Genomic DNA, 275379 nt, shown 5'->3' with positions numbered 1-275379 from the left:
CCAGATAGTCCATCTGGAAATACTCTACTGATGGTCATACTATCAACAAACTATCTGTTGATAAGCAACTGCTTGCAAAGGTTAGGGTTATGTTTAGAATAATGGTTAAAGGTTAGGGTAAGGGTTAAGTTTAGGGCTAGGGTTAGTAAATGTTACTAATAGTCTGTATTGCATCTACAGATGGACTATCCAAATAAAGCGTCATGAACAAGCTGTCTTCTCACCTCACGGTTCACTAGGAAAATATCAAAGGAGAAAACGAGATGACATTTTTCATAAAAATAAAGAACTAAAAAAGCGTCCCATTCTGCGAGCCCTCTGGAGTTATGCTTTATTTATCAGTAGTTACAGAAAGAGGAGTGAGCAGAATGAAAAATTCAGAGAGGCACATTAGCCTCTTTCTCCTTTTAGAAATCAAGGGATCAGAAACATGTGGTAATGGTCCTGTGGTGGCCTCTCAGGTTCTGAAACTGTGACAATTATGCAACAGGTATGTGTGTGTCGGAAGGTGTGTGTGTGCGTATGTCAAGTTTGTGTGTGAGCTTGCCATGCGTGTGCGTGCAGTACATGTGTGTGTGTGTGTGTGTTCTCACTGGCTACTCTCTCTCTGGTGCTGTGGAATATTCTAGCAGTACTGTACACTGAGTGTACAAACCATTAAGAACTCCATGACATGGACTGACCAGGTGAAAGCTATGATCCCTTATTGATGTCACTTTTTTATTTTTTCTTATTTTTATTTAACCTTTATTTAACTAGGCAAGTCAGTTAAGAACAAATTCTTGTTTACAATGACGGCCTACACCGTCCAAGCCCGGGCGACGCTGGGCCAATTGTGCACCGCCCTGTGGGACTCCCAATCACGGCCGGTTGTGATACAGCCTGGATAAATCCACTTCAATCAGTGAAGATGAAGGGGAGGCGACAGGTTAAAGAAGAACATTTAGGCCTTGAAACAATTGGGACATGAATTGTGTATGTGTGCCATTCAGAGGGTGAACGGGCAAGACAAAAGATTTAAGAGCCTTTGAGCAGTAGGTGCCAGGCGCACCGGTTTGTGTCAAGAACTGCAACGCTGCTGGGTTTTTCAAGCTCAACAGTTTCCTGTGTGTATTAAGAATGGTCCACCACCCAAGGACATCCAGCCAGCTTGACACAACTGCGGGAAGCATTAGAGTTAACGTGGGTCAGCATCCCTGTGGAACACTTTTGACACCTTGCCAGACAAATTGAGGCTGTTCTGAGGGCAAAACTGGTAGGTGCTACTCAATTTTAGAAAGGTGTTCCTAATGTTTCGTATACTCAGTGCCTTCAGAAAGTATTCACACCCCTTGAAATGTTTCACATTTTGTTGTGTTACGAAGTGGGATAAAATTGATTTCATTCAACATTTTTGTCAACGATGTACACAACATGTGCTCTGTAATGTCAAAGTGGGCGAAAAATTCTACCATTTGTAAAATAAAAACCCCCACTGATTATATAACTATATAACCTGAATTGTGCAGTATTTCAAGCCGATTTAAGTCAAAACTCTAACTCGGCCACTCAGGAACATTCGCTGTCTTCTTGGTAAGCAACTCGAGTGTAAATTTGCCTTGTGTTTCTGGTTATTGTCCTGCTGAAAGGTCAATTAATCTCCCAGTGTCTGGTGGAAAGCAGACTGAACCAGTTTTTCCTCTAGGATTTTGCCTGTGCTTAGCTCTATTCCGTTTATTTTTTAACCTGAAAAACTCCCCAGTCCTTAACTATTACAAGCATACCCATAACATAATACAGCCACCACTATACTGTGGTGGCTGTATTACTAAATATACGGAGAGTGGTACTCAGTAATGTGTTGTATTGGATTTGCCCCAATCATAACACTTTGTATTCAGGACAAAAAGTGAATTGCTTTGCCACATTTTTTGCAGTATTACTTTAGTGCCTTGTTGCAAACAGGTTGGATGTTTTGGAATATTTTTTATTCTGTACAGGCTTCCTTCTTTCACACTTGTTGTTGATCCATCCTTCGTTTTCTCCTATCACAGCCATTAAACTCTGTAACGGTTTTAAAGTCACCATTGGCCTCATCGTGAAATCCCTGAGCTGTTTCCTCCCTCCCTAGCAACTGAGTTAGGAAGGATGCCTGTATCTTTGTAGAGACTGGATGTATTGATACACCATCCAAAGTGTAATTAATAACTTTACCACGCTCAAAGGAATATTCAATGTCTGCTTTTTTTTACCCCTCTACCAATAGGTGCTCTTTTTTGAGAGGCATTGGAAAACCTCTCTGGTCTTTGTGGTTGAATCTGTGTTAGAAATGCACTGCTCGTCTGAGTGACGTTATTTTGTGGGGAACAGTGTGGGGAACAGAGATGAGGTAGTCATTCAAAAATCATGTTAAACAGAGTGAGTACATGCAACTTATTATGTGACTTGTTAAGCAAATGTTTACTCCTGAACTTATTTAGGCTTGCCATAACAAAGGGGTTGAATACTTATTGACTCAAAACATTTCAGCTTTTCATGTTTAATTCATTTGTAAAAATGTTGAAAAACACAATTCCACTTTGACATTATCGGATATTGTGTGTATGCCAGTGAGGAAAAATCTATTTAATCAATTTTATATTCAGGATGTAATACAACAAAGTGTGGAAACAAGTCAAGGGGTGTGAATACTTTCTGAAAGCCCAGTGTGTCTATGTACAGTGTGCGGATGACTCAACACTATACACGTCAGCTACTACAGCGAGTGAAATCACTGCAACACTTAAGAGCTGCAGTTAGTTTCAGAATGGGTGGCAAGGAATAAGTTAGTCCTAAATATTTCAAAAACTAAAAACGTTGTATTTGGGACAAATCATTCATTAAACCCTAAACCTCAACTAAATCATGTGGAAATTGAGCAAGTTTAGGTGACTAAACTGCTTGGAGTAACCCTGGATTGTAAACTGTCACAGTCAACACATGTTGATACAACAGTAGCTAAGATGGGGAGAAGTCTGTCCATAATAAAGCGCTGCTCTGCCTTCTTAACAACGTTATCAACAAGCAGGTCCTACAGGCTCTAGTTTTGTCGCACCTGGACTGCTGTTCAGCCGTGTGGTCAGGTGCCACAAAGAGGAACCTCGGAAAATTACAATTATCTCAGAACAGGGCAGCATGTCTGGCCCTTAAATGTACACAGAGAGCTAACATTAATAATTTGCATGTAAATCTCTCATGGCTCAAAGTGGAGGAGAGATTGACTTCATCACTACTTGTTTTTGTAAGAAGTGTTGACATGCTGAATGCACTAAGCTGTCTGTTTTAAATACTAGCACACAGCTCAGACGCCCATACATACCCTACAAGACATGGCACCAGAGGTCTCTTCACAATCCCCAAGTCAAGAACAGACTATGGGAGGCGCACAGCACTACATAGAGCCATGATTTCATGTAACTCTATTCCACATCAGGTGTCTGAAGCAAGTAGTAGAATCAGATTTTAAAAACAGATAAAAATATACCTTATGGAACAGCGGGTACTGTGAAGAGATACACACACACAGGAACAGACACACATATGCACACACATGCTAGCACAAGCACTGTACATACACGTACATTGTAATATTGTTGTATGGTGGTATTATACATTTGGTACTGTAGATATGTAGTGGTGTGATAATGTTATATGATGTACTGTTTTATCTTTTGTTTAATACAAATACACTATGAGATCCCTTCATGGTTTCCCTGCTATCGTATGCTGCTACCACTGGGTGTATCTACCACTCTACATGTTCTGAGTGGTTCTGTATACCTGTTTAGCCTGAGGTGGAAATAGACAGAATGAAGTTGAGCAATCAATACGCCTTTATAAACCCACGTACCTCCCCCAGCTCGGCCACAGAACAGGAGGATGAAGTTTGTTGGCTTTGTAAAGAAAGGTCACGTCACGTCTCTGTTTGGGTGTTTTAAAGCTTCTGGCATCTGGTATCCATTTTGTAACAGATAGGCTTAAAAACGGTGATAGAAGTATCTTACAGTTGAATTGGAGTTTGGATTCTTTCAGGTACGTTGGATTTTTGACAGAAATATATTCAGCACCAGTCAAAAGTTTGGACACACCTACTCGTTCAATGGTTTTTCTTTATTTTTTACTATTTTCTACATTGTAGAATAATAGCGATGACATAAAAACTATGAAATAACACACATGGAATCATGAAGTGACCAAAAAAGTATTAAACAAATCAAAATAGATTTGAGATTTTTCGAAGTAGCCACCCTTTCCCTTGATGACAGTTTTGCACACTTTTGGCATTCTCTCAACCAGCTTCACCTAGAATGCTTTTCCAGCAGTCTTGAAGGAGTTCCCACATATGCTGAGCACATGTTGGCTGCTTTTCCTTCACTCTGCGGTCCAACTCATTCCAAACCATCTCAATTGGGTTGAGGTCGGGTGATTGTGGAGGCCAGGTCATCTGATGCAGCACTCCATCACTCTCCTTCTTGGTCAAATAGCCCTTACACAGCCTGGAGGTGTGTTGGGTCATTGTCCTGTTGAAAACAAATAATTTCCCCACTAAGCGCAAACCAGATGGGATGGCGTATCGTTGCAGAATGCTGTGGTAGCCATGCTGATTAAGTGTGCCTTGAATTCTAAAGAAATCACTGACAGTTTCACCACCAAAGCACCCCCATACCATTACACCTCCTCCTCCATGCTTCACTGTGGGAACCACACGTGGAGATCATCCGTTCACCTTCCACAAATGAGCTTTTAATAAGGCACACCTTTTAATTGAAATGCATTCCAGGTGACTACCTCATTAAGCTGCTTGAGAGAATGCCAAGAGTGTGCAAAGCTGTCATGTTTAACACTTTTTTGGTTACTACATGACTCCATATGTAATATTTCATAGTTTTGATGTCTTCACTATTATTCTACAATGTAGAAAAAGGTCAAAATAAAGAAAAACCCTGGAATGAGTAGGTGTCCTAACTTTTGACTGGTACTGTATATACAGTATCTACCATTTTTATTGAAATAACAAAGAAATACCAGAGCCAGAACTAAGATCAATGGACCAAACACTGACTAGCATACACACACACACACACACACACACACACACACACACACACACACACACACACACACACACACACACACACACACACACACACACACACACACACACACACACACACACACACAAACTTAGAAACTAAGGGTCAGATCGCAATGTACTGAGGTGGAGAGGTGGTCCAAAATAGGGGAGGGTTGTCAAACATTTTGTTTTTGCTTTGTGGAGGGTTGTGTGGTTTTTGGGGGGCACAGGGGAGGGTAGTGTGTTTTGTCCCTAGTTTACATTTGCTCTTCTGCTCTTATCTTCCCTATAAACAATGGCTTGACTTAATTTTGATATTAATAAAGTTTAGAAACATTTGTGAAGGTTTGGTATTGTTAGGATTTATGTTTATGCACTATAGCCTGCTACCATATTGTATGAAGATGAATATTGTTTTGTTACATCTGCATAGGTTTGTGTGTGTGTGTATGTGTGTAAAGACTGAGCAACATAGAGTGAGATGCTATAAAAGCTGTGGTCAATCTGGAGAGGGGAGGGGTGCATATCTCTAGGCCAACCAGGGAGGGTAGAACACTGGACAATACCATATAAGGAACTGTTTGAGTGTAGCATCTGGGGAGCGGAACAAGACAGATCTAATCTACCCAAAGACCACATGCGGACACCTGAGAGCACCAAGAGACTGGGACCAGTCTGAGTGCCAGCGATAGGCTGAGCAAAGTTTAAACCACGCTCAGCCTCTACTGTGATAGGCCAACGGACGGGTTGGAACTATGGCTGTCATAGTATAATAACTGTTGTTTGCGCACATTCCTGAGTTCCCTGTTCAACCCTGCGCGGTGATACAGTGAACCCGTATATACGAAAATTGCATTTGCCATTTATTGCTTGCGTTAATTAAACATAATTAAAGAAAGTTAGCAGACCTTGCTTTTTATTTATCCTGATACCGGATTCGATTAACACAGCGCTTTCAGTATGGTGTGACGATTATTAAGCTTTAGCTACTGCAGGCCTATGATATGAAGGAAGTTGAACTTGAGGTGAGGAAGACTGTTTCAGGCCTACCAGAGTTACTCCTATAATTTAAAAAAATCAAATGATTATCTTAATACAAAATATTCTTATAATTTTTTGTTGTTGAATTAACCTCCTTCTGTACGTCTATATATGCATAGCAGACGCAGCATGCCACCAGCATATCTCTCTCTCTCTCTGGGGTTAGGCCTAAGCTTCTCCTCCTTTATATAGGCTATACATACTGTATATAGTATGTTGACACCTGCTCGTTGAACATCTCATTTCAAAATCATGGGCATTAATATGGAGTTGGTCTCCCCTTTGCTGCTATAACAGCCTCCACTCTTCTGGGAAGGCTTTCCACTAGATGCTGGAACATTGCTGCAGGGACTTGCTTCCATTCAGCCACAACAGTATTAGTGAGGTCGGGCACTCATGTTGGGCGATTAGGCCTGGCTGTGCAGTCGGCGTTCCAATTCATCCCAAAGGTGCTAGATGGGGTTGAGGTCAGGGCTCTGTGCAGGCCAGTCAAGTTCTTCCACACTGATCTCGACAAACCATTTCTGTATGGACCTCGCTTTGTGCACGGGGGCATTGTCATGCTGAAACAGGAAAGGGCCTTCCCCAAACTGTTGCCACAAAGTTGGAAGCACAGAATCGTCTAGAACATCATTGTATGCTGTAGCGTTAAGATGTATCTTCACTGGAACTAAGGGGACTAGACTGAACCATGAAAAACAGCCCCAGACCATTATTCCTCCTTCACCAATTTTTACAGTTGGTACTATGCATTGGGGCAGGTAGTGTTCACCTGGCATCCGCCAAACCCAGATTCGTCTGTCGGACTGCCAGATGGTGAAGGGTGATTCATCACTCGAGAGAATGCGTTTCCACTGCTCCAGAGTCCAAGGGCGGCAAGCTTTACACCACTCCAGCCGACGCTTGGCATTGCACATGGTGAGCTTAGCATTGCACATGGCTGCTCAGCCACAGAAATTAATTTCATGATGCTCCCGAAGAACAGTTTTTGTGCTGACGTGGCTTCCAGAGGGAGTTTGGAACTTGGTAAGGAGTGTTGCAACCAAGGACAGACGTTGACCACTTCACAATAACAGCACTTGCAGTTGACCGCGGCAGCTCTAGCAGGGCAGAAATTTGACGAACTGACTTGTTGGAAAGGTGGCATCCTATGATGCTGACACTTTGAAAGTTACTGAGCTCTTCAGTACGGGCCATTCTACTGACAATGTTTGTCTATGGAGGTCGCATGGCTGTGTTCTCGATTTTATACACCTGTTAGCAACGGGTGTGGCTGAAATAGCCAAATTCACTAATTTGAAGGGGTGTCCACATACGTTTAGTGTATATAATGTATTTCTGTTTGTCGAGATTGACATAGTGAAACCTTGATACCGAAGTGCCCGAAGTCGGTATTCTTTGTTTATTGTTTGTGTGTGTTGCATTGGCACAGAAACCTGTTGGTGGAAAATTTGTTGCATATATTGTATATAATTATAAATTTGGCATCAAAATGTGGAAAATCTGATTTCCCCCTAGCTGATCATTGTCTGCAGCCGTCTCTGATCGTAGTGTAATGAAACAGGCAGGGAGAGTGAGCTTGTCTGTGGTTTCGGTGAATCCTCAGCCTTCTGGCCAGCAGCCCTGTGTGGCATCCACTGTGCCACAAAAGCATGTTGAAGTGTAAAAGTCGATATCCACGTTTATAAACACAGGGTCGCTACAGTTATTATTTGTGGTTGGAAACATTATTTTGAGTTAATTCTATGAGGGTGTTTAATTTATTTTAGAATACAAGGGGGTCATGTGAAAATATGTTTTACTTTGGGGAGGGGGGTTCAAGATAGAGGACAGACGGAGGAGTGGGTAGAAGGTTAAGAGGAGAGAGACACAGAGGATGGAAGAGATGAGAGGGGAGGAAAGAATAGAGGAGTGGAGGCATTGGCTTTCATCATGTTTATAATTCATGATGGCCTCCCCCTGCACTGCATCTAAACAACACATTAAACAACACTGGTATTACTGCCAAAGATTATAAATCACATTGCAGACACGCCCCCCCCCCCCGCTCTCCACTGGGACACTGGGATGGAGAGAAAGAGGCGTAGGAGCGACTCTGACATTGGGGGGGACACATTCCGCTACGGGGGTTCGGGGGCATGCCGGTTTAAATTCTAGTGACTTTTGAGGAAAGGATATAGACAAATCTTAACTTACAAATGGGCAATTTTACAAGGCTAATGCAGAGGGGCACTTGCTCTGGTACAGTCCAATCAGTCTCAGGGCCATGGCCATTCATACTGTACTGAATACCACTGTGACTGTTAATGTGGATATATTCAGTTAAACCACCATTTTGTACACTATCTTACCTGTTGGTTTGTAGCCTCTCTCTCTCTCTGTCTCTCTCTGCCTGTGTCTGTTTGTTGGTATCATCATGGCTGCCTCACTCCTGAATGATGTTAACACATGCAATACACCCTCTAGACTTAAGATGCTATCATTTCATCAGAGATCATATATGATCATTCAGATTGATTCACAATATGACAGATCACCAGTCTATGAACTCTATGGGCTTGGAGAGGCACTTCTGACTTACCTGTTGGTTTGTGGCCTCTCTCTCTCTCTCCCTCTCTGCTTGTCTGTCTGTTCATGGCTGTCACTCTCCTGCTATGATCATGATAGCACCAAACACATTTTTAAAACATGGAACACACATTCATGACCCATGATCACTGTGATTAAGTTTAAAGACATCTAAGCTGAAAGTTCTCAAATTTGCCAGCTAGTTTGCCAGGGGTGGTGTGCAGGCAGTTGAGAACCTTACTTACAGTCGTTTGCCCTTCCTTTGAAAAAATATATTGTTTTTCTCTTCTTGACTGGTGGTACATCCATAGCCAACTTGCTGACCCTATGATGAAAACTAAGACAGTGATTGTGGAAGCAATTCTGTAGCTTGCAAGTATTATTGGCTTCAAAACATTCACCATCAGTTTTTCACACAGCCAGAACCATACAGCATTAGCTAGTTAGATAAATAGCTAGGTCCTTCAGGATTGACGTTGAAATTGGATGTCTATCCATATCCTGAGGACGTCAGGAAATACCTTCAATACCAGCCACTAGGGGCAATAGTGAGCACTTAAAATAAATTCAGTTTGGATTTTCATAGGGTGCTGTGGAAACGGGTGGTGGGTAGGGGTAATCTCATGACTCTGGATCAGAAGGTTGTGTGTTTGATCACAGTCGTGGACTCTAGTTTTTTATTTGAAGCCTATCCCAAACCTTAACCCTTAACTTAACCCTTACCTTAACCCTTAACTTATCCCAAACCTTAACCCTTACCTTAACCCTTAACTTATCCCAAACCTTAACCCTTACCGTAACCCTTAACTTAACCCAAACCTTAACCCTTACCTTAACCCTTAACTTAACCCAAACCTTAACCCTTAAATTAACCCTTACCTTAACCCAAACCTTACCTTAACCCAAACCTTAACCCAAACCTTAACCCTTACCTTAACCCAAACCTTAACCCTTAACTTAACCCTTAACTTAACCCTTAACTTATCCCAAACCTTAACCCTTAACTTAACCCTTAACTTATCCCAAACCTTAACCCTTAACTTAACCCTTAACTTATCCCAAACCTTAACCCTTAAATTAACCCTTACCTTAACCCAAACCTTACCTTAACCCAAACCTTAACCCAAACCTTAACCCTTACCTTAACCCAAACCTTAACCCTTAACTTAACCCTTAACTTATCCCAAACCTTAACCCTTAACTTAACCCTTAACTTATCCCAAACCTTAACCCTTAACTTAACCCTTAACTTATCCCAAACCTTAACCCTTAACTTAACCCTTAACTTATCCCAAACCTTAACCCTTACCTTAAAAATGTGACATTTGGAGAAATGGAATGATACAGAGCATCAATTACTTCGATGAGTAATGATGGTGGTGCTGCACAGTGCTTTTTCTCACACTCACTGCCACACTGCTTGTAACAACCAAGAGTGAGAATGAAGCAGTCAGTGGGGGCGGGGGGAAGTGACTTATGTTTCAGCAGCGGAGGCCTTTTCATAATAAAAGTTCCTCATCAAATCTGGTGACTCGTGTTTCAGGGCAGCCTTAAAGTTAAGGCAGCAAAAATGGAACCACATGTTTTGGAAATACATAACGAATGTTATATGAAGTTATCTTAGCCAGCAAGCTAGCCAGCCAGCTAATGTTGCCTGCTAGCTAGCATAGCCAGCTAACTAACCTAGCTAACCAACCACCACAGTCCGCATAGAGCCCAACATTGTTTACAACTAAAGACCAAATAGCACAGGCAGGAACCCATAGAACACAACTTAAACAACACCAGCAGATTGAAAGCAAAAAGAGAGCAGAGAATAACAGATTGACGGCGGGGGCCCATCCGATTGTGGCTGAGTTACTAAGCGAGAGCCATGGAGAGAGGCTCTTCAGAGGGCGAGGCCATTTCACCGGGCCCAAGGAGTCAGTGAGGCGGGTAATCCAATAGCTATATATCGAGGGTAATCCAAAGTAGATAGATTCCAGGGGCAATACTCCAGAGGCGGCAGAGGGCACAGGAGACAAGGGGAACAGTCAACAAGCCGGCAATCGGAGGAAGGCTCCAGGTAGGTGGAAATAACCACACAACAGCACAGTCCCAAAAGGTTAACAAAACAAATAGGACGAAAATCAAACTAAGATCAGATGAGGTACTAAACAGTTAGAGCAGACAGGGATGATTTTCCCCTTTCGTGAGCCCGAGGCAAGAAGGCCTGTTGAAGCTGAACGTGCAGGATGCCCCACGTGTGGAGAATGCTCGCTGATTGGTAATACGATAGCTTGTTTACATCTCACTTCCTCGTGATTGGTGGATTGTAACTCACCACTGCCATAACTAGGCCTGGGATGTAATTACATGCTAGCATGGCTAGTGGCTAACGTTAGCCAGCTCGAGCTAGCTAGTGAGCTACCATGCAACTCAGTAGCAGAGTAGGTTCTCTTAATGATGGTGACAATAGTGCATTGTAGATAATTCCGAAGTTGTACAAAAATGACAAGTAATCAGATCATGACTACAACTAAATCTTTTGCCACAATGTGTAGTTACTTTGGTGAGTAAAAACTCATGATTCCTACCCTTTAAAGTAAATTACTCTAAACATACACACACAAACACACACACACGCACACACGGTCACCGTGGACTAATTTACAGATTCCCATCTCTCTCAGCCCTTCTCTCAAGGTTACATTAGAGAATTTAAAATGCTTGTGATCATTTAGTGGTGGTGTAACCTTAAGTTAGAGATGTGTCTCTGCCCTGACCATACTTTAAAATTGTGTTTGCCGAGGCTTCAGTTTCCGTGGAGACGGCTCTGACAAAGTGGTCCTTGGTCTTGATACTATAATCATACTACAATCATCCACTGCCCAGTATTATGTGTGCATTAAAGCTTGAGTCCTTAATTAAAACAATAACAAAGCGTCACCCTGCCTTTGTTTCGCTAAAAAGCTGAGGGATGGGCCTGGAGAAATGTAACCAATCTCAAATTCATAGGCAGAGCTATGGATGCAAGGACTGACCATCCATGATTTACAAATGATAGTTTTAACCATGTTTTGAGGGTACAGTACATTTGAAAAGTATTCAGACCCCTTCACTTTTTCCACATTTTGTTACGTTACAGCTAAAATTGATTAAATATATTTTTCCTCATCAATCTACACACAATACCCCAAAATGACAAAGACGAAAACAGGTTGAGACATTTTTGCAGATTTATTACAAATAAAAAACTGAAATACCTTATTTACATAAGTATTCAGACCCTTTGCTGTGAGACTTGAAATTGAGCTCAGATGCATGCTGTTTCCATTAATTATCCTTGAGATGTTTCTACAACTTGATTGGAGTCCACCTGTGGTAAATTCAATTGATTGGACATGATTTGGAAAGGCACACACCTATATAAGGTCACACATTTGACAGTGCATGTCAGAGCAAAAACCAAGTCATGAGGTTGAAAGAATTGCCCGTAGAGGCACAGATCTGGGGAAAGGTACCAAAACATTTCTGCAGCATTGAACACAATGTAAAAAGTTTGGAACCACCAAGACTCTTCCTAGAGCTGGCTGCCCAGCCAAACTGAGCAATCGGGGGAGAAGGGCCTTGGTGAACCCGATGGTCACTCTGACAGAGCTCCAAAGTTCCTCTGTGGAGATGGGATAACCTTCCAGAAGGACAACCATCTCTGCAGCACTCCACCAATCAGGCCTTTATGGCTCTCTCCGGAATATACTGTCACAATCCATACAGCCAGCTGGGTTCTGTCATTGATTTATTCTAACCAAAGGAGAGACTTTTAGATTTCCTCAAAACCATCCAACTTTATTAATAATTATTGCAATAATGGAGCATTAACAGTCACCTAAGGGTGATTGTCAATAGCCCAAATAAGCAGGGTTAGGTTACAACTCTTTATAGTCCTCCTGAGTCTCCGTGACAAATAACAGATATGTAAAATTCTACAAGGGTACATTGTACTCTCACGCAACAGACAGCAAGATTTACATGGTGCCAAATGTCTGTCTCTAGGTCATTTACTACTTGTTTATACATAAAAACAAATGTAGCAAGCCAGCAGCATACCCACTGCTGGCTTGCTTCTGAGGCTAAGCAGGGCTGGTCCTGGTCTGTCCCTGGATGGGAGACCAGATGCTGCTGGAAGTGGTATTTGAGGGCCAGTCAGAGGCACCCTTACCACTGGTCAAAAAAAGAAAATGTCCCAATGCCCGAGGGCAGTGATTGGGGACATTGCCCTGTGTAGGGTGCTGTCTTTCAGATGGGATATTAAACAGGTGTCCTGACTCTCTGTGGTCACCAAAGGTCCCATGGCATTTACTGTAAGAGTAGGGGTGTTAACCCACGCGTCCTGGCAAAATTCGCAATCTGGCCATCATACCGTCCTGGTCACCTAATCATCCCCAGCTTACAATTGGCTCATTCATCTCATCTCCCCTGTAACTATTCCCCAGGCTGTTGCTGTAAATGAGAATGTGTTCTCAGTCAACTTACCTGGTAAAATAAGGGTTAAATAAAAAACATAGGACACTAGGTCCTTCCCACAAATGATGAAGTGCAGTATTCATCTGCGATGTGGGAGAAATAAACTGGAGGGAGGATTTGCCTGGCCAACATTTCACACAGACACTAATAATGGAATGCAGTTTTCAGGTTTTATCGCCAAGGCATCGTAAATCAACTGTCAGCGTTAAGCCTCAGAGACTCCTCTCAGAAGAACAGACAGAGTGTGAAAGTACTCATAGAAAAATAATGTGAATAACATAATGTTGTAATTTCCACCACAGTTCTCAGTACATCGCACAGACAGGAATGAAGAAGAAGCGTGGTGATTTATGTGTCACGATTAACCTCCCATGGTGTGATTGTGAAAACGTACAGAAACTCAAGTCCTTTTGTTCACCCGACCTAGAATACCTCACAATCCAATGCGGACCTTATTACTTCCCAACATAATTCTCTTTGGTTATAGTCAGAGTCGTCTATATTCCCCCTCAAGCAGATACCACGACTGCCTTCAAGGATCTACACTGGACTTTATGCAAACTGGAAACCATATATCCTGAGGCCGCATTTATAGTAGCTGGGGATTTTAACAAAGCAAATTTGACGAAAACACTACCGAAGTTCTATCAACACATTGCCTGTAGTACTCGCACTGGGAAAACCCTCGACCACTGCTATTCTCTCTTCCGGGATGCCTACAAGGCCCTCCCCCGCCCTCCCTTCGGCAAATCAGATCATGACTCTATTTTGCTCCTCCCTTCCTATAGGCAAACTCAAACATGAGGTACCCGTGCTAAGGTTTATTCAACGCTGGTCTGACCAATCGGAATCCATGCTTCGAGATTGTTTTAATCAGCCGGACTGGGATATGTTCCGGGTAGCCTCGGAGAATAACATTGATGTATAAACGGACACAGTGACTGAGTTCACCAGAAAGTGTATAGGGGTTGTTGTTCCCACTGTGACTATTAAAACCTACCCAAACCAGAAACTGTGGATAGATAGCAGCATTCGCGCTAAATTGAAAGCGCGAGCCACCACATTTAACCATAGCAAGGTCACTGGGAATATGACCGAATACAAACAGTGTAATTATTCCCTCCGTAAGGCAATCAAACAAGCAAAACATCAGTACAGAGACAAAGTGGTGTCACAATTCAATGGCTCAGACACGAGACGTATGTGGCAGGGTCTACAGACAATCATGGATTACAAAGGGAAAACCAGCCACGTCGCGGACACCAATGTCTTGCTCCCGGAAAAGCTATGAGGATAACACAGTGCCATCGACGCGGCTGGCTCCCAAGGACTGTGGGCTCTTGTTCTCCTTGGCCGACGTGAGTAAGTCATTTATGCGTGTTAACACTCGCTAGGCTGCCGGCCCAGACGGCATCCCTAGCCGCATCCTCAGAGCATGCACAGACAAACTGGAGTGTTAACGGACATATTCAATCTCTCCCTATCCCAGTCTGCTGTCTCCACTTGCTTCAAGATGTCCACCATTGTTCCTGTACCCAAGAAAGCAAAGGTAACTGAACTAAATGACTATCGCCCCGTAGCACTCACTTCTGTTATCATGAAGTGCTTTGAGAGGCTAGTTAAGGGTCATTTCACCTTTTCCTTACCTGACACCCTAGACCGCAATTTGCTTACCGCCCCAATAGATCCACAGACGATGCAATTGCCATTGCACTGCATACTGCCCTATCCCATCTGGACAAGAGGAATACTTATTTAAGAATGCTGTTCATTGACTATAGCTCAGCCTTCAACACCATAGTACCCTTAAAATCAAATCAAATTTTATTAGTCACACGCTTACTTACGAGCCCCTAACCAACAATGCAGTTTCAAAAAATATGGATAAGAATAAGAGATAAAAGTAACAAGTAATTAAAGAGCAGCAGTAAAAAATAACAATATATACAGGGTGCCGGTACAGAGTCAATGAGCGGGGGCACCGGTTAGTTGAGGTAGTATGTACACGTAGGTAGAGTTAATTAATTTAAGTGACTATGCATAGATGACAACAGAGAGTGCCAGTGGTGTGGAGAGGGGGGGGGGGGGGGGGGCAATGCAAATAGTCTGGGTAGCCATTTGACTAGATGTTCAGGAGTCGTATGGCTTGGGTGTAGAAGCTGTTTAGAAGCCTCTTGGACCTAGACTTGGCGCTCTGGTACCGCTTGTCGTGTGGTAGCAGAGAAAACAGTCTATGACTAGGTTGGCTGGAGTCTTTGACAATTTTTAGGGCCTTCCTCTGACACCGCCTGGTATAGAGGTCCTGGATGGCAGGAAGCTTGGCCCCAGTGATGTACTGGGCCGTTCGCACTACCCTCTGTACTGCCTTGTGGTCGGAGGCCGAGCAGTTGCCATACCAGGCAGTGATGCAACCAGTCAGGATGCTCTCGATGGTGCAGCTGTAGAACCTTTTGAAGATCTGAGGACCCATGCCAAATCTTTTCAGTCTCCTGAGAGGGAATAGGCTTCACGACTGTCTTGGTGCGCTTGGACTATGTTAGTTTGTTGAGGATGTGGACACTAAGGAACTTGAAGCTCTCAACCGGCTCCACTGCAGCCCCATCGATGAGAATGGGGGCATGCTCGGTCCTCTTTTTCCTGTAGTCCACAATCATCTCCTTTGTCTTGATCACATTGAGGGAGAGGTTATTGTCCTGGCATCACATGGCCAGGTGTCTGACAGCTGATGTCACAAAGTGCTGTACAGAAATCCAACATATAACCCCAAACAGCAAGCAATGCAGGTGTAGAAGCACGGTGGCTAAGAAAAACTCCCTAGAAAGGCCAGAACCTAGGAAGAAACCTAGAGAGGAACCAGGCTATGAGGAGTGGCCAGCCCTCTTCTGGCTGTGCCAGATGGAGATTATAACAGAACATGGCCAAGATGTTCAAATGTTCATAGATGACCAGCAGGGTCAAATAATAATCACAGTGGTTGTCGAGGGTGCAACTGGTCAGCACCTCAGGAGAAAATGTCAGTTGGCTTTTCATAGCCGATCATTGAGAGTATCTCTACCGCTCCTGCTGTCTCTAGAGAGTTGAAAACAGCAGGTCTGGGACAGGTAGCATGTCCGGTGAACAGGTCAGGGTTCCATAGCCGCAGGCAGAACAGTTGAAACTGGAGCAGCAGCACGACCAGGTGGACTGGGGACAGCAAGAAGTCATCAGGCCAGGTAGTCCTGAGGCATGGTCCTAGGGCTCAGGTCCTCCGAGAGAGAGAAAGAAAGAAAGAGAGCGAAAAAGAGAGAGCATACTTAAATTCACACAGGACACTGGATAGGACAGGAGAAAGACTCCAGATATAACAGACTGACCCTAGCCCCCCAACACAAACTACTGCAGCATAAATACTGGAGACTGAGACAGGAGGGGTCGGGAGACACTGTGGCCCCGTCCGACGATACCCCCGGACAGGGCCAAACAGATATAACCCCACCCACTTTGCCAAAGCACAGCCCCCACACCCCTAGAGGGATATCTCCAACCACCAACTTACCATCCTGAGACAAGGCCAAGTATAGCCCACAAAGTTCTCCCCCACGGCACAACCACTGTTGTGTCATCAGCAAATTTAATGACGGTGTTGGAGTTGTGCCCTACCGTGCAGTCATGAGTGAACAGGGAGTACAGGAGGGGACTGAGCATGCACCCCTGAGCGGCCCCCGTGTTGTGGATCAGCGTGGTGGATGTGTTGTTACCTACCCTTACCACCTGGGGGCAGCCCGTCAGGAAGTCCAGGATCCAGTTGCAGAGGGAGCTTTTTAGTCCCAGGTGCCTTAGCTTATTGATGAGCTTTGAGGGCACTATGGTGTTGAATGCTGAGCTGTAGTCAATGAATAGCATTCTCACATAGGTGTTCCTTGTGTCCAGGTGGGAAAAGGCAGTGTGGAGTGCAATAGAGACTGCATCATCTGTGGATCTGTTGGGGCGGTATGCAGATTAGAGTGGGTCTAGGTTTTAGGGGATAATGGTATTGATGTGAGCCATGACCAGCCTTTCAAAGCATTTCATGGCTACAGACGTGAGTGCTACGGGTCGGTAGTCATTTAGGCAGGTTACCTTAGTGTTCTTGGGCACAGGCACTATGGGGGTCTGCTTAAAACATGTTGGTATTACAGACTCGGACAGGGAGAGGTTGAAAATGTCAGTGAAGACACTTGCTAGTTGGTCAGCACATGCTCGCAGTACACGTCCTGGTAATCCGTCTGGCCCTGCGGCCTTGTGAATGTTGACCTGTCTAAAGGTCTTACTCACATCAACTGCGGAGAGGGTGATCACACAGTCTTTCGGTACAGCTGGTGCTCTCATGCATGTTTCAGTGTTATTTGCCTCGAAGCGAGCATAGAAGTAGTTTAGCTTGTCTGGTAGGCTTATGTCACTGGGCAGCTCTCGGCTGTGCTTCCCTTTGTAGTCTATAATGGTTTGCAGGCCCTGCCACCTCCGACGAGCATCAGAACCGGTGTGGTACGACTCGATCTTAGTCCTGTATTGACGCTTTGCCTGGTTCGTCGGAGGGCATAGCGGGATATCTTTTAAGCTTCCAGTGTAGAGTCCCACTCTTTCAAAGCGGCAGCTCTAGCCTTTAGCTCAGTGCGGATGCTGCCTGTAATCCATGGCTTGTAGTTGGGGTATGTACGTACGCAACACCCGCAATAACATCTGCTAAATATGTGTATGTGACCAATAAAATTTGATTTGATTTGATTTAGAGTGGCCAGACGTAAGCCACTCCTCAGTAAAAGGCACATGACAGCCTGCTTGGATTTTGCCAAAAGCCACCCATGAGAAACAGATCATGAGAAACAAGATTCTCTGGTCCGATTGAACCTGAATGGCATTAATGCCAAGCGTCTGGAGGAAACCTGGCACAGCTAATCACCTGGTCAATACCATCCCTACGGTGAAGCATGGTGATGGCAACATCATGCTGTTGGGATCTTTTCAGCGTCAGGGACCGGGAGACTAGTCAGGCTTGAGGGAAAGATGAACGGAGTCTCTGAATGTCCTTGAGTGGCCCAGCCAGAGCCCGGAATTGAACCCGATCAAACATATCTGGAGAGACCTGAAAATAGCTACACTCCCCGTCCAACCTGACAGAGCTTGAGGATCTGCAGAAAAGAATGTGAGAAACTCCCCAAATACAGGTGTGCCAAGCTTGTAGCGTTATGCCCAAGAAGACTCGAGGCTGTAATCACTGACAAAGGTGCTTCAACAAAGTACTAAGTAAAGGGTCTGAATACTTATGTAAATGTGATATTTCAGTTTTTGTATATATATATATATACATTTGCAAATATTTCTAAAAACCTGTTTTTGCTGTCATTATGGAGTATTGTGTGAAGATTGATGAGGATTTAAAAAATATATTTTTCAGAACAACAAAAGTGAAGGGGTCTGAATGCTTTCCGAATGCACTGTATACAATGGTGGTTTACATTTACATGGTTTACATACATCAGAGTAAATAAAACAAGGTTATATTTTGGGTTGTGATGGGGTATGACAGTTGAACTAAGTTCCTGAGGAAATGTAAGTTGTATTTTTTTTTTAATATTATTGAAACATTATCTTCCAACAAAAAAAATAGGATGGAATATTGTTTTCAAAGAAAAAAACAAAAATGTAGCTGGCTCGCTTGCTAACGTTATGTGTATGATCTTATTATACGTATCTCAAAGCCATTTTCTTGGCTAGTTATAGCCTAATGTTAGCTATTTAACATTGAACCTGGTTGGTTAGTTACCTCCAGATTCATGCAGGGTAGTAACATCATGAGTTGGGATTATGGTTCATTGTTTAGCTAGGTAGCTAGCTACATGTCTTAACAAAAGACTCCACTATGCAAGTAATCATTTCGGCTGCGTTCGTAAATTCAGTCTGGCCATCTACTCCGATTTCAGAGCACTCTCGTCTGAGTGTGCCAGAGCTCAGAATAACTGATGAATTTACGAACACTCAACACCCGTTGAATATGGCCAATGTCATTAAACGTCGGCAAAAAAAAGTAATTAAATTGTTGCCAGCAGCACAGTTACAGTCACCAGCACTCTGGATAACATGAAAACAGCCTAACCAGCTCTGCTAGGACGAATAAAATGGTCAGAGTTTGGGTGGAGGCTAAAGTTTAAGAGGGTGTGAACAATGCTGAATGGGTGTAGACAAAGAAGAGCTCTCCAGTAGGTACCAAAAATATTCAAAGGCCATTTTCTCAAAAGTGACGTTACAAGTTTATCAACTTTCAAAGCAGAATTACTTTCCCATTGTTCCTCAAATGATATACCATTTTATAACTCTGTGTCTGCTTTTATCCAATGTAAAAAACACAATTTCAAATGTTGCTACATAAGCCTGAATCAAGGCGGTCGGTCACAAATGTGTGCAGTAGAGGGTTCATCTACAACCAAAGATTCTAGCTTTAAGTTACAGTGAATAATGTCTTTATAACAGTCTCAGTGACAAAATCTGATTACAGTCATTTGAATATGGCAAATTATTGGTCATAGCAGAACAATGTGGATGCATTATAAGGTACTTTTTTTTACCTCTATGTAACAAAAAGACCAAAAGGAGATAATGACATAATTGGTGTCCTGTCTGTCCATTGTGGCAGGTCTATTTAATTCTTACATGAACCAGCATTGATTCTTCTGAAATCGCATCATCCGTTTTACTGTGTGAAACACCCCACACTATCCCGACTCAATGCTTTATCAGCAAAATACGTCTCGGATTCATTCTCATGTCAGTGTCATTTCCAGAAAAAAAACATTTTATTTTCATCACTATCATCTCAAGGAGGTGTGACCGTAGCACTGGAAAGAGACTTTATAGCTGTGGTCGTTACAGAGGCCATGTTTCCCGTCACTGGTCTTCAACTATGTTAGAAAGTGACTTGTTTTATATGCATTTATATATCCATCCAACGTCTGTCATATTTGATGTCACTTACAGTGACTGTTTACTCCATATTTCATAACTCAATGGACGTTATAATTGAGGCTGATGAATATGTGATGTTGTATAACTCTGAGTAAATAAGATTTGGGGAGGTCTTTAGGGGGAGGTCCTTAGCCGTGTCCATAGTAAATTGCCGTCATTGGAAATAAAAATGGGTTCTTATTAACTGGCTTGCCTAGTTAAATAAAGGTTAAAAAAGGTTAAAAAATAAAATAAAATAAAAAATTGTAAGAAAATGTTATTTGCTTTCGTTGTAACAACTACAGTAGTATAGATGTACATAAAATAGAGATTTTCACAAACTTTTATTAGTAACCATGTGTTCTTTAGTCATACAGTTGAAACAATGACAGAAACATGTTTTACCATAGAGAGCTGGAAACAACGAAAGTGTATCATAAAATGCAATAATGTAGTTCAGCAAAGAACACCAATACTGTAAAAAAAATTATAATAAAAGTTTAAATAAATGTAATATAATCATGTACTTAAACCTGGAATCGTTAATGGTGAAACAACCACGTCCTTTTGCGATATTACAACAACAAAGAAGTTACTGTAAACAAACAGTTTCCCCCCCCCTCAGATATCATTGCACGTGTGATAGAAGAGCACAATATGTACTGCAATTTTCTTAGCATGCTGCGCGAAGCTCCTCAACTCTGCAACAAAAACAATAACAACGGTGGTGGGGCGGCTAGTGGCGCTGATTCCATCTTTAATATCGGTCTCTCATACAATTCCTTATGACACTACATTTCCTGTGGGGCTCAGTTTTTAAAAGGAAGAGAAAATATTGAAAGATAATATGTATGCATACATTTATGTATGTACAGTGCATTCGGAAAGTATTCAGACCCCTCGACTTTTTCCACACTTTGTTACATTATTCTAAAATTGATTAAATCGTTTTTTCCCTCATCAATCTACACTCAATACCACATAATGACAAAAACAGGTTTTTAGAAATTTTTGCAAATTTATTACAAACAAAAACGGAAACATCACATTTACATAAGTATTCAGACCCTTTACCTACTGCATTGTTGAAGCACCTCTGGCAGCGATTACAGCCTCAAGTATTTTGGGGTATGACGCTACAAGCTTGGCACACCTGTATTTGGGGTGTTTCTCCCATTCCTCTCTGCAGATCCTCTCAAGCTCTGTCAGATTGGATTGGGAGCGCCGCTGCACAGCTATTTTCAGTTCTCTCCAGAGATGTTAGATCGGGATCAAGTCTGGGCTGTGGCCGGGTCACTCAAGGACATTCAGAGCTCTGGAGAAAGTTTTCATCAAGGATCTCTCTGTACTTTGCTCCGTTCATCTTTCCCTCGATCCTGATGATTCTCCCAGTCCCTGCTGCTGAAAAACATCCTCCAGCCACCACCCTTTTTCACCGTAGGGATGGTGCCAGGTTTCCTCCAGACGTGACGCTTGGCATTCAGGCCAAAGAGTTCAATCTTGGTTTCATCAGACCAGAGAATCTTGTTTCTCCTGGTCTGAGTCCTTTCGGTGCCTTTAGACAAACTCCAAGCGGGCTGTCATGTGCCTTTTACTGAGGAGTGGCTTCTGTCTGGCCACTCTACCATAAAGGCCTGATTGGTGAAGTGCTGCTGAGATAGATGTCCTTCTTGAAGGTTCTCCCATCTACACAGAGGAACTCTGGAGCTCTGTCAGCGTGACCATTGGGTTGTAGGCCACCTCCCTGACCAAGGCCCTTCTCTACCGATTGGTCAGTTTGGCCTGGGGGCCAGCTCTAGGAAGAGTCTTGGTGGTTCCAAACTTCTTCCATTTAAGAATTATGGAGGCCACTGTGTTCTTGGGGACCTTCAATGCTGCAGCCATTTTTTGGTACCCTTTCCCAGATCTGTGCTTCGACACAATCCTGTCCCGGAGCTCTACAGACAATTATTTCGACCTCATGACTTGTTTTTTGTTCTGACATGCACTGTCAACTGTGGGACCTTATATAGACAGGTGTGTGCCTTTCCAATCAATTGAATTTACCACAGGTGGACTCCAATCAAGTTGTAGAAACATCTCAAGGATGATCAATAGAAACAGGAAGCACCCGAGCTCTATTTCGAGTCTCATAGCAAAGGATCTGAATACTTATGTAAATAAGGTATTTCTGTTCAAGAGAAAATTATATATTTGCAAAAATGTCTCAAAACCTGTTTTCGCTTCATCATTATGGGGTATTTTGTGTAGATTTTTGTGTAAAAATAACATTTAAGCCCTTTTAGAATAAGGCTGTAACGTAACAAAATATGGGAAAAGTGAAGGGGTCTGAATACTTTCCGAAATGCACTGTATGCGTGCCTGTGTGTTTGTTAGCATGAATGCACATGATGCAAGAATAGATCGACTAAATAAAAAGGCCCATACCGTTCGGACAAATTGTTTAATTTGCTGGGATAAACAAACAAAAACAACAACCGTGTTCGCTAGTCAACTGGTGGTGGTAAAAGGAAGAAGAAGAAAAAGAGGCAAAGCATCCAATACCACTGAATGTATAGATGGAGAGGACAATAACATGAGGGAGCCAATCAGATTCCAGCCCCCACCCCACATTCACTCTGATTTAATCTCTGCAGTAAATAATCTGATAGAAAGAGTGGCCTGTGGGCATGAAAACACAACCGCAGCCTCTCCATCCCCATCCTGACTATACTGCGCACAGAGCACAGCGCTTCCTTCAGTCCTGCTCGCAGAGCTCAGAGAGAACGATCATACTCTCCCAGGCCTCTAAATCGAGTGCAGAGTTCATCCTCCTAGTCCAACAAGGCGAGTGGAGAGGGAGCTAAACCAAGTCCAATCCAATCGAATGAAGATAAACCACAAAATGTTGTTAAGATTTATTAGCCTATGGATCTCAGGTTTTAGACAACACAAGGAATCCGGTGAAAATACCACGATTTGAAACTCCAGTGAACAAGATAACCATAAATGACATAGTAAAGTGTATAAAATATCATTTTTTTTCTCGTCTGTATGGTTTCTCCGCACTCATCAGACATAAATAGTATAGATGCTGTTTCACAATATTCAGTAATGATAACGACTGAAGTAAAACTTTAAAAAAGGACAACTATTTTCAAAACCCACTTAGCTTGTTTATCCCAACGGGTTAAGCCAACCCTGGGCACATTCTGTTTGGTAAATCACATTAATAAATAACTTAACTTAAACGCCCCCCCCCCCCCCCCCCCCCTTTAATGTCCTTTTAATGTTATTGCAACCCAATTAGAGTCTCAAAAAAGTAGGATAACGTGTTGTGTACAGCGCTGGCTAGGATTATCTCCATATATCACTTCCTTGGTATGTAAAACACACACCTCTCATCCTAACTTAATCCACATTGAGATTAAGAACAGAATCCCAATCTCCTGCTTTGTGTACAAGAAAAGATTAAGCCATCCCCACTGGTTGGCCCCCCCCAAAACACTGCATGTAGAAAACAGAGCAGAGGACTCCACCCCCTACTTTCCAACACAAGCCTTTTATCTCCAACATTTTTACGGTCTTTGACATGTTGTTCCCCCCCTCTTCCTCCATTTCCAAACCATGATGCGATGGATGAATAATCCATAACTTGGGATGTGATCTGCTCTGGCCCCTTTCTGGTGATCAGGCTGGAGATTGGCGGAGAGACACACTAGTGCGAGTAGCCTCCATAACCCTCCTCCTTATCACCATGGTTTCTTGGTTTCTTTAGCAGCAACTACGCAAAGTCTATTTTTTTGTTATTTAAAGGTAGAGTTGATTTGGTGGATTTCAACCAGAAGGTGGTTTAGGTTTAGGGTAATCCAACAGTATGAGTCCAGACAGTGGAGAAACTCTATGGTATTTCAGGGTCAACCTCCTACTGTACCACAGACCAAGCAGAATGAGGAGAGGACAAACTCGCAGATATATCTTTTCACCAGTTAATGTGTGGTTATAACTGAGTGTAAGACCAAGGTTCATGGGAGAATCACAGTCCCACTGTCTGTCCCCATTGTATTATCCATCCATTTCCACGAGTCCTCAATGCCACCGGATGGCGCTAATGCCACTAAACGTCAGTGCTGATGCTGCAGCTGCGGTTGAACATGTCCTTCATAGTGACCGACCGGGTCAGGTTGAGTTTGTGGTAGCTGGGCATTTCTAAGGGCAGGTCCAGGTCGTGTTGCTGGACACTGCGGTAGCTGATGCGGTCGCCGCCGTTCCGCAGTCCGTCCGGGTGCTGCAGGTAGAAGGGCAGCTCATGGTGCGTGCACGACGGGCAGAATGTCTGCGAGCGCGTCAGTTTACGCGCCAACGGCGGTGTGAAGAGGGCGGGGCCGTTGGGGTTGGAGGCGGCGGCCGACGCCGCCACGATGTTGTGGTTGGAGTGTACAGGCGGGAGGCGGGACGTCACAGCGAAGTCGGGCTCCTCCTCCTCCGACTCAGACTCCTCCTTCTTACAGCAATAATACTGTCCGGGAGACAAGAAACGAGGAGAACATCAATATTCACTGCACATCCTTGAGAATAAGAAATCTTCTCCTTCGTACAGCAATAATAAGGTCAGAGAGAGTCAAAGAGGGGAGACTGAGGAGATAAGGACATTAACAATCACAGCATGTCTATCACTAAGAATAAAAAAAAGTCTTAGGTCTATTTGATCTGTGACCAACCTGGGTCAAACAAGAGTGTCAAATACTTTAAGACTTAAAAGTCTCTTTTGGAAAGTCCATTACCAACATGAAGAGAAACAATACTTGGTATTCAAAGTGCAGGTGACAGCAAAACATTCAGGAGATGACACAAAGAGAAATCCATTCAAATGGACAGCTACAGTACTTGAATGAGATGGCAGGCCTGTTTTAAATCTATGCTGCCTTTATGAAGCTGTCTCATGTGGCACACATTGCAGTTTGGTAATCTGTTACCAAACATTACAGTGAGCTGTTACGCAACATTACACCGAGAGGGAGTCTGGAAAAGAGCATAAGCATGCATGAGCGAGAGATGGGAGATTAACCGAGTATTTATACAATTACATTAACATGACTCTGAGAAAAGGAGCTGGATGTCTATCTTTTAGCTGAATGGAATAGGAATGGATGGTTCGTTAATTAAATGTCGTCTCTTTCTGACCCACTTACTGTCTTATGGTAATGCATTGTAAAAATGTCTCAACACCCCCCACTCTCCCCTACCAGGTTTTACACTATAATTTAAATAAGGTTCCAAACATACCCCACTCTCCCCTACCCAGTTAAACACACTAAGTCTTTATACCTTATAATGTAAAAAGTGGCCAAATTTACCCCACGCTCCCCTACTCAGTTCTCCACACAGCCTTTGTACACTACATTGTACATATTGTCTCAAGTTACCCCACTCTCCCCTACTCAGTTCTCCACACAGCCTTTGTACACTACATTGTACATCTTGTCTCAAGTTACCCCACTCTCCCCTACCCAGTTCTCCACACAGCCTTTGTACACTACATTGTACATCTTGTCTCAAGTTACCCCACTCTCCCCTACCCAGTTCTCCACACAGCCTTTGTACACTACATTGTACATCTTGTCTCAAGTTACCCCACTCTCCCCTACCCAGTTCTCCACACAGCCTTTGTACACTACATTGTACATCTTGTCTCAAGTTACCCCACTCTCCCCTACCCAGTTCTATCTGCACACTGAAGGTTTGATGATCACAAAACATCAGATATTCCAGAACCAAAGAACCCTTTCTGCATCAAAACATGTAGTCTAGTGAGAGAGTTCTGAATGCTCTGAGAAACAGTCACCCAGCAAGCTGTGCGAGGGGGGACATATCCAAGTCAGTATGTGCAGCTTGAATATACAAAGGGTGTGTGATGTTGTGATGTCTAACTGCTTACGGAGTGTGCGGTGATTGTGATGTGGAGCTCCCTGTACCGCATAGTCTGACCTCGGAGAAGAGGGGAACAGTCCAGAGGGGCACGCCTTGATGAAGACATGTTTGCTGAAGTGCGTCAGTGCTAAAGGAAACTAAATAAAGGCTTTTCAATTTAGATTGAATTACATGGTGTGCCATGCCTTTTTGTTTTTGGCTTTCAGTTTTACTGAAGCAGATTATTAAGCACCCAGTCAGAGGTCTTGATCAGAGGTATGGAGTGACTTGATGCTTATTGTGACGGTAACAGTTCAGTGACAGTACATGGCCTGACCACAATGAAGAGAGGACCAGAGGGTTGTAGGAGGGGCTTACCTGCAGCCTACAGTAACACAGTACTGCGATGATGCATAGTAAGATAACTGTAGCTAAAATACCGCCTGTGATGACCACTGTCCCGGCTGTCATTCGAAATCCTCTCCATCAACGGCCTACAGAAAAGAAAGAATGAAAGAGGGGGGGGGGGGGTAATTCAGTGAGAGAAGAGAGCGAGAGAGAGAGAGAGAGAGAGAGAGAGAGAGAGAGAGAGAGAGAGAGAGAGAGAGAGAGAATGGAAAAAGAGATAGAGAGAAAGAAAGGGTGAAGAGATAGATAGCGAGGTAGAGCAAGAGAGAGAGAGTGCATTGTGTTCATTAAGTGGATTAACTCTGTGTCATCCCCAGTAACGCTCATTGAATTATCCTTCCTATACATAATCTAGACTTTGTCTCACTGCTTGAAACACAGATAGAGGAGATAAAGAAACAGGAGAATGAGTCGTGGAGGGACAGATAGAGAGAAGGATGAAAGGGAGGGAGGGAGAGATGGGGAGATGGAAGGGAGATGAATAGAGTGAGATGGAGGGCAAAGAGGTATAAGTGGAAAGACAGAGCGTAGAGCGATTGAGAGGAGTGATAGAGAGGAAAGGGAGAGATGGGAAGATAAAATAAAAAGGAGAGGGAGAGGATGGGTGGAAAGGTTTTGAGGAGAGATGCAGAGATGAGAGTAGAGCGACCGGTTCATAAAAAGAGATAGGAAAGGGAAAGGGGGATACCTAGTCAGTTGTACAACTGAATGCATTCAACTGAAATGAGTCTTCCGCATTTAACCCAACCCCTCTGAATCAGAGAGGTGCTGCCATAATCGACATCCACGTCTTTGGCGCCCGGGGAAAAGAGATGGAGAGAAAGAGGTTTCAGGAGAGATGGATGGAGAGCCAGATGGAACTGAGGGATGGAGAGCGAGAGAGAGCAAGAGAGAGAGGTTTGAGGATAGATGGATGAAGAGATGGAGCAGCATCTCTGTGTTCTTAACAGAGAGGATGAGAGGGAGCTGTGTGGGAGAAAGGTCGTAACCTGTATGACATAACATATTATATGAGTGTGACGAGGACTAAGTCAGGGTCCACTGGGCAGTCAGGGATGGATGACCCCTGAACACTGAACCTTACATAGAGGTCAATACAGAGAAATGAAAACAGAAGCGCTGACAAGTATTTTAACCAAAACTGAGAGCCTCTTTGGCAGTGACCTTTTGCCGGGCCATTCAGAAGATTCTAAACTCAGCTCGGGGGGGTCAAAATCAGAAGTAACAGTCAATATCTGGTGTATCAGCTGCATTAAGTACTGCAGTGCATCTCCTCCTCATGGACTGCACCAGATTTGCCAGTTCTTGCTGTGGGATGTTACCCCACTCTTCCACCAAGGCACCTGCACGTTCCTGGACATTTCTGGGGGGATTGGCCCTAGCCCTCACCCTCCAATCCAACAGGTCCCAGGCGTGCTCTATGGGATTGAGATCCGGGCTCGTCGCTGGCCATGGCAGAACACTGATATTCCTGTCTTGCAGGAAATCATGCACAGAACGAGCAGTACGGCTGGTGGCATTGTCATGCTGGAGGCTCATGTCAGGATGAGCCTGCAGGACGGGTACCACATGAGGGAGGAGGATGTCTTACCTGTAACGCACAGGGTTGAGATTGCCTGCAATGACAACAAGCTCAGTCCGATCATGCTGTGACACACCGCCCCAGACCATGACGGACCCTCTACCTCCAAATCGATCCCGCTCCAGAGTACAAGCCTCTGTACACTCATTAACACTCATTCCTTCAACGATAAACGTGAATCTTACAATCACCCCTGGTGAGACAAAACCGCGACTTGTCAGTGAAGAGCACTTTTTGCCAGTCCTGACTGGTCCAGCGACGGTGGGTTTGTGCCCATAGGCGACATTGTTGCCGGTGATGTCTGGTGAGGACCTGCCTTACAACAGGCCTACAAGCCCTCAGTCCAGCCTCTCTCAGCCTATTGCAGACAGTCTGACCACTGATGGAGGGATTGTGCGTTCCTGGTGTAACTCGGGCAGTTGTTGTTGCCATCCTGTACCTGTCCCACAGGTGTGATGTTCGGATGTACCGATCCTGTGCAGGTGTTGTTACACGTGGTCTGCCACTGCGAGGACGATCAGCTGTCCGTCATATCTCCCTGTAGCGCCGTCTTAGGCGTGCAATTTATTGCCCTGGCCACATCTGCTGTCCTCGTGCCTCCTTGCAGCATTCCTAAGGCACGTTCACGCAGATGAGCAGGGACCCTGGGCATTTTTCTTTTGGTGTTTTTCAGAGTCCGTAGAAAGGCCTCTTTAGTGACCTAAGTTTTCATAACTGTGACCTTAATTGCCTATCGTCTGTAAGCTGTTAGTGTCTTAACGACCGTTCCACAGGTGCATGTTCATTAATTGTTTATGGTTCATTAAACAAGCATGGGAAACAGTGTTTAAACCCTTTACAATGAAGATCTGTGAAGTTCTTTGGATTTTTACGAATTATTTTTGAAAGACAGGGTCCTGAAAAAGGGCCGTTTATTTTTTTGCTGAGTTTATAATGGCAACGGTGGTAGTCCAGCTATCACATCATAACAACTGAGGTAACAGCTAAAGTAACAACTTAACCAACCAACCTTAGCACTGACTGACACACCAATCTGAGACTGCACTCACTGACCTTCCAACCAACGTAACCTCTTCTCCTGTCCAGCTACAGTGTGTCTGAGGTCCAATGAGAGAGAGCAAGAACCTGTCTTTGACAAAGGCCCTTTATCTTGTTTGGCCCGACGGATCTGATAAAGTCAATCTAGCAAGCTGTCTACAAACAGCACATACCTACCGGATGGACTCTAATATGACAAATCTAATTTACAGGTCAAGTCCTCAAATGAAATCAATAGATCTGTGCTAAGAATTGGAAAGTAACAGAAAAGAGAATTTAAAAGACAACAGAATAAAAGTCTCATACAGAAAGGACAGAGGGTAGTGTTAAAAAAAAATATCATAAAAAGAGTATTGTACTACAAAATATGACAAATATCTTTGGGTAATATGTCTGTGTGTGCCTCTGGGAGTACTGACCATACACATAAAATCACTCTATTCTAGCTATATCATTCAATTTATATGGTACTGACTTGGTTGTGCTGACCAGCTAGTTTTGGGTCAATGCGCTTTAACCCAATGAATCCCACCGTAACGTCGGCAGGTTTTCAACTTCTAACCGCTTTTAATTAAACGTTGTGTGTTTGGGCTACAGACTTCTGGGTTGTACCATTGGATTCATCTATTTCTTCTGTATCCATTAGTCTGTGTGATTAACGGGGGCTGAGCTAGAGCGGCATTTGTGAGACAAGGGTGGATCCCAAAGAGGCCCGGGGCCGGGTCTTTTTACAAAAATGTCTGTTGAGTCTGAATGGTTTGACTACAAACTATTAAAAGCTATATATGGAAGCTGAGACTCTCACGATGTGTAACATCTTTTGCTCTATGATGCTCACAATCTACACAAGAGTCGTTAGAATTTGAGGGGGTTCTTCTACGTGGACAATCATAGGAAATCCGAGGACATAGTGTCTATAATACTGTAATAAGCTAACAAGTGATTGGGAGATTTTAATACGGTTTTAAATACCTCTATGGACCGTAAAGGAAATCACACTACAAACTATCACCCTCAGGCACTCTAGGAAATCATGAATGTCATGGATATATTGGAATTAGTGGATATATGGAGGCTTAAATACCCTGACCTAGTGAGATATACATGGAGGAGGCTTAATCAAGCTAGTCGTCTTGACTACTTTCTTATACCATTCTCTCTGACACCAAAAGTTTAAAAAAGTGATGAGAGGGGACAGAATGCGGTCGGACCATCACATAATTGGCATATATATTACTCTTACAGAATTTCCATGTGGGCGAGGATATTGGAAATTTAATCGAAGCCTACTGGACGATAACTTGTTTTTAACTAGGACAGAAGAATTTATAACTTACTTTTTCCTACATAACACAAGTACAGCAGAACCCATTTTTGTATGGGACACTTTAAAATGTGCCTTTAGTACTCATTCAGTACTCATCTATAAAACAAAAGCAATTTAGGTCAAAGAGTCCATATTAACAAAGAAAATTGAAGGACTAACAGTACAGATAGATAGCAATAAAAACTGTACCATAGAGGCTCAGAGTAAGTTAGAGGAAAAACAAAAAGAAATGGAGGAACTTATTCAAGAAAGATCCAGTGTGATATATTATAAAAATAAAGCTAACTGGATGGAATATGGGGAAAAATGAGGAAAAATAATTTTTCAATCTTCAACATAGAAATGCTACCAATAACTTTTCACTGAAACCTGTTACAAATGATTGAGTCACTCATGATTCCCTGAATGATAATTTGAAAGAGGAAGTAAAGTACTTTAAGGATCTTCTTAAGGATCCATCCCTTTTTTTCAATTTTCGCCTAAAATGACATACCCAAATCTAACTGCCTGTAGCTCAGGCCCTGAAGCAATGATCAAATCAAATCACATTTTATTTGTCACATACACATGGTTAGCAGATGTTAATGCGAGTGTAGCGAAATGCTTGTGCTTCTAGTTCCGACAATGCAGTAATAACCAACGAGTAATCTAACCTAACAATTTCACAACAGCTACCTTATACAAACAAGTGTAAAGGGATGAAGAATATGTACATAAAGATATATGAATGAGTGATGGTACAGAACGGTATTGGCAAGATGCAGTAGATGGTATCGAGTACAGTATATACATATGAGATGAGTAATGTAGGGTATGTAAACATTATATTAAGTGGCTAGTGATAAATTTTTTACATGTATGGCAGCAGCCACTCAATGTTAGTGGTGGCTGTTTAACAGTCTGTTGGCCTTGAGATAGAAGCTGTTTTTCAGTCTCTTGGTCCCTGCTTTGATGCACCTGTACTGACCTCGCCTTCTGGATGATAGTGGGGTGAACAGGCAGTGGCTCGGGTGGTTGTTGTCCTTGATGATCTTTATGGCCTTCCTGTGATATCGGGTGGTGTAGGTGTCCTGGAGGGCAGGTAGTTTGCCCCCGGTGATGCGTTGTGCAGACCTCACTACCCTCTGGAGAGCCTAACGGTTGTGGGCGGAGCAGTTGCCGTACCAGGCGGTGATACAGCCTGACAGGATGCTCTCGATTGTGCATCTGTAAAAGTTTGTGAGTACTTTTGGTGACAAGCCGAATTTCTTCAGCCTCCTGAGGTTGAAGAGGCGCTGCTGCGCCTTCTTCACCATGTTGTCTGTGTGGGTGGACCACTTCAGTTTGTCCGTGATGTGTATGCCGAGGAACTTAAAACCTTCTACCCTCTCCACTACTGTCCCGTCGATGTGGATAGGGGGGTGCTCCCTCTGCTGTTTCCTGAAGTCCACGATCATCTCCTTTGTTTTGTTGACGTTGAGTGTGAGGTTATTTTCCTGACACCACACTCCGAGGGCCCTCACCTCCTCCCTGAAGACCGTCTCGTCGTTGTTGGTAATCAAGCCTACCACTGTAGTGTCGTCTGCAAACTTGATGATTGAGTTGGAGGCGTGCATGGCTACGCAGTCGTGGGTGAACAAGGAGTACAGGAGAGGGCTCAGAACGCACCCTTGTGGGGCCCCAGTGTTGAGGATCAGCGGGGTGTGGATGTTGTTACCTACCCTCACCACCTGGGGGCAGCCCGTCAAGGAGTCCAGGACCTAGTTGCACAGGGCGGGGTCGAGACCCAGGGTCTCGAGCTTGATGTCGAGTTTGGAGGGTACTATGGTGTTAAATGCTGAGCTGTAGTCGATGAACAGCATTCTCACATAGGTATTCCTCTTGTCCAGATGGGTTAGGGCAGTGTGCAGTGTGGTTGCGATTGCGTCGTCTGTGGACCTATTGGGGCGGTAAGCAAATTGGAGTGGGTCTAGGGTGGAGGTGATATGGTCCTTGACAAGTCTCTCAAAGCACTTCATGATGACGGAAGTGAGTGCTACGGGGCGGTAGTCGTTTAGCTCAGTTACCTTAGCTTTCTTGGGAACAGGAACACTGGAGGCCATCTTGAAGCATGTGGGAACAGCAGACTGGGATAAGGATTGATTGATAATGTCCGTAAACACACCAGACAGCTGGTCTGCGCATTCTCTGAGGATGCGGCTGGGGATGCCGTCTGGGCCTGCAGCCTTGCGAGGGTTAACACGTTCAAATGTTTTACTCACGTCGGCTGTAGTGAAGAAGAGTCCGCAGGTTTTGGTAGCGGGCCGTGCCAGTGGCACTGTATTGTCCTCAAAGCGAGCAAAGAAGTTGTTTAGTCTGTCTGGGAGCAAGACATTTATTTTTGTAATCCGTGATTGACTGTAGACCCTGCCACATACCTCTTGTGTCTGAGCCGTTGAATTGCAACTCTACTTTGTCTCTATACTGACGCTTAGCTTGTTTGATTACCTTGCGGAGGGAATAGCTACACTGTTTGTATTCGGTCATGTTTCCAGTCACCTTCCCCTGGTTAAAAGCAATGGTTCGCGCTTTCAGTTTCGCGCGAATGCTGCCATCAATCCACGGTTTCTGGTTGGGGAATGTTTTAATAGTTGCTGTGGGTACGACATCGCCAATGCACTTGCTAATGAACTCGCTCACTGAATCAGCATATTCGTCAATGTTGTTGGCTTTTTTTTTTTTTTTTTTTCTTTTTTTACCCCCTTTTCTCCCCAATTTTCGTGGTATCCAATTACTAGTAATTACTATCTTGTCTCATCGCTACAACTCCCGTACGGGCTCGGGAGAGACGAAGGTCGAAAGCCATGCGTCCTCCGAAACACAACCCAACCAAGCCGCACTGCTTCTTAACACAGCGCGCCTCCAACCCGGAAGCCAGCCGCACCAATGTGTCGGAGGAAACACCGTGCACCCGGCTCCCTTGGTTAGCGCGCACTGCGCCCGGCCCCCCACAGGAGTCGCTGGTGCGCGATGAGACAAGGATATCCCTACCGGCCAAACCCTCCCTAACCCGGACGACGCTAGGCCAATTGTGCATCGTCCCACGGACCTCCCGGTCGCGGCCGGCTGCGACAGAGCCTGGGCACGAACCCAGAGTCTCTGGTGGCGCAGCTAGCGCTGCGATGCAGTGCCCTAGACCACTGCGCCACCCGGGAGGCCGTCAATGTTGTTGTTTGACGCAATGCGGAACATATCCCAATCCACGTGATTGAAGCAATCTTGAAGCGTGGAATCAGATTGGTCGGACCAGCGTTGAACAGACCTGAGAGAGGGAGCTTCCTGTTTTAGTTTCTGTCTATAGGCTGAAAGCAACAAAATGGAGTCGTGGTCAGCTTTTCCGAAAGGAGAGCGGGGGAGGGCCTTATACGCGTCGCGGAAGTTAGAATAACAATGATCCAGGGTTTTACCAGCCCTGGTAGCACAATCGATATGCTGATAGAATTTAGGGAGTCTTGTTTTCAGATTAGCCTTGTTAAAATCCCCAGCTACAGTGAATGCAGCCTCAGGATATGTGGTTTCCAGTTTACATAGAGTCAAATAAAGTTCGTTCAGGGCCATCGATGTGTCTGCTTGAGGGGAATATATATGCGGCTGTGATTATAATCGAAGAGAATTCTCTTGGTAGATAATGCGGTCGACATTTGATTGTGAGGAATTCTAAGTCAGGTAAACAGAAGGACTTGAGTTCCTGTATGTTGTTATGATCACACCACGTCTCGTTAATCATAAGGCATACCCTCTTCTTACCAGAAAGATGTTTGTTTCTGTCGGCACGATGCGTGAAGAAACCAGCTGGCTGTACCGACTCCGATAGCGTGTCTCGAGTGAGCCATGTTTCTGTGAAGCAAAGAATGTTACAGTCTCTGATGTTTCTCTGGAATGCTACCCTTGCTCGGATTTCATCAACCTTGTTGTCAAGAGACTGGACATTGGCGAGTAGTATGCTCGGGAGCAGTGCGTGATGTGCCCGTCCCCGGAGCCTGACCAGAAGACCGCTTCGTCTGCCCCTTTTACGGCGTCGTTGTATTGGTTCGCCGGCTGGGATCCGATCCATTGTCCCGGGTGGTGGGCAGAACACAGAATCCACTTCGGTAAAGTCGTATTCCTGGTTGTAATGATGGTGAGTTGACGTTGCTCTTATATCCAGTAGTTCCTCCCGACTGTATGTAATAAAACCTAAGATTACCTGGGGTACCAATGTAATAAATAACACGTAAAAAAACAAAATACTGCATAGTTTCCTAGGAACGCGAAGCGAGGCGGCCATCTCTGTCGGCGCCGGAAGTTCTAACCCACATCAAACTTAAAGACAGGAAGCAAACCAAAAAGGTAGCGCAACTAAAGGTGTTGACTCTCCACATCTATCAAGACGATAGATGCATATCAATGATATGCATATTCTTGGTACCATTTGAAAGGAAACACTTTGACGTTTGTGGAAATGTGAAAGAGATGTAGGAGAATATAACACAATTGATCTGGTAAAAGATAATTAAAAGAAAAAAATACAGTTATGTATTTGTTTTGTACCATCATCTTTGAAATGCAAGAGAAAGGCCATAATGTATTATTCCAACCCAGTTGCAATTTAGATTTTGGCCACTAGATGGCGGCAGTGTATGTGCAAAGTTTTAGACTGATCCAATGAACCACTGCATTTCTGTTCAAAATTTTGTACCAAGACTGCCCAAATGTGCCTAATTTGTTTATTAATAACTTTTCATGTTCACGATTGTGCACTCTCCTCAAACAATAGCATGGTATTCTTTCACTGTAATAGCTACTGTAAATTGGACAGTGCAGTTAGATTAACAAAATTTAAGCTTTCTGCCGAAGAAGTTAAGAATGTTTTCCCTTCAGTCTCCTCCATCTCCACTAACCGAAGCTAATTGTATGGATTATTTTCCTATTAACAATGTAAAATGAACATCTGTACAGAAAGACTCATGTGAAGGCCAAAATATAGAGGAGGAACTTCATGATGCCAGTAAAGTCCGGGAAAACTTCAGGGCTGGATGGCATACCAGTGAAAGTATACCAAATATACTCAGAGGATCATTATTAGCATGTTTTAACCACTCCTATATTAACAGAGGATTATCGGACACGCAACAAGGTCTGATTTCATTATTATTGAAACAGGATCCAAGTGGTATATACACTGCTCAAAAAAATAAAGGGAACACTAAAATAACACATCTTAGATCTGAATGAATGAAATATTCTTATTAAATACTTTTTTCTTTACATAGTTGAATGTGCTGACAACAAAATCACACAAAAATGATCAATGTAAATCAAATTTATCAACCCATGGAGGTCTGGATTTGGAATCACACTCAAAATTAAAGTGGAAAACCACACTACAGGCTGATCCAACTTTGATGTAATGTCCTTAAAACAAGTCAAAATGAGGCTCAGTAGTGTGTGTGGCCTCCACGTGCCTGTATGACCTCCCTACAACGCCTGGGCATGCTCCTGATGAGGTGGCGGATGGTCTCCTGAGGGATCTCCTCCCAGACCTGGACTAAAGCATCCACCAACTCCTGGACAGTCTGTGGTGCAACGTGGCGTTGGTGGATGGAGCGAGACATGATGTCCCAGATGTGCTCAATTGGATTCAGGTCTGGGGAACGGGCGGGCCAGTCCATAGCATCAATGCCTTCCTCTTGCAGGAACTGCTGACACACTCCAGCCACATGAGGTCTAGCATTGTCTTGCATTAGGAGGAACCCAGGGCCAACTGCACCAGCATATGGTCTCACAAGGGGTCTGAGGATCTCATCTCGGTACCTAATGGCTGTCAGGCTACCTCTGGCGAGCACATGGAGGGCTGTGCGGCCCCACAAAGAAATGCCACCCCACACCATGACTGACCCACCGCCAAACCGGTCATGCTGGAGGATGTTGCAGGCAGCAGAACGTTCTCCACGGCGTCTCCAGACTCTGTCACATGTGCTCATGTGCTCAGTGTGAACCTGCTTTCATCTGTGAAGAGCACAGGGCGCCAGTGGTGAATTTGCCAATCTTGGTGTTCTCTGGCAAATGCCAAACGTCCTGCACGGTGTTGGGCTGTAAGCACAACCCCCACCTGTGGACGTCGGGCCCTCATACCACCCTCATGGAGTCTGTTTCTGACCGTTTGAGCAGACACATGCACATTTGTGGCCTGCTGGAGGTCATTTTGCAGGGCTCTGGCAGTGCTCCACCTGCTCCTCCTTGCACAAAGGCAGAGGTAGCGGTCCTACTGCTGGGTTGTTGCCCTCCTACGGCCTCCTCCACGTCTCCTGATGTACTGGTCTGTCTCCTGGTAGCGCCTCCATGCTCTGGACACTACGCTGACAGACACAGCAAACCTTCTTGCCACAGCTCGCATTGATGTGCCATCCTGGATGAGCTGCACTACCTGAGCCACTTGTGTGGGTTGTAGACTCCGTCTCATGCTACCACTAGAGTGAAAGCACCGCCAGCATTCAAAAGTGACCAAAACATCAGCCAGGAAGCATAGGAACTGAGAAGTGGTCTGTGGTCACCACCTGCAGAACCACTCCTTTATTGGGGGTGTCTTGCTAATTGCCTATAATTTCCACCAAATTGTCTATTCCATTTGCACAACAGCATGTGAAATCTATTGTCAATCAGTGTTGCTTCCTAAGTGGACAGTTTGATTTCACAGAAGTGTGATTGACTTGGAGTTACATTGTGTTGTTTAAGTGTTCCCCTTATTTTTTTGAGCAGTGTATAAAGATCCAGTCCATTTAAAAAAATTGGAGGCCTCTTACACTTCAGTGTTGTGATGCAAAAATTCTTGCTAAATGCTTAGCGCATACAATTGAAAAGGTTTTGTCAGATATTATTCATCCTAATCAGACAGATTTTTTACATGGACGATACATTGGAGATAATATAGGACAAGTACTGGAAAAAATTGAATACTATGAAATATCAGGGAATCCAGGCCTGGTATCATAGCTGACTTTGAAAAGGCTTTTTTCAATTTTTGAGAATCTCTTATAAAATGGGTTAAAGTTATGAATAGTAAAGCTAGGTGTAAAATAGTAAATAATGCCTACATCTCAGAAAGTTTTCAACTGTTAAGAGGAGTAAAACAAGGTTGTCCACTATCGGCATATCTATTTATTATTGCCATTATTGCCAAATGTTAGCTGTTAAAATCAGATCCAACAATAATATTAAGGGATTAGAAATCCATGGCTTAAAAACAATTATAATCCCTCCACTGTCAAGACTTCCACCGAAGGTGGCTCCTCTTCCTGTTCGGGCGGCGCTCGGCGTCACCGGTCTACTAGCTGCCACCGATTCCCTTTTCCTTTTCTGTTGGTTATGTCTTTATTGGTTTCACCTGTTTCTCGTTTTGGGTTTTTGTTCAGGGCTATTTAAGCCGTTTATGCCCGCCTGCTTTTGTGCGGGCTTATTTTCTGCTCTGTGTGTAGATGGTTGCGTTTGTTATTTTGTTGGTCTGTTTTTGTGTCCTGTTTTGGGTAGGTCAGTATTTGTCGCCTATTGTTATTTGGCGTGACCTTGTTCTGTCCGGAATAAATTACGGAAACCCAAAATCCTCTGCTCTCTGCGCCTGACTCCGCACCCACCACTCCTAGCTCCGTGACATACACAGCCTCACACAGGATCTAGATAATTTTCTAACCTCTCTGGATAAAAACCAAGGTGTACTATATTACGTATTGGATCACAAAAAAAATGCTACTTTTACATCACTGTGTAGTTTACCAACAAAATGGTCTGATGGGGATGTGGACATATTCGGTATACATATCCCGAAAGAAAGAAATGATCTCACTCCAATAAATTGTAATAAAAAGTTAGTAAAAATAGATAAGATCTTGCTACCATGGAGAGGAAAATAACTGTCTATTTGTGGAAAAATCACCCTGATTAACTTTTTAGTCATATCACGGTTTACCTATTTGCTTATGGTTTGCATACACCTAGCGACCTGCTTTTTAAATTATATGAGCAAAAGATATTCAATTCTATTTGGAATGGCAAGCCAGATAAAATTAAAAGGGCCTATTTATATAATGAATATGAATTCGGAGGGCAGAACTTATTAAATATTAAAGCATTAGACCTCTCACTAAAGGCATCAGTCATACAAAAGTTATACTTAAATCCGAAGTGGTTCTCTAGTAAATTAGTAAGAATGTCTCACCCCATGTTCAAGAATGGCCTTTTTCACTTTATTCAGATTACAACCGCTCACTTTCGGTTATTTGAAAACTAAATCTCCAAAATATTGTTATTTTTTAACAAGCCATAGGTTGCAATTTCAGTTTAATCCACCTGAAAAGACACAACAAATATTGTGGTTAAACTCAAATATACTAATTGATTAAAAAATGAAGTATTTTTCGATAATAATAAAAGGTATAATCTTTGTAAATGATATCATAAATAGGACTGGTAGAGTTATGTCACACATGCAGCTGACACAAACTTATGGAAATGTCTGCTCTACCTAAAATTACAACTAACTAATTGCAGCATTACCCAAAAATGGAAGAGGCAAGTGGAAGGGGGAAAAGTAAGGAACTTGTCTGTCGGCACTGCATTAAAGACCAAAAATGGTTCAAGAAAATTGAGATAAATAAAACTACATACTAGTTTCATAAATTGACAGCTATGCCATATAAATTGCAAAATAGTTCGGAAGAGATTTTGGATGTACCGATTCCATGGCACATGGTCTATGAATGGTTTATGAATGGTTTATGAAACAACGCCGGATTCAAAACAAAAGTTTTTTTTGTTGTTATCTATTTTTTTCAGCATTTTTTATTTAACCTTTTTTTAACTAGGCAAGTCAGTTAAGAACAAATTATTATTTTCATTGGCGGCCAAACCCGGACGACGCTGTGCCAATTGTGCACCGCCCTATGGGATTCCCAATCATGGCAGGATGTGATGCAACCTGGATTTAAATTTACATTGTTATAAAAAATTCTTGCAACCAATAGAATGTTATATATATGGGGGATACAATCTTCCCAGCTCTGCAGATTTTTCTGCGAGGAGGCAAAGTCATTAGATCATTTATTTTGGTACTGTTCATATGTAGCTCGTTTTTGGTCACAGGTCCAGGAATGGCTGAAGAATTGCAACATTTACCTAGAACTAACACTGCAGATAACAATACTGGGTGATTTAAAAAGTCATAGTCAATCTATCAATAATATAATAATTATTTTAGCAAAAATGTTTATCTTTCATTTACAATCTGTAGAAACTATGAGAATAGAAAGGTTCAGTACTTTTGTGAAGCATCACAGCACAGTTGAAAAATATATGGCAAATAGACATCCAAAATGGATGGTGTTAAGAGATAGATGGTTTGAATGGAGCTGAAGGGTGGGACTAATAACAACAAGATAACAAATGTAAAACATGTGGCGTCTGTAAAATGTATATAGGTTTAGAACTTTTGTGAAATAGCACAGTAACAAATAGAAATCGAACTGGATGGACATCACAAATAGAGGAAGGCCAGGACTAAAAACAAACAAAATATTACTATTGTAAAATAGATTGTGCAGGTAAAATATGTATAGTATGTACAGTTGAAGTCGGAAGTTTACATACACTTAGGTTGGAGTCATTAAAACTCGTTTTTCAACCACTCCACAAATTTCTTGTTAAACAACCTATAGTTTTGGCAAGTTGGTTAGGACATCTACTTTGTGCATGACACAAGTAATTTTTCCAACAATTGTTTACAGACAGATTATTTCACTTATAATTCACTGTATTACAATTCCAGTGGGTCAGAAGTTTACATACACTAAGTTGACTGTGCCTTTAAACAGCTTGGAAAATTCCAGAAAATGTAATGACTTTAGAAGCTTCTGGTAGGCTAATTGACATCATTTGAGTCAATTGGAGGTGTACCTGTGGATGTTTTTAAAGGCCTACCTTCAAACTCAGTGCCTCTTTACTTGACATCATGGGAAAATCAAAAGAAATCAGCCAAGACCTCAGAAAAAAATTTGTTGACCTCCACAGGTCTGGTTCATCCTTGGGAGCAATTTCCAAACGCCTGAAGGTACCACTTTCAAGCAAGGGATAACTACGTTGCCAGCCAGTATGGCAATGGAACATTTAGAACGAACGACTGGGTCGCGTCAATAGACACAGAACAAAAAGACTGTATGACTGGGTCGCTTCTCTAGCAACAGAACCGTAGAACAAACAACCAGCCAGCTTGGGTAGCAACCCTAGATTTGTGTCGGGACTATGTCTTGTGGAAGGATGGAATCGTATGAATAAATTCAGCAAAAGAATTTTGATTATGAAAATATGTTGATCATTATTTGAATTTATTTTATGAATTTATTTTATGTCTTTATTTTTAACCTGTTGTATTAACTCCAAACTCCACACAGTTATCACATTTCCCAGTGAGCCAACAATTTCTGTACTTACAGCATTCATATAAATTCATTTTTATCAGGTTTTTGTTTTGGCAGACCTTACTTTTGTGAGTGAAATTTCAGATCTAAGATGTGTTATTTTAGTGTTCCCTTTATTTTTTTGAGCAGTGTATATACCACTTGGATCCTGTTTCAATAATAATGAAATCAGACCTTGTTGCGTGTCCGATAATCCTCTGTTAATATAGGAGTGGTTAAAACATGCTAATAATGGCCCTCTGAGTATATTTGGTATACTTTCACTGGTATGCCATCCAGCCCTGGAGTTTTCCCGGACTTTACTGGCATCATGAAGTTCCTCCTCTATATTTTGGCCTTCACATGAGTCTTTCTGTACAGATGTTCATTTTACATTGTTAATAGGAAAATAATCCATACAATTAGCTTCGGTTAGTGGAGATGGAGGAGACTGAAGGGAAAACATTCTTTTGCCTGTCCACGACCATTCTCTTGCCTGCCCCTTGGATACTAATAAATATCAGAGACTCGAACCATCTGCCTCCCGTGTCTGCATCTGGGTCTCACCCTGTGTCCTTATACTCTGACCTGTGGCTAATTATGTTGCGGGTGCTAAATTACCCAAACCTCACACAGACCAGGACAATCTGATCAGACTCCCACTCACAGAAGATTGAGGAAGCTACCAATGCAAATACCTTTTCCCTCTGTCTTCTGTGAGTAGGGGGTCTGATCAGATTTTCCTGGTCCGTGGGGGTTTGGGTAATTTAGCACATGTACAGTATGTATAATCACACAAACTCACGTGCACACGCAAGGAGAGCCACAGCGCTGTGGAGGCCGAACCCTTAGTGTCCCCTATAGTGTCCCCTAGGGATGACCTAATGATAGTGTGCCGCGTTAATTATTTACCACAGACACACGGGAAGGCGTGTGAGCAGAAAAACATCAAGCGTGTCCCGCCACAAACTACAGGAGACACACCATTGTTCAACAATGGAGAAATCTTGTTGGCTCAGCTCCTGTGTGTCTTATGGAATAACAGATGTTAGGGGTGGTGTTGTGTACAGTACACACACACACACACACACAATTGCAGACATGCTCACAGGTACACACAGTGGTACAGAGACAGAGACACACTCAAAAACAGACAATAGACACACACACACCTCTCTCTCCCCTCTCTCTATCCCTCTTTCTCACTCTCTTCTACACCCAAACTGACATACAGTAGTTCTGGCTCTAACACACACAGACAGTGGGTCGGAAGGAACAAGTTGGTACGTTAATGAAACATGGCACAAACCACAATAGGACTCTTGCCAATTACTTTCGACCATCATAAAGTTGAAAAGGGAGAGAGAGAGAATACACGGGGGGGGGGGGGGGGGTGAAAGACACGCACCGGGAAATAGGGACACTACCACAGGGGATGATTCAACTAGCTAGCTCAGAGAAACCAAATAATTAACTAGAAGTGTTCTCACTCCTAGAACGTTCTTTATTTTTAACGGTGACAACCTAATCTCGTCCAACGGCCGTCTCTCTCTCTGATGAACCGTCTGGTTTCACAGCGCCTCAGAACGGGACTTGACTGGAAGTCTCTAGCTAGCCTATGCGGATCCGCCAGAAAACGCTAACATCTGGCTTTCCCCTGGAAAGACTGAAGTGGGAACTGCGCTCAGGCATCTTTCTACGGCTGCTACGTTAGGTTAGTCTATTTTTCTGGCTACCCAGGAAAACTCATTTTATTCATCATTAGCTTTGATACTCTGATTGGTTAGAGATGATCCAATCGCTGATGATTTTGCTTTGTACAACCCCCCTCATTTTGACATCCCCACAATCTACTTCAACGATTGTAGTCTCAGACTGAATTACATAGCCAACGATAGAGCAGTGGAAGAATTCAGTTAGTCTATAGCGTCAGGCAATTAGTCTATAGCAGGAGCATACGAAACAATCGCTGGTTTTAATTGGCTGATCTCTCAGTCCATCGCCATCTAGACTTTGAGATCAAACCAGATGTGATATGTGTTCAAGAAACATGGCTTAGACCACATCTTGATTTTATTATTCCTGGTTATTGCTCAATCAGATCTGATAGATCAATTGGACAGGGTGGTGGGTGTGCTACATTCATAAAGGAAGGTCTTGTATATCATAATATACCTGTCCCATCTGAATATGAATGTGTGATGGTGGAAATCTACAGTCCAGGTAGTAATATTAAGTTTAAAAAAAATTACAACCCTTGTCAACTATCTGTAGCGATGTTTGATGAAATATCAAGAGAGATGGTGCGGCAACTTTAATGCACAGACTAGTTTATGGGGAAGCACACATACAGATGCTAATGGTACTATTGTGGAAGATAGGATGGAAACAAGAGCATCCGTATGGCTTAACGATGGATGTGGTACAAGAGTTGATGTTGTTAGAGGGGTTACATACTGCCTGGACCTCACAATGGCTTCTAACTCTATTGCATCTATGTGTGAATGGAATGGAATGAATGATTCTGTTGGATCATTTCCTGATTTGGTGTACCATGAACCTTGATGTTACTACTCCAGATAGCCCCATCTTCTGAACGGTACTCTTTCATAAAGCAGGCTGGGACAAGTTTGGTGATCATTGCTTAAAGTCTGTTGGAGAGTTGTCTTTAGAGAGGCTGGTTGACGTTTGTGCTGCCTCTGTGATCTCTCTGATTTTGAGTGCTGCGAATTCACACGTACCAGTGAGTGAAGTGGGTGAGAAAAAGAAGATGGTTCCTTGTTGGACTGAAGAGTGCACTGCGGCTATTCGAGAAAGAAATAGGGCTTACAGAGGAATATGACTCCGAAAAATCTAGTTGATTTTGAAAGGAAGAGAGCTTTAGTACGTAGGGTCATTAAGTCTGTCAAGAGCAATGCATGGAGACAGGTCTGCTCTACAATAGGCAGGGGTACTGAGCTGTGGGATGTATGGTCTATGTTGAAGAAGATTACTGGAAGAAGCAAGTCCACTCGAATTGCAGTTTTGGTTGTGGGTCAAAAAATGTCGTGAACTGATGAAGAAAAAGCTGACTTGTTGGGAAGACATTTGCTAGGGTACATAGTGGGGTTATTTTGGATGCAGTACATAAGCAACACAAGTGTGAGATTTGGAATGTTCACGTCTATAAGAAAAGGGATACTGTTGACTCTTCTTTGGATGCTGTTTTTACCATACATGAGATGCGTTCAGCCTTAATAGGTTGTGGATATACAGCCTCAGGTCATAATCAGTTGTGCTAAGTAATGTTTAAGCATCTTTTTTTTAAAATGTTTTAGTTTTTTAACTAGGCAAGTCAGTTAAGAACAAATTCTTATTTACAATGACGGCCTAGGAACTGCCTTGTTCAGGGGGCAGAACAACAGATGTTTACCTTGTCAGCTTGGGGATTCGATCCAGCAACCTTTCGGTTATTGGCCCAACGCTCTAACCACTAGGCTACCTGCCACCCCGCTCATCTACCTGATGAGGTCATACATGTTCTCTTGAGATTATTTAATAAGATTTGTAGTGAGGGGGTTATAGCTTCTGGTTGGAAACGTCCGGTAATATTACCTTTTGTAAAGCCTGGTAAGGACCCTTCATGTGCTGATAGTTACAGACCAATAGCACTGACCTCTAACTTGTGTAAACTGATGGAAAAGATTATATTTCCTGGAACATGAAGGTTTATTGAGTCAATGTCAAAGTGGATAGCGTAAAGGTAGATCTACTTTGGATGCATTAGTAAAGGTGAGCAATTAGGTTGAAAAAAATCTCTGAAAAAAGTAATGGCTACTGTCTTTTTTTTTTACATTGAAAATGCTCATGACACTGTGTGGAGAGAAGGCCTACTGATTAAGATGGAAATACTTGGTATTGGTGGGAGATTATATAACTGGGTTTGGCCTTCTTATTTAATCTAGGATTGCTACCCAAGCCGGCTGGTCAATCGTTCTATCCATTTCATCTTATGCCTATGGAGTAGACAATGGTACTCCTCAAGGCAGTGCTATCAGTCCTATTTTGTTCAACATTATGATTAACAATGTGTTTTCAATGTAGGTAGGGGTATTGGGGCTTCCCTATATGCTGATGGAGATATTTGGAAGAGGGGAAGGAATGTCTCTCATGTGATCAAATCTATTTAACAAGCTATAGTGGATGTTGAAAAATGTTGTATGTTCTTCTTGAAGAATAAAGTTGATGATAATATACAGTTGTTTCTGTATGGACAGCCTATGGGGAGGGTTTCTAAGTACAAATAATCGGGTCTATGGTTCAATGAGCGATATACTGTATATGGAAAGATCATGTCATACATTTTGAAACAAAGTGTAAGAAAGTGGTGAATCTTATGCGCTCGGTCTCTGGATATGAATGGGGTGTTGATAGATAATCGTTGATGGATATTTATAGAGCTCTGATCAGGACAATTTATTACGGGTGTATAGTTTATGGAACACTGAAGTGTATGGTCATTGAGGTTGGACGGGATTTGCAAGGGATTTGGGGGATGGGGATTGTATATTAGAAGTTAGTAGTGCTCTTTTTTATTTTCTCAGAGGTACTGAGGTAGGTAAGAGGATTTAGAAATGTTGTAAACTGTGATTGACCACACACTCCAGCACAGTAGGTGGCGGCATGAACCTTTAACGTTTGTTTGCGGACCGCCATTATATCATAGAAGAAGATGATTTGAACAAGGAAGTGAGTTTGGAAAATAGAAATAGTAGAAATAGTTTTCCCATATTAGCTTTATACGCCCGAACGCTTTCCAAAAATAATATGGTCAATTTGATATAAGATTGATTGCAGATTGCAGATTTTCAAATTTTTTCAAAGTCCCACATCTAATACAGTTGTAGCACTCCCTCTCCTGCCTCAAGTTACACTTTGCTGCACAGTGTCACCAGGCTGTATGAGCCCGCAATTCGAGTCTGGGGACGAAGTTAGTGACAACCCAACAACTTGAATGTTCTTGGCTTGGCTGTCTTCTTCATTCTGGAAGGACAATGTGCATAGAAAGTACACACTTTAGCCTCACCGTACAAACCTCCCTGAGCTCTATCTCACCAAGAACCCACCTAATGTACCATAAAGTGCCAGAAGAAATGGTGCTATAACCAAACAGGTTTTCAATGGCTTGGTTCACCCTCAAAAAGGTTACATAGAACCGCAAAGTACTGTTATTTTTAGCAGTGCACATCTAAGCACAAGAGACCATTCGTTAGCCTTACAGAGTCACCTCCAGTCCATGTCAATAGTAAATAAGTCCAATCCTAACAGTAGATATGTACTGTAAAACCTTTCGTTGTACTGTACTGATTTTAATTGATCCCCTCCACTGAATAGGCTCAAATAAGAGAAGAATTCTAAAGTTATTTGCAGGACAGAGAGATACACTAATTTCCTGAACACATGAATGACAATGGAGGGGGAAAGGAATGGATTGGACATCCTTGGCTGCATCCCAAATGGCACCCTATTCCTATAGGGCTCTGGTCAAAAGTGTTGCACTATATAGAGAATAGGGTCCCATTTGGGACACAAACCTTGTGTGGCCCGACCTACACTGCACTGCATACCCCTTCTCTAGGCACCATCTAACCAAATAGCATTAGTAAATGATAGATAGGCTTTGTCGCTATGCCTTTAAATGTAGAAACATTAAGACATTTCAAAATGGATGAAACATATACCCGGGGGAATATTCTTGATTTATGAATCACAAAGTCCATTTTTTTTCACCTGTTCAGACCTTCAAGTAGATTTATTCCGGGATATTAGGCAGCCTTTTGGCGTTACGCTTTCAGTTTTTATTACAGAGAGAAATTGAGTTACTTGAGGATGGCGGTATCTAAAAAGCAATCGCAGCTGAGCACATGACTGACCAGGTACAAAACCCTTGGGTCAGTGGCACACAGAAACTGAGATTTCCTGATTGCATGAAAACGAAATGCTGCCGCTACTTCGCCTCCGAACCAAGTTGCATGAACCGTAGAGCCGACTGAAGTTTGGGGAAAAAATTAACCAACACTTTTCACTTTAAAGATCAATCTTGACATTATGCTGGCTTTTGCCATCTTTCAATAAGTCCCAGAGTATATAGGCCTACTGACCTAGGTAAGGAATCACAAAGCAGCCACCGTCCTTGTTGTACCGTATGACTAAAATCAATAAACGTCAGCTTTTCCCTGAAATATTCAGACTCTAAACTGACACTTCCTAGAGCCTGGGTATGGAGATGCTCTAAGAAAAGCCTGTCAATGCAATCGATTATAAACTAACCACTTTACCTTCTTCAAAGACACTTCTCCCATCTTTTGTCTCTTTTTTCCTAACCCCTTTCATTTTCTTCTTCAAGGACACCATGCCATGCCCTGACACCTGTCCCTCTGCTCTGACAGACTACAATTAAAACATATTTTCAATGCTTTGAAACTCAGCGCTTTCATGAGCATTAGTCCACATTGTGTCTCTCCTTTCATCTACGTCTCACTCTCTTTCTTTCTCTCTCTCTCCCTCCCCCTCTCTTTCTGGTCCTGCCTTCTCTCTTTCACTGTCTCTCTCTCCCTCTCTCCACACCCTCTGTGGTTTCTGATGGATACAAAGTCCCCATGGCAACCAGCAGATACTGTACCTGAAACAATTCACAAGCTTATTTGAGCATACAGGTGCAGCGTGTGTGTGTGTGTTGACTAGATGTGTGGGGGTGGAGGAGAAGAGTGGAGGATAGGAGATAGGGCGAGAGAGGACAAATGCAACATGAAATTCATCAAGATTAACAGAATGTACCTGAGCGGAGCGAGCGTCTGCTAGGCCCAGGATATTGTTTATTATGCTTCCTGCTCTTCATGTCTCTCCCTTTCACACGAAACATGTTACATCCTTGTCTCATGGGTTTCACCTCTACCCATGACAACAGCCAGTAAACGAACACCTTGTCTCTTCCACCATGGCCTTTACATTTCAATGTTGTGACAGAACATTCTTCTGAGTCAACACACTAACAGCAGCGACGGACTCAAGGTTAATTTGTGACTGTGACTCTATCCATAAAGTGCTAGGACGGGACATGAGTGACTGAGTTCACCAACTTAACGTGACTACATTGTGAAATGGACTGTTATATAAGACCACTGCTATGTCCCAAAGGGCCCACTGAGCCCTGTTCAAAAGTAGTGCACTATATAGGGAATAGGGTGCCATTTAGGATGCATCCCATATACACATTCAACCCATGTCTAGCTAATTAATCTATGATATGATATGATTGCACTGTATGTATAGGCTATATACAGTCAGGTCCATAATTATTGGCACCCTTGATAAAGATGAGCAAAAAAAGACTATCAAATCAAATATTAAATGAAATATTATTTTATACTAATGAAATTGCTCCCCAAAGAATATACTGTTTATCAACGCCCAACCCACCACTGGTGTGCGTGGCCAAAGAGCTCTATTTTCATGTCATCTGACCATAGCACCGCCTGGAGTTTGATAAAACGTCATTGTCACTTGGATTGGACCCGGTGCTATGGTCATATGGCATGAAAATAGAACTCTTTGGCCACGCACACCAGTGGTGGGTTTGGCGTTGAAAAACACAAGCATATGCAGAAAAGTACCTCATACCTACAGTAAAATATGGTGGTGGATCTTTGTTGTGGGGCTATTTTGCTTCCAGTGGTGGAAAAAGTACTCAATTGTCATACTTGAGTAAAAGTAAAGATACCATAATAGAAAATGACTCAAGTAAATGTGAAAGTCACATATTACTTGAGTAAAAGTCTAAAATAGTCTGGTTTTAAATGTACTTAGTGGTGGAAAAAGTACTCAATTGCAGCATTCGAAATGTGAGTACTTTTGGGTGTCAGGGAAAATGTATGGAAGTAAAAAGTACATATTTTCTTTAGGAATGTAATGGAGTAAAAGTAAATGTTTTCAAAAATATAAATAGTAAAGTACAGATACCCAAAAAAATGACAAAAGTATTTTAAAGTATTTTTACTTAAGTACTTTACACCACTGGCCCTTGTTAAGGTCAACGGCAACAAGAACTCTACCAAGTACCAGGACATTTTAGCCAAAAACTTGGTTGGCTCTGCCAGGAGGCTGACACTTGGCCACAAGTGGATCTTCCATCAAGACAATAGCCCCAAGCACTAATCAAAATTCACAACAAAATGGTTAATAGACCACAAAATGTTGTAATGTCCATCTCAGTCTCCAGACTTGAACCCCATTGAAGACCTATGGTTTGAATTGAAGAGGGCCGTTCATAAGAGCAGACGAAGGATCTGGAAAGATCCTGTATGGAGGAATGGTCTAAGATCCCTCCTAACGTGTTCTCCAATATCATAAAACATTTTAGAAAAAGGCTCAGGTATTGAAAACAGAGGTGCCAATAATTCTTACCACTTTTTGTTTTTAGATATATTGTTTAACACTTCTTAAGGCTAGAGGGCAGTATTTTGACGTACAGATGAAAAGCGTGCCCAAAGTAAACTGCCTGTTACTCAGGCCCAGAAGCTAGGATATGCATATAATTGGTAGATTTGGATAGAAAATACTCTACAGTTTCTAAAACTGTTAAGATAATGTCTGAGTATAACAGAACTGATTTGGCAAAACCCCAAGGACAAACCATCCAGGGGGAAAAGAATTGAGGTCATAGGATTTCCCAATGGTTTTCTATTGGAAACGCTATTTATTAGGAACCTGGTTGCGGTCCCTATGGCTTCCACTAGATGTCAAAAGTCTTTAGAAATTAGCCTCCCGGGTGGCGCAGTGGTCTAGGGCACTGCATCGCAGTGCTAACTGCGCCACCAGAGTCTCTGGGTTCGCGCCCAGGCTCTGTCGCAGCCGGCCGCGACCGGGAGGTCCGTGGGGCGACGCACAATTGGCATAGCGTCGTCCGGGTTAGGGAGGGTTTGGCCGGTAGGGATATCCTTGTCTCATCGCGCTCCAGCGACTCCTGTGGCGGGCCGGGCGCAGTGCACGCTAACCAAGGGGGCCAGGTACACGGTGTTTCCTCCGACACATTGGTGCGGCTGGCTTCCGGGTTGGAGGCGCGCTGTGTTAAGAAGCAGTGCGGCTTGGTTGGGTTGTGCTTCGGAGGACGCATGGCTTTCGACCTTTGTCTCTCCCGAGCCCGTACGGGAGTTGTAGCGATGAGACAAGATAGTAATTACTAGCGATTGGATACCACGAAAATTGGGGAGAAAATGGGATAAAATTTAAAATAAAAAAAAGTCTTTAGAAATTGGTCGATGTTTTTCTTTTGAGAAATGAAGAAGTAGTGCTATTCATTCCATGTGTCACTCTGAAGGTCCCTACTATTTTTGTGCGCGTGAACAGGAGCGCGCTCCATGTCATTTTTCTCTGGTATTGGAAACAGATTATCCCGTCTTAAATTTTATCGATTATTTACATTTTAGGATACCTGAGGTTGGATTAGGAACGTTGTTTGAAATGTTTGGACCAAGTTTGCAGGTAACTTATTAGATACTTTGTAGTCATGTTGTCATGCGAGTTGGAACCGGTGTATTTCTGAATAAAATGCGCCAAATAAATGGCGCATTTATATTTTTGGGATATAAAGAAGGAATTTATCGAACAAAATGACCATTCATTGTGTCACTGAGACATTTGGGATTGCAAAAAGAAGAAGATCTTCAAAAGGTAAGGCATTTATTATATCGTTATTTCTGACTTTTGTGTCGCACCTGCCTGGTTGAAAAATTATTTTCATGTGTTTGTACGCGGGGTGCTGTCCTCAGATAATTGCATGGTCTGCTTAAATAAATAAAATTTAAAAAAAATCGGCCAATTAATCGGTATCGGACTTTTTTTGGTCCTCCAATAATCGGTAACGGCGTAGAAAAATCATAATCGGTCAACCACTAAAAGGTAGAGTTAAAAGATTCTAGCTACATGGGTGGTGCCATAGAGTTATATTAGAAGTGCCCATCCAAGAAGCCTCAAGGTCATTGGCCACAGATAAAATGAAATCAAATCACATTATATGTACAGTAGCTTTGATTGGACTGATCATGTCAACATCATACTTTCAACATCTTAGCTATCAGTCAATCTACTGGCAAATCCTTTTTAATCCTTGTCATATGAAGAGAAATTACAGATAAAACGTATCGGTGCTCATCGGCCATAAACATTACACAACAAGCAAATTACACAATGAGTGGTTTGGAAGGAATCAGTGACAGTGGCAAACTGCAAGCATTGCAAAGCAATCACTTGCCTGCTATTCAGTGGAGTGGCTGTGTGGTCCCTTATCTCGGATGATCTTTCCAAGTTTAAAATGATAAACATTCAACATTGGCCATGCTGTCAATGAAGCATGATTTGTGCCGCGCTCAACACAACTGTTAACTTGACTTCAGTGAGTTCAAGACAACTGGGAAGTAGGGAAACAACAGGCTCCGACTGGGAAAATACGTTTTGAATGGTCATCCACACTGGAGTTGTAAATCCGGCCTCTTTCTAGAGCTACGACCTGAAGATCAATGACGTCATCATGAATGGACCTTGTTTTTTCCCCAAGTTCCCAGTTGTTTTGAAAGCACCAAAGTCAGAGAATGCCAGACTTTGATGACAAAATTGCCCACGAAGGACCACCTTCCTGCTCAAGTGAGCACAGCACAACAAGGTGAGTCCAAAAATGTATTGTATGCTTCTGCATAAATTATGTAATATGCTAGGGAGATATGTATACTGTAGCTAAGAAAGTAATACTAAGTGTATGTTGTGTAGTAAGCTGTTAGTAGCCCATGTGCCTCACCCTAATAATTTGGTCTATTTACCCCTCTTCATTTCGCCTACTGTTCTGACTTGGTGGTGCACATGTAGCCTATAACCTGTTTTAGAGAAATGTAATCATCGCATATTATTAGAGCTTTTATTGTCTGGTTATATGCCGCCTTTATTCATCCTACGGTTCTGACTTGGTGTACAGGGAGAGCACTGTAAGAACGGCTCATGTTCTGAATTCTGTCGCTGTACATTTCAAAAGTGCTAAACAAATAGTTATTTTGACTTTGTCCGTCCTAGCTCACTCATTAATGTCTTAATCGAAATTACGCATTGCCTCTTATCCGCTTGTAGTCCCCTTATGCCACAGTTTGTAATCTCAATTGTCATTAGAAACCACATTTATTTAAGCAAGTCAGCCATATAAGCTATGTTTTAAAAGGCAGTAAATGAGGCTGAATGAACTGTTTCGCTGCCAGACAAGGCTCCGCTGACAGCCAGGTGTAGCAGTGGTAGATGTTGGGACTGCTGTTGGGAAAGCTTTATGTAGGCCCTAACAGTTTGTGGGCACCATTTGTCACCGGTATAGTGCAATTAATATATTGTTTAGTGTTGTGTTGTGGCTTTGCTGGCATGCATCCCACTTTCTTTTTTGCCCCACCAAGATTTACATGCTAAAATCACCACTGAATTGTGTACATTTTGCCATGTCTAATGTGTATTCATGCGATATTTGAGTGACTAATAAATTACAACTATATCTTTTTTTTTTAAACAGCTGACGTGGGCTTGTTGATCTGGACATTTCGGACAACCTAAATAGCTCTCTAAGGTATGCAATGACTGACATGACAAGAGGAACTTATGATGCACTACCCAATTTCGAAATCTCACCTTATGCATTCTACTATTACAACTTTCAAGAGTAAGCTTAAAGCCTGAGTTCCTTTGAGAAAAAAAAACTACACTGCAATGCAGGAAATGTTCAACTTGTAGTGAATTTGAGGTTGAAAAAAGCTTCTGAAGTTTGTAATTTGCACTTTTTTCCCTTACGAAAAATGTGCCAACCCCTACAAAAATGTCCATTAATTATAATCAACATAATATTTTGCATTTCCTGTTGCTGCAGGATTATTTTCCTGCTGTAGCAAACTGTCTCACATTAAGATCCCATATCTGTACAGACTTTTATCTGCAACAAAGTCAGTCTGATGGAAACACCTCTGGTGGTAAAATGTCAATTTTTTTTCATACAAATTCTATAATATTCACATGAAAATCTGTACCAAATTGGACGGAAATCTAGCTAAAGATTAAGATATGAACACAACAGTTCCCTCTTTTGTCCTCCTATCATCCCGTCATCTCCCTCCTCCAGCGTCTGTGAGGCATGGCGCAGTGGTGAGGCAGGTGGCGGAATAGAGAGATAGAGAAAGAGAGCGCGCACCCGAGAGGGAAAAAAAGAGAGATCCATCAATCCCCACCGAGACTAGAGAAACGAGGCACACAAAGAGGGTGGGGGGGGGGTGGGGGGGGGGGGGGGTGGGGGGGTGACGAATGAGTGAGATGGAGAGAAGGGGGGGGGGATGAGTTTATCAGAGAGACAGACACGTCACAGGGTCCAGATGAACATGATGCTGCCAGTGACACGGTGACACAGCTAAAATATGCCCAACTGACCATGATAGTGTAAACCAACTGTTATACAGGCTTGGGAGTTCATCAAGTTCCACATGTTTTATGTGGAGGTGCTGCACCATGAATTATTGCAATGCACCTGAACATTTCTCAGAACTATGGCACACAGTTTTTCCTGGGTCATATCACATGGTGAGAAAAAAATCCTGGCAAAACATAAACATCGCACAAACATATTTCCATTATACATGTTTTTTTTGTGAGCTATGTCAGTAAAATATAGACTGAGGTGATACCCAACCCTATACTTCCAAGGGGGCCAGAAGGACTGAGCCATATGCTTACTGTGAAAGCCAATTTATGCTTGATCCAAAGATGTGGTCGGAGGCTTCGTATGGAAGGTGTGACGTAATTGCGGAGCCTCCGGAGGCATGCAGAGGCCAAATCAAATTTTGTAAAAATGCGGATTGCGCCGTATAGCTCCGCATTTACATGATTGGTTGACGGTAGGTGGGGGCGGTACGTGCTGTATAAACACTAACTCACTTCCTTGACAACCTCCTTCACAATAGCTCTGCTCTGCTCCGCTAAGCACAAGAAGTATGAAAGCCCTGAAGTTTGCGGAGAGCGGCATCGCAGTAAATGGTGTACAGCCAATTCCGACATCAGATTGACCATGCACCGCCTTTAAGTCAGATCTGTATCTGAGAATCCTTTTGACAAAGACAAACTTGTTTTGCCTGTGGCCGCCCTGTCTGGGGACATATACGACATGATGTCTTATATGACATATGCCAGCTAGTCTATGTATACAGAACGTACACAGCTCGAGAAGCCAACACATTCAGTACATCAGGGTCATACTATGCCCATTGAACCGTCCCCAACCTTGCTCTCTGACAGGTCAACATGACATCCTTACTATAACAGACACATCAGTTCACACCCCTTGGAGCACAAAATGTCAGCCTGTAGTCATGGCAACAGCATATTAACATGTACCCTTGGCTTCTGGTGAGAGGCTGAGGCGAGTCGTTACAACCCACGCATTCCATAGTGCTGTGATGCACCTAGTTAGTGTTTGTGTGAAAGACAGGGCCAAGAAGGTACACATCAATTCACACATAATTGAGACGGACAATTCAATTAAGCCTGAATTGCAGTTTTGTGATCTTGTGATTCATCAGCATTGTTCCAAGAAGACACACAGTAAGAAACACTGACTGCGAGGCAGACACGTACAGCTCAAACACACGACTGACAATGGTCACCATCTAGCTACCACCAACCAATCTATGGTGTGATGTCTGGCACCACACGACTACATGGTGAATAACTCAGCTGAAGGAACACACAGATAAAACAGGAAATAGATCAGACATCAGACACAGCTGACCAAAGCTTTGCCCTGACCTGGAGCAAATTGTGTTCCCACATAGCGTACGCCTCCAGGACGGAAGACGATTGATGGAAAAATGAATAGAGAGCAAATTGTGAGCAGAGTCCAAAGGTTATCTATTTATTGTGCCTAGCACTAATTAAACTTCGAGCAGAGGAGTTTCCATCTAAAACCAAGAAGACCTCATACACTACCGTTCAAAAGTTTGGGGTCACTTAGAAATGCCCTTGTTTTTGAAAGAAAAGCGAAATAATGTGTCCATTCAAATAACATCAAATTGATCAGAAATACAGTGTAGACATTGTTAATGACTATTGTAGCTGGAAACGGCAGATTTTTAATGGAATATCTAGATAGGCATACAGACCCATTATCAGCAACCATCACTCCTGTGTTCCAACGGCACGTTGTGTTAGCTAATCCAAGTTTATTATTTTAAAAGGCTAATTGATCATTAGAAAACCCTTTTGCAATTAAGTTAGCGCAGCTGGAAACTGTTGTCCTGATTAAAGTATCAGCATTCAGCATCAGCATTTGCGGATTCGATTACAGGCTCAAAATGGCCAGAAACAAAGACTTTCTTCTGAAACCCGTCAGTCTATTCTTGTTCTGAGAAATGAAGGTGAGTTTCTCAAACTAGACACTAATGTACTTGTCCTCTTGCTCAGTTGTGCACCGGGGCCTCCCACTCCTCTTTCTATTCTGGTTAGAGCCACTTTTCGCTGTTCTGTGAATGGAGTAGTACACAGCGATGTACGAGATCTTCAGTTTTTGGCAATTTCTCGCATGGAATAGCCTTCATTTCTCAGAACAAGAATAGACTGACGAGTTTCAGAAGAAGGTACTTTGTTTCTGGCCATTTTGAGCCTGTAATCGAACCCACAAATGCTGATGCTCCAGATACTCAACTAGTCTAAGGACAGTTTTATTGCTTCTTTAATCAGGACAACAGTTTTCAGCTGTGCTAACTTAATGGCAAAATGGTTTTCTAATGATCAATTAGCCTTTTAAAATTATAAACTTGGATTAGCTAACATAACGTGCCATTGGAACACAGGAGTGATGGTTGCTGATAATTGGCCTCTGTACGCATAATGTAGATATTCCATTAAAAATCTGCCGTTTCCAGCTACAATAGTCATTTACAACATTAACAATGTCTACACTGTATTTCTGATTAATTTGATGTTATTTTAAATGGACAGAAAATGTGCTTTCCTTTCAAAAACAAAGGCCTTTCTAAGTGACCCCAAACTTTTGAACGGTAGTGTATATAAAGGCCATTTATTTCATATGATGCAAGAGACATTGGATTAGGATTATGATTGGAGACGTGCATTTTCACTATAAACTGATAATTACAATGCCATAATAACGCTATAACTAACAGCTCTATATTATAATGGAATCTAGAATCATCAACACTATATATAATGACTAGAATAATCAACAGTACAATAAGAAGACTAGAATCATCAACAGCATAATAAGACTAGAATCATCAACAGTATAATAAGACTAGAATCATCAACAGTATAATAAGACGACTAGAATCATCAACAGTATAATAAGACGACTAGAATCATCAACAGCATAATAAGACGACTAGAATCATCAACAGCATAATAAGACTAGAATCATCAACAGCATAATAAGACTAGAATCATCAACCGTATAATAAGACTAGAATCATCAACAGTATAATAAGACGACTAGAATCATCAACAGTATAATGAGACTAGAATCATCAACAGTATAATGAGACTAGAATCATCAACAGTATAATAAGATTAGAATCATCAACAGTATAATAAGAAGACTAGAATCATCAACAGTATAAATGATTAGAATCATCAACAGTATATATATGATTAGAATCATCAATGTATATATGATTAGAATCATCAACAGTATAATTTGATTAGAATCATCAACAGTAATAATATGATTAGAATCATCAACTATAATAGATTAGATCATCAACAGTATAATATGATTAGAACAATCAACAGTATAATATGATTAGAATCATCATCAGTATATATGATTAGAATCATCAACAGTATAATATGATTAAATCATCAACAGTTAATATGATTAGAATCTCAACAGTAATAATTATGATTAGAATCATCACAGTATAATATGATTAGAATCATCAACAGTATAATGGACTAGAATCATCACAGTATAATATGATTGAATCATCAACAGTATAATAAGACGACTAGAATCATCAACAGTATAATAAGACGACTAAATCATCAAGTATAATAAGACGACTAGAATCATCAACAGTATAATAAGACGACTAGAATCATCAACAGTATATAAGACGACTAAATCATCAACAGTATAATAAGACGACTAGAATCATCACACAGTAAATAGACGCTAAATCATCAACAGTATATAAGACGACTAGAATCATCAACATATATAATAGACGACTAGAATCATCAACAGTATAATAAGAACGACTAGAATCATCAACAGTATAATGAGACGACTAGAACCATCAACAGTATAATGAACGACTAGAATCATCAACAGTATAATGACCGACTAGAATCATCACAGTAAAATGAGACGACAGAATCATCAACAGTATAATGAGACGACTAGAATCATCAACAGTATAATGAGACGACTAGAATCATCAACAGTATATGAGACGACTAGAATCATCAACAGTATAATGAGACGACTAGAATCATCAACAGTATAATGAGACGACTAGAATCATCAACATATAATGAGACGACTAGAATCATCAACAGTATAATGAACGACTAGAATCATCAACAGTATAATATCGATAGAATCATCAACAGTATAAAGATATTAGAATCATCACAGTATAATAGATTAGAATCATCAACATATAATACAATTAGAATCATAACAGTATAAACGATTAGAATCATCAACAGTATAATACGATTAGAGATCAACCGTATAATACTATTATCATCAACGTATAATATAATTGAATCATCACCGTATAATATTAGAATACACAACCGTATAATACGTTAGAATCATCAACGTATAATAGATTAGAATCATCAACGTATATACGACTAGAATCATCAACATATAATATGATTAAATCATCAACAGTATAATATGATTATAAATCATCAACAGTATAATATGAATGAATCATCAACAGTAAATGAGACTAGAATAACAACAGTATAATGAGACTAGAATCATCAACATTATAATATAACTAGAATCATCAACAGTATAATATGATTAGAACATCAACAGTATAATATGATTAGAATCATCAACAAGTATAATATGATTAGAATCATCAACAGTATAATATGATTAGAATCATCACAGTATAATATGATTAGAATCTCAAACAGTATATGATAGAATCATCAACAGTATAATGGACTAGAAATCATCACAGTATAATGAGACTAGAATCATCAACAGTATAATATGATTGAACATCACAGTAATAATTAGAATCATCAACAGTATAATATGACTAGAATCATCAACAGTATAATGAGACTAGAATCATCAGCAGTATAATGAGACTAGAAATCATCAACAGTATAATATGATTAGAATCATCAACAGTAATAATATACTAGAATCATCAACAGTATAATATGACTAGAATCATCAACAGTATAATAATAACTAAAGCATCATCACAGTATTTAGAATCATCAACAGTATATGATTAGATCATCACAGTATAATAATAGAAATCAACGTATAATAGACTAAATCATCAACAGTATAAGATAACTAGAATCATCAACAGTATCATATATTAGAATCATCAACAGTATATTGATAGAATCATCAGCATATATGAACTAGAATCATCACAGTATAATGAGACTAGAATCATCACAGTATAATAACGCTAGAATCATCACAGTATAATAAACGACTAGAATCATCAACAGTATAATAAGACGACTAGAATCATCAACAGTATAATAAGACGACTAGAATCATCAACAGTATAATAAGACGATAGAATCATCACAGTCTAATTATACGACTAGAATCATCAACAGTATAATGAGACTAGAATCATCAACAGTATAATAGAGACTAGAATCATCAACAGTATATGAAGACGACTAGAGCATCAAACAGTATAATATGATTAGAATCATCAACAGTATAATATGATTAAATCATCAACAGTATAATATGATCTAGATCATCAACAGTATAATGAGACTAGATCATCAACAGTTAATATAATGAACTAGAATCATCAACATTATATAGATAGAATCTCAAAGTAATATGTGATTAGAATCATCAACGTATATAAGTGACTAGAATCACAACAGATTAATATGTTAGAATCACAACAGTATAATATGATTAGAATCATCAACAGTATAATGTGATTAGAATCATCAACAGAATCATATGATTAGATCACTACAAGTATCATGTAGAATCATCACAGTATCATATGATTAGAATCATCAGCAGTATAATGAGACTAGAATCATCAACAGTAATATAAGACTAGAATCATCAACAGTATATAAGAGACTAGAATCATCAACAGTATAATAAGACGATAGAATCATCAACCAGTATAATAAGACGACTAGAATCATCAACAGTATATAAGACGACTAGAATCATCAACAGTATAATAAGACGACTAGAATCATCAACAGTATAATAAGACGACTAGAATCATAACAGTAATAATAAGACGACTAGAATCATCAACAGTATAATGAGACGACTAGAATCATCAACAGTATATGACGATAGAATCATCAACAGTATAATGAACGACTAGAATCATCAACAGTATAATGAGACTAGAATCATCAACAGTATAATATGATTAGAATCATCAACAGTATATATGATTAGAATCATCACAGTATATGATGAATCATCACAGTATAATAGATTAGAATCATCACAGTATAATAAGATTAGAATCATCAACAGTATAATATGATAGAATCATCACAGTATAATATGATTAGAATCATCATCAGTATATATGATTAGAATATCATCAGTATAATCTGATTAGAATCATCAACAGTATAATATGATTAGAATCTCAACAGCTATAAATATGATTAGAATCATCACAGTATAATATGATTAGAATCATCAACAGTATAATGCGATTAGAATCATCAACAGTATAATAGCGATTAGAATCATCAACAGTATAATACGATTAGAATCATCAACAGTATAATACTATTAGAATCATCAACAGTATATATACGATTAGAATCATCAACAGTTATATACATTAGAATCATCAACAGTATAATACGATAGACATCAACTATATACGATTAGAATCATCAACGTATAAAGATTAGAATCATCAACGTATAAGATTAACATACGTAATATGATTAGAATCATCAACGTTATAATATACTTAGAATCTACACATATAATAATAGAATCATCAACAGTATAATATGATTAGAATCATCAACAGTATAATATGATTAGAATCATCAACAGTATAATGAGACTAAATCATCAACGAGTATAATGAACTAATCTCAACAGTATAATATATAGAATCATCAACAGTATAAATGTTAGAATCATCAACAGTAATATGATTAGAATCATCAAAAATTATAATATGATTAGAATCATCAACAGTATAATATGATTAGAATATCAACAGTATAATATGATTAGAATCATCAACAGTATAAGAACTGAATCATCACGATAAATAATGATACTAGAATCATCAACAGTAATAATAGATAGAATCATCAACAGTATAATATAGATTAGAATCATCAACATTATAATATGATATAGAATCATCAACAGTATAATATGATTAGAATCTCAACAGTATATATATGAAATCATCAACAGTAATAATGAGACTAGAATCATCAGCAGTAATATGAGACTAAATCATCAACAGTTAATATGATTAGAATCATCAACAGTATAATATGACTATAAATCATCAACAGTTATAATATGACTAGAATCATCAACAGTATATATGATAGAATCATCAACAGTATAATATAACTAGAATCTCAACAGTATGATTAGAATCATCACAGTATAATATGATTAGAATCATCACACAGTATAATGAGACTAGAATCAATCAACAGTAATAATGAGACTATAACATCACAGTATAATATAACGTATCATCAACATATAATGTGATATAATCATCAACAGTATAATATAAGAATCTCAACAGTATAATATGTTAAATCATCAACAGTATAATATAGTAGAATCATCAGCAGTATAATGAGACTAGAATCATCAACAGTATAATAAGACGACTAGAATCATCAACAGTATAATAAGACGACTAGAATCATCAACAGTAGAATAAGACGACTAGAATCATCAACAGTATAATAAGACGACTAGAATCATCAACAGTATAATAAGACGACTAGAATCATCAACAGTATAATGAGACGACTAGACTCATCACGTATATAGACACTAGAATCATCAACAGTATAAATGAGCGACTAGAATCATCAACAGTATAATGAGACGACTAGAATCATCACACAGTAAAATGAGACTAGAATCATCAACAGTATAATGATTAGAATCATCAACAGTTTAATATGATTAGAATCATCAACAGTATAATGTTAGAATCATCAACAGTTAATGAGACTAGAATCATCAACAGTATAATATGATAGAATCATCAGTAATATGATTAATCACACAGTATAATATGACTAGAATCATCAACAGTATAATATGATTAGAATCATCAACAGTATAATATGATTAGAATCATCAACAGATATAATATGATTAGATCATCAACAGTATTAATGATTAGAATCATCAACAGTATCATATGATTAGAATCATCAGCAGTATAATGAGACTAGAATCATCAACAGTATAATGACAGAATCATCAACAGTAAAAAGACGACTAGATCATCACAGTATAATAAAACTAGAATCATCAACAGTTAATAAGACTAGAATCATCAACAGTATAATAAGACACTAGAAGTCATCAACAGTATAATGAGACGACTAGAATCATCAACAGTATAATAATAGAATCATCACAGTATATAGATTAATCATCAACAGTATAATATGATTAGAAATCATAACAGTATAATGAGACAGAATCATCAACAGTAATAGTAAGTGATAGAATCATCAACAGTATAATATGACTAGAATCATCAACAGTATAATATGATTAGAATCATCAACAGTATAAATGACTAGAATCTCACAGTTAATATGATTGAATCATCAACAGTAAATAGATTAGAATCATCAACAGTATAATAATTAGAATCATCAACAGTATAATATGATTAGAATCATCAACAGTATCATATGATTAGAATCATCAACAGATAATATGATTGAATCATCAACAGTATAATATGATTAGAATCATCAACAGTATAATGATTAGAATCATCAACAGTATATATGATTAGAATCTCACGTATAATGAGACGAAGAATCATCAACAGTATAATAAGACGACTAGAATCATCACAGTATATACGATAGAATCATCAACAGTTAATAGACGATAGAATCATCAACAGTATAATAAGACGACTAGAATCATCAACAGTAATAAGACGACTAGAATCATCAACAGTATAATAAGACGACTATAATCATCACAGTAATATGACGACTAGAATCATCAACAGTATAATGAGACGACTAGAATCATCAACAGTATAATGAGACTGATAATCATCAACAGTATAATGATACTAGAATCATCAACAGTATAATATGATTAGAATCATCAACAGTATAATTGATTAGAATCATCAACAGTATAATAAGATTAGAATCATCAACAGTATAATAAGATTAGAATCATCAACAGTATAATGATGATTAGAATCATCAACAGTATAATATGATTAGAATCATCACAGTATAATATGATTGAATCATCACAGTATAATAGATTAGAATCATCAACAGTATATATGATTAGATCATCAACAGTATAATATGATAGACTCAAGTATAAATGATAGATCATCAAGTTAATATATAAATCATCAACAGTATAATAGATTAGAATCATCAACAGTAATATATACGATTAGAATCATCAACAGTATAATACGATTAGAATCATCACACAGTATAATCGATTAGAATCATCAACAGTATAATACGATTAGAATCATCAACAGTATAATACGATTAGAATCATCAACCGTAAATACGATAGAATCATCAACGTATAATACGATTAGAATCATCAACCGTATAATACGATTAGAATCATCAACGTATAATAGACTAAATCATCACATTATAATATGATTAGAATCATCAACGTATAATAGATTAGAACATCAACAGTATAATATGATTAGATCATCAACAGTATAATGAGACATAACATCAACAGTATAAGAGACTAGAATCATCAACAGTATAATATAACTAGAATCATCACAGTATAATATGATAGAATCATCAACAGTATAATATGATTAGAATCATCAACAGTATATAAATATGATTAAGAATCATCAACAGTAAATATGAATGTGAATCATCAACAGTATAATATGATTAGAATCATCAACAGTATAATATAGACTAGAATCATCAACAGTAATATATGATTAGAATCCAACTATAATATGATTAGATCATCAACAGTATAATATGATAGAATCATCAACGGTATAATATGAAATTAGAATCATCAACAGTATAATATGATTAGAATCATCAACAGTATAATATGATTAGAATCATCAACAGTATAATGAGACTAGAATCATCAGCAGATAATGAGACTAAATCATGCAACAGATATGATTGAATCATCAACAGTATAATAGACTAGAATCATCAACAGTATAATATGACTAGAATCATCAACAGTATAATATGACTAGAATCATCAACAGTATAATATAACTAGAATCATCAACAGTATCTTAGAATCATCAACAGTATAATATGATTAGAATCATCAACAGTATAATGAGACTAGAATCATCAACAGTATAATGAGACTAGAATCATCACAGTATAATGATAACTAGAATCATCAACAGTATAATATGATTAGAATCTCACATCAAATCATCAGACAGTATAATATGATTAGAATCATCAGCAGTATAATGATACTAGAATCATCAACAGTATAATAAGACGACTAGAATCATCAACAGTATAATAAGACGACTAGAATCATCAACAGTATAATAAGACGATAGATCATCAACAGTATAATAAGACTCTAGAATCATCAACAGTATAATAGTACGACTAGAATCATCAACAGTATAATGAGAGACGACTAGAATCATCAACAGTATAATGATACGACTAGAATCATCAACAGTATAATGAGACGCTAGAATCATCAACAGTATAATGAGACGACTAGAATCATCAACAGTATAAATGACGACTAGAATCATCAACAGTATAATGAGCTAGAATCATCAACAGTATAATATGATTAGAATCATCAACAGTATAATATGATTAGAATCATCAACAGTATAATGAGACTAGAATCATCAACAGTATAATATGACTTAGAATCATCAACGTATAATGATTCGAATCATCAACAGTATATATAGAATAGATCATCCATATAATAGATTAGAATCATCAACAGTATAATAGATTAGAATCATCAACAGTATAATATGATTAGAATCATCAACGTATAAGTATAGAATCATCAACAGTAATCATGATTAGAATCTCACAGTATAATGAGACTGAATCATCACAGTATAATAAGACTAGAATCATCAAGCATATAATAAGACGATAGAATCATCAACAGTATAATAAGACTAGAATCATCAACAGTATAATAAGACGACTAGAATCATCACAAATATAATAAGACTACTAGAATCATCAACAGTAATAATGAGACGACTAGAATCATCAACAGTATAATGAGACCGACTAGAATCATCAACAGTATAATGAGACTAGAATCATCAACAGTATAATGAGACTAGAATCATCAACAGTATAATATGATTAGAATCATCAACATAATATAGATTAGATCATCAACAGTATAATATGATTAGAATACATCAACAGTATATAATAGATCATCAACAGTATAATATGATTAGAAATCATCAAACAGTATAATATGATTAGAATCATCAATCAGCATATAATATGATTAGAATCATCATCGTATAATATGATTAGAATCATCATCAGTATAATATATTAGAATCATCATCAGTATAATATGATTAGATACATCAACAGTATAATATGATTAGAATCATCAACAGTATAATATGATTAGAATCATCAACAGTATAATAAATTAGAATCATCAAAGTATAATACGATAGAATCATCAACAGTTATATAACGATTGAATCATCAAGCTGTACATAATAGATTAGAATCATCAACAGTAAATACGATAGAATCATCATCAGTATATACGATTAGAATCATCAACGTATAATATGATTAGAATCATCAACCGTATAATATGATTATAATCTAACGTATAATATGATAGAATCTCAACAGTATAATAACATTAGAATCATCAACCGTATAATATGATTAGAATCATCAACAGTATAATATGATTAGAATCATCAACAGTATAATGTATTAACGATATCAACAGTATAATATGACTAGAATCATCAACAGTTAATATGAACTAGAAATCATCAAACAGATATGAACTAGAATCTCAACAGTATAATATAACAGAATCATCAACAGTATAATATGATTAGAATCATCAACAGTATAATGATGATTAGAATCATCAACATTAATATTATTAGAATCATCAACAGTATAATATGATTAGAATCATCAACAGTATAATATGATTAGAATCATCAACACAGTATAATAGGATTAGAATCATCAAACAGTATAATGAGACTAATCATCACAGTATAATGAGACTAGAATCATCACAGTATAATGAGACTAGAATCATCAACAGTATAATAGATGACTAGAATCATCAACAGTTATAAAAGATGACTAGAATCATCAACAGTATAATATGATGACAGAATCATCAACAGTATAATAAGATTAGAATCATCAACAGTATATATATGATTAGAATCATCATCAGTATAATATGATTAGAATCATCAACAGTATAATATGATTAGAATCATCAGCAGTATAATATGATTAGAAATCATCATCAGTATAATAGATGATTAATAATCATCAACAGTATAATGAGACTAGAATCATCAACAGTATAATAAGACGACTAGAATCATCAACAGTATAATAAGACGACTAGAATCATCAACAGTATAATAAGACGACTAAATCAATCAACGTATAATAAGACGCTAGAATCATCAACTCACAGTATAATGAGACGACTAGAAGCATCAACAGTATAATGAGACGACTAGAATCATCAACAGTATAATGAGACGACTAGAATCATCAACAGTATAATGAGACTAGAATCATCAACAGTATAATATGATTAGAATCATCAACAGTATAATATGATTAGAATCATCAACAGTATAATATGATTAGAATCATCAACAGTATAATGAGACTAGAATCATCAACAGTATAATATGACTAGAATCATCAACAGTATAATATGATTAGAATCATCAACAGTATAATATGACTAGAATCATCAACAGTATAATATGATTAGAATCATCAACAGTATAATATGATTAGAATCATCAACAGTATAATATGATTAGAATCATCAACAGTATCATATGATTAGAATCATCAACAGTATCATATGATTAGAATCATCAGCAGTATAATGAGACTAGAATCATCAACAGTATAATAAGACTAGAATCATCAACAGTATAATAAGACGACTAGAATCATCAACAGTATAATAAGACTAGAATCATCAACAGTATAATAAGACTAGAATCATCAACAGTATAATAAGACGACTAGAAGCATCAACAGTATAATGAGACGACTAGAATCATCAACAGTATAATATGATTAGAATCATCAACAGTATAATATGATTAGAATCATCAACAGTATAATATGATTAGAATCATCAACAGTATAATGAGACTAGAATCATCAACAGTATAATAAGATGACTAGAATCATCAACAGTATAATATGACTAGAATCATCAACAGTATAATATGATTAGAATCATCAACAGTATAATATGACTAGAATCATCAACAGTATAATATGATTAGAATCATCAACAGTATAATATGATTAGAATCATCAACAGTATAATACGATTAGAATCATCAACAGTATAATATGATTAGAATCATCAACAGTATCATATGATTAGAATCATCAACAGTATAATATGATTAGAATCATCAACAGTATAATATGATTAGAATCATCAACAGTATCATATGATTAGAATCATCAACAGTATCATATGATTAGAATCATCAGCAGTATAATGAGACTAGAATCATCAACAGTATAATAAGACGACTAGAATCATCAACAGTATAATAAGACTAGAATCATCAACAGTATAATAAGACGACTAGAATCATCAACAGTATAATAAGACGACTAGAATCATCAACAGTATAATAAGACGACTAGAATCATCAAAAGTATAATAAGACGACTAGAATCATCAACAGTATAATGAGACGACTAGAATCATCAACAGTATAATGAGACGACTAGAATCATCAACAGTATAATGAGACTAGAATCATCAACAGTATAATGAGACTAGAATCATCAACAGTATAATATGATTAGAATCATCAACAGTATAATATGATTAGAATCATCAACAGTATAATAAGATTAGAATCATCAACAGTATAATAAGATTAGAATCATCAACAGTATAATATGATTAGAATCATCAACAGTATAATATGATTAGAATCATCATCAGTATAATATGATTAGAATCATCATCAGTATAATATGATTAGAATCATCAACAGTATAATATGATTAGAATCATCAACAGTATAATATGATTAGAATCATCAACAGTATAATATGATTAGAATCATCAACAGTATAATATGATTAGAATCATCAACAGTATAATACGATTAGAATCATCAACAGTATAATACGATTAGAATCATCAACAGTATAATACGATTAGAATCATCAACAGTATAATACGATTAGAATCATCAACAGTATAATACGATTAGAATCATCAACAGTATAATACGATTAGAATCATCAACAGTATAATACGATTAGAATCATCAACCGTATAATACGATTAGAATCATCAACCGTATAATACGATTAGAATCATCAACCGTATAATACGATTAGAATCATCAACCGTATAATACGACTAGAATCATCAACAGTATAATATGATTAGAATCATCAACAGTATAATATGATTAGAATCATCAACAGTATAATATGATTAGAATCATCAACAGTATAATGAGACTAGAATCATCAACAGTATAATGAGACTAGAATCATCAACAGTATAATATAACTAGAATCATCAACAGTATAATATGATTAGAATCATCAACAGTATAATATGATTAGAATCATCAACAGTATAATATGATTAGAATCATCAACAGTATAATATGATTAGAATCATCAACAGTATAATATGATTAGAATCATCAACAGTATAATGAGACTAGAATCATCAACAGTATAATATGATTAGAATCATCAACAGTATAATATGATTAGAATCATCAACAGTATAATATGATTAGAATCATCAACAGTATAATATGATTAGAATCATCAACAGTATAATATGATTAGAATCATCAACAGTATAATGAGACTAGAATCATCAGCAGTATAATGAGACTAGAATCATCAACAGTATAATATGATTAGAATCATCAACAGTATAATATGACTAGAATCATCAACAGTATAATATGACTAGAATCATCAACAGTATAATATGACTAGAATCATCAACAGTATAATATAACTAGAATCATCAACAGTATGATTAGAATCATCAACAGTATAATATGATTAGAATCATCAACAGTATAATGAGACTAGAATCATCAACAGTATAATGAGACTAGAATCATCAACAGTATAATATAACTAGAATCATCAACAGTATAATATGATTAGAATCATCAACAGTATCATATGATTAGAATCATCAACAGTATAATATGATTAGAATCATCAGCAGTATAATGAGACTAGAATCATCAACAGTATAATAAGACGACTAGAATCATCAACAGTATAATAAGACGACTAGAATCATCAACAGTATAATAAGACGACTAGAATCATCAACAGTATAATAAGACGACTAGAATCATCAACAGTATAATAAGACGACTAGAATCATCAACAGTATAATGAGACGACTAGAATCATCAACAGTATAATGAGACGACTAGAATCATCAACAGTATAATGAGACGACTAGAATCATCAACAGTATAATGAGACGACTAGAATCATCAACAGTATAATGAGACGACTAGAATCATCAACAGTATAATGAGACTAGAATCATCAACAGTATAATATGATTAGAATCATCAACAGTATAATATGATTAGAATCATCAACAGTATAATGAGACTAGAATCATCAACAGTATAATATGACTAGAATCATCAACAGTATAATATGATTAGAATCATCAACAGTATAATATGACTAGAATCATCAACAGTATAATATGATTAGAATCATCAACAGTATAATATGATTAGAATCATCAACAGTATAATATGATTAGAATCATCAACAGTATAATATGATTAGAATCATCAACAGTATCATATGATTAGAATCATCAGCAGTATAATGAGACTAGAATCATCAACAGTATAATAAGACTAGAATCATCAACAGTATAATAAGACGACTAGAATCATCAACAGTATAATAAGACTAGAATCATCAACAGTATAATAAGACGACTAGAATCATCAAAAGTATAATAAGACGACTAGAATCATCAACAGTATAATGAGACGACTAGAATCATCAACAGTATAATGAGACGACTAGAATCATCAACAGTATAATGAGACTAGAATCATCAACAGTATAATGAGACTAGAATCATCAACAGTATAATATGATTAGAATCATCAACAGTATAATATGATTAGAATCATCAACAGTATAATATGATTAGAATCATCAACAGTATAATAAGATTAGAATCATCAACAGTATAATATGATTAGAATCATCAACAGTATAATATGATTAGAATCATCATCAGTATAATATGATTAGAATCATCATCAGTATAATATGATTAGAATCATCATCAGTATAATATGATTAGAATCATCATCAGTATAATATGATTAGAATCATCAACAGTATAATATGATTAGAATCATCAACAGTATAATATGATTAGAATCATCAACAGTATAATAAGATTAGAATCATTAACAGTATAATACGATTAGAATCATCAACAGTATAATACGATTAGAATCATCAACAGTATAATACGATTAGAATCATCAACAGTACAATACGATTAGAATCATCATCAGTATAATACGATTAGAATCATCAACCGTATAATATGATTAGAATCATCAACCGTATAATATGATTAGAATCATCAACCGTATAATATGATTAGAATCATCAACAGTATAATACGATTAGAATCATCAACCGTATAATATGATTAGAATCATCAACAGTATAATATGATTAGAATCATCAACAGTATAATGTGATTAGAATCATCAACAGTATAATGAGACTAGAATCATCAACAGTATAATGAGACTAGAATCATCAACAGTATAATGAGACTAGAATCATCAACAGTATAATATAACTAGAATCATCAACAGTATAATATGATTAGAATCATCAACAGTATAATATGATTAGAATCATCAACAGTATAATATGATTAGAATCATCAACAGTATAATATGATTAGAATCATCAACAGTATAATATGATTAGAATCATCAACAGTATAATATGATTAGAATCATCAACAGTATAATGAGACTAGAATCATCAGCAGTATAATGAGACTAGAATCATCAGCAGTATAATGAGACTAGAATCATCAACAGTATAATAAGATGACTAGAATCATCAACAGTATAATAAGATGACTAGAATCATCAACAGTATAATAAGATGACTAGAATCATCAACAGTATAATATGATTAGAATCATCAACAGTATAATATGATTAGAATCATCAACAGTATAATATGATTAGAATCATCAACAGTATAATATGATTAGAATCATCATCAGTATAATATGATTAGAATCATCATCAGTATAATATGATTAGAATCATCAACAGTATAATGAGACTAGAATCATCAACAGTATAATAAGACGACTAGAATCATCAACAGTATAATAAGACGACTAGAATCATCAACAGTATAATAAGACGACTAGAATCATCAACAGTATAATAAGACGACTAGAATCATCAACAGTATAATAAGACGACTAGAAACATCAACAGTATAATAAGACGACTAGAATCATCAACAGTATAATAAGACGACTAGAATCATCAACAGTATAATGAGACGACTAGAATCATCAACAGTATAATGAGACGACTAGAATCATCAACAGTATAATGAGACGACTAGAATCATCAACAGTATAATGAGACTAGAATCATCAACAGTATAATGAGACTAGAATCATCAACAGTATAATATGATTAGAATCATCAACAGTATAATATGATTAGAATCATCAACAGTATAATATGATTAGAATCATCATCAGTATAATATGATTAGAATCATCATCAGTATAATATGATTAGAATCATCAACAGTATAATATGATTAGAATCATCAACAGTATAATATGATTAGAATCATCAACAGTATAATATGATTAGAATCATCAACAGTATAATATGATTAGAATCATCAACAGTATAATATGATTAGAATCATCAACCGTATAATATGATTAGAATCATCAACAGTATAATGAGACTAGAATCATCAACAGTATAATGAGACTAGAATCATCAACAGTATAATATGATTAGAATCATCAACAGTATAATGAGACTAGAATCATCAACAGTATAATGAGACTAGAATCATCAACAGTATAATGAGACTAGAATCATCAACAGTATAATATGATTAGAATCATCAACAGTATAATATGACTAGAATCATCAACAGTATAATATGACTAGAATCATCAACAGTATAATATGATTAGAATCATCAACAGTATAATGAGACTAGAATCATCAACAGTATAATGAGACTAGAATCATCAACAGTATAATATAACTAGAATCATCAACAGTATAATATGATTAGAATCATCAACAGTATAATATGATTAGAATCATCAACAGTATAATGAGACTAGAATCATCAACAGTATAATGAGACTAGAATCATCAGCAGTATAATGAGACTAGAATCATCAACAGTATAATAAGATGACTAGAATTATCAACAGTATAATATGACTAGAATCATCAACAGTATAATATGATTAGAATCATCAACAGTATAATTGGACTAGAATCATCAACAGTATAATATGACTAGAATCATCAACAGTATAATATAACTAGAATCATCAACAGTATGATTAGAATCATCAACAGTATAATATGATTAGAATCATCAACAGTATAATGAGACTAGAATCATCAACAGTATAATATGATTAGAATCATCAACAGTATAATATGATTAGAATCATCAGCAGTATAATGAGACTAGAATCATCAACAGTATAATATGACTAGAATCATCAACAGTATAATATGATTAGAATCATCAACAGTATAATGAGACTAGAATCATCAACAGTATAATGAGACTAGAATCATCAACAGTATAATATAACTAGAATCATCAACAGTATAATATGATTAGAATCATCAACAGTATAATATGATTAGAATCATCAGCAGTATAATGAGACTAGAATCATCAACAGTATAATGAGACTAGAATCATCAACAGTATAATATGACTAGAATCATCAACAGTATAATATGATTAGAATCATCAACAGTATAATATGATTAGAATCATCAGCAGTATAATGAGACTAGAATCATCAACAGTATAATGAGACTAGAATCATCAACAGTATAATATGATTAGAATCATCATCAGTATAATAAGACTAGAATCATCATCAGTATAATAAGACTAGAATCATCAACAGTATAATATGACTAGAATCATCAACAGTATAATGAGACTAGAATCATCAACAGTATAATATGACTAGAATCATCAACAGTATAATATGACTAGAATCATCAACAGTATAATATGATTAGAATCATCAGCAGTATAATGAGACTAGAATCATCAACAGTATAATGAGACTAGAATCATCAACAGTATAATATGACTAGAATCATCAACAGTATAATATGACTAGAATCATCAACAGTATAATATGACTAGAATCATCAACAGTATAATAAGACTAGAATCATCAACAGTATAATATGACTAGAATCATCAACAGTATAATATGATTAGAATCATCAACAGTATAATATGATTAGAATCATCAACAGTATAATATGACTAGAATCATCAACAGTATAATATGATTAGAATCATCAACAGTATAATACGATTAGAATCATCAACAGTATAATATGATTAGAATCATCAACAGTATAATATGATTAGAATCATCAACAGTATAATATGATTAGAATCATCAACAGTATAATATAACTAGAATCATCAACAGTATGATTAGAATCATCAACAGTATAATATGATTAGAATCATCAACAGTATAATGAGACTAGAATCATCAACAGTATAATATAACTAGAATCATCAACAGTATGATTAGAATCATCAACAGTATAATATGATTAGAATCATCAACAGTATAATATGATTAGAATCATCAACAGTATAATATAACTAGAATCATCAACAGTATAATATGATTAGAATCATCAACAGTATAATATGATTAGAATCATCAACAGTATAATATGATTAGAATGATCAACAGTATAATATGATTAGAATCATCAACAGTATAATATGATTAGAATCATCAACAGTATAATATGATTAGAATCATCAACAGTATAATACGATTAGAATCATCAACAGTATAATACGATTAGAATCATCAACAGTATAATATGATTAGAATCATCAACAGTATAATATGATTAGAATCATCAACAGTATAATATGATTAGAATCATCAACAGTATAATATGATTAGAATCATCAACAGTATAATATGATTAGAATCATCAACAGTATAATATGATGAGAATCATCAACAGTATAATAAGAAGACTAGAATCATCAACAGTATAATATGATTAGAATCATCACCAGTATAATATGATTAGAATCATCAGCAGTATAATATGATTAGAATCATCAGCAGTGGCCACAAGGAATTCTTCTAATCATATCTAGCAGCCTCATACTGGATATAATGACTGTAGTTGGAGGGATTATGAAGAGAGACTATAGGAAAAACACACACAAGAGGCAAGCAACAGGGCCTGACAATCATAACTATGCAAACAAGCTTTCAGTCTAGCATTACATTACGTGTGTGTGTGTGTGTCTACTTCCATCAACAATACTGTCAACTGAGCTCTCTGTCTGTCTCTCTCTAACACATCTTACAAACAGCCATGCCACTCCTGGACCAGAACGCTGAGAATATAATAACTCACTGCCCTGGAACAAATGTAATTCACTTCTTTTTTTTTTTATTCTCAGGAGTCTCAGGAGAATTAAAAACAATTAAATTACACTAGCTCCCCGATGCCATACAATCAGAGAATCCTAATGATTTTCCCTCAATCTTTTTCGTCTTAAAATAGGACCAATCAAATCAGACCCAATCAGAGAGACTGATGGTTATTGGTTGGTTTTAGCTTGGAGGGCGGGGTCAGGTCAGTTGACACCCCAGGCAGAGTAGGAAATGGGTTTGTACAGACAGACAACAGACATTTAGATGCACAAATACACATACATATTGTAAAACAGAGACATAGAAGCACGCACACAAACACCTGACCTACAGTACCTGTACCCAGCCAAACCTTATAATATACAAGAGGCAGGCAACAAAGATAATATGAGTGGGTAGGTTTCTGAGAAAAGATCCAAGACCCATATTACATCATGATAACCTTGTTAGCTAGTCTTCACTTCCAAATGACCCCAACAGTGGGCTAATGCCTTTCTCTTCGAGCAGGAGGGGAAGATTGAACAGTAAGCAGCACATTGTCAGCAGACAGACGGACCCCCCGCACACACACAACACATACACACACTTTGCCTAGAAGGCAGACAGCTTAATGTCAACGTAAAGATCCTGGCAAGCACACAGACAGATACTCCATAAGAAGAGCTCAGCTTGCCAAACTGTCATCCGTCACATATACAATACCATACCCAGAACACCACATTGCATTGAATCACATGATCTGTTCTAGAATGAGAACATGACAAAAGAACACTATCGATCACCGTCCCCATCAGACAGACACGGCTGTTGTTGTGTACTGAATATCTGTGTAGAGAACGTACACCATGCAGGATCACGTCATGTCTGGCATTCAATGCTCTGATCGTCCGTGAACCTTTGAAGAATTGGTCTGTGCGGTGTGAAACTTCACTGTCTTGTTAGTGTTGATTATTCACTGCTATACGTCATTGTTGGTTCTAAACATGGGGTACTAGTACCCACAGACCATATATACGGAGGTGCTATATAATATCAGCCTATCTAGTGTTCTATATCTATGCTAGTACCCCTGAGGATACCCGGACTAAGCCTTGTTAAACCAGCCTGATCTCGAGAGCAGCTCAAAGGAAAGTGAAACTTAACGTGAGCATAGCAGTCAGCCTGGTTTCATAACGCTAACCTGGCCTATTCACAGAGTGTACAACGTGGGGAAGATTCATAAGAGAAGGGCTGCGACCCAAATTATTATTATAAATTGTGTGGTTAACTGTATAGATAAAAGGCAACGTTGTGCTGCCCTCTTCATTGACCTGTCAAAGGCTTTCGATACTGTTGATCACTCGTTGCTAATTCAGAAGCTTTCCTCAATTGGCCTATACCAGGCTGCATGTAACTGTCTTAACAATGACTTGACAGATAGAACTCAATGCATATCTACTGATGGCGTTAAATCAGGTTTCCTGGATATTATGAAAGGTGTCCCGCAGGGCTCGATTCTGGGTCCTATACTTTTTACATTAACAATATTGACGTGTCTGTAAAAAAATTGTAACCTGCACTTGTATGCCGATGATACTGTTGCATATGCTATTGCCCCCACGGTTGACCAGGCTCCATCTGAACTACAGTCTGCCTTCATCGTATTACAGAAAAACTTTATTGACCTGAAATGAGTGTTGAACGCAGGTAAAACGAAGTATATGTTGTTCTCTAGAGCGCATGAAAACAACTCTGATGATTTAAGAATATGTACTTTATATGTCTACATTGATCGTGTCCCTGCTTACAAATATCTGGGCACTTGGAATGATGAAAAGCTGTTTTTTAATAACATTTTACTGCAATGGCCAGATTAGGGTCACACAGAGTGTTTCTCAGTAATCTTGAACAGATCTACTTTGAAACAAAAGTATACACCTCACACACATGGTTACGGGCTTAAAAAATATGACACCTGTACCATGTCAGATACAGAGTTGAAATGTATAACATTTTGAGTTTGCATCCCAATATTACACTTTATATAGATCACAGAAGACTGAAATATAACAAAACTGTTTAACATAGAAACACCGGAATTTCAGTCGTTTTTCAGAAATAATGTTTATTAATGATGAAATAATGAAAAATATGAATAACATTACACCCATGGGGCCAATAGAGGGCAATTTGGTGATTTGACTGCAGGAAAGGGTTTAAAAACCATATCGATGAGTTCGTTAAGAAGCTAAGAATAAAAATGGCCGTCTTCTATAACAACAGGTCCTGCCTGCCTGCTAAATAGAAGAACGCAGATTATTCAGTCAACGTTCCTATGGCGACATCATCTATATGAACGCAGCTGCCGCTTCATTGAAGCTGTTAGATGCAGTTTATCATAGCTCAACAATTTTAGTACTCACCACTGCATTCTCTACCGGTAAGTTGGTTGACCCACTTAGATGTCACGTAGGTTGATACATTGCTATCTTTTCATTTATAAATCCCTTTTACAAAAAGCCCCACTGTATCTAACATCGTTACTAAACTTTAGACATGAGAGTTACCACACCCGGTCTCAGGGACGGCTAACTCTGGAAATTCCTTTGGTCTCTACTGAGTTGAGTAAATCAGCTTTTAGTTTTTATGATTACTGATTAATGTGTTTGTTTTTATGTCCTTGTTTTTCTTTCGGCTTGCATTTTGTATTTATAGTTTGATGTGTGTATTTTTTTGTAATTTATGTAATTCAGGGTTCATCTGTAAAAGAGACCTTGGTCTCAGTATGACTCCCTGATAAAATAAAGGTGAAATACCTTTTTTTTTTAAATGGCACCCTATTCCCTATATAGTGCACTACTTTTGACCTGGGTCTCGTCTCCCAAAGCCTTCGTAGCGTTAAGACCATCGTTAGAACCGAGGTGTTCCCCTGAGCCTTCGTTAGTAACGTGGCTCTTTAAACCTTCGCACGTCTATGATTGATCCAGACCACTCATAGAGCAGCCAAAGTGCATCATTAGATGCTTGTTTGCCCTTCCTCATCACTTTATTCACAGAAGATCTCAGCTAAACATAGAATCAATATGTTTATGCTATCTGTCTGACTGTGACTGCCAATATCTTCAGAACGAAGTTGACTACCAATACAAAGTTGCCAAAGTATTGGCAGTTGTTACAACAAGTGAAAGATAAAATGAAAACTGAGATGATGGCATGAAAATATAGGCTACACAGGCTATTTCAATCCTATTGAAATAAATGTCATGTTCAATCAATTTAGTTTTTGTAACTACGCTACAGTCTTTCATTTTTGCCTCAATCCGTTTCATGATGTTTTAAAACATGTGCACAATGATGTGCCCAATCTGTTATTTAGTGCACTATTATTGGGTAAGCATAATAAGCTGCCTCAATATGTAAAACAGCCATAGGTGGTAATTTCTCTCTAGGTCAGGAGCTGATCTGTCATCAGTATTGTGGAATAATTCTAATGTTAAAGTACGTTTTGAATGGAGAAAGCTGATCTGAGAGCAGCGCTGCTTTTCTTATTTTGACCCACTTAGCGAACGTTCTCTCTACGTGATTCTTGTTTGGGAAACACTTAAAAAGTATTCTCTGGTACTTTTGTATACTTTTTAGTCAGTATTTGTCCCAGAAAATTGCATACTAAGTCACACATGTGCAGATGTGGGCATCATATTATTGCTCTTGCTCTCTCTATGTGTGCCTCATGCTACCTGTCACTCAAATGCCGAGGGGCTGATTGGCTGAAACTCTAATTGCTAGTTGGCTGGCCCACATGGGGGGTAAATGTCAAGAAAATGGTGCCACACAGCTTCTAGAAAACAGTTGCTTTCAAACGAGGGATTTCTTGGCTAATTGAGGTAAGACAGTAATTCTGCTCATAGAACTACACATTGACACATCCAGCCCAAAGTGGGAGGTTTAGAAAACACTTACTAGTCGCCAAAGTACAGGATAATGTCTTTAAGATACATGCAACTGGGAAATTAGGCCCTGATCCCCATGGGCCCTGGCCAAAAGTAGTGCGCAGGGTGCCATTATGGACGCGGCCTTGGCCTAATGGCCAGTTGCACTTGGGGGGGGTACTCTCTGGGCAGAACAACATGTAACCGGGGCCTGGGTTACAGTAACATAAAAAGGTTGAGACTGTTGGCTGAGTGAATATCAACAGAGGTCATTTATTAGAAGCTGAAAGTTAACCTCCAAGCTCTGCTTTCTATTTTACTGGAAAAGTTGTCTCCTCTAACTTCTGTTCACCAGAATGAAATAAAAAGCCCCTTTGTCTCCTCTCCCTCGTCCTCTTTACAGAGTGGCTTCTGTAGGGCAAGCATGTAGTCAGCGCCACTAAAATAGTTTATTTTCTTCTTTCCTTCATCTTTTTATATCTCCATCCTTTGTTTTGGCAGACCGCCATTCAAGTCTTTTCCTTGTTATTTATTTCGGCCTCCTTTCTCTCGCTCTTGCTGTTTGCCTCTGTGTTGCCGTGGTGACTGTAGGCGGCTGTGCATTGGAACAGCGCTAGGAGAAGTGTCTGGTATGGACTAACCACTATGTTCTGACACACAGTTGTAACCTGCCGTGTGTCTTTCTCCATACATTCAACAACAACAACATGCACATTCAATTTGCTCCCGTTAAGCCAGTACATCATAACAAAGATACATTTGAAGCCTCCAAGAGTCATCCAACAGCCACCCAAGAAAGGAGTTGAGATGTATCCTGTCTGCCTACTGTGCAAAGAACATACGATGCTGGTAACAACAAGGTTGTTTGTTTGATTCTTACGTGTGCCGTATCCTGAATATTTTGTATGTGTCACTGTTAACTGGCAGTTCTGTAAGTCGCTTTGGGTAAAAGTGTCTGCTAAATTACCATACGATTGTACCACGCTCAAAGTCACCCGTTTTGCCCATTCTAACTTCCTGTGAACGGGGTGGTGTACCTAATAAACGGGCCAAAATATTGAAGAACCATCTAAGACACGACTTGAGAAATATCCTGTATGTCCTTCGTCCTGTATGACGAACATATCACAGAGCATGTGGCATTCTGGGTTATAACACAGACTGGGAAACATTACATCCCAGTGCCTTGATATCCATTGAATTAATTTCCGCAGGCCCTTTCTTCATAGGCTGGTGAGTCTAATGTGGAGACTGATGTCGTCCAAAATGGCACCCTATTCTATAGTGCACAACCTTGGACCAGAGCCCAGTCAAAAGTAATGCACTGTATTGGAATAGGGTGCCATTTCAGACGCAGCCTTTCATGTTGTTCGGTCATAGCCCTGCTGAAGGAGGCATGGCAACCAGGTCTCTAAGCACCCTGTGACTGAAGCTGAGGGCTGAGGCCAGGGCTACATGATGATGGTGGTGGAGGAGGGGCCAGAGGAGGAGGGGGGAGGACGGGGGGGAGAGACGAGAGGAGGGGGGGGGACATGTGTAGCATGCTGGGAGGCTGGGAGCATGATGTCTGCTGCTGGGAGACTGTGGTGAATATGTGTGTGTGTGTGTGTGTTTGTGCATTTCTTCGTGCGTGTGTGTCTTTCCTCTGAATCCACTCATCAGTAGATTGTTTTTGTAGTTCCCCTGCATGTTTGTGTTCAGTTTGTTCAGTTTTCCAAATAGCCTATATCTGTTACGTAGGCAAGGAGACACACTTTATTGTCCTCACACAGAAAGTTAACGTTTTTTTTTTTTTTTTTTTTACATTCATTGCGAATGACAACAATTCCTCCGTCAATTCGAAAAATCTTTCCAACATTCTCCCCATTGATAACCACCAAGCCTCGGTGTGAAATAGTAAATTGTTCCATATCTTCACACAATAATGCGAACAGACGTGTGCGTACTGGATGTGATTTGATTTTAAATCGAAGTTACCTGCTGCAGTATATCTCCGAGTTCTGCGCTCAGCTCTTTTGCTGCCAGTTGCTCTCTGTATATCATACAACGCGTCCATATGGCCGAGGGAGACACAATAACTAGAGTGCGGAGGCCTGCCTGCCGTCCCACCATAGACAGAGCCCCATATGTGCAAAAGCCCACCATTCTATCCCACTAGCCTATAGTGTGCGGTGTATTTTGCAGAAGCATAGCAGGCCTAGCCATTCACCGTGACTCAAATGCAGCCTTTTCCCACGATCTAAGGGCGCCCTCTCATTGTTTGAATTTTAACTTTAAAAAATAATTTAATTTAATAATAATTAATTCGATTTTCCAGGTTATTTTCCACATTACAATGATATTAGAATATTTATTTATCAAATGAAAAACAAAATCTGTATAGATCTTTTTTCACCAGGCTTTTTGAAATTCTCCCGCGACCCCATTTTCATATCAGGCTACCCCACACGGGGTCGCAACCCCTAGTTTGGGAACCGCTGGTATAAGGATAATGAAACTGTAAGACTGACATACTTGTCAATGAAAAATATGATTTGCAAAAACAAATTCTGCGTGTCAAGTTATATCCAAATACTGTAATGGATATTATTTATCATCTACTATTCCTTCTAATCAACACTAAATGGTGTATCTGATCTATTGGTGACCAAAAAAAAAATTATCATGGTATTTCGCAGAAAACGTTGATTTTGCATGAATGACTCAGGGGTGAAAGATGTGTTTAACTCCAATGAACGCAAAATCTAACGTTCTGAGTATAAGGGGCATTACATGTGTTATTAGTCTAGAGTTTTTAAAATATACCACTTACATCTGACAAAAATGCACCAAAGAGATTGAAAACAACTGTAATGGTGTAGCTCATGGGGTTGCTGCTGTGCTCTTCTCTCTCAATCTGTGTGTGTGTGTTTACATGTGCGTGTATGTGTTTCTTCTGTGTGTGTGTATTTACATGTGTGTGTATGTGTTTCTCCTGTGTTTGTGTTTACATGTGTGTGTGTATGTGTTTCTCCTGTGTTTGTGTTTACATGTGTGTGTATATGTGTTTCTCCTGTGTGTGTGTTTACGTGTGTGTGTTTCTTCTTTCCTCAACTGTCGGGATTGGGTGGAGGGTGACGTGGTGTCAGGGGACTTGTGAAAATGGCAGTGGGGATGTAATATAGGGTAGTGGGTATCACATGTGTGCACGTGTGCGTGTGCGTGTGTGTGTGTGGTGCTTTGCTCTCTCAACCTACTGGGCTTAGATGTGAGTCAAAGACAGAATTAAGAGGACGTGACAATGGAGCAGAGAGTAAAGCATGGTTCCCACTAGGGAGAGCAAAGGGTGACACCACATCACATGACAGAGACTGGGCTGGTACAACGGAGTTAATAATCTTGGCACTCAGAATCAAATCTCACTTGCTGTGCATGCTGGTTAAGTTCGTCACAAGAGACTCTAGAGGCAATGGTTCTGTGCTGCCCAATCTTGATTATTCCCTTGATGAACATGCATGTACAGGCCTTGTAAGGTAGATTCAGCCTACTATAGCCCTGTATGGAATTTACTGTATGTGGTGTAAGAATGCAGACAGCCCCAGCCTACAAGTAATATGTACAGTGTAAGAATATGTGAAAATCCCAATGGACTGTCTTGTCACCACGTGGACAGCATTACTACAGATATGAGTAGTCTTTGGGGAGGAATGAAAACACAGAGATCTGGACCCGTTTCTTCCTCAGTGTCGTCCTCCTCCTCCTCCTGCTGGGATGACCCTTTGGAATGGGCTCGTATTTATCGCAATCACTCTTGCGATGAAGACGGCTCTGGCCATTAGTGTGTGTGCGCAACGTGTAAAGGTGTCACTATATGAGGGGGATGGGAGATGGAGACAATAGGGACAGGGAAGAGGGGAACTGTTCAACATTATCATTGAGAATATGCCCTTCCCCCAATTCAGTCAGCCTTCCCAATCAGTAGTAAGGGAGTACGAGACCAGAAGGCAGGCAGGCAAGGAGGGAGGGAGGGATGGAGGGGGGGCAGACACGCAGGGAGGCAGGCAGGCAGTGAGGGAAGCAGGCAGTGAAGGAATCAGGCAGGGAGGGACATAGGCAGGCAGGGAAGCAGGCAGGAAGGGACATAGGCAGGCAGGGAAGCAGGCAGGGAGCGAGGGAGGCAGGGAGACAGGCAGGGAGGGAGGCAGTGAGGCAGGAAAACAGTCACTCATTGCTCTGTTTCCAGGGGTCCAAGGGTGTTGGAAGGGTCACAGAACGAGTCACCACTGGGGATAACAGATTCCGCCCCTCCTCCCTCTCCACTCAGAGAGACACAGCATCAGGGATGACATATGACATCACTGCTGGTGACTGTTGCAGACCCTGCCTAATCGCCCCCTGCCTGCTGTCCTTCACAGACATTGTGACCATGCTGGGGCTCTCATGACAGACTGTTACACACAACAAGGTTCTGGGTTCAAGGTATAATGCAGACACTGCCTCCATAACCTTCATCAGACTTCCCCTGCCTGATGTAACATGGAAACCCTGCTGGTGCAGGCCCGGCCTGTCACTATTATAGAAGTCAGTCCAAGCATCACTGAACGTCAACTTGATAGGGAATGTCAGTTCTAGTGATATTATTTCTATGGCCTCCACAGCTTTAGGCCCCATGCCTGCACAGACCCTGCTTCCAACATAGAAATACAATGGGAACGTCCATTCCAGCCACTCTCTCGTCTATAGCTTCCCTAGCCCAGCTTTCTGTAGTCGTGTCTCCATAGCCTTCCTCCCCTGCCTGCTGTAGACTTGTGTTAGCATGATGGTGACCAATGACCATGCAGACCTCTCTGCAGGCGGTTCCACTGTCACATAAGGGCTGCATCATAACACAGCATCAGATGCAGACTATTTTATGGAGAGGAGAGCAGCGGTGAGACAGAGACAAGCACACAAGGAGGAGGGGGAAATTTGAGTCTGGTTTGATCATACCACTTAAGTTTTGTCAGTAGCCAGCCCTAAACAGTTGGGTACATTCTGCAAAACCGCTTCAACTCTGAACTCTCCCTGCTTAACTAGCTTGTACACACACACACACACACACAGAGAGAGAGAGATAGAGGGAGAGAGAGAGAGAGAGAGTAGGGAGCTAGACGCTAGATTCAAGTTTGTGCACTCCAGCACCATGGACAGCAGCCTAAATACTACAGTAGAGAGGGGAAACTCGAAAACACAAGACTTCAATTATTCCAAGTTGTGATCGTTTGATCGTAGGCCTGTGGCGATGATTCGTTTTATGAAAATGTGTAACAACAGTGTCTTTCGGGAGATAGTCAATAGCCAACAATTAGTCTAAATGTCAACCCAAAGAACAACAAAGCATGGGTACACCTGATTATAGTGTCATCCGATAACACAAAGCCACACAGCATGTTTAGCTTGATTCGAGAAAGATAAAGTTTAGTCATGCAAATGTCGAGAAATGATACAACTAACAACAGCTACTTCAGGAGGAAACTATCAGGACACGCGTTCTAGGCTAAAGTATGCTGCTGGAGCTATGGCTAGGCTAACACCTTACCTTTGCAGATATTTGAAATGCACCGGGTCGCATCTGAGTTGTTGATGGCTCGTGAGAGCTCTATTCCGAGCATCAGTGAGGCTGGCACATGAAACCCCGAATGGTCGCGGGGCAGCCTCGGGTGATGCTGATTAGCTTCTTGCCACTGCTTCAGTGTAACCAAAACAGTTATGGTGACCTCTTTCCTTTCAGCAAAGTGACCAGTCCACAAAACCGTTACATGAAGAACTATGTCACACGAACCATGGAAAGGATTTAAGAAGTAAAAAATGAGTTCATAATATCTACCAAAATCACAACGAAATAAAAACTCAATAAAAAATCTTAACACCTCAAAAGAAATAGTGTTGAGTCCACACGAGCTACCACGTTCAAATCGCTGTTGTCCTTTCGTTATTTTCACGTTGTTTATTTGTTTTGCTTGTGTAGCTCTCCCCTCATTCCGATATCCTCATTCAGTTGGCGATAGAAAAGTCTTAAGGCCAATTCCAGGCTCCTTTCAATGCATATGTAACGCAAAAAAATATAAACGTCTCCAAAGCTGCTTATGCTAATCTCAAAATAACCTACATCAAAAGAGTCGACCAACTGTGTTTTTTATACGGCAGTCATGCACCATCAGCGTCCACTTGGATTAAGTTTGATAGGTTGTAGGCTATTGTGACTGCCTGGTATCTTCAAAATACGGACCCTACACCGATACCGCATATAAGGACAGCAAGTGTAACGGTCATGTGGGGGAAACACGACAGCTCCATATCACGAAGCTGTTATTCACCATTAAAAGGGGTCAGATTTCCAGTCTTCGGGGCTTCTTTGAGAAATAACAGTCATGGATTTGAATCTGTTATTTTTCCCCTACAAGTCTTGGCTCAACTGGTAATGTGGTCACGGGCGCTTGTGGCTGCAGTTGGTAAATCCAGGCAGCCAGCTACTGTAGCCCGTATTGCTGACACTCGGTCAGATTCTTCTGCGGGGTAGTCGCTCAATAATTTTTGATTGTCGTGTACTGCGCGTTGTAGCCTGGCTTTGTAGCCTATTTTATTGCGCTCACAGACAAAATTAAGATGAGTAGGCATTAAAATGATCGGCGTTGGGGGTGCTCCAATCGAAGGCGTTGAGATGGAGACGGAACAAAAACACACGAAACACGAAATCTCACTGCTGAATCCGATAAACCGCGGATGATCAGAGAGCAGTAGTCGTTAAATCAGCGGTCCTCCTATGCCCAAATGCCCATTTAGAGTATGGAAATGGTAAGACCGTGACAAGTTGAGTCATTAAGAAATCGACTCTTGAGATTCAGCCTTCGGAAAGATGTCGATGTGGTGAGAGTTAGATTCGCCACCTCTTCTGTCATTCTCATCTTCGATAGGACGACTATATAAGAAGATCTACTCATCAGTTTAATTGCCCACTTTTCATGAAGCGGTTATGAACCACTGCAATTTAATAGGCTAGACTAGCCTGGTTGCCAGTCAGTTTCCTTTGGCACATGACATGGAGTACAAGGAGTGGAATGTTAGCTAAACAGACTGGCAACCAGGCTAAGACTAGGCTACTCGCACGGCAAGTTTCTGTACACTTTGGTAGGTATTAACATAGTCTGTTTCTATATTTCTGACATTTCTCACAGCATCCCCATCAACATGTGACACACACAACTGATTGAAGTTTGTATGTTTCAGAACCATGGACAGCAGCTGCACGCATTTATAAGCGTCATAAGCCTTTCAATTCATAATGAATTATAGCCTACAACATTTATAATAATGCATAAAACATGTATATATACTTATAAGCATTTATAATGGCTTATTCATAACAGTTATTATAAAGTGTAACCGAAGTGCAAAGAGTGAGGGGAGGGCAAAGAGAGAGGAGAGAGAGAGCATAGAGATAGAGAACCCATACAGAAAGAGAGAGCTAGAGCAGAAGAGTGGAAACAGAGAGAGCAGACTGGGACACAAAGAACACATCCAGCCCAGCCAACCAACGAACGTGTCTGGGGGCCAAAACAAGCAGTGGTCCATCTGGTGGGCCTAGCTGCTTTAGGAGTTTCAGCCAGAATGGTAATGATCAGTGACTGGGCTACTTAGCGGGTGCTGAGTCCCACTGGGTAGCCTGGGTATGGCTGGGTACTGCTGAGACGGCAGATCAAATGTACATAACCTATTACAAATTTGAACGTTGAAAGACCGCAAAATGTCTATTAGGCGGGTGCTGAGCCCCGCTGGGAAGCAGGTAGTTAGGAACGCCATTTGTATAAAGGATGGCTGGTGACGGGAAGTTGGGGGGAGGTAGAGAGGGGTATAAGATATTGCTGTCTAATTCCTTACTGTCTGTATTCCCTGTTCATTTAAATTGAATCAAATATTGATCACAAAAATAGGGGTTTTCATTGAAAGACAGGAATATGCATTTGTAAAAGATGCATGGATTCTCTAAAATCTCTTTGTCCCACAAATCTGTTTACAGTAATTATAATTGCTTTAGAATTCGGCTACTTTATATGGGGCGGCAGGTATTCTAGTGGTTAAGAGTGTTGGGCCAGTAACCAAAAGGTCGCGGGTTCGAATCCCTGCGCCAGCAAGGTGGAAAATCTGCAGTTCTGCCCTTGAGCAAGGCTGTTAATGCCTAACAACAACTGTTCCGTGGATGTCAATTAAGGCAGCCTCCCACATCTCTCTGATTCAAAGGGGTTGGGTTAAATGTGGAAGGCACATTTTGGTTGAATGCAGTCAGTTGTGCAGCTGACTAGGTATCAGTTTTCCCTATATAGACAGACTGTACAATAAAATGAGACGATTTGGATAGCAAAGAAGGATCGGGAAAAATATGGAAAAAGCAAACGAGACAGTGTCTGGTAGAAAACATTAATTAGATTACGATCACAGACCCTTCCTCCCCCCAGTCCATCTCACCTCACTTCCTCACCCCCAGAGCTCATCTCAGAGGGAAGAAACTTTTTTATTGCATTAATTATTCAACTTCCAAATATTACAGGAGGGAGGCTGAGATTGGGCTGTGTTGTAGTGACAAGGCTCTGTATTATTCATAGATGGAGGGAGACAGAAGGGAGGTTATTTTATTCTGTTCTGTTACTCCAGTTTGCCCGTCCACACAAACAACCCACAGGCCCCTCTAGGACTGCTTTATGGTACTGGATGTTAATTAACCTCTATGTATGTGTGTGTGTCCCAAATGGCACCCTATTCCCAATGTAGTGCACTACTTTTGACCAGGGCCTATCGGGTATATAGGTCTAAAGTAGTGCACTACATAGTGTAGGGAATAGAGTGCCATTTGGGACACACCCCCTATGGTAATTGTTAACCTCTATGGTCCCAGGCCCCCTACACGTTGCCCAATGAGGGAGCAGAATAACAGCTGGCAGTCAGCTGAGGTCAATATCTCTATATTGCACTGTGAGTGTGACAGTGTTTCTTACAGCCACATATACTGTTTATAAATCATGCTACAATATGTCAAAAATTGTATCTATTCTGTACTGAACAATATTCGACTTTAGTTCCTAATGTATACTGTGTTATTCTATATTATGTTACTGTCCCATTGTCACGCCTTGATCTGTTTCACCTGTCTTTGTGATTGTCTCCACCCCCCTCCAGGTGTCGCCCATCTTCCCCATTATCTCCTGTGTATTTATACCTGTGTTACCCTCCTGGTTTTTGACCCTTGCCTGTCTTGACCTTGAACTCGCCCGCCTGACCACTCTGCCTGCCGTCCTGTACCTTTGCCTCTGTTGCTGTAATTAACATTGTTACTTCAACACGGTCTGCATCTGGGTCTTACCGTATCCTGATACCCATGTCCAGACCAGTAAGGAAGTGTCCTGTCCCATCCTGTGCTGATATGTCATGTCATGTCCTGCTTTATCCTCTCCTATGCAGTCCTGTCTGAAAAGAGAACAGTATGCTGGGATGTTCCAGGAGTGACTGGCTTGTTCCAGAGAGGGGGTCTCTCTCTGTCTCTGTCTCTGTCTCTGTCTCTGTCTCTGTCTCTGTCTCTGTCTCTCTCTCTCTCTCAAGCAAGTGAAGTGGATAATAAACAAGAGTGAAATAAACAATATAAATTAACAGTAAACATTATACTCACAGAAGTTCCAAAAGAATAAAGACATTTAAAATGTCATATGTCTATATACAGTGTTGTAACGATGTGCAAATAGTACAATAGTTCTTCACTGGTTGCCCTTTTCTCACTGTGGTATTTCACCCAGTAGATATGGGAGTCCCACTCTCCCTCTCTCTCATCTTTAGTTCACAGCTTCCTTTGTGGCATGTATTTTGTATTGCAGCTGCATCAGTGGAGCATCAGTAAGGGATTAAGAGAATAAATACAGTGTCAGACAGTCAATACAGTGTGTGTGTGTGTGCCTGGTGTATTGTCACGTCTCACAGAGTGAGAGGGCATCAATCCCAGCAGACCCCTGGCCTCAGGGGCTCAGGCCCTCATTACATTACTCATGCTGCCTCTCTAGCTGTGTGTGTGTGTGTGGCTCTAAGCTGCACTCATAACCTCCCTCTGCCTCCATCCCTTCATTCCTCCCTTGCTCACACCCTCACCCTTCAAACCCTGATAGCCGGGGCGGCTAAGGCAGCAAACTATTTTCAGCAAACAAGAAGGTGTCCGTGTTTCTTGATTTAGAAAAACACATTTGATAGCGTTCTGATTGTTGCTTCCTTCAACCCTGGAGGAATGGGCAGGACAATTGTTGGGGTTAACGGTGTGTTACCTGAGAGAGACAGAGAGAGAGAGACAGAGAGAGAGAGAGACACACACATACAGAAAAGCAGGACAATAGTGGAGTTAATGTTGTTTTACCTCAGAGATATTGTGCATCCTGCTGTTTGAATTAGCTTCCTCCAAAGCCAGGTGAAAGGTGATTGTTCCTAGAAAACTGACACCTGGTGAGATTTCATAGCTAGATGTGTGTGCCCACTTCTATCTCTCTCGCACGCACGCACGCACACTCTATTCTCATTACAGATCTTTTTTGTCTTACTCCAGACGGAAATAATGACTCTATCCCCCTACCAGGACTACATCTGGCATGTTCATTAAAATGCACTCATACATTTACATGCACACTAAGGTTTCGCTACTAAACAGATTATGGCAGTAGGCAGAATATTGCATTAGTCGCGTAAACACCTTACTCTGCTTATCTTAATCGGCGTACGGTCATAATCGAAGTAAGCATACGGCGATTAAAACACCTGGATTTCTAAGCTATCGTTCAAATTATTAGGACATGTAAACGCCTTAATCGGAGTGTATTTGAGCTGCACGTGTGGTAGCATCAGCAGCTCCAGCTTCCTTCTTTTGAACAAGGAAGTGAGTTCGGAAAAACTGAAAGTACGCATCTTAGAAATAGTTCACACATGGCCTCCCGGGTGGCGCAGTGGTCTAGGGCACTGCATCGCAGTGCTAACTGCGCCACCAGAGTCTCTGGGTTCGCGCCCAGGCTCTGTCGCAGCCGGCCGCGACCGGGAGGTCCGTGGGGCGACGCACAATTGGCATAGCGTCGTCCGGGTTAGGGAGGGTTTGGCCGGTAGGGATATCCTTGTCTCATCGCGCTCCAGCGACTCCTGTGGCGGGCCGGGCGCAGTGCGCGCTAACCAAGGGGGCCAGGTACACGGTGTTTCCTCCGACACATTGGTGCGGCTGGCTTCCGGGTTGGAGGCGCGCTGTGTTAAGAAGCAGTGCGGCTTGGTTGGGTTGTGCTTCGGAGGACGCATGGCTTTCGACCTTCGTCTCTCCCGAGCCCGTACGGGAGTTGTAGCGGTGAGACAAGATAGTAATTACTAGCGATTGGATACCACGAAAAAAATTGGGGAGAAAATGGGATAAAAAAATAAAATAAATAAAATTAAAATAAATAAAGAAATAGTTCACACACAAACTTTATATGTCCAAACTGGAGTTAACCATTGAGTGTCTGGCTTGCATGGAGAAAGGCATGATTTCATGTCACAACAAATTAAAACCAAAACAAACCAATTTTTTGCGTTTCCTGAAATCATAACCTCAAAGCATTTGTCATGGCACAAGGTCCCAGAGTTTTGCCTGGTCAAGTCATGCGGTCAGGAAGAACTCCTAGCTGGTCCTACAATGGCCCATGTACATGTTGGGATCAGACAGACAGTGACTAAAGGCCAGAGATTCAGTGCCAGACTTGTACAAAAGCTAAAGAACATACGCACATCCAGGTACCTTTTCGCAGGTGATGGAGTTATACCTTAGGGGAACTCATGAACAATGAAAAGGAAAACTCCGCACTCCGCTCTTCGTGCTCCCAGGTGATTTTATTGATACAGCGTTTCAACCCTAACATCCAGCCAAACGTCCCCAATTGGCCCACAAGGCCAAAACCAGGGGAGATTGAATAGGCAATAAAACTCAGTTTGTCCAACTGGATTGCCATTGATAATGTCCATGGTCTATTCGGATCAATTACGGACTGGCAGATGTCGAGAATCGTGCTCGACCCGACGGGCTTAAAGAAAACAAATCACATTTTGGTCAACAAACATAACGTCATTCAGCCAGATAGAGTCGGAGGTCATATGGGATTGCCTTTTAGGAGTAGAGAGAGGGACGAGTCGGGACCCAGAGACAGTCACATTCCCGAAGGAGAAACAACAACCAAGAGGAGACAGGTCAGAGAGAATAAAAGAGTTGGCGCCCAGTTTCCGATAAAATTCAATCAAGAGAAAAAGACTACTTCGAAAAAGGAACTAAGAAGACAGGATACTGTGAAAGACTTTGAGACTTTGGCATTGGACACCGCCTGGAGATGAAGAGTATAGTGAAGGATGGTAAATTGTGAAAAAACATACGCCTGTAATGGACTGAAAGTGTAAGAACGACAGAAGACCGACAAGAGGAAGAGGAATACTTCCGCATTGACAGTCCGTATAACAAAGCAGACCATCCTTTGAATGAGGAGATAAAGGTAGAGAAGAGGAAGATGGAGTTACCTTAAACAGACCAACCTACTGACACACCGGCCAACTGGCGGACCAACCAACTCACCAAGCAACCGACTGACCGACCAACCAATCCAGGGTATCGTGTGTCCCAGGTTATGCGTCTCCTCGATAAGGACCTGTGGCTGCAGGACGTGACTCTGGTGTACCTGACCGTCTTAACCACCCTGGTGGTGATCCTGGTAGCCTCCTACCAGGTAGATCCTGCTACCAGCCCCTCCTGGGGAGGATCCATCCCCACCTCCACCCCCCTGCTGCTGCCCTACCACATGCCCCTTGACCCCTGTGGACACCTCCACCTGCCCAGGAACATCTCCTACCACCTCCAGGAACTGTACCTGGAGGTGGGGGGCCGCGAGATGAAACACGGCCTGGTTCTGGGGATGTCCGACCGCGGGGAACTCACCAACGCTGACGTAGTGGTCCTGTAGGATGATGGCCACCAGTCTTACTTTGGGGTAAGGAAGGGCACTAGTCCTACTTTGGGGTAAGGAAGGGCACTCGTCCTACTTTGTATCCCAAACCCTATTTCCTGTGGTACACTACTTTTCACCAGGTTTCTGGTAGTTAGAGAGTGTGATGCTGACTAAGGTTACGGGTTTGATTTCTGCATAGGCGGCATAAGGTCAATCGTGTTCTGAGTTCAGCTCTGCCCCGAGGGCAGAACAAACGTGACTGGTTGGATGAAAGAAAGCACAGCTCTAACCTTAACCAAATTGGGATAACTTGCCTAAACTTAACCCATCCCATTTGTTTCTGCCCCCAGAATAAGCTTGAACAAGGAAAAAGCAGTTCTGCCATATTGTAGCTGGTACCCGCTGTATTGCTTTACTGTATGTAAGAGGTGGTTCTTTCTGATGGTAGAGAGTCAGGCAGGATGTGCCTTCGTCGTGATCATCCTAAAGTGGGGAATTTTTCACAAGATTAGATAGATGCATATGGACAAAAAAACATGTTGAATGTTGAAACATGAAGATACCAAGTGGGAAAACAAATGACCTGAAATACTGTATACTTAATAAACTATTACAAACATATGATCATCCAAATGTTAGCTATACATCTTGTGACTCATCAGATATGAACATGGAGAAAATCGGATTTTCTCAAAATAAACATTTCACATCAGTTACATTTTGCAATGCTCTCAAAAGAACGTCTCTCACTTTCCATGTGAGGACAGGAGTCTCATTATAGGAATGATCCCAGCCTACTGTCTGTCTATGTGGGGTCCTCTTTTCCCAGCACTCCTGTCTGTCTGAGAAGCCGGCTTATATGTGCTTGATGAGTTCCATAGCAATAGCCTGACAAAACACTCGCCCACCCAACACTTCTCCCAGCCTCCATCTCCCTCCATCTCTTTTCCCATCCCTCCCTTCATCCCTTACACTTCACCGTCCGTCCATCTACAGCTCGGTCAGGCTGACATGGCTCTCTTTCTCAACTCCAGACCACCTCACCACCTCAATCATTCTCTGCACCCTCCCTCTCTCCCGCCCTCCCCTCCCTCCCTCCCTCCCTCTCCTTTCTCAGCTCCTTTCCTCTCTCTCTCTCTCTCTCTCTCCTTACTCCTCTCTCCCTCCAAACCACCTCCATCACTCTTTCCACCCCTCCCCCTCTCTTGGTTGGGAGCAGAAAGGTCACAACGGTGTGCCAGCCCAACCCCCCTCCTCTCTCTCTCTCGCTCCATATTTATCTCAGTGAGCGGATCTGGTGGTTTATTCTAAACCATCGCAGGGCAGCACACATACATTATACATCCCTTTTCACTCCTCCTGCCTCTGCCTGGACCCGTCCCGGGCCTGCCTGGACCCGTCCCGGGCCTGCCTGGACCCGTCCCGGGCCTGCCTGTCTGCCTGCCTCTCTGATGAGGAGGCGCTGCTTAGCTGCTCCTTCTATCCAAACGAATGTTGAATGGCCCCTCTGATCCCTGTACCAGGGAGGAGGTCCAACAGGGACGGATGAGGGGAGAGAGTGAGGGATGAGAAGGCGAGAGAGAGAGAGAACTCCGAACATCTGTTAAAAGCCTGGGACCACTGTGGTCACAACAGCACAATGAAACCGCTCCAAAATGGAGACTGAGGTGCACAGAGCCTAACTGAGTCTGACACATGGATCGTCCCTGGTTAATTTGGGCTTTTTACTAAATGTGTGGCTTTTTTGGAGTGTTTACTCTTCTGCCCATCCCAGAGCAATCATACAAGAAAATAAAACTGGTCTTGGGTGGAGGGTTCTATTTCGGGGCGTGTTACATGCGGACAACGTGATTGGAGGAGACAGACTCAGCTGTTACGATTGGCTTCTGGGATATGTATCTTGCCTGCTCACCTGAACGTAGGGTTAGGCATCCACAGAATGATGTCACATATGTTTTGTAAATACTTACTTGGCTATGAGATGTTTCCACTGTGTACATTTTTCTCTGGGATTCTTGAATTGCAATTGTCCAGCATGTGTGCTGCTGTCCATAGTGCTGAAACATACAAAATGGACCTTGTATCTGACCATCATCTTGTGCGTGTGTTTGTTAGTGTGTGTGTGTGTGTGGGTTCATGCATGTGTGTGTGTGCGCGCGCGCATGTGTGTGTATGCATCTCTCTCACTCTCTGTGTTACTCCAGGATGCGTGGACTGACAGTCAGGGTCATGTGAGTCTGGACAGCCAGCAGGACTACCAGCTGATGGCAGCCACTCAGACACCTGAGGGATTCTCCCTGCTGTTCAAGAGGTCCTTCAGCACCTGCGACCCACAAGACTACATCATAGAGGTGAAAGAGAGAGAGAAAAAGAGACAGATCAGTGGCAGGTGGTAAGAGCATTTTCTTTAGCACCTGTGACCCCAGAGAGCTAACACAGAGATAACATATTATTATACTGTTCTGTACTGGGAGGGTGGGAGGGAGGAAGAGGAGGGAGAAAGAAAAGGGTTGAGAGAAAAAGAAAGAGAGAAGGGGGAGAAAGAAAGAGAGGAGATGAAGAGAGAGAGAAAAGTTGTAGGTAAAGAGAGGCATAATATAGAGAAAGATCTTTGTGCTTGCTTGTGATTGCCAGGAGGGCACTGTCCACCTGATCTACGGAGTGTTGAATCGGCCAATCCGCTTGCTCCAGCAGCTCAAACTGTCCCATATCGAGACGGGGGTGCAGAGAGCCCGCCTGCTCTGCTCCGACATCCCGTCCCCCTCCCTGCTCCAGGACATACAGACCCTGGAGGTCCGGAACACCGACGTCAACGTCTCCACCCAGGAGACCACCTACTGGTGTCACATCTTCCAGCTTCCCCCCAACAGGCCAAAGAACCACATCGCGATGGTTGGTAAACCGCTAAGTAATAGTAATTCCACAGAATTCGAATTACTCTTATAAATTATGTTTCTATGGCTGGAACATCGAAGCCCAATCCTAAATCCAACTGTATTTTTATGTATTTTATATCACCTTTATTTAACCAGGTAGGCTAGTTGAGAAAAAGTTCTCATTTGCAACTGCGATCTGGCCAAGATAAAGCAAAGCAGTTCGACACATACAACAGAGTTACACATGGAATAAACAAACATACAATCAATAATACAGTAGAAAAATCTATATACAGCATGTCCAAATGAGGTAGGATAAGAGAGGTAAGGCAATAAATAGGCCATGGTGGCGAAGTAATTACAATATAGCAATTAAACACTGGAATGGTAGAATGTGCAGAAGATGAATGTGCAAGTAGTGATACTGGGGTGCAAAGGAGCAAGATAAATAAATAAATAGAGTATGGGGATGAGGTAGATTGGATGGGCTATTTACAGATCAGCTACGTACAGGTGCAGTGATCTGTGAGCTGCTCTGACAGCTGGTGCTTAAAGCTAGTGAGGGAGGTAAGAGTCTCCAGCTTTAGTGATTTTTGCAGTTTGTTCCAGTCATTGGCAGCAGAGAACTGGAAGGAGAGGCGGCCGAAGGAATATTGGCTTTGGGGGTGACCAGTGAGATATATCTGCTGGAGCGCGTGCTACGGGTGGGTGCTGCTATGGTAACCAGTGAGCTGAGATAAGGCGGGGCTTTACCTAGCAGAGACTTGTAGATGACCTGGAGCTAGTGGGTTTGGCGACGAGTATGAAGCGAGGGCCAGCCAACGAGAGCGTACAGGTCGCAGTGGTGGGGGGTATATGGGGCTTTAGTGACAAAACGGATGGCACTGTGGTAGACTGCATCCAATTTGTTGAGTAGAGTGTTGGAGGCTATTTTGTAAATGACATCGCCGAAGTCGAGGATCGGTAGGATAGTCAGTTTTACGAGGGTATGTTTGGCAGGATGAGTGAAGGATGCTTTGTTGCGGAATAGGAAGCCAATTCTAGATTTAATTTTGGATTGGAGATGTTTAATGTGAGTCTGGAAGAAGAGTTTACAGACTAACCAGACACCTAGGTATTTGTAGTTGTCCACATATTCTAAGTCAGAACCGTCCAGAGTAGTGATGCTGGACGGGCGGGCAAGTGCGGGCAGCGATCGGTTGAAGAGCATGCATTTAGTTTTACTTGCATTTCAGAGCAGTTGGAGGCCACGGAAGGAGAGTTGTATAGCATTGAAGCTCATCTGGAGGTTAGTTATCACAGTGTCCAAAGAAGGGCCAGAGGTATACAGAATGGTGTCGTCTGCGTAGAGGTGGATCAAAGAATCACCAGCAGCAAGAGCGACTGTAACGGTTTTCTTCCAGGGGTGAAGGAGAGGACCAAAGTGCAGCGCGGCTAGTGTTAAACATGTTTAATAAAGAACAAGTGAAACACTACAAACAACAATACAAAATAACAAATGTGCAAAAACCGACACAGACCTATCTGGTGCAGACAATCACAGAGACAGGAAACAAACACCCACAAAATCCCAACACAAAACAAGCCTCCTATATATGATTCTCAATCAGGGACAACGATTACCATCTGCCTCTGATTGAGAACCATATTAGGCTGGACATAGAAACAGACAAACTAGACACACAACATAGAATTCCCACCCAGCTCACGTCCTGACCAACTACACACATACAAAACAACAGAAAACAGGTCAGGAACGTGACAGCGACATCATTGATGTATACAGAGAAGAGAGTCGGCCCGAGAATTGAACCCTGTGGCACCCCCATAGAGACTGCCAGAGGTCCGGACAACAGGCCCTCCGATTTTACGTACTGAACTCTATCAGAGAAGTAGTTGGTGAACCAGGCGAGGCAATCATTTGAGAAACCAAGGCTGTTGAGTTTGCCAATAAGAATGTTGTGATTGACAGAGTCGAAAGCCTTAGCCAGGTTGATGAATACGGCTGCACAGTAATGTCTCTTATCGATGGCGGTTATGATATCGTTTAGGACCTTGAGCGTGGCTGAGGTGCACCCATGATCAGCTCTGAAACCAGATTGCATAGCGGAGAAGGTACGGTGGGATTCGAAATGGTCGGTAATCTGTTAACTTGGCTTTCGAAGACCTTAGAAAGGCAGGGTAGAATAGGTATAGGTCTGTAGCAGTTTGGGTCTAGAGTGTCTCCCCCTTTGAAGAGGGGGATGACCGCGGCAGATTTCCAATCTATGGGAATCTCAGATGATACGAAAGAGAGGTTGAACAGGCTAGTAATATGGGTTGCAACAATTTCGGCAGATCATTTTTAGAAAGAGAGGGTCCAGATTGTCTAGCCCGGCTGATTTGTAGGGGTCCAGATTTGGCAGCTCTTTCAGAACATCAGCTATCTGGATTTGGGTGAAGGAGAAGTGGGGGAGGTTTGGGGGAGTTGCTGTGGGGAGCGCAAGGCCGGGGTAGGGGTAGCCAGGTGGAAAGCATGGCCAGCCGTAGATAAATGCTTATTGAAATTCTCAATTATAGTGGATTTATCGGTGGTTACAGGTAACAGTGCTCTAGCCCCTAGGCATTCGAATAGATCCAAGAAAATTGGATAAGTGGATAAGTGTAATCAATATGACAATACCCCTCCCCAACCTTATTGCGTAGCCCCACCCAATCTTTTGGATAGGTGCCAGGAGTTGATTTGGAATTGGGCTAAGGAATGAGTGAAGTCAACACGATGGAATCCATACCAGAGTATTTTCCCCCTCCTCCTCCTCCCCCTCTTCCTCCCCCTGTCTTCCTTCCATTACAAGTCAGTGGTAACCCCAGGTAACAAGGCCATAGTGCACCACATGGAGTGTATCCCCCTGAGATGGATACGGTCCACCAGTACAGCAGATCTTGTGACTCCAAGATGAAGCCAGCCAGCCAGCCTCAACTACTGTCGCCACATCCTGGCTGCCTGGGCCGTGGGAGCTGAGGTAACCAAACACTCCAGGGACGGCACCAGTCACACACAAACAAGCACACCGTACCTGGGTTCAAATAGTATTTATTTTCTTTCAAGTACTTTAGCTGTGCTTGATTGAGCCTGTCCGGTGCAATAGAGCCAATAGAATACTCCCAAAAGTGCTATTCCCACCCATCAGACACTCCAAGTAGGTTCAATCAAATGCTCAAAGTATTAGAAGAAAAAATTAACTATTTGAACTCAGGTCTAACACAAATGAATACATATCAATACCACCTGGAAAATATGAATTGAAGATCATACAATTTCCACTTCACAATAGGTGGTCTTAATGTTAATTATATAGGCAGATACAGGGAAATTTAGTGGTGTCCCAAGTGACTCAGCTTGCAACACCAGGGTTGTGGGTTCGATTCCCACGGGGGACAAGTACGAAAAAGTACGCACTCAGTACTGTAAGTCGCTCTGGATAAGAGCGAGCATCTGCTAAATGACTCAAATGTAAATGTAGGTAAGATCATCCTGCTCAATTTGTTGATTACCAACAACGATTAGACAGCCTGCAGGGAGGAGTTGAGAGCCCTGGTGGAGTGGAGCCTGGAAAATAACCTCTCCTTCAACATCAACAAAATTAAGGAGCTGATCGTGGACTACAGGAAACAGCAGAGAGCGCGCGCCCCCATCCACATCAACGGGGCCGCAGCGGAGAGGGAACTTCAAAAGCTTGAAGTTCCTCGGTGCGCACATCACTGACAATCTGAAATGGTCCCTTCACAGACAGTGTGGTGAAGAAGACGCAACAGCGCCTCTTCAACCTAAGGAAGCTGAAGAAATTCAGCTTGGCCCCTAAGATCCTCACAAACTTCTACAGATGCACCACTGAGAGCATACTGTTGGGCTGTATCACCGCCTGGTGCGGCAATTGCACCGCCTGCAACCGGAGGGCTCTCCAGAGGGCGGTGCGGTCAGCCCAAAGCATCACTAGGGGCCTTCCCTCCAGGACATCTACAGCAACCGCTGTCACAGGAAGGGCTCATCAAGGACCTCAGACACCTGAGCCACGGCCTGTTCGACCCGCTACCATCTAGAAGGCAGAGAACGTACAGGTGCATCAAAGTTGAGACTGAGTAACAGCTTTTATCTCCAGGCCATCAGACTGTTAAACTGCCACGACTAGGTAGCCTAGCGGTTAGAGTGTTGGGCCAGTAACCGAAATGTCGCTGGTTCGAATACCCGAGCTGACAAGGTGAAAGAAGTGGTTGGGGTGTTAAAAATAATTGTCCCTTCTCACATTTTCTGAATCTACAATAAGTGGGGGAAACAACCATATAAAACTGGAACACCACCACAACATGCCATAGCACAAATCTCCCATAAGTAGATGCCTTAGAACAGTGCCTAAGAGGTAGCCATACCTCTGGTGGAACGAGCCTTTCCGGGCTGTAAGACGTTCCATGACAAAGACTGACCAAGTGAATCCAAGTGAAAGCTATGACCCCTTTTTGATGTCACTTTTTAAATCCACTTCTATCAGTGTAGATGAAGGGGAAGAGGCAGGTTAAAGAAGGATTCTGAAGCCTTGAGACAATTGAGACATGGATTGTGTATGTGTGCCATTCAGAGGGTGAAAGGGCAAGACAGAAGATTTAAGTGCTTTTGGTAGTCGGTGCCAGGTGCACCGGTTTGAGTGTGTCAAGAACTGCAATGCTGCTGGGTTTTTCCACTCTCAACAGTTTCCCGTGTGTGTCAAGAATGCTGCTCCACCACCCAAAGACATCCAGACAACTTGACACAACTGTTGGAAGCATTGGAGTCAACACGGGCCAGCATCCCTGTGGAACGCTTTCGACACCTCCGTGGTCTTGAATCAATAGTTAGAGTGCTCGGAGTCTGTTTTCCGGGGCTTCGCCGGGGGACTTTATCCCTATAGTTAGCCTACAGCATGTCAAAGAGGAAGTGCATTGCGATTGTATTTCACATTAGGCCTTTTTAATCTCGCTGCTTCTGAAATCATTTTAGTAAGGATGTTATTATAACTTGAGTAAACCAATGGTGAAATGAGCTGTGCCAACTAACTTTAACTTGCATTTGACCATGCTGTGTGGGTCACTGTTTGTTGCATGCAATATTTTCTTTGTGGATTTAAACAGGATAGATGTTGCTCTCCAGGTCCTCAGATCCTCAAAAAGTTCTACAGCTGCACCTTCGAGAGCATCCCGACTGGTTGCATCACTGCCTGGTATGGCAACTGCTCGGCTTCCGACCGCAAGGCACTACAGAGGGTAGCGCGTACAGCCCAGTACATCACTGAGGCCAAGCTTCCTTCCATCCAGGACCTCTATACCAGGCAGTGAGGAAGGCCCTAAAAATTGTCAACGACTCCAGCCACCCTAGTCATAGCCTGTTCTCTCTGCTAACGCATGGCAAGCGGTACCGGAGTGCCAAGTCTAGGTCCAAAAGGCTTCTTAACAGCTTCTACCCCCAAGCCATAAGACTCCTGAACAGCTAATGAAAGGGCTACCCAGACCCATCTTTTACGCTGCTGCTACTCTCTGTTTATAATCTATGCATAGTCACTTTAACTCTACCTACATGTACATATTACCTCAATTACCTCGACTAACCGGTGCCCCGGCACATTGACTCTGTACCGGTACCCCCTGTATATAGCCTTGCTTGTTATTTTACTGCTGCTGTTTAATCATCGACTCAGTGGGTTTTGTCCAACATGTCTCTGGACCTACTCACTGCCACAGTCATACTCTGGACCTAGTTTTGTCCCATGGAATAAATGTTGTAGATCTTAATGTTTTTCCTCATAATCCTGGACTATCGGACCACCATTTTATTACGTTTGAAATCGCAACAAATAATCTGCTCAGACTCCAACCAAGGAGCATCAAAAGTCGTGCTATAAATTCTCAGACAACACAAAAATTCCTTGATGCCCTTCCAGACTCCTTCTGCCTACCCAAGGACGTCAGAGGACAAAAATCAGTTAACCACCTAACTGAGGAACTCAATTTAACCTTGCGCAATACCCTAGATGCAGTTGCACCCCTAAAAACGAAAAACATTTGTCATAAGAAACTAGCTCCCTGGTATACAGAAAATACCCGAGCTCTGAAGCAAGCTTCCAGCAAATTGGAACGGAAATGGCGCCACACCAAACTGGAAGTCTTCCGACTAGCTTGGAAAGACAGTACCGTGCAGTATCGAAGAGCCCTCACTGCTGCTCGATCATCCTACTTTTCCAACTTAATTGAGGAAAAAAGCTAACTAAAAAGCAGCATTCCCCAAGAGAGGATGGCTTTCACTTCAGCAGTAATAAATTCATGAACTTCTTTGAGGAAAAGATCATGATCATTAGAAAGCAAATCACGGACTCCTCTTTAAATCTGCGTATTCCTCCAGGGCTTAGCTGTCCTGGATCTGCACAGCTCTGCCAGGGCCTGGGATCGGGAGAGACACATAAGTGTTTTAGTACTATATCTCTTGACACAATGATGAAAATAATCATGGCCTCTAAACCTTCAAGCTGCATACTGGATCCTATTCCTACTAAACTACTGAAAGAGCTGCTTCCTGTGCTTGGCCCTCCTATGTTGAACATAATAAACGGCTCTCTATCCACCGGATGTGTACCAAACTCACTAAAAGTGCCAAACCTTGACCCGGAAAATATAAAAAACTATCGGCCTATATCGAATCTTCCATTCCTCTCAAAAATTTTTGAAAAAGCTGTTGCACAGCAACTCACTGCCTTCCTGAAGACAAACAATGTATACGAAATGCTTCAGTCTGGTTTTAGACCCCATCATAGCACTGAGCCTGCACTTGTGAAGGTGGTAAATGACCTTTTAATGGCGTCAGACCGAGGCTCTGCATCTGTCCTCGTGCTACTAGACCTTAGTGCTGCCTTTGACACCATCGATCACCACATTCTTTTGGAGAGACTGGAAACCCAAATTTGTCTACACGGACAAGTTCTGGCCTGGTTTAGATCTTATCTGTCGGAAAGATATCAGTTTGTCTCTGTGAATGGTTTGTCCTCTGACAAATCAACTGTACATTTCGGTGTTCCTCAAGGTTCCGTTTTAGGACCACTATTGTTTTCACTATATATTTTACCTCTTGGGGATGTTATTCGAAAACATAATGTTAACTTTCACTGCTATGCGGATGACACACAGCTGTACATTTCAATGAAACATGGTGAAGCCCCAAAATTGCCCTCGCTAGAAGCCTGTCTTTCAGACATAAGGAAGTGGATGGCTGAAAACCTTCTACTTTTAAACTCGGACAAAACAGAGATGCTTGTTCTAGGTCCCAAGAAACAAAGAGATCTTCTGTTAAATCTGACAATTAATCTTGATGGTTGTAAAGTCGTCTCAAATAAAACTGTGAAGGATCTCGGCGTTACTCTTGACCCTGATCTCTCTTTTGACGAACATATCAAGACTGTTTCAAGGACAGCTTTTTTCCATCTACGTAACATTGCAAAAATCCGAAATTTTCTGTCCAAAAATGATGCAGAAAAATTAATCCATGCATTTGTTACTTCTAGGCTAGACTACTGCAATGCTCTACTTTCCGGCTACCCGGATAAAGCACTAAATAAACTTCAGTTAGTGCTAAATACGGCTGCTAGAATCCTGACTAGAACCAAGAAATTTGATCATATTACTCCAGTGCTAGCTTCCCTACACTGGCTTCCTGTTAAGGCAAGGGCTGATTTCAAGGTTTTACTGTTAACCTATAAAGCGTTACATGGGCTTGCTCCTACCTATCTTTCCGAGTTGGTCCTGCCGTACATACCTACACGTACGCTACGGTCACAAGACGCAGGCCTCCTAATTGTCCCTAGAATTTCTAAGCAAACAGCTGGAGGCAGGGCTTTCTCCTATAGATCTCCATTTTTATGGAATGGTCTGCCTACCCATGTGAGAGACGCAGACTCGGTCTCAACCTTTAAGTCTTTACTGAAGACTTATCTCTTCAGTAGGTCATATGATTGAGTGTAGTCTGGCCCAGGAGTGTGAAGGTGAACGGAAAGGCTCTGGAGCAACGAACCGCCCTTGCTGTCTCTGCCTGGCCGGTTCCCCTCCACTGGGATTCTCTACCTCTAACCCTATTACAGGGGCTGAGTCACTGGCTTACTGGTGCTCTTTCATGCCGTCCCTAGGAGGGGTGCGTCACTTGAGTGGGTTGAGTTACTGACGTGATCTTCCTGTCTGGGTTGGCGCCCCCCCTTGGTTTGTGCTGTGGTGGAGATCTTTGTGGGCTATACTCGGCCTTGTCTCAGGATTGTAAGTTGGTGGCTGAAGATATCCCTCTAGTGGTGCGGGGGCTGTGCTTTGGCAAAGTGGGTGGGGTTATATCCTTCCTGTTTGGCCCTGTCCGGGGGTATCATCGGATGGGGCCACAGTGTCTCCTGACCCCTCCTGTCTCAGCCTCCAGTATTTATGCTGCAGTAGTTTGTGTCGGGGGGCTAGGGCCAGTTGGTTATATCTGGAGTACTTCTCCTGTCTTATCCAGTGTCCTGTGTGAATTTAAGTATGTTCTCTCTAATTCTCTCCTTCTCTCTTTCTTTCTCTCTCTCGGAGGACCTGAGCCCTAGGACCATACGTCAGGACTACTGGGCATGATGACTCCTTGCTGTCCCCAGTCCACCTGGCCTTGCTGCTGTTCCAGTTTCAACTGTTCTGCCTGCAGTTATGGAACCCCTACCGGTCCCAGACCTGCTGTTTTCAACTCTTAATGATCGGCTATGAAAAGCCAACTGACATTTATTCCTGATTATTATTTGACCATGCTTGTCATTTATGAACATTTTGAACATCTTGGCCATGTTCTGTTATAATCTCCATCCGGCACAGCCAGAAGAGGACTGGCCACCCCTCATAGCCTGGTTCCTCTCTAGGTTTCTTCCTAGGTTTTGGCCTTTCTAGGGAGTTTTTCCTAGCCACCGTGCTTCTACACCTGCATTGCTTGCTGTTTGGGGTTTTAGGCTGGGTTTCTGTACAGCACTTCGAGATAGTAGCTGATGTACGAAGGGCTATATGAAATAAACTTGATTGAACTTGAATCATTTACTTTTATGTTATATTTTCTACTCATCTATTTTTTACTTAACACTTATTTTCATCTATTTTCTTAACTTCTTAAAGCATTGTTGGTTAAGGGCTTGTAAGTAAGCATTTCACTGTAAGGTCAACACCGGTTGTATTTGGCACATGTGACAAATAACATGATATTTTTATTTGATGTGGTTGAATTTATTCTGCCACTGTGTGACACTTGTACTTTGGAACTGTCTGTGAAACGATGCAGGCTATGGCTTACCGGTGTTAAATTGGCTATCACGGTGCCATATAAAACGCATTTCTAACGGGTTATAGAGAAAATAAAACAATTATCGCAAAATTGGTTGTAAAATAGTTTTGCCTGGCTTGGCTTCCCCATTGATTTCACCCACACACTGCTACTGCCCACCACCCAAAGGACATCCAGCCAACTTGTCACAACTGTGGGAAGCATTGGCGTCAACATGAGCCAGAACCCTTGTGGAATGCTTCGAGACCTTGTTGAGACCATGCCCCGACGAATTGAGGCTGTTCTGAGAGCAAAATGGGGTGCAACTCAATATTAGGAAGTTACTAATGTTTTGTAGACTCAGTGGATTTTCCAAAACAATTTCCTCCACTATCTCAAGATAGTCGTCAGGGAAATGCATCTTTCCCTATGAAGACGATTCAATACAAATCTAGATACATGGGCCCCAATAGAATACGTTTTCAGAGAAGCATTACATCTCTTAGCTTTCCAGTGGCTCAAGAGGCTGCCATGAGAAAGCCTCAAGCACAATAGACATGTCCCAGTGACAGGGCTAAATGCTTAAAGACTGGTTTTGCGTAAGCGACGTACACCCTCAAAAAGCCATAGAGAAAAAAAATGACATAAAAAGACATCACATGGGTATATTAGTCCATCACCATTATGTGAGTTCTGCACCACGGGGGACCTTGGTACTTTTCAGCATCTGCTGTGGAAATGCCTGGGGTGGTTGAATTCTGGGGGAAAGTCAAGGATGTAATCTCTGTACTTATAGATAAAATAATGCAATTAGATCCAATAGGGATGTTAATTTGTGATGACTGATTTGCACTCGTCAGAGCGCCAACGGAGAGTGTGGTTGGCAGGAACCATAGCCGCTAAGAAAATGATTATACAAAAAGGTGGATTCCACCTCATCAGTTACCATTGCAACAATGGCTGCTCACATCTAAGGAAATTGTTCTCATGGAGCTCTCCACGGCCAGGATCCACAGGGCCAAGGTGTCTACTCTGGACACATGGAAAAAAGCAGCAACGGACATTTCTGAACTCTTAATAACCAACAGGCCTTTACGTCCATGAATGTGTATCAATAATTTGTCACTATTTCTGAGGCTATATGATGTCTTCAGTAGATTTACAATGTTATATGAATTTATTTGTTTTTATCTCATGATTTATTTCACATTCTACCAGATTGCCGGTGGGGGTATATTCCTTATATTAAGCAAACCAGACAGCACCGTTTTAATTTTGGATTTATTTATCGACAGGCAGGGGGACACTCCAACACTCAGACATTATACAAACCAAGCATTTGTGTTTAGTGAGTCTACAAGATCAGAGGCAGTAGGGATGACCTACTTGATAAGTGTGTGAATTTCACAATTTTCCTGTCCTACTAAGCATTAAAAATCTAATGAGTCGTTTTGGGTGTCAGGCGAAATGCATTGAGTAAAAAGTACACTATTTTCTTTAGGAATGTAGTGAAGTAAAAGTTGTCAAAAATAGAAATAGTAAAGTACAGATACCACAAAAAATTACATAAGTGTCACGAATCCCGCCGAAGATGGTGCCTCTTCCTGTTCGGGCGGCGCTCGGCGGTCGTCGTCACCGGCCTACTAGCTGCCATCGATTCACTTCTTTTTGTTTCTGTTAGTTTGGGCTGATTGGGTGCACCTGTTTTGAGTTTAGTTTTGTGGGTAGGCTATTTAAGGTCAGTAGGCCCGCCGGCTTTTGTGCGGGCTTGTTTTCTGTTATTTGGTGTTGGTATTTAGGTGGAAGCTATTTTCCGGACAGTTTAGTCCTGTGTGTTTGGACTAGGATTTTTCATGCGCCCGTTGTGTTGGGCATGACCGTTGTCACTGTCGAGAGGAATAAAAATCCACGTCCTGAACTAACCTGCTCTCTGCGCTTGACTCCTCCACCCAGTACTCCTAGAAGCTCTGACAATAAGTAGTACTTTAAAGTATTTCTACTTAAGTACTTTACACAACAGAGGGTGCAACCCTGCTGTGTAACTGTTGAGGCATTTGTGACAGGCAAGAAAGCCTGGACCTTTGGAGATCTTCCCTCTGTCCCCAAAAAAGTCCTGCAATGAAGCATATAATCCTTGGATGCAGAGCATCTGTGTAGGTCACACCACTTCCCCAAAAACACATTGCCTGTTTGTGTAGGAGGGACACTGGCACTCTGAATCTTAGGAGTGGCCGGCTTGTTGCATTTCAGATTTATCCTCCCACATGCTACTGGGTCAGGCTGTCAAATCTCTGTATGTTTAGGTCAGCAGATCCCTGTGTAATGGTGGCTACAGGACTGGTTATAAAGACAGTGATCTCTGCTAACCAGGGTGTCCCTGGTCATGGAGGGGCATGACGATGAGTGATAAACCTGTTACTTTGCTCTGCTTAGATTGGGGATGTCATGGATAGGAGAGAGAAAAAGCATAGGGCATTACCCTTGATAGGGTGTGAGTGTGTCCCAGCTAACCGGGATACCTCGTAATGTATCAGAGGCATATGAGCATAGTGTTTCTTGCAAAACATGCTTGATCCTCTTGGACTGCTCCTTAACAGGTGGCAATAGGTATGGCTATGCCGCGTCACCAAGCGGGGCTTTTGCAAACTAGGCACGCATAGCTCACCGCATGGTCATCAAACCAAAGACAAACTTTCAAAGGTTTTGTACGCTCAGCGTATACATACCATTCACACTGATATAGGGGCTAGGCCTACTGTAAATTGCATTATGGCTGAGCATGGACATGCCAAACAGTCAATAAGCAAGATTAAATTCATTATTGATAAGGCCTAAAAAGTGAGAATAATTCTACACAAAATGAAACAAGAACTTGTTTTAAATAGGCTATGTCTAAATACACTTACAGGCACCATCTTTAATTGCTCCCCGTGGGCATATTACAGTACATAAAAAAAACAAAAAACAACGCAGACTATGAGGGTTTTATGCACGTCCAAACTTTTCACAGTAGCTGGACAAAGATTCAACATAAAGAGAACGAGAGAATGTCCACTTAACTTTATAATGCTCCCAAATATAATGTTTTAGAAACATATTGGAATTGTCTTACAGATAGCATTCACACTCCAGAATTTGCGTCGCATGAGCGCCACGGACGTTCTCACCACTACAACCAGGGTGGTGAATCATTCGAATACGTTTGGTTTTCATAAAATTAAAAGCAACCAATCTATTCGTTTTTTTTAAACAACAACAATACATACATGTCAAATGTAATGATATCATAAATGGCCAGGGTAAAAAAAAAAAAAGACACGACGCACTGCTGTTGAGCCAGCCTTTGTTATAGTAGGCCTAGGGTAAGGGTAGTCTACGGAGGGCTTGAACATACTGAAACGGAAAAAAAGCAATTGTTAAAAGGAAAATTACTTTTAATACTATGTTCCCCGGTATTCACCGAGGTTCTCATCTCTTGTTTCATGATGGGCATGGGCACATGTAGCCTATATCACCGAGGGGGTTTTACGCATGGATGAATAGGTAATGTCAGCTCACTTTCGCTCGTCTAAAACTTGATATTTTATGAATAAAGCTTTGGTGATTCATTTTTTCCCCATGCGGCCTCAAACCCTTTATCAACGTTATTGACTATATTTACATGTTTGTCATTTGGCAGACGCTCAAGTTGCACATCTGCAGATTTTTCACCTAGTAGGCTCGGGGATTCAAAACAGCAACCTTTCGGTTACTGACCCAACACTCTTAACCGCTAGGCTACCATCCCCCTACTACTGGATTGCATTGGGCAGGACAAAATTAACAACCTTCATTGAGAGGAGGGGAGGCTATGCTTGGTTTTTAATCAAATAAAACGAAACGGGTGGAAAAAATCCTCAGTTTATGTTTCTAAATAGGAAGTATACAGGCAACAAAAGCATATTACTCTTGTTCCATGCGGATATGGTAAGTGTGCGTCACGGCAGGCGTTTCCGCTGTCAAAATTCATGCCATAACCAACCTTATTACTGCCAAAACCAGCTTTAGGTTTGTTTTAATTAGCACTTTGTTTAATGGACACACCTCAAATATTTCCTGAGCGCAACAATATTTCCTGAGCGCAACAAGCTGATATAAAACAGGTAGATTGCCAATCCTTGTGTAACAGGATCCCCCTCCTCGCCCCAACCTGGGCTCGAACCTGGGACCCTCTGCACACATCAAGCACAGTCAATCACGAAGCATCGTTACCCATCGCGCCACAAAAGCCGCGGCCCTTGCCGAGCAAGGGGAACAACTACTTCTAGGTCTCAGAGCGAGTGACGTCACCGATTGAAACACTATTAGCGCGCACCACCGCTAACTAGCTAGCCATTTCACATCGGCCACACTTGCACAACAGTTTGAAAATGTTAAAGTTACAGTTAACAATTTATGTTGTTGCCAAGGTGCCCTAGTAGCAGCCTAAGCAGAGAGCTCCTGTAAATACACTGCTCAAAAAAATAAAGGGAACACTTAAACAACACAATGTAACTCCAAGTCAATCACACTTCTGTGAAATCAAACTGTCCACTTAGGAAGCAACACTGATTGACAATAAAATTTCACATGCTGTTGTGCAAATGGAATAGACAAAAGGTGGAAATTATAGGCAATTAGCAAGACACCCCCAATAAAGGAGTGGTTCTGCAGGTGGTGACCACAGACCACTTCTCAGTTCCTATGCTTCCTGGCTGATGTTTTGGTCACTTTTGAATGCTGGCGGTGCTTTCACTCTAGTGGTAGCATGAGACGGAGTCTACAACCCACACAAGTGGCTCAGGTAGTGCAGCTCATCCAGGATGGCACATCAATGCGAGCTGTGGCAAGAAGGTTTGCTGTGTCTGTCAGCGTAGTGTCCAGAGCATGGAGGCGCTACCAGGAGACAGGCCAGTACATCAGGAGACGTGGAGGAGGCCGTAGGAGGGCAACAACCCAGCAGCAGGACCGCTACCTCCGCCTTTGTGCAAGGAGGAGCACTGCCAGAGCCCTGCAAAATGACCTCCAGCAGGCCACAAATGTGCATGTGTCAGCATATGGTCTCACAAGAAACACACACACTCCACCCACCCACTGAACACCTGGACAGAGCTCTCTCTCTCTGTCAGTTTCAGGTCAGGTGAAGTACTGTAGGGTATTAGTAAGTGCTGACTGTCTGTCTGGCACCTGTTAGGGTATTGCTAAATGCTCAAGGCTTAAGTGAGGTAAGACATTTTGGGCTACTGCAGAACACAACACTGGTGTCAAGTAAGACACTACCTGCCTGTATTACAACTCTCTCCCTGTCCCTGTATTCAGTTCATCCCTCCAACTAGACTAGATGCAATTTCGAGCAACATAAAATGTGTGTCAAGTGAGACTTGTCTGCCTGTAATACAACAACTCTTTCCTATGTCTCAAGCTCCTCTAAGCAGTTTCCAGACTTCTCGGAGTGGTATAGAAACAAGATACTGCCCACTGGGCACACTAGTTGAATCAACGTTGTTTCAACGTAATCTCAATGGAATCACGTTGAACCAACGTGGAATAGACGTCTGTGCCTAATGGGTGGTGTCAAGCGAGACTTTCTCCTCTGCCCTGTATTCAGCTCATAGACAAGACAACTATAAGCGACATAAAAACAAGACATCACTGTCGGATAGTGTCGTGTTTTGAGAACAATCTAATGGATGTGTTTGCGAAGTATTTTTGTTGTCATCTCCTCCAGATAATCAGAATGCTACAGAAGATGGTGACCGCGCCGCCTGTAAGTATGTCGGCTCCTCTTTTTACGGTCACAACTGTCTAAGGAGGTGGAATAAGATTAGATACATTTCAGTGTGTGTGTGTGTGTGTGTGAGTCCGTGCATGTGTGTGTTCGGCGTGGGTGTGGGGAATAAGATGACACAGTTAAAGGAATGGGAACAGTGAAAGACAGAAGGGACTATTACAGACATGGAAAAGGAAGGAAATGCCTGAGGGCATAACAAGACAAAAACTAAAGTGCTGATATACACTACTGCTACAGTCTGTCACTGCATTTGCTCTGCTGCCGGACAACAGAGATGCAGAGTTGCCTGTTTTAAAAAGAACAACGGCAATATTCTGTAAACCACAGTACACTTGTTAGTTTATCATATTTGAATATAAGTAGAACACATATGCCCGAACTTTGCCTGATTTGAGTGTGTGTTTGTCCTCCCCTCGGGGTGATGTCCTCCTGACAAAGTGTAGTACAACACAGAGGACAAGATCCAGCCTACAGTAGTATGCCACAGTATGTTTATATTGCAGGTGCAGCCATGCATGGAGACACACGTGTATCAATAAAGAATATTGTACAACCAGGCTCTGTCGCTGCCGACCACGACCCAGGAAACCCACGGGGTGGGGCAAAATTGGCTCAGCGTCTTCTGGGTTAGGAGAGGGTTTGGCCAGGCAGGGATGTCCTTGTCCCATCGCGCTCTAGCGACTCCTGTGGCGGGCTGGGCACATGCAGGCTGACACGGTCGCCAGGTGTAGAGTGTTTCCTCCGACACATTGGTGCGGCTGGCCTCCGGGTTAAGCAGGCATTATGTCAAGAAGCAGTGCGGTTTGGTTGGGTTGTGTTTCAGAGGAGGCACGGCTCTCGACCTTCGCCTCTCCCGAGTCCGTACGGGACTTGCAGCGATGAGACAAGACTAATACCAATTGTATACCACGAAATTGGGGAGAAAAAGGGTAAAATAATAAAAAAGGAATATTGTACATGTTTATATAGCATGCAGGCATGCACACAAGTGGAGACACCTCACACACGTACAGTACATGCACACAAAGTGTTATGAGTAGCCTCTATACACTAACTGTAGCCAAGCAGCTCTATGGGTTTAATGTAGGCATATCCTCCAACCACAGACAGGGCTCAGAGAGGCTCTACTTAGAGAGGCTCTACTGCCCAGCCCAGATTTCACTAATCTGGGGTCAGATACAGGCTCTGGGCTGGAGGATGATGATGCTGCTCTCGCTAACTCTCATGTTGATCCAGGGAGGCTTTTGGCTCATGGAGGAGATGTGTGATAACTATGTGAACTACTATCCCGGACTCAACTGGAGCTGTGCAAGAGCAACATGGACCATGGCTACTTGCAAAAGAACTTTAGCTTCATTAACAGGTAACACACACACCAACGCATGCACGCTTGCACACGCACACCAATCTGGACGTAAATCTGTCTCCCTCCAATAACTATGATACAGTGCATTCGGAAAGTATTCAGACCCCTTGACTTTTTCCATATTTTGTTACGTTACAGCCTTATTCTAAAATGGATGAAATTGATGAGGGTGAAAACAATCTAAACTCAATACTACAATGACAAAGCAAAAACAGTTTTTTAGAAAATAATTGCACCTTTGGCAGCGATTACAGCCTCAAGTCTTCTTGGGTATGACGCCACAAGCTTGGCACACCTGTATTTGGGGAGCTTCTCCCGTTCTTCTCTGCAGATCCTCTCAAGCTCTGTCAGGTTGGATGGGGAACGTCTCTGCATAGCTATTTTCAGGTCCCTTCAGAGATGTTCGATCGGGTTCAAGTCTGGGCTCTGGCTCGGCCACTCAAGGACATTGAGACTTGTCCCGAAGCCACTCCTACATTGACTTGGCTGTGTGCTTAGGGTCGTTGTCCTGTTGGAAGGTGAACCTTTGCCCCAGTCTGAGGTCCTGAGTGCCCTGGAGCAGGTTTTCATCAAGGATCTCTCTGTACTTTGCTCCGTCCATCTTTCCCTCAATCCTGACTAGTCTCCCAGTCCCTGCCGCTGAAAAACATGCCCACAGCATGATGCTGCCACCACCATGCTTCATCGTAGGGATGGTGCCAGGTTTCCTCCAGATGTGACACTTGGTATTCAGGCCAAATAGTTCAATCTTGGTTTCATCAGACCAGAGAATCTTGTTTGTCATGGTCTGAGTCCTTTAAGTGCCTTTTGGCAAACTCCAAGCAGGCTGTCATGTGCCTTTTACTGAGGAGTGACTTGGTGGCAAAGGCCTGATTGGTGGAGTGCTGCAGAGATGGTTGTCCTTCTGGAAGGTTCTCCCATCTCCACAGAGGAACTCTGGAGCTCTGTCAGAGTGACCATCGGGTTCTTAGTCACCTCCCTGACCAAGGCCCTTCTCCCCCGATTGCTCAGTCTGGCCGGGGGGCCAGCTCTAGAAAGAGTCTTGGTGGTTCCAAACTTCTTCCATTTAAGAATGATGGAGGCCACTATATACTTGGGGACCTTCAATGGTGCAGACAGTTTTTGGTACCCTTCCCCAGATCTGTGCCTCAACACAATCTTGTTTTGGAGCTCTACGGACAATTCCTTCGACGTCATGGCTTGTTTTTTGCACTGACATGCACTGTCAACTGTGGGACCTTATATAGACAGGTGTGAGCCTTTCCAAATCATGTCCAATCAATTGAATTTACCACCGGTGGACTCCAAGTTGTCAAAACATCTCAAGGATGATCAATGGAAACAGGATGCACCTGAGCTCAAGAGTGTGCAAAGCTGTCTACAAGGCAAAGGGTAGCTACTTTGAAAAATCTAAAATATAACATTTTGATTTGTTTAACACTTTTTTTTTTTTGTTTTGAGTGTTTTAACAACACATCATTACTATAATGGGCAAAGATGTCATACCAAAATACCACAGAGGGAAAGTTCACTAAGTGCGTCGCTGGAGCACGTGTCGATATTGATATCGAAAGAAAGGCAGCACTGCTCTCAGGTCAGCTTTTTCCATTCATATCTCCACAACACTGATAACGAATCAGCTCCTATAGTGATATCATCGCCTATATGGCTGCACATATTGAGGTGGCTTATTCTAATGCTTAGGTCAACCCTATAATAATGCACTTATAAATGCACAAAATCACAGATTTGGCACGTCATTGAGCATGTTGTTACACATCATTAACTATATTGAGGCAAAAATGACAGACGGTACCCTACAATCTGCTACTGTAAGTAGAACTCAATTGATTGAACATGAAATGTATTTCAATATGGATTGAATTATATAGGCCTATGCAGCCTATACTGTATTTATCTTTTAATGCAGTTATCCGTTTCAATTTGAAGCATCCTTCGTTTGTTTGTAACAATTGCAAAGACATTACCAACTTCGTTCTGAAGTTATCGGAGAAACACTTTTCACGCCACTTCAATATAGCTACAGCCGGAAGGGACTTTTTCGTAGCCGGTTAGGAGAACTTACGCCGCAGGTTTGGAGAATTAACATAGTAGGTAGGAGAATTAGGCTAAGATTAGGAAAATAGCAAGATTTAGCGAAAATGCTCTCCTAACCTGCCAAGAAAAATAACTTCCGATCGTAGCTGTATTGAAGTTGCGGTTATAGGCGGTCACAGAAAGACGGATAAACATCCTGATTCTATGTTTAGGGGTGATCTTCTGTGTATAAAGTGATGCGCAATGGCAACAAAAAAAGCATCTACCGACACAGCTGTTCAACGAGTGGTCTGGGGCAGACAGTTAATAGCGATTTCAAGTGCAACTTTAGTACGATGGTTTTGGAAACCGTCTCAGAGATTTAACGATGCTCCTAGATTCTAACGATGAATTTAGCCTTAAGATGCTTTTGGGAAACCGGGCCCTGCAACACACCAACACATACAATAATGTTAACCTGATTCATATGGGTAGTTAGTTAGATAGCAGATAGTTAATATACTGCCTGGAAAGTTTGATGTATTAGTAGCCAACTTAGGTAACTAAATAACATACCGGTACATACTGCTGTAATGCTATGTGGTTCATAAGGATAGCGTAGCTAACAAATTGTTAGCCAACAAATCAAATCAAACTTTATTTGTCACATGCGCCGAATACAAGTGTAGACCTTACCGTGAAATGCTTACTTACAAACCCTTAACTCTTCTTGAACTGCACTGTTGGTTAAGAAAATATTTACCAAATAAACTAAAGTAAAAAAATATTAAAATATAAATTAACACAATGAGGCTATATACAGGGGGTACTGGTACCGAGTCAGTGTGCGGGGGTACAGGTTAGTTGAGGTAATTTGTACATGGAGGTAGGGGTGAAGTGACTATGCATAGATAATAAACAGCAAGTAGCAGCAGTGTACAAAACAAATGGAGGGGGGGGGGGGGGGGGGGGGGGGGTCAATGTAATAGTCCGGTGGCCATTTGATTAATTGTTCAGCAATCTAGGCTTGGGAGTATTTTGGTGAATTTAGTTTGGCACACCTCCTTCATCTCATTGAGGGATTGATGATTAGAATCAGGTGTTCTTGTCCAGGGTTACAATACAAATGTGTACTGTTGGGGGAACTCAAAGAATAGTGTTGGGAAATACTGATCTACATGGCCTGTAACAAGTCCGCCACCAAGCAATTCCCTGTGAGTACACTGCGTACAGGACAGTAAAAGATTACGTACAGACTTTTCATATACACACTGCGGAGCAACGGCCTGTTCACCCCGCTATCATCCAGAAGGCGAGGTCAGTACAGGTGCATCAAAGCTGTGACCGAGAGACTGAAAAACAGCTTCTATCTCAAGGCCAAATGTTAAATATCCATCACTAGCCGGGTACCATCCGGCTGCTCAACCCTGCACCTTAGAGGCTGCTGCCCTATATACATAGACATGGAATCACTGGTCACTTTAATGTTTACATACTGCTTTACTCATCTCATATGTATATACTGTATTCTATTCTACTGTATTTAGTCAATGCCACTTCGACATTGCTCATCCTAATATTTATATATTTCTTAATTGCATTCTTTTACTTTTAGATGTGTGTATTGTTAGAAACTACTGCACTGCTAGCAACACAAGCATTTTGTTATTTTGTTACCCCTGCAATTACATCTGCTAAATATGTGTATGTGACCAATAAAATTGGAATTGAAATCCTATTCAGCAAAAAAGTGTTTGCAGTACATACTGCGTCACCAATAAACCACATGGGAGTATAGATATCTAACAACATGCACTACATGGCCAAAAGAATGTTTACACCCCTTCAAATGACTGGATTCAGCTATTTCAGCCACACCCGTTGCTGACAGGTATGTAAAATCAAGCGCTCAGCCATGCAGTCTTCATAGATAAACATTGGCAGTGGAATGGCCCGTACTGAAGAGCTCGGTGACTTTCAACATGGCAATGTCATAGAATGCCACCCTTCCAACAAGTCAGTTTGTCAAATTTGTGCCCTGCTAGAGCTGCCCCGGGCAACTGCAAGTGCTGTTTTATGAAGTGGAAATGTCTAGGAGCAACAACAGCTTAGCTGAAAAGTGGTAGGCCACACAAACTCACAGAACGGGACCGTAAACATGTAAAAATCGTCTGTCCTCCAAACTGCCTCTGGAAGCAACGTCAGCGCAAGAACCCTTTCGTCAAGGGATTCATGGAAGGGGTTTCCATGGCCGAGCAGCCACACACAAGCCTAAGATGACCATGCTCAATGCCAAACCATTGGACTCTGGAGTAGTGAAAACGCATGCCCTGGAGTGACGAATCACGCTTCACTCCTGGCCGATGCCAGGAGAATGCTACCTGCCCCAATGCATAGGGCCAACTGTAAAGTTTGGTGGAGAAGGTGGTTTGGCCCCTTAGTTCCAGTGAAGGGAAATCTTAACGCTACAGCATACAAGGACATTCTAGACGATTCTGTGGTTCCAACGTTTTGGAGAAGGCCCTTTCCTGTTTCAGCATGACAATGGTCCCGTGCATAAAGTGAGGTCCTTACAGAATTTTTTTCTTGAGATTGATGTGGAAGAACTTGACTGGCCTGCACAGAGCCCTGACCTCAACCCCATCGAACATATTTGGGATGAATTGGAACGCCGACTGCGAGCCAGGCCTAATTACCCAACATCAGTGCCCGACTTCATTAATGCTCGTGGCTGACTGGAAGCAAATCCCTGCAGCAATACTTTTGGTTTTTATAATTTACAGTAACAGTTTACCACAGATCTCTATGAAATGAGGGTGGCAGGTAGCCTAGCGGTTACAGTGTTGGGCCAGTCACTGAAAGGTTGCTGGTTCGAATACCCGAGCTGACAAGGCATAAAATCTGTCAATGCACCCTAATTTGCTCGAGGGGTGCCGTATTACTATGGCTGGCCCTGTAAAACACTTTTTTTATAAATACATTTTATGACTGGATGTGTTTCTGACTGGCTGATGGCAGCTGTGATCGAGAGACATGGACAGTGGCGGGAGTCGGTGAGTATTTAATTTACCATGGCATCCTCACCTGAACCTGCGCCCATGGTCTCAGGCTGAATCGTGCTGCCCTCCCTGTCAACCAGGTCACAGTGTTTGGATGGGCATATGTATGCCAGACTGGCACAGCCCATCGTCAGGGACCTGCGTTACCGGAGACTAACTGTACCATATACACATAGAGAACCACTGCACAGACATGTACAAATACCATGCATAACACGCATGATAAAACACACAGTTCATTAGTTCAAATGTGCATGTAACCATCACACGAGACCAGGCAAAAGTTCATAGTACATTTAAGGTCATCACACTACAATGTGTCACCTTGTGTGACTGTTTCTGTGGTCCTGTGACAGAGCGACTGGGAGAGGCAGGAGCTTCCTGTAGTGATGTCACAGCTCCAGAGGCCCTGTTACCCATGGGGGGGGGGGGCACAAACTCCGCGGCCAAAGCAGTGAGCCCACCATGATGCAGCCCCCAGGAGACACCCTCTCCCGTCTGAATATCAACCTGCATCCCCCCCTTCTCTCTCTGGTGAAGTACTTCTCCACAACAAGTGCAGGGGATGGCACATCACATCCAGTTGATCCAATGGCATCAGGAAGGCCTACTACAGTACTAGCATAATATCACAATCACAGAATTCAAGAGAACACTATTATTGTACTATAATACAATAGTATAATATTGTATCTAAATGATCCCTTCACTTTCACAGTGAATAAAAAAACAAAACATTCCTACTCCAGTAGATATTTATTCGTAAAGGAATCTGTGGGAAAGATCAGATAAATATGAAATTAAGTTCGATTTTAAAGGGCATAGGTTATCATTTTAAGCTGTATGGCAATCATTGACACCAATAACTGCATATACATGAGATCTAAAATAACAGGAAACTAGACCTTCGTGTCTTCTAAAGCGGCCGTTGAAGTCACTAACGTGATCTTCATATGTGAGAACAGATTGAAACAGGAAGAAGTGAGGAAACATTAAGACCACATGACCCAGCATGCCTTGCAACATCTGAAACATTATGTTCAGTTCACAAAGAACAGAAAACACAACGCTAAAACAAATGACATTGTCTATGGATTGTATTTGAAATGAATCAATAAAGCGTATTGACGATTTCACAGGCGAGCAGTCTTCACTTGTTCTATATTTTCACAGACAAGTAATGTTACTCATGCATTATTAGAGACCAATTCAGCAAGCAGATTTCATTTGGTATCAGCTCTGGAGTTAACATACACTAAATATGAACACAATAAAAGTGCAATTGAATCAATGGGATCTTAAAACATGCTCACCAATAGCAGCACCAGAGACATTAATGAAACTAACAATATATTGCAGTTCACCAAAAATTTATACTTTTTTTTTAGTAGTTCAACAAAGCAAGGCACGTTAAGTACAATATATTACCCTTTGTTAACTATTTGTTAATCAATTTATCATATTTTCTACTTGATAATCAGAGGTGATTTTAAGACTTACAGAAGTAGCTGGTAGCTTTGCCTTCAGCCATGAGAATAACATGGTGTTGAGGTATGGTACTGCAGGACTACCAAACTTGCGACTAATCTGTGGTTCACGGGCTCTTTTTACATGGAATTATACCTCATTAATATGGATTTAAAAACACTGCTATTCTCAAGCTTTACGCCAGACAGAGACAGTAAACATGTACCTCACATGATACTCCAACCAGACATGGGTTCAAATACTATTTCATGTCATTTCAAATACTTTAGCTATGCTTGATTAAGCTTGCCTGTTTCAATCGAACCAATAGAAAAGTCCAGAAAAATGTAAAAACCTGCCCAGCGGCACTCCTGGCTGGCTAGAGCAAAAGCTCAAAGTATTTGGACTCAGGTCTGATTCCAACACGGGGATATGCTGGGGGAGATCAGGGACATATACAAACAGGCACATTGTCCAATCACACCTTGATATACATTATTGTGCGTTGGCCTTGTAAACGTTGTGGTAGTTGTCGGGGTAAATGCCTTTCACGCGGTTGTTTGAGGGGTCAAAGGGCGACTTGAGGTGGGGCTTGGCCTCGTACACCACACCCATCCTCTCCAGAGTGAACTTCCCACTCTTTATGAAGTCAGCATTTACCTGAGAGAGAGAGAGCGAGAGAGAAAAATAGAAAGCGAGAGCGCAAGAGGGGGATAGAGAAAGAGAGATTGAAAGGGCGAGAGAGAATAAAGAATGGAAGAGAGCACACAGACATCGTTAAATCCACACCTTTACTCAGAGATGGAGGAACTCCGAGTCTTTAAAATAAGTTCCTAATCCATCCTGAGATCTGAAAGCTTAGGGAACCTTAGACTGTTCTTAATGACCTGACTCCTCTCTCCAAAAGCACTATTCCTGATTAGATAGGGTTCGTCAACTGGCACCCAGTGTCACAAATGTGGTGCATGGCAGATTTTCTTTGGCCTCCGAAAGCTCTAAGGTAAAATGTTTTAAATATATTTATTGATAGTATCACTGATCTTTAATAAGCTTTACGTATCGGTCGTAAATTGCGACCTCGCCTACATACAATTAGTGGTGGATTCTTAAATTCAGCAGGCAAAGCTGGGTCCGATGATAAAACATGCCAGCATCTCCCACTTTTCGCGAGTTCAAAGTATATGTAGTTGTGTTCTTTACCTCCAGTGGGTCTTTTTTGTAGCAGCTCATCTCGTGTTTTCCCCAATACCAAATTAAGAGCTTCATCCACACATTGTGGAGAATAGCCTCTTCTTAGAAACCTATTGCGCATCTCAGATGCTTTTTCTAGATAGTCCTCTGTGGAGTGGCATATACGGCGCCGTTTAAAAAAAAACTTAAGACTAATATAAAGTTTTGAAATTATTATGTTTTAGTCAAATACAATATCTGATTGGGCTTCTTGCGTCAGAGTACAAATACTTTAGATTTATATTCTGTCCCCCGACCATCCTCTCAAGAAAAACGGCTGAATTTAGTTGACGATCCCTGAGATACTGTATTTCATTGTTTCTCTTTCTGTACCCATATACGGGTTGAAATGGCAGATTTGGGCACTGATAAACGGTTAAATTGGAACGTAGTGGCTGTACAGTAATATGCTATACATGACGTCAGAGCTGCACTTCACAGCGACGTATTGGGTTTGATTGAAAGTCGTTCTGAACTTGAGCCCCTCGCGCTACACGAAATGAAATCACATTTTGTCACATGCTTAAAAAAACAGGTGTAGACTAACAGTGAAATGTTTACTTACGGTCCTTCCCAACAATGCAGAGAAAAAAAGATAAATAGTAGACATTTAAAAATAATGAGGAATTAATCCACAATGACAAAGCACCAATAACATATGCAGGGGTACGGGGTAATTGAGGTAGATATGTACATATAGGTAGGGATAAAGTAACTAGGCAAAGGGATAGATATTAAACAGTAGCGTATAATGAGTCAAAAGAGTTAGTGAAAGAGGTTCAATGCAGATATTCCGGGTATCTATTGGTTAACTAACTAACTATTTAGCAGTCTTATAGCTGGGTAGAAGCTGTTCAGGTTCCTGTTGGTTCCAGACTTGGTGCATCGGTACCACTTGCCACGCGGTAGCAGAGAGAACAATCTATGACTTGGGTGGCTGGAGTCTGACAATTTTTAGGGCCTTCCTCTGACACCGACTGGTATAGGGGTCCTGGATGGCAGGGAGCTCGACCCTAGTGATGTGCTGGGCCGAAAGCACTACCCTCTGTAGAACCTTGCGGTCAGATGCCAAGCAGTTGCTATACCAAGCGGTGATGCAGCCAGTCAAGATGTTCTCAATGGTGCAGCTGTAGAACTTTGAGGATCGGCGGGCCCAAGCCAAATCTTTTCAGCCCCCTGAGGGGGAAGAGGCATTGTCGTGCCCTATTCACACCTGTGTTGATGTTTGAGGACCATGATAGTTCCTTAGAGATGTAGACACCGGGGAAATTTAAGCTCTCGACCTGCTCCGCAACAGCCCTGTCGATGTGGATGAAGGCCCTCTGTTTCCTGTAGTCTACGATCAGCTCCTTTGTCTTCACCTTGAGGGAGAGGTTGTTGTCCTGGGACTACACTGCTGGTTCTCTGGCCTCCTCCCTGTAAGCCGTCTCATCGTCATCGGTGATCAGGCCTACCACCATCATGTCTTCTGCAAACGTAATGATAGTGTTGGAGTCGTGCACGGCCATGCAGTCTTGTGTGAACAGGGAGTAGAGGGGACTAAGCAGCACCCCCTGGGACGGCCCGTCAGGAATTCCAGGATCCTTAGCTTAGTGATGAGCTTGGAGGGCACAATGGTGTTGAACGCTAAGCTGTAGTCAACGAACAGCATTCTCAGATAGGAGTTCCTTTTGTACAGGTGGGAAAGGACGGTGTGGAGTACAATATAGATTGCATCATCTGTGGATCTGTTGTGGCTGTATGCGAATTGGAGTGGGTCCAGGGTGTCTGGGATGATGGTCTTGTGAGCCATGACCAGCCGTTCAAAGCATTTCATGGATACAGATGTGAGTGCAACAGGGCGATAGTCATTTAGACAGGTTACCTTGGCCTTCTTAGACACAGGGACTATGGTGGTCTGCTTGAAACATGTAGGTATTACATACTAGATCAGGTAGAGGTTGAAAATGTCAGTGAGGATACTTGCATGCTGGTCAGTGCATGCTCTGAGTACGCGTCCTGGTAATCCGTCTGGCCAGGTGAATGTTGACTCGTTTAAAGGACTTACTCACATCGGCTACGGAGAGCGTGATCACACAGTGATTACAGAGTTCGGAATAGCTGGTGCTCTCATGCATAGTTCAGTGTTAGCCATGAAGTGCGCATAGAAGGTATTTAGCTCGTCTGGTAGGTTTGTGTCACTGGACAGCTCGCAGCTAGGATTCCCCTTTGTAACCCATGATAGTTTGCAAGCCCTGCCACATCCAACGAGCCTCAGAGCTGGTGTAGTAGGATTTGATCTTGGTCCTGTATTGACACTGCTAGTTTGATGGTTTGTCAGAGGGCGTTGTGGGATTTCTTATACGCGTCCGGATTAGTGTCACGGCCATTGAAAGTGGAAGCTCTAGCCTTTAGCTCAGTGCGGATGTTGCCTGTAATCCATGGCTTCTGGTTGGGATATGTACACACTGTCACTGTGGGGGACAACATCGTCGATGCACTTATTAATGAAGCCGGTGACTGGCGTTGGTAAACTCCTCAATGCCATCGGATGAATCTCAGAACATATTCCAGGCTGTGCTAGCAAAACAGTCCTGTAGCTTAGCATTCGCTTTTTCTGACCACTTCTGTATTGAGCGAGTCACTGGTACTTCCTGTTTGAGTTTTACACACATCTCTGTGTGTGGAGTAAAGGGGATCTTGAGTTTTTACCTCTATTTTCACTGGTGACATGCTGGTAGAAATGAGGTAAAACTTTTTTTAGTTTTCCTGCATTAAAGTCACTGGCTACTAGGAGCTCCGCCTTTTGGGTGAGCATTTGGTTTGCTTATGGCCCTATACAGCTGGTTGTGTGCGGTCTTAGTGCCAGCATCGGTTTGTGGTGGTAAATGGACCCCTACGAAAAATATAAATAAACTCTCTTGGAAAATAGTGTGGTCTACAGCTTATCATGAGGTACTCTACCTCAGGCGAGCAGAACCTCGAGACTTCCTTAATATTAGAGATTGTGCACAAGTTGTTGTTAACAAAAAAGGCACACACCCCCCTCTGAGCTTCCCCGATGCAGTTGTTCGGTCCTGCCAATGTATAGAGAAAAAAAACAGAGATTTATATTTACCATGTCCTTGTTCAGCCACAACTGAGAAACATAGGATATTACAGTTCTTCAGATCACTTCGATAGCTCCGTTCGAGACTGTCCTCATCCATTACTCTCCAGTGATTCCATTATTCTCCAGAGAACAGTTTCAAGATTATTATATGGCGTCATACCCTGGGTTGTCCTGAACAGAATGAGCCTGTTTGTCTATTCTGAGGAAAATTTGCCACGGCACACGCACCTGGATGCACTCATGACTCCTTTGCATGCGCACCAAAAATGTTAGCAATTTCCCGGAATTGCATTGTAAAAGCCTAACACTAATAGCGTATTTTATAGCTTAACTCGTCATATTAGCAATAGATCAAGCTTTAAAATAATGCCCACCTGACGCAGATTGCGATTTATAATGGACCGTGTTTAGACTGCAACAGTAAATGTGTGATGGCAGGGATGCAGGTTTGTGTTCCAAACAAAACAACTATGTGTGTTTGATTTAGTTCCTAAATTTAAAAAAAAAAAAATTATAGTTAAAGACTCTTCTTTGAGTCATAAACGCGCATTGAAATGACGTAGGAACTGTGCACACTTTTTAGAGGTGTGTGTGGCCACTTGGGAGACACCAGTTAGTCCTCTCACTCAAACGCTTGTCATTGTTTTTTCTTATGTTGCACCTACCCCACATTTTCCAGGAATATTCTTATCATGTCACTGAATGTATCCAGAGTATTTTCTGATTTCGTTATCAACAAATGCGGCGAGAAGTACAGTTCATGTAAAATGCATATAAAAATCAACAGCGTAATGTTGTGTCAGGTATACTGTTGTGTACTCATCTTTGGTCTAATCATTTTCCCATCATCTCCAAACTGTTTCAATTTAGCCCGATCCATATAGACCAATTCCCACAAGAGTCAAGGGTCAATGAAACCCAAATGTAATAAGAGGTCACGAAACAGCCAGTTCATTCACATCTCAATGTCAAAACTATTCTGGCCCAATGAGTCTGTTCCTTTGCTTCCCTGCCTCGCAGCGCTGTGGCCCCTGCTCTTTCCCGTTCTGGCTAATTATATCTCTCCAAAAACGAGCTGGGCTGGAGGCAGTCCTAACCCAGCTCCTAGTCTGTACCCTAGCCCAACCGCAGTCAAACGTCCACTGGCCTCTAACCCTCGGCCCCGCCCCTAGCCAAGCCCCTGCCCTGCTCTCCCCAAATCATTAGCAGTTTGTCACTCCATCTCTTTCCCCCCTCCTCATTCTCTCCCAGTCTCTCCCTCAGTACTTCTTGCTTACTCTCTCTCATTTGCTTTGACTTGTTTTCTCCCTCCCTCGCTCCTCTATCCCACCCAAATTACCTCCCTCCTTTCCTCTTGCACGCTCCCTCCCTTCTTTCCTCTCAATCTATCCCTTCTTTCCTCTCCCTCTCGCTCTCTCCTTTCTCACTGTCCTCCTTTCTCACTGTCCTCCATCTCTGCTTTTCAGTAATCAGTGAGGCAGATGAATCCCTCCCTGCCACTCTGACCTTAGCAGCAGTAGCAAGTAAGGAGAGGAGAGGTTGAGTGGTGGAGGTTCCAGAGCCATGGGATGAGGAGCTGCTTCTGACGCTGACTGACCCTTAACGCAGCGTAGGAGGGCATGTGGAGCGTTGTAGCGCAGGCCCGAAGCCAGGGCTTTGTGAGTGGATGTGTGTGTCTGTTTCGCACTCTGCCGTGCTACTGTGACGGGAGGGGATGTGAGCCCAATGATAAGTGACAGGGGGATATATATATATATATCCTGTGGAACAGGTGGAGACCTAGACATGTGGTGTCTCACTCCGTAACGCACGCAGCCCTGTAACACTCTCTCACACACACAGTGCAGCAGTATCTCAGTGAACAAGGCAAAGGTCATCCACTGAGTCAGAACCTGCTCGGCCCGGTAGGACACACTGAGGTGGTACCAGGTTAGCCCACCGGGCCGTATTCTATTACTATAGGTTTTATTATTGGGAGGGGTGTAAGGAAAACAACACAGAATGTACACATATGATACACAAATAACAACCCCCCCCCCCCCCCAGAAACCCTGGTTAACAGCTTTGAAAGTATAAAGCCCTTTAAAATGTAACCCACCGCACCACTTCACCCCAGCGACTACTTATTGTTAACGGTTTTGTTCGGCAGTGCGGTAAAAAAATCAAATGCTGTAAATACTCTGCTGTGCAATTATGTCCTGGTTGTCGTAAGCTCAAAAACGGACGTGGCAGTTTCACCAATTAACGAGCCCAGCTTTATTTAAGGTTTCTTTTGAAATGCTGGGGGAAAAAAGTTATCGGTTTCCGAGGTAGCAACCAAAGCTTGTGGTGTGTGCGTGTCAAAGCCCTGGTACTAGAATCTGACTCAATTGCCACTCAGAATCAAATATGAAGTTGTTAAACTGCACGATATGCATATGATATGATGACGTGGTATAATTATATGAAAATCTGGGCATCTGCTCCAACACAATAGAGTCCCCGAATATTGTCTATCCTAAGTAAAAGCTCGGGCGAGATTGTCTGAAGGCTGAGTTAATCAGGGTAGAGCCAATAAATGACGGATAATAGGAGAAAGAGACCGTTCCAGAACATGCACGCCCACAGGCACGCAACACAGTGTGCTCTGAGAGGAGTCATCGCTTCCCAGCCGGAGGAGGAGCAGAGCAGAGCAGCAATGAAGCGTTTCTAAAGAGCTGGAAACAAGCAGTGTTTTCCTGTCTGCCAATCGTTACTGAGCGTAACGGCCAGAATACCACCAATTATAATAGAAAACCCATCTCCCAACGAAGAAGAGAAAAAAAAGCCTGTTAATGTTTCTTCTACTTGTGGTGATGACAAAATTGTGTGGGCGGCTGAGTTGATTCGTGTGTGCAGCCAACTATACATTACTTACCACTCCTCCGTCAGGGTTGCGGATGTATCCGTATCCGATCTGCTTGTCAATAAAGAATCCGTAGTCGGAGCGCCGCAGATGGCCTACGGGAACGCCGTTCCGGAAGATTGCTTCCAGGCCGAACATCGGGACTTTCCTGTTAGTAGGAACAGACAGAGGTGTCAGGTTCACGCTACGTCACACAGACCTGTTCAGGAGGATGTGATGTTGGAGAGATGGGGAAAGAGAAGAGAGGAAGAATTGGGAGGAGAGACAAACCAGGTTTCCATCCAACCATTTCATGCGGATGAAAAAAAAAGTTACGACAGGCCTAATGGAAACAGCAAATTTGTCGACAAAACAAAATACGCTAGACAAGGTGGGATATATTTTTTTGTAGATTAAATAGATTATGCGACAATTGAAGTAAACTTGGAGTTTCATGCAAATTTCCAATAAATATCGAGGGTAGGCTATCATTTGAATGATGATCGGTGCGGGGCTGCCAATTAGATATAAAGTACCAGTCAAAAGTCTAGACAGACCTTCTCATTCAAGGGTTTTCATTTGTACTATTTTCTACATTGTAGAATAAAAAAAAAAATTACAAATCTAAATATATTTTATATTCTTCAAAGTAGCCACCCTTTGCCTTGATGACAGCTTTGCACACTCTTGGCATTCTCTCAACCAGCTTCATGAGGTAGACACATGGAATGCAATTCAATTAACAAGTGTGCCTTGTTAAAAATTAATTAGTGGAATTTCTTTCCTTCTTAATGCGTTTGAGCCAATCAGTTGTGTTGTGACAAGGTAGAGGAAGTATACAGAAGATAGCCTTATTTGGTAAAAGACCAAGTCCATATTATGACAAGAACAGCTCAAATAAGCAAAGAGAAATGACAGTCCATCATTACTTTAAGACATGAAGGTCAGTCAATACGGAACATTTCAAGAAATGTGAAAGTTTCTTCAAGTGCAGTCACAAAAACCATCAAGCGCTATAATGAAACTTGCTCTCATGAGGACCGCCACAGGAAAGGAAGAGCCAGAGTTACCTCTGCTGCAGAGGATACATTCATTAGAGTTAACTGCACCTCAGATTGCAGCCCAAATAAATGCTTCACAGAGTTCAACAGACAGACACATCTACTGTTCAGAGGAGACTGCGTAAAAATCAGGCCTTCATGGTCGAATTGCAGCAAAAAAAACACTACTAAAGGACACCAATAAGAGAGACTTGTTTGGGCCAAGAAACACGAGCAATGGACATTAGACCGGTGTAAATCTGTCCTTTGGTCTGATGATTCCAAATTTGAGATTTTTGGATCCAACCACTGTGTCTTTGTGAGACGCAGAGTATGTGAACGAATGATCTCCGCATGTGTGGTTCCCACCATGAAACAGGAGGTGTGATGGTGCTTTGCTGGTGACACTGTCTGCTTTATTTAGAATTCAAGGCACACTTAACCAGCATGGCTACCACAGCATTCTGCAGCGATATGCCATCCCATCTGGTTTGCGCTTAGTTGAACAATAATTTGTATTTCAACAGGACAATGACCCAACACACACCTCCAGGCTGTGTAAGGGCTATTTGACCAAGCAGGAGAGTGACGGAGTGCTGCATCAGATGACCTGGAGTCGACAATCACCCAACCTCAACCCAATTGAGATGGTTTGGAATGAGTTGGACCACAGAGTGAAGGAAAATCAGCCAACAAGTCCTCAGCATATGTGGGAACTCCTTCAAGACTGTTGGAAAAGCATTCCTCATGAAGCTGGTTGAGAGAATGCCAAGAGTATGCAAAGCTGTCATCAAGGCAAAGGGTGGCTACTTTGAAGAATCTAAAATATATTTAGATTTGTTTAACACTTTTTTGGTTACTACATGATTCCATATGTGTTATTTCATAGTTTGGACTGGTACTGTGTGTATATGCAGTTGAAGTCGAAAGTTTACATACACTTAGGTAGGAGTCATTAAAACACATTTTTCAACCACGCCACAAATTTCTTTTTAACAAACTATAGTTTTGGCAAGTCGGTTAGGACATCTACTTTGTGCATGACAAGTAATTTCCCCATCAATTGTTTACAGACAGATTATTTCACTTATAATTCACTGTATTACAATTCCAGTGGGTCAGAAGTTTACATACACTAAGTTGACTGTGCCTTTAAACAGCTTGGAAAATTCCAGAAAATGATGTCATGGCTTTAGAAGCTTCTGATAGGCTAATTGACATAAATTGAGTCAATTGGAGGTGTACCTGTGGATGTATTTCAAGGCCTACTTTCAAACTCAGTGCCTCTTTGCTTGACATCATGGGAAAATCAAAAGAAATCATCCAAGATTTGGCACAAGTCTGGTTCATCCTTGGGAGCAATTTCCAAATGTCTGAAGGTACCACGTTCATCTGTACAAACAATAGTACGCAAGTATAAACACCATGGGACCACACAGCCCTCATACACCTCAGGAAGGAGACGTGTTCTGTCTCCTAGAGATGAACGTACTTTGGTGCGAAAAGTGCAAATCAATCCCAGAACAACAGCAAAGGACCGTGTGAAGATGCTGGAGGAAACAGGTACAAAAGTACCTATATCCACAGTAAAACGAGTCCTATATCGACATAACCTGAAAGGCTGCTCAGCAAGGAAGAAGCCACTGCTCCAAAACTGCCATAAAAAAGCCAGACTACAGTTTGCAACTGCAAATGGGGACAAAGATCGTACTTTTTGGAGAAATGTCCTCTGGTCTGATGAAACAAAAATATAACTGTTTGGCCATAATGACCATCGTTATGTTCGGAGGGAAAAGGGGGAGGCCTGAAAGCCGAAGAACACCATCCCAACCGTGAAGCACAGGGGTGGCAGCATCATGTTGTGGGGGTGCTTTGCTGCGGGAGGGACTGGTGCACTTCACAAAATAGATGGCATCATGAGGTAGGAAAATTATGTGGATATATTGAAGCAACATCTCAAGACATCAGTCAGGAAGTTAAAGCTTGGTCGCAAATGGGTCTTCCAAATGGACAATGACCCCAAGCATACTTCCAAAGTTGTGGCAAAATGGCTTAAGGACAACAAAGTCAAGGTATTGGAGTGGCCATCACAAAGCCCTGACCTCAATCCCATAGGCAATTTGAGGGCAGAACTGAAAAAGCATGTGCGAGCAAGGAGGCCTACAAACCTGATTTAGCTACACCAGCTCTGTCAGGAGGAATGGGCCAAAATTCACCCAACTTATTGTGGGAAGCTTATTGTGGAAAGCTACCCGAAACATTTGACCCAAGTTAAACAATGTAAAGGCAATGCTACCAAATACTAATTGAGTGTATGTAAACTTCTGACCCACTGGGAATGTGATGAAAGAAATAAAAGCGGAAATAAATAATTCTCTCTACTATTATTCTGACATTTCACATTCTTAAAATAAAGTGGCGATCCTAACTGACCTAAGACAGGGAATTTTTACTAGGATTAAAAGTCAGGAATTGTGAAAAACTGAGATGAAATGTATTTGGCTAAGGTGTATGTGAACTTCCGACTTCAACTGTATGTATGTGTATGTATGTATGTGTTATATATATATACACTGCTCAAAAAAATAAAGGGAACACTTAAACAACACAATGTAACTCCAAGTCAATCACACTTCTGTGAAATGCACATTTGTAGCCTGCTGGAGGTCATTTTGCAGGGCTCTGGCAGTGCTCCTCCTTGCACAAAGGCGGAGGTAGCGGTCCTGCTGCTGGGTTGTTGCCCTCCTACGGCCTCCTCCACGTCTCCTGATGTACTGGCCTGTCTCCTGGTAGCGCCTCCATGCTCTGGACACTACGCTGACAGACACAGCAAACCTTCTTGCCACAGCTCGCATTGATGTGCCATCCTGGATGAGCTGCACTACCTGAGCCACTTGTGTGGGTTGTAGACTCCGTCTCATGCTACCACTAGAGTGAGAGCACCGCCAGCATTCAAAAGTGACCAAAACATCAGCCAGGAAGCATAGGAACTGAGAAGTAGTCTGTGGTCACCACCTGCAGAATCACTCCTTTATTGGGGGTGTCTTGCTAATTGCCTATAATTTCCACCTTTTGTCTATTCCATTTGCACAACAGCATGTGACATTTATTGTCAATCAGTGTTGCTTCCTAAGTGGACAGTTTGATTTCACAGAAGTGTGATTGACTTGGAGTTACATTGTGTTGTTTAAGTGTTCCCTTTATTTTTGTTGAGCAGTGTATATAAATAAAGATATTGCTTTTAGCCATGTCATCATATAACCGACCCTGTTCACTTTATCATCAACTGTTGTCTTTAGAGCATGCACCAAAACCAGATTGGGCAAGGAGGTATGCTATTTATTGCAACCGTTTTTGTGACAAAACCATCAGTTGAAATTGCAAATAAACACATGAAACTTCAGGTTTGTCTATTCGGTACCTGAATACATACACTAAAGTGCTTTTATGTGCACTAGGTCATCACGCACAGCCTTTTATCGGCTAAAAAATAAGTTTGATGGAAACACACCTTTGGTGGGAAAATGTTAATATTTTATGTATGTGATTGAGACAGCACAAGAGACAGAGAGAGCGCTGCACATGTCCTCTATATTGTTACTGTTCAATGGTTATTTTGGCCCTTGGTTAATGTTGTCCCTTTGACAAGTATGACTATTATTATTTTAATATTGTAAATAGAGAGCGCGCCAGAGATAGAGCGAGAGAGCGCCAGAGATAGAGCGAGAGAGCGCCAGAGATAGAGCACCAGAGAGAGAGACAGAGCGCCAAAGAGCGCCAGAGAGAGAGCGCCAGAGAGAGAGAGCGCCAGAGAGCCAGAGAGAGAGAGACAGAGCCCCAGAGAGAGAGAGAGAGCCCCAGAGAGAGAGAGAGTCCCAGAGAGAGAGAGAGCCCCAGAGAGAGAGAGAGCGCCAGAGAGAGAGCGCCAGAGAGAGAGAGAGCGCCAGAGAGCCAGAGAGAGAGAGCCAGAGCCCCAGAGAGAGAGAGCCAGAGCCCCAGAGAGAGAGAGACAGAGCCCCAGAGAGAGAGAGACAGAGCCCCAGAGAGAGAGAGACAGAGCCCCAGAGAGAGAGAGACAGAGCCCCAGAGAGAGAGAGACAGAGCCCCAGAGAGAGAGAGACAGAGCCCCAGAGAGAGAGAGAGCGCCAGAGAGAGAAAGACAGAGCGCCAAAGAAAGACAGACAGAGCGAGAGACAAACGGCTCACTACATCAAACAGACCTGTACAGGTGATGTAACGTTAGAGCGTTTCAGACAGAAATGTCTTGTGTAGAACAGATATGATTGTCTGCGTGTATAATAGTCAGCTCCACTCATTGAATTTCTATCTGCACCTCAGACCTGAACCAGACAGAGTAGTCTCAGTGAATCAACTCAGAAAACGATATCACGTCAGGCTGACAGTCCTTTAAATCCACTTCTTCCCGAATCCCTTATCAAACCACAGCAGTAGTGAATTACTGGAAACATCACTTAGTCCCTCACATTTAGACCAAACCAGGTCTGCTACAGTACACCAACAGCAGGGAAGACTTGTGGGCTAAGTTTCGAAAATATGATTGTCATTTCTATTTCTATGGTTGTCATTAAGGCCATTGGTCATGTTGACTTGAAAGAGAAGAGAAACACACACCGTTCTAACTGGAGTCATCAAAGACCCACACGGAAGGAGGAGGAAGAAACCGAGGATGTAAGAAAATAATGCCGGTGACATTTAACCATGTCCTCAAGCTAAAACAAAGTTGCCATGGCGACCGTGACCACTCACTCGTCAATGGTGAAACAGACGATGCGTCTACGTAGTCCCTCAGCCTTCTGGTTCTCCAGAGAGGCCCGACCCAGGAAGGGAATGGTGCTCTTCATCTTACAGGTGAACGCTAGTCCCGCCTCCAGAGGCGTGTCATCAGGGCGCAGGTCAGCATGCCAATGTCTGTAGCCTTGGGGAGAGAGGAGGGGAGTCACTATCCAGCCAAAACGGCAAACCTTGGAAGAGGTAGGACACAGAATGGATGAGACAGATGGAATGTATGCTTACACACTCACATTCAGTCAGTGGAGGCTGGTGGGAGGAGCCATAGGAGGATGGTCATGGCTGGAAAGGAATTCATGGAAGGGAGTCAAACATGCATATACCTTTACATGTAGTCCATTCCAGCCACAACAAAATGAGCCCATCCTCCTTTAGCTCCTCCCACCAGCCTCCTCTTCATTCATTATACACAGAAACATGAACGCATGCAAGCGCGCAGAGGTTAAGCACTCTCAGAGAAGTTGCTTATGGTTGTCCAACGTATTCCATGATCCCTTCCACTTCTGAGTTAACGGTGAATTCTTTGGTGACCGTAGAGTCCAGTCAGAGATCCACAAACTTTATTGGAGGTGGGGCATATGCAGTCTGTGTTGGCGGGGGCAGGCATGGTTGTATGTCTCCTGAGCTGTTTTGTTGCTGTCTCTTTATGCTCCTCTCCCCGCCTCTGTACACCCCTCTGGCAGAGCTGCCGCCAGGTGGAACGGTCGGCAGCAGCGTCCTCTAGGTCTGTGGGTTTGATGTTGCACTTCTCCAGTGACGTTTTCAGCTGGTCCTTGTAGAGCTTCAGCTGGCCCCCTGCAGACCGCCGGCCAAGATGTAGCTGGCCATACAGGATCTTCCCTGGCAAGCGCTCCTGAGACATTCTAATGACATGCCCAAGCCAGTTGGTGTTGAGTGACCATGGCCTCCATACTCTTGCAGTTGGTCTTAGCAAGTATTTCTGTATGGGGCACACGGTTGCACCAGGGGATTCCCAGGATGCAATGCAGGCGTCTAATGTGGAATCACTCGAGCTGCATGTTGTGGCGACTAAGTGACCCAGGCTTCATAGCTGTAAAAAAGTATGGCGATGCAGACGACTTGATAGACGGCAACTTTGTTGTGGAGATTCCTGTTTAGGAAGACCCTGCGTCTGAGTTTCCCGAAGGCAGTTGATGCTTGCTTGATCCTATTTTGATTCGAGGTCAATGCTGCAGTCCGAAAGAATGCTGCCCAGGTATTTGAAGGATGGAACTATTGCCAGTGATTTGTGTTCAATGGTGAAGACAGGCATGGCGGGTGGAGGGTTGGATCTCCATTGGCAGACCACCTCTGTCTTGGTGGTGTTGATAGACAGTCCCGTCCTGCTATAGACCATCACAGCCGGTACAAGGACGGACTGAAGGTCTTCCGGAGTGTGGGCCACGAGCACAGTCATCAGCATACTGCATCTCAAGAACCCGCTATGTCAAAAACCTTGGTGGTCGCTTGGAGCCTCCTGATGTTGAATAGGTTTTCATCCAACCTGAAGTCCACTGCAAAACCCCTGCTGTCCTCAAACTCTTTCTGGAGAAGCTGGGTGACATGTAGGAGGAAGATGTTAAAGAGTACCGGTGTGAGCACACACACCCCTGCCTCACACCGATGCTTACTCTAAAGGGCACCGACTCCTGCCCTCCTATGGCCACCCGAGCCATCATCCCATCATGGAACTGGCAAAGGATGTTGACAAATTTGTCTGGACAGTCTCCCCAAGCCTTTGTCGTACCAGACTAACCCACAAGGCAGCGGGACAGTGGTTGATGGCTGCCAGGACTTGTCCACACAGAGGTGGGCCTGTACAGACGCATCTCTGGGACCCACTGCTGCTCCCGAGATCCCCAGCCGGATAGCCCGAGTTTCAAGACAACCAGTTAACATATGCCACCGCGAGGAGGCCCGACAGGAGTCTTGGTCATGGAGAGGCTTTGTCCAGGCAAGGGGAGACTTGTGCATGAAGCTTCTCCCCAATTCACCACAAGGGCTAGCCGGCGGGAGCAAGCTGTAAGCGAGAGTATGCAAGCACGTGGCAAGCGGCCATGCAACTAACCTCAGCACGTCACATGCACCCAGCGGTTACCCGCCGACACAAATAAGTTACTGTAATGCATATACACTGCCAGCTCCCCCGGCCTGTCAACAGACTAAACAGAGCGGGTACACAGTACACTGTGGTTGATCCCGTGTGATGTTGAAGTACAAGCTAACAATATAGGATACTGCTGATACGTCAAACAGCCACTGTAACGGGTCTCTCATTTCTGCTAGTCATGCTACTGCTGTTCTCTCAAAGGACACAGGTATCTATCTATTGAACCAAAACACGCTCTGTTTCACTTACAGCTTCTGCTCCATGTTATCACGACACCAGTATCGCGATACTTAACATACCAGGTTATCCTTGGCAAAAAATTTGGCACGAAGCCGACAAAACTCTATGGTCCTTTAAAATCTACTTTTGTAAAACAAATATGTTGTCACCCAGAGTCACAAGGCAGTTTTTTCCAACATTGGGACTCTTTTCCTCAAGAAATTCTGTCCGCTTCACGTTTTGTTTCCTTTGCTTCCTTACTTCCTGGTATCGCGATACTGGTATCGTGACAACACTACGACTGTTACCTATGGAAATCTGTACATCTGATACACTGCCTGCTGCCTATTGGAAGTCTATACATTCAGTTAAGACATTTATAGGACTGTCACTGTACTCTTAGCCTGGGTACTAGTCAGTTAAGACATTTATAGGACTGTCACTGTACTCTTAGCCTGGGTACTAGTCAGTTAAGACATTTATAGGACTGTCACTGTACTCTTAGCCTGGGTACTAGTCAGTTAAGCTAACATTCCACACCTTGTACTCCGTGTCATTGCCAAACTAAGCTAATAAGAATCTGTAGTGTGTGATTATCCCACTGCCGTTACAGACGAAAAGGGGTAGTAAAGTCCAAACTTTTCCTGGCACATCTCACTAATAGCCCTGTTTTCCTGGAACGTGTCACAGCTGAAGCACAGCTGGTGGTTGTGTTGTGTTGTGTTGCCACCAGCCCACCAGCCCCTCAGCTCAGAACACCACAGCTGGTTCCGGAAAAACTTTGCTAAGTTGTTGTTCTGCCACCAAACGCTTTCAGAGCTAAGCTGTACTATACCTTTCTCGATGCTGGAGTACACAGTTCTCTCCATGCTGAGGGAGTCATTGGCACGCACACACACACGCACACACAAACACCTTTCTCTATACTGAGGGAGTCGATGGCTCTGTATCCGGCGTTGATGATGCTGTGCTTGGCACCGGCAGCCATGACAGCCTGGTAGACGGGCAAGCAGGAGTCCTTAGGGATGTGCAGTTCCCAGCCCAGCTCGCCCACGAAGGACAGACGCATGGCACGCACCTAGAGGGGGAGGGGGGGACAGAATGAGAATTCATGAGCGAGTGATTGAATGAGTGAAAGACAGTGAGTTAAGTGAGCGAACGAACAAAGTGATCATTTAAAATGTCCTGGGACATGACGGGGCTCTAATAAGATACAGTAATTGCAACCGATAGTTCCCTCTTTCCAACAAACTGTATGCAATGAGACTTTAAATTGCATGGCCAGAACCCAATGTAATATAGATGGAATGGAATGAAGAGAGAAATTGTGTACGAGTTGTCCTTGAGAGCAGGAAGGCAGCTCACACTGGTCTAGTCTGACAGAGAGAACCCTTCTGGAGAACAGCACAGCTGCTCTCTAACCCTCCTACTATCTACTGCTCCCACACACACACACACCACGTCTTCAAGGACATGGTCTGTATGCCTGGCTGCCGTACATTCTAATGAAGAAGTTCCTCGCAGAGAGAGAGGGAACAGAGAGGAGAGAGAGAGAGAGAGAGAGAGAGAGCGTGGGAGGATGAACAGAAGCATGGGAAAGAAGGAAAGGAACAGGATGGGAACTGATAAAAATGTGTTAGGGATAGAGCTGGATAGGGAGAAGAAAAGAGGGCGAGAGACTAAAGAAGGAGAGAGGGCGAGAGACTAAAGAAGGAGAGAGGGCGAGAGACTAAAGAAGGAGAGAGGGCGAGAGACTAAAGAAGGAGAGAGGGCGAGAGACTAAAGAAGGAGAGAGGGCGAGAGACTAAAGAAGGAGAGAGGGCGAGAGACTAAAGAAGGAGAGAGGGCGAGAGACTAAAGAAGGAGAGAGGGTGAGAGACTGGTGAAGCAGGACAGCAGGAGGAATGTGAGGAGAAGCTGAGGAGATGTGACAACAGCAAGGATAGTTGAAGAGGCAGCCCCAGAGGAGGCCCTGTCAGCCATACCATCTGGCCAGCACAGCCTCACACAGGTCCCTTTATCCCCCCCACACACAGCAGGAAACTCTAGGGATCCGGACAGAACTAGGCCAAGATCCTCTCACATAACACATACAAATAATAATCATGCATGCACATGCAGGCACACATGCACACCCACGTGCATGCACATGGTTGGGTGTGCATGTGGGTGGGTGTGTGCCCGTGCACGTGGGTGGGTGTGCATGTATGCACATGCGCACACGTGCACGGGCGCACACCCACCCACATGCACACCCAACCATGTGCATGCACGTGGGTCTGCATGTGTGCCTGCATGTGCATGCATGATTATGGAGGGGGTGTGCGTGCTCGGGCACACACCCACCCACACCCCCTCCACCCCCTCCAAACCAAACAATCCGCCTCACGGTATGGTAAACCTGTATGAGAGAATGATGTGTAATGAGTGTGTTGGGGCACAGGCAAAGACAGTGTTTACAGCACAGCAGTGAGACCATCATTGGGATTAAAATGCCATCAAGACCGTACTTAAATGTAGGACAGGATGGGGCATTAGTGAAGGCAGGCAGATGCCAAAAAACAAGAGGGTTCCAGAAAAAAAACGATGACATAATTCCGCTAAATCAAAACAGAATGCATTAGCGACACTGAGCCAGAGGCTTAGTTCGAAATAGAGCTGTCTTTATTTGGGAGAGGAGAGCCACTCCGTTCCAACGCTGCCCTGCTCATCTACCGGGAAACATACGGAGGAGCCAGTGTTTTATACTGTACTGTAATTACAGTGTAATAGTTAGAGCTGTATTGGGATGTTTATAAAACATTCAAATGTATTACAGCTGTCAAGCTAAAACATGTATGGAGATGTTGTCTCTTAATTTGATCACTGTTGTCAGACTGTTGCAACTTGTAGTGTGTTGAAGGTTTAAAAAGGCTTCTAAAGTTTGTCATTTCCACTTACACTTGATTTGCCCCAACGAAAAACGCATCAACCCCTACAGAAATACCCATTCATTTTAATCCACATTATTCAGATTTCCTGCAGGATTATTTTAATGCTGTGAGAAACTGGTCAAATTAAGATGGTATGTGTTAAATGTACAGAGACGTAAATGTTTTCTACAACTCTGAAATGAGGCAGAGAAAAGACCGGATGGTGAAAGACTCAAATGTTTAGATTCAAGGGAGATATGAATCATGGAGAGGAGGACAGGGACAGATGACAGAGCGCAATAGAACAAAAAGAGAGAGGCAGGTTAGAGAAGTGTGCAGAGTGTTTGACATGAGGTCTCAGTCAGTCACAGGGGTGATGTGAGCCAGGCCATCTGTCCCAGAAACAGGCACAACACACTCACTCAGGTTCCTCACACACACACACAACTAGGCCAAGGCACACAACAAACACACACGCAGGCGGCGACACACAAACGCGCACGTGCAACCACCACCTTTGTGCACGCATGAACGCACACACGTGGAGATATGCACCCTCGCCTCTTTCCTTGCTCTCTCTCATGCACACTCAGGAGAAAACATCTCTTCTTCAAACAGCGCCATGAAGTGTACATTTATTCAAATTCACTACTTGAATCCCATTGGCAATTGACATCACTGTGTGAAGAAGAGTAATTTGTACCATATTAAATTATACATTTGATAAGGCAGGTGTGTGTGTGTGTAAGGGTGTAAGGGTGGGAATGAAAGGGGAAAATAACTGATAGCCAGACAGACGAATAGAGCCAGCCAGCCAGGAAGGAAGACAGACAGACCCTTTCTCTTACTTTGTGTCCGGCAGCGTTACAGACTTTGTGTGTAGAGAAAGGGAAGGCGTCGTTACTCAGGTCTGTATCCAGGATCTCCTGTAGCACCTCTCGACTGTGGACAGACACAGAACACCACGTCAGCAAATCGGCTGTCAATAAGACCAGTATCAGCCAATCACCTGTCAATCAGGAACTGCTCTAGCCAGCAACTGCCAAAGGGATCAACAGTTTATCTGTCAATCACCAATGGCAGCAGAGCTCGCGTCAGCCAAAGTACCTAGCAGTCAACCTGTCCATCTGAGAAAAGTCCACTACAGACAATGTACAGTAGAAGTCGGAAGTTTACATACACTTAGGTTGGAGTCATTAACTCGTTTTTCAACCACTCCACAAATTTCTTGTTAACAAACTATAGTTTTGGCAAGTCGGTTAGAACATCTACTTTGTGCATGACACAAGTCATTTTTCCAACAATTGTTTACAGATTATTTCACTGTATCACAATTCCAGTGGGTCAGAAGTTTACATACACTAAGTTGACTGTCTTTAAACAGCTTGGAAAATTCCAGAAAATTATGTCATGGCTTTAGAAGATTCAGATAGGCTAATTGACATCATTTGAGTCAATTGGAGGTGTACCTGTGGATGTATTTCAAGATCTACCTTCAAACTCAGTGCCTATTTGCTTGACATCATGGGAAAATCTAAAGAAATAAGCCAAGAAATTGTAGACATCCACAACTCTGGTTCAACCTTGGGAGCAATTTCCAAACGCCTGAAGGTACCACGTTCATCTGTACAAACAACAGTATGCAAGTATAAACACCATTGGACCACGCAGCCGTCATACACCTCAGGAAGGAGACGTGTTCTGTCTCCTAGAGATTAACGTACTTTGGTGCGAAAAGTGCAAATCAATCCCAGAACAACAGCAAAGGACCTTGTGAAGATGCTGGAGGTAACAGGTACAAAAGTATCTATATCCACAGTAAAACGAGTCCTATATCGACATAACCTGAAAGGCTGCTCAGCAAGGAAGAAGCCACTGCTCCAAAACTGCCATAAAAAAGCCAGACTACAGTTTGCAACTGCAAATGGGGACAAAGATCGTACTTTTTGGAGAAATGTCCTCTGGTCTGATGAAACAAAAATAGAACTGTTTGGCCATAATGACCATCGTTAGGTTGTGATGAAAAAGGGGGATGCCTGAAAGCCGAAGAAAACCATCCCAACCGTGAAGCACGGTGGTGGCAGCATCATGTTGTGGGGGTGCTTTGCTGCAGGAGGGACTGGTGCACTTCACAAAATAGATGGCATCATGAGGTAGGAAAATTATGTGGATATATTGAAGCAACATCTCAAGACATCAGTCAGGAAGTTAAAGCTCGGTCGCAAATGGGTCTTCCAAATGGACAATGACCCCAAGCATACTTCCATAGTTGTGACAAAATGGCTTAAGGACAACAAAGTCAAGGTATTGGAAAGCCCTGACCTCAATCCCATAGAAAATAGAACATTTGTGGGCAGAACTGAAAAAGCGTGTGCGAGCAAGGAGACCTACCAACCTGACTCAGTGACACTGTCAGTAGGAATGGGCCAAAATTCACCCAACTTGTGGAAGCTTGTGGAAGGCTACCCGAAATGTTTGACCCAAGTTAAACAATTTAAAAAGGCAATGCTACCAAATACTAACGAGTGTATGTAAACTTCTGTGTGATGAAAGAAATAAGTAGAAATAAATAATTCTCTCTACTATTATTCTGACATTTCACATTCTTAAAATAAAAGTGGTGATCCTAACTGACCTAAGACAGGGAATTTGTACTAGGATTAAAATGTCAGGAATTGTGAAAAACGGAGTTTAAATGTATTTGGCTAAAGTGTATGTAAACGTCCGACTTTAACTGTAAGTCAGACAGGCAGTGTAAACACACACTCATGATGGAGTAGACAAAAACAAAACATCATTAATATTTCATGCCAGTGTTCAGGTTTGGTTGGGTGTTGTCTGCGACACTGTGCCCGGGTCTGTCCTTATGAGTTCCTCTGCGCGCACACACAATCTGCTTTCTGGAAAGTGCCTTGTCACTGAAGTAGCCTGATCCCAGATCTGTTTGTGCCGTCTTGCCAAACTAGACAATGACTGTAAGGAGCTGGCAAGACAGCACAAACCAATTTGCGATCAGGCTATCACTGAAGGGCCCCTGACTGTAGTCATTGGTAGCAGTTGCGTGGCTTGCAGGGCTATTGGGCTAAAACAGCCTAGACGATGAGCTCAGAGGGAGCACCTCTTCCACTGTGATGCTTCCCTCATTTGGCTCGTACCCCTCTTTCCTCCAGAGTTTCTACCATATTGTTTTCACCCGTCAAATCCTTTACAACAAGTGGCCGAAGAAGGGGAGGAGACAGGGGACAGCGTTTTAAACAATTGAGTAACTGCACTCTAAATTGAGATCGAGATGGCTCCCTCATTTAGGGGGGCGGCGGCAGCGTCTCCGGGTACAGGTCAATAAGGCTCCATCCTCAAGACACACACACAGCGTCGCTACATTGGCGGCAGTCAAAGTGACGGATGTTTACACTAGGGCAGAGACGTGGACTGTGAGCCGCTACTGTCACGCTACGTTGATAAACAAACCTCTGTATAAAAATATGCCAAAATATGCCATTTACGACAAGGACCAGGGCTTTTCTAGGTACAGGAATGGCTGAACGGCTGGCTGAGGTCAGACGCATCATTCTTTTGAGGTAAATCTCAGAGTTGGAGCGGCTGCCGGTGGACGGCGGACGAGTAATGGATGTTTAGGCTCTGCCAGAGCGCGTGTGTGTGCATGTGCAAGCACGTACCACTAAGCAGAGGAACTCATAAGGACAAAATAAATGTGTGAGGTACAGAGGGCGATAGGGTGTAGGGCCAGGGGAATATGTGGAGGTAGAGAGATAACAATATATTTTGTTCGTGAAGGTAGGTGGTTTCAGTTTTTTTTTTTATGTATGAGGCAATGTGATGAGTTGCTGTGAATGGGTCAGTGGTATAAAGTGGTATAAAGCTCTCCGATATTTCATGAACAGCCTCCACCCATTCCCTTCCCTCTGAAACGTCATGCTTACTGAACTGTAGGCCGACAAGCTGTCTAATTATAAACCCTCTGTGTGTGAGTGTGTGCGTTAGTGCGTGGATAGTGTGGGCTGTGAAACAGCCAATTAGTTGATCAGACTACCCATTTAGTGTGGCAGTTAGCGCAGGATCACAGATCTGTTCCTAATGAAAAATCACACACACACACACACACACACACACACACACACACACACACACACACAGCTGGCTGCATATCGCCCCCAAATCTAACCAAACTCCTAATTTGTGTTGTTGTAAAACTCCTATTGCACTATTACGTGACAACATCGAATTAAACATTTCTAAATTGAGATTGCACTAATTAAACTTCATCAAACTATTTGCAGAACAACTAATTCAGCCCCAACTATGTATATGTGATACACAGAGCCCACACAGTACAAGGGAACAAGTATGTGGCCCCTGCCTATCGTGTACTCAGATACAAAATCAGACCAGAGAGAACCCCCCCCCCTCCCTCTCTTCAATATCCTCTCATTGCCTCCTCGTCGCTACACTGCCGCAAGGGACTCATTCAGGTTTCAGATGTGTTGTGACAGCATTTCATTCATATTTCAGGATTGTGGGAAGGGGGACGAGGGCGGAAGGGAGAGATGACGGGGGCGGGGAGACATGATGAAAAAGACACTAATATGTATGGGGGCTGGGGACAGTCATCTCTACTAGCTGGAGTTAGTCTGTTGCGACAGAGAGACAGACGGAGCAGGTGGTGGCCCGGGGACAGCCATAACGATAAGGCCCACAGCAAGTTCACCTTCACAGTGAAAACAGGAACGTTTAAAAAAGTTTTGGGCCTAGAGCAGCTTTGCTCACCCACGTCTGTCCAGGGTGACTTAAATGGAGGCTATACAGTGAGTAAGGCTAGGGTAACTGTATGTGACTAACGTTACGGGTTGTGCTGATGAATTACTGTAAGTAAACCGGCAGGTTACTGTAAGTGACATGTTAGTTGTGCTATTGCTGTAAGTAAACCAGCAGTTACTGTAAGTGACATATTCGTTGTGCTGATGACTAGTGACTTACTCTAAGTAAAAGTGAGTGCCTCATCTCAGAAACGGTGTAGAGTCGTGGCCAAAAGTTGAGAATGACACAAATATTAATTTTCACAAAGTCTGCTGCCTCAGTTTGTATGATGGCAATTTGCATATACTCAGAATGTTATGAAGAGTGATCAGATGAATTGCAATTAATTGCAAAGTCCCTGTTTGCCATGCAAATGAACTGAATCCCCCAAAAACATTTCCACTGCATTTCAGCCCTGCCACAAGAGGACCAGCTGACATCACTCTGTCATGCTGATTGAGTTCGAATAACAGACTGGAAGCTTCAAAAGGAAGGTGGTGCTTGGAATCATTGTTTTTCCTCTGTCAATCATGGTTACCTGCAAGGAAACACGTGCCACCATCATCATTGCTTTGCACAAAAAGGGCTTCACAGGCAAGGATATTGCTGCCAGTAAGATTGCACCTAAATCAACAATTTATCGGATCATCAAGAACTTCAAGGAGAGCGGTTCAATTGTTGTGAAGAAGGCTCCAGGGCGCCCAAGAGAGTCCAGCAAGCGCCAGGACCGTCTCCTAAAGTTGATTCAGCTGCGGGATCGGGCACCACCAGTACAGAGCTTGCTCAGGAATGGCAGCAGGCTGGTGTGAGTGCATCTGCACGCACAGTGATGCGAAGACTTTTGGAGAATGGCCTGGTTTCAAGAAGGGCAGCAATGAAGCCACTTCTCTCCAGGAAAAACATCAGGGACAGACTGATATTCTGCAAAAGGTACAGGGATTGGAATGTTGAGGACTGGGGTAAAGTCATTTTCTCTGATGAATCCCCTTTCCGATTGTTTGGGGCATCTGGAAAAAAGCTTGTCCGGAGAAGACAAGGTGAGCGCTACCATCAGTCCTGTGCCATGCCAACAGTAAAGCATCCTGAGACCATTCATGTGTGAGGTTGCTTCTCAGCCAAGGGAGTGGGCTCACTCACAATTTTGCCTAAGAACACAGCCATGAATAAAGAATGGTACCAACACATCCTCCAAGAGCAACTTCTCCCAACCATCCAGGAACAGTTTGGTGACGAACAATGCCTTTTCCAGCATGATGGAGCACCTAGCCATAAGGCAAAAGTGATAACTAAGTGGCTCGGGGAACAAAACATCGATATTTTGGGTCCATGGCCAGGAAACTCCCCAGACCTTAATCCCATTGAGAACTTGTGGTCAATCCTCAAAAGGTTGGTGGACAAACAAAAACCCACAAATTCTGACAAACTCCAAGCATTGATTATGCAAGAATGGGCTGCCATCAGTCAGGATGTGGCCCAGAAGTTAATTGACAGCGTGCCAGGGCGGATTGCAGAGGTCTTGAAAAAGAAGGGTCAACACTGCAAATATTGACTCTTTGCATCAACTTCATGTAATTGTCAATAAAAGCCTTTGACACGTATGAAATGCTTGTAATTATACTTCAGTATTCCATAGTAACATCTGACAAAAATATCTAAAGACACTGAAGCAGCAAACTTTGTGGAAATTAATATTTGTGTAATTCTCAAAACTTTTGGCCACGACTGTATGTGCCTTTATGTGTATGTAACTGCATGTAAACGTATGTAACTGTGTGTGCAACTGAGTGTGCTTGCGTGCGTGCGTGCAACTGAGTGTGCTTGCGTGCGTGCGTGCAACTGAGTGTGCGTGCGTGCGTGCAACTGAGTGTGCGTGCGTGCAACTGAGTGTGCGTGCGTGCAACTGAGTAACTGTGCGTGCGCGCGTAACTGTGCGTGTGTGTGTGTGTAACTGTGTGTGTGTGTATAACTGTGTGTGTGTGTGTGTGTGTATATAACTGTGTGTGTGTGTGTGTATATAACTGTGTGTGTGTGTGTGTGTGTATAACTGTGTGTGTGTGTGTGTGTGTATAACTGTGTGTGTGTGTGTGTGTGTGTGTGTGTGTGTGTGTGTGTGTGTGTGTGTGTGTGTGTGTGTGTGTGTGTGTGTGTGTGTGTGTGTGTGTGTGTGTGTGTGTGTGTGTGTGTGTGTGTGTGTGTGTGTGTGTGTGTGTATGTAGTGGTTTTGCTGATGACTAGTGGCTTACTCTAAGCATAAGTTAGAGCCTCATCTCAGAAACTGAAGACATATGAGAAATGGTGGAGTCTTTATTGAGCAGGGTTATTTGCCATTCCGTTTCGTAAGCATTCAGGGAATCATTTACCGTTTTTAATACTGATAAACCCAGGGGGATGGCAATGTAGCTGCCACACACACAGTTTGCCCATACTAGATGCAGTAAGGGAACTGTAGGGTTGATTAAATTGCTGTGTAGTGAGAGAGAAAACGAACGTTGCAATTCCAATGTCAATGGTTTCATATAACTTAGCAAGGCTGTTATGCTCAAGTGGCATGAAATCAGACCACAATGAGTACTATGGTCAAGATTGTATGACTGTTGCACCTATTCCTCATGGCTCTAACAGTTACCGGATACAGTTACAGACTAGTGTTTCATCACAAGGAGAGGCCCTTTCCTGAGTGTAACGTATTATGCACTCCTTCCTAGGTTTGACTTGGAAATAACAGGCCCTTTTCTGAGGCAAGATTTCTGTGTATGATGACATTCCTTGCTGCGTTTGACGTCAGAGACCATTGCAATGCTCACTACCGAGTTCCAAACTGCCTCGAAGCAACGTCAGCACAAGAACTGTTAGTCGGGAGCTTCATGAAATGGGTTTCCATGGCCAAGCAGGCGCACACAAGCCTAAGATCACCATGTGCAACGCCAAGCGCGGCTGGAGTGGTGTAAAGCTCGCCACCATTGGTCTCTGGAGCAGTGGAAACGCGTTCTCTGGAGTGATTCATCACACTCCACCATTCGGATGTCCAACGGACAAATCTGGATTTGGTGGATGCCAGGAGAACACTACCTGCCTAAAATGTGTAGTGCCAACTGTAAAGTTTGGTGGAGGAGGAATAATGGTCTGGGGCTGTTTTCCATGGTTTGGGCTAGGCCCCTTAGTTCCATTGAAGGGATATCGTAACGCTACAGCATACAATGACATTCAATGGTTTGTCGAGATCCGTGTGGAAGAACATGACTGGCCTGCACAGAGCCCTGAACTCAAACCTATCGAATACCTTTGGGATGAATTGGAACGCCGACTGCGAGCCAGGCCTAATCGCCCAACATCAGTGCCCAACCTCACTTATGCGCTTGGCTGAATGGAAGCAAGTCCCCGCAGTAATTTTCCAACATCTAGTGGAAAGCCTTCCCAGAAGAGTGGATGCTGTTATAGCCGCAAAGGGGGGGACCAACTCCATATTAATGCCCATGATTTTCAAATGAGATGTTCCAGGGGTCAGTTTCAAAATGGGCATAACCCCTCTGCTCAGGACAGTGATAAGGACCTGTTATTGCACCCATGAGGGAGGCTCACCTCTGTCATCGTCTCCCCCAAACCTATGCTCCTGCCACCCTGTGTGGTTCCCTTTGAGATGCACCAATAAACAAGTTTCACCTCTTAAGTCACTGGATGGTTAGTGTAAGGGTAACATTAAGGCACCTGTTTGGAGGAGGGGGGGGGGGGGGGGGGTTCACACTCACCTCTTGGGCCCCTGAATGCTGATCATGCCCATGTCTTCCGAGTAGTCAGTCAGCTGACAGTTAAAACCCTCATCCTGGAGAACAGTCTTGATGTGGTTCCAGTTGTGTTCTGCTACACCGCCACCGATGGCCAGGTAGTATGCGTCACCTGGTAGAGGGCGAGATTCCAGACAGACAGAATGAGACATAGGTGTTTACTCATCTATACTGTACAGTAAACACAAACATGCATAAAAGTGAGTACCCACACAGACAGTGCAGGCACACACACATCAGTGGATATGGAGTCACATTTCCACATTGGAGGGCATTGATCAGGCAAACAACCCGTCAGAGAAGTTCTCCGATTTCAATTTGTTTTCCCTTCCACTTTCATACGGGTCCCCGGATGACTTCAATGTTGCTTCAGAAGTTGACTTTGTGAGCAAGCTGCTTGTTTACAAAGCAGGAGAAATCATTCAGGAGCACTTTGCACTGATAACGTTTTACTGTGTTGCCTTTTGATGAGTGCAACTTGATCAAAAATAACTTTACATTTCACATTCTGTAAGAGAGAGCACATGTTCAGCTTCATAAAAAACACATTTTCCCATCGAGAGAGAGAGAAGAGCTTGGACCCACCTACTCATTCAAGGGTTTTTCTTTATTTGGACTATTTTCTACATTGTAGAATAATAGTGAAGACATCAAAACTATGAAATAACACATATGGAATCATGTAGTTACCAAAAAAGTGTTAAATCAAAATATATTTTAGATTCTTCAAAGTGGCCACCCTTTGCCTTGATGAAAGCTTTGCACACTCTTGGCATTCTCTCAACCAGCTTCATAAGGTAGTCACCTGGAATGCATTTCAATTAACAGGTGTGCCTTGTTAAAAGTTAATTTGTGGGATTTCTGGTGGCAGCATCATGCTGTGGGGATGTTTTTCAGCGCCAGGGACTGGGAGACTAGTCAGGATCGAGGGAAAGATGAACGGCGCAAAGAACAGAGAGATCCTTGATGAAAACCTCCTACAGAGCGCTCAGGACCTCAGACTGGGGCGAAGGTTCACCTTCCAACAGGACAACGACCCTATGCACACAGCCAAGATAACGCAGGAGTGGCTTCAGGACAAGCCTCCGAATGTCCTTGAGGGGCCCAGCCAAACCCCAGACTTGAACCCAATCGAACATCAATCAAAAAAAATGTCATTGTCAAAACTTTTCTAGCCTGTTTATCTATGGGTAACAGGGTTGACGTGTTATGCTCAACCAGCTCAGTTTTCCACCACAAAAAAAAATAAGAAAATTACCATAAAGACCAGCTCACCTGCTTTTTCACAACGATTCAACTATTAGATGTTCAATGTTTATTTTGAAAAGGAATAGTTTCACCATATTAAAATGAGAGTTCAGTTCACTTAACAGGGTTGACCCTAAATCACATGAAATAAATCATACATATTCAGACATGACTGTCAAAGCAACAAAATAACTAGGGATTTACAATGACGGTGAAAACTTGGGAGAAATTTCGGGGTTACGTGGGTTAAAAGTCACAGAAAGTGCATGGAGGAACATATCAAAATACTGAATTTAGGCCATTTATAGCAAGTCTTTAGTCCTACTACAAATCAGATTTCTTGAATTCTCAACGTGGTCTATTTTATTCATACATTTTCATTCAATAACAGACTTAAAATTCAATATTGGTGCACAATTTCTACTTAAAATATCAAAAAGGGACACAAAAAGCACTCTTTTCGTGGAACGAACATCACACAACATTGCAGATTCGGGAAAGAGGTTAGGCAAGGCAATACTTCAAGGTAGCAAAAAGCAGGAAGGTCTGTACTCATCGATTCCCAGTGAAAAAGTCTCTGCATTTATTCCACACTTCATGGTGATCACACCCCAAGCCCTCCGACAAAAGCGTCTCTACAATATACTTCAAAGTAGACATTTAAACCATTCAGCAGATGCTCTTATGCAGAGCAACATACAGTTAGTGCATTCATTTTTAGATAGCTAGATGGGACAACCACATACTGTATCATAGCTACATTGAGGAAAAATTTACTATCTGCAAAGTCGGTGCTAGTAAGGGGGAAAAGTCAACTGAGTGTGTTAGTTCCAAAGTTTTTATTTGTATTTTTATTCATTTTACACACAGGGTGGGAGAGGGGAGAGGAGGAGGTGCTGTGTGATTATTTAAGATAGTCGGAAGATGGGCAGGGACTCTGCTGTCCTAGCTTCAGGGTGAAGCCGGTTCCAGCATTTGGGTGCCAGGACAGAAAAGAGCTTTGACTGGGCAGTATGTCATTTTAGCAAGTAGTACGCAAGACAGATTTCTGCCACGGCGTCTCTGACCACTGCTAGTTACAAGCAAGCTACTGAAGTGCCGCCGTGTTACTTAACTTCTCTAGGATAGGGGGCAGCATTTTCACGTTTGGATGAAAAGCATACCCAAATTCAACTGCCAGCTACTCATCCGCAGAAGATAAGATATGCATATTATTAGTAGATTTGGATAGAAAACACTCTGAAGTTTCTAAAACTGTTTGAATCATGTCTGTGAGTATAACAGAACTTATTTAGCAGGCGAAACCCCGAGGACAAATCATTCAGATGTTGTTTTTAATAGGTCACTCTTTTCAATGTGTTTTCAGTGGGAATACAGATTTCTAATTGACCTTCTTGCAGTTCCTACCGCTTCCACTGGATGTCAACAGTCTTTAGAAATTGGTTGAGGTTTTTTCCTTTGTGTAACGAAGAAGTACGGCCATCTTGAATGAGGGTCACTGGAAGTGTCCTGTTAGTATGAGGCGCGTGACCAGAAAGCTAGCTACAGTTTGTTTTAATCCTGTATTGAACACAGATCATCCCGTCTTCAATTGTATCTATTATTTACGTTAAAAAAATACCTAAAGTTGTATTACAAAAGTAGTTTGAAATGTTTTGGCAAGGTTTACAGGTAACTTTTGAGATATCTTTTAGTCACGTTTCACAAGTTGGAACCGGTGTTTTTCTGGATCAAACACGCCAAATAAATGGATATTTTGGATATACAGTATATCGACGGAATTAATCGAACAAAAGGACCATTTGTGATGTTTATGGGACATATTGGAGTGCCAACAGAAGCTTGTCAAAGGTAAGGCATGAATTATATTTTTATTTCTGCGTTTTGTGTCGCGCTTGCAGGGTTGAAATATGCTTCTCTCTCTTTGTTTACTATGGTGCTAACTCAGATAATAGCATCGTTTGCTTTCGCCGAAAAGCCTATTTGAATTCTGACATGTCGTCTGGATTCACAACCAGTGTAGCTTTAATTTGGTATCTTTCATGTGTGATTTAAATTACTATAAAAATCAAACTTAAATTATTTGAATTTGGCGCTCTGCATTTTCTCTGGCTTTTGGCCAAGTGAGACAGTAGCGTCCCGCCTAAACTCAGATTTTTGGATATAAATATGAACTTTACTGAACAAAACATACATGTATTGTGTAACATGAAGTCCTATGAGTGTCATCTGATGAAGATCAAAGGTTAGTGATTAATTTTATCTCTATTTCTGCTTTTTGTTACTCCTCTCTTTGGCTGGAAAATGGCTTTGTTTTTCTGTAGCTATGTACTGACCTAACATAATTGCAAGGTGTGCTTTCGCAGTAAATCCTTTTTGAAATCAGACATGTTGGCTGGATTCACAACAAGTGTAGCTTTAATTTGGTGTCTTTCATGTGTGATTTCATGAAAGTTCGATTTTTTATAGTAATTTATTTGAATTCGGCGCTCTGCATTTTTACTGGCTTTTGGCCAAGTGGGACGTTAGCGTCCCACATATCCCAGAGAAGTTAAATATTCTACAAGGGCTTCTCAGAGAGAACATCAGAGAACATCCATTCTAAAGGTTAAGTCAGAGGATTTAAGTCACAATATGTAAATAGGTCCTGTGAGGTTCAGTTGGTGAGAGAGCAGCACTAGCAATGCCAACGTTGTGGGTTCCGTTTCCGCTGGGATCACTCTGCTAAGTGGTATATATTTTCTGAGGTTAAGTCACAGGTGGTAAAAGTAAGTCACAGATGATGATTAATGATACATGTGCAATGTCCCTGTCAAATACATAAAATTAATATCGAAATTAATGAAATCCCACATCCCACTCTCCTCTTACCGTTGGACTCTGGAGCCAGGGGCAGGTTGGCAGTGCCAGCCTCTAGCCGGCTGACTGTGAGATCAGCCTCAGATCCTCCTCTCTTGTTCAGCATACAGGTGTACACAGTAGAGCCTGCAACACAAGGATCCAGCTGTCCATCAAACCAGCACATTGGAGGACACACGTATACAGCAGAAGGGAGGTGTGAAGAGTAGTCCTATGAAGCATTTTGTGACAAATGTTTGCTCGAAAAAGGGCGATATACACATGTCATTGATTGACTGATTAGTAGGACGTGACCATGTCACCTGACCCATAACATTATTTAATGTATAGCCATTTTTCCTAGTCAGGAGAAGTTCAAGGCCCTATGGATGAAGAACATCCTAGTGTTAGACACGGGGTCATGGCTAGGCCATGTGGTGGCATGAGGTTAACTAAGACCTCTCACTATGACTAAGTGAGATCAAACCCACAATGTTCCAGTGTTCACATGCAGCATGGGCCAGAGGATGTGTGTGGGGACAGATGAATTAGACTGTACCTCAAAGCTCATCTGTAATTTAAACAGTCCTGCATCTCCTCTCCTGCCTCACTGGGTACTGCTGGGCTACATTATTCAGGGGCCAGCAGTGTGGGGTGGGAGCGTGTGCACGCATTTTTGTGTATGCAAACGTTCTGTGGTAGTCGTGCACGAAGACTCACCTGGAATTTTGTTGACATCTGCGGAGAATAGCCAATCGGCAGCCTTCTTAGCATCTGGCCCGGTGAGGTAAAACTTTCCAAAGTAGGACATGTTAAACACCGAGACTCCATGTCTGCACGTCAGACACTCATTTTTTATCTGAAATACAAAATACACATCCCTGTAAGGACCGAAGATTCAGCTGAAAAATCGATCAAATGAATTCATGAAGCAACATTCGGTCACTAAGTGCTTTACAGAAACCCAACCAAGACCCCAAAAAGCAACTGCCAGCACAGTGGCAAGGGGGAAAAAATACTAGACGGAATTAACCTGGAAAGGAACCAGATTCAGAGGGGGAGTCCCATCCTCTGGTTGTACCGGGTAGAAGTTGAGAGTACAAACAGATGCTTACCACGTTGTGATGTGGAGGGTAGTCAAATGTGTACTCCTTGCCAAGCAGCTCGTTGTATTTGTAGTTCTGGTTCTTGCTAATATCATAAGCCCCGTACCAATCATAGTCCAGAACCTACAACCACAAACACACATTAGGACAATGGTCAAAAACCTTACACCTCCTCTCTGTATGGTATGAACTTGCTTTCAAATCCTTTCAAGAAGAACAATTCATCATCATCCATTGTGACAGGTGTCCCTGGAACCGTTTCTAGGGCTTAAGTGCCTTGCCCAAGGGCACAACAGCAGGAGACAGATCAAGGATTTCAGACCAGCAACCGCTCAGATGCGTGTTTCTTACTGGGGCAGCACCGTCCTGGTTGAACCATCCTGGTCTCTCCCAACCATGTCTCTCCTGGAACACGCAGCCCTGCTCCGTCAGAACCTAGCGAAACAGTGACACAACTATTAGCATTACAATTAGCCTTCACACACTAATAACACAGACAGAAGGGGTAAATCAGACACGTCACAGGGGCTACAACGTTTTCTCACCACCAAATATGGTAGTCAGAGGAGGAAGTCCAGTCAAGGGTAGTGGGAGAGGATGGAGCTAGGTGAAACTAGGCCGACAAAGCAAATTCTCTCTTCGAAGAAACATCTGATCTCAATACATTTTGTCGGTTCCCAAAACTACAATATGTTACGAACACGACATTTTAGAGGCGAGACGCTTTGCCAAAGTTGTAAAAAATTGCCCACGTGTCTGAGACGCATGTGGCAGGATCTACAGACAATCGCGGACTACAAAGGGAAAACCAGCCACACACCGACGTCTTCAAACATAGAACGTGGGGAATGGTCAGAGGCGATCTAAAGAACACTAATGTCATATGGTGTGTTATTTTGTGATGTCATTAAAAATGTTATAAAGGAAATACTGTAACTTGGAAAGTATACACACTACATAAAGTTTCCAGCCGAATCTTTGCGCATTAAATATGAAGAATTATTAAAGTGTTTTTGTTATTAAGAGAGGGACTTGATTTTAGGAGCCATAAGAGATAATGGTTTTACATAACGTACATAACATAAAGTCACACCCCTGAGTGAGGTCAGAGAGCGTGTCAGCCTGACGGAACCGCCCTTTTGAACAAACTGTATAAAATGATGGTTTAAGAATTAACATATCAGACCAGAGAGATGTAGAGCTGCAAGTCAGGTTTAAAGTGGTTTGAACTCTGAATGTCAACACGAGGTAGAGACGATAAAGTCACCTTCCGGACAATCACTGGTACGGCTGAATAGCTGTCATAAGTAAAGTATCTAGAAAAGTTAATTTAAGTGTGATCATTCTACTACTCTTTTCAAACCATTGTATTCCGCTACTCTCATCACCCCACTGGGAACCATCGACATGGCTGGCTAGCCTATCTTCAAATAAGCATCTTCAAGAGTGAATGGAAGTAGAATAAACTCTGTATTTCTGTTCAGGACTACACAACAAGTCACCGGATGACTGCAGAGGAGAAAAACAGAGAAACCCCTTTTGGACAATAAGTGCCTTACAAGCGTGCCGCGAAAATGCCCAACCCCCTTTCCAAGGCGGCCCGGTTCGGAGAGATACACAGTAAACCAAGGCATTTTCACATAAATACATTCATGTTTTCTTACTCCAAGCGGGCGGCGGTTCATGTGCAAAGTACAAGTGAGAGTAGTTTCTAAATGTACCAACGTTAAGTGTCTGTCGCTCTCTGTCTTTTGTAACAAGCAGCCATATTGTTGTCAGTTCACTAGGGACCTGCTTCTAATGTATTAAATGTGTAAGTTTATCCTGTGTTACCATTTAGTTGGCTAGTAAATAAATAATTAAACCAATTTATGTAGTACTGAATCATAAGTAAGGCTTGCGTTTTTGCAGATGCAAGGAGATTACAACTGTTCAGAATGATATGATACAAGGTTATGATTAATAAGTTCACTGTTTATAGATGTAATAAGTAAAGACCTTTAGTTTAATTTGGGAGATGGTAACTCTAAACAACCGCTCTCGTGGTGCCCCAATTCCTAATGAGTTAATTGTTATATGATTAATTTAAGTTGGGTAACAATTAAACATAGTTGATTAGATATATAACAGTCAAATTAATGTTAAAGTAAAGTGACGACATAGGGGAATCAAAAACAAAATTGGGCCTTACTGTTGAATGCAGTCTACATGAATTGTATGGCATAATGAAATTATACTTAAAAATAAAGGAGAGCCGCACACTCTAGGAGCTCAGATGCAAAAATATTTAATTTACCAACGTTTCGACAGGCAAGCTGTCTTCATCAGGGTACCATAATGAAATTATACACCAAAGAGCAGTGGGCAGGATTGTCGTTGAGTGTGTGTTTGCTTTCGACCCAGATAGAAGGGAAAGATTGTCAGGTATACAACATCGGAGTCAAAGGGTCAGAGTGTGTAGGGTGAATTATGACATTTCCAGAACTAGGACATAAGGGCCAGCCGATTAAGGAAATTTGAGAAAATATATTTGTTTGGTCAAAGCAAAGTACTATCTCTCCGTCTCTCGCGCTTCGGGAGAGAATAGACGTGGCGAATATTTCTTCATGTTACCGTGAATTCCAGTAACCTTGCTAGCAAGAAACGCCGACTGGGTTGAACGTGAGACGTCGTTAGTAAACCCCCGTTCCCGAATTGAAGGGGACCATTTTTGTGCTTGAAGTGAACATTCTTGTACAAGAACAGCTATCTTTGCATTAGAGGCTAACAAAGAGAGAAGCCATTATTTTGTTACAGCGGAAACCCCACCTTGGGAGATGGAATCCTGTGTGAGTTCAACTTTCAGGGGTAAGTGACCCCTTGTGAAGAATCTGCAGCAATTTTGGGAATTATACTTTTTTTTCGATTTAACAACTGACTTGCCTAGTTAAATAAACAAGGAACTTAAATTGCCAAACAAACACTTCTACCGGGTTGATATTCAGATAAGGACCAAATTAATTTGTTCCAACCAATGAGACATTTTTTTTTACTTTTCCACCTTAACCTAGATACAGCAACGCTTTCAGGTTAATTCAAGTTTAGTTCCCAGATAGCCTATAGAGGTATGATTAATCATTAATATTGCTAAATCAATTACATTTGCAAATTCATTGAAGTCCAACTCCCACATTACTGATCCAATATTGATAATTCATGAATGTCTATAAATTCTTTAAAATCATTTTTTTGCAGCTTCCAACGACTCAAAACCCAAACTTTACAAAATATAATAATAGTGAGCAAGCTGTCAGAGGTTGCCCCCATTCCCCCGCAAATTAGTGAACCCTCACGACATGGAAAGATTGATCGCTGACCACAGCAGCGATATAATCCAAAACTATACCAAAGGGCTTAGAATGTTAGATCACAATGCAATAAGAAAAAAACAGCAGAAATTGCGACAAACACCCTCCAAAATAAACCATCAGATGCAGGCCTTGTAAAGGTTCTCTCCAGTTTAGACCTGAAGTATGGCCGCCAGCAGAGATTGACATTGGTCCAGTACTGCAGTGCACAGCAAAAGCACGAGCAAGAAACGGTTTAAATGAATGGACAGGTGTAGAGAACCAGGAAACTAATGACAAAAGCAAATATATATTGTGGTATCCCAGGAGGTCTACCCTGGGGGATGGTAATAGAGGGGAGGTACGTGAGGCGACGTTGGCTCCCTCTGCTGGGAATACGGGAGCTGGGCACCCCGACACGGACAGCTAAGTGGAGGTAATTAGAGGAAAGTGCCAACCAGCCGTGGAGGCTAAATAAAAGGAGTACGATGGCACCACGGGAGAGAAGGGAGAGAGACGGACACCAGTTAAGAGAGAGAAGGAAGACCGAGCAAAACCTAAGTTATTTCTTTGATATATTTATTTTCTGTCTAATATGATATATTTTCCTAAAGCCTCCCTGTCTCTATGTCAATCTCTGAACGCTCAACCCAACACCCCACGGTTTACCACAAATTATATACACTGCTCAAAAAAATAAACACTAAAATAACACATCCTAGATCTGAATGAATGAAATATTCTTATTAAATACTTTTTTCTTTACATAGTTGAATGTGCTGACAACAAAAATCACACACAAATTATCAATGGAAATCAAATTTATCAACCCCATGGAGGTCTGGATTTGGAGTCACACTCAAAATTAAAGTGGAAAACCACACTACAGGCTGATCCAACTTTGATGTAATGTCCTTAAAACAAGTCAAAATGAGGCTCAGTAGTGTGTGTGGCCTCCACGTGCCTGTATGACCTCCCTACAACGCCTGGGCATGCTCCTGATGAGGTGGCGGATGGTCTCCTGAGGGATCTCCTCCCAGACCTGGACTAAAGCATCCGCCAACTCCTGGACAGTCTGTGGTGCAACGTGGCGTTGGTGGATGGAGCGAGACATGATGTCCCAGATGTGCTCAATTGGATTCAGGTCTGGGGAACGGGCGGGCCAGTCCATAGCATCAATGCCTTCCTCTTGCAGGAACTGCTGACACACTCCAGCCACATGAGGTCTAGCATTGTCTTGCATTAGGAGGAACCCAGGGCCAACCGCACCAGCATATGGTCTCACAAGGGGTCTGAGGATCTCATCTCAGTACCTAATGGCTGTCAGGCTACCTCTGGCGAGCACATGGAGGGCTGTGCGGCCCCCCAAAGAAATGCCACCCCACACCATGACTGACCCACCGCCAAACCGGTCATGCTGGAGGATGTTGCAGGCAGCAGAACGTTCTCCACGGCGTCTCCAGACTCTGTCACGTCTGTCACATGTGCTCAGTGTGAACCTGCTTTCATCTGTGAAGAGCACAGGGCGCCAGTGGCGAATTTGCCAATCTTGGTGTTCTCTGGCAAATGCCAAACGTCCTGCACGGTGTTGGGCTGTAAGCACAACCCCCACCTGTGGACGTCGGGCCCTCATACCACCCTCATGGAGTCTGTTTCTGACCGTTTGAGCAGACACATGCACATTTGTGGCCTGCTGGAGGTCATTTTGCAGGGCTCTGGCAGTGCTCCTCCTTGCACAAAGGTGGAGGTAGCGGTCCTGCTGCTGGGTTGTTGCCCTCCTACGGCCTCCTCCACGTCTCCTGATGTACTGGCCTGTCTCCTGGTAGCGCCTCCATGCTCTGGACACTACTCTGACAGACACAGCAAACCTTCTTGCCACAGCTCGCATTGATGTGCCATCCTGGATGAGCTGCACTACCTGAGCCACTTGTGTGGGTTGTAGACTCCGTCTCATGCTACCACTAGAGTGAGAGCACCGCCAGCATTCAAAAGTGACCAAAACATCAGCCAGGAAGCATAGGAACTGAGAAGTGGTCTGTGGTCACCACCTGCAGAACCACTCCTTTATTGGGGGTGTCTTGCTAATTGCCTATAATTTCCACCTGTTGTCTATTCTATTTGCACAACAGCATGTGACATTTATTGTCAATCAGTGTTGCTTCCTAAGTGGACAGTTTGATTTCAGAAGTGTGATTGGCTTGGAGTTACATTGTGTTGTTTAAGTGTTCCCTTTATTTTTTTGAGCAGTGTATATACACTCCTAGCTGAGGAACTGCGTTTGAGAATAGAACGATTAAAAGAAATGGGAAAAACTTATGACAAAGAATGAGCACAAAAAATGAGCACGTTGTTCAGGAACAACGCGATTTTGCCAAAAAATAAATATGACGAAGTCCACACCAAACTAGATAAATCTGACGAGTTATCTACAAACAGGGGTGCGCAACTTGGATAACATACATGCAGTTTTGATGAACAACACTCAAAGAAATAATGTTCTAGTCCACATGATGCAGACCAAAGATGACCAGTTAATGAACACAATGATCAAGTTGGATGACAAAACAGCGGAACTCATTATTAATTATGGTCAGCCATTAATTATGGTCAGTAAAGAAAACTTTAAGCCCGTATCTCAATTCAAAAAAACGTGTCAATACTTTGCCCCTTGATAACCAGCGCACTTCTGTATGTTGTGAAAGCGTTACATGTTCGCTGCCCATATCACTGCATGATGCAGAAAATACACGAGAGTTCAGGGGCGTTGCTTTAACAAAGTTAACCAATTTTCACTGTAGTGTCCAAAACATCTTTCAAGCTGTCAGGCATACCCTTGGCAGCAAGAGCCTCTCTGTGGATGCTGCAGTGTACCCAAGTGGCGCCGGGTGCAACTGCTTGCACGAGCGTTACCATTCCACTATGTCTCACTGTCATGGCTTTTGCGCCATCAGTACAGATACCATCACATCTTCAACACCAAAGTCCATCTGATGTCACAAAGCTGTCCAGTACTTAAAACAAATATCCTCTCATGTCCTGGTTTCCAGTAGTTTGCAAAAGAGGAGGTCTTCCTTAATTGAGCCCCCATAAACCTAACAGACACATACCAGGAGCTGTGCCAGACCCGCCACATCTGTTGACTCATCCAGCTGTAAAGCATATAATTCACTGGCTTGTATGCAAAGCAGTAATTGTTTCAAAACATCCCTTGCCATGTCACTGATGCGTCGTGAAACAGTGTTGTTTGATGAAGACATTGTCTGTATAGTTTTGGCCTTTTCTCCCAGCATTGTCCCAGACATATCCATGGCAGCAGGAAGTATTACATCCTCCACAATAGTATGGGGCTTGCTTGTCCTAGACACTCAGTAGCTCACCATATAAGACACTTCTAGCCCCTTCTTATCTGTTATCTGTTGCTTTTATACATGTCTTACAACTCGAAAGTCATCGTTATTCTCGCTCAAAAAACTCCTGTGGCTTATTTTTCAAAATTGTCATGTTTTGTTTCTAAATGTCTGGCCTAGAGTAACGATTAACATGATTGGATGTTAATTATTTGACTAGGCTACCTGTATTTCACATTGTGTTGTTATTTCGCTGAACACTAGATGGTTTAATTTCATTGGAAAATATAAATGCACACATTTTTATTTGGCGTACCCCTGACACCCAGTTTGGGAATACCTGCTCTAGGAGATATGCTAAGAGACGTAAAAAAGCACAACAAATTTGAGAAAGAGGAAAAAGATAAGTCACCATGACTAGGCGTGGAATTGCCGGAGAACAGGTCCACCAAAATTAAACACCACTAGCGAGGACATAAACGATCAAATTACCCCCGCTCTCACTCGAAACCCTATCCAGGGCCGACTCGATCAAGAAACAAGCCCACGGGCTTTGACTATAGACTCAGATAGAAATGTTGTGACACACAAGGTGACCCGCATCCCAACAGCCAATTCCACTCAAACGCCGATAAGTCGATTTGTTTTCACCATGAACACAAATGACCCATCACGCCGTTGCGATCACTCCACTTTGTGAAGAATATGACCAGAAAACAAAACTCAAGAGGCCATACCTCAAAACAGTCGTGGAGGACTGCTTAACCTGTGATGCGCAAATTGAGTCGGGCTCAACAATATTGCTCATCTCTCAAACACTGTTCAATGATTTCAAAAGGGCTGTGAACTCGGCTAAACGTTGGTTAATAGGTTACCGTCCGGTTGAAATATTATCGATTATGTATGTTAAAAACAACCTGAGGATTGATTATAAAAATCGTTTGACATGTTTCTACGAACATTACGGATACTTTTTGGAATTTGTCTGCCTTTCAGGAATGGAACGAGGCTGTGGTTTTCTGAACATAACGCGCAACCCAAATGGCGTTTTTTTGTTATAAAACTAATATTTATCGAACAAAAATAACATTTATTGTATAACTGGGAGTCTCGTGAGTGCAAACATCCGAAGATTATCAAAGGTAAGCAATTAATTTTATTGCTTTTCTGACTTTCGTGACCAAGCTAATATAAGGCTAACTGTTCTAGCATTGACTGATACACTCACAAACGCTTGGATTGCTTTCGCTGTAAAGCATATTTTCAAAATCTGACACGATAGGTGGATTAACAACAACCTAAGCTGTGTTTTGGTATATTTCACTTGTGATTCCATGATAAATATTTTTAGGATTATTTTTTAATTTGGCGCTCTGCAATTCAGTGGTTGTTTAGGAAAATGATCCCGGTAACGGGATCCGTAGCGTCAAGAAGTTAAATAAAAGAGAGAAAGAAAATGTCGAGCTACCCCTCTCGCGCACAGGAACTAATCAAAGAACACCTGACTCGTTTTGAAAAATCTCACTCATTTTTCAAAATAAAAGCCTGAAACTATGTCTAAAGCCTGGTCACAGCCTGAGGAAGCCATTGGAAAAGGAATCTGGTTGATACGCCTTTAAATGGAAGAGGAGCAAGCAACAGAACAGGGATAAAAAAACAAAAAACACTTCCGGGTTGGATTTCCTTTTGAATCAGTTTTGTTATACTCACAGACAATATTTTGACAGTTTTGGAGACTTGAGTGTTTTCTATCCTAATCTGTAAATTATATGCATATTCTACAATCTGGGCCTGAGAAATAGTCAGTTTACGTTGGGAACGTTATTAAAAAAATAATTAAAAAAATTCTGGCCCCTAGCGTCAAGAAGTAAAAAATTTAAATAAATAAAAACTGAAAGATGCGACACTAAACTTGAGGTTTCACTCAGACTACCTCGCCTCTCACAATGCGACCCATGCTGAATCTACACTTCCAAAACCTATCGCTTGTTCACCCTGTGTATGTTACCAGCCTCAAAACTGAACACCTGCTACTCGGAGCAAACTTGATGGATCGTTTGGTCCCACACTGATGGATTGGAAAAACAACCAATTGTGGTCACAAGTAACCGTGCCGTCTCCACTGACCATACTGTCTCCTAACGCTGGCTGCAACACAGTCATCCACAAGGAATATCTGTCGACAGGACTCCTTGGGAAACAGACGTTTCGACACCTCTTGGTGCAGAATCTGACTCAAGCAGATATTACGATATCTCGTCACATTCAATCAGCAAACCGGAGACTATTCTTTTCATGATTTCAAGCCAGCATTCTCCGTGAGTGAGCAACTTCACTCCTTCTTGGAGTCATGCGATACTGTAGCTAAGATGAACTTCTCTTGTCCTTCAGACACTTCCGCAAGCACCGCGGCCGTCTCAGGAAACAAAGCATCAACGTTCAGAGTGGACTCTGCTTCCGATTATATATTTTCCGCTTTGAGGGGGACTGAAACCCCTTACAATGAAACTAGTCCTGCCACTGACCCGGCGACTCCGACTGGTGAAACACTGTGCAATATCGCTGAAAGATATCCTCGTCTCAGTTCGCAGGTACTGGAACGGTCGCCACACACGGACGCTGTGGTGAATGGCAGACCACAACAGGCAGACGACACCAGGAGATTTGGTTGAAAGGTTATAGCCAATCTACTAACAATGCGGCTGCTGACAACCCGTACAAAGGGTCCAACCTTTTCGTTTGAGCCTCAAACACCAACCGCTGGTCGCGGGGGGGGGGGGGGGGGGGTCCCAAGACACAAAGGGGGGGAATACTTGCTCAGACCCATGATGAGCCTTTCGAGTTTAATTCGGGAGATGGTAACTCTAAACAACCGCTATCATGGTGCCCCAATTCCTAATGAGTAAATTGTTACAGGATTAATCTAAATGGGGTATCAATTAAACATAGTCAGTTGATTAGATAAACAACAGTCATCAGATTCAAGTTAAAAGCAAAGTCACGACGCCATCAGGCATTATCATAACTTGTATTGTAAAGTTCCTATTAACATTAAATACCATAGTGTCACCGTCTTTATTATTGAACAATTACCATAATCATTACTTTTCTTCGGTCACTAATGGACTCCAATTTTTTAAGTGCCTAGAAATGAGTAATCTCTCTCTCAACAGTTATAACCCTGGTTGCTAGGCAATCCCCCTCGTTCTGAGATTCTGAAGGAAGGCTCTCTTGGCCAGGAGCGGAGAGGTGGGCAAAGTCTGAGTCACAGGCTGCTGTCTTCTCAACCAGAAAACATGCATTTTTCTGCTTTTATAATGATAATAATGCTGCCGTATCATAATTATACTGAACAAAAATATTAAAAACGCAACATACAACAATTCCAAAGATGTTACTGAGTTACAGATCATATAAAAAGGAAATCAGTCAATTAAAATAAATACATGAAATCAAATTTTAATTTGTCACATGCTCCAAATACAACCGGTGTAGACCTTACAGTAAAATGCTTACTTACAAGCCCTTAACAATGCAGTTAAGAAAAATAAGTGGTAAGTAAAAGATAGATAAGTAAAAAAATATATTTAAATAATTAAAGAGCAGCAGTAAAATAACAATAGCGAGGCCATATAAAGGGGGGTACCGGTACAGAGTCAATGTGCGGGGGCACTGGTTAGTCGAGGTAATATGTACATGTAGGTGGAGTTATTAAAAGTGACTATGCATAGATAATAAAACAGCAGCAGCAGTGTAAAAAAGAGGGGAGGGAGATGCAAATAGTCTGGGTAAATATTTGATTAGCTGTTCAGGAGTCTTACGGCTTGGGGGTAAGAAGCTGTTAAGTCTTTAGTACATAGACTTGGCACTCCGGTACCGCTTGTCGTGTGTTAGAGAGAACAGTCTATGACTAGGGTGGCTGGAGTCTGACCATTTTTAGGGTCTTCCTCTGACACCGCCTGGTATAGAGGTCCTGGATGGCAGGAAGCTTGGCCCCAGTGATGTACTGGGCCGTTCCCACTACCCTCTGTAGTGCCTTGCGGTCGGAGGCCGAGCAGTTGCTATACTAGGCGGTGATGCAACAAGTCAGGACGCTCTCGATGGTGCAGCTGTATGACTTTGAGGATCTGACGACATATGCCAAATATTTTCAGTCTCCTGAGGGGGAATAGGCTTTGTCGTGCCCTCTTCACGACCGTCTTGGTGTGCTTGGACCATGTTAGTTTGTTGGTGATGTGGACACCAAGTAACTTGAAGCTCTCAACCTGCTCCACTACAGCCCCGTCGATGAGAATGGGGGCGTGCTCGGACCTCATTTTCCTGTAGTCCACAATCATCTCCTTTGTCTTGATCACGTTGAGGGAGAAGTTGTTGTTCTGGCACCACACGGCCAGGTCTCTGACCTCCTCTCTATAGGCTGTCTCATCGTTGTTGGTGTTCAGGTCTACCACTGCTCTGTCATCGGCAACCTTAATGATGGTGTTGGACTCGTGCCTGGCCATGCAGTCATGAGTGAACAGGGAATACAGGAGGGAACTGAGCACTCACCGCTGAGGGGCCCGTGATCAGGATCAGCGTGCCGGATGTGTCGTTACCTACCCTTACCACCTGGAGACGGCCCGTCAGGAAGTCCAGGATCCAATTGCAGAGGGAGGGTAGAAGCTTAGTGATGGGCTTTGTGGGCACTATGGTGTTGAACGCTGAGCTGTAGTCAATTAATAGCCTTCTCACATAAGTGTTCCTTTTGTCGAGCTGGGAAAGGGCAGTGGAGAGTGCAATAGAGATGACATAATCTGTGGCCCTAATCTATGGATTTCACATGGTTGGGCCAGGCCCAGCCAATCAGTATGAGTTTCTCCCAACAAAAGGGCTTTATTACACACAGAAATACTCCTCAGTTTCATCAGCTTTCCAGGTGGCTGGTCTCAGACGATGACACAGGTGAAGAAGCCGGATGTGGAGGTCCTGGGCTGGCGTGGTTACACGTTGTCTGCGGATGTGAGGCCGGTTGCACGTACTGCCAAATTCTTTACGACGACGAGGCGGCTTATGGTAGAGAAATTAACATTCAATTCTCTGGCAACAGCTCTGGTGGACATTCCTGCAGTCAACATGCCAATTTCACGTTCCCTCAAAACTTGAGACATCTGTGGCATTGCGTTGTGTGACAAAACTGCACATTTTAGAGTGGCCCTATTGTCCCCAGCACAGGGTGCACCTGTGTAATGACCATGCTATTTGATCAGCTTCATGACACACCTGTCAGGTGGATGGATTATCATCTCGGCAAAGGAGAAATGCTCACTAACAGGGATGTAAACAACATTTGAGAGAAATAAGCTTTTTGTGCGTATGGAACATTTCTGGGACCTTTTATTTCAGCTCATGAAACATGGGGCCAACACTTTACATGCTGTGTTGATATTTATGTTCAGTACATAGTTCCAAAAATAATAGCAGCTGTTTTGATTGCTGTTGCCATGCCAATGGAGCCCTTCCATTACTTTGAGTTGGGAGCTCAGTTGGCTGAGGCCAGCATTGATTTAATCCAATATTATCTTTTTACTGCAGACGGATAAACCGTCAGCTGGAACAACAGATAAAACCTTTGTTATTGTGCGTGTGTTTTGAACCTTGAGTGTGTTGTGATGAGCACAGAACAGCACAAACAAATTGAAAAAAAGAGAACGCAATACATTGATGCGCCTATGCGTGTGTGTTTCGGTTCATACGAAGTATTCGTAGCATGTGACTGAAGCTCAATCGATATGAACAAGACTCACGCGCACAGCACAACACACAGCGCCGTTGGTCAACAGTCACAACACTCAGAGAGAGAAGCTTTATTTCTGATAAGACTGAGATATAATATTGGAGGTTAAGTGTCTCGTTAGGAGCCATCTTAGCAGGGATCGCACCTGTAATAAACGAGCAGCTAGCAGCTTCATTGCTAACTATCTAATTCAACAGACCATTACAGAGTGGGATGATCTGCTCACTAGATTAACGGAGAGAGAGGAGAGGGCTGGCTGCCAGTTAGAGGTATTTCTGGAACACTTAAGCAGTGCACCGTCTCTTTATTCAGTAGCTTAGCAACAAGTCCTACACACGCACACTCACTTACCTCAGGCACACAATTGAGTTGAATGTGTTGTCGATCATGATCTATCTTTTTTTTTTTTTTTTAATCGAGTGTCACTTTCTTCAAATGACATGGCGAGAGGTTTTAAATAATTCCACCATCTGTTAATGATGTACTGTAATTGTCTCAAAGGGCTGAGATGTCAATTGAGGCGTACTATGAGAAAATATGGTAACTCATTTATTGTATGCAGTGGTTGTAGAGTATGGCTTCACGGCTCACTCGCAGAGTAAAACACAGAGACAGGAGTGCACACACACACAGACCACTACACCCCCCCCCCCCCCCCACCCGCAACACAAAAGCAAGCACACAATTTCCATTTGTTCTGTCGTCACATTACTCTGTCAATTAGCCAAATCGCACGGTGAGGTGAGAGGCTAATAGAATAAAACAACCAGAGGCACCTTTCTCCTCCTCTCCTCCTGAGGAATCTCTCTCCTTTATCTCCATCACTTGAATTAAATCCAGACGACTGTCTGTCTATTATTATGTGTTAACATTGGTTAGCCTCCCAGCCAGACAGAGGCTTTAGTAGAGAGAGGGGTAGAGAGAGAGAGAGAGAGGGGTAGAGAGAGAGAGATGTAGAGAGAGAGAGATGTAGACAGAGAGAGAGACTGTTCTACAAAGTTATTGAAAGTGGTGTAGGGGGTAAAACATATGACATAATTAAATCAATGTATACTGGCAATACGTGCAGCATTAAAATTGGTAAGAAAAGAACAGAATTCTTTAACCAGGGGCGGGGCCTTCGCCAGGGTTGCAATCTGAGACCTGCACTCTTCAATATTTACATTAACGAATTGGCCACTATTCTAGAAAAATCCTCAGCCCCTGGTGTTAGTCTCCACAATTCAGAAGTTAAATGTCCACTCTTCGCAGATGACCTATGCCTGCTGTCACCCACAGCACATGGCCTACAGCAGAGCCTGGACCTGATGGCCCAGGTATGGCAGTACTGCACTCTGGCAGTAAACCCCAAAAATACTAAAATAATGATTTTCCAGAGAAGATCCAGATCAGGGAATTAGACCAAAGTTCTCAATTGGTACAAAATATATAGAGTACTGTACACACTACAATTACTAAGCTCAACTGGACACCTTAATGAGGCAGTGAATGAACTGAGAGAGAAAGCACGCTGGGCATTCTACATCATTAAAAAGATAATTCAAATTGAAATACCTATTAAAATTTGGCTAAAACTAATTGAATATGTCATTGAACCAATTGCACTTTATGGCAGCGAGGTGTGGGGTCCACTTGCAAAACAAGATTTCATCAAATGGGACAAACACCCCATTGAAACCCTGCATGCAGAGTTCTGTAAGATTCTCCTACATGTCCAGAGGAAAACTACAAACAATGCATGCAGGGCAGAATTAGGCCAATATCCACTAATAATAAAAACTCAAAAAAGAGCAATTAAGTTTTGGAAACATCTCAAATACAGAGACCCCCTCTCATATCATTACCAAGCCCTGCAATGCCAAGAGCTGAGCAAAGAAAAGAGTCCCCTCATCCAGCTGGTCCTGGGGCTGAGTTCACAAACCTGTTCTACTAACACACTGGAGCCTCAGGACCAAAACATCCAATCAGAATACACCAAATTACAACACAGTCAAAACAAAACTACATTGCTTTTGGGAAACACAAGCACAAAGCTAAATGCAGTGCTATCTGGCCCTAAATCGACAGTACACTGTGGCTAAATATTTGACCATGGTTACTGATCAAAACATTGACAAAGTACAGGCTCAGCGAGCACAGCCTTGCCATTGAGAAGGGTAGACACAGGACAACCTGGCTCCCTGTAGAGGAAAGGCTGTGCAACCACTGCACAACAGCAGAACCTGAGACGGAGCTGCATTTCCTGACAAAATGTAAAAAATATAAAACAATTAGAGAGTGTCATTTCCCCAAATGTGAAACCCTTATTCAAGGTTTCAAAGACCACTCTGATGAGGATAGGCTACCCGTCCTGTTGGGGGAGGACACAGAGAGCTGTGGGTTGGCAGCGCACTACATTGCTGCCTGCCATAAGTTGAGGGACAGTGTCTGACAAACCAATCAACATGTACTCTACTGTATGCTTATTGTTATTGTTGAATGTATGGTTAATTTGACACTTGGTTATTGTTGTTACTGTTGTCCCGTTGACAACTTTGATTCTCATTTTTATATTGTAAAAATCCAAAATAAGCTTTGGCAATATGTACATTGTTACGTCATGCCAATAAAGCAAATTGAGAGAGAGGTGTAGAGAGAGAGAGAGGTGTAGAGAGAGAGAGAGGTGTAGAGAGAGAGAGAGGTGTAGAGAGAGAGAGGTGTAGAGAGAGAGAGGTGTAGAGAGAGAGAGGTGTAGAGAGAGAGAGGTGTAGAGAGAGAGAGGTGTAGAGAGAGAGAGGTGTAGAGAGAGAGAGGTGTAGAGAGAGAGAGGTGTAGAGAGAGAGAGGTGTAGAGAGAGAGGTGTAGAGAGAGGTGTGGAGAGAGAGGTGTGGAGAGAGAGGTGTGGAGAGAGAGGTGTGGAGAGAGAGGTGTGGAGAGAGAGGTGTGGAGAGAGAGGTGTGGAGAGAGAGGTGGAGAGAGAGAGGTGTAGAGAGAGAGGTGGAGAGAGAGAGGTGTAGAGAGAGAGAGGTGTAGAGAGAGAGAGGTGTAGAGAGAGAGAGGTGTAGAGAGAGAGAGGTGTAGAGAGAGAGAGGTGTAGAGAGAGGTAGAGAGAGAGAGGTGTAGAGAGAGGTAGACTGCAGCTTCACATGAACAAATGAGAGAAAAGGAAAGATGAAAATGTAGAGGAGGAGGGTGTGAAAAAGGGGTGTGGTGAGAAAAGAGTTGGAGAAGAGAGAGACAAGGCAGTCAAGTAGTGGATAAGAGGGGGAGTAATGACTTGTGGTGACCAAGCAATACCTTGTGGAAGGGGTCTGTCCTCATGTTGCGAGAGGCCAGAGGCTCATCAAAGGGGAACACTACAGAGTAGTTCTTAGCATAGGACTCATGACTCCTCTCTCTGATCCACTTATTGTTGTCTGTCAGGGAGTGGTGGAACCGCCTGTTGAGGAGAACGAGAGCTTTGACAACCATCGCTCTGTGTGTGTGTGTGTGTGTGTGTGTGTGTGTGTGTGTGTGTGTGTGTGTGTGTGTGTCCATACCTGATGTCATAGCCGTACATGTCCTTCTCAGGACGTCCATGGATGATCCAGTGGGCAAGCTCCCTGCCACAGCCTCCTCCCAGCATCATACCTACAACACACATACAGATAGACAGATCAGTATCACACACACACTTAGAGACAGCTAGATAGGTTGCCTTCAAATCGCCCACTATATCCTCTCCCATGTCCTGTATCTCACACACACACACACAGGGCTGAGGAGAGGCCATCTATCCATCACTAATGTAAAACACAGGACATCTCTCACCCATGTCACGTCACACACATCACAGATGTAACATCAAAAAGGCCAGGTGACAGGGAAGGAGAGGTAGAGGATCACTCAACACAGACATAGGAGATGAGAATAGGTGGAGAAGGAAGACGAGAGAGAAAGAACAGAGTAGATTAGAATAAGGGGTGAGACGTGGCAAGGGGAGAGAGAGAGCGAGTGACAAAGTGAGATAGCGATGAGAGAGCGAGAACTTAGAACAATTAAAAAGAGTGAAAAGAAGAGGGTGAAACAGAGACTGGCCTGCCCGGGGGGCTGTGTGTATGTGTGTATAGCACGGCAGTCTAGCTGGCTGGCCTGGCTAGCAGCGTCTCTGAAGGACGTTTTGCATGTTAGCAGACAGACAAGACAGATGACAGACTCAGCGAAAGACTCATTCAAAAATGGGCCCAGCAACACGGCCTCGCTAATTAACTAACGCCATCATCCTGCCCACCAGTCGTGCGTCGCCTGTCCCACTCCAACCCTCGCCTGTCCCACTCCGACAGATCTGGGACCCCCTCCAGAACCAAACAGGGCCGGAGGAGACGGGGTAGATGATGCTTAACAGGGGTGAGTATCCAGAGTACTTTGTAGCTAATGTGGTCCTTTATGCCTCGACACTCATAGAACAGCAAAATACTAAGTACTACTTCAAGTAGTTTATTGTAAAATATGTACTTTAATATTTACCACACACATTCCTGAAGAAAATATAGTACTTTTTACTCCATACATTTTCCCGTACACCCAAAATGATTTGTTACATTTTGAATGCTTAGATGAACAGGAAAATGGTCCAATTCACGCACTTACCAAGACAACATCACTGGTCATCCCAACTGCCTCTGATCTGGCAGACTCACTAAACACAAATGCTTTGTTTGTAAATTATCTGAGTGTTGGAGTGTGCCTCTGGCTTTCCGTTACAAAAAGAAAGAAAATCTGCCGTCTGGTTTGCCTAATAAGGAATTTGAAATGATTTATACTTTTACTTTTGATAAAGTACATTTTAACAATTATATTTACTTTTGATACTTAAATACATCTAAAACCAAATAATTGTACTCAAGTAGCATTTTACTGGGTGACATGAACTTTTACTTGAGTCATTTTCTATTAATGCGTCGCTACTTTTACTCAAGTATGAGAATTGGCTACTTTTCCCACCACTGCTGTTGACTAACTCTTAAGACAGCTGGAGAGGTATGGGTTGGGTGAAGTAATCTGGCAGACTAGAAAAAAATCCAGCTCTCAGAGAGTGTTTGGTGCTGCTTCTGAAATACTCCATATACACCCAAAAGGGCCAAACAGATTGACTCGAGTTAGAAGCAGCAGCATCGCTTCGTTGTTACCAGTTTATATTTGTGTGAGGGTGGCATGGCACGACCACGGGTGCCAACGAGGTCCGCACAGCCTTCTGCTTTAGCACAAAGAGAGGGAGGGAGGGGACCGAAAGCGAGCGACGGGGGCTGACTGTTCTCGGTTCTCCTTTCAAAAGGAGCCTCTGAATCACTGCCGGTATTTCTGTAAATGTCAGAGGAGATGTGAGAGAGAGAGAAGGAAAAAATGGAAAGCCAGAGCAAGGAGAGAAATAGAGCAGAGAGAGCGAGAGAGAAAGACAAGAGGAAGGGAGATCGAGGGGAGAGCGCATGGGTAAGAGAGAAAGGAAGGGAAGAGAGCGATAATTTAGCGAGAGAGAGAGAGAGCGAGAAGGAAAAAAGGGAAAAATGGAAAGCGGGAGAGAGGAGAGAGTAGATAGAGCGAGAGAAAAAGGACAGAATTTAGCGAGAGAGCGAGAGAGATGCAGAGGGAGAGAGACGTTACTGTCTGGTTGTTCACCTCACAGGGAGAGTCTGCTCAGCCAAGAAGGTTCAGGTCACCCCCAGCAGGTGTCTCACAGCGAGGGTCGAGGGGGAAGACAGGGAGGAGGGGGGGAGGAACCACTCCCACACCAGGAGCCGGGACACCAAAGCACTCTGGGGATATCTAAGTTGACTTATTGGTGTCACCTGGCTCCTATGTTCCAGTCTCGTTCGCTCCAGCCACGACAGAGACAGACAGTGTCTTGGGAGAGCTCCTCCTCTATCCCTCGTCCCCCTCTGTCCCCCTGTACGTCGGTCCGCCCACCCAAGCAGACCCAGCCCTGAGCGACAGCAGTGGAGGACGAGCCAAGTGATGAGAGACGGGAAGAGAGGAGGAGCCAGCAGGGAAGGAAGACGCAGGATGGCCTCCTTGAAACAAGCCCACCAACATAGGCTACACACACACACACACACATCTCCATACACACATACACCCCACCCACCAAACCACACAAGGCGGTATAGAAAAATGCGAACATTCAGACACAGGCAAAGCACAGTGAAGGAGATTCCAAAAAGCCCTACGAAGGCAAAACCTTAGCAGCCAAATATTCCCCTCAGGGGAGTTCAAAACCGTTCAAAAGTTTGGGGGTCACAGAAATGGCCTTGTTTTTGAAAGAAATGCAACAAAAAAAAGTCCATTAAAATAACATCAAAAATGAATCAGAAATACAGTGTAGACATTGTTAATGTTGTAAATGACTATCGTAGCTGGAAACGGCTGATTTTTCATGGAATATCGACCGTCATGACGCTGGCCTGTTGGGGGAGGTTTATGACCCCCATAAATACCTTTCCCCTTTTCTCTCTCTACCGATGGGACTATTGAAAATCCCTTTGTTAACACGGAGAGTCTGGTGACATCAAAAGATGGGAAACGGAACCATATTTCGGTAATCCAACCAGTTGAAAATATGCGTTGGTACATAATGAATATGATCAGTTGTGGTCTGAGACATTATTACTAATGACAGGATGACATAAACTGTATCTTGGAAAGTCGACACATTCTAGTTATCAGATTCACATGGAATTGTTGTGCAATTTAAATGTTTAAATATGAAACTATTTGTGAAAAGATGAAATGTAATTTTAGCTTCTTAATGAGAGAACGGTTTGTCAGAAGAACACCACTCTGCTCACTCAGAGGCCCCGCCCATGTGAACAGACACTGGGTGTAAACTATGGAACAAGGCCCTCTCTCCCAGCCCCTTGAAGAAAATGTAACTTTCTGTTCCGAGGACGTTAGGGCGACGGTCCTACGTTAAAAGGGCTTAGATAATTCCTGTTCCAAGGACGTGTGGACTTGAGGTCCCCACGTTGAAAGGACAAAGACCACCTACAGAACTAAGCCAACCTTAGAGAACCTAACGAAAATAGCATCGAATTTCAATGTGAAGGTGACGACCTACACACCCGAAGGATGAATTTCGACTATACCAGCCAGAATATAGCATGAGCTTAAAGTATGGCCACTTGGTATGAACTTTGAACTCTTATTCACTAAAGAAGTGCTACCCCCTCCGCCCGCTAAACGTGGAGTGTGAAGGGAGTAGTACACAGCGTTGTACGAGATCTTCAGTTTCTTGACAATTTCTTGCATGGAATAGCCTTCATTTCTCAGAACAAGAATAGGCTGATGAGTTTTAGAAGAAAGTTCTTTGTTTCTGGCCATTTTGAGCCTGTAATCAAACCCACAAATGCTGATGCTCCAGATACTCAACTAGTCTAAAGAAGGCCAGTTGTATTGCTTCTTTAATCAGCACAACACTTTTCAGCTGTGCTAACATAATTGCAAAAGGATTGTCTAATGATCAATTAGCCTTTTAAAAGGATAAACTTGGATTAGCTAACACAACGTGCCATTGGAACACAGGCGTGATAGTTGCTGATAATGGGCCTCTGTACACCTATGTAGTGTCGTGTCTTTGGCTATGCCGGATTAAGTGATATGACATGCTATTCTATAAAATAATTTCTCTGTAATTAATATTACCTGATTAAGCTACTCAGGTAAATAATTAACTAGAAAGTCGGGGCACCACGAAATAATGTTTATAGAGCTGTTATCTTACGAATATACTCTTTAAGACCTGGTAATCTTTTACAGGCTCAAAATGGCCAGAAACAAATAACTTTCTTCTAAAACTCATCAGCCTATTCTTGTTCTGAGAAATGAAGGCTATTCCATGCAAGAAATTGTCAAGAAACTGAAGATCTCGTACAACGCTGTGTACTACTCCCTTCACAGAACAGCGCAAACTGGCTCTAACCAGAATAGAACGAGTGGGAGGCCCCGGTGCACAACTGAGCAAGAGGACAAGTACATTAGAGTCTAGTTTGAGAAACAGACCCCTCACAAGTCCTCAACTGGCAGCTTCATTAAATAGTACCCGCAAAACACCAGTCTCAACGTCAACAGTAAAGCGGCGACTACGGGATGCTGGCCTTCTAGGCAGAGTTCCTCTGTCCAGTGTCTGTGTTCTTTTGCCCATCTTAATCTTTTATTTTTTATTGGCCAGTCTGAGATATGGCTTTTTCTTTGCAACTCTGCCTAGAAGGCCAGCATCCCGGAGTTGCCTCTTCACTGTTGACGTTGAGACTGGTGTTTTGCTTCACCCTCACAACCGTGAGAAGTGGAACTGCAACGATTTCGGTGCGTAATCTACCGTCTACTCCAGTCTACTTCTCTTCCTCCATCTCCTTTCCTTTCCTTCATCTGCACTGATCTACAAAGACCAGACCTCATCTTTCCCCTGTCTGGCCTATATCATGATGCTTTGTCATTAGAGATCAGTGCAGATGAGAGAGGAAAGGTGAGACCCAATCAGAATTATTGACCCAATCTCATCGGTCATCGATAAAAAAATTGGGGATGGGGGGGTAAGGGGGTGGAGAACTAGTGACCTGGCCTTGGGGACACACAGACAGTGACCCAATTCCAAATAATCCCCTAAAACACTTGTGGAAGTCTGAGAGGATTGGATTGGTATAAGCAACATGGGGGAAACCAGCCTATCAGAGGGCAATGTGGAGCTACTACCAAATTGATTGCACCTGAACTCCACGAGTGCAGTGTGCAGGGTTTAGGGGATGATTTGGGATTGGGCCACAGCTGGTAGGGAGTGGGGGGGAAGGTGACACAGGGAAGAGAGGGGGGGGATAGCCTAGTGGTTAAGCGCAGGTTCAAATCCCTGAGCCGACTGGATGAAATATCTGTCAATGTGCCCTTCAGCACCTACCTCTAATTGCTCATGTAAGTCGTTCTGGATAAAAGCGTCTACTAAATAACTAATTAAAAAAATGAGTGGGGAAAGGTAAAATGGAGAACATAGGGGGGGGGCACAGCTACAGCTGGTTGAGACGGGGAAGGTGACACATGGAGGGTAATAGGTGCAGGAGTGACCCAGCGTATTCAGGGACAGCCACATCAGCGCAACACTAGGAGGGCAGAGCACTGGAACCACTCTACGCCACGGTCGTCTGCTGCCTCCGGGTTCAGCGTCTTTCACACCGCTCGCTACTCTTTCTTTTGTTCTCGCCCTCTCAATCTATTTCTGTCCCTGCCAGTCTATTTCTCTGTCCCACTCAGTCTTTCTCCTCCCCACTTCCATCTCCCCCCTCTTTAAAAGGCTCCTGGTAAAAAGAAGGCTATTGTATGAGTGAGTGAGCTGTATAGAAAATATATGAAACCCCAGCTGAGCCAGAGGGCAGAAAGGCCATTGTGCGTTCCAAATGGCACCCATTTCCCTAAGGGCCCTGGTCAAAAGTAGTGCACTATAAAGGGAATACAGTGCCATTTGGGACACATACCCATGTGTTAAGTGTGTAAATGATTCAGACACAGCCAGAGCGGTACGGTGTGTGTGTGTGTGAGAGAGAGAGAGGAGGGCAAGGAGTGGGATGACATTTTTTTGCATTACCTCAGAAAGAGAGAGAGAGAGAGAAACAGAACAGAGCAGGCAGCAGCACTGAGAACGTAGCTGGTGGTGGAAGTAGGTGATCTGCCATAAACAGGGTTCGTTTAACCTCCCATGATGCACTGATATGTGAGGGTGTGGACTAATGAAGTGTGACAGGAGTGCCCGTGTGTGTGTGTGGTCTCTCTGGACTCAGTGGGGAGTGGAGAGGGTTACAGCCCCTATCGGTGTGGTGCAGCGAGGCAGGCCTCTCCTCACTCATCCCGGCACTCGGTCCCATGTCTCTACACACCACTGTAACCACAGCGGCCTTAAGATAACCATTGATGGAGTGTGTGTGTGTGTGTGTGTGTGTGTGTACACGTAGTTTGGGTTCACTATAGGTTAGTTTAGAGTGAAATGTAAGTCTGTTTTGGCGTGTGCTGGCAAGCATATGGTGGTTCCATGAATGAATGAATTCATGAATTCCAGCTGTAACATACATCCATGACATGTACATCCCATATAACCACCATTCACCCACCAACATCCACTCCTCCCTCTGACCATGTGCATCCAACCCCTGTGTCTGTGCGTGTTTTGGGGTTTTGGGTTAAAAGCAAAAAGACACATTTCCGTGGACTGTACGGAAATAGATGAATATTGTTTTGGTTCCTCCAATACTCACATGCACCATGTATGTATGTATGTATGTATGTATGTATGTATGTATGTATGCATGTATAACATTACAGTCACTCGCCTGCACTGTTGAACCCGCAGCCCAGGAAGAATCCCCTGACCTCTGGAGCCTCACCCATTAGGGGCTTGTGGTCCGCTGTGAATGATTCTGGGTAAAAAGATACAGGTAGTGTTAAGGGAACATTCCATCCATTCTGAAACACCACCAGTGCCATGTACAGTACAGAGATGTATATACAGTACAGAGATGTATATACAGTACCAGTCAAGCGTAAAATAATCTAAATATATTTTAGTTTCTTCAAAGTAGCCATCCTTTGCCTTGATGACAGCTTTGCAAACTCTTGGCATTCTCTCAACCAGTTTCACAAGGAATGCTTTTCCAACAGTCTTGAAGGAGTTCCCACATATGCTGAGCACTTGTTGGCTGCTTTTCCTTCACTTTGCGGTCCAACTCATCCCAAACCATCTCAACTGGGTTGAGGTCTGGTGATGCTGGAGGCCAGGTCACCTGATGCAGCACTCCATCACTCTCCTTCTTGGTAAAATAACCCTTACACAGCCTGGAGGTGTGTTGGGTCATTGTCCTGTTGAAAAACTAATTATCGTCCCACTGAGCGCAAACCAGATGGGATGGCGTATCACTGCAGAATGCTGTGGTAGCCATGCTGGTTAAGTGTGCCTTGAATTCTAAATAAATCACTGACAGTGTTACCAGCAAAGCACCATCACACCTCCTCATCCATGTTTCACGGTGGGAACCACACATGCAGATATCATCCGTTTACCTACTCTGTGTCTCACAATGACACGGCGGTTGGAACCAAAAATCTCCAATTTGGATTTCCACCGGTCTAATGTCCATTGGTCATGTTTCTTGGCCCAAGCAAGTCTCTTCTTATTATTGGTGTTCTTTAGTAGTGGTTTCTTTGCAGCAATTCGACCATGAAGGCCTGATTCACGCAGTCTCCTCTGACCAGCTGATGTTGAGATGTGTCTGTTACTTGAACTCTGTGAAGCATTTATTTGAGCTGCAATTTCTGAGGCTGGTAACTCTAATGAGCTTACCCTCTGCAGCAGAGGTAACTCTGGGTCTTCCTTTCCTATGGCGGTCCTCAGAGACAGTTTCATCATAGCGCTTTGATGGTTTTTGCGACTGCACTTTAAAGGATCTTTCAAAGTTCTTGACATTTTCCAATTGACTGACCTTCATGTCTTAAAGTAATGGACTGTCGTTTCTTTTTGCTTATTTGATCTGTTCTTGCCAAAATATGGACTTGGTCTTTTACCAAATAGGGCCATCTTCTGTATGCCACGCCTACCTTGTCACAACACAACTGATTGGCTCAAACGCATTGAGGAAAGACATTTCACAAATGAACTTTTAACAAGGCACACCTGTTAATTTAAAAGCATTCCAGGTGACTACCTCTTGAAGTTGGTTGAGAGAATGCCAAGAGTGTGCAAAGCAACGGGTGGCTACTTTCTATAATTTCAAATATATTTTGATATGTTTAACACTTGTTTTTGGCTCTGGCCACCACTGCGTGAATATCTACCGTCTCGGGAGTCTAATCCAGTCACAATGCGGAAGACAAGGCATTTTTCCATCTAATTACAATGAAGTATTACCACCCCCAAACATGTCTTCTCCACTCTGCTAGTTGAGCCAAACGCTACTCTACTATGGCCTCCATCTTACCACGTGAGTGAGGGATCAAATCAAAAAGTGAGAGTGAGGGAGAGAGAACATTAAGAGGGTAAGGAAAGAGAGAGGGGCGGCAGACGGGAGATCTGAACACACCTTTGCCATTATTACACACGAGGGATAAGTAATGAGGTACGAGAACACCCGGAGCTCTCCTCTCCAATAAGTAGGGAGTCTCGCAGAACAAGGCAGAAAAGCGTCACAGCTTATGCACAGCTCCTCAAACTAAGGTACCGTACCAAATCAGTGACTTTGCCACTCATTGCTCTACTCGTCCTTTTTGGGCTTCCAACAAGGTCAGATTTCACTTGGACCCTTAATGAAAAATAAACACGTGCTGTTGTAGAATCAAGTCTGGAGGTAGGCGTCGCTTCACATCTACACTGGCCTCTAGGGAGACAAGTAAGTGCTTATAAGGCACTCATTCGCCACTAAGAAACAAAAACACACACAGAAATAACAGGCTGGCGTATGTTTTGTGGTGGTGAGATACACAACCCTCTCACTGGGGAGTTAGCAGCCACGCCGTCTTAAAAACATAACGTACATTTGTACATACATTAGGAGGCACATAAAAAACGCACGCGTACTACACACGAGCGTATTAATGGGCGCACGCACACAAACTCAGCAGTTGTCTAGTCTAAGAAGCAGAGGTCCACAAGGAGTGCACATGAATACAGACGTGCACTAGGGGAGTGAATGTTTAAACGTTAAAAACATTTAAAAGGGATACTTCGGGATTTTGACAATGAGGCCCTTTATCTACTTCCCCAGAGTCAGATGAACTCGTGGATACCATTTTTATGTCTGTGTCCAGTACAAAAGGAATTGAGGCCGTTTCGCAAAACCAATGCTAACTAGCATTAGCGCAACGACGAAGTCTATGGGTATTTGCTAGCATCCTCTCATCTCCATTTCCAGTGAGTCAGGACCAGACAGATGAAAGTTAACGAACATGATTCTAACAGAAGCTAATTAAACACTGGTCACCATCAATTAAATCCAACCACTGACAGAAATACAGACGGATGGAGCGAAAGAGAGACAGAGCGCGCGAGAGACAAGCAGACAGACCATCCAGACAACACGGGAACTTAAGTGTGAGTGCGCATGCCCGGAGACCCTGTCTACCACTAGTGTGAGACCCCCAGAGAGTCAGTCGCTTACCAGTCTGTCACCTCTCTTCCCAAGAGAGAAAGTCACAACGTTTCACACCTGTCAGCTCTCATATCAGACAGTATTCCCTGGAGTCACAGAGTCCATAGACTCAAGCCTCTCACAGGCAACGGGCCTGGACCAGTGATATCCTCCAGTCTCAGAGAAACCAACCTCGATCAGTTCAGATACAGTTTGCCCCAAGTCACCAGACTATGGTACAAGTTCAACACTGATACAAATGAGAAGCCACAGAGATGAGGAATAAAAATGACAGATGGGGACTATTGGAGTTGGCTGCCACAGCACAGAATGAATGACGCAGACAAATCATATAAACTGTAGGGGGGAGGGGGGGTAAATGAGAGAGAGATGTGGAAAATATCTGTATATCTGTGGATGACTTCTATATTAAATGAGTATTGATGTCTGTCAGTGTTTGTAATTGTGTGAGAAAGAATGTTGTACAGCAACAAATTGTGTCTTTTAGGAGTGTCTGCATTGTAATACAGTGCCTTCAGAAATGCACATTTTGTTGCGTTACAGCCTGAATTAAATGTATTCAAATTGTACTTTTTGTTCAAATCGATTGAAAATGAAATCCAGAAATCTTGTTTACATAATTATTCACACCCCTGAGGAAATACATATTATAATCACCTCTGCAGTGATTACAGCTGTGAGTCTTTCTGGGTAAGTCGAAGAGCTTTGCACACCTGGATTGTAAAACATTTGCACATTATTATTTTTTTAATCTATCAAGCTCTGTCAACTTGGTTGTCATTGTCTATTTTCAAGTCTTGCCATAGATTTTCAAGCCGATTTTAGTCAAAACTTTGAATGTTCCCAAGTGGCCTAGCTAGTTAATGTCGTCTTGGTAAGTAACTCCAGTGTATACAGCGCATTCGGAAAGTGTTTAAACCTCGACTTTTCCCACATTTTGTTATGTTACAGCGTTCTTCTAAAATTGATTCAATTGTTCCCCCCCCCCCTTCATCAACCTAGACAACAACATAATAATATTTTGCAAATGTATAAAAAAAAAAAAAATTAAACTAGGGAAATATGACATTTACGTAAGTATTCAGACCTTTACTCAGTACTTTGTTGAAGCACCTTTGGCAGCGATTACAGCCTCAAATCCTTTTGGGAATGACGCTACAAGCTTGGCACACCTGTATTTGTGGAGCTTCTCCCGTTCTTCTCTGTAGATCCTCAAGCTGTCAGGTTGGATGGGGAGCGTCGCTGCACAGCTATTTAAGTCTCTTCAGAGATGGTTGATTGGGTTCCAGTCTGGGCTCTGGTGGGGCCACTCAAGGACTTGTCCCAAAGCCACTCCTGCATTGTCTTGGCTGTGTGCTTAGGGTCGTTGTCCTGTTGGAAGGTGAACTTTGCCCCAGTATGATGACCTGAGCGCTCTGGAGCGGGTTTTCATCAAAGATCTCTGTACTTTGCTCCGTTCACCTTTCTGTCGATCCTGACTAGTCTCCCAGTACCTGCCGCTGATAAGTGGCTTCCGTCTGGCCACTCTACCATAAAGGCCTGATTGGTGGAGTGCTGCAGAGTTTCTTGTCCTTCTGGAAGTTTCTCCCATCTCCACAGAGGAACTCTGACAGAGCTCCAGAGTGACCATCGGGTTATTGGGAACCTCCCTGACCAAGGCCCTTCTCCCCCGATTGCCCAGTTTGGCCAGGCGGCCAGCTCTAGGAAGAGTCTTGGTGGTTCCAAACTTCTTCCATTTAAGACTGGAGGCCACTGTGTTCTTGGGGACCTTCAATGCTGCAGACACGTTTTGGTACCCTTCCCCAGATCTGTGCCTCGACACAATCCTGTCTCGGAGCTCTACGGACAATTCCTTCAACCTCATGGTTTGGTTTTTGCTCTGACGCACTGTCAACTGGGATCTTAGACAGGTGTGTGCCTTTCCAAATCATGTACAATCAATTGAATTTACCACAGGTGGACTCCAATCAAGTTGTAGAAACATCAAGGATGATCAAAGTAAACAGCATGCACCAGGAGCTCTATTTCGAGTCTCATAGCGAAGGGTCTGAATAATTATGTAAATAAGGTACTTGTTTTTTTTTTTATATGTAAACATTTCTAAAAACCTGTTTTCACTGTCATTATGGGGTATTGTGTGTAGATTGATGAGGAAAATAATATATTTAAATCCACTTTAGAAAAAGGCTGTAACGTAACAAAATGTGGAAAAGGGGTCTGAACACTTTTAGAATTAACTGTATTTGGCCTTGTGTTTTAGGTTATTATCCTGCTGACAGGTGAATTTGTCTCCCAGTGTCTGTTTTACAGTGAAATCCCTGAGCGGTTTCCTTCCTCTCCGGCAACTGAGTTAGGAAGGACATCTGTATCTTTGTAGTGACTGGATGCATTGATACACCAACCAAAGTGTAATTAATAACTTCACCATTGTCATGACAAGGCCCTCTTTGGGTATAGCTAGTGGCTTCCCCCTCTCTCCCTCCTACACCCAGGTTCTGTTATCTCAGGTCATAAATTCCTGGGAGGAGACTCTCCCCCTGGCCATGCAGAAAGAGATACAGAGAGAACAAATTATTTCACATGGCGAACTCCTAAATCCACAAAAGAGGATTTGATACAAAATGTCCACTTGTGAGAAGGTGGGAATGGTCCGTGGGACGGGTATGACAAGAGTTTCATTTGCTGACCTCAGGGAGGACATGACTATCTCTGAATATGTACATTTCTCAATTATGGGGTTTGCATCTAATTCTTGTATAAAATGAATGAGTAAAGATGAAACTATTTGTGAAATGATGTAAGGTGATGTTAAACCTTTAATGAAAGAGAATTGTATTCCCTTTAAAGTTTAACCAAGTCATTGGCCCGCCCCCATGAGCACAGACATGATCTGGCATCATGGAACAGCCCTTTTCTACTGTTACGAATAAAAAAACCCTCCTGAAGAAATCCTCTTCAGACCACGCGTACCTCGATGGACACCGAGGGGGCGCAGGATGAGTTCAGACCACAAAAACCTCAGTATAAACTAAGGTTGTAATTGTTGTTGAATTCCTAGCCATACCACGTAGAGCATTGGCTACACGGCGGGAAATGGTTCAACTGAGACTATCGATCCCGACAGAATAAGAGCAAATCTTAGATACTAACTATTAGTCTGCAGCTATAAATTATGTCAACCTGGGATGCGAAGACAGACAATCGCCGAAACATCTATGTGCAAAGGAGTAGCATTTCAATTAATATAATTATCAACTGTGTAGTGACTCATTTTGTCTTTCCCGCCATTCTCAGTCCACACCCACTGCCCTTTGTCCACCAAGCCGTCATATCGGCTTTGCCCACTAGGGAACCTCCCCTATCATTTCCTTGTAACCATATCTACGGTGTTGTTTGTTTATGCATTTCTGTGATTATTTAGTTAGTAAATAAATGATTAAGACAATTGATGTATGGATGATTCATAGTAAAGACTGGGTTCGTGCAGATGAATGGAATGAAACTAACGTGAGGTAAAGAATAATTCATTCATTAGAAGACTAATTGATCAGACATTAAAATATCTGAAGAGTGATATTAGGAAAATTATAACTTTGTAATCTGAAGATTTCCCTTGGTGCCCCGACTTCCTAGCTAATTACATTTACATGATTAGTTTAATCACATAATAACAATTACAGAGAATTGATTTGATAAAATAACAGTCTTCACTTTAATGATGCCAAAGACACGACACCATGCTCAAAGGGATATTCAATGTCTGCTTTATTATCACCATCATCATCATCATCATCTACAAATAGATGCCCTTCTTTGTGAGGCATTGGAAAAGTCCCTTGCCTTTGTGGTTGACTCTGTGTTTTAAATTCACTGCTCGACTAAGGGACCTTACAGATAATTGTGCAATATGTCTGGGGCACAGAGACGAGGTCGTCATTCCAAAATCATCTTATTAAAACACCATTATTGCACACAGATTGAGTCAACGAAACTGATGTGACTTGTTAAGCAGATCTTGACTCCTGAACGTATTTAGGCTTGCCATAACAAAGGGGTTGAATACTTATTGACTCAAGACATTTCAGCATTTCATGTTTAATTAATGTGTAAAAATTCCTTAAAACATAATTCCACTTTGACATTGTGGGGTTTTGTGAGTAGGCAGTGGCAAAATCTCAATTTAACCCATTTAAAAACGCAGGCTGTAACACGACAAAACGTGGTAAAAGTCAAGGGTTGTGAACACTTTCTGAAAGGCACTGGAAATGACTGACTTGAGGGAGTTATTATGGGAGTGGGAACCATAGTGGGTGTGTGTATATCCATACCTGGTCCACAGACAGTGGATTTGATGCCAGTCTGCTCCAGAGCAGGGACTCTGTTGATCGCTCCCTCTATATGCTGCATGAACACATCCCAGTCCAGGTCAAACAGGCTGAAAGCAAACTTATCAGACACCTGCAACACAAGGACAGCAACCAAAACAGTTTTTACTGTGTTGGATTCGACATTTTGAGCATTGAGATATTAAAGTCATGATAAAGACGCGTAGCATGTTAAGGGGTGAGATCTGTAGAAAGACAGAGTGGCTGTGGAATGTGCTGGGTGGACGGAAGGAGCTCAAAGGATTGCTATAGGGGAGGCAGATGGACATCTGTGGACTAGAAGGAGGAGGGGTTGAGGTCAGGAGGTGAGGTCAGATCCCCTGAAGGGAGCAATAAAGGTTTACTACCCTCTTCCTGTGGAAGCATAAGATGTAAGGATTGGAGAGAAGGAAGATGTCTTAAGTGGGATATATATACACTGCTCAAAAAAATAAAGGGAACACTTAAACAACACAATGTAACTCCAAGTCAATCACACTTCTGTGAAATCAAACTGTCCACTTAGGAAGCAACACTGATTGACAATACATTTCACATGCTGTTGTGCAAATGGAATAGACAACAGGTGGAAATTATAGGCAATTAGCAAGACACCCCCAATAAAGGAGTGGTTCTGCAGGTGGTTACCACAGACCACTTCTCAGTTCCTATGCTTCCTGGCTGATGTTTTGGTCACTTTTGAATGCTGGCGGTGCTCTCACTCTAGTGGTAGCATGAGACGGAGTCTACAACCTACACAAGTGGCTCAGGTAGTGCAGCTCATCCAGGATGGCACATCAATGCGAGCTGTGGCAAAAAGGTTTGCTGTGTCTGTCAGAGTAGTGTCCAGAGCATGGAGGCACTACCAGGAGACAGGCCAGTACATCAGGAGACGTGGAGGAGGCCGTAGCAGGGCAACAACCCAGCAGCAGGACCACTACCTCCGCCTTTGTGCAAGGAGGAGCAGGAGGAGCACTGCCAGAGCCCTGCAAAATGACCTCCAGCAGGCCACAAATGTGCATGTGTCTGCTCCACCGACGTCCACAGGTGGGGGTTGTGCTTACAGCCCAACACCGTGCAGGACGTTTGGCATTTGCCAGAGAACACCAAGATTGACAAATTCGCCACTGGCGCCCTGTGCTCTTCACAGATGAAAGCAGGTTCACACTGAGCACATGTGACAGACGTGACAGAGTCTGGAGACGCCGTGGAGAACGTTCTGCTGCCTGCAACATCCTCCAGCATGACCGGTTTGGCGGTGGGTCAGTCATGGTGTGGGGTGGCATTTCTTTGGGGGGCCGCACAGCCCTCCATGTGCTCGCCAGAGGTAGCCTGACAGCCATTAGGTACCGAGATGAGATCCTCAGACCCCTTGTGAGACCATATGCTGGTGCGGTTGGCCCTGGGTTCCTCCTAATGCAAGACAATGCTAGACCTCATGTGGCTGGAGTGTGTCAGCAGTTCCTGCAAGAGGAAGGCATTGATGCTATGGACTGGCCCGCCCGTTCCCCAGACCTGAATCCAATTGAGCACATCTGGGACATCATGTCTCGCTCCATCCACCAACGCCACGTTGCACCACAGACTGTCCAGGAGTTGGCGGATGCTTTAGTCCAGGTCTGGGAGGAGATCCCTCAGGAGACCATCCGCCACCTCATCAGGAGCATGCCCAGGCGTTGTAGGGAGGTCATACAGGCACGTGGAGGCCACACACACTACTGAGCCTCATTTTGACTTGTTTTAAGGACATTACATCAAAGTTGGATCAGCCTGTAGTGTGGTTTTCCACTTTAATTTTGAGTGTGACTCCAAATCCAGACCTCCATGGGGTTGATAAATTTGATTTCCATTGATAATGTGTGTGATTTTGTTGTCAGCACATTCAACTATGTAAAGAAAAAAGTATTTAATAAGAATATTTCATTCATTCAGATCTAGGATGTGTTATTTTAGTGTTCCCTTTATTTTTTTGAGCAGTGTATATATATATATCTGTGATGGGAGAAATGTTGGGTTGTCTGAATTACAGCTGTACAGAACCGCTGGGAAGAATTACATTTGGTTAAAGCTTCTCTAGTGTCCGTGGGTTATTTACTCTGAAAAATAAGAACCTAACACCTGCAACTAGTGCTGAGAGATTAGCCAACATTTAGGTTATTTTTAGTTTTTTTAAAGAACTAATTGACTGACATCGTTTCACATTTTTTGAATTCCATTTAGTTATTTATTTTCTTCTGTGAGCTCAATGCATCGTTTCTCTTAGAAGCATGAAGGTTAATTAGTGATTAACCGTCATGGTCAGTCACCATCATCATCTGGCTTGTATTTATTGTTTTATTCTGTGTTGTTAAAGCATTCAACAAACAATGCATTTATAAAAAAAATATTAACACAAATTGAAAACCGTAACTATTGTTCAGAAACCGAACAGACTTCAAAAAGCACTAAATCGTTCAGCACCACCGGGAACAAAAGGACACAACAGCCCAAGCAAGGACACACCCAAGCAAGGACAAACCCAAGCAAGGACACAACAATGGTGCGCTGCACTTGTGCCATCTTCAAAAGACGCTGCTTTCGCAAACATTTAGTGCACACAGGTGAACAGTTATAGACGCACACACACACCGTTCAACCCATCTTTCAAATGTCACACAGACAGAGAGCGAGAGAGAGAGAGAGAGATGATGCAGACCACTCAGCAGAGAAATGCTGAACACATGAAACAGTGTGAATATGCCACAGTGGATAAAACTGATGCTGTAAAGAGAAGAAAGACGGGGATCAAGATTTAAAGAAAAGAAAAAAAAGTTGGAGGCTGCAGGGCCAGCCAAGTAACTGTGACCTTTTCCCGCAAGAATGCACGTACGCACACAGCGATTTTCCGTCACAGCAGCCCCTCATTACCAGTCGAGGCCTGGCCCCTAGGGAGCTCACAACACCAGATTAAACTTTCAACTTTCTCCTGAACTTCTCTAACGTATCGATCCACAGCTTCTCTCTCTGTACTAAATGCATTTTCATTTTCTCACTTCGTTTCCAACTCTTGGAAGCTTGTGCTGACAGGACAAAAACGCTCCTTTAGCCGGCTGAGGTGTTCGGTCATTTGGCGCTGTTCAATTGTTTGGCTGGATGTGAACGGTAAACGGGCTTGTGTGATGTGGTCTCTGGCTTCAGAGTTGGGGGGGGGGGTCACAGGTGATTCTGGCTGGTGTGTGTGTGTGACTAGAGCACATTTAGTACGGCACCTGCAGACTGAACAGGACCACACCAACTGAGCACGCGCCACAGAGAGGAGTGAGGAGGGCATACTGACATCGAGCCAGTCAGAGCCAGTGTGCACCGACGGAACACGACACACTCCCGCTAGACCAACACAAACACTCAGATCTCAATCTGTGTCCTGTTGTAACCTCATAAGGCTGCATAACCCCTAGCTAAAAGTGAGCGAGCGAGAGAGAATAAGAGTGCGGTTAAAGGCAGCCACAGACACTCAGCGGCTGGTGAAGTAATGAGTGTGTGTGTCTGCTTATCTGTGTACATCCTGCTGGATCTTCTCCTCGGGCTGTGTGAGTAGGGAGCGGATACGACAATCCACTGAACACGCCAGAGGAACAGAGCATGGCAATTAACTGGCCTGTGAGAGTGAGACATAGACAAGCAAGCATGCCTCTCTGCGAGCTTCACTGACACCTCACAACGCACGTGCGCACGCACACAATACAAGCAAAGACACATGGACACCCACACAAACATAAAGATTCTCACAGATGGAGGTTAAATACAATATACACAATCACTCACACAAGCACCCGTATAGTATACAACACCAAGTACCATACAAACCAATACACACAAACTACAGGAGGCTGCTGAGGGGAGGACGGCACATAATAAATGGCTGTAACGGAGCAAATGGAATGGCACCAAACACCTGGAAAGCATGGGTTTGATACCATTCCACACATTCAGCTCCAGTCACCCTTACAAACCCGTTCTCCCCAATGAACGTGTCACCAACCTCCTGTGTCACAAACACCAATGACACCCCGTTCACAGCATGTCAACACAGTGAAAACACACACGCACACAATACCTTGTCCCAGAAGACAGGGTTCTGCTCGTAACCCCCCACGGAGAGGGCGTCACCTTGGAGACGGAGGTAGACGGATGCATCATGGTCCCTCACATTGGGCATGTTCTAGAAGGGTAGCAGGGAGAGACATTCTTTAGATCTTCAAAACGGTATACTCCTAACAGATCACAGGCACAATGATCATCTTAGAATAACAAACAGGACTATAAAAATAAAAAAAACAGTAGACTTCGCCTACTAGGCGTACTTGGGTTTCACATCTAACGCTTAACAAAACAAAAAAGAACAGGGCGACATGTCATAGTCATGAGTAACATGTCATAGTCATGATTAACAGAGCAGAATAGCTACAAAACTGCCCAAAAGTCCACTCGTTGGCCAATTTGCTGTAGCCAGGTCTGCCATTCCAATGCACTTTACAAAAAAGTTTAGCCATAAAATAAATTACAACTATGATCAAAATAAAATAAACAAGACGGAGACTGAACCAACAAGCAGAAAATAGAAATATATAACGCATGGTATAGACAGTATAAATATATATATCAAGCTGTGTGAATTAATACCAGTTGAAATGCTGGCCCATGTTTTCCGATACATTTTCCCTCCATATGAACTCAGAGTGAACAAAACATTTTTGCAGCACATTTTTGCAAACGCATTGACCTTTGTGGGACTATTTTGTCCCAACGAGTTCCTCCTGTCCTGTTTAAACGATATGGATAACAGTATTGAAAGTTACTGGAGGACACGCATACAACAGTTGAGCTTCTCTTCTCTTTGCTGACTAAGGCCCGTCTTTAGCTTCACGTGATAAGACTGGTGTGTGTGTAGAACAGATCAATATGATTTACATTAAGTCCTTTGGAGGAAGGATTGTTGACATATATTTGACCTTTGTATCTAAAAGCATAATGATGAATATTTTATAGCAAATTGGCATATTTATGACATATTGGCCTTATCCAGGCCCATAGCCGCGGGAAGTAGGGGTGCTGAGGTGTAAAGTACTTAAGTAAAAATTACTTTAAAGTACTACTTTTTGAGGGGTATCTTTACTTTATATTACCATTTATGGCAACTTTTACTTCACTACATTCGTAAAGAAAATAAATGTACTTTTTACTCCTTACATTTTCTCTGACACCCAAAAGTACTTGTTACATTTTGACATGAAAATGGTCCAATTCACACACACTTATCAAGAGAACATCCCTGCTCATCCCTACTTCCTCTGATTTGGAGGACTCACTAAACACAAATGCTTTGTTTGTAAATTATGTCTGAGTGTTTGACTTTTACTCAAATAGTATTTTACTGGGTAACTTTAACTTGAGTCATTTCCTATTAAGGCATCTTTACTTTTACTCAAGTATGACAATTGACCACCATTGTGAGGGTTAAATAATCAAAAAGTAGTGCACTGGGCCTTTACTAGTATTAGCGGACCAATATAGATACCTGTATGTAGCATGGGCAAAAACATTTCCAACATCTCCGCTTTGCCAAAAAAGGTATTTGTATAATTAAAAACAATTTCTTGCAGGATTCAATAGTTATAAGAGTTGTTGTCCTGTCCCTTTCTCTGTGCAAAACCCAGTCCTCAAGACATTTACATCAAAAATATGCAAAGTTACAGGCAAAGATGCAAAACATCCACATCAATTTTTTTTTAAATATTGATCAAATAACATGAAAACAAGCATTACCAACAGAGTGAATGTGAAAATGTATTCAAAAATTGTCCCACTTTGCTGGTGATTTGCAGTATGTTCAATGATACAAGTAAAAGGAGGGCTGTGATTGGTTAAATTGTCTATGCCAATTTATTTGTATAAAACAAAACTAGCAGAGATCCCATTCTGTCAGTAGAGTTTATATTATGTTCAGCAATAGATTTTTTTTTTGCCCAAATGTAAAAAATATATATATATTTTCAATATTCATGTTTATATTATTGAAATCAAAATACTACTCATATTATAGAGCAAGCAGTAAAGCTTCATATGACACCAATTTTTGTAGCACCTACAGATGAAACAATATGGAGTCTTAAAGGAGGCCAGAATTTTAAAAAATATATATATATTTTTTTAATTATTATTAATATATACTTATATATATACTTATATATATATACCAACTTTAATTATTACTCAATTATGATAAACATGTCAAATAGTCAAAAGTTGACACCTACTCAGTCAAGGGCTATACTTTATTTTACATTGTAGAATAATAGTGAAGACATCAAAACGATGAAATAACATATGTAGTAAACCCAAAAGTGTTATCTAAAATTATATTTTGATTTGTTTTTTCAAAGTAGCCACCCTTTGCCTTGAAGATCTTTGCACACTTGGCATTCTCTCAACCAGCTTCACGAGGAATAATTTTCCATCAGTGTTTTAGGTGTTCCCACATATGCTGAGCACTTGTTGGCTGCTTTTCCTTCATTCCAAACCACCTCAATTGGGTTGAGGTTGGGTGACTGTGGAGGTCAGGTCATCTGATGCAGCACTCCATCACTCTCCTTCTTGGTCAAATAGCCCTTACACAACCTGGAGGTGTGTTGGGTCATTGTCCGGTTGAAAAACAAATGATAGTCCCACTGAGCGCAAACCAGATGGGATGGCGTATCGCTGTAGAATGATGTGGTAGCCATGCTGGTTAAGTGTGCCTTGAATTCTATATAAATCACAGACAGTGTCATCATCAAACCTCCTTCTCCATGCTTCACGGTGGGAACCACACATGCAGAGATAATCCGTTCACCTACTCAGCGTCTCACAAAGACATGGTGGTTGGAACCAAAAATCTCACATTTCCATGTCCATTGCTCATGTTTCTTGGCCCATGCAAGTCTCTTCTTCTCATTGGTGTCCTTTAGTAGTGGTTTCTTTGCAGCAATTAGACCATGAAGGCCTGATTCACGCAGTCTCCTCTGAACAGTTGATTTTGAAATGTGTCTGTTACTTGAACTCTGTGAAGCATTTATTTGAGCTGCAAATTCTGAGGCTGGTAACTCTAATGAACTTATCCTCTGAAGCAAAAGTAACTCTGGGTCTTCCTCTCCTGTGGCGGTCCTCATGAGAGCCAGTATCATCATAGCGCTTGATGGTTTTTGCGACTGCACTTGAAGAAACGTTAAAAGTTCTACCTTTTCAGCATTGACTGACTATGTTTTAAAGTAATTATAGACTGTCACTTCTCTTTGCTTATTTGAGCAGTTCATAATATGGACTTGGTCTTAACAAATCTTCTGTATACCACCCCTACCTTGTCACAACACAACTGATTGGCTCAAACGTATTAAGAAGGAAAGAATTTCCCCAAATTAACTTTTACCAAGGCACACCTGTTACTTGAAATGCATTCCAGGTGACTACCTCATGAAGCTGGTTGAGAGAATGCCAAGAGTGTGCAAAGCTGCCATCAAGGCAAAGGGAGGCTACTTTGAAGAATCTAAAATACCAAATATATTTTGATTTGTTTAACACTTCTTTTGTTATGTTATTTCATTGTTTTGATGTCTTCACTATTATTCTACAATGTAGAAAATAGTAAAAATAAAGAAAAACACTTGAATGAGTAGGCGTGTCCAAACTTTTGACTGGTACTCTATGCACACATTTTTCCCCTACCCCTACCACCCCTCCCCTAATTGGAGTATACTAATAAACTATAACACTTAGGCTTCTACTTCCAACTCATACATACTATATATATATATATTTTACAGACACAAAGTATAGTCATTTTGTTGTTTTTAATCCCACCCTTCAGCTTCACTCAACCCCTCCCATCTATCATTAGATTTTCTTTTTTAGCTAGTCAATTAAGAAAAAAATCTTGTTTACAATGACAGTTCTACACCGGCCAAACCCGGACGACGTTGGGCCAATTGTGCGCTGCCCTATTGGACTCCTAATCATGGGCCGTTCTGACACATCCTGGATTCGAAACAGGGTGTCTGTATTGACGCCTCAAGCACTGAGATGCAGTGCCTTAGACGCTGCGCCACTCGGTTTGCCATATATTTTTTTACTGACAGTTAAACAATTTAATCAAAAAACAACTTTATATAGGAGTGCCTTTGATTTGACAGCATATAAAACTCAGCAAAAAGATAAACGTCCCTTTTTCAAGACCCTGTCTTTCAAAGATAATTTGTAAAAATCCAAATAACTTCACAGATCTTCATTGTAAAGGGTTTAAACACCGTTTCCCATGCTAGTTCAATGAACCATAAACAATTAATGAACAAGCACCTGTGGAACGGTCGTTAAGAGACGAACAGCTTACAGACGGTAGGCAATTAAGGTCACAGTTATGAAAACTTAGGACACTAAAGAGGTCTTTCTACTGACTCTGAAAAAACACCAAAAGAAAGATGCCCAGGGTCCCTGCTCATCTGTGTGAATGTGCCTTAGGCATGCTGCAATGAGGCATGAGGACTGCAGATGTGGCCAGGGCAATAAATTGCAATGTCCATACTGTGAGACGCCTAAGACAGCGCTACAGGGAGACAGGACGGACAGCTGATTGTCCTCGCAGTGGCTGACCACGTATAACACCAGCACAGGATCGGTACATCCGAACATCACACCTGCGGGACAGGTACAGGATGGCAACAACAACTGCCCGAGACACCAGGAACGCACAATCCCTCCATCAGTGCTCAGACTGTCCGCAATAGGCTGAGAGAGGCTGGACTGAGGGCTTGTAAGACATGTCCTCACCAGACATCACCGGCAACAACGTTGCATATGGGCACAGACCCACCGTCGCTGGACCAGACAGGACTCGCAAAAAGTGCTCTTCACTGACGAGTCGCGGTTGTCCCACCAGGGGTGATGGTCGGATTCGCGTTTATCGTCGAAGGAATGAGCGTTACACCGAGGCCTGTACTCTGGAGCGGGATCAATTTGGAGGTGGAGGGTCCGTCATGGTCTGGGGCAGTGTGTCACAGCACACCGTTACAGGGAAGACATCCTCTTCCCTCATGTGGTACCCTTCCTGCAGGCTCATCCTGACATGACAATGCCACCAGCCATTCTGTTCGTTCTGTGCATGATTTCCTGCAAGACAGGAATATCAGTATCCTGGCATGGCCAGCAAAGAGCCCGGATCTCAATCCCATTGAGCACATCTAGGACTTGTTGGATTGGAGGGTGAGGGCTAGGGCCATTCCCTCCAGAAATGTCTGGGAACTTGGTGGAAGAGTAGGGTAACGTCTCACAGCAAGAACAGGCAAATCTGGTGCAGTCCACAAGGAGGAGATGCACTGCAGTACTTAATGCAGCTGGTGGCCACACCAGATACTGACTATTACTTTTGATTTTGACCCCCCTTTGTTCAGGGACACATTATTCCATTTCTGTTAGTCACATGTCTGTGGAACTTGTTCAGTTTATGCCTGAGTTGTTGAATCTTGTTCATACAAATATTTCCACATGTTAGGTTTGCTGAAAATAAACACAGTTGACAGTGAGAGGACGTTTCTTTTTATGCCGAGTTTACATGCTCAGTTGGGCATGACTGAGCATGTTTCTGCTCATGAGGTTGGCTATCTAACGTGGCCTTGACATCGCCTACAAGCGTGATCGGGGATTTCTATTGGAGGAGCAATTTCTAGGAATCTTCATAATAAACCATCTTTGACTCAGTTCTCTACACCAGTGGTTCCTAATCTTTTTATAGTCCCGTACCCCTTCAAACATTCAACCTCCAGCTGCGTACCCCCTCTAGCACCAGGGTCAGCGCACTCTCAAATGTTGTTTTTTGCCATCATTGTAAGCCTGCCACACACACACTATACACTATAAATTTATTAAACATAAGAATGAGTGTGAGTTTGTCACAACACAGCTCTTGGGAAGTTACAAAGAGCTCTTATAGGAACAGGGCACAAATAATAATATAATAATCAATAATTTTGCTCTTTATTTAACCATCTTACATATTAAACCTTTTTGGTTCATTGCAAATTGTGAATAACTCACCACAGGTTAATGAGAAGGGTGTGCTTGAAAGGATGCACATAACTCTGCAAAGTTGGGTTGTATTGGAGAGAGTCTCAGTCTTATTTCATTTCACACAGTCTGTGCCTGTATTTAATTTCTTGCTAGTGAGGGCCGAGAATCCACTCTCACATAGGTACGTTGTTGCAAAGGGAATCAGTGTCTTAACAAAGCGATTTGCCAAGGCAGGATACTCTGAAGCCACTGCTTCTGATTGAATTATATTTTCACAGAACCGCTAGTTGAAATTTCGATGAGGCTCTCTTGTTCAGATATCAGTAAGTGGACTGGAGGCAGGGCATGAAAGGGATAACGAATCCAGTTGTTTGTGTCATCCGTTGAGGTAGAACCTGCGTAATTGCTCACCCAGCTGCTTCGCTATATCACATTCGATATTGTCCGTAAGCTTGAGTTAATTTGCACACAAAACAAAATCCTACAACGATGGAAAGACCTGTGTGTTGTCCTTGTTAATACAGACAGAAGAGCTCCAACTTCTTAATCATAGCCTCAATTTTGTGCCGCACATTGAATATAGTTGCGGAGAGTCCCAGTAAATCCTAGAAAAAAATATCACCCAGATAGGTCAGCCGTGTGATTAACTCATCATGCAAGCGGTCAGACAAGTAAAAATGGTCAGTATAGAAAACTTAGTCTCTCAATTAAAACAAAAACATGTCAATACTTTGCCCCTTGATAACCAGCGCACTTCTGTATGTTGTAAAAGCATATCACTGCATAATGCAGAAAATACAAAAGAGTTAAGGGGCCTTGCTTTAACCAAGTTATCCATTTTCACTGTAGTGTCCAAAAGATATTTTAAGCTGTCAGGCGTTCCCTTGGCAGAAAGAGCCACTCCACTGTCTCCCTGTCATGGCTTTTGCGCCATCAGTACAGACACCAACAAAGTCCATTTGCTGTCACAAAGCTGTCCAGTACTTAAAAATATCCTCTCCTGTTGTCCTGGTTTCCAGAAGAGGATGTCTTCCTCAATTGACCCCCCCCCCCATAAATGTAACAGACATATACCAGGAGCTGTGCCAGGCCCACCACATCTGTTGACTCATCCAGCTGTAACGCATAGAATTCACTGGCTTGTATGCGAAGCAGTAATTGTTTCAGATCTCCTGCCATGTCACTGATGCGTTGTGAAACAGTGTTGTTTGATGAAGGCATTGTCTGTATAGTTTTTTTTGTCCTTTTCCCCCAGCATTGTCCCAGACATATCCATGGCAGCAGGAAGATTTAAGTCGTTCAAAAAGGTATGGTGTTTGCCTGTCCTAGCCACTCGGTAGCTCACCATATGAGATGCGTCTAGCCCCTTCTTATTAATGGTATCTGTTGCTTTTATACATGTCTTACTTCTCAAAAGTCTTTATTCTCGTTCAAAAAACTCCCGTGGCTTATTTTTTAAATTGGCACGTTGTGTTTCTAAATGTCTGCGCAAGAGTGAAGGTTACATCGAGTTCTGAGATAGTACTTTTGCACATATAACACACGGGGGTTGAGGAAAGACACTACTCCCAATATACACTACCGTTCAAAAGTTTGGGGTCACTTAGAAATTTTTGGTCAATTAAAATAACATCAACTTGATCAGAAATACAGTGTAGACATTGTTAATGTTGTAAATGACTATTGTAGTTGGAAACAGCAGATTTTTTAAATGGAATATCAACATAGGTGTACAGAAGCCCATTATCAGCAACCATCACTCCTATGTTCCAATGGCACGTTGTGGTAGCTAATCCAAGTTTATAATTATTAATGTTTCATTTTTTTACCCCCTTTTTCTCCCCAATTTCGTGGTATCCAATTGTTAGTAGTTGCTGTCTCGTCTCATCGCTACAACTCCCGCACGGACTCGGGAGAGGCGAAGGTCGAGAGCCATGTGTCCTCCGAAACACCACCGCACTGTGTTAACACAGCGCGCATCCAACCCAGAAGCCAGCCGCACCAATGTGTCGGAGGAAACACCGTAGAAAACCCTTTTGCAATTATGTTAGCACAGCTGAAAACTGTTGTTCTGATTAAAGAAGCAATACAACTGGCCTTCTTTAGACTAGTTGAGTATCTGGAGCATCAGCATTTATGAGTTTGATTACAGGCTCAAAATGGCCAGAAACAAAGAACTTTCCTCAAACTCGTCAGTCTATTTTTGTTCTGAGAAATGAAGGCTATTCCATGCGAGAAATTGCCAAGAAATTGAAGATCTCGTACAACGCTGTGTACTACTCCCTTCACAGAACAGCGCAAACTGGCTCTGACCAAAATAGAAAGAGTGGGAGGCCCCAGTGCACAACTGAGCAAGAGGACAAGTACATTAGTGTCTAGTTTGAGAAACAGACGCATCACAAGTCCTCAACTGGCAGCTTCATTAAATATGTGACGACCCTCCCACTCTGTCTGCTGTATTCTCTCTCTTTGCTCGTTTTCCTTATTAGTATGTCGGCGGGCGGAGATAAGAGGGTCGTCAACGACATGGGACACACCAGGGCCCGGGTGTGTCCCAGGATAAATGCACCACTTCCCCATTCATTGAGGAGACTCTCTCCATGGCCACTGCGGTGGATAGTTGGTTGTGTGCTGCGTTGGAGAGAGTACATTGGTTCGTTTTCAGGCCCCTGCCCAGGCTGGAAACTCTTGCTCTACTCGCTGTTGGGACATCGGCCTGAGGTGAATACAATCTGCTGTGTACCTCAGTGGGAGAATTGGATAGGGTAGTGCCACTTGCTACCCGGAGCTATAGCCTTTCTTTTTCCCCTGTTAGGCTTAGCGATGTGGTTTTTTTTTTTCTTCCTTGCCAGCGGGCTATAGTGCGTAATTACCCACCGCATATCCACACGAAGACGAGGGTTGAGTTACTGTAGGTTTTGGGGAAGCTCCATATAGATCTCATCTCTCTTCTGTGGTGCCCAGTGTGATTGTCATTTCTCTTGTTGTGGTCCGGTCTGGTGTGCTCAGCAGAAGGGAAGAGCGATAATTTTTTAAGTATTTACTTCTGACTATGGTGTCTAATGTAGACGAGTTCATTCGCTTTCCATCAGAGGAACTGTTCGAATGATGGACTAAAGAACAGCTGTTGAAGATCGCTTAACACCACAATATTGAAATTAGTGATAAACGTCAAAAGAAAGATTGTGTTGATGTTGCCAAAATGTTATGAGAAGGACCCTGAGATGTTATTTTCGTTGGAGATTGTTGCTGACACGCTCTCTTGTTCACCCTGTTCCTGAATGTCTGTGTGACTGACCATTGTTTGGTTTTGTCCTGTTACCGAATGTCTACGTGACTGACCATTGTTTGGTTTTGTCCTGTTACCGAATGTCTACGTGACTGACCATTGTTTGGTTTTGTCCTGTTCCTGAATGTCTACGTGACTGACCATTGTTTGGTATTGTCCTGTTCCTGAATGTCTACGTGACTGACCATTGTTTGGTTTTGTCCTGTTCCTGAATGTCTACGTGACTGACCATTGTTTGGTATTGTCCTGTTCCTGAATGTCTACGTGACTGACCATTGTTTGGTATTGTCCTGTTCCTGAATGTCTACGTGACTGACCATTGTTTGGTTTTGTCCTGTTCCTGAATGTCTACGTGACTGACCATTGTTTGGTTTTGTCCTGCTCCTGAATGTCTACGTGACTGACCATTGTTTGGTATTGTACTGTTCCTGAATGTCTACGTGACTGACCATTGTTTGGTTTTGTCCTGTTCCTGAATGTCTACGTGACTGACCATTGTTTGGTATTGTCCTGTTCCTGAATGTCTACGTGACTGACCATTGTTTGGTATTGTCCTGTTCCTGAATGTCTACGTGACTGACCATTGTTTGGTATTGTCCTGTTACCGAATGTCTACGTGACTGACCATTGTTTGGTTTTGTCCTGTTACCGAATGTCTACGTGACTGACCATTGTTTGGTTTTGTCCTGTTCCTGAATGTCTACGTGACTGACCATTGTTTGGTATTGTCCTGTTCCTGAATGTCTGTGTGACTGACCATTGTTTGGTATTGTCCTGTTCCTGAATGTCTACGTGACTGACCATTGTTTGGTTTTGTCCTGTTCCTGAATGTCTACGTGACTGACCATTGTTTGGTTTTGTCCTGTTCCTGAATGTCTGTGTGACTGACCATTGTTTGGTATTGTCCTGTTCCTGAATGTCTGTGTGACTGACCATTGTTTGGTATTGTCCTGTTCCTGAATGTCTGTGTGACTGACCATTGTTTGGTATTGTCCTGTTCCTGAATGTCTGTGTGACTGACCATTGTTTGGTATTGTCCTGTTCCTGAATGTCTGTGTGACTGACCATTGTTTGGTATTGTCCTGTTCCTGAATGTCTACGTGACTGACCATTGTTTGGTATTGTCCTGTTCCTGAATGTCTACGTGACTGACCATTGTTTGGTTTTGTCCTGTTCCTGAATGTCTGTGTGACTGACCATTGTTTGGTATTGTCCTGTTCCTGAATGTCTGTGTGACTGACCATTGTTTGGTATTGTCCTGTTCCTGAATGTCTGTGTGACTGACCATTGTTTGGTATTGTCCTGTTCCTGAATGTCTGTGTGACTGACCATTGTTTGGTATTGTCCTGTTCCTGAATGTCTGTGTGACTGACCATTGTTTGGTATTGTCCTGTTCCTGAATGTCTGTGTGACTGACCATTGTTTGGTTTTGTCCTGTTCCTGAATGTCTGTGTGACTGACCATTGTTTGGTTTTGTCCTGTTACCGAATGTCTGTGTGACTGACCATTGTTTGGTTTTGTCCTGTTACCGAATGTCTACGTGACTGACCATTGTTTGGTTTTGTCCTGTTCCTGAATGTCTGTGTGACTGACCATTGTTTGGTTTTGTCCTGTTCCTGAATGTCTGTGTGACTGACCATTGTTTGGTTTTGTCCTGTTCCTGAATGTCTGTGTGACTGACCATTGTTTGGTTTTGTCCTGTTCCTGAATGTCTACGTGACTGACCATTGTTTGGTTTTGTCCTGTTCCTGAATGTCTGTGTGACTGACCATTGTTTGGTTTTGTCCTGTTCCTGAATGTCTGTGTGACTGACCATTGTTTGGTTTTGTCCTGTTCCTGAATGTCTACGTGACTGACCATTGTTTGGTTTTGTCCTGTTCCTGAATGTCTACGTGACTGACCATTGTTTGGTTTTGTCCTGTTCCTGAATGTCTACGTGACTGACCATTGTTTGGTTTTGTCCTGTTCCTGAATGTCTACGTGACTGACCATTGTTTGGTTTTGTCCTGTTCCTGAATGTCTGTGTGACTGACCATTGTTTGGTTTTGTCCTGTTCCTGAATGTCTGTGTGACTGACCATTGTTTGGTTTTGTCCTGTTCCTGAATGTCTGTGTGACTGACCATTGTTTGGTTTTGTCCTGTTCCTGAATGTCTGTGTGACTGACCATTGTTTGGTTTTGTCCTGTTCCTGAATGTCTGTGTGACTGACCATTGTTTGGTTTTGTCCTGTTCCTGAATGTCTGTGTGACTGACCATTGTTTGGTTTTGTCCTGTTCCTGAATGTCTACGTGACTGACCATTGTTTGGTTTTGTCCTGTTACCGAATGTCTGTGTGACTGACCATTGTTTGGTTTTGTCCTGTTACTGAATGTCTACGTGACTGACCATTGTTTGGTTTTGTCCTGTTCCTGAATGTCTGTGTGACTGACCATTGTTTGGTTTTGTCCTGTTCCTGAATGTCTGTGTGACTGACCATTGTTTGGTTTTGTCCTGCTCCTGAATGTCTACGTGACTGACCATTGTTTGGTTTTGTCCTGTTACCGAATGTCTACGTGACTGACCATTGTTTGGTTTTGTCCTGTTCCTGAATGTCTACGTGACTGACCATTGTTTGGTTTTGTCCTGTTACCGAATGTCTGTGTGACTGACCATTGTTTGGTTTTGTCCTGTTCCTGAATGTCTACGTGACTGACCATTGTTTGGTTTTGTCCTGTTCCTGAATGTCTATGTGACTGACCATTGTTTGGTTTTGTCCTGTTCCTGAATGTCTACGTGACTGACCATTGTTTGGTTTTGTCCTGTTACCGAATGTCTGTGTGACTGACCATTGTTTGGTTTTGTCCTGTTCCTGAATGTCTATGTGACTGACCATTGTTTGGTTTTGTCCTGTTCTGTCGCTCCTGTCTGTTCCCTTCTGGTCTCGTTTTCTTCTTTTCTCTGATAGGTTGCTTCCTGTGCACAAAGTTTGCTGAGGTCTGGGGAGGACGAGGTTGGCTGGGACAAGTGGAAGTGTGAACATGTACCCCCTCATCGATTTGGGACGCAGAGGGTGGGTCAATTTGTTTGTGTGACTGGTATGGTGTTCCGCGGTCCTTGTTGGTCCCCGGTTTTATGGGGGGGAGGGGGGGGTGAAAACCCTCCCACTCTGTCTGCCGTATTCTTTCTCTTTGCTCTGGTTTTCCTTATTAGGATGTCGGCGGGCGGAGCTGGGAGGGTCGTCAGCGACATGGGACACACCTGGGCCCGGGTGTATCCCAGGATAAATACACCACTTCCCCATTCATTGAGGAAACTCTCTCCATGCAAACACACTTATAGATTTTGGTTGTGGCATTTTTGTGGCCGTTTCTTTGCTTTGGCACCTTTTTGAACACCCCTCATTATCACATTTATGCACGCAACCACTCACTTACACTACTGATTACACACACCATTGTTAATTGTATTTAGTTTATTTAAGGAATAACAAAATCTTTATTAACTAATCTCCACGTTGTCTCCCTTTCTGTTACGGACTATGAGCCGGTTCGTGACAAATAGTCCCCGCAAAAAAACAGTCTCATTGTCAACAGTGAAAAGGCGACTCTGGGATGCTGGCCTTCTAGGCAGAGTTCCTCTGTCCAGTGTCTGTATTCTTTGCCCATCTTAATAATTTATTTTTGTCGGCCAGTCTGAGATATGGCCTTTTCTTTGCAACTCTGCCTAGAAGGCCAGCATCCCGGAGTCACCTCTTCACTGTTGAGACTGGTGTTTTGCGGGTACTATTTAATGAAGCTGCCAGTTGAGGAATTGTGAGGCGCCTGTTTCTCAAACTAGACACTAATGTACTGGGGGTACGCATACCCCAGTTTGGGAATACCTGCTCTACACTGAAGGGAAGTAGTAAGACAGGGGCCTGCAGTGTCACAGTGCCCCCTGCTGGGGAGACCTGGTGGTGGGAGAGAGGAAAGGACTGGTTCACACTATAAGGCTAAGCTGCAAAGTTAAAATTGGCTATATCGTAACAAATTTATGAAAACTAAAAAAAACTTGTCTTACTTTAAGGTTAGGGCTAGGCATAAGGTTAGCAGTGTGGTTGGGGTTAAGGTTAGGTTGAACATTTTAAAAAGATACATTTTAGAACCAACCAGCTTTGCAGCTTGGCCAGATAGTGACAACCGAGAGCAGACTGGAGCCTCAGCTGGCCCTCTAGTCAGCAGTACGACATGCATGAGCAAGCTGGATAATATTGCAGATCAAAGTTCCAGTCAAATAGCACGTGTCACCTGGACTTACCCTCTGACAGTGCATATGTTTGTGGTGATAAATCAGTTTCCCAAGTCAGGATCAATAAATTAATACTATTACTACACAATGGTAAAGACAGGCTCTTCTTTTTCCTTGGATGCCCTCGATCACCATGTCTGCATGGTGCTGTGTGTGTTTCTGTGTGTGTGCAGCATGCGTGCAACGCGAGTGCCTACGGACATACCTGGATGCCCTCGATCCTCTCTGTCACGACGTAGGCATGGTGCATGGCGATGAGTGGCACCTTGACTCCAGCCATCTCACCCAGCTTAGAGGCCCACACTCCTGACAGGGCAAATAGAGAGAGTGTGTGCTTAAGCTCAACATTGCAGTCCGACTAATCTACAAATCACCTTGCATCCTAAATAAACTACTCATCAATGATCCGTCCAAATCAACTCTATTTCTTGTTAAGGGATTTTTGTAATGGTTCAGTCATCTTGAATAGCGTCCAGATGCTTAAATAGGAGGCCAGAACATAGGCCTACGGGTCAAATGCACAAGGGTGGGGGTACTTTGTGGGTTCTCCAGACAGAGCAAAATGTAATCTGGGGTACAGTTATCATAAAAAGAAGTTGGGAATCACTGTGATAGACGACTGACTAACCTGCACAGTTTACGACCACGGGGGTCTGGATGGTTCCGTGGAAGGTCTCCACAGCCTTGACCCTCTTCACTCCCATGTCGTCTGTGCTCACCTGGATCCCCGTCACTGGACAGTTCTCTATCACCTGACAGGAGAGCGAGCCAATCAGAGATGAGGTGAAAGACAACCCCATGTACTGTGTACCCATACGTATCTATAGTTATAATACTCATGGCTATCGCCAGGAGTTTTTTCTGGCTGTGTGACTTGCCCAGAAACAAGCCTTACCAGACCCGGAGCCAGGATAGTGACTAAAGGGGCAGTTGAAAATCGGTGAGGGGGCACAATTCTGGGGGGGGGGGGTTCTTGAATTGGAATTATATTGACTTCTGCTTATATCACGCCATACCACAATAAACAAAAGTTCATTGAGTGCTTTTGAAGTGACAGGTTGGCGTGGAATCTGTAGCCTAATGTATCTCCGCTGCGCTGTGTCAGCATAAAATAGGGGCCTTCTAGCAGTTGTAAGGACAAAGATTAAATCAGGAGGCAGGCAGGCAGGTAGAGGTGGAAATGAGTGTTGGATTTATTTTCACAGCGCTGGCGTTTCAAAGATGACGGTGATATTGACAAATATATACACTGAACAAAAATATGAAACGCAACATGTAAAGTGTTGGTCCCCCCCCCCCCCCAAAAAAACATTTCTCACATTCTGTGCACAATTGTTTACATCTGTTAGTGAGCACTAATCCTTTGCTATGATAATCCATCCACCTGACAGGTGTGGCATGTCAAAAAGCTGGTTAAACAGCATGATCATTACACAGGTGCACCTTGTGCTGGGGACAAAAGGCCACTCTAAAATGTGCAGTTGTGTCACACAACGCCACAGATGTCTCAAGTTTTGAGGGAGCATGCAATTGGCATACGGCGTACAGGAATGTCCACCAGAGCTGTTGCCAGATAATTACATTTTTATTTCACTACCATAGGCTGCCTCCAAAGGCGTTTTAGAGAATTTGGCAGTACATCTAACCGGCCTCACAACCACCGACCATCTGTAACCACAACAGCCCAGGACCTCCACATCCGGCTTCTTCACCTGTGGGATGGTCTAAGACCAGCCACCCGGAGAGCTGATGAAACTGGGTTTGCACAATTGAAAGAATTTCTGCATAAACAATCCGAAAACATCTCAGGGAAGCTCATCTGCATGCTTGTTGTCCTCACCAGGGTCTTGACCCGACTACAGTTCGGCGTCGTAAATGCTTACCTTCGATGGCCACTGGCACGCTGTGTGCAAGTGTGCTCTTCAGGGATGAATTCCGGTTTCAACTGTACCTGGCAGACAGCGTGTATGGTGTCGTGTGAGCTGTGTCGGGGCGAGGGGACGGTTTAAAGTTATACTGTTACATAAGCATGTTTGGGATGCTCTGGATCGACGTGTACGACAGCGTTTTCCCACCCGTCAATATCCAGCAACTTCGCACAGCCACTGAAGACGAGTGGAACAACATTCCACAGGCCACAATCAACAGCCTAATCAACTCTATGCGAAGGAGAAAAATGGTGGTCACACCAGATACTGACTGGTTCTGATCCACGCCCCCACCTTTTTTTAAATATCTGTATTCCCAGTCATGTGAAATCCATAGATTAAGGCCTAATGAATTTCTTTCAACTGACCGATTTCCATATGAGCTGCAACTGCGTGTATATTTTTGTTCAGTGTATATTTCACGGGGCATTGATAAAAATTGACACGATGAAACAAATTGGCAGGAGTCGGTGCCCAATAGTGGCGAGAGACGTGCCTATAGCGCTTCTTCACCACATACCCCTCGCCTTCTTCTGGTCTCGACATTATTAACTACGCCCGAGACACATTCTTCACGCGTGAGCAGTAACCTCAAACATTGTCAGAACGTAGCAGTGGTCATTTTCCCTTCAACTGAAATCCTTACTGTTCAGTATTTCTACCCACACTATCCAAACTAATAGACATGTATCAGCGGGGCAGAATGGCACATTCCAACCGAGAATGGCACATTCCACCCCCCCCCCCCCCCAGCAGTGACAAGTTCCACACCCAGGGGCATTTGCGGTGGAGTCATTTTCTCTCCAAGCATTGGGAAAGAGACACAGCGCACCTTCTCTACAGGCACCGAAGGGAGCTCAGTCATAATCAATTCATTGTCAGTCAATGTCGGGATGAAAACCTTACACATCCCATCATAGGTCAGACGCTCCTGCAGAGCACCGGCCATAGTGCCATAGAACAGCAGAGGAGCAGGAAGGAGAGAGTTTGACCCCGCCCTTATAAATATAAATCAAATATTACAGGCGGAGGCGTAGCACGTTACTCATTTCGCCTCCCACTTTTATGGCAACCCAAAGGAATCATGCATAACCACCCCAGTGGCTTTCCATAGCCCCCCTACACACACACTGCGGAACGCTCTGTCCATTGTGCTGACACAGCGGAGATTTTTGTTGTTTTGCGCCAACCTGTCACTCAATCATTTGAACTTTTTTGCCATTTTTATATAGGGATATAGAACTACAATTTAAGGGGGCAAAAGTTTGAACTGAGGGGGCTAATCCCCCTTTAGCCCCCTGGTGGAGCCAGGTACGATCCATTACGTTATAACCAATGCTCCGGTCTGCTGAATTTGAATCTTGTGACATTTCTGTGCATCTTCAGGCACGCGTTCACTTTGAACAATGAGGCTGTAACCGCTTTAATTGACTGTTTTAACAGTGGCCATGTCGGCTACTTGATCATAATGTAGGCCTACCAGAGTGGCCTACCATAAAAACCAAATGGAGAAAATGTACCCCATAACATTTTAACATGGAAAGAGCGGTTCTATCATTCAGCCTACATTAGCAGCCATGTATGGGGTTCAATGTAGGCCTACATTCCATGAGCCTTTTGGAAAGAAAACATGCAGGGCTTGACATTCACCAGTTTATCAGACAAAGAGGTGACTGAACATTTTGTTGTGTTGTTTGATGCAAGAAACCACAATTCATTATTATTTCCGTACCATTATTACAGAGAATCATACAAATTATGCTACCCTCTGCCTACTGGGTACTTCGCTTATTCAAGCCCGTCTCAAAATAAAACACTGCCCTTTCAAGATACAATAAAGGTATTTACCAGACTAGCTTTTCAGAGATGGCTAGAAATCTACACGTTTGGTGCTCTTGTAGGAAGCAATCACTCCCACATTGCTGACTACAAATGATCAATAACTGGGCTACTAAATCATTAACTAGCAAAGAATGTAAAATGAGCACACGTGGCCACATGCTGCTCTCGCTTTGATCTCAAAACAAATGCATAATAATCACGACAGCTCATGCTGTAAAATAGTCCAGTTTAAAGTGAATGGCACGAATCCATATATGGCAATGGTCTATTTGCATATAGGCCTACTGCAGCTCAGATTGGTTATGGCGCACCGGTCTGTGTATAGTACGGGCCTGAGTATTGCTTGTCAATACAATAGAATCCTACACCGATACGCTCTGCCTACAACAAAATCTCTTGCATAGTTCGTTTTGGTATGTTGCATTGAAAGTGGCAAATATTGCATTGATTCGATCACAATTCCCACAGTAAAGGGACACGTTGATAGTGTTAACTAACGGGGAAAACTCTAGAAAGTTGAGTGAAGTTCAATCTCGTGCTTCTCTGCATGGACTGATTTTTCTTCTGCATGGCAGTCTCTTGGGAGCTACATCCACAGCTTAGAGGGAACATTGGTTATAACATACAATCACATAGTAGTTATATGGTAAAACCATAATGGCATAGCGATGAATTCTTCAGGAGCTTTTTGTGCCATTGAGAGTAGGTGAGTGGGTGTTACAGGAGCAATGCCAACAGTAGTGCCAACAGAGTATAAAGTGCCATAGTTTGGTATCTATCGCTGGCCATCTAAAAGTTTTACTGTCTTAATATTCATTAGTATCACTAATAGCAGGAAAGAGAATATGGAACAGTGGACTGGACCCTACAGAGTTGATGCTCAGGGTTCACCGATCTCCCTACACTACAAAACACAGATAAACTGGTCAGAAACTAGCCTGCTCTGCTCCTGAGCGGTCTAGAAAAAACATTGTTACCTTAAGGAACTGCAGGTTTATAGCCCACTCAATGTCTTTTACTGACTATTAAGGTGCAACTGTACGCCGGTGTCAAGATAATGTTTCCATCTTTAATAGTACACAAGTGGGAAGAGAATAATTAAGCAAATAACTCAATACTCAAGCCATGTAATGCTTAAGTAACTTGTGTGCGTGCGTGTCACGCTGGTCTCCCATGGGAGAAACCAACATCTTAACCGTTAGCCCAATAGGAGATTCCCCTCATGGGCTGAGGCTGACACTGATTCTGAAGTCGCAGGCAAGGCTTAATCATCACAAGACCATGAGCCCGTGTATGCATGCATCCGTGAGTGTTATCTTTACCGTGGCACCACGGGCAGTGGCTGCCCTGGACAGGGTGGTACAGGTGCCAGCGGGGTCCATGGTGCCATCCTTGGGGACGTACAGCGTGCCATAGAGGTCATCTACGTTCATCAGAGGGTACAGGTCTTTGGTCTCAGCGGGGGACAGGACGTGGGACTCGATACCGTACACCTTCCCCAACTGGAGAGAAGAACAATAAATGACATCATCCTCGTGAGACAGCACCACACTTCCATTTTGCATGGAACCTCTATTAAATACAGGTTATTCACACTGTGGGCAATTCCACTCAAAAAGGTCTGTTATTAACATGTTTTAACCACTCTCTTAAAATGGTAGACTATCAGGTACTCAGCAAGAAGGTCTGATTTCACCATTACTGCAACAGGACCCAGATGGTAAATATAAAGATCCAGTCCACCTACAAAACTGGAGAGCCCTTACACTTCCGTGCTGTGATGCCAAAAACCTAGCAAAATGCATAGAATTTAAAAAAAGGTATTGCCGGATATTAATCATCCTAAATCAGACAATACTTTTTACATGGACGATACATTGGAGATAATATAAGACAAATACTGGAAACAATAGAATACTATGAAAACTATTCCAACTGAAAAGGAGACTGAGTAGGACCAGCTTTGCAATCATTTTTTTTGTTCACATTATAAAAGTGAAATCTAAGTCTCAGCATAATTCTATTACCATGGAATTGCCCTAGCTCAAAGACTGAAATGTTGACACCGCAATATTACATTTCATAAATCCTCTATATTTGCTAACTTGTCTCCCCCTGCCCCATATGGGAGTTGTGTGATTTGAGTTCTAGATCATTTGTGCAATTATCAAAAACGGTCATATGGTCCAGTGCTGCAAGTAAAGACCTAGTTAAGCTGCAGCTGGCCCAGAACAGAGCGGCACATCTTGCTCTTCATTGTAATCAGCGGGCTAATATTAATTCTATGCGTGCCAGTCTCTCTTGGCTAAGAGTTGAGGAAAGACTGTGTCACTTTGTTTTTAAAAGAAACATTAACAAAAGTGTTGGAAATTCTAAACTGTTCGCATAGTCAACTTACACACACTTTACCCCACCAGACATGCCACCAAGGGTCTTTTCACAGTCCCCAGGTCCAGAACAAATTCAAGGAAACCTACAGTATTTTACAGGGCCATGAGTGCAAGTGAACAGCAAACCTGGTTTCAAATTACAAATAAAGCAACCCCTCATGGCACAACACCTCTCCCCATGCAAATTGTAAAGTATTTTGTCGAATGTCTTTTCGTTATATGTTGGACCCAAGTAAGACTAGCTGTCGCCATTGGCATCGACTAAAGGGGATCCTAATAAAATCAAACTGGGCATTTCATCTCACACCCACAAAGTTACCGCTGGCCTATTTACTGAATTCGCTGGAGGGGTAGGTCTAGCCTAGACCAGTAAGGCCCATAGGTACAGTACCCAGCCTCTACCCCAATAAGTTTACTCCGTTGAGTCCAGTCTATTCTGGAGCAGCAGGGCCCAGTCTACAATAGGTACCAACGTGAGGCGTTTGTACTCGTCCAGCCTCTGCTTGTTAGAGAGAGACACCTCTACCCCAACCAGTCTAACCTAAGACCCCAGTCCAGTGTAGTCTGGTCCTGTATGAGCATACCGACATGAGGCGTTTGTACTCGTCCAGCCTCTGCTTGTTGGATGCGATGAAGAGGCCTCCGTTCTGGATCCAGCCCGTCTCTAGACCGGTCTCCTGCTCCAGGTCATGGCTGATCACCTGTCTGGTGTGGGCTAGCAGCTCCACCTCCACATCACTGGGCCTCAGCTGCCACAGCAGACCTGGGACAGAGACACCACAAGAGACAGTGACGATTAGTGAGGGAGCAGGAGAGAGAAAAAGAGACCAAAAGGGAGAGAAAGAGAAAGACGAAGACAGACAGAGCGAGGGGGGGGGACTAATATGTAAGTACATTTGTTTTCCGGCCAATTAGACTCCCCTTTAACAAACCCAGAAGTTATATTTTTCTCCTTTAAAACCTGTTCAACTGCGTGGTTGTTTTGGACCCAGTCCCGGGTCCGCAGTGCGTCAATATCGGTGGCATATCCTACGAAAGCTACAGAACTTGTCTTTTTGGAAATTGAGCTCAAATTTTCAGCTGGCAATGTCATAAGAATGCCCCTGTCACCACCTCCCCAGAGGCTATAAATCATGCTCTATGGTCATTTTCATAGAGAATGCAATTTAGGTCAAGTAACCAAAAGGGGGGGGGGAGAAAATCTGTAAGCATGGTAAGGGTACATCCTTGTGGTCATCATAATGCATTTATTTTCCTATCGGCATTTAATGTGACATCACCTTGAATGCATCTTCCACATAACCCTTTGGGTCCCCAGGACCAGGGCTAAAAAAACACTGATATACATGACAGATCCATTTACAAAACAACCCTACACATTAATGAATCCATAGTAGCAAAAGCCACAGCCTGGATAGGCTTCTGGGTGGTTAGGTGGGTACTACCTACCTGCTGTGTGCCAGGTGGTTCCGGCGGTCAGTCTGTCTCTCTCCAGCAGCACCACGTTGGTCATGCCCATCTTGGCTAGGTGGTAGACTGTCTGGCATCCCAGGCTTCCCCCTCCGATTACCACAGCCTCTGCTGACTTGGGAAGGGGCTTGGTAGGCCCACTGCCACCCTCCTCCACCTACCATGAGATTTGTTTAAATATAATCGTTTTTTTTTTAAAGGCACACATAGTAAAACTACATTTATTAGATTTTTTCTTTATATGAAAAATATATATTTTTTAACAGGCAACAGATTGTTATTTGGCACTTGCACTGAAAACAACAAGTGTAGACCTTACAGTGAAATGCTTACTTACAAGCCCTTAACCCACAACGCAGTTCTATGAAAAATAAGTGTTAAGTAAAAAATGAACAAAACAAATAATTAAAGAGGAGCAGTAAAATAACAACAGCGAGGCTATATACAGGGGGTACCGGTACAGAGTCAATGTATGGGGGCACCGGTTAGTTGAGGTAATATGTACATGTAGGTAGGGGCTACGCATAGATAATAACAGAGTAGCATCAGCATAGAAGGGAGGGGGGGGGGCAATGCAAATAGTCTGGGTAGCCATTTGATTAGATGTTCAGGAGTCTAATGCTTGGGGCAGAAGCTGTAAACACAAATAAGTTTGAGACATTACCATTGTGGTCCTCCTTTAACCTATGTATTTATTTAACCAGGCCAGTCAATTAAGAACAAATACTTATTTACAACGACGGCCTTGCAATGTACATAAATAAAACGCGATACACCGAGTACAGAAAACCTTAAGAACACCAGCTCTTTCCATGACAGACTGACAAGGTGCTCCCTTATAGATGTCTCTCGTTAAATCCACTTCAATCGGTGTTGATGAAGGGGAGGAGACAGGTTACAGGATTTTTAAGCCTTGAGACTATCGAGACAGGGACTGTGTATGTGTGCCATTCAAATGGGCAAGACAAAATAATTAAGTGCCTGAAAGAGGAGGAAGGGAGGCGCTACTAAGGTACACAATAGTAGATTTTTAGTAGATAGAAGGTGCTCTTTGGTAAAAGGGGTGAATTGGTCATCAAAAAGAAAGGAGGACCAAGGCACTCGTCATATAATTAATTAAAAATGCCTTTATCCCTGACGAAGGCCATGCGGCCGAAACGCGTCGGATTTTTAAAACTTTGTTTCTATTGAACATGCCAGACAAATAAAGGCATTTTAATTAATTATATGAAGAGTGCCTTGGTCCTCCTTTCTTTTTAAAAGAATGAAGTGCCTTTGAACGGGGTACGGTAAGTAGGTGCACCGGTTTGTGAAGAACTGCAATGCTGTTAGTTTGGCTGCTCAGTCTAACTTAGTGGTCACTCAACAATCATAGCGCTGCCATTCCAAACCAATCAGAGCGCTTGGAAATGTGCATCTGGACACTGCGCCGCCCACTCAGGTCAGAGTGTTATCATCGTCCGAAAAGAGTACGGTTTCTGAGGACTTATTTTTGTCGACGGTAACACGAATGTCAATGTTGTTGCGAACATCGAAATAACCACAACAAGTAAGATCCCAAGTTATTACAAGACCCATCGTAAATACCCGAAGTGTGTGTGTGTGCCTAATTTGTGGTGGTCAGGAAGAAAAGGAAGAAAAACATCCCGTGGAGCAGCGTTTCCCAAACTTGGACCTGGGGACACAAAGGGAAGCACTACACAGCTGATTCAACTAATCAACTCAAGGGGCGGCAGCGTAGCCTAGTGGTTAAAGCATTGAAAGGTTGCAAGTTCAAATCCCCGAGCTGACAAGGTACAAATCTGTCGTTCTGCCCCTGAACAAGGCAGTTAACCCACTGTTCCTAGGCCATCATTGAAAATAAGAATTTGTTCTTACCCGACTTTCCTAGTTAAATAAAGGTAAAATACATTTTAAATTAAAAAAATTAAGCTTTGATTATATTAAAATCAGCTGTGTAATGCTAGGGCAAAAACCAAGAAGTGTACGCCTTGGGGTCCCCAGGACCGAGTTTGGGAAACGCTGCTGTAGAGGGTCTGAATCAGCACTAAGTACTGGACAAAGCAGGTGAGGGCTCAGAAGCCAACCGCTCAGACGAGCTCCTGCTAGCCGTTCTTTCACCGTGTGTATCAAGAATGGTCCACCACCCAAAGAACATCCAGCCTTGACACAACTGTGGGAAGCATTGGAGTCAACATGGGCCAGCATCCCTGTGGAACGCTTTCGACACCTTGTAGAGTCTATGCCCCGACAAATTGAGGCTGTTCTGAGGGTAAAAGGGGGGGTGCAAATCAATTTTAAGAAGGAATTCCTAATGTTTGCTATACTCGGGTGTATAATGCACTACTTTTAACCAGGGCCGATAGGGACTAAGGATTAGGGTGCCATTTCGGACATAACCATAGAGGATGACACAAAAACCATCACACAGACCTTGAGTACGTTCTCGTAGGGGACGCTCTTCTCCGTGGTGGGCTCTGAACTGGAGCTGTAGCGACGGGAGGTGGTGGCAGAGCGGCACAGGGGGGAGAGGGCCGGACGGCAGCTAGCCACCTTCCGCACTGCTGTCCCCAGGAAGGCCATGGCCCCTGCACACAGAGACACATACCGGTCTGATTCTGGCCTGGCTACGCAGCTACCATGGCTATGCCTCCTACAGACAGTCAAATACACATCCCTTTAAGGTGTCAAACTTATCCCATGGAGGGCCTAGTGTCTGCAGATTTTTGTTTTTTTCCCTTTCAATTAAACCCTAGACAACCAGGTGTGGGGAGTTCCTTACTAATTAGTGACTTTAATTCAAATGAAGACCAAGGGAAAAGCTAAAACCAGCAGACGCTCAGCCCTCTGTGGAATGAGTTTGTGCTGTGCTTTAGGGGGGTCGTTCTAGGCTAAGGAAAACGAATAGGGACATGAATAGGACCCACACACTCTATTGCAGCGACAGTGGAGCAATAATGTGCGCGCGAGTCCTAGTCATCCCTGCAAGACAACAAAGATGTCTGACTCATACCACAGAGCCAACCTGAGCCGGAATCTGCTCCTGAACCTTGTGCCATGACAGCCATCACGCGAGTCTCGATGTGAAGCACAGCATGTAAACAAACGTCACGGGCCGAAGCCATTTCACTGATTCTCTTTGTGCTGCATGGCATTGACTATCCACATCTGGGAAGAAAAAGTGTTATTCTTTATCCCAAATGTCACCCTATTTACTATATAGTGTATTACTTTTGACAAGGGTTCCATACGGCTCTGGTCAAAAGTAGTGCACGATGTAGGAAATAGGATGCAGTTTTTAATGCATCCTCCATACTCGATGTCAACAAACCTTTTAGCCATAGACCAATCTCTTATGTCAGACTTTACAGCTAGTAAAGGGTGATACCTAGTCAGTTGTAGAACGGAAATGTGTCTTCCGCATTTAACCCCTCAGAGAGGTAAGGGGTGCTTCCCTCAATATTCAGAGACATCCTTGTCTGGTTACATGAGACTGAGACATTGACCAAAACCACCATTGACTGACAGATAGGAAATGACAGGGGGGGGAGAGCTTAATGATTCCCATATCTTCTATTACCCAACCAAGTTACACATCCAAACTCTGAAAATCAAGACCTTGGCCAAAAAACATTACTGGCAGCCAAGAGACAATTATTATTATTTTTTTAAGAAATGAAGGCATATGTACATATTTCCATCGTAAAAATGTGGAATAATTAAAAGCTTTGATTTCTGGTCAAACAGATGGAAAAGGGGTCTTCAAAAACATCTAGCTGAAAAAGTCTCAAAAAAAGGTATTGCGCAATAATGTTGAAGACCCCTGCCAACTAAAACATTTATATTTAGTTTTGCCTTCTGTAAATGTAAGAAATATTGCCTAGTGCCTTGTCATTCTGTTACAAAAAAAAAAACACATAGAAAATATTTTTAAAGCTAATACCAGTTACACTAATCATAAAACGCAACATGCAACAATTTCAAAGATTTTACTGAGTTACAGCTCATATAAGGAAATCAGTATTTCACGTGACTGGGAATACAGATATGCATCTGTTGGACACAGATACCTTACAAAATAGGTAGGGGCGTGGATCAGAAAACCAGTCAGTATCTGGTGTGACCATTTGCCTCACGCAGCGCGAGACATCTCCTTCACATAGAGTTGATCAGGCTGTTGATTGTGGCCTGTGGATGTTGTCCCATTCCACTTCAATAGCTGTGCGAAGTTGCTGGATATTGGCTCTTCAATGGCTGTGCGAAGTTGCTGGATATTGGCTCTTCAATTGGCATGAAGTGGAACACACTGTCGTACACGTCGACCAAGAGCATCCCAAACATGCTCAATGGGTGACATGTCTGGTGAGTATGCAGGCCATGGAAGAACTAGGACATTTTTAGGGAATTGTGTACAGATCCTTCCAACATGGGGCCGTGCATTAGCATTAGAGGTCGACCGATTATGATTTTTCAATGCCGATACCGATTATTGGAGGACAAAAAAGCCGATACCGATTAATCAGTATTTTTTTGAAGATTTTTAAAAAATATATATCATACACACACACACATTTTTGTAATAATGACAATTGCAACAATACTGAATGAACAATGAACACTTATTTTAACTTAATATAATACATAAATACACACGCACACAGCTCTGAAGTGACAATGATACTGAAGAGTCTGCTTAGGAGACAAATACTCTCAACTGTTTGAATAAAAATAGAGTTTAAGTTACCTGTGATGAATGTTGAAAACAAAAACTTTAATTTCTATATGCAGGAAATCCTATTTTAATAATGGGCATGGTAAGAATTGACGACCAAAGTGCGAGTCATAATTCCCATGACACCTAGCAAAATCTGAAAAGCGGTTCCTTCATTTATTCCATAGGATATTTTTAGATTCACTTAGAATAAGGTCTGTGTTTCGTGTAGGCTTACATCACCGTGCCAATTTTATAACTGTGTAGATATCCATAGGACAAGGTAACTCTGATCAATATTGGCTAAATATAAGCGAAGATAAAAAAAAATTGTAGAGTGGATTTATGAAAATATGTTGACAAACGTTACCTTATCCTAGTGAGATTTACACGGGTATCAAAACGTCGAGGCGGTTTAAGCCTGCACGAAACACAGACCTTATTTGAAGTAGATCAAGACATTCTCTATGGAAGACATGAACGGTAAAATAACAAAGGAACCCCTTTCAAGTTCAGCCGCAAGTTATTACAGGAATTATAACGCGTCGACTATTTCTCTCTAAACCATATACCTTTGACTAATCCGGAAACTATCACCTCGAAAACAAAACGTTTATTCCGTTCTGTATTTTATCTAACGGGTGGCATTCCATGAGTCTAAATATTCCTGTTACATTGCACAACCTTCAATGTTGTCATAATTACGTAAAATTCTGGCAAATTAGTTCGCAAAGAGCCAGGCGGCCCAAACTGTTGCATATACCCTGACTCTGCGTGCAATGAACGCAAGAGAAATGACACAATTTCACCTGGTTAATATTGCCTGCTAACCTGGATTTCTTTTAGCTAAATATGCAGGTTTAAAAATATATACTTGTGTATTGATTTTAAGAAAGGCATTGATGTTTATGGTTAAGTACACATTGGAGCAATGACAGTCATTGATTGATTGTTTTTTATAAGATAAGTTTAATGCTAGCTAGCAACTTACCTTAGCTTACTGCATTCGCTAACAGGCAGGCTCCTCGTGGAGTGCAATGTAATCAGGTGTTAGAGCATTGGACTAGTTAACCGTAAGGTTGCAAGATTGGATCCCCCGAGCTGACAAGGTTAAAAATCTGTCGTTCTGCCCCAACGTTCCTAGGCCGTCATTGAAAATAAGAATGTGTTCTTAACTGACTTGCCTAGTTAAATAAAGATTAAATAAAGGTGTAAAAAAAAAGAAAACGATTTCCGATTGTTATGAAAACTTGAAATCGGCCCCGATTAATCGGCCATTCCGATTAATCGGTCGACCTCTAATTAGCATGCTGAAACATAAAGCGATGGCAGCGGATGAATGGCACGACAATGGGCCTCAGGGTCTCGTCACGGTATCTCTGTGCATTCAAATTGCAATCGATAAAATGCAATTGTGTTCATTGTCCGTAGTTTATGCCTGCCCATACCATAACCCCACCCCCACGAGGCACTCTGTTCACAACGTTGACATCAACAAACTGCTTGCCCACACGATGCCATACATGCAGTCTGCCATCTGCCCGGTACAGTTGAAACCGGGATTCAGCTGTGAAGAGCACACTTCTCCAGCATGCCAGTGGCCATCGAAGGTGAGCATTTGCCCAATGAAGTTGGTTACGACACCGAACTGTAGTCAGGTCAAGACCCTAGTGAGAACAAAAAGCATGCAGATGAGTTTCCCTGAGACAGTTTGTTCATAAATTCTTTCTGTTGTGCAAACCCACAGTTTCATCAGCTCTCCAGGTAGCTGGTCTCAGACCATCCCACAGGTGAAGAAGCCAGATGTGGCGGTCCTGGGCTGGCGTGGTTACACATTGTCTGCAGTTGTGAGGGCGGTTGGACGTACTACCAACTTCTCTAAAACGACGTTGGAGGCGGCTTATGGTAGAGAAATGAACATTCAATTCTCTGGCAACAGCTCTGGTGGACATTCCTGCAGTCAGCATGCCAATGGCAAGCTCCCTCAACTTGAGACATCTGTGGCATTGTGTTGTGTGACAAAACTGCACATTTTAGAGTGGCCTTTTATTGTCCCCAGCACAAAGTGCACCTTTGTAATGATCATGCTGCTTAATTAGCTTCTTGATATGCCACACTTGTCAGGTGGATGGATTATCTTGGCAAAGGAGAAGGTGAAATGCTCACTAATAGGGCTGTAAACAAATTTGAAACCATTTCTGGGATTTTTAATTCCGCTCATGAAACATGGGACCAACACTTTACATGTTGCGTTTATATTTTTGTCCAGTATTGTTAGTGTTCTTACTGATAACTTGGTTTGTGATTTATTAAATGATTAAAATGTGTCATTCTGTTACCAAATCTGTAACAGAATGGCTACAACTGAATTGTCACCTGCTACTGTCCTCCCTTCCACTGGCATACTGTTATGCTCGGCTCTGTTTTCTTTCTGTCACATGGTGGTCAAAGCAAGAGAGTGTGGAGAACCTGAAAGGCACCCGTCAATAAAATCACTCAACCTGGACACACTAATAACACTAGTGACATCACAGCCATCATACATAACATTTTTCTTCTATCTCCTTAATGTTTTTGTTTTTTTTACTGTAAAGTGTGTTGTGTTTTAAAATGAACTTTAAATAATGTTTGATTTAAACAGAGGGCCATTGGCAGCTACCAATACTTGACCTGGGCTCTAATGGGAGATCCTGTAGCACTGCATCGTGCATCCACAGAAACAACATTCACTTTAGTCTAAATGGAACAGCCTAGTGGAAATGTCCCACTTGAGTTTGATGTGTTATTGGCCACATAGGCCTTCGCAAATAAACAGAGTAAATATTTTACCAATGTAGCCTGAATTTGTTAGCCTGAAATCTGATACCGGTTTTCCTTTTACTCCGTGTCATGCCAATTAAACATTCGACAACATTTGTTAGGCCAACACTTAGAAGCGCTGTAGCCTACTGTGTGTGTGTGTGTGTGTGTGTGTGTGTGTGTGTGTGTGTGTGTGTGTGTGTGTGTGTGTGTGTGTGTGTGTGTGTGTGTGTGTGTGTGTGTGTGCAATAAGAAAGGAATATATGCAATTCTAAACTGGGTGGTTCGAGTCCTGAATGCTGATTGGCTGACAGCTGTGGTATATCAGACCGTACACCACAGGTATGACAAAATATTTATTTGTAGTGCTCTAATTACTTTGGTAACCAGTTTATAATAGCAATAAGGCACCGCAGGGGGGTTGTGGTATATGGCCAATATACCACGGCTAAGGGCTGTATCCAGGCACTCTAAGAACAGCCCTTAGCCGTGGTATATTGTCCATATACCACACACCCCCGAGCCTTATTGCGTAACTATACAACTGGAGAAAGAATTTCAATACTGAAACAATGTTGTAAATGTCAGAGAGACAGTCAGCAAGATTTATACAAATCTCCGCTATTTTAAGCCAAGTGCTAGTGTAAGGAATTGTATTAGATATTGGTAACTTGTTTTAACAACTTCTCAACATTAGCTATGGTTGACACAATATACACACTCCCTTTTATATTGGACATAAGCTGGACTCATTGGACAAATGCACGACACCCACAACTCCCCTCCCCCATGACAATCACTCAGACACACACAACTCAGGGTTGGAGCTCCAGACAAAGAACTACCTCAGGAACCAATGGAACGTGGACACCAGGCCTGTACAGGACTACCCAAGACCCAGATCGTCCAATCGGAAGGCCAGACTCGCAGATCAACCTACTTTGCTTGTTGTCTATATATAAAACTGTACTACTGTGGAAACTCTCTCTTTTCCTGACGACCCCATACGGATCAGATAGAAAGAGCCGTGCTGCACGCTTTGCATAATATTTTTACACTTGAATAAACCTGCCTTATTATAAAATTATCCACCTCGTCCTATGTCTCCACTTGGTCTCCTGTCTCAAGTAAAACGAATTATCAACACTAGTCTAAAATGGGATAATGTCTAGATGCGTTTTACACTGGAGACAAAGTTCACAAATTGTCTAGCTTGGTTGATGTGACAATTGATTACCCAGTCAAATCGAAGAGGCCGTAGGCATTTCAACGTCATAGGTGGTAATTTGTGGAATAGACAGAGGCTGGAAAGCGGTTTTAACCAATCTGCATCCGGGATGAGACTCACCCGTTGTGTAATATAAAGTAAATGAACTGTGTTGTGTGCTCCCCTACACGCAAACACTTACTTTGCTCCTATACGCTTCTGTTCTTGATTAAAGTTGATCCTCAAAAATGCAATAAGAGGGGGAAAGCACACAGCCGGAGACCGTTAATATGAAACTCACTCGAAAATGGCCGTGTGGTGTCTGAGCCCGAGCTCAAAGTGTGGTTATCGCTGGCAGCAGTTTCATCATCCCTAACCTAAAACGTAGCAGGCGTAAAAGAAACGCCTGAAACTAAATACACTAAATACTGATGATGACGAGAAGAAAAAACTTTCTAGGGAGATTGTCTTCTGCACTGTTCAACCAATCCAGTAAATGTGGAGGAGGAGTTCAAATGGAGTGACGCCGTGTTAACAAAGATTTTTAGAACTAACCCAAGATAGACCACGGCCTGTCGTTTCCAATGGGAGCAAATTAATCATAGTGACCGGAACAAAGAGGAAGTTGGCAGAGCCAAGCACGAGCTAGCGAGATCCTATTGGAGCGTTCTATCATATATTTGCAGTCAAATGAGCCTCTAGCATGAGTGGAGTGAGTTTGGAACCCGTGTATGAGTCTTTGAAGTACTTTTCACCTACAAACTTTATATGTCCGAACTCAAAATCAGATATACTTCCAAAAATAACATGGTCGCTGTGGTAGATCGTTTATTTCCTGCATTTATTAGAGTGCCATCAGGTAGCCTGCTTTCAGATGTGACCATGTAAACAGGATTATTAGGGAGATCGTTCTTGCAAAGCATCTAAACGTTTTAATCGAACTATTATATTAATCTGACTATCTACAAGAATCACATTATTGTGTGCATGTAACCATACTCAATTGGGCGTTAGCTCAAAAACCCAACATTAGCATGAATTTCGTCAACAACAAGTACAACATTACAAATATTTTATTTTCGACTGATTTTGAAAAGGGATTGAAAGCGATTCTACAGTCTGCTGGGTGAAGCGTTATACGCTCGTCATTCATTGCAATGGGATTCCTGTCTCGTTTCTCTAATATCTCTGTAGAGGCTAGATCATCACAGACAACTTCAGGAGTAGAATGTTGGGTAACCAGCAGCGAAGCATTCGATGACAAGAAGTAAGGATGAAGATACAATGTTGTCCGCTGAGAGCGTGCGCAACCAACTGCTGAAACACGTTTGCAACGAAATTATCATACATTATTTCAACCAGCTTTTTCATTCATATTTGCCTTTTAGCGCCTATCTTGAAATATATAGTTGTCACTTAAATACACTTAACTTATTTTAAATACACCTTATTTGACCATCTAAGTAACCGTCTAAAAATAAAGGTTAATCGTCAGAGCCAGGATCATTTGTGGCTCCTGGGGTGTATTCATTACAGAAACCGTTTATCGTTTATGAACCAAACGGAAGCAAACAGAGCAAGACGAGTTTCTTTTGGACAAATTCAGATAGGTCCCTCCCCATTTTTTTCGTTTAAGGAAAACGTTTTGCACCAGAATTGGCCAAATGAATACACCCCTGGAGTGATGCATCGTGCATGTATGTGATCTCTATCCCCCTAGTGTCAGGTAGCCTAAAAATTAGAGTGTTGGGCCAGTAACTGAAATGTTGCTGGTTTAATACCTGGCCTACAAGGCCCTTGAGCAAGGCTCTTGACCATAATTTGCTCCAGGGGCACTGTACTAACATGGCTGGCCCTGTAAAACAGCACATTTCACTGCATGTGACCATAAAACATATATATATATATATATATATATTTATTATTTTATTTTTCTAGCCAGAGCAGAGCAGTGTGTGTATGGTTGATTAGGGATGGGGTTAACCCTGCACATGGCAGGAGAGTCTCCCAGCAGGGGCCACAGCTGTTTCTTCTCTCCTCCTCTTCTCAGAGCCTGGACCAAACCATGCAGAGCCCGGACCAAACCATCAGCCACTCTCATAACATGGAGGTCCTTGATGATCTTCTTGGCATGTGACACCATGTGCTGTAGATGTCCTGGAGGGCAGGCAGTGTGCCTTGGTGAAGCATTAGGGCGTCTGCAACACCCTCTGGAGAGCCTTGCGGTTGCAGACGGTGCAGTTGCTGTGCAGCCCGACAGGATGCTCTCAATGGTGCATCTGTAGCAGTTTGTGAAGGTTTTACGCCTTGATCACACCGACAGCGTCATTGAGCAAAATGGTACGCAGCATCATCTGGATATGGGTGCAACAAAAGTTCAACATGCTATCATTTCTGTCAAGCCGTCTACGCACACAGTCTGATGCATACATTCGATAAATTCAACGTACGCACCACACAGAACGCACTGCAACTGCCTCTGCAACACATTGGCAACACAAAGGCAAATGGAGTGTTCCATTGGAAATTAGTGCACCATGATGCTATCAAATGCTCACCTTCGGTGGCCACTGGCACGCTGGAGAAGTGTGCTCTTCACAGTTGAATCCCGGTTTTAACTGTACCGGGCAGATGGCAGACAGATGGCAGATGGCGTTGTGTGGGTGAGTGGTTTCTGAAGTCAACGTTGTGAACAGAGTGCCTCATGGTGGTGGGGTTATGGTATGGGAAGGCAGGCATAAGCTATGGACAACGTACACAATTGCATTTCATCTATGGCAATTTGAATGCACAGTGATACCGTGACGATATTCTGAGGTCCATTGTCGTGCCACCATCACCTCATGTTTCAGCATAGTAACGTACGGCCCGTGTAGCAAGGATCTGTACAGAATTCCTGGATGCTAAAAATGTCCCAGTTCTTCCATGGCCTGCATACTCACCAGACATGTCACCCATTGAGCATGTTTGGGATGCTCTGGATCGACGTGTACGACAGCGCGTTCCAGTTCAAACCAATATCCAGAAACTTCGCACAGCCATTGAATAGGCATGAGACAACATTCCACAGGCCACAATCAACAGCCTGATAAACTCTATGCGAAGGAGATGTGTCGAGCTGCATGAGGCAAAGGTGGTCACACCAGATACTGACTGCTTTTCTGATCGACGCCCATAACTTTTTTTAAAGATATCTGTGACCAACGGATGCATATCTGTATTCCCTGTCATGTGAAATCCATAGATTAGGGCCTAATTTATTTATTTCAATTGACTGATTTCCTTATATGAACTGAAACTCAGTAAAATGTTGGATATTGTTGCATGTTGCGTTTATATTTTTGTTCAGTGTGAAAGGACGCATGAGCACAAACATGTGAAGTTCACAGGAGCATGTCAAATAGGTTATCAAATGAAAGCTACGAGTCTATATTTTTTTTACATAAGGCATATATACATTTTCCCACCATTTTCTATTCTAAAAAATATGGAATAAGCAAAGGCTACCAGACTAGCCAAATGCCTTCTATATTTGCTTCGAGGCAAACAACACTAAATCATGCACGAGAGCACCAGCTGTTCTGGACGACTGTGTGATCTCGCTCTCCGTAGCCGATGTGAGTAAGACTTTTTAAACAGATTAAACTTCATAATGCTGCGGGGCCAGACGGAATACCAGGACACGTCCTCAGAACATGTTCTGACCAACTGGCAAGTGTCTTTACTGACATTTTCAAACTATCCCTGACCCAGTCTGTAATACCAATGTCAAGTCTCAGGAGAAGACCCAGATGCAGACAGTTTTGAAGTAACAAAAGTTTATTACAAAAACAGGGGGGCAGGCAAATGACAGGTCAAGGGCAGGCAGAGGTCAGTAATCCAGGGTGCTGTGACAAGGTACAGAATGACAAGGCAGACAGAATGGTAAAAAAAAACAGGAAAGCTAGAAAACAGGAACTATAGACAACAAGGAGCACGGGAAAAAACGCTGGTAGGCTTGACGAAACAAAACGAACTGGCAACAGACAAACAGAGAACTCAGGTATAAATACACTGGAGATAATGAGGAAGATGGGCTACACCTGGAGGGGGGTGGAGACAAGCACAAAGACAGGTGAAACAGATCAGGGTGTGACAACCAACTTGTTTCAAGCAGACCACCATAGTCCCCCTGCACAAGAAAGCCAAGGTAACCTGCCCAAATGACTATCGCCTTGTAGCACTCACATCTATAGCCATGAAATGCTTTGACAGGGAGGTCATGGCTGAAATCAACACCATCATATCAGGCACCCTGGACCCACTCCAATTCGCACCCTGCCCCAATAGATCCACAGATGACGCAATCTCTATTGTACTCCACACTGTCCTCACCCCTCTGGACAAAATAAATACCTATGTAAGAATGCTGTTCATTGACTACAGCTCAGCATTCAACACCATTGTCCCCTCCCAACTCATCACCAAGCTCAGGACCCTGGGACTGAACACCTCCATCTGCAACGGAATCCTTCCTGACGGGCCGCCCCCAGGCGGTGAGGGTAGGCAACAGCACATCTACTACACTGAGCATCAACATGGGGGTCCCTCAGTGGTGTGTGCTTAGAGTCCTCCTGTACTCCCTGTTCAACCACAACTGTGTGGCTCTGCACAACTCCAACACCATCATCAAGTTTACTGATGACACGACGATGGTAGGACTGATCACCGACGACGATGAGGCAGCCTATTGGGAGGAGGTCAGAGACCTGGCAGTGTGGTGCCAAGACAACAACCTCTCCCTCAACGTCAGCAAGACAACGGAGCTGATCGTGGACTAAAGGAAATGGAGGGTCGAGCACTTCCCTCTCCGCATCGATGGGGCTGTAGTGGAGCGGGTCGAGAGCTTCAAGTTCCTCTGTGTCCACATCACCAAGGAATTAACATGGTCCACACACACACCCACACAGAGGGCACGGTAGCTCCTCTTCCCCGTCAGGGGGCTGAAAAGATTTGGCATGGGTTCTCAGATCCTCAAAACATTATACAGCTGCATTATTGAGACCATCAAGACTGGCTGCATCACTACTTGCTACAGCAGCTGCAAGGCATCCAACCGCAAGGCGCTACAGAGGGTGGTGAGTATGGCCCAGTACATCCCTTGGGCTGAGCTCCCTGCCATCCAGGACCTCTATACCAGGTGGTGTCAGAGGAAGGCCCCAAAAATGGTCAAAGACTCCAGCCACCCATGCCTAAGACTGTTCTCTCTGCCACCCGAATGGCAAGCGGTACCAATGCATCAAGTCCTGAACAGCTTCAACCCCCAAGCCATAAGACTGCTAAACAAGGCTACTAAATAGCTAATCCAATGGCTACCTGCATTTACCTTTTTTTAAATATATAACTCTCTTGCACTGACTCTACCCACACACTCACACATAATTACACTGACACCCCAACACACACGCACACACACACACAGCACATAAGTCTACACAAACATAGCATGCTCACACTCACCACATACGCTGCTGCTACAGCTCAGTCGACTCCCTATCCTGTTGCCTAGTCATTTTATCCCTACCGATTTGTACATAGCTACCTCAATTACCTCGTACCCCTGGACATCGACTCAGTACTGGTACTCCCTGTATTTAGCCATGCTATTATTATTGTTTTTCATTATTCACTGTGTATTTATTCCTTGTGTCACTATTTCTATTTGATATGTTTTATCTTAACTCTGCATTGTTGGAAAAGGACCCGTAAGCATTTCACTGTTAGTCTACACCTGTTGTTTACGTAGCATGTGACATATACAATTTGAGGTTTTGATTATTGGTGATTATTTGATTATCCCGGACAAACGAAATGTGGTCTTGTTTGGGGGCAGAGCTCATTAAAATAATACCTTTGTGTACCTATTTAGGATATATATCGCCAAGTCAATGTGTCATGTTATAGCTGATAACCCATTCTTTCTGCAGACATCGTTGAATCTTCATTCGGACCAGATATTTAACAGGGTTATTTGGTAAACGTGGACACATGAAAAACTGAGGGAGATTTGACTGAAATTCTGTTCCCAAACCAATCTGCACAGTTCTTCCAGTAAATGTGTTTTTGTCAAATGTTCAGTGTAAATTGTTAAAGGTAGCCCTTGTGCATATAGTTGTATGGTTTGTTAAACTTTGAATCAATGTTTTTTGTTTCGCATGTTTACCCTGGAATTGCCCCAAAGTCATATCTAGTTCCATGGAGAAGTCCAGTCCTCTAAACTGCTAAACTTTTTAGAATGATTAATGTGAACTTAATAAAGAAGTCAAAAATGTTGGAGTGACTTGCATAGGGGCTACATGGTGATTAGTACTGCCACTGAATGAGACATGGGGCGTGTTCAGCAGGGCACAACGTTATGTGGAATTCAGATAGAAATAAACTCAGCAACAAAAAAATCGTCCTCTCACTGTCAACTGCGTTTCTTTTCAGCAAACTAAACATGTGTAAATATTTGTACGAACATAAGATTCAACAACTGAGACATAAACTGAACAAGTTCCACAGACATGTTTCCCTGAACAAAGGGGGGGGGGGGGTCAAAATTAAAAGTAACAGTCAGGATCTGGTGTGGCCACCAGTTGCGTTAAGTACTGCAGTGCATCTCCTCCTCATGGACTGCACCAGATTTGCCAGTTCTTGCTGTGAGATGTTACCCCACTCCTCCACCAAGGCACCTGCAAGTTCTCTGACATTTCTGGGGGGAATGGCCCTAGCCCTCACCCTCCAATCCAACAGGTCCCAGACGTGCTCAATGGGATTGAGATCCGGGCTCTTTGCTGGCCATGGCAGAACACTGACATTCCTGTCTTGCAGGAAATCATGCACAGAACAAGCAGTATGGCATTGTCATACAGGAAAGGTACCACATGAGAGAGGAGGATGTCTTCCCTGTAACGCACAACGTTGAGATTGCCTGCAATGACAACAAGCTAGTCCGATGATGCTGTGACACACCGCCCCAGACCATGACGATAAACGCAAATCCGACCATCACCCCTGGTGAGACAAAACCGTGACTCATCAGTGAAGAGCACTTTTTGCCAGTCCTGTCTGGTCCAGCAACAGTGAGTTTGTGCCCATAGGCAACGTTGTTGCCGGTGATGTCTGGTGAGGGCCTGCCTTTCAACAGGCCTACAAGCCCTCAGTCCAGCCTCTCTCAGCCTATTGCTGACAGTCTGAGCACTGATGGAGGGATTGTGCGTTCCTGGTGTAACTCGGGCAGTTGTTGTTGCCATCCTGTACCTGTCCCGCAGGTGTGATGTTCAGATGTACCAATCCTGTGGAGGTGTTGTTACACGTGGTATGCCACTGCGAGGACGATCAGCTGTCCGTCCTGTCTCCCTGTAGCTCTGTCTTAGGCGTCTCACAGTACGGACATTGCAATCTATTGCCCTGGCCACATCTGCAGTCCTCATGCCTCCTTGCAGCATGCCTAAGGCACGTTCACGCAGATGAGCAGGGACCCTGGGCATCTTTCTTTTGGTGTTTTTCAGAGTCAGTAGAAAGTCCTCTTTAGTGTCCTAAGTTTTCATAACTGTGACCTTAATTGCCTACCGTCTATAAGCTGTTAGTGTCTTAACGACCGTTCCACAGGTGCATGTTCATTAATTGTTTATTGTTCATTGAACAATCATGGGAAAAAGTGTTTAAACCCTTTACAATGAAGATCTGTGAAGTCATTGGGATTTTTACAAATTCTCTTTGAAAGACAGGGTCCTGAAAAAGGGACGTTTCTTTTTTTGCTGAGTTTATGTTCTCTGACATGTAGAATAAGGAATCGTGTCCTCTCTATTCATGAAGTTTCTGTCCGCAACGTTCCACAACGTCTACCCACTGAACATGGCCCATCTGTTCCTCATACTGTAAGTTCTTACCATTACTACAGTTACCGTAATGATCTAGAGCACTGAGTGTACAAAACATTAGGAACACCTGCTCTTTCCATGACATAGACTGACCAAGTGAATCCAGGTGAAACCTATGATCCCTTATTGATGTCACTTGTTAAATCCCCTTCAATCAGTGTAGATGAAGGGGAGGAGACAGGTAAAGAATCATTTTTAAGCCTTGCGACAATTGAGAGATGGATTGTGTATGTGTGCCATTCAGAGGGTGAATGGGCAAGACAAAATATTTAAGTGCCTTTGAACGGGGTATGGTAGAAGGTGCCAGAAGGACCTGTTTGAATAGCCGGATGTGGAGGCCCTGGGCTGGCATGGTTACATGCGGTCTGCGGTTGTGAGGCCGGTTGGACTGACTGACAAATTCTCTAAAACGATGTTGGAGGCAGCTTATGGTAGAGAAATTAACATAAAATTATCTGGCAACAGCTCTGGTGGACATTCCTGTAGTCAGCATGCCAATTTCAGTTCTTAAATATTACAAGCATACCCATAACATGATGCAGCGACCACTATGCTTGAAAATATGGAGAGTGATACTCAGTAATGTGTTGTAATGGATTTGCCCAAAACATTACACTTTGTATTCAGTACAAAATATTAATGGATTTGCCAAATATTTTGCACTATTACTTTAGTGCCTTGTTGCAAACAGGAATATTTTTATTCTGTACAGACTTCCTTCTTTTCACTCTGTCAATTAGGTTAGTATTGTGGAGTAACGGCATTGCTGTTGATCCGTCCTCAGTTTCCTCCTATCACAGCCATTAAACTCTGTAACCATTTTAAAGTCACCATTGGCCTCATGGAGAAATCCCTGAGTGGTTTCCTTCCTCTCCAGTAACTGAGTTAGGAAGGACACCTGTATCTTTGTAGTGACTGGGTCTATTGATACACCATCCAAAGTGTAATTAATAGGGATATTCAATGTCTGCTTTGTTTTTACCCCTCTACCAATAGGTGCTCTACTTTGCGAGGCATTGGAAAACCTCCCTGGTCTTTGTGGTTGAATCTGTGTTTGAAATTCCCTGCTCGACTGAGGGACCTTAATCATTAAAACTGTACTGTACTGTAATCATTAAAAAATCATGTAAAACACTATTATTGCACAAGAGTCCATGCAACTTATTATGTGACTTGTTAAGCCAATATTGATAGACTCAAGGCATTTCAGCTTTTAATTTGAAATGATTTGTTTAAAGAAAAAAGAAAATGAAAAATCTATGTCCTCTGACCATAGCACCAGTTCCAATCCAAGTGTCAATGCCGTTTATCAAACTCTAGGCGGTGCTATGGTAAATGCCTGACTTGGGCAGGAGCTCACCGGAGATGAGTACCGGAACCTAAAATGTTCTACTGCTTGAGCTCCTGTTCCTCTTGTAGAATATTAGCTCAAAAGTATTTTGGCGCTCCTGCACCTAAATATAAACAGTATCAGATGCCAAAATGAGTACCAGCACCTATTTATGTCCAAGTCAAGCACTGGCTATGGTCAGATGACATGAAAATAGATCTCTTTGGCCAATGTTGGGTTTGGTTTCGAAAAACGGAAGCATATGCAGAAAAGTACCTCAAACCTACAGTAAAATATTGTAGTGCATTTTTTATGTTATGGTGCTATTTTGCTTCTTCTGGTCCTGTGGCCCTTGTTAAGGTCAGCTGCATCATGAACTTTACCAAGTACCAGGACATTTTGGCCAAAAACCTGGTTGCCTCTGCCAGGAGGCTGACATTTAGCCCCAAGTGAATCTTCCAGCAAGACCATAACCCCAACCACACATCAAAATCCACAAATCAGTTGTTAAATGACCACAAAATGAAGATTATGCAATGGCCATCTCAGTCTCCGGACTTGAACCCCATTTGAAAACCTGTGGTTTAATGAAGAGGGTAGTCCATAAGAGCAGATGAAGGATATCAAGGATCTGGAAAGATTCTATATGGAGGAATGGTCTAAGATCCCTCCCAACGTGTTCTCCAATCAATCTCATAAAACATTTTAGAAAAAAGGCTCAGTGTTATCCTCGCAAGGGGACGTGCTAGAGTATTGACAACAGGCGTGCCACCGTGCCAATCATTTCAACCCCTATCTTTTTCAGATTTTTCTCAGAAAGTCAACAAAATGACTTTCTCTGAGCAATTGTGTTAGTATAAAATGTAATTTCCCAATTTTTTTGAGCATTCAATATCTCTCAGTATTTCTATTATTTAGCATCTTTATCAAGGGTGCCAATAATTATGGACCTGACTGTATATATGCAGGTGTATTATATAAAGTATATAAATATATGGTACGGATCACACCTACAATCACAACCTCCAAAAGGTATGTGGATCACCTATACTACAGTACAATTATGCTTCGGCATTGTTTTTCTGCAGCGATCATATAAGGAGATCTGAGAAAGTTGCCTTTCTGACCTCACGGAACCCTGCCTTCCCCTCAGAACCAATTGGAGAGCTTGGTGTTGTCCCCGCCCCTGGAAGCGGGTTCCCTCCAGTCCAGACAGCCTCTAGTCAGATATGAAGGAGCAGTGCAAAGCAGTGAACTCGGAGCTCTGAACTGGCTGCAACATAGAAACTGTGCCGCGCACACACACACACACACACACACACACACACACACACACATTTGAATGAACACACATGCACGTGTAAGATACAGCATAGAGACAAGGGTGCATGAAGAGAGGAGGTTGTGGGAAACTGTGCCACGTGCACACACTTGAATAAACACACATGCTGTGTGCATGAACGCATGTAAGCACAAACCACACACACATGCACATGAGTAAACACACACGCGCATGAAATAACACACGTGCACATACACACACCTAAATTGGTAGGTATTGGCCACACCCCATGCCACGGGGAACACTCAGAACGGGTTCAATCAAGTTCCTCCTGAAGAACAGTTCTTGAAAAGGATGCCTTTGAGCCACAGTTATTCTCTATTCAATTATAGAACGTTCTGATGACGGATTTCGTTTGAAGATGTTATTCCGGGACCTTCTGCTGACTATTGGCACTGGAGAAATTAGGTCATCGAGTTCACAGAATCATATGCAGTTGACAGAATGTCCCTAACTAAAAGGTTACTATGCATGTGTGCAGTTCAGTGAACCCTGGCATATAGGTTACCATGCATGCGTGTGGGGAGTCTCAGGAATGTCTGGGAAGGAATGTACCCGCCTATTTCAGACCCATCTCTGCTCAGCTTAGGCAAGTCTTGTTATCTAGAGAGAGGGGGGGGGGGGGGGTTAATATTGTGACATGGATGGATAGACAAACTTGTTCCACAGCGTGGTTAGTGTTTGAGAGAGAGAGCTAGCTCTTGTGGGAACAGCAAACAGTGAGAGGACATTTAAAAAATATATATATGTTTTCCAGCTCCTGCCCAAGTTGGGTGTGAGTAGAAGACACTAATTTCAGAGTTACTACACTTCCCTAAAAATGACACTTCCTACAAAGGGATAAAGAGAATTTCCCTTTTCAAAATTCCAGTCAAGGTTTACCTTCACTGCACAGCAAAGTTTTAATAATTAAATCAATATTTGAAACATTTATTTTTTTATGGCCAACATGTTGATTGGTTAAAGGGGTAGTATGCCCTCTTGTGGTGCTTTCATGTCAGTGCATAATGTATCTTCAAAATTAAAGAGGACTTTTATATTTACGCATTATAATAAAAAATGAAGTAGATTTTTATTCATGTATAAACAATTAAGTTACATAATTGTCACATCCATTTTTAACACTTTTGGCACAAGCAAGGCTCCTGACAAATGTGCTACTTTTGCTTGACATAAACACTGAGTGAACAAAACATTTTCTCTGACAGACTGACCAGGTGAAAGCTATGATCCCTTATTGATGTCACTTGTTAAATCCACGTCAATCATTGTAGATGAAGGGGAGGAGAGACAGGTTAAAAGAAAGATTTTTAAGTCTTGAGACAATTGGGCAAGACGAAAGATTTAAGTGCCTTTGAACGGGTATGGTAGTAGATGCCAGGTGCACCGGTTTGAATCTGTCAAGAACTGCAACGCTGCTGGGTTTTTCACGCCCAACAGTTGCCGGTGTGTATCAAGAATGGTCCACCCCACTTGACACAACTGTGGGAAGCATTGAAGTCAACATGGGCCAGAATCCCTGTGGAACGCTTTCGGCATCTTGTGGAGTCCATGCCCTGACAAATTGAGTCTGTTCTGACGGCAAAAAGAGGGGGAGTGCAACTCAATATTAAGTGTGTTCCTAATGTTTTGTACACTCAGTGTACATGCATTTCTTTGACATAAAACTACCCATAAGACATTGCACTTGGGTTTAATATTGTGCATTCAAAAATCACAATATAATGCTAAAAATAAATAAGGAAAACTGTATATAAGAATTGTACAAATAATGGAATTTGTATGCATTTATAAAACACCAACACAAACCAATACCAATGAGCTCAGTCAGATTGTAACATGATCGCTGTAGCAATTGGCACCATTAACAACACCGAAATTGGCAGGCTTCTCTCTGCTCTGTTGACTTCTGTCTGCTCTAGTGAGAGACTCTACCACGAGGTCAGGCATAGAGAGAGAGAGACACTGCTCCTATCATAGATCATTCACACTGCTAGCTACAGGATCCTTACCTCGTGTGAGGGCTCGCAGTTCAACTTGTACGTAGTTACTTTACTAAATTAAGAAAACCTTTTAAGTCTGTTCTCACAATACACTGAATAAGAGTAGAATGGGATATAAAAGAGAATGGTTCCCTCCGGTATTTCTGTCGTCCGACCCTCAGGGACGAAGTGCACAGTGAGGTGAGCCCAGACCCTGGAATGTTCAGTGGGTGCACAGATGGACAGCCAAGGACAATGTTCAGGAGCCATATATACAAACGGCAGCATCCTTACACAAACAAAGCCACACACACACACAAACACTTTGAAAACAGGTCTGGGGTCACTTGATGTGAGCAGACCCAAGTCTCTGGAGCCTCAGCCGGCTTCACAAATGTATGTATATCCGGTCATTCCCAGTGACTATGGACAGACATACCAAGTACAAAATGGTCGAAATATACAGTCAGAAATGAAGGCACTTGTGAATAGCAGATATCTTCCTCTCTGTCAACAGTGACGCTATAACCAGTAACCCATTACACTTTTCACACTACTGAGGCCAAACCAATCCAATCTGTGCTGGCTCCTTTAGTTTCTGGAACCGTGCTGTAAAAAGAACAACGTGAAAAGACAGCATCCGAGTCAGCCCAGTACGGTTGGAGTTGGGCCCTACAGTGTGAACCAGGCACTAATACGGTTCAACTAGAGCTCATCCTTATACGTTGCCTGCAGCATGTCGGATTGAGGTGCCCCCTTCAGGGTTTTGTGGGAGCCCCTCCAGTCCGTTCGCACGTTGTCGTCGTCCCACAGCGTGGACGTCTCCGTGTCGCTCACCCACTCGGGGTCCCCGGCGTAGTGGGCTGGTTGCACCAGTAGGGGGCGCGTAGAGAACGCCCGCAGGTTACGGTTAGCGAAGTGAGACTTGTAGTCCTCACTGTGGAACAGAAGAGGGAGGTTATAGATATCAGGTCAGATGGCGATATTAACGTGTTAAAACCTCTAATTGAGAGAGTTACTCGTGGTCACAGGCTATAGACAACGACGACACGTTGAGAAATGTACAATTCCACTCGAAAACTAGCAGTTACATGGTTGAGAGAGAACTGTCCAGATTAGAAGAGTATGGACATACTTTGTTTACTATAGAAGCCTACTGTTGGCCACAATTCGCTGCTACTCTCAACAAAACTGTAATCTTAACGAGGATAAGAGTTCTGAGTGTGACCTCTAAAAATGACAAAAGAACATTCAGAGTGAGAGATTAATACAAGCATGTGAGAACACGTTCAACATTTGGTGGGAACAAGGTTATTAGAACACAAGTACCGGGGATATCAGGTTCCTGTAGGAATGACAAACTTTTTGGAAGAAACGAGTCAGTGTGTCAGAATGCCCAGATTCAACTCCATGTGGTTCTAGTGAATTCTTTTCGGGGCAAGTCAAGCTTATCGAATCAGAAGAACCGCGGAGGGGGAAAAAGAGAGTGGGAAGAGGTGGAAGGTGGAGCAGGGAATAGGGATTATGGCAGCTGGCCAGGTTTCCACGCATGACGGAACACTAAGGCAGTCTCAAAAGGACACCAAAGCATTCCAACAGCCTTCTTCCCAAGGCTCTCTGGGCTTTATTAACTTGGTCTAGCAGCCAGAGAGCGAGAGAGAGAGAGAGAGAGAGAGAGAGAGAGAGAGAGAGAGAGCGTTGACCACATGAAACTGGAATGCTACAACAAGCCAAGTCAGTCTGCAGAAAGCCTGGAGACACTCACATGAACAAAGCAGCGCTTTTTTGATTGAACTAAAATGAGAATGTGCTACATGTGGGAATTGGCCTATATGGATAGGGGCTAAACTGAAATGTTTCTTACAGAAGAAATAGGAAAAGCATGGCAGCAATTGAAATGGAACAGTTTGGAGATGATTGGAAAACTGGACCAAAGTTGAGGACAAAACTGTTGACCTGACAAGACTGAAGCCAAACGTTACACTATTGAGTTTGACTGTACTTTTCACCGCATACATTCAGTGACGTGATAAGAATAGTCCTGGAAAAGGTGGGGTAGGTGCAACATAAGACAAATAAATGACAAGCGTTTGAGTGAGAGGACTAACTGGTGTCTCCCAAGTGGCCACACACCTCTCCAAAGTGTGCACAGTTCCTACGTCATTTCAGTGCGCTTTTTTCGATTGAAAGAAGAGTCTTTTAACTATCGAGGAACTAGAGCGAGCACCCTTGTAGTTGTTTTGTTTGGAACGCAACCCCGCGTCCCCGTCATCACACAATTACCGTTGTTGTTTACGCAATCCAAAAACGGCCCATTATAAATCGCTATCTGGGTCAGGTGGGCATCATTTGAAATCTTGTTCTATTGCCAACATGACTAGATAAGTTATAAAATACGATCTTACAGTGCTAGGCATTCACAGGGAAATTCAGTAAAGCACATCGTACTTTTGGTGCGCATAGAAAGGAGTCATGAAATGTAATAAATTGTGGCACATTAACAACTTCACAGTTAAGAACATCTATAACGCCTCCCGAGTGGCGCAGCGGTCTAAGTCACTGCATCGCGGGTTCGATCCCAGGTTGTGTCACAACCGGCCGTGATCGGGACTCTCATAGGGCAGCGCACAATTGTCCCAGCGTCGTCTAGGTTAGGGGAGTGTTTGGACGGGCGGGGGGCTTTAATTGGCTCATCGCGCTCTAGCGACTCTTTGTACGGGCTAACTGCGGTCGTCAGTTGAACCGTGTTTCCTCCGACACATTGGTGCCGAAGGCTTCCAGGTTAAGCGGAAGGGTGTTAAAAGAAGCGCCTCTATCGAGCAAATTTGGGTAGTTGCAGCGATGAGACAAGATCGTCATTGGATCGCAATTGGATATCACGAAATTGGGGAGAAAAAGGGGTCATGAAGTTGAATAAATTGTGACAATATGGAAGAAAATGAAACGTATTGTACAAGAAATCAATATCAGTCCCTAAAAACACAGCCTTATGGAACAATCCTTGAATAGATATTCAGAATTCACCGATAAATTGGTCCACATATAAAACGAAAGACATAGAAACCGTAAATGCCTTGGTAACAGGAATTACATCTATTTAAAAAGTCATTTTGGACTGATCAATGTAGATAGATGGGGGGGGGGGGGGGCTACCGACTGCTATAATTTGCCCACGCTACTGTCTCCCGTGTGGTCCCGTGTGGCTCAGTTGGTAGAGCATGGCGCTTGCAACGCCAGGGTTGTGGGTTAAATTCCCACGGGGGGACCAGGGTTCAATTCCCACGGGGGGACCAGGATGAATATGTATGAACTTTCCAATTTGTAAGTCGCTCTGGATAAGAGCGTCTGCTAAATGACTTAAATGTAATGTAAATGTCTCTCTGTGTGTGGAACCAGACACAGGATAATACAGTATATGGTATCTGTGTGTGAGTGAGTGACTTTGAACAACAATGGGTATATCGGTCCGCTAATACAGGACTAGAGAAGGCCCAGTGCACTACTTTAGTGAATAAGAAATGTTTCTTCAAAAAAAAAATACTTAAAAATAATAATATATAAATGTATGTGGATTCGGCACCCCTACTTTCCGCAGCTATGTTATAAAGTCCAAAAGTTATGGGCGGATCTAGAAAGTCGGCTGTCAGAAGTATTACAATGTAAACTTACTTTCAATCTGTCTGTCTGCATATTTCAAGACATGGCTGTTCAAGCCTTAACAGGACATTGTTTACCTCTCACGACACACTGCGATATTGAGTGGCACAAAGCAGAGTTACAGCTTTGTAGCGTGATCCTTACATATCCATTGTTGGCAATGGATGATCTTAGCGACACAAAACTTTCAGGAAACTCACCCTAGTATTGGACTCTTGGAGCTGGCTCGTTGAGGACAGTGACAGCATTCATCAAAGACAGGTTGGATACTTGTGACACTGGTTCTCTCACTGACTGGGTTTTGAACCCAGGTCTTCCGCAATCCACCAGACTGTTATCCCTTTGAGCTAAAGTCAGGCGATTATCTTGGGTGTACTTAACACAATTCTTCAGGTTTCAGTTCCACTTACTTGGTGTGTTTGGTCTCAATGACTTAAGGAGGACTTGCGAGCGGCTAAAGAAATGAAGAAATAAAGAAAATTTCAAATTATACTTACTTGATGTGTTTGTCGTACATGATGGGTAGGAACTCGTCGACGGGCAGCATCTTGGAGAGGGGTTCGGCGTTGAGCAGCTTCTGGGCCCCCTGGAGAGAGATGGCGTAGGACAGGGTCCAGTAGGAATAGTCTGCTACCACCAGGTTCCTCACGTTCTCCACCACCTCCTCCTCGTCACCTGGCGTCACCTGCTTACGGCCCAGGTAACTACGGACAGAGGACGGAGAGAGGCAGGTCAGGCAGAGGATGACGTATTGCTAGTGTAGTAACTGCTGTGGAACTGGACTATTCTTTATTCCACTTGTGTAATAACAAAAGAAACAATCAACTTAATATGCAATTATTACATTAGATGTAACAATTAACGGCACCCCCCTCTCCCCCTCTCAACCCAGTTTAGCTCATCGTACGCAATGACTCCAGGGCAGCTCGGCCCTTTCCTCTCCGTCTCCATGACAACGCGGGTAGGCGGCTGTTGCATGGTCGCCTGGGTGACCGTGACAATGACTCACATGATGTCCCAGTCCAGTTCCACCATCGCCGCCTCCTCCATCAGACGGAGCACGCGCCGCTTGAAGTTGGCCTGGAAACGCACGTCGTCCTCGAAGATCAGAGCCTTATCCATCTGCTGGTCTACCATCTGAGAGGGGAGGGAGGGGGAGATGGAGGGGTGAAGAGGCAGAGAGGCAGAGAGAGAGAGAGAGAGAGAGAAAGAAAGAAAGAGAGAGACAGATACAGAGAGAGAGAGAGAAGGGTGGGGAGAGAGGAAGGGGGAGACAGTAGGGGGAGAAGGGAAGGGGGAGACAGTAGGGGGAGATGAGAGCGGAGAGGTACAGAGATGGATGAGAATGGATGATGATGAGAGCGGAGAGGTACAGAGATGGATGAGAATGGATGATAACTAGTAGTTAAGAAAAGCTCTAATGACAGACCAGAGAAGCATTTCTGCTTCACTGAAGAAGTCAATTAAGCTGCTTCTAACATAACCCCCAGGTCTAGTGTGTGTGTGTGTGTGTGTGCGCTCCTCCAGGATCTTGTTTCGTATGAGTATGGTAGTCGCTCTAATCACCTATTCTGAAGCTCTACTGTAGCCAGATATTTGAGTGTTCAAAATACACTTTTTTGGTAGAGTTTCTATCACTGACAGATTGGTGAAATCAGTTAGAAAGTTGCATAAACACACAGGTTAATATATTTTAAAAAATGAACACCGTGGAATTTAAGTTGGAAGAATTTGTGGAAAACCCTGCTCATCAATGCAAACAAAGAATTATGACATCAAAGTGGCACATGCAGATTCAAAAGCAGTAGTCAGATTTAAATCAACACAGCTTTGGTGAAGGTGGAAATCCTGGAGAGGGAGGATGATGAAAAGGGTCCTACAGGTGGTAGAGGACACCCTGTAGACGTGCAACTGAGAGAGGTAGAACTAAAGGCAAAACGGGAGCAACAGAAATGAGAACTTTAGCACAAGGAAAGGAAGAGAGAATGTGCACCCAGACTAGATCGAGAACATGCCATTCGATTAAACGAGATGGAGGTGGAAGCATGACAAAAAGAGATGGAAGTACTCAGAATCAAGACAGGCCATCCTGTACCCTCAGAGTTGGATTTTGGTCAGAACAGGCGGCTTGTACCGCCTTTCAACGAAAAGGAGGTGGGCGTATATTTCCCTCTATTTGAGAGGATTCGACACGGCCCTAAAATGGCCGTGAGATATTTGGTCACTGTTCCTCCAAAGTGTTCTTGTGGGAAATGCTAAAAAAGTATACGCCGCTTTCTCTCTTGACCAGAGTTCAGATTACAAGCGTCTATCCTCCGGGCTTACGAGTTGGTCCTAGAGGCATAGAGACAACAGTTCCGTGAATAGCAAAAAAAGACTGAATCACAAAGCCATGTTGAATTTCGCAAGGCAACAAGCATGTCGTTTTGACCAGCGGTGTGGTTCTCAAGAGGTCAAGGACCTTGAGGATTTAAAAGACACTCATACTACTCAAACAGTTGAAGAAATTGCCTTCCCGAAAGGGTTGCTACCTACATTTATGAGCACAAGGACCTCACTCCTGAGAAAACTGCAGTGTTGACACATAAAACTACCTTCAAATCAAATCGTATTTGTCACATGCGCCGAATACAACAGGTGTAGAGCTTACAGTGAAATGCTTACTTACAAGCCCTTAACAATGCAGTTAAGAAAAATACCTACAAAAATAAGAAATAAAAGTAACAAATAATTAAGAGCAGCAGTAAAATAACAATAGTGAGGCTATATACAGGGGGTACCGGTATAGAGTCAGTGTGCGGGAGCACTGGTTAATCGAGGTAATATATACATGTGGGTAGAGTTATTAAAGTGACTTATGCACAGATAATAACAGAGAGTGGCGGCAGAATAAAAGACTATTTGCAATGCAAATAGTCTGGCTAGCCATTTGATTAGATGTTCAGTAGTCTTATGGCTTGGGGGTAGAAGCTGTTTAGAAGCCACTTGGACCTAGACTTGGTGCTCCGGTACCGCTTGCCGTGCGGTAACAGAGAGAACAGTCTATGACTAGGGTGGCTGGAGTCTTTGACAAACAAAGCACCCAGCAATTACCCCAACACAAAAGCAATCCAGAGACGTCACCTCATACTGCGAGGTTTCAATCTTTTCCCCTAGTGCCCAAAGACAAGGATCAGCAGGAAACGGATTCTTCGTATGCGGCAGTTTGTCATTACTGCTGCGAGAAAGGACACATTAACTTAGGACACTGAGAGATAAACAGAAAAAATGAGAGAGGGGAAAAGCAGTTTCTTCTTGTGGGAGCACTCCAGCCCGTGAATATCTGGTTGGGATATCTCAGATGTGTATGAACCCTTTGTTTCAGACGGGTTCGTGTCTCTACAGAGTGGTGATGCTGTTAAGCAGCCTGTGAAGATGCCGCGAGACACTGGGGCAGCCCAATCCTTAATATTGGAGGGTGTTTTGCCTTTGTCTGAAACTTCAGCAACTGGTTAGTTTAAAGGTGTGGAGATGGGGTGCATGGAAGTTCCTGTGTATAATGTGGAACTCAAGTGAGATCTAGCCTACCGGTGAAGTAGGTCTCGTTCATTTTGGGCAACGATTTGGCTTGAGGGAAATTTGTGCTAAATCCTGTCGTTTGTAAGGAACCCAAAGAAGAGGAACCTGATGGGTTATCAGAAAAGTACCCTAGAGTGTTCGTAGTGTGTTTTGTACTATTTTTGTACTATTTATAGTACTATTGTACTATTTAATGAAGCTGCCAGTTGAGGACTTGTGAGGCATCTGTTTTTCAAACTAGACAATCTAATATACTTGTCCTCTTGCTCAGTTGTGCACCGGGGCCTCCCACTCGTTCTATTCTGGTTAGAGCCAGTTGGCTCTGTTCTGTGAAGGGAGTAGTACACAGAGTTATACGAGATCTTCAGTTTCTTGGCAATTTCTCACATGGAATAGCCTTCATTTCTCAGAACAAGAATAGACTGACGAGTTTCAGAAGAAAGTTCGCTGTATCTGGCCATTTTGAGCCTGTAATCAAACCCACAAATGCTGATGCTCCAGATACTCAACTAGTCTAAAGAAGGACCGTTTTATTGCTTCTTTAATCAGGACAACAGTTTTCAGCTGTGCTAACATAATTGCAAAAGGGTTTTCTAATGATCAATTAGCCTTTTAAAAGGATAAACTTGGATTAGCTAACACAACGTGCCATTGGAACACAGGAGTGACGGTTGCTGATAATGAGCCTCTGTACACCTATGTAGATATTCCATAAAAAATCTGCCATTTCCAGCTACAATAGTCATTTACAACATTAACAATGTCTACACTGTATTTCTGATCAATTTCATGTTATTTTAATGGACAAATTTTTTTTGCTTTTCTTTCAAAAACAAGGACATTTCTAAGTGACCCCAAACTTTTGAACGGTAGTGTGTATATGTATATATATATAAATAAGTGGCTGTTTTGTCTTGTATGAGAGACCACCAATTAACATTTAGGTAGCAACGCATTTAAGTTGACCATTTTGTGAAATGGAATATTTTCTGTTGGTGTGAGCAAACTCGTCCAACAAAAATATGTGGGAAGGTATTACAGCCTTTGTCTCTTCCATTTATATTTCGAGGTTGGACATTAGCACTGATTGGTGTCACCTTGTCAGTCAGTATGTGTTACACCTGTGCTGGCTTGTCATCTCGTTAGCCAGGTGATATTTAAGAGCGGCTGGCCCGATGCTCCAGTTGGCATGAGCGATGTTGGAAGAGCTGCACCTTTTTATAGCTTTGTGTCTAAGTTGATGAACAAAGCCTTCCTGTCTGGGTTTAGTTTGCGCCACTTAACTCCATATTATAAGTTGAAGTGGGTTTTTATTTTGGTTTGCCTTGTCTGGGGCGAATTTTGTGGGCACACATGGTGGGTATCTTTTAGGTCTCACTTTCAGTTACATTTAGTACATTGTCATTTAGTCATAAATTGTCATTCTTGTTGCTAGTCAACATTCAGTGGACACCCCCATGAGTGTCTGAGAAGCCCTCCTACAACCCCACCTGTTTGATTTTGGTTGTTGTTAGTGACTGTTAGTTCCCCGTTCTGTTTGAGCAACAATTTTTCTTGTTGTGGATGTATATTTGTGCAAGTGCGTCCGTGTACGTATATGTGTCTGATCCTCACCTCCTTCCAGATGTAATAGTGGCTGAGGAAGCATCCCACCTCTCCTTTGGTCAGGGTGCGGCGAGAAAATGGGTCATAGTAACCAGGTAGTATGTCCACTCCAAGGATCTTTATATCACTGCTGTTCAGCGCTCTGTAAGATACACACAGTGTCCGTCTTTCTCTTGTAAGCACATATCCCTCAGTGCTATAGCTCTGCCAAGCTTTGCATCCTCACCCAGCCTGGAAATCAGACTGAATTCAGCTCTGTTAAGAATGATTCAGTCTGAATTATCAGGCTAATTCTCACCCTCCATCTATGGCGTCCACCACCTTGACGTCTATCTCCAGCTCGTTGAGAGAGTACAGCATCCTGTCCCTACGGTCCTGACGCCGACGCAGGTTGATCAGGTACACCTACATTAATGGAGAGTCAGGGTCAGAGGTCAACTAAGACACAATGATCCATAGATTGAGTGAGCGAGTAGGACACCATTCGTCTACAGCAGTTTCCCCCCAAACCAGTTCTACTTATTTGATCTACTCTAGTCCTTGAGAGGTTTGGGCGCCCCTGGCTTCTGTCACCTCATCAAAGCCCATGAGATCTCTCCGTTTGGGGAAGAGGCTGACATATTTGGAGGGGGCCATGGAGGGTCCGTCAACTGGAAAGAGAACAGAGCTGTTATTAATACACATCTAATAGTTAAAGAATATAGCACCTACTCTCAAATAACTTTAGAATATGACAGTTTCTTACTCATGGCCTCCAGGATGAGGTGGCTGAAGTTGATGCTGTCGTCCTCTATGGTGTGGTGAGGCTTGGCTGGGACGTTCAGGTATCCATACCTCACCTTGTTGCACAGGTACATCTGCACCTCTGGAATCGCACAGTCAACTCTGTCATCAAACAGCTAATGTCGACATGGAGTACCAGCAACATGTGAATGTAACCATCTGGCCTCGTACTTTGAACTCGCTGACGTTTGCGATTTATATGTTACTAGAGCGAGCGAGAGAAAGTGTGTGTGCGCGTGCGTTACTGTACATGCTGTACTGTCGGCCCCTACCTGAGACGCGACAGGAGAAGGCGAAGACGATGATGTCATCGAAGGGCCAGGAGTAGTCCTGGTGAGGGGGGTGGAAGGCCAGCTTCTTCATGCCCGTCTTCCTCATGTCCAGCAGGAAGGTAGAGTGGACCATGGGCACCGGGTAGCAGCCCAGCCGGTGGCGGTGTCTGGTGGGGAAATACTCAGCCGTACGCCGGTAGTAACCCTGAGTACAGACACACAGATCAATCTTTCATTCAAACAAAACCCAGTGTGCAATATTATACACATTTCATTTTCACACGGGCGTTTGTAATCAGACACATACCCAAGCGCGCACACACGCACTCTTACCTGTGGCGTGATGCCGCACCAGTAGTTAGAGTAGGCTCCCTGGGAGTCCAACATGGGGGCGACCACAGACTTGTTCTCTGCTATCAGGAGGTTGAGGGTCTCTGGGTTGGTCAAGATGTTGTCTGTGTCTGCATACTGGAGTAGTATGAGAGAGTGTGTTTTTTGCGAGCGTTTAAGTTCGAGTAAAGAGTTAGTGATGATCTTGATAGAGAGGCAGGGTTATTGAAAACCAATGAGATTTGCAATTTTTGTTTACTTCCTGAATTGAAATAGAATTGACCCCCAACAACCCTTGATTTCTACTTCTAGGCAGTGGATAAACTCGTGATAAACCTAGAACTTCTAGTCCGTGGACAGAGTAGAGATTTGGGACTGTACCAGTATGTAGTCAGCCCAGCGTTGCTTGGCGAAGTTGAGAGCAGCCTGTTTAAGTTTCATCAGGTATTCATATCTGCCGTTGCTCCAGTATTTAGGCCCCATCTCTCCTGGGTAGGACCTGCACAGGCCGAACAAGACACACACAATCAATCAAATGCACACACACACACACGTGCTACAGTATCAAATCAAATTTGCGCCGAATACAACAGGTTTAGACCTTACACTGAAATGCTTACTTACAAGCCAATGAGTCAATTTGCAGGTGCACAGGTTGGTCGAGGTAATTGAGGTAATATGTACATGTAGGTAGAGGTAAAGTGACAATGCACAGATAATAAACAGAGTAGCAGCAGAGTAAAAATGGGGGTGGGGGGTACCCACTACCCCCGCCTGCATGGCTTTGAGGTACCCACTACATGACCAAAAGTATGTGCTCGTCGAACATTTCCTTCCAAAATAAATGGAGTAGGTTCCCCTCTTTGCTGCTATAACAGCCTCCACTCTTATGGGAAGGCTTTCCACTAGATGTTGGGGGAAAAAACTGCGGAAACTTGCTTCCATTCAGCCACAAGAGTATTAGTGATGTCGGGCACTGATGTTGGGGGGTTAGGCCTGGCTCGCAGTCTGTGTTCCAATTCCTCCCAAAGGTGTTTGATGGGGTTGAGGTCAGGGCTCTGTGCAGGCCAGTCAAGTTCTTCCACACTGATCTCGACAAACCATTTCTGTATGACCCTTGAAGGGCCTTCCCCAAACTGTTGCCACAAAGTTGGCTTCACAGAATTGTCTAGAATATCATTGTATGCTGTAGCGTAAAAGTTTCCCTTCACTGGAACTAAGGGGCCTAGATCGAACCATGAAAAACAACCCCAGCCCACTATTCCTCCACCAAACTTTACAGTTGGCATTATGCATTGGGGCAGGTAGCATACTCCTGACATCCGCCAAACCCAGATTCTTCCGTCGGACTGCCAGATGGTGAAGCGTGATTCATCACTCCAGAGAATGCGTTTCCACTGCTCCAGAGTCCAAGGCGGTGAGCTTTACACCACTTCAGCCGACACTTGGCATTGCGCATTGTAATGGTTTTTTTTACCCCCTTTTTCTCCCAATTTCAATTACGATCTTGTCTCATCGATGCAATTCGGGCTCGGGAGAGAAGGTAGAGTCTTGCGTCCCCCGAAACATGACCCACCAAACTGCGCTCCTTAACACCCGCCCGCTTAACCCGGAAGCCAGCTGCACCAATGTGTCGGAGGAAATGCTGTTCAATTGACGATCACAGTCAGCCTGCAGGCGCCCGGCCTGCCACGAGGAGTCGCTAGAGCGCAATGAGCCAAATAAAGCCACCATCCCCGGCCAAACCCTCCCCTAACCCGGACGACGCTGGACCAATTGTGCGCCGCCCTATGGGACTCCCGGTCACGGCCGGTTGTGACACAGCCTGGGATCGAACCCCGGTCTGTAGTGACGCCTCAAGCACTGCGATGCAGTGACTTAGACCGCTGCGCCACTCGGGAGGCCTTGCGCATTGTGATCTTGGGCTTGTGTGTGGCTGCTTGGCAATGGAAACCCATTTCATGAAGCTCCAGACGAACAGTTATTGTGCTGACATTGCTTCCAGAGACCGTTTGGAACTCGGTAGTGAGTGTTACAACCGAGGAAAGACCATTTTTACATGCTACATGCTTCAGCACTTGGCGGTCCCCTTCTGTGAGCTTGTGTGTCCTATCACTTCGCGGCTGAGCCGTTGTTCCTAGACGTTTCCACTTCCCAATAACAGCACTTACAGTTGACCCGGGAAGCTCTAGCAGGGCAGAAATTTGACGAACTGACTTGTTGGAAAGGTGGCAATCTATGACGGTGCCACGTTGAAAGTCACTGAGCTCTTCAGTAAGGCCAGTGTTTGTCTATGGAGATTGCATGGCTGTGTGCTCGATGTTATACACCTGTCAGCAACCGGTGTGGCTGAAATTGCCAAATCCACTCATTTGAAGGGGTGTCCCCATACTGTTGTGCGTGTGTGTGTGTGTGTGTGTGTGTGTATATAGTGTACGTAGAGAGATAAAATTGGGAGTCCACTGAGGTAGGGTAGCACTGTGTATCAGTATCTGTAATCACCTAACATTGTTTCTGAAGCGCTCTTTTCTCTTCATCCTTTTTTAAAGTTACATTCCTTAAACAGCATTTAAAAATATATATATATTACAGTCTGGGTGTGCTAGTAAGATTATACAACAAAGCAGGGGCTGATGTTGACCAGATGTTTTTAAGCCCTTGGCCTTTGGTTTTGGGAGGTGCACAACTGTATGACAACACACGCTTTTGGATGACAATGTGGAACTCATGATAATGCTGAACAGAACTCGTGAAGGATGCTCTACAGGTCTCCAATCACACACACACACACACTTTTGGAAAATACAAGGTAACGCTGAACAGAAACCGAACTTACGTAGGATGCTCCATGGGCCTCCACTCCACATAGTGATAGAACTTTTGCATGACAGTCAGCCATTCTTTCAGAACAGCTGTAGTGTTGTCCGCGTTGTGATCTGTAGCTGCCCTGCAGACATGGGAATAAAGACACACTGTCTGGCACTTATACAGGAGTCCGTGTATAACGTGACCACTTGGTTTGCATACAAGCACAACACAACTTGGAATCAAAGACACTGCAAATCGGATCAACCAATGCGGTAACATTACACGTGCAATCGAGAAAAGACACGCACATCGTTTGCCCTAATGAAGAGTTGATCATGAATATGCAGAAAGATTCCGTATGAAAAACAATGTGCACAAGAGGAAATCCCATTAGGGCTACAGTGGAATCACATGGACATGTCATCTGTGCAAAGCATACAGTAACATGCAGACTGTAGTGTAAAGTATAGGCTATTATAATGAAAATCATATAATTGCATAATGCAGTGCAACAGTCGGCCTAGCCTACAATTTAACTTTCATAAACTCTGCATTAGAGACAAACTTGGAAAACAAAGTTACACTCATTATTTTATATCTCGGGTGACGGTCGAAGGTTCTAAAGGGATTGTGGGAACTGGGGAGAAGAGGGTTGGTATTTTTAATCTAAACTAAATGCGATTGACCTTTGATCGCCCGCGAGTTTGATAAATGGACATTCGAACAAATAGCGTCCGGGGAAACAGCGCTGGCGGGATGGCTGCCACTTACCATACTGAGATGCGGTTTTTGGGATAGTTCAGCCTCTCCAACGCTCCGAGGTAGTATGGCAAAGAATGCGCCGCGTTCCGAGCAATGATCGCAATAATAATCGTTGGCTGCTGAATTTTCGATTCTTCTTGATATTTTTCCTCCGAAAAATAACATTCTGTTCTGGAAACGAAGGCCACTAAGACTAAAACCCAAAGAAACATGGTGGAGTTTACAGTCCAGTCGGCTGCTCCAGCTCCCAGTCCGCGTCAGCACTAAGTAAAAAATGTCTTTCTCCAAAATGTTTAACCCCCCCCCCCTTAAGATGCAGCAGACGAGGCTCTTTCCGTGCCCAAATCCGACGTGTGTCGGTGAAGGGTTTTAAATTACATCTTCTACAGTTTCCGCACCAAAATCTGTCAGAAATGTTGGCGAGGAACTACACACGTAGTGCAACTAGCTAGTAATTTAACTAGTGGTATAGTGGTAGTTGCATTTAATTCACATCTAAGTAGGGGTTTCAGTAGTTCATATTTATGTTCTATGTCGCAGTGTAACGTTAGCAAAATACTGGAAATACACACTACTTTTTTTGCAAAAATAAAATATGGGTGTACTAGGCTAGATAAAAGGTCCTGTTAACCTGTTTTAAGACAACAGCTCAGAGTATGTTTTAGGATGGTGTTAAGACACTGCTCAGACAAACTCTGAATCAGGAGTAAAATCAACTCATAAAAGTTTCTCAGCTGGTAATCGTGACGGTTTGAGGTAAGGCAAAGGAAAGATAGTGATGACAGTGTTACAAATAGTGGGGAATAACCAATCGCGATGAGGCATCGCCACCTGTGAACTCGAAGCACTCCCACGGTGAATGTGACTGTAGCCTACATCAAATGTTGCAATGGTAAAACGTTTGATAGCTATACATTTCGCCTGACACGACGACTTTGCCTACTCTTAATTCTGGCCTAATATGTTGGCATGCATAACCAATTCTGACCATTTGAATGACAGTATCATGGCTGTTGATATTTTTATAATATGTATTACCTTTTATGGTGTTTTCTGCAATGACCTTAGTGATCACTGTTTTACAGCCTGTGTTCGAAATGGCTTCACAGTGAAACAACCTGTCCTGATATGTCATAGACACTTGCTAAAAAACGAATGAGCAAGCCTTCCTTCATGAACTGGCCTCTGTACAATTGGTATAGAATCAGCTTGATCCCCTCTGTCGAAGACGCTTGGACCTTCTTTTTTTCCAGTGGTATTGTTAACAAACACACCCCCATAAAGAAAATGAGAATTAAAAACAGGTTCAGCCCCTGGTTCGACCGTGATCTTGCAGAGTTACGCCACCTCAAGAATTGCATTTGGCGAAAGGATCGGCACACACATACTCAGGCTGACTGGCTATCGTTCAGGTAAATGAGAAATAAGTGCACTCAGGCTATCCGGAAGGCCAAAGTTAGTTACTTTAAGGAGCAGTTCTCCCTCTGTGGGTCTAACCCCAAGAAGTTCTGGAAAACGGTTAAAGACCTGGAGAATAAACCCTCCTCTTCACAGCTGCCCATGTCACTTAAAGTTGATGATGTGGTTGTTACTGACAAGAAGCACATGTCTGAGCTCTAATCATCACTTCATTAAGTCAGGATTACTATTTGACTCAGCCATGCCTCCCTGCTCGTCTAACATTTCCTCATCTCCCACCCCTTCTAATGCGACTATCCCCCATGCTTCTCCCTCTTTTTCCCCTGCCACGCTACAAAGTTTCTCCCTGCAGGTGGTCACTGGGTCCGAGATGCTAAAGGAGCTCCTTCCAAAAAACATCTGGTTCAGATGGGTTAGACCTGTTCTTCTTTAAGGTTGCTGCCCCTATCATCACCAAGCCTATCTACAACCTTTTTAACCTGTCTCTCCTTTCTGGGGAGGTTCCCATTGCTTGGAAGACAGCCACGGTTTGTCCTTTATTTAAAGGGGGAGATAAAGCTGACCCTAACTGTTATAGGCCTATTTCTATTTTGCCCTGTTTATCAAAAGTGTTGGAAAAACGTGTTAATAATCAACTGACTGGCTTTCTTGATGTCTATAGTATTCTCTCGGATATGCAATCTGGTTTCCGCTCAGGTTATGGATGTGTCACCGCATACCTTAAAGGTCCCCAATGATGTCACAATTGCCCTTAATTTTAAGCAATATTGTGCTGCTATTTTTATTGACTTGGCCAAAGCTTTTGATACGGTAGACCATTCCGTTCTTGTGGGCCGGCTAAGGAGTATTGGTGTCTCTGAGGGGTCTTTGGCCTGGTTTGCTAACTATCTCTCTCAAAGAGTGCAGTGTTTTAAGTCAGAAAATCTGCTGTCTCAGCCACTGCCTGTCACCAAGGGAGTACCCAAAGGCTCAATCCTAGGCCCAACGCTCTTCTCAATTTACATCAACAACAGCTCAGGCAGTAGGAAGCGCTCTCATCCATGTATATGCAGATGATAGTCTTATACTCAGCTGGCCCCTCACCAGATGTTGTGTTAAATGCTCTACAACAAAGCTTTCTTAGTGTCCAACAAGCTTTCTCTACCCTTAACCTTGTTCTGAACACCTACAAAACAAAGGTCATGTGGTTTGGTAAGAAGAATGCCCCTCTTCCCAGAGGTGTTATTACTACCTCTGAGGGTTTAGCGCTTGAGGTAGTCACCTTGAGGTAGTCACCTCATCACCTCAGCTTGAGGTAGTCACCTCAAGTACTTGGGAGTATGACTAGACGGTGCACTGTCCTTCTCTCAGCACATATCAAAGCTGCAGGCTAAAGATAAATCTAGACTTGGTTTCCTCTATCGTAATTGCTCCTCTTTCACCCCAGCTGCCAAACTAACCCTGATTCAGATGACCACCCAACCCATGCTAGATCACGGAGACATTGTTTATAGATCGGCAGGTAAGGGTGCTCTCGAGCGGCTAGATGTTCTTTACCATTCGGCCATCAGATTTGGCACCAATACTCCTTATAGGACACATCACTGCACTCTATACTCCTCTGTAAACTGGTCATCTCTGTATACCTGTCACAAGACACACTGGTTGACGCTTATTTATAAAACCCTCTTAGGTCTCACTCCCCCCTATCTGAGATATCTACTGCAGCCCTCATCCTCCACATACAACACCCATTCTGCCAGTCACATTCTGTTAAAGGTCCCCAAAACACACACATCCCTGGGTCTCTCTTTTCAGTTCGCTGCAGCTAGCGACTGGAACAAGCTGCAACAAACACTCAAACTGGACCGTTGTATCTCAATCTCTTCATTCAAAGACTCAATCATGGACACTCTTACTGACAGTTGTGGCTGCTTTGCGTGATGTATTGATGTCTCTACCTTCTTGCCCTTTGTGCTGTTGTCTGTGCCCAATAATGTTTGTACCATGTTTTGTGCTGCTACCATGTTGTTGTTATGTTGTGTTGCTACCATGTTGTTATGTTGTTGCTACAATTCTGTGTTATGTGTTGCTGCCTTGCTATGTTGGTGTCTTAGGTCTCTCTTTATGTAGTGTTGCTTTGTCTCTCTTGTTGTGATGTGTGTTTTGTCCTATATTTATATTGTATTTATTTTTTATTTTTAAACCCAGGCCCTCGTCCCCGCAGTAGGCCTTTTGCCTTTTGGTAGGCCATCATTGTGAATAAGAATTTGGTTTAAATAAATATCAAAACACTCCTCACTCCCATTCAACAAATCTAGCGCTATGAACACACCGACTGTGTCTTTAGCGTTTTTGGTACACCCGAACTACATTAATTTCCAATGGAACGCTGCGTTTGCCTTGCAGCATGTCTGTGTGGGTCCAGAGATGGTAGGAATTCCGAAGTTACTTTCATCTGGGCCGAAGCCAGTTCGATCACCTGCTCCAGATGGTTGGAACCAGGATCGCCTGGATGAATAACAACTACCGGGAGTCCATCAGCCCAGTTTAACGCCTGGCGATTTGTCTCTGGTAAGCTACATTCTAGTACATTTTTAAAGCCTTTCATAAAATAATTGATTGATATTAGATATATTTTATGTGCAACCTAGTGTAACAGTATAACTTTACGGCGTCCCCTCGCCCCGACCCGGGCGCGAACCAGGGACCCTCTACACACATCAACAACGGTCGCCCACGAAGCATCGTTACCCCTCGCTCCACAAAGGCCGAGCAAGGGGAACCACTACTTCTAGGTTTCAGAGCAAGTGACGTAACTGATTGAAACGCTATTAGCGCGTACCCGCTAACTAGCTAGCCATTTCACATCCGTTACACTAGCAAGCTAAAGGGCTCTCTAGTTAATAACCCCTATGTGACATCAGATGTACTTTTACAGAATGTTCATTATGACTAACTTTTCCCAAAGTTGGTTTAAAATCCCTTTTTAATCAAATCAAATCTTATTTGTCACATGCGCCGAATACAGCAAGTGTAGACCTTACAGTGAAATGCTTACTTACAAGCCCTTAACCAACAATGCAGTTTTAAGAAAATACAAAAAAAGAGATTAAGAATAACAAATAATTAAAGAGCAGCAGTAAATATATACAGGGGGTACCGGTATTGAGGTAATATGTACATGTAGGTCCAGTACTTCACTGGGGCCAAGCTTCCTGCCATCCAGGACCTCTATACCAGGCGGTGTCAGTGATGCAACCCGTCAGGATGCTCTCGATGGTGCAGCTGTAAAACCTTTTCAGGATCTGATCTCCCGTAGCACTCACTTCCGTCATCATGAAGTGCTTTGAGAGACTAGTCAAGGACCATATCACCTCCACCCTACCTGACACCCTAGACCCACTCCAATTTGCTTACCGCCCCAATAGGTCCACAGACGACGCAATCACACCGTCTGCAACACGTGTGTAGATACCTGCATTCAGTGTAGTTACGTAGTTGCGCAAAATCGGGTGGTGTAGGTGTCCTGGAGGGCAGGTAGTTTGCCCCCGGTGATGCGTTGTGCAGACCTCACTACCCTCTGGAGAGCCTAACGGTTGTGGGCGGAGCAGTTGCCGTACCAGGCGGTGATACAGCCCGACAGGATGTTCTCGATTGTGCATCTGTAAAGGTTTGTTATTGTTTTTGGTGACAAGACAAATTTCTTCAGCCTCCTGAGGCTTCTTCACCACGCTGTCTGTGTGGGTGGACCATTTCACTTTGTCCGTGATGTGTACGCCGAGGAACTTAAAACTTTCCACCTTCTCCACTACTGTTCCGTCGATGTGGATAGGGGGTTGCACCATCTGCTGTTTCCTGAAGTCCACGATCATCTCCTTTGTTTTGTTGACATTGAGTGTGAGGTTATTTTCCTGACACCACACTCCGAGGGCCCTCACCTTCCCCCTGTAGGCCAACTCGTTGTTGTTGGTAATCAGGCCTACCACTGTAGTGTCTGCAAACTTGATGATTGAGTTGGAGGCGTGCATGGCCACGCAGTCATGGGTGAACAGGGAGTACAGGAGAGGGCTGAGAACGCACCCTTGTGGAGCCCCAGTGTTGAGGATCAGCAGGGTGGAGATGGTTCCTACCCTCACCACCTGGGGGCAGCCCGTCAAGGAGTCCAGGACCTAGTTGCACAGGGCGGGGTCGAGACCCAGGGTCTCGAGCTTAATGACAAGTTTGGAGGATACTATGGTGTTAAATGCTGAGCTGTAATCGATGAACAGCATTCTAACATAGGTATTTCTCTTGTCCAGGTGGGTTAGGGCAGTGTGCAGTGTGATTGTGATTGCATCATCTGTGGACCTATTGGGGCAGTAAGCAAATTGGAGTGGGTCTAGGGTGTCAGATAAGGTGGAGGTGATATGATCCTTGACTAGTCTCTCAAAGCACTTCATGATGACGGAGGTGAGTGCTACAGGGCGATAGTCATTGAGCTCAGTTACCTTAGCTTTCTTGGGAACAGGAACAATGGTGGCCCTCTTGAAGCATGTGGAAACAGCAGACTGGGATAAGGATTGATTGAATATGTCTGTAAACGCACCAGCCAGCTGGTCTGCGCATGCTCTGATTACGCGGCTAGGGATGCCGGCAGCCTTGCGAGGGTTAACACGTTTAAATGCTTTACTCACGTTGTCTGCGGTGAACGAGAGCCCGCAGGTTTTGGTAGCGGGCCGTGTCGTTGGCACTGTATTGACCTCAAAGCGAGCAAAGAATTTGTTTAGTTTGTCTGGGAGCAGTACATCGTGGTCCGCGACGGGCTGGTTTTGTTTTTGTAGTCCGTGATTGACTGTAGACCCACATACCTCTCGTGTCTGAGCCGTTGAATTGCAACTCTACTTTGTCTCTATACTGACGCTTAGCTTGTTTGATTGCCTTGCGGACGGAATAGCTACACTGTTTGTATTCGGTCATGTTACCGGTAGCCTTGCCCTGATTAAAAGCAGTGGTTCGCGCTTTCAGTTTTGCACGAATGCTGCCATCAATCCACGGTTTCTGGTTGGGGAATGTTTTAATAGTTGCTGTGGGTACAACATCACCGATACACTTGCTAATAAACTCGCTCACCGAATCAGCGTATTCATCAATGTTGTGTTCCAACGCTATGCGGAACATATCCCAGTCCACGTGATCGAAGCAATCTTGAAGCGTGGAATCAGATTGGTAAGACCAGCGCTGAACAGACCTGAGCACGGGCGTTTCCTGTTTCAGTTTCTGTCTATATGCTGGGAGCAACAAAATGGAGTTGTGGTCAGATTTTCCTAAAGGAGGGCGGGGGAGGGCTTTGTATGCGTCGCGGAAGTTAGAGTAACAATGGTCCAGGATTTTTTCCACCCGGGTAGCGCATTTGATATGCTGATAAAATTTAGGGAGTCTTGTTTTCAGATTAGCCTTGTTAAAATCCCCAGCTACAATGAATGCAGCCTCAGGATATGTGGTTTCCAGTTTACATAGAGTCCAATGAAGTTCATTCAGGGCCATCGATGTGTCTGCTTGAGGGGGATATATACGGCTGTGATTATAATCGAAGAGAATTCTCTTGGTAGATAATGCGGTCAACATTTGATTGTAAGGAATTCTAGGTCAGGTGAGCAAAAGGACTTGAGTTCGTGTATGTCGTTATGATCACACCACGTCTCGTTAATCATGAGACATACGCCCCCGCCCTTCTTCTTACCAGAGAGATGTTTGTTTCTGTTGGCGCAATGCGTGAAGAAACCAGGTGGCTGTACCGACTCCGATAGCGTGTCTCGAGTGAGCCACATTTCCGTGAAACAAAGAACGTTACAATCTCTGTCTCTCTGTGCTGGGGGACCGGTTAGTCAAGGTAATTGAGGTAATATGTACATGTAGTTAGAGTTAAAGTGACTATGCATAGATAATAAACAGGAGCAGCAGTGTAAAAGAGGGGGTGCAATGTAAATAGTCTGGGTAGCCATTTGATTAGCTGTTCTGGAGTCTTATGGCTTGGGGGTAGAAGCTGTCTTTTGGACCTAGACTTGGTACTCCTGTACCGCTTGTCGTCTATGACTAGGGTAGCTGGAGTCTTTGACAATTTTTAGGGTCTTCCTCTGACACCGCCTGGTATAAAGGTCCTGGATGGCAGGGAGCTTGGCCCCAGTGATGTACTGGGCCGTACGCACTACCTTCTGTAGTGCCTTGCGGTCGGAGGCCGAGCAGTTGCCATACCAGGCAGTGATGCAACCAGTCAGGATGCTCTCGATGGTGCAGCTGTAGAACTTTTTGAGGATCTGAGGACCCATGCCAAATCTTTTCAGTCTCCTGAGGCGGAATAGGCTTTGTCGTGCCCTCTTCACAACTGTGTTGGTGTGTTTGGACCATGATAGTTTATTTTTGATGTGGACACCAAAGAACTTGAAGCTCTCAACCTGCTCCACTACAGCCCCGTTGATGAGAATGGGGGCGAGCTCGGTTCTCTTTTTCCTGTAGTCCACAATCATCTCCTTTGTCTTGATCAGATTGAGGGAGAGGTTGTCCTGGCACCACACGGCCAGGTCTCTGACCTCCTCCCTATAGGCTGTCTCATCGTTGTCGGTGATCAGGCATACCACTGTTGTGTCATCGGCAAACTTAATGATGGTGTTGGAGTCGTGCCTGGCCATCAGTCATGAGTGAACAGGGAGTACAGGAGGGGACTGAGCACACACCCCTGAGGGGCCCCTGTGTTGAGGATCAGCGTGGTGGATGTGCTGTTACCTACCCTCACCACCTGGGGGCGGCCCGTCAGGAGGTCCAGGATCCAGTTGCAGAGGGAGGTGTTTAGTCCCTGGGTTCTTAGCTTAGTAATGAGCTTTGAGGGCACTATGGTGTCGAATGCTGATCTCTAGTCAATGAATAGCATTCTCAGTGTTCTACCCTGATTTTCAAAATAAAAATACATATTATTTTTGAGACCTTCAATTAGCTGCTCGGTGTTGATCTGTGGCTTGAACATGTTTGGCCTCTGGCAGACTCTCTACATCGCTCACGTCATCGTCAATGGGATCAGTCCCAGTCTCAAATTCATCATGAGGCCAATTCTCATCTAAGTTGGAGCTTAAAAGCTCTCTGTGGTTTCGGCAGATTTGTGACCGATAGGCGCTGAAACATCTATTTGTTTTCCCACACCCATTAACTCCACAGGTAATTAGAAAATGTGGTTCATGCTGGTGATAGAAGACAATATGTGTGAGTAGTCTGGACACAGAGAAAGTATGTTTTTTTGAATAGAGTTGGCATTCTTCAGACAGATTGTGAACCTTGGAATGATGGGATGGAATCATGACGATCATTGCTACTCAGCCACTTGCAGACATCATCATTAAGGGACCAGTCTTCCACAGCCACTCTCAAGTTGACACTAAAAGCAAAAGTGAAATGTATTAGTGTTGAGGCTAAAACAAAACCTATACCACTCTTTCTAGACAAACCACCTGTCCTCCTAATTTGTAGTTATGGTTGTTCTATTATGAAGCAGAGCTTGTCAGGAAAGGTGAAGATGTCTCTCTCTTATTTATCTGACGCCATATTTCTTAGTATGGGACATTATGGGATTCTGCAGTCCCACATTTAAGTGTTGACTCAGATAGTATGATGCTCCAAATGGGGCATTACATTCTTCTTCCGTGTCAACCCAAATTGGCCTATTGGAGTTCTTAAGAAAGAGAGCCTATTTGGGCAGTTATAAAGGCTTCTTGATATAATTACATGTCAGGGAGCTTTAATCCTCTCATCTAAGTCTTTGCCTGAAGGTTCTGTCGTGCCCTGATCTGTTTCACTTGTCTTGTACTAGTCTCCACCCCCCACCAGGTGTCTCCCATTTGTGCCCATTATCCCCTGTGTATTGATACCAGTGGTTTCTGTTGTCTGTTGCCAGTTCATCTTGTTTTCGTCAAGTCTTACCAGCGTGTTTTCCTGTTTTTCCGAGTCTTTCTAGTTGCTGTTTTCTAGTCTTCCCGGTTCTGACCATTCTGCCTGCCCTGACCCTGAGCATGCTGTTCTGTCATTGACTCTGCCCTGGATTACTGACCTCTGCCTGACCTCTGCCTGCCCTCGGCCTGCCCTGGCCTGTCCCCTTGTATAATAAATGTGACAACTGTACTATCTACCTCCTGTGTCTACATCTGGGTCATATCCGGAGTTGTGATAGGTTCACCCTTGCCATTTTAATAGTTCAAATAAACTGAGTAATCATTTTGTCTATGGTGTTAAAGGTGTAGGCAGATATGGACAGTGGAAACATGCTGACAACATAATTCAGTTTAAGAGCTATAAGCATCTTTATAACATGTGGCCTACCCCACAATTATTATTTGTAGCTTATCCCAGTGAAACTGGAGTTGAATTTTGTTCAAAAATACAGAATGGAAAATAAACATGTCCCTTCCCCTCCTAAGAAACAACTTCTATTCTCACATACAAAGAAGACAAAATGACTACATGGCCAAAAGTATGTGGACGTCGAACATCTCATTCCAAAATCATGGGCATTAATATGGAGTTGTTCCTCCCTTTGCTGCAATAACAGCCTCCACTCTTCTGGGAAAGCTTTCCACTAGATGTTGGAACATTGCTGCGTGGACTTGCTTCCATTCAGCCATAAGAGCATTAGTGAGGTCAGGCACTGGTGTTGAGCGATTAGGCCTGGCTTGTAGTCGGCGTTCCAATTCCTCCCAAAGGTGTTTGATGGGGTTGAGGTCAGGGCTCTGTGTAGGCCATCCAAGTTATTCCACACTGATTTCGACCAACCTTTTCTGTATGGACCTCGCTTTGTGCACGGGGCATTGTCATGCTGAAACAGGAAAGGGCCCTTCCCCAAACTATTGCCACAAAGTTGAAAGCACAAAATCGTCTACAATCTAGATGCTGTAGCGTTAAGATTTCCCTTCACAGGCTTAGCCCGAACCTTGAAAAACAGCCTCGGACCATTATTCCTCCTCCACCAAACTTTAAAGTTGGCACTATGCATTGGGACAGGTAGTGTTCTCTTGGCATCTGCCAAACCCAGATTTGTCTGTTGGACAGCCTGATGGATGGTAAAGCAGGATTCATCACTCCAGAGAACGCGTTTCCACTGCTCCAGAGTCCAATGGCTTTACACCATTCCAGCCGACACTTGGCATTGCGCATGGTGATCTTAGGCTTGTGTGTGGCTGCTCGGCCATGGATTCCCATCATGAAGCTTCCAATGAACAGTTATTGTGCTGACGTCCACTCAGTGGTGTGTGTTGCAACAGAGGACAGACAATTTTTACGCGATATGCACTTCAGCACTCGGCGGTCCCGTTCTGTGAGCTTGTGTAGCCTACCACTTGTTGGAAAGGTGGCATCCTATGATGGTGCCACGTTGAAAGTCATTGATCTCCTCAGTAAGGCCATTCTACTGACAATGTTTGTTTATGGAGATTGCATGGCTGTGTGCTCGATTTTGTACACCTGTCAGCAACGGGTGTGGCTGAAATAGCCGAATCCACTAATTTGAAGAGGTGTCCACATACTTTTGTATATATAGTGTACTGTATTGATTGATTGACTGTAAATACATTCATTCACCATTCAGTATTGGAAAATACAAAGGAATTATACAGAAGACACAATAATCTAAATGTATTGATTGATTTATTAATTGACTGTAAATACATTCATTCACCATTCAGTTAGTTTTGGATAGAAAAAGGAATAACACAGAACACACCATCATCACACTGCAAATACATCCAAAGACTTTACAGAGGCTAACCTGTTTGTAGATCCATAGTGAGGTTTAAACATGGCCTTGCTTTGGTTTGAAATATAGAGGACAGAACAGGCCGCCCCAATACACCAACCTGAAAGACACAAACACAACATGAATTTTCAATATCAAATGTATCTAACGAATCTGATCTGTTTTATATATTCTTTTTTTTGTCAAGTTTAACATAACCTATACAGACATCTTCCATAAGCACAAAAAGCTTATTTCTCTCATTTTGTGCACAAATTTGCTTACATCCCTGTTAGTGAGCATTTCTCCTTTGCCAAGATAATCCATCCACCTGACAGGTGTGGCATATCAAGAAGCTGATTGAACAGCATGATTATTACACAAGTGCATCTTGTGCTGGGGACAAAAAAGGCCACTCAAAATGTGCAGTTTTGTCACACAACACAATTCCACAGATGTCTCAAATTTTGAGGGAGCATGCAATTGGCATGCAATCTCAATCGCACTCCACACTGCCCTTTCCCACCTGGACAAAAGGAACACCTATGTGAGAATGCTGTTCATTGACTACAGCTCAGTGTTCAACACCATAGTGCCCTCAAAGCTCATCACTAAGCTAAGGTCCCTGGGACAAAACACCTCCCTCTGCAACTGGATCCTGGACTTCCTGACGGGCCGCCCCCAGGTGGTAAGGGTAGGTAACAACACGTCTGCCATCTGATCTTCAACACAGGGGCCTCTCGGGGATGTGTACTTAGTCCCCTCCTGTACTCCCTGTTCACCCACGACTGCGTGGCCAAACATGACTCCAACACCATCATTAAGTTTGCTGACGACACAACAGTAGTAGGCCTGATCACAGACAACGACGAGATAGACTATAGGGAGGAGGTCAGAGACCTGGCCGTGTGGTGCCAGGACAACAACCTCTCCCTCAACATGATCAAGACAAATGAGATGATTGTGGACTACAGGAAAAAGAGGACCAAGCTCGCTCCCATTCTCATCGACAGGGCTGCAGTGGAGGACGTTGAGAGCTTCAAGTTCCTTGATGTCCTCATCACCAACAAACTAACATGGTCCAAGCACACCAAGACAGTCGTGAAGAGGGCACAACAAAACCTATTCTCCCTCAGGAGACTGAAAATATTTGGCATGGTTCCTCAGATCCTCAAAAGGTACAGCTACACCATCGAGAGCATCCTGACTGGTTGCCTCACTGCCTGGTATGGCAACTGCTCAGCCTCCGACCACAAAGCACCACAGAGGGTAGTTCGAACAGCCCAGTACAACACTGGGGCCAAGTTTCTTGCCATCCAGGACCTCTATACCAGGCGGTGTCAGAGGAAGGCCCTAAAAATTGTCAAAGACTCCAGCCAACAGAGACTGTTCTCTCGGCTACCGTGCGGCAAGCGGTGCCAGAGTGCCAAGTCTAGGTCCAAGAGGCTTCTAAACAGCTTCTGCCCCCAAGCTGTAAGACTCCTTAACATCTAGTCAAATGGCTACCCAGACTATTTGCAGTGCCCCCCCCCCCCCTCTCCCTCTCTTTACTTCACCGCTACTTTCTGTTGTCATCTATGCAGAGTCATTTTAATAACTCTACCTACATGTACATACTACCTCAACTAACCGGTGCCCCCGCTCATTGACTCTGTACCGGTACCCCCCTGTATATAGTCTCGCTATTGTTATTTTACTGCTGCTCTTTAATTACTTTTTACTTTTACATCTAATTCTTATCCGTATTTTTTGGAAACTGCATTGTTGGTTAGGGGCTCGTAAGTAAGCATTTCACTGTAAGGTCTACACCTGTTGTATTCGGTGCATGTGACTAACACAATTTGATTTGATAAAAAAAAAACTAAAGTAACAGGCGCAAAAACGAAACTTAAGAACATGAAGCATGGAAATAGCGCACATAGAACAGATCTACCACTTCTTAGACTTCCTTTCAATGAAAACGACAGCTCTATAACAGAAATGTAGATGTGAATTTGGTTAGGTCGCCCCAAAAGTTACATATTGCAGCTTTAAGGGTAGCTTTATAGTGTATCTTAACTTCTTCCAGTGTGAAGTAATTGGTAGCTTGGTAACCTATATTTTCAGAGTACACTGGAAATGAACGGCATGTTACAATCTAACTATTTGCTCATAGTAGGCTACTTTACACCACTGCTAGGCCTACTATTTATGTTGAGATGTAACGGAATCGATAGCCTACTGGTGTGCATTTAAACATGTAGAAATAGTAGGTGTGTATGATTACTGCCATTGTAACAAGTGCATTTAGTATTTTGTTATAAGATCCGCATCGGTGATTCTCACGTACTTGGTATTTCTCTTGGTAGAGTGAAAAGACAGACACTGTTTTTCTTCTTTTGTAACGGATAACATACTATCTCAAATTATTGTCTGTTAAATCAATCATCTTTACCTTTCAGATTTTATGATTTTTTAAATGTATTTCCCAAGACCATGCACAAAAAACTCTAATTACCATAACACTTATAAAGTTAGAAGGAAAGAAACATAGCAAGGTGAAAGTGTTGCAAATGTTTTGAATGGCCTAAAAATACAGAAGTTGTTACAACAGTATTTCATAAAAAAATGACATTTTGATTTTAAGTATATTTTCATTTTATCTCATTACCGTAATGTGTAGCATGTTCATAGCCTGGAGTTTTTCATAATTTTTGTTTTAAACTATTATTCATATTTTTTAAAGTACATAAATATAGAGAGCAAATTACACATTTTATGCACAGCTCAAATATTTGTAAATCTGTAATATTATTCAAGGAATATTTTATCATTGATGCATTTCGGTAATGAGATACATGTTTTGGTAGATGCGAGACCGCAGCAAAACATATCATTTGAAACATATTAATTAACCATCTGAAGCATTAAGAACAACAAATGAATCATTAACTCCCTACCACTGCCCAGCTCCACCACATCTCACCCTCCCAGTGCTTCATGTTTCTTTGTGTTATTTAGGAGTTAAGTCTGTCACAGACTTTCTCTTTCGTTTTTGGTACCTGTGAAATTTGGAAATTAATCAAATTACATTTCATGATAGCCACTCTTTTTAAAAATATATTAACAGTCCCTCCCTATTCTTCTTGTGTAATTACTTAAACAGCTAAACTGCATTAGTATGCAATAATATGATTACAGTGTTACTACTTCAGGCTAACTACAGTGTTACAACCCGTGTTTAAAATAATATGAATCGGCTAGCTAAATGCCCATTTTGCTAAATGCACTAGCTAGGGCAAAGCAAATGTTAGCTCTAACAGGTTGCTACCAGTGGTGGTGTAGATCAGCATGTTGTTTGTGCATGTTCTGAATCAGATTAGGCTATTCTAAAATCTTTGTTCAAATGCTATTAAAATATGATTAGGGTCCCCTGGGAAACACCAAACACTTTGGTTCCTACCCTGTCATAAATCCTACCTGGATTGTAATTTGTTATCATGCCAAACAACACCAACCATAGAATTAGAATAATCATTCTATTTCTACGATTCTAACAGTTCACCCCCCAATTTTTTTTTGTGGTTTTGCTTAGCATTTATATCACAAACTCAATGCAAGTGGATATCCCAGAAATAAGCATTTTCACGTTCCATGTCCAAATCATTCCAAAGTGTAAAAAATGGATTGTATAACTCAGTAAAGTTACTTTAAGATGCTTTGGAAAAGTAATACGAAAAATTATAATATCAGGGATACTCATTTACATAGGTTTTGTGCTATAAATGCTTAAAAGTTTGGGACAGTGACCGGGTAAACAAAACCCAGGCATGGATTGCGGTCTTATCTCATTCATAGACCTGCTTACAGGGTAAGGAAATCAATGCGTAATTTAGTAATTTATGTGAACTATCCCTTTAAGTCCACATCCCAGGCCGTTCATTGTGTAGTGTAAGGGGTGCGAACTGGCGGCAGAGAAGTCAGACGCAGGAGAGAAATAACTGTGTTTCCAACGGCGCAGTTTATTAACAAAACCCACCTTGGCATCATACTTAATTCCAATCTCTCTTTTAAAAAGCATGTGAAAAAGGTAATTCAGATAACCAAATTCAACCTAGCTAATTTCCGATTTATACGAAATTGTTTGACTACAGAGGTAGCAAAACTGTACTTCAAATCTATGATACTCCCCCACTTTACATACTGCTTGACTAGTTGGGCCCAAGCTTGCTGTACAACATTAAAACCTATTCAGTCTGTCTACAAACAAGCTCTCAAAGTGCTTGATAGGAAGCCCAATAGCCATCATCACTGTTACATCCTCAGAAAGCATGAGCTCCTGAGTTGGGAAAATCTTGTGCAATACACTGACGCATGTCTTGTATTCAAGATCCTAAATGGCCTGGCTCCCCCTCCACTCAGTATTTTTGTTAAACAGAAAACCCAAACATATGGCAGCAGATCCACAAGGTCTGCCATGAGAGGTGACCGTATAGTTCACTTGAGGAAAAGCACCTTTAGTAAATCCGCTTTCTCAGTGAGAGCTTCCCATGTCTGGAATACACTGCCATCAGACACACATAACTGCACCACATATCACACTTTCACAAAATGCATGAAGACATGGCTAAAGGTCAATCAGATTTGTGAACATAATCCCTAGCTGTGTATTGCCGCTTTCCATGTTGTCTGTTGTCTGTAGCTTGTGAGGTGTGGAAACACTTTGTTGCTTTTATGAATTTTGTCTTGCTGCTTTTTGTTCTATGTTGCTCTGTCTGTATGCTACGTCTTGCTTGTCCTATGTTGCTCTGTCTGTATGCTACGTCTTGCTTGTCCTATGTTGCTCTGTCTGTATGCTACGTCTTGCTTGTCCTATGTTGCTCTGTCTGTATGCTATGTCTTGCTTGTCCTATGTTGCTCTGCATGTGCTCACTGCTCAATGATTGTCTATATTGTAATTGTTTTTAATAACCTGCCCAGGGACTGCGGTTGAAAATTAGCCGGCTGGCTAAAACCGGCACTTTTACTGAAACGTTGATTAATGTGCACTGTCCCTGTAAAAATAAGATAAACTCAAAACAGAATAATAAAATAAATGGGTACATAACCCAACGCACGCCAGGACAGACGTACACAAGCACTTACAATAAACAATCACCGACAAGGACATGAGGGGTAACAGAGGGTTAAATACACAACATGTAATGAATGGGATTAGAACCAGGTGTGATGGAAGACAAGACAAAACCAAAGTAAAATGAAAAGAGGATCAGCGATGGCTAGAAGGTCGGTGACTTCGGCTGCCGAACGCCGCCCGAACAAGGAGAGGGACCAACTTCGGCGGAAGTCGTGACATGTAGATACATCTACAGTATATACAAAAAAATGTATGGAAAAAATAAGCGCCAAATAAGATCTGGAAATGAAATGGTGTTAATCTTTTCCTGATGGTGTTGAGGCATACAGCTTATATCAAAGTTTGTCCGATGTTTTCGGACCTCAAAAGTAATGTCCACATCACATGCTAACAATTAGAACATCATGCTACAGTGCCTTCATAAAGTATTCACACCCATTGACTTTTTCCACGTTTTGTTGTGTTACAGCCTAAATTTAAAATTGATTAAATTGACTTTTTTTTTGTCACTGGCCTACACACAATTTCCCATAATGTCAAAGTGGAATTTTTACTAATTAATAAAAAATGAAAAGCTGAAATATATCGAGTCCAGTATTAAACCCTTTGTTATGGCAAACCTAAATAAGGAGTAAAAACTTGCTTAACAAGACACATAATAAGTTGCATGGACTCTGTGTACAATAATAGTGTTTAACATGATTTATTTATGACTATCTCATCTCTCTACCCCACACATACAATTATCTGTAAGGTCCCTCAGTCGAACAGTAAATTTCAAACACAGATTCAACCACAAAGACCAGGGAGGTTTTCCAATGCCTCGCAAAGAAGGGCACCTATTGGTAGATGGGTAAAATAAAAAGCAGACATTGAATATCCCTTTGAGCATTGTGAAGTTATTCATTACACTTTGGATGGTGTATCAATATACCCAGTCACTACAAAGATACAGGAGTCCTTCCTAACTCAGTTGCAGAAGAGGAAGGAAACCGCTCAGTGATTTCACCATGAGGCCAATGGTGACATTAAAACAATTACAGTTTAATGGCTGTGATAGGAGAAAACTGAGGATGGATCAACAACATTGTAATTACTCCACAATACTAACCTAATTGACAGTCTGAAAAGAAGGAAGCCTGTACAGAATAAAAATATTCCAGGTTTGCAACAAGGCACTAAAGTAATACTACAAAAAAACTGGCGAAGTCATTGACAAATCCAATACAACACATTACTGAGTACCAATCTCCATATTTTCAAGCATAGAGGTGGCAGCATCATGTTATGGGTATGCTTGTAATCGTTAAGGACTGGGGAGTTTTTCAGGATAAAAAAGAAACGGAATGGCACAGGCAAAATTCTAGAGGAAAATCTGGTTCAGTCTGCTTTCCACGACACTGGGAGAGGAATTCCCCTTTCAGCAGGACAATAACCTAAAACACACAGCCAATCTACACTGGAGTTGCTTACCAAGAAGACAGTGAATGTTCCCAAGTGGCCAAGTTACAGTTTTGACTTAAATATACTTGAAAATCTATGGCAAGACCTGAAAATGGTTGTCTAGCAATGATCAACAACCCATTTGACAGAGCTTGAAGAATTTCTTAAAGCATAATGGGCAAATATTGCATAATCCAGGTGTGGAAAGCTCTTTGAGACTTACCCAGAAAGACTCACAGCTGTAATGTACTTCTACAAAGTTTTGTAGATTACATATTTCTGTATTTAATTTACAATAAATTAGCAAAAATGTCCGGGTTAGGGCTTGGCCAGGGTAGGCCATCATTGTCAATAAGAATTTGTTCTTAACTGACTTGCCTAGTTAATTATAAATGTTTTTAACCTTTATTTAAGTAGGCAAGTCAGTTAAGAACAAATTCTTATTTACAATGACTATTACTATGCCTGAATGCATAGTGCCATCTGTAAAGTTTGGTGGAGGAGGAGAAATGGTCTAGGGCTGTTTTTTTTGGTTCGGACTAGGCCCCTTAGTTCCAGTGAAAGGAAATCTTTAAGCTACAGCATACAATGACATTCTAGACGATTCTGTGCTTTCAACTTTGTGACAATAGTTTGGAGAAGAACCTTTTCTGTTTCAGCATGACAATGCCCCCGTGCACAAAGTGAGGTCCATACAGAAATGGTTTGTCGAGATCGGTGTGGAAGAACTTGACTGGCCTGCACAGAGCCCTGACCTCAACCCCATCGAAAACCTTTGGGATGAATTGGAACGCCGACTGCGAGCCAGGCCTAATCGCCCAACATCAGTGCTCGACTTCACTAATGCTCTTGTGGCTGAATGGAAGCAAGTCCCAGCAGCAATGTTCCAACATCTAGTGGAAAGCCTTCCCAGAAGAGTGGAGGCTGTTATAGCAGCAAAGGGGGGACCAACTCCATATTAATGCCCATGATTTTGGAATGAGATGTTCGACGAGCAGGTGTCCACATACTTTTGTATTCTGCAATAGCTTATGTGCCGGGGGGCTAAAGTCAACTTGTCTTATCTGGACCCATATTCATAAAGCATCTTAGAGTAGTACTGATCTAGGATTCGTTTTTTAACTTTTATTTTTACTTTGAGATCATAATGAATCAAATTATATTGACTGGTGGGACCACCTAACAGTAGATCAGTGTTTAACCTTTTCTCAATAGGGGGTGCTGTTTTCACTTCACAAAATTCGTTCCCAAATTAAACTGCCTCATACTCAATTCTTGCTCGTACAATATGCATATTATTATTACTATTGGATAGAAAACACTCTCTAGTTTCTAAAACCGTTTGAATTATATCTGTGAGTAAAACAGAACTCAAGTTGGAGCAATTTTCCTGTGAGGAAGTGAGAAATCTGAAATCAGACAGGCTGTTCTGGGGTCAGTTTATTAATTTGCATGTCTTCTATTGGTCGAGATGCACTGCATACGCCTTCCCCTAGATGTCAGCAAATAGTGAGAATTGGAATGGAGTTGCTAGGCAGATCTGAGGCCATATAAAGGGTCTGGGAACGTGGGGTCCAGTCTTTTCATCATTCGCCATGACGCAAGACAGACCTCAGGATTGCGTTCTGGAAAGCTCCCGTTATAGGCCTTAGATATATCCGGCTCTGATTTTATTCGATATAGGTGTTAAAGACATCATAATGTTGTTATTTTAAACCGAGTTATATCAGTTTATATCAGTATATTGCGATTTTCGGATATTTCTTAGTGCTGCATTATAGTGAGTTGGACACGTCTTCGCCACATGGCTAATGTTTACTGCTAATTCCAAAGTTGAAGGCGACAATCTACAACCGAGCAACGATTCCTCTGGACAAAGGACAACTTGCCCAAGATTCTGATGGGAGCTCATCAAAAAGTAAGAAGTATTTATGATGTTAATTCGTTGTTCTGTTGAAAAATGTAAAAATACTATTCCGCCATTAATTTCGGTGCGGTCTCGCTTTAACGCACGCTGTATGTCGTAGTAACGTTAATTTTAAAAATCTAACACAGCGGTTGCATTAAGAACTAATGTATCTTTCATTTGCTGTCCAACCTGTATTTTTTTGTCAAGTTTATGATTAGTTACTGATTAGATTAGGTGCCTCTCCCAAGATTTCTCCCGACATTTTGTTGGCAGCTTGGCTACTATTCTCATTGTATAACCACGATTTGTGCCGCTAAATATGCACATTTTCGAACAAACTCTATATGTATTGTGTAATATGATGTTATAGGACTGTCATCTGAAGAAGTTTGAGAAGGTTAGTGAAAAAATGTATATCTTTTGCTGGTTTATTCGTTATCGCTATTGTTGGCTTGAATCAATGCTGTTGTGTGGTTGGCTATTGTAGTAAGCTAATATAATGCTATATTGTGTTTTCGCTGTAAAACACTTAAAAAATCTGAAATATTGGCTGGATTCACAAGATCTTTGTCTTTCATTGGCTGTACGCTGTGTATTTTTCATAAATGTTTTATGATGAGTATTTAGGTCATTCACGTTGGTCTCTGTAATTCTAGTTGCTTTGGTGAGAGTTGTGATGGTGGCTGCAATGTAAAACTATGATTTATACCTGATATATGCACATTTTTCTAACAAAACATATGCTATACAATAAATATGTTATCAGACTGTCATCTGATGAAGTTGTTTCTTGGTTAGTGACTATTTATATCTTTATTTGGTCGAAATTGTGATAGCTACCTATGCAGGAAAAAAATGGTGGGAAAAAAAAGTTGTGTCTTTTGCTATCATGGTTAGCTAATAGAAATACATATTGTGTCTTCCCTGTAAAACATTTTAAAAATCAGAAATGATGGCTGGATTCACAAGATGTGTATCTTTCATCTGGTGTCTTGGACTTGTGATTTAATGATATTTAGATGCTAGTATTTACTTGTGATGCTATGCTAGGCTATGCTAGTCAGCTTTTTTACTGATGAGGGTGCTCCCGGATCCGGGATTGTGACCAAGTAGAAGTTTTAACCCAAAAGGCTCAGACATTTCAGTGTCTCACTGGGCCATGGCTCCGGCGGACCTGCTGTCCCTTGGGGCCAAAGCCAGGCCACTGGTGCTTTTTAGCCTGCATTTACATAACAACTGTGAACTTTAACACCTCACAAAGCAACTGTTTCGATTATGCAGAGGTTGTTGATTCTGCTCTTCACAAGTCCTCCCTTTTAGTCCTAGCTATGGAAACATTGTCCCTAGTATAACATAAGGGTGCAAACACAAGTGTAACACTGATGTTACAGTCTAAAAGCAGCATTGGATGCTCTGTGAATATGAGCCCTGGTGTAATGTGTGATCTTTGGCATGCTCCCACTAATCCCTCCCCCCAGTTTGCCTGTCTGTGTCTCCCCTCCCGGAGGACCTGAGCCCCTGGTTGTGCCGCCGTATCCGACTGCAGCTATGGACCCCTGGCCTGATTTCACCAAGCGTTCTAGCTTGTCCCAGACCCCTGCTGATGAAATTTAGTCAGGTAGTCACTCTGCTTCTGCCTCTGCATTGCTTGCTCTTTGGGGTTTTAGGCTAGGTATCTGTAAAGCACTTTGTGACTGTTGATCAGGGCTGTCTTGATTAACATGAGACCATAGTCATGCATTTGTAACAAGAATAGTGAATGTTGTATATCCTTATTTTGCAAATGCAAACGTTTAGCTGATCTGGACGACATTTGAATGTATATGATTTGATAGGATGACTGACATCCATCATTATCCATGACTACCATCCACATGCAATCCACCACCACTTAACCAATGAACACTCCTCTTCAAGAACAACTTCTTCTGTGTATTTAATGATTCATATTCCCTTTTGTCAATTACAGCTTCTACACATCATGGCAACATACTTGACTGAAAAAAATCTTTAAACATGTCTTTAGACTTTATGGAGGTTGTTTCCCATCAGATTTCATATTATGCCAATATGTCAAAGTTATCAATTAGGAAGATGGTGCTGTTCAGAATGACAAGTTCGTGACTGTTGACGTTCACGGGACTCTCCAAATGCTATGTTGAACGAGCACCACGGATGAAGGAGGGGGAAGAAAACAGACAGCAAGTGTTTGCGTCATGAACAATTGTTGCATCTTCAAAAATAATATATAATAAAAATAATTCCTTCTGGGTTTTTTTATGCGGGATGTGAGTAATTTAGCAGGTCTATAGTATAACGTATTATTTTTTAAATGTTTATTTAATATATATTCAGTCTCAAGTCAATTGGATTATTTTATGTTGCTAAGTATGTTTTGTTACTTTATACATGCTGAAACAGTCTAATTTTACCCCGTTTTTCTCCCCAATTTCATAATATCCAATTGCAATCTTGTCTCATTGCTGCAACTCCCCAACGGGCTCGGGAGAGGACTAGGTCGAGTCTTGCGTCCTCCGAAAGTCCCCTGGCCAAACCCTCCCCTAACCCGGACGACACTGGGCCAAATGTGCGCCGCCCTATGGGACTCCCGGTCACCGCCGGTTGTGACACAGCCTGGGATCGAACCCCAGGCTGTGGTGACACCGCAACACTGCCTTAGACCGCTGCGCCACTCCGGAAGTCCCTGGGATGATTTGAACAGTGCGATGCCACACAGGCCTCATGCCACACAGGTAAGAGGGTATTAGAAATAAATGAATAAAAACACAAAACTAATGAAAGAGCACACAGACACCAGAAATATCCCTGGCATCAATATTTTCAACTGGCTCGGCTCGCTATTACAGCACCACCAATGTCCATTAAAGACGGGTAATATTCCTATTGAGAGGGGTGGCTGGAAACAGCCAATGAATCTGCCAAAAGCTCCAGCACTGTTTGTTAAAGTGTAAATCAGGTGATACCCTCTTTGTTTAATTAAGCTCCTCTGCAAAAACCTGTTACAGAGTCTAGCCTTTGTGTAGTATGGCATTGTTGTTGGCTTGGGAAGAGGAAGAATATGAGCACCATGATCATGGTGAAGTAGAGGATGGTAGTGGTCACACTGATGACCTGCGGCTTGAAGAAGAAGTAGCGTATGTCGTAGACAAACTGGTAGACTGCCGTGAAGAGGCTGGTCAGGAAGGAGGACCACCACCAGCAAGTCTGTATACAAAACAAAGCACAGTCTTTAGGTTCGGCTCAATACATTTTGTTAACACTGTGTTAAGTGCTTTGGATCGATGAGCAGAGATAAATTGAGTGATATGAGAAAGGAGCATTTGCATCATTTAGAATGTTTTCATAAAACTAAAACAGATGTACTGTTGACACGAAGACTTCACAATTGGTAGTTAAACATACCGGCACAGATAATCTGGAAAACTGGAAATGCGTGTTACAAATATTACACAATGCATTTACATACAAAGAGAGAGAGCACAGCATGCCATTATTGTGATCCATGTACGTATGGGTGCACACAAGTGGAACTAGCACAGCAGCATGGTGGCCTTGGAGCAGGTGAGGAGGAAAATGATGAACAGAAAAAAAAATTAAAAAAATTATAATTGAATAATTGAAAATAAAAAAAATTATTGAATGTATTTATATAGCCCTTCTTACATCAGCTGATATCTCAAAGTGCTGTACAGAAACCCAGCCTAAAACCCCAAACAGCAAGCAATGCAGGTGTAGAAGCACGGTGGCTAAAAACTCCCTAGAAAGGTCAAAACCTAGGAAGAAACCGAGAGAGGAACCAGGCTATGAGGGGTGGCCAGTCCTCTTCTGGCTGTGCCTGGTGGAGATTATAACAGAACATGGCCAAGATGTTCAAATGTTCATAAATTACCAGCATGGTCAAATAATAATAATCACAATAGTTGTCGAGGGTGCAGCAAGTCAGCACCTCAGGAGTAAATGTCAGTTGGCTTTTCATAGCCGATCATTAAGAGTATCTCTACCGCTCCTGCGGTCTCTAGAGAGTTGAAAACAGCAGGTCTGGGACAGGTAGCACGTCCGGTGAACAGGTCAGGGTTCCATAGCCGCAGGCAGAACAGTTGAAACTGGAGCAGCAGCACGGCCAGGTGGACTGGGGACAGCAAGGAGTCATCATGCCAGGTAGTCCTGAGGCATGGTCCTAGGGCTCAGGTCCTCCGAGAGAGAGAAAGAAAGAGAGAATTAGAGAGAACATACTTAAATTCACACAGGACACCGGATAAGACAGGAGAAGTACTCCAGATATAACAAACTGACCCTAGCCCCCCGACACATAAACTACTGCAGCATAAATACTGAAGGCTGAGACAGAAGGGGTCAGGAGACACTGTGGCCCCATCCGATGATACCCCCGGACAGGGCCAAACAGGAAGGATATAACCCCACCCACTTTGCCAAGGCACAGCCCCCACACCACTAGAGGGATACCTTCAACCACCAACTTACCATCCTGAGACAAGGCCGAGTATAGCCCACAAAGATCTCTGCCACGGCACAACCCAAGGGGGGTGCCAACCCAGACAGGAAGATCACGTCAGTGACTCAACCCACTCAAGTGACGCACCCCTCCTAGGGACGGCATGAAAGAGCTCCAGTAAGCCAGTGACTCAGCCCCTGTAATAGGGTTAGAGGCAGAGAATCCCAGTGGAGAGAGGGGAACCGGCCAGGCAGAGACAGCAAGGGCGGTTCGTTGCTCCAGAGCCTTTCCGTTCACCTTCACACTCCTGGGCCAGACTACACTCAATCATATGACCCACTGAAGAGATGAGTCTTCAGTAAAGACTTAAAAGTTGAGACCGAGTCTGCGTCTCTCACATGGGTAGGCAGACCATTCCATAAAAATGGAGCTCTATAGGAGAAAGCCCTGCCTCCAGCTGTTTGCTTAGAAATTCTAGGGACAATTAGGAGGCCTGCGTCTTGTGACCGTAGCGTACGTGTAGGTATGTACGGCAGAACCAAATCGGAAAGATAGGTAGGAGCAAGCCCATGTAATGCTTTGTAGGTTAGCAGTAAAACCTTGAAATCAGCCCTTGCCTTAACAGGAAGCCAGGAACAGGAAACCAAACATGTAGTACGTCTGGTGAGATAAAATACTAGAAAATACTCAACAATCAATCAGATTACATCTCCTTGCTTAGAGGCTGAGTTGACCTTGGTTCAAGGTATTTACTTATTCGTTATAAATGTTAATTACACATGAAAAATCAATGAATTACTTGTGTGTTTCTTTATGAGTCATTATACAAGCACCACTAGGCTAATTCAGGGTCATGGTTGAGTGGCAGACTTGATCCTCGATCTTACCAGATGCTGTTGAAGAGCTGGATGAAGATGCAGCCGAATGGAAGGATGCGCCCCATGACCGTTCCAGGCACGGGCTGGTGAAGAAGAAAGGACAGTGAATATGTCACAGGAAAAATGGGCAACATGTTTAAATATTATTTTTGCAGTCAAGCATGGTGCCATGACGTGTAGAAGCTGTTATATGACAAAAGGGAATATGAATCATAAATACATGGAAAATGTGGTGTTCCATGTACAATAGATTGAGAAGTGTTCATTAGAAAAGTAGGTGCGGACTGGATTCACAGAAGATTTACCAGTCGCAAGTTTAGTAAATGAGTTGCGTTCATTCTCAAATTGTGTTGCATGCTTGCAAATCTTACATGTTTGCAAGTGTTGCTGTACTTATTCACACATCACGTTATGTGCTGTCAAGTGTTGTTGTACTTATTCACACATCACGTTATGTGCTGTCAAGTGTTGTTGTACTTATTCACACATCACGTTATGTGCTGTCAAGTGTTGTTGTACTTATTCACACATCACGTTATGTGCTGTCAAGTGTTGTTGTACTTATTCACACATCACGTTATGTGCTGTCAAGTGTTGTTGTACTTATTCACACATCACGCTATGTGTTGTCAAGTGTTGTTGTACTTATTCACACATCACGTTATGTGCTGTCAAGTGTTGTTGTACTTATTCACGCATCACGCTATGTGCTGTCAAGTGTTGTTGTACTTATTCACACATCACGTTATGTGCTGTCAAGTGTTGTTGTACTTATTCACGCATCACGCTATGTGCTGTCAAGTGTTGTTGTACTTTTTCACACATCACGCTATGTGCTGTCAAGTGTTGTTGTACTTATTCACACATCACGTTATGTGCTGTCAAGTGTTGCTGTACTTATTCACATCTCATGCTATGTGCTGTCAAGTGTTGTTGTACTTATTCACACATCACGCTATGTGCTGTCAAGTGTTGCTGTACTTATTCACATCTCATGCTATGTGCTGTCAAGTGTTGTTGTACTTATTCACACATCACGCTATGTGCTGTCAAGTGTTGCTGTACTTATTCACATCTCACGTTATGTGCTGTCAAGTGTTGTTGTACTTATTCACACATCACGTTATGTGCTGTCAAGTGTTGGTGCATTTATTCTCCAAAGAAGTTACATGTTTGCAAATATCTTTTGCAACTACATAACTCATATTTGACATGTGCAAATCATACTTTACATGCTTGTTCACCATTTTACCTCCACCATTTACAACTGGTGGACAGAACTACATAAAATGACATGAATACATGATACATGAATACATGAATATACAAGTAAAGATCTACATGGATAAAGAATCAAACTAATAAAATAACAATACATAGCATTAATAGACAGGTACAGAATTACATACATTTGAAATAAGAATGCACACTTTCATAATTTGTATGCCTTTACAATTTAGGCTACAACACACAATGTATGAATATGAAGTATTTAACAGCTGAATAGTCGGCATAATCAAACAGCACACACTCCTTATTGTCTATGTGGGAGACATTATATTTACACATTTAGAACAAGATTTGTTTCTATAAATTTCAACCTATTGCCTGTAGAGGGAAGCATTGAGTTAACATTCCAAAATCAGTTAACCAATGAACAGTTAGTTATTCAAGGACAGGAAGAGAGACCAAGCGACACTGTGAAAGAAGGTATAATCAGGAAAGAAAACAGAGCCAGAGAGTGAAAGACAGACAGACAGAAAGAGAGAACGGCGTGGCACAGATCAGAGGAGAAGAAGAAAGGAAGGATGACAGCGATCTAAAATGAATTTAGGAAGCTTTGGGAGGGCCTCCATCAATGAGCCAGCCACAGCACTCAGGTTGTTGGAGGGACAATCGAGTGTTGCCCTGCTCTCTGGACAGGGGACCAAGAAGGTCAAAGGGACCTCTATTCATGATACCCTGTCACACCCCCTGACCCCCCATGACCCGGTGGCCACTTTCCCAGCACCCTCTGCAGTAGCAGATCTGGAAGAGTTCAGTAACTTTTCACTGCTGGGTTAGAGGTCAGGGTTAAGGGTCAGTGCTGTGGTGTGGTGGGGTGGCAGGGTGTGGAGAGAGGGCCAAGGGGTCCCGGGCCAATAGGTTCACAGCCGAGCTAGATGGAGAGAGACTAAATATTTATTCAGTGAATGGAAGGGGTGGAGGGGAAAGGGGAGAACTCGGTTGAGGGGCCCTTGTCCCTCACTCACAGACAAATGTGCTGCCAGCCAGGGCCCCTACTGGTACATACTGCCCCCCCATCACTGTCTACCAACACCAATCTCCTTCTCTCTCTTTTCAACCCCAAGTCACAATCCCTCCAGGGGGCCCCAGTCGTGATGCTCTGAAAACCCTCTGGAATCTTTATTGCCGTGGCGACAATCAATAACCGCGTTCTCACACTGACGTCTCGACGTCTCGTCGCTGGGTCAATAACTGTCATTCACACTCCCACGGCTGGCACCTACATTCTTACTCAGTTGCAACGTCAACGTATTCCAAGAGACATTTAGGCAGTGGCATGGTTGGGGGTGGGGGGGGTATTGGGGGTACAGGGGTTAGAGGAGTGCAGGAGACCAAAAGGACTGAAGACAAGGTCCCCAAAACATTCTATGAAGGCACAACTTTGGGAACAGGAAGTTAGTCTTGAGTCCAGAGTGCAAAACGAAAAACACAATCCTGCAATCAAACACCTGCTATGTAAAGACACTGACACGTATGTATATCACATACTGTACTGTATGTACAGTGGCTTGCGAAAGTATTCACCCCCTTTGCATTTTTCCTATTTTGTTACCTTACAACCTGGAATTAAAATTGATTTTTGGGGGTTTTGTATCATTTGATTTACACAACATGCCTACCACTTTGAAGATGCAAAACATGTTTTATTGTGAAACAAACAAGAAATGAGACAAAAAAACAGAAAACTTGAGCGTGCATAACTATTCATCCCCCAAAGTCAATAGTTTGTAGAGCCACCTTTTGCAGCAATTACAGCTGCAAGTCTCTTGGGGTATGTCTCTATAAGCTTGATACATCTAGCCATTTGGATTTTTGCTGCTCCAGCTTCTTCAAGTTGGATGGGTTCCGCTGGTGTACAGCAATCTTTTAGTCATACCACAGATTCTCAATTGGATTGAGGTCTGGGCTTTGACTAGGCCATTTCAAGACATTTAAATGTTTCCCCTTAAACCACTCGAGTGTTGCTTTAGCAATATGCTTAGGGTCATTGTCCTGCTGGAAGTTGAACCTCCGTCCCAGTCTCAAATCTCTTGAGACTGAAACAGGTTTCCCTCAAGAATTTCCCTGTATTTAGCGCCATCCATCATTCCTTCAATTCTGACCAGTTTCCCAGTCCCAACTGAGGAAAAACATCCCCACAGCATGATGCTGCCACCACCATGCTTCACGGTGGGGATGGTGTTCTCGGGGTGATGAGAGGTGTTGGGTTTACACCAGACAGCGTTTTCCTTGATGGCCAAAAAGCTACATTTTAGTCTCATCTGACCAGAGTACCTTCTTCCATATGTTTGGAGAGTCTCCCACATGCCTTTTGGCGAACACTAAACGTGTTTGCTTATTTTTATCTTTAAGCAATGGCTTTTTTCTGGCCACTCTTCCGTAAAGCCCAGCTCTGTGGAGTGTACAGCTTAAAATGGTCCTATGGACAGATACTCCAATCTCAGCTGTGAAGCTTTGCAGCTCCTTCAGGGCTACCTTTGGTCTCTTTGTTGCCTCTCTGATTAATGCCCTCCTTGCCTGGTTCGTGAGTTTTGGTGGGCAGCCCTCTCTTGGCAGGTTTGTTGTGGTGTCATATTCTTTCCATTTTTTTTTATTTTTATTTATTTTATTTTTTTTATCCCCTTTTCTCCCCAATTTTCGTGGTATCCAATCGCTAGTAATTACTATCTTGTCTCATCGCTACAACTCCCGTACGGGCTCGGGAGAGACGAAGGTCGAAAGCCATGCGTCCTCCGAAGCACAACCCAACCAAGCCGCACCGCTTCTTTAACACAGCGCGCCTCCAACCCGGAAGCCAGCCGCACCAATGTGTCGGAGGAAACACCGTGCACCTGGCCCCCTTGGTTAGCGCGCACTGCGCCCGGCCTGCCACAGGAGTCGCTGGAGCGCGATGAGACAAGGACATCCCTACCGGCCAAACCCTCCCTAACCCGGACGACGCTAGCCCAATTGTGCGTCGCCCCACGGACCTCCCGGTCGCGGCCGGCTGCGACAGAGCCTGGGCGCGAACCCAGAGACTCTGGTGGCGCAGTTAGCACTGCGATGCAGTGCCCTAGACCACTGCGCCACCCGGGAGGCCATTCTTTCCATTTTTTAATAATAGATTTAATGGTTATCCGTGGGATGTTCAAAGTTTCGGATATTTTTTTTAAGCCATTGCTTAAAGATTTATAAGCCAACCCCGATCTGTACTTCTCTACAACTTTGTCCCTGACCTGTTTGGAGAGCTCCTTGGTCTTCATGGCGTCGCTTGCTTGGTGGTGCCCCTTGCTTAATGGTGTTGCAGACTCTGGGGCCTTTCAGAACAGGTGTATATATACTGAGATCATGTGACAGATCATGTGACACTTAGATTGCACAAAGGTGGACTTTAATTAACTAATGATGTACTTCTGAAGGTAATTGGTTGCACCAGATCTTATTTAGGGGCTTCATAGCAAAGGGGGTGAATACATATGCATGCACCACTTTTCCGTTTTTCACTTTTTTCACCAATTTGGACTATTTTGTGTATGTCCATTACATGAAGTCCAAATAAAAATCTATTTAAATTACAGGTTGTAATGCAACAAAATAGGAAAAATGCCAAAGGGGATGAATACTTTTGCAAGGCACTGTATATCAGGCTCACACATACAAGCATGCACACCATGTTTAGGATTATGTTAGTCTATTCAGCCATTTCTAACAGAAACAAGGCCTATAAGGGTTCCACCAACACAGCAGCAGAGCAGAGCAGAGCGGTATAGCTGAATCCAAACTGCCATGGACATAGCACTAGCACATTACCGTAGCAGCACATAATCCTAGCGGCACATAGCCCTAGCGGCACATAGCCCTAGCGGCACATAGCCCTAGCGGCACATATCCCTAGCGGCACATAGCCCTAGCGGCACATTTCCCTAGCGGCACATAGCCCTAGCGGCACATAGCCCTAGCGGCACATTTCCCTAGCGGCACATATCCCTAGCGCACATAGCCCTAGCGGCACATTTCCCTAGCGGCACATTTCCCTAGCGGCACATAGCCCTAGCGGCACATAGCCCTAGCGGCACATTTTCCTAGCTGCACATTTAACTTGCGGCACATTTCCCTAGCGGCACATAGCCCTAGCGGCACATTGAACTAGCGGCTCATAGCACTAGCGACACATAGCCCTAGCGGCACATTTTCCTAGCGGCACATAGCCCTAGCGGCACATAGCCCTAGCGGCACATTTTCCTAGCGGCACATTTAACTAGCGGCACATTTAACTAGCGGCACATTTCCCTAGCGGCACATAGCCCTAGCGGCACATTGAACTAGCGGCTCATAGCACTAGTGGCACATTGAACTAGCGGCACATAGACCTAGCGGCACATTTGCCTAGCAGCACGTAGCACTAGCAGCACATAGCTCTAACAGCACATTTTCCTAGGGGCACATTTACTAGCAGTACATTGCACTAGCGGCACATTTTACTAGCTCTAGAACCCTCACACTCAACTAGTGGACAGCGGTGCTGTTCTGAACCCAGGGTTAATACTTTTTGTTTGGGGGGGGGGGGGGGGGGGTTGGTCGGGCTTCGACTCCTGGAATCATATAAATACAAATAAGACATAGAAGACTTTGTAGGATTGTAGTAGATTAGCTGTAAAACAGCAAAACAATGAGCTGCCCCTTGAAAAATGTGTAGAAATATAGGAAATTAGCAACATTTTCTCTCCGCCGACTCGAAGGGTATGAACAGTTTGGTGTTGCATGGGTTGTGAGATGGGGATTTGTTAATACACGGATAAACGACAATATCCATCCGGACCTTTGCCACCTAGGAAATGTGTGACTGGACCTTCTCAAATAGTACTTGAGTACCCCTGCTCTAGCAGAGCAATACTCTAACAGCACATTTCCCTTGTGGCACATTGCACTAGCAGTACAATGCACTAGCAGCAGGGCTGAGAAAGATCACACTACTTGACAACTAGTAACTACCAGGTCAGCAAAGGAGCAGAGATGTTTCAAACTGCAGTCTACCCCATGCACATTTCACTACCAGCACATTGTTCTAGTAGAACATAGCACTAGCATCACATTGCGTTAGCAGCAGGGTAGAGATGCCTTCATCTGAGGAGGCTTATTATTATTAGCCAGCAGCATACCACCCTGCATCCCACTGCTGGCTTGCTTCTGTGGCTAAGCAGGGTTGGTCCTGGTCAGTCCCTGGGTGGGAGACCAGATGCTGCTGGAAGTGGTGTTGGAGGGCCAGTAGGAGGCACTCTTTCCTCAGGTCTAAAATATCCCAATGCCCCAGGGCAGTGATTGGGGACATTGCTCCGTGTAGGGTGCTGTCTTTCAGATGGGACATTAAATGGGTGTCCTGACTCTCTGAGGTCATTAAAGATCCCATGGCACTTATTGTAATAGTAAGGGTGTTAACCCAGGTGTCCTGGCTAAATTCCCAAGCTGTCCCTCATACCATCACGGTCACCTAATCATCCCCAGTTTACAATTGGCTCATTTATCCTGTAACTATTCCCCAGGTTGTTGCTGTAAATGAGAATGTGTTCTCAGTATAATATATTAGAGGGCTCCTCTACCTTCATCCTAACCAACTCTCCCAGGGATGAGTTCATTGGCCACCCTGTTGCTTCAGCCCCCTCCCCCCCACTGCTCTTTTCAGCCAGTGAGCTGAACATTCATTTGTGAATGGAGAGGAGCCCAGTGGCACTGAGGAAGGGATGTCCCCCCCACTGTTTCTGTGTACAACCACCAAGTAACATAAAAGCAAACTGCTTCTGCTGTCTTGTCCTGGCTGGCTTCAACAACTCACATACTTGACCTGGCTCTAGTGCCTTTTTAGTCAGGTTTCCCCAGACACAGTCCCATGTTCATTGAAGATTCTTCACCTAAAGTGCTTTTTAGTCCAACACTAGGCTTAATCTGTGTTCCTTCCGGTGTTATTTTGTATTATTTAAAGGAAATTAACCACCATATAAGGGCTTGTCTTTGGTCTAAGTTTTAGGCTACTTCTGAAGAGTAACAATGAGAGGGCTAAATGAATCCTCAAAACTCTGATGTTTAAGACAGAATAACCTGGAGCAGTTCATATTCTTTATTAAAACCCTCCTCATATCAGACAGAAACTGTCCTACCACATCTAGGCCGACTCTATTTCTTCTTTCTGGAATAAAAGTTGACCTGTACAGCCACCCAATCATCCTCTCAGTAGAAAAGAGAATTGAGGAAAATGTCACATTTATTTACAGACTAGTCTCTGAAAGAGCATAGATGGTGGTGATAAACAAGGCCTGAGGTAGCCTGGTCCCAGATCTGTGTGATGTCTTGCCAACTGCAGGCAGCACACACAGATCTGGGACCAGGCCTGAGGAGGCTCCACTGTTAGCCTACTTCCTCTCAGGATTCCTTCTCTCTAGTCAGAACATGAAAAGGGGAGGGGGGGCATGAAGCAGCTGTTGGTGTGGATCAGAGGGAACATGCTGTAGGAATGGCCCAAGCTCTTTGTCCAGGGAGATACTGTGTGTGTGTGTGTGTGTGTGTGTGTGTGTGTGTGTGTGTGTGTGTGTGTGTGTGTGTGTGTGTGTGTGTGTGTGTGTGTGTGTGTGTGTGTGTGTGTGTGTGTGTGTGTGTGTGTGTGTGTGTGTGCGTGTGTATGTGTGTACGTATGTGTGTGTGAGGAGAGCCCACCAAGCCGATCAGGAGAGGTTAACTCTCCTCCTTGAGACGAATGAAAAGGAAAAGGGTTTTACTTTAAGGAGGAGGCCCCCCATGCCTGAGGGCAGGCTCTGCCCAGTGATTTATCTGCTAGAGGAGAGTGGCTATGCGCTGGCTGGGGTTCCTTCTCTAGCATGTTACTGAGCATATATGCTGCACACACACACACAACAGGGCCACATTCAGTTGACAAACGTTGTTGAGCGTTACAGATAGAAATGCCATGAATAGAGACGACATTATTCCTTGTTCTATATGTAGGAGAGGCGTGTTTGTTCTACATAACTCATTTCTTTCTGAACGTTCCGTAACGTTGCGTTCTCCTGAACGCTCCCCTGGCTAATGTGGTGATGTTTAGAACATGTGGATGGAATTAGTTGTCAAGGGTGAAGGGAGTGCAGGTGGAAGGCCTACCTATAAGGGTTAATAGTGTGTTGCTTGCTATTATTATGTGAAAGCGTTTCAGTTGAATCAATATGAAATGACCAGTTAAGACGGCTCTTATGCAAAATGTCATAAAGGTTTAAGTTTACGTAATAGTACTATCTAAATTCTACATGATTACTACAGTAAAACAACATGCTATAACTGTAGTGTGACAAATCTAAAACCTATATCCTTTGTCAAAAGTATAAGAGTACTTTACATGTTTTCAGATTCTATAATACAATGTTATTCATTGATTCACCTATCCCTGTCAGTCTATAGGCTTAGAGGTACACCACAGACCTAGTTGAATAACCTGATTTTATTCCAAATAACCTTTGAAATAACATCAACTCATAATATAAGATTTAAACTAAATATAAAAGCGTAACCCATTCACAATGCAATCAGAATGTGGTTATGGGTGATCTATAATATATGTATTTAACTAGTTTAATTTGTTTGTAAATGTTGTGACATTTAAAAGCCGATGATTGTACTAATTCACATCCTTTCATACATTTGCACGCCATTCTTCATATTGGCCTTTTACACTTTACAAAACGCTACAAAATGCTTTCAAGGGACTGCTTTATGTCCAAGTGCCTGGATACTGCATTGCACTTGTGTTCTTACAAAAAAAACAGAGAGCACAGAGCAAACAAGCGTCGTGCAGAGTTGTCAGAGTGGTTTGGCGCTGAATAAACAGTGTACGAATTGTAATCCCTTTTGGCTAGAAAATAGGGCTGTTGTGTCTTTAAGAGCTTGCTGGTCCCCTCGCTCGCAGCTGCTGGCTTGTGTGTGTGCCCATAGAAGACGGTTGAGATTCATTACTTCTACAGCACAATGGACATTTATCGTCCACCCTGTGGTGTTATTCAAATTCAGTACCAAGCGAAGAGCATCCCCACTCTCTCTCGCCGTCCGTATTGTTACGCGAGTCTAAGAAAAGAGCCAGGAGAGGAGCGACGGTCCCAGAAAGTCAATTGCTGCGGAGGTACTGCAAGCCGAGACGCGAGCTTAATGCAACCAGCAACCCGCTCCGAGCATCATTCTTCCTCTGCACGCGTTCCCATCTTGCCTTGAGCGTTAGGAACGATGATCCAGGCTGGGCTGCGCACGTCGTGGGAATAGAGAAGAGAACGCACACAGGACTGAGTGGTTTTCTCGATTTCATCACCTCTTCTCACAATCGCCAGAGGACAGAAACACTACTACTCCAAATCCTAATATTGTTCATTATTTTTTAAAGATAACGTTTTTTTTGGAAATGGTTTATTTGCAGCAGATTTGTTTTTAAGATGACCATCAAGATTCTGACTCTTTCCTGACGCGGTGTGGAAACTACGTGGATGTGCGCCCTTAACAGGTGCAGCAGAGATGGCGAAAACGTTTTCGTTGTATCAACACAGCTTGGACATTGAAGAAGGGTGTCTTGGTTCATTTAAAACTATTTTACATGACTCATTATATAATTAATTGAGAATAGGTGATATTTCGTAGATGCTGTTTATATCAGTTTAGGGCCACATAAAGATATTAGTGAAAGGCAAAGTGCGTTTACATTGCCTCTCACTAACGCACTTCTCAGTTCGTTTACTTTGCCTCGCACTAATCTCCTTTTGCGAGGAAAGAAAAATCAAATGCAAGTATTTGAGGGCTTTGAACTGTGGTAGACTGGTAAATATGAGTAGAGATCGTTTTAGGCCTAGGCCACCACATAACATTGAATTGTGAAGCCTACTTTTCCAACCGATGGGAATGAATTAATGAATGAATGAAACAGCAAGTGCATTCAACTTTTGATGCCATAATGTGTATTTCTTTCTATATACATGTTCCATCGAAACGAGACACTTGCTCAGTTAGAAGGCTTTTAGTTGGCTATAGGCTACTGTATTTGTTATTGAATGTTTGGAAATACACATTTATAACTTGAATTCAGGCTCATCTATGGCTCCGATGGTTGAACATGGAAGGACCATGGAAGCATGTGACTATATACAACGCAGCAAAAGGAATGGAAAAAAATATGCACAAGTGCAACTTTTCTTGTTTCCTCTCTTCCTCTATCTCGTTGTCTTTAGAAAATGATGGGTTGTTTTCCAACAATGAATGTATATATTTAGCAAATCATTTTGAAATGGAAGTATGTGCATTTTGTAGGCCTAATACTAATCTATGCATTTGTGTTGAATCGAATTAATGCCTGGATGTGTTTTTTCGAGAAGGCCATTTTAGAGTGTTAGCGACTGATTGTCCAAACGCAATTCTTGAGCAAAATCAAACGAAACCCCAAGAATTGTGCATGGACATCTGTTGCTGAAAACTCAAATTCATCCTGGCTTTATCCAAACGAAAAATCCAGAACATTCAAGAAACAAAATATGACAACAATTTTATAAAAATGTCTCAATGCAGGTAAGAATAATCCACAATTTTTC

General features: G+C 42.8%; 4 protein-coding genes across 5 annotated transcripts; 1 reads left to right on the top strand and 3 right to left on the bottom strand.

Annotated features, from left to right (window-relative positions):
* Positions 1–24260: 24260 nt before the first annotated feature.
* Positions 24261–26524, bottom strand: fam163ba (family with sequence similarity 163 member B, genome duplicate a). The gene is made up of 2 exons (XM_038970179.1): positions 26432–26524; positions 24261–24662 (listed from the first exon to the last, which is right to left on the bottom strand). Exons 1-2 carry the CDS (start codon positions 26522–26524, stop codon positions 24261–24263), a joined length of 495 nt encoding a protein of 164 aa, XP_038826107.1.
* Positions 26525–90994: 64470 nt separating this feature from the next.
* On the top strand, positions 90995–116224 carry dbh (dopamine beta-hydroxylase (dopamine beta-monooxygenase)). Its single transcript, XM_038970178.1, is given in 8 exon segments — positions 90995–91354; positions 93517–93663; positions 93947–94204; positions 94990–94995; positions 97023–97071; positions 97074–97132; positions 97134–97190; positions 116123–116224. Coding segments are annotated over 8 exon segments (1038 nt in total).
* Positions 116225–116503: 279 nt separating this feature from the next.
* On the bottom strand, positions 116504–213686 carry sardh (sarcosine dehydrogenase). 2 transcript variants are annotated; one of them, XM_038971019.1, is made up of 22 exons: positions 213412–213686; positions 206926–207080; positions 204472–204649; positions 203607–203785; positions 201955–202134; positions 197491–197614; positions 197068–197168; positions 183330–183434; positions 179198–179327; positions 172062–172148; positions 165261–165351; positions 165019–165160; positions 149648–149731; positions 149306–149419; positions 148911–149049; positions 148224–148337; positions 144069–144216; positions 136356–136449; positions 133511–133673; positions 130225–130393; positions 124451–124586; positions 116504–117893 (listed from the first exon to the last, which is right to left on the bottom strand). In XM_038971019.1, exons 2-22 carry the CDS (start codon positions 207073–207075, stop codon positions 117729–117731), a joined length of 2793 nt encoding a protein of 930 aa, XP_038826947.1. In that variant the 5' UTR covers positions 207076–207080; positions 213412–213686; the 3' UTR covers positions 116504–117728. The 2 variants fall into 2 exon arrangements, with proteins under 2 accessions (XP_038826947.1, XP_038826948.1); XM_038971020.1 differs by having other exon boundaries at positions 213511–213686.
* An 11656-nt stretch (positions 213687–225342) lies between these two features.
* Positions 225343–239793, bottom strand: cercam (cerebral endothelial cell adhesion molecule). Its single transcript, XM_038970648.1, has 12 exons — positions 239552–239793; positions 238809–238919; positions 236354–236471; positions 235976–236110; positions 235643–235847; positions 235333–235452; positions 235161–235237; positions 234886–234992; positions 234597–234729; positions 230434–230561; positions 229922–230128; positions 225343–226704 (listed from the first exon to the last, which is right to left on the bottom strand). The coding sequence occupies exons 1-12, from the start codon at positions 239752–239754 to the stop codon at positions 226473–226475; spliced, it is 1776 nt and encodes a 591-aa protein (XP_038826576.1). The 5' UTR covers positions 239755–239793; the 3' UTR covers positions 225343–226472.
* Between the last annotated feature and the right edge of the window lie 35586 nt (positions 239794–275379).

Source organism: Salvelinus namaycush, chromosome 31 (assembly GCF_016432855.1).
Source record: "Salvelinus namaycush isolate Seneca chromosome 31, SaNama_1.0, whole genome shotgun sequence".
Classification (NCBI taxonomy): Eukaryota; Metazoa; Chordata; class Actinopteri; order Salmoniformes; family Salmonidae; genus Salvelinus; species Salvelinus namaycush.
Note: the sequence above shows the minus strand (reverse complement) of the source record. Positions and strands in the feature narration are given on the sequence as shown.

Coding starts and splice junctions, on each gene's coding strand:
- fam163ba (XM_038970179.1), bottom strand. CDS start 26,524: ATGACAGCCGGGACAGTGGTCATCACAGGCGGTATTTTAGCTACAGTT. Junction 24,663..26,431: donor TGTGTTACTGTAGGCTGCAG/GTAAGCCCCTCC, acceptor TCTCCCGGACAG/TATTATTGCTGTAAGAAGGA.
- cercam (XM_038970648.1), bottom strand. CDS start 239,754: ATGTTTCTTTGGGTTTTAGTCTTAGTGGCCTTCGTTTCCAGAACAGAA. Junction 236,111..236,353: donor GCTGGGCTGACTACATACTG/GTACAGTCCCAA, acceptor ATACTACTCCAG/TATGCAGACACAGACAACAT. Junction 235,238..235,332: donor CCTCATCCTGGAGGCCATGA/GTAAGAAACTGT, acceptor TTCTCTTTCCAG/TTGACGGACCCTCCATGGCC.
- sardh (XM_038971019.1), bottom strand. CDS start 207,075: ATGGCCTTCCTGGGGACAGCAGTGCGGAAGGTGGCTAGCTGCCGTCCG. Junction 179,328..183,329: donor ACCCTGTCTTCTGGGACAAG/GTATTGTGTGCG, acceptor CTTGTGTTGCAG/GTGTCTGATAAGTTTGCTTT. Junction 149,732..165,018: donor GGACAGACCCCTTCCACAAG/GTATTGCTTGGT, acceptor CTGTTTCGCTAG/GTTCTGACGGAGCAGGGCTG.